Here is a 269533-nt window from a genome sequence, read left to right as displayed (position 1 = left end):
TTTTCATTGCTCATCCAGTGAATTTTTAATATTGGTTTGTCTATATTTTAGTTCTAAAGTTTCCATTTGAATCTGTAACTTCCATTTCCTAGCTGAGACTTTATTTTTTTTCATTTCTCTTAAGCATTTTTGTAATAGCTCCTTGAAGCATTTTTATGATTTTTTTGATATCTTTTTTTAATTGAAGTATAGTTGATTACACTGTTTCAGGTGTACAGCAAAGTTATATATGTGTATGTATATATTCTTTTTATGATGTCTACTTTAAAATCCTTGTCAGATAATCCTAACATCTGTGCCATTTGGGTGTTGACATCTGTTGCCTTTTCTCATTCACATCGAGATTTTCCTGGTTCTTGGTATGTGACTGATTTTTTACATTGTATCCTTGACATTTTGCGTTTTATATTATGAGATTCTAGATCTTAGTCAATCTTCCAGTTTTAGCAGGTCTTCACTGACATTGCTCCAGTGGGGGTCAGTCCTACTTATCACTGGTTGGTGGGCAAAAGTCCAGGATCCCTATTCACTTTTATTAACCCTGCTGTGGGGAGGGTTATCTTGTTACCACTGGAAGGAGATGGACATCCAGGCTCCCCCTTTGCTTCTGCTGACATCATCTCATGGGGAGAGAAAGGGGTACCTTGTTATGACCAGGCGGGAATGAAAGTCTAAGCTCCCCACTTGACCTCTGCTGACACCTCAGGAGAGGAAGGGGTATCTATTGCCTCAGATGAGGCTGGAAGTCCTGTTTCCCCATATGGCCTCCATTGACACTGTTGGGGGGGGGTTGTTGTGAGGTGCACTTCATTACTGCTGGGTGGTAGTGAACATGTATGCTCCATGCTTGGCCTCCTCTGACACCACCCTGGCTGGGAGGGCGAGGGGCACCTCATTACTGCCTGGTGGGGGCTGGAAGTCTCCTCACTCTCCTCTGACACATCACTGGTGGAGAGGTGATGGGAGGGGTGCTTCATAAGTGTCAGGCAAGGATGACGGTCTAAGTCCTCCACTTGGCCTTTGTTGAAAAGGATAAGAGGCTTGTTTTTTCCTCATGTTGTTTGTCCAGAAGAGGATGTTTACTGTAAAAAATAAAACAAACAAAAAACATTTCTGCCTTACTAGGCTGTCCCTTTCCTTATTCTCTGGCAAGAGAGGGCAGGCTTTTCTTGAGGCTTTTGTTTCCGTCATCCATTGACATTTCTGGATTTCAGGCTTCTTTAGTACCCAGTCCAGGATTTACAAGAGTTAAAAAGGAAATCCAGGGAACTCACCTTGTGTCATTCCTTGAGTCTTGGAGTCTCTAGAGGATGTCTGCTTCCTTTTCTCCAACTTTAAGTCTTCTGATATTTGTTTTATATAGAATATCCAAGGTTTTTAGCTATACTTAATGGGGGGAGTAGGGCAAATGGATCTACTCCATCTTGTTGGGAAGGTAATTTTTTAAAGTTTTTGCTCATTGTATTTCCCATTCCTATCTCCACAACTCTAAAAGAAGGCATTCCTAATAGATAGATAGATTCCCTATAATTCCTTGACTCAAGAATTTTGGCCTGGCAGAAAGCTTGAGCAGCTAAAAATAAAGGCTGCTACCAGTATCGGAATCGTAGCCTTGAGCATACAAAAAGATCTCAGAGGGAATGGTAGGACATTGGACTCGGAAGGTAGGGTATCTAATATTGTTCTTCCAGCCTTTGTCATGATTTCTGTGGCATAGGACTACCATGGAAGCAGTAGCATGTCCAACCTGGAAGGACAATGTCACTGGCATCCTAGTGGTCACTAGTTTGGAAGGATAATAATGATCATTGACTTGATTCCTAAAGATGCTTCCTTTATCTTTGGAACAAAGACTTCAGATTTTGTGTGTGTGTGTAACAATGGGGGAAGATAAGTCCAAAAATGTTAAAGATAGCATTTTAACTCCCTTTTCAATGTGAGGACTAAAAATTACACTGAAGTTGATTTAATGAAAATAAATAAATGCCATTATGTTTCCATTTTAGGATTGTAGATTTAAATTCATGCTATTAACCTCATTGGTTAATTTCCTATATTCTTTTTTTGTCATTTTAATAACTAATTTTCTTTCAAACTGCAAAAATTGTCATATCAAAAATTTTGTTTTCAGTATCCAAGAGAGACTTCAGTAGTTTTCAGAGGTTGGTACATAACTTACTCTTCTGAAAAATGAATAGACTGCATGATGAGTTCTGATATACCAACCTCCACCAAAAATTATATGAACTTGAAACAGGTAAAATACCAGAAAGACAGAGCCTCCATTTTTTTCTCACAGATACAATTCAGAACCAAACCAAGAAATCAACAACAGCAAAGAAATGTTTTCAACCAGTTCTTTTCACCTAATATATTCCTAGCTATAGTTTTTATGCAGTTCATTTCTTTTCCAAGATATCTCAGCATAGCTATAGTCTCTAGAAAACTTTACCTCCCATTAAGGCTGTGAGAATCCTAGTGTTTTGCCTGGATCATTGGGAGATTTCTCTGCTTTAAAAAGGAAAAATGATTAGCTTTAATCTGGTATATATTTTAAAAGAAAAAATATAAATTAAAGTACAGTTCTACCATGAAATAGCTTGTACCAAGTCATCCTCTATCCAAAGCATGGTACAAAAGAAAACTATTCTGTCATTCTAATTAAGATCTAGAATTATTACTATCCAAATGGTAAAGACTATGGTCTTGAAAAAGTAAGAATCAATATCTGATGGCTAAGGAATTATATTTATTCAAAACATGTATTTCAAGCCAGTTCAAACATACAGAACATGTACAAATTATAATTCCCTAGATGTATGTATAACTAAAAACATATATTTGCATTTTAAAATTCCCAAGGAGTCTATAATTATAGCTCATTTGTTTTGATTGAACAATGTAATTAAAAATTTTTCTAGAAAAAAAATTTAATGACCTCTCAGATCTGGCAATGCTTTCACTTAAAACATAATTGCTATTAAGTCTCTGGCCCTAAGGGAAAATTTTTATTGAGCAGTATTCTGGCTTAACTTGTAAATGGAAGAATTTGACTTACTTATAGACATAAATCTCTTTAAAAAGCCTAATCACTTGTCTTATGCCTAGTAACTAATAATTCAAGTACATTCTAGAAGCTCTCGTAATCACAAACACTCATATTATGAATGACATCTATATAACAAGTTTCTCTACACAAGGAAGAAGAAGAAAGCCTACCAAGAAATTCTTCAAAATAGAAACTAAATACAAACATATTTATAATAGTTTCATCTGATGGAGAGTTCCCACACTACTTTTGTTTATTTATTTATTTTTTTTTTTGCGGTACGCGGGCCTGTCACTGTTGTGGCCTCTCCCGTTGCAGAGCACAGGCTCCGGATGCACAGGCTCAGCGGCCATGGCTCACGGACCCAGCCGCTCCGCGGCATGTGGGATCTTCCCAGACCGGGGCACGAACCCGCGTCCCCTGCATTGGCAGGTGGACTCTCAACCACTGCGCCACCAGGGAAGCCCCCCACACACTACTTTTTAAGGATATGCTCAGATAATCATGATGCTTCTGCTTATGCTGTGGCAAGAAACATTATATTGTGCATAGGGTTGAGAGCAGGAGGATGTTGGGATGTATCATATGCTACTGAAGAATTTATTCTATATACACAGAGGATAAAAAAAATGTTCAGCAATAAAAATATATAGCATAATAGTCACTATTCAAAATTCCTGAAAGGAATACACTAAATAATGCAAATGACAAAAATAATACTTTAAAATGGATTTATTGAGGTATAATTAATATAGAAAAAAACTGTGCATATTAAATGTGTACAATTTGATGAGTTTGGACATATGCAAACACTCATGATACCATCACCACAATCAAGGTAACAGACATAATCAACACTTCCCAGTATTTACTTGTATCCCTTTGTGTGTGTGTGCTTTTTTTAAATTAATTTATTTATTTTCTATTTGTTTTTGTTTGTTTGTTTGTTTTTGCAGTACGCGGGCCTGTCACTGTTGTGGCCTCTCCCGTTGCGGAGCACAGGCTCCGGACGCGCAGGCTCAGCGGCCATGACTCACAGGCCCAGCCGCTCCGCGGCATGTGGGATCTTCCCGGACCCGGGCACGAACCCGTGTCCCCTGCATCGGCAGGCGGACTCTCAACCACTGCGCCATTTGGCTGCTTTGGGTCTTTGTTGCTGCGCGTGGGCTTTCTCTAGTTGCAGTGAGCGGGGGCTACTCTTTGTTGCGGTGCATGGGCTTCTCTCTGTGGTGGCTTCTCTTTTTGCGGAGCACGGCTCTAGGCACGCGGGCTTCAGTAGTTGTGGCTCACAGGCTCTGGAGCCCAGGCTCAGTAGTTGTGGCACACTGGCTTAGTTGCTCCGTGGCATGTGGGATCTTCCCGGACCAGGGCTCGAACCCACATCCCCTGCATTGGCAGGAGGACTCTCAACCACTGTGCCACCAGAGAAGTCCCTCCCTTTGTGTTTTGTTTGTTTTTATGGTAAAAACACTTAACAAATGAGATCTACCTTCTTCACAAATTTTGAAGTGCACCATATCTTATTGTTAACAATTGGCACCATGCTATTTGGCAGATCTCTAGAACTTATTCATCTAATGTAACTGAAACTTTGTACCCTTTGAATAACAATTCCCCGATTTTTCCACCTCCAAGACCCTGGCAACCACTACTGTATTCTTTGCTTCTATGAGTTTGACTATTTTAGATGCATCCAATAGCTGGAATCATACAGTATTTGTCATTCTGTGACTGGTTTATTTCACTTAGCATAATGTCCTTCAGATTCTTCCATGTTGCCACAAATGGCAGGATTTCCTTCTTTTTTTAAGGCTGAATAATATTCCATTGTAATGTATATACAACATTTTCTTTATCCAGTCTTCTTTTGATGGACCCTTGGGTTGTTCCTACATCTTGGCTAATGCAAATAGTGGTGCAATGAACGTGGAAGTGCAGATATCTCTTCAAGATCCTGAGTTTTCAATTTTTTTTGGATAGGTACCCAGAAGTGGGATTTCTGGATCATATCATAGTTCTATTTTTTAATTTCTTGAGGAAGCTCCATACTTTTTTCCATAGCTGCAGCACAATTTTACATTCCCACTAACAGTGTACCATGGTTCCAATTTCTCCACAACCTCACCAAAACTTATCTTAAAATTTATTTGTGTTATAATTAGTTACCACCAGCATAACAAACATTTGCAGTTAAGAATAACAACAATCTGAATGAGTCATTAAGTTAATAAAAAATGGGGATGAAAAGAAAGCAAAAGGATGCTAAACCTTTTACATTAGAATAGCAAGAGGATCAGTAGATACCCTCCTATTCTTCACATTGGTAAAGCAATTATCCAATGAATGACCTTGGGAGCTCTTGTTATACTGCCTGTCACTGAGCTAGCTGAGTTTGGGGGCACTCCTTTGCCCCAGCCAGAGAGGCTGAATCCTAACTCATTTTCTCTACAACCTGTGTTAAGTATGAAATTAAACTTTGTTTCATTAAGCCACTGAGATTTCAGGGTTTATTTCATACCAGGGCTCAGCCTAGCCTCTTGTAAAACTTATTGCTGGAAGTGCAGTGCAGCCATAATAAAAATCCAAGCTCATACCTCTTGAGACCTAGGTAGGAAGGATCCCTGCTCTGGGTCCAGACTATATAGGACATCACATATTACAAACACACACACACACACACACACACTTTATTTTAAAATGAGGAGAAAGATTCTCCTCATTATAACCTTAGCACGGGTTCAATGAGACCCGCAACACTGAATGTCTGCATCTTTTGCCACATGTTTTTAAAGCAAAAGGCATCTGTATCTGAATGGTAAAAAGGATTGCGAATATTGTTGCTGATGACACTGGAGACAGACACTGCTTCAGAGTCCAAGAAAGATTTGAACCATGGAAGCTCTTAGGTTAAGAGAAAAGCTCAACTTGTCAAATCTTTCATTTCAGCATGAAAGCAGTAGATTCATGCATAATATAACATTGTTTAGAAGTACTACTGAAGATCTGTTTCCTCACTTCTCTCTTCATATTCCCATTTCAGGGATAAGGAGACTTTTTGCAATGGTAACAAGTTTCTATTACTGTTAAGTAGGGATAAATGTAGTTGTTTATGTCACCTAAGTGAAGCATGACATCAGTTCTTCACATTAGCCAGTAGATGGATATGAGCACTAGAATAGCAAATAATCTTATACTTATAAAAATATTTAAGAAGACAATTAAATTTTCCAAAAACTTAAAAAAATATTTAAAATACTAAAATTGATGACCATTCATTATAACTTTAACCCTAACCCTAACCCTGTAGTTATAGTTATAACTATAAAATTATAGCTATAATTTTAATGGACAGTTTTGATTATTTTAGAAGAAATGGAAATTTAGTTAATAACATCAATGAAAATGAGCAAAATTATCCTGACCGAATCCAAATCTGAGCAGATTAGATGAAATCCCTGAAACCACATATTCTTTTTTTTTTTTCTTTTTTGCAGTATGCGGGCCTCTCACTGCTGTGGCCTCTCCTGTTGCGGAGCACAGGCTCCGGACGCGCAGGCTCAGCGGCCATGGCTCACAGGCCTAGCCGCTCCGCGGCACGTGGGATCTTCCTGGACCGGGGCATGAACCCGTGTCCCCTGCATCGGCAGGCGGACTCCCAACCACTGCGCCACCAGGGAAGCCCCACATATTCTTTACTAAATAAAAATCTACTGAGCCAACAATGAGACTATATGTGAGCTTCCATTTTTTTTACTTCTTCTAGCCCACAAATGTTAGTGGCAAGCTTGCCTTAGCTATGTGGTAGAGTTTACCAGTTAGTTGGCGAGCAGTGAGGAAACTTATGTCAGAGTAATGATGGCAATCCATGTGATTCAGAGCCAAAATATCTGAAAAACTGTGATCTATTACTCAGGAGGCAGATCATGAGTCCATTGAACTTGAAGCTCTAAGCAGAGGTTGGAAAACAGATAATTAATAGTATTTGTAGGTTGTAGTGTGGGTTCAAGAAGATATTATAAAAGTATTTAAAACACTGGCCAGTTTGGAAGCAGAAAGAGAGAATCAAGAAATGTGGGGCTTTTGAGAAATGGAAAAGGAGCTGCTTCTATATAAAAGGCTTTGAGAGACCAATGTTGTAAAACTTTCATGTGATTAAAAGCCTCAGGGCAAAGAGAAGATGAAGTATGTGATTCCAAGGAAATCCTCTTAATTGATTAAAAATTGCCTCAGCAAATGGAACAGGTTAAGACTGTACCCATTTCTCCAAAATTCATGTTTCAAGGTAACTGGCATTAAGATGAAAAAGAAAAGCGCCAGGGTGAGAAAACAAAGAAATAAAGATTTGAAAATTTCTCCAAACTATACTTTAAGCATGGGTATTGGTACTTGGAACTGACTGGAGGCATATAGCTGAAAGACCTTCAGAGTTTTGGAGAGAGGTGTATTCCCAAAGATACTGTAAACCTGTTATGAAAAAGCAATGAATGCAAGATATTTTAATGACTCTTAGACCTTAAACTTCTGTGGGCAGAAAGCAGTCTGAGAAGGCTGTGTAGCCCTCAAAGATGGCATATTTCCCAAGGCCCCCTTCAGACTGGTCCAAGGAGAATGAGGGATAAGGAAGAACATTTTTTTTTTTTTTTTTTTTTTTTTTTGCGGTACGCGGGCCTCTCACTGTTGTGGCCTCTCCTCTTGCGGAGCACAGGCTCTGTACGCACAGGCTCAGCGGCCATGGCTCACTGGCCTAGCCGCTCCGCGGCATGTGGAATCCTCTTGGACCAGGGGCACGAACCCGTGTCCCCTGCATCCGCAGGCGGACTCTCTACCACTGCGCCACCAGGGAAGCCCTGGAAAGGGTTACTTTAAATGTATAAGGATAGGATAGCATTCCAAAGCCTTGATGCTATTTAATATATAACCTACAGTTTGAAGATTTCAAACTATTTTAGAAATTTTGAACTGATGAATTGATGTCAGGCAGATCACTCAAAAATTTGTAATTCAGTTGGTAATTACAAAGAAAGAGGAAGGAGATTAAAGATATGGGCTTGACAGATGAAGAGGAAACCTGGGAAATTTTAAAAAACTAAGATTTTATTTGTAACATTTAGGTTATTTTCATGCTGATAAAGTGAACCATTATTTTCCTATGTATAAAATGCAACACTTTCACCACACAGTGGTGCTATTGTTCTGGTACATTTTACATGTGATTTTGTATATAACCCCCTTTACTAAGAGCATTCTATTTTTGAAAGCCTTTTGTCAGTCATACTTATGATCTGGTTGCATAGTCACATCCCTTATGTCAGTTATATCAACTTTAATTTTCTTACCGGAAAGACAATCGCAACTTGATACATTTGTGCATAGGAATAATTAGTTTCCATCTCTCTTCTTCTTAAACAGATGTGCTAAAAGAACAGCTATGTAAAAGAGGTGTTCGTATTTTGACTGGATTGAGAAAATACCTTCAACAATTGGACAAGGAAGGAAATGGACTTTTAGATAAGGCAGATTTCACAGGGAGATCAGCTCGGTGCTTTGTGACCACCTGGAGGGGTGGGATAGGGAGGACGGGAGGGAGGGAGACGCAAGAGGGAAGAGATATGGGAACATATGTATATGTATAACTGATTCACTTTGTTATAAAGCAGAAACTAACACACTATTGTAAAGCAATTATACTCCAATAAAGATGTAAAACAAAACAAAAAAAGTATTTCACTTAGAAGTGTCCAAAAATGTATGTACCACAGATAATTCTCTGCAGTGAATGACATAATATTCTTCAGTGGTCTTATTCACTTTTCTACTGAAATTTTAGTAGTTCATTTGTCTCCTTCTTTATGCCTCGTTATCAGTGTTAAGCCATCAGGCAAGTCCTGCTGATTTTTTAAATGTCAACATTTATCCCTCCCTCATATACTTATTAAGAGCCTAATAAGTGGGCATTGTTCTAAACTCTGAGAAGACATACTCTGTACTCTTAAGGTCTTCATAAGTAAAGGAAAGAAAAATATAAATGATTACAAAACAACATGATAAGTGTTAAATAGAGAATGCTTTCAGAACATGTGAGATAAATTGCAAGCCAGGTTAAGGAGAAGGAAGTTCATAGGATTTCTGGGAGAAGGAAGTTCATAGGATTCCTGGAGGTGGGTATGTGTCAGAGCTGAGTTTTGAAGGATGAGGAGGAATGAAGCAGACAAGAGGGTAGGAGGAGCGTGGATCCGACAATAGCTACTTCAGGAAAGGGAGAAGCTCATGTGAAGGCTTCCAGGGGAGAGGGAATGCGGCAGGTTCCAGGAATTGCCCCAGAGGTTTCACCCCTACCTTTCCCTCTGCTGTGAGTAATCTTCCACCAGACCTTTGCATGGCTGAATTTTCTCATCATTCAGGTTTTCTCTGCTAAGAACACTACACTGACACCTCCATCTAAAGGAGCATCCCATCTGATCCCTGATCCTCTCCATACCATTTATCTATTTTGTTTTCTTTATACCACTTTGTAGATATTCTCTGGCTCTGCCTGCAGTAGAATGGAAGTTCCATCAGGGCAGAGACCAAGGTGCTTCTTGTTTCCTGCTCTATTTCTAATACCTCGAATAGAACCTGGCGTTTGGCAGGTGCTGAATAAATAGACGATGCATGAGTTGAAATAGATAGATAGGTGGAAGGAAGGAAAGGAGAAGAATGGAGAGAAATAAGCCTAGCAGGGTCCATTACATTAAAGCTTTGCACGCTATGCTCAGAAGTTTGGATTTTCTCCTGAGTGTATATGAATTTGAAACATGTCTACCTCAAGGGTTTTAGATAAGGCATTCTCTTGCATTGTTCTCTTTTGCTTCAAATCGTCTTGTCACAAGATATAGTACATTTTGTGGGAGGAACACTGGAAATTGAATTTATGAGATCAAGGTTCAAGTTCTAGCCTTAACATTTGAAATGTGTTATCTTAAATAGGCCTTTTCACTTTTCTGACAGACAGACTCTGCTGGAGCAATCCAGAGATAATAATTATAGTCGGAGTTGCTTTGAAACTCAAATGAGAAAATTACATGCTTTATCAATTGTAAACTTCTGTGCTAGTATGGTATTGCTTATCATTGCTGTGCCATACCTGTCTTGTGTTTTTTACAATGTTTAACCTTATGGCCCACCTAGTGACACACACTAGGGATTATCTAACTTCATCTCTTCCTTGCATTAATAATAATAATAATAGTAATAAAATAGCAATAGAAAATTAGAAAGATGTGGTGTCTTATACCCTGTTTTTTCTTTTCCTCTATAATATCACTGGAGACTGCCCATGCAATGAGAAGCAAAAACAAGAACATAAAAATCACCAACCTGGGTCTAATTCTGGCTCTAGTTTGGGGGAAGGCAAAGTCATTCTTACTAATTTGAAATTTTAAAAAATTGGTATGCCCCCTAAATAGCCTAATTTATATAGAGATACTATCAATAAATATACCTTAGTTTTGTTTCAAATGAATTATCATTTTCCATCCTGCACCATATTTTAGAAAGAGTTATATAAATTTGTTGCAACTTTTGGTAAATTATTCAATTCTTGAAAAATGTTTCTTTTAAGCTTCTAGCATTATCTTTTAATTCTAGTATCCCTTGAGTTGGGTGAGCAAATTCATCTTCTATCCATATTACGTATGATTTTAAAGATTAAGCTCAATTTCACTCTTAAAAGCTCATTTTATAGACCTTAAAGGCTTTTCATGTACAGGGCATTACAACAGACCAAAAAAAATGTATGGGTTGTTGAGAACTGTGGGGGGGGTGGGGGGTGGGGCAGGGCGTCTTAAGTTTCCTTATTAAAATTTTAATTGAAAAAATTAGAAGGAAATGGAAGAGAATATTTTGGGGGTAACCATTATTTGTCAGTCACCTTGCTAGACGTTTTATTTATATTCTCATTTAAAGCTAACAACTTGACTGAAATATTGAAAATCTATTTACCTGAGTTTAAGAAAATCTCATACTGTATTTTTGTTGTTGTTGTTAGGAACTTTATGAATAGAATATTCTATTAAATAGTGCATTTGCCAAAGAAGTAAGTGGCAATGGTGAAATGAATAAATTGGCATAAGGGATCTACTCAAAACAGCACCTTTCAGTGTAAATCATGGAATAATTGTTAGAGTCATTCAAATCTCTTATACTTTCAAGTATGAAGACTAGCAGAAGTACAGTCAGTATCCTAATGCCTTTTGGAGGCATTCCAGTAAGTGAAGTGACTTCTTAATTGTCACTGATATAATACATTAAAGATAATGAAATGGTCAAATTCAAGTGAATGGTAAGCATTTTTTATTGAAAAAAAATAAATTTAAAAAGATACATTTGGGGCTTCCCTGGTGGCGCAGTGGTTGAGAGTCCGCCTGCTGATGCAGGGGACACGGGTTCGTGCCCCGGTCCAGGAAGATCCCACATGCCGCGGAGCGGCTGGGCCCATGAGCCATGGTCGCTGAGCCTGCGCGTCTGGAGCCTGTGCTCCGCAACGGGAGAGGCCACAACAGTGAGAGGCCCGCGTACCACAAAAAAAAAAAAAAAAAGATACATTTGTGATTTATTGCCACTCTTAAATATTTCTTAACTTTATGGAACTGTCCACTACAGAGTTCCTCTAAATAAGCTTTTTTAGTGCCTTTGATTGGATTTATATGTAACTTTTTGGAATTTTCTTATTAAGTCCACTACCTTGTCTAGGGCTACAACAGATGTAACAAAATGCTATTATGATGATTATTGTTGTAGCCATATATAACTTAAAGGTGTAACAGTGGTCTCTGTGTGATTATTTCTAGGATTTTGAGTCTTTGTGGCTAATTCTAAATGGTTATGGCAATGTAAGGTTGATTACAGAGAATTCAAGCATACCGTTATAGGTGAAATGAATGAATACAGAAAATCATTTGTTCAAAAGGAAACGAAGTAATCTTTCAAACGGTTACTTTCAATAGATTTTTAGGTTCTTTCTTTTAAATCTTTAATGAATTACCTTTGAAAATGTTTTAAATTCCTTTCCCTGTAATGTATTTTGGGTTTAGTAAAACACAAACACACACATACACATACAAATCTACCCAGTATAAAGCGACATAACTTATGCCTATGTTTTAGGAAAATATTGTAAAAGGAAAATAAAATCTGAAATTAAATTTCAGTTCACAAATTACTAATTCCATAAATTGCTGGCTCCATATAGCTATATGTCTATATCTATTATAAAATATTTCCAAGCCTCAGTTTCTTATCTCACAGAACTGGTCTAAGGTATTACATGTAAAATTATGAGCATTATAGCTGTCCCAGTGTCAAGGCTCAATGCACATTATCTTAGGATGATGACTAAAACACGTTTGTCTACTTTTTAAATATGCATGCTAAATGTTAAAATGAAAATTAAAATGATCATGTTAAATTGTAAATTAAAAACAGGAGCTCTGACTTACGTAGGAGAGAAGATATTACTTAGGTTCTGGTAGTCATTTTTAGAGCATGCTTTTGAGCAATGTAGTTTCCTTTTTCTTTTGTATATGTACCTAATATAAAATGTATATTTATCTAATACTGAAACAAAGCTATTGTGAATAAGGTAGTATGAACAATTACATCGGGTACAAATCTCCAATAGAAAATGTCAAAATCTTTATCTTTACTGGCCAAAAGACAAAATAAAAACCTTATGTTAAACAAATTCACCACATAATATTTATAAATTTGCATATATTTTTACCTTACATGTCCTAGTGATAGGCGTGAGTATCAGGAGTAGAAACTGGAGGGTTGTCTCTTTCATAAGTCTTGGTCCTGGGAATAGAGGACAAAAGTAGACTTAGTTTGCTAGGGCTACCATCACAAATACCATAGACTGGGTGACTTACATGACAGAAATTTGTTGTCTCACAATTCTGGAGGCTAGAAGTCCAAGATCAAGGTGTCATTAGGTTTGGTTTCTCCTGAGGCTGCTTTCCTTGTCTTGTAATTAACTGGCTGTCTTCTCCCTGTGTTCTCATGGGCATCCCTCAGTCTGTGTTGTCTGTGTCCTAATCTCCTCTTCTTATGAGGATACCAGTCATATTGGATTAGGGCCCACCCTAATGATTTCATTTTACCTTAATCACCTCTTTAAAGGCTCTATCTTTTTCTGTAGTCACACACTGAGGTACTGGGGGTTAGGGCTTCAACATATGAATTTTGGGGAGGATGCAATTCAGCCCATAACAGGTACCACATACCTGTGACATTATTGTGAATAAACAAACTTGATTCTAGTTTTGACTCATCTGCAAATGTAGGATGGTGCTTTTGGTCAGTTGTATGTTTCTATGGACACACTCCTCTTCTCAATAAAATATATTTTATGATCCTCAGAATTGCATTGAATTAGAGGAGTGATAAAACAACTAGCATTTCAAAAGGTAGTGTTAAATTTCAGGAAATAGAGTAAGAAAACCCATTTAAGAATTATTTAACTTTCTCATTGATTTTAGTAATGGAATATTTGCAGGTTTACTTTTTGACTCAAAATACTCCTGGTCATTTGTCTTGGCCATTTATCAATTTCATGTGATTCGTAGAGCTGAAAGTTACCGGAGAGGTCTTTTACCCAACTCCTCAGTGTGCAGAAGAGGAAAGCCAGGGTAACAGAGGTTAAGTTACTTTCTCAAGGTCAGGGTGCTAGAAAGTGGTAGTGCACCTTAAGTGCAGGTTACCTAATATCTTGCTCCAATATCTTTCTCCCTGTTTTCATGATGCTTCCTTCATATACCAGTTTAGTACTTTAAACTGTCTTGTTTAGAGGTAAAAAATAACCTACTGCAGAATAGAAAATTAGGTTCTAATGATTTCACAGAAAAAAATAACACTTCTCTCTTTATTTAGGCCTTTATGAAAATGGATTTTAACAAAACAGGCAGTGTGTCTGTTATAGACATAAGAAAATGTTATTGTGCAAAGAAGCATCCTTAAGTAATTTCAGGTAATCATTACAAGTGAAAATACATTAGATTTCTAAAATGTGAGTTAATCAAAGTAATATCTTTAAATTATATTAATTCATAGCATGGACTTGAGGCCATTAAGTGAGGAAATAAATAATTATTTTTTAAACCAGAAATGTGAGAGCTTCTTTTTTTTTTAACATGTTTATTAGAGTATAATTGCTTTACAATGGCGTGTCAGTTTCTGCTTTATAACAAAGTGAATCAGTTATACATAAACATATGTCCCCATATCTCTTCCCTCTCGCGTCTCCCTCCCACCCTCCCTATCCCACCCCTCTAGGTGGTCACAGAGCACCAAGCTGATCTCCCTGTGCTATGTGGCTGCTTCCCATTAGCTAGCTACTTTACATTTGGTAGTGTATATATGTCCATGCCACTCTCTCACTTTGTCCCAGCTTACCCTTCCCCCTCCCCGTATCCTCAAGTCCATTCTCTAGTAGGTCTGCATCTTTATTCTCCTCTTGCCCCTAGGTTCTTCTGACCATTTTCTTTTCTTTTTTTTTTTAGAGTCCATATATCTGTGTTAGCATATGGTATTTGTTTTTCTCTTTCTGACTTACTTCACTCTGTATGACAGACTCTAGGTCCATCCACCTCACTACAAATAACTCAGTTTCGTTCCATTTTATGGCTGAGTACTATTCCATTGTATATATGTGTCACATCTTCTTTATCCATTCATCTGTTGGTGGACACGTAGGTTGTTTCCATGTCCTGGCTATTGTAAATAGAGCTGCAATGACCATTTTGGTACATGACTCTTTTTCAGTTATGGTTTTCTCAGGGTATATGCCCAGTAGTGGGATTGCTGGGACGTATGGTAGTTCTATTTTTAGTTTTTTAAGGAACCTCCATACTGTTCTCCATAGTGGCTGTATCAATTTACATTCCCACCAACAGTGCAAGAGGGTTCCCTTTTCTCCATAACCTCTCCAGCATTTATTGTTTCTAGATTTTTGGATGATGGCCATTCTGACGGGTGTGAGATGATATCTCATTTTAGTTTTGATTTGCATTTCTCTAATGATTAATGATGTTGAGCATTCTTTCATGTGTGTGTTGGCAATCTGTATATCTTCTTTGGAGAAATGTCTATTTAGGTCTTCTGCCCATTTTTGGTTTGGGTTGTTTTTTTGATATTGAGCTATATGAGCTGCTTGCAAATTTTGGAGATTAATCCTTTGTCGGTTGCTTCATTTGCAAATATTTTCTCCCATTCTGAGGGTTGTCTTTTGGTCTTGTTCATGGTTTCCTTTGCTGTGCAAAAGCTTTTAAGTTTCATTAGGTCCCATTTGTTTATTTTTGTTTTTATTTCCATTTCTCCAGGAGGTGGGTCAAAAAGAATCTCGCTGTGATTTACATCATAGAGTGTTCTGCCTATGTTTTTGGTTTTTTTCTGCTTTTTTTTTTTGTACGTGGGCCTCTCACTGTTGTGGCCTCTCCCGTTGCGGAGCACAGGCTCCGGACGTGCAGGCTCAGTGGCCATGGTTCACGGGCCCACCGCTCTGTGGCATGTGGGATCTTCCCAGACCGGGGCACGAACCTGTGTCCCCTGCATCGGCAGGCGGACTCTCAACCAGTGCGCCACCAGGGAAGCCCCTGCCTATGTTTTCCTCTAAGAGTTTGATAGTGTCTGGCCTTACATTTAGGTCTTTAATCCATTTTCAGTTTATTTTTGTGTATGGTGTTAGGGAGTGTTCTAATTTCATTATTTTCCATGTAGCTGTCCGAGCAGTTTTCACAGCATCACTTATTGAAGAGGCTGTCTTTTCTCCACTGTATATTCTTGCCTCCTTTATCAAAGATAAGGTGACCATATGTGCATGGGTTTATCTCTGGGCTTTCCATCCTGTTCCATTGATCTATATTTCTGTTTTTGTGCCAGTACCATACTGTCTTGATTACTGTAACTTTGTAGTATAGTCGGAAGTAAGGGAGCCTGATTCCTCCACCTGCGTTTTTCTTTCTCAAGATTGCTTTGTCTATTCGGGGTCTTTTGCGTTAACATACAAAGTGTGAAATTTTCTCTTCTAGTTCTGTGAAAAATGCCAGTGGTAGTTTGATAGGGATTGCATTGAACCTGTAGATTGCTTTGGGTAGTAGAGCCATTTTCACAATGTTGATTCTTCCAATCCAAGAATATGGTATATCTCTCCATCTATTTGTATCATCTTTAATTTCTTTCATCTGTGTTGTATAATTTTCTGTATACGGGTCTTTTGTCTCCTTAGGTAGGTTTATTCCTAGATATTTTATTCTTTTTGTTGCAATGGTAAATGGGAGTGTTTTATTACTTTCACTTTTATATTTTCCTCCATTGGTGTATAGGAATGCAAGAGATTTCTGTGCTTTTTTTTTTTTTCTTTTGCAGTACGCGGGCCTGTCACTGTTGTGGCCTCTCCTGTTGCGGAGCACAGGCTCTGGATGCGCAGGCTCAGCAGCCATGGCTCACAGGCCCAGCCGTTCCATGGCATTTGGGATCTTCCTGGACTGGGGCAAGAACCCGTGTCCCCTGCATCAGCAGGTGGACTCTCAACCACTGTGCCACCAGGGAAGCCCTGTGCATTACTTTTGTATCCTGCTACTGTACCAACTTCGTTGATTAGCGCTAGTAGTTTTCTAGTAGCATCTTTAGGATTCTCTATGTATAGTATCATGTCATCTGCAAACAGTGACAGCTTTATTTCTTCTTTTCCAATTTGGATTCCTTTTATATCTTTTTCTTCTCTGATTGCTGTGACTAAAACTTCCAAACCTATGTTGAATAATAGTGGTGAGAGTGGGCATTCCTGATCTTAGTGGAAATGCTTTCAGTTTTTCACCATTGAGGATGATGTTGGCTGTGGGTTTGTCATATATGGCCTTTATTATGTTGAGGAAAGTTCCCTCTATGCCTGCTTTCTGGAGGGTTTTTATCATAAATGGGTGTTGAATTTTGTCAAAAGCTTTCTCTGCATCTATTGAGATGATAATATGGTTTTTCTCCTTCAACTTGTTAATATGGTGTATCACGTTGATTGATTTGCAAATATTGAAGAATCCTTGCATTCCTGGGATAAACCCCACTTGATCATAATGTATGATCCTTTTAATGTGCTGTTGGATTCTGTTTACTAGTATTTTGTTGAGGATTTCTGCATCTATGTTCATAAGTGATATTGGCCTGTAGTTTTCTTTCTTTGTGACATCTTTTTCTGGTTTTGGTATCAGAGTGATGGTGGCCTCGTAGAATGAGTTTGGGCGTGTTCCTCCCTCTGCTATATTTTGGAAGAGTTTGAGAAGGATAGGTGTTAGCTCTTCTCTAAATGTTTGATAGATTGCTCCTGTGAAGCCATCTGGTCCTGGGCTTTTGTTTGTTGGAAGATTTTTAATCACAGTTTCAATTTCAGTGCTTGTGATTGGTCTGTTCATATTTTCTATTTCTTCTTGGTTCATTCTCCGAAGGTTGTGAATTTCTGAGAATTTGTCCATTTCTTCCAGGTTGTCCATTTTATTGGCATATAGTTCCTTTTAGTAATCTCTCATGATCCCTTGTATTTCTGCAGTGTCAGTTGTTACTTCTCCTTTTTCATTTCTAATTCTATTGATTTGAGTCTTCTTCCTTTTTTTCTTGATAAGTCTGGCTAATGATTTATGATTTTATCTTCTCAGAGAATCAGCTTTTAGTTTTATTGATCTTTGCTACCATTTCCTTCATTTCTTTTTCATTTATTTCTGATCTGATCTTTATGATTTCTTTCCTTCTGCTAACTTTGGACTTTTTTTGTTCTTCTTTCTCTAATTGCTTTGGGTGTAAGATTAGGTTATTTATTTGAGATGTTTCTTGTTTCTCAAGGTAGGCTTGTATAGCTATGAACTTCCCTCTTAGAACTGCTCTTGCTGCATCCCATAGGTTTTCGGTTATTGTGTTTTCATTGTCATTTGTTTCTAGGTATTTTTTGATTTACTCTTGTGATTTCTTCAGTGATCTCTTGGTTCTTAAGCAGTGTGTTGTTTAGCCTCCATGTGTTTGTATTTCCTACAGATTTTTTGCTGTAATTGATATCTAGTCACATGGCATTGTGGTCAGAAAAGATACTTGATACGATTTCAATTTTCTTCAACTTACCAAGGCTTGGTTTGTGACCCAAGATATGATCTATCCTGGAGAATGTTCCATGAGCACTTGAGAAGAATGTGTATTCTGTTGTTTTGGGATGGAATGTCCTATAAATATCAATTAAGTCCATCTTGTTTAATGTGTCATTTAAAGCTTGTGTTTCCTTATTTATTTTCATCTTGGATGATCTGTCCATTGGTGAAAGTGGGGTGTTAAAGTCCCCTACCATGATTGTGTTACTGTCAATTTCCCCTTTTATGGCTCTTAGTATTTTTCTTATATATTGAAGTGCTCCTATGTTGGGTGCATAAGTATTTACAATTGCTATTTCTTCTTCTTGGATTGATCTCTTGATCATTATGTAGTGTCCTTCTTTGTCTCTTGTAATAGTCTTTGTTTTAAAGTCTATTTTGTCTGATATGAGAATTGCTACTCCAGCTTTCTTTTGATTTCCATTTGCATGAAATATCTTTTTCCATCCCCTCATTTTCAGTCTGTATGTATCCCTAGGTCTGAAGTGGTTCTCTTGTAGACAGCATATATATGGGTCTTGTTTTTGTACCCATTCAGCCAGTCTATGCCTTTTGGTTGGAGCATTTAATCCATTTACATTTAAGGTAATTATTGATATGTATGTTCCTATGACCATTTTCTTAATTGTTTTGGGTTTGCTATTGTAGGTCTTTTCCTTCTCTTTTGTTTCCTGCCTAGAGAACTTCCTTTAGCATTTGTTGTAAAGCTGGTTTGGTGGTGCTGAATTCTCTTAGCTTTTGCTTTTCTGTAAAACATTTAATTTCTCCATCAAATCTGAATGAGATCCTTGCTGGGTAGAGTAATCTTGGTTGTAGGTTTTTCTCTTTCATCATTTTAAATATGTCCTGCCACTCCCTTCTGGCTTGCAGAGTGTCTGCTGAAAGATCAGCTGTTATCCTTATGGGGATTCCCTTACGTGTTATTTGCTGTTTTTCCCTTTCAGCTGTTAACCTTACGGGGATTCCTTTATGTGTTACTTGCTGTTTTTCCCTTGCTGCTTTTAATATTTGTTGTATTTAATTTTTGATAGTTTCATTAATATGTCTTGGCGTGTTTCTCCTTGCATTTATCCTGTATGGGATTCTCTGTTCTTCCTGGACTTGATTAACTATTTCCCTTCCCATATTAGAGAAGTTTTCAACTATAATCTCTTCAAATATTTTCTCAGTCCATTTCTTTTTCTCTTCTTCTTCTGGGACCCCTATAATTCGAATGTTGGTGCGTTTAATGTTGTGCCAGAGGTCTCTGAGACTGTCCTCAATTCTTTTCATTCTTTTTTCTTTATTCTGCTCTGCAGTAGTTATTTCCACTATTTTATCTTCCAGGTCACTTACCCGTTCTTCTGTCTCTGTTATTCTGCTATTGATCCCTTCTAGAGAATTTTTAATTTCATTTATTGTGTTTTTCATCTCTGTTTGTTTGCTCTTTAGTTCTTCTAGGTCCTTGTTAAACGTTTCTTTTATTTTCTCCATTCTATTCCAAGATTGTGGATCATCTTTACTATCATTATTCTGAATTCTTTTTCAGGTAGACTGCCTATTTCCTCTTCATTTTTTAGGTCTGGTGGGTTTTTGACTTGCTCCTTCATCTGCTGTGTGTATCTCTGTCTTCTCATTTTGCTTAACTTACTGTGTTTGGGGTCTCCTGTTCGCAGGCTGCAGGTTCGTAGTTTCTGTTGTTTTTGGTGTCTGTTCCCAGTGGCTAAGGTTGGTTCAGTGGGTTGTGTAGGTTTCCTGGTGGAGGGGACTGGTGCCTGTGTTCTGGTGGAGGAGGCTGGATTTTGTCCATCTGGTGGGCAGGTCCACGTCTGCTGGTGTGTTTTGGGGTGTCTGTGGCCTTATTATGATTTCAGGCAGCCTCTGTGCTAATGGATGGGGTTGTGTTCCTGTCTTGCTAGTTGTTTGGCATAGGGTATCCTGCACTGTAGCTTGCTGGTCGTTGAGTGGAGGTGGGTCTTGGCGTTGAGATTGAGATCTCTGGGAGATTTTCGCCGTTTGATATTACGTGAGCTGGGAGGTCTCTTGTGGACCAGTGTCCTGAACTTGGCTCTCCCACCTCAGTGGCACAGCCCTGGTGCCTAGCTGGAGCACTAAGAGCCTGTCCTCCACAAGGCTCAGAATAAAAGGGAGAAAAGAAAGAAAGAAGAAGATAAAATAAAATAAAATAAATTTATTAAAATAAAAAATAAATATCAAGCAAAACAATTTTTTTAAGTAAAAAAAAAAAAAAAAAAACGGACAGAGAGAACCCTAGGACAAATGGTAAAAGCAAAGCTATACAGACAAAATCATACACAGAAGCATACACATACACACTCACAAAAAGAGAAAAAGGGGGAAACATATATATATCATTGCTCCCAAAGTCTACCTCCTCAATTTGCGATGATTCGTTGTCTCTTCAGGTATTCCACAGATGCAGGGCACATCAAGTTGATTGTGGAGGTTTAATCCGCTGCTCCTGAGGCTGCTGGGAGAGATTTCCCTTTCTCTTCTTTGTTCCCACAGCTCCCGGGGCTCAGCTTTAGATTTGGCCCCGCCTCTGCGTGTAGGTCGCCTGAGGGCATCTGTTCTTCGCTCAGACAGGACTGGGTTAAAGGAGCAGCTGCTTCGGGGGCTCTGGCTCCCTCAGGCTGGAGGGAGGAAGGTGTACGGATGCGGTGCGAGCCTGCTGAGGCAGAGGCCGGCGTGACGTTGCACTAGCCTGAGGCGCGCCGTGCGTTCTCCCGGGGAAGTTTTCCCTGGATCACGGGGCCCTGGCAGTGGCGAGCTGCACAGGCTCTCGGGAGGGGAGGTGTGGAGAGTGACCTATTCTCACACACAGGCTTCTTGGTGGCTGCAGTAGCAGCCTTAGCGTCTCATGCCCGTCTCTGGGGTCCGCGCTTTTAGCCGCGGCTCGCGCCCATCTCTGGAGCTCCTTTAAGCGGCGCTCTTAATCCCCTCTCCTCGCGCACCAGGAAACAAAAGAGGCAAGAAAAAGTCTCTTGCCGCTTCGGTAGCTCCAGACTTTTTCCCGGACTCCCTCCCGGCTAGCTGTGGCGCACTAGCCCCCTTCAGGGTGTGTTCACGCAGCCAACCCCAGTCCTCTCCCTGCGATACGACCGAAGCACGAGCCTCAGCTCCCGGCCCCCACCCGCTCCGGCGGGTGAGCAGACAAGCCTCTCCGGCTGGTGAGTGCCGGTCGGCCCTGATCCTCTGTGCGGGAATCTCTCCGCTTTGCCCTCCGCACCCCTGTTGCTGTGCTCTCCTCCTCGGCTCCTAAGCTTTCCCCCTCTGCCACCCGCAGTCTCCGCCAGCGAAGGGCCTTCCTACTGTGTGGAAATCTTTCCTCCTTCACAGCTCCCTCCCACTGGTGCAGGTCCCGTTCCTATTCTTTGTCTCTGTTTTTTCTTTTGCCCTACCCAGGTACGAGGGGAGTTTCTTGCCTTTTGGGAGGTCAGAGGTCTTCTGCCAGCGTTCAATAGGTGTTCTGTAGGAGTTGTTCCACATGTAGATGTATTTCTGATGTTTTTGTTGGCAGGAAGGTGAGCTCCGCGTCTTACTCTTCCGCCATCTTGAAGGCAAACAGTAAACTTTAGTATGTTCTTTTACTATAAACGGCTGAGGCCCTTCCTGAGATACTGCAAAGTTTAATGGGAAAACTGTGGGAGTTCCAATCAGAGAGATCCATGTAATTCACTGCTTAACCATTTACTGTCTGTGTGATACTGGATGAGTTATTTAGCCCTATGAGTTCTTTCCTGTAAGTGGTCGGCCATGGAGCTCTTTCTTCTTAAACACGTTAGCAGCAACTGGAGAGCTGCTTAATTTAAAAGTTCTGAGGTCTATTATCTGTACTTATTTTTTTCTTTTATGTTTATAATTGAGATTAACTTTTATTTCCTGTTGAGGAGATAGTGATGAAATTGAGTTAGAACAGAATAGATTTAGAGGATACATAATTACATGTGCAAGTTCTCTGAATTAGTTTTACTGTAACTGCTTATGCTTCAAGATTTAAGGCAGAATAAGGAAATGGCTTTCTCTAGGGATGGAGCTATCATATAATGAACATAAATATGTCTATTAAAATTTGAAGGTACAGAAAATATCCTAATATTTCCTCCCTAAGGAAAAAGTATTTAAGCTGAGATCACTCTTTCCTTTAGCTGGCCATAATATAATCAAAGGTATTATTTAAATAGCTTATTGTTCTTTTTCTAAATTAAAAAATCAAATGAATTTTTAAAAAAGGATGAATCAGATATTTTATGTTCTCACTTTAAATAACAAACTATTCAATTTTTTTGGTTACATATGTGATTCTCAATAGCATCTTCCTATGGGTAAAATTTAATCATATTTAGTATAACCGACCAGTGGAAATAGCCTACTTAATGTCAGAGATTAAAAATAGAATGAGTTAATCAAGTAAAATTTCTTCCAGCAAAGATTTTCATAGGCCTCTGAATCCTGTGTTTGCAGTAATATTTTCTAGCTGCAGTTATGAGTAACTGCTTCATAAAGTAACTAATGCCTTTAACACATTGCATTACTGTGTTATCAGCCTATAAATCATGAAACTATTTACTTGTTTTCTTCTTTCCTCATTTCTAATGGGAATGAAACCGAGTTCTCTAAAACATTAACAAATACAAGAATATCTACAGTAGTAACTGTTATTTTGCCTATACATAAGGACACATCCTGTCAGACGCTTTTAAAAGATGCTTCAAATGTGTGTTGAAGTCCTCACCATTAAATTCTAGTTCATGCAAGAAAATGTTTAAATAAATTGCAGGGTAGTTTGACATAAGACTTCAAATTGTTGGAAAGATTTCATCAGGTGACTTAAGTATTTCTTTATTATCATCAGCCATTTCACTGAACTTTTAAGGACATTGTTTCATAGTCAGTACTATTTTACAGGACATTCCACAGAGGAAGAAATCAAAACGTCTTTTCTAGAAACACTGAAAGATGCCTGCAGTAAGTCTGATGAAGTGTCATATGGTGAATTTGAAGATCATTATGAAGGTCTAAGTATAGGGATAGTAGATGATGAAGATTTTGTTAATATCTTACATACTCCATGGGGGATCTAGTTTTTTAAAATGAGTATATCATCAGTACTAAGCATTTTAAAGGAGAGATGAATTGAATTTAAAGTATCAAACACTGGAATGTATTTTTCTAGGGCTCTCATTATTCTGTTTGTTTGTTGTTTTCTCAAAAAAGTTGAACCTGGAAAGAGAGGTATTCAGAAAGATAGATGTAAGGGTATGTGTATACTCACACACATATACGAGTGCTCGCCTGCTTATAAGTTTATAAAGATCTGTCTTTCTGATTTATTACTTATCTTGAATAAGTAATTATTCAAGTTATTTTAGTAGGTCATATTTTATTAGCCTTCATAGAAAAGTAACATCTGTATCAAACAATAGGTGAGCAGCTATACAGTAACCACGTTTCTTGTCCATTGATTTTTTTTGCTACCCATTCCCCAAAATATAATTGCCACCATTCCCAATTTGATGAACTAGACTTGGACCCAAAGCCTATGAGACTGAAATAGTTCAGCTTGCTTCAAACATCTGAAAATGTTAAATGAATTAAAGGATATGCAAAAGAAACTTTCCATGCAGTGTGATTATAGATGTTTTCTGTACATAAATATTTAGAATGGTGGAGGCTTACCCCTCAAATGCTTATTTAAACACTGACTTGTGAATTCTTGTCTTCCAAATCATGTACTATTGCTTGTTCAATAGAGCACAATGTAATTATTCTGGTGACCAGTTCTATTTGTTATTTTATTCTGTTTTTAACTGCAATTCCTATTACCTGCACAGAATTATTATTTAACTAGAAACAATACAAAATGGGAAGAGAAATATTTTCTTAGAATATTAAATAAAGAACTCAAAAAGTATGTTATCACTTGTATGGACTAAGGGATAATTTAGTAATTCTTAACCAAAATGTAAAAAGTTCATCTGTGTCCTAAAATGAACGCATGCTATCCTAAATAACACCTCTTTTTGGTATACTAAACAACTGAAACATTTTTTTCGAAATAGATCTTATTTAACAGTTAGATGTAATCATTCTTTATAAATTCTTCTATGTTCCTCACATCTCTTTGGAAATGCAGAGAGAAAGAAAAAACTTTATAGAGTTATTTTCAAGTTTATGATTTAAAATTTTATGTATTAAGATAAAACAAACTATAAAAAATAGTGTCAAGCAAAATAAGAAGTGGTTCAAAAATGAAAATACATACTGTGTAGAATATGAATTTTGGCATACAACTTCATATTTTGACAACATTATCAGAAATGTGATGTGCGTGAGCCCCATAAATTTAAAGTAGTACTTTTTCAAGATTCGAGGAGGTACTAAAACTTTCTACTGAAATATCAGAAACAAAGTATACATGGACATTTTAGTGCTATTTTCTCTAGCTAAATTCTTTATTCCTTCTTCAATTAGGTTATTGTAATTAAAACAATATGCTGGAAGATGTTTTGACAGAAATAAGTCTATAACAGTATTTATCCAACTATAGTCATTTTAAACCCTACAAATTGTTTTTACATTAAAATGACTAATAACTCTGGGTGTTCAATATGCATGTAATATTTTTCGTTGGTAAATTTTTATTTAGTTCTCCTTAACAAATCTATTCTTAATATAGTTATGTCATATTTTCCTGTGAATATAATCAGAAAATGTATAGGCTGTCATATTGGAAAAAAAAAAAGGGTGGCGGGGAGATTCTTCCAGGATTTAACATATTAATATAACAGCATATTCTTCAATAAACCTCCACCCTCTGAATATAAATATTCATGTGATTATTTGCAGAAATCTTCTCTGTTTAGGAGATGTAACTTCTTGTAGTTAATTTCTTATTATTTTACACTGTTATTTCCATGTAGAGCTAGATAATCCATGTTCAATATGTTATTTGGCATAGTTTGTTAAATTATAATTCGTGGCACAATAAATCATTCTGCTTTTGCCTCACTGTCTGCATTCTTCTTTGGTATAGTAAAAATCTATTGTTTAGTATTCAATTTAATAGGAGAGCATTTAATAGAAGTTACATTTTCAAACATCCACAACATAATAATTGACTTTTGAAATTATATTAAAAATATAGTCTTCATATTCTAAAAATCTCTTGATTAGCTTTAAAATATTGTTATATGTTGTAACGATGTTACATGAAGTTTATGGTTAAGAGTATTTCATTGTTCTCTAGATCTTTAAAAGGTAGTTGTTTGTTTGTGGTATAGAATTGCTTTTCCAGTTAACCATACTGTTTATTGAATTCTATATATTGACTTTACTGTTTCTATTCTTATAAATAAAGTTTTACAGATTTTCAGGGAAAATTTATATTTAATTAGAAAAGGGATATTATTTAGGAACTTTTAGCTATATTTTAATTAGGAAAGAATATACATTTGTATGATGGAACAACTATAGTATAGATAAAAGTATATGTTCCTGTTTTAAATTTTATGGTATATGAACATAGGTACTTAATAAGCCAGTGATTCTGCACAGGGAGAGTCACTTAGGATAATTCATAATGTAGATGCAGCTGTAAAACACATCTTAGTTTATTAATTACTTTGGATTTCTAGTCAATCTAAGTTGTCAGTTACTTCAGGAGAGAATTGTATAAAGTAAGCTGTGCTTACTGCAGATTAATTAACATGCATTTGTGAGATTACAGTTTATGCTATAGTGCTTGCAAAATAAAATATGTACTGTGATAAACTGTAATCACTACTAGGTTGACCAGCAAGAAAAAAACATCTACAGTGAAAGTGCTTAAAGAAGTAGAAGGGACTGAGCCTGTATAACAGAAGCCAAGCAAGAGAAGAGAATCCAATGGGTTGACAGGGATTATTAGAAACTGATAAGAGACGAAGCTTGTGTCATTGCCTCCTACTTTTGTTTTATGGTTATACAAACTTCTAAGGACAACTTACGTATTGGATATCTTCATATAGTAAAGAATAAATACTCCATATTGGAGCCACTGTTCATTTGATCATTACTTCATTCATTCAGTCATTTACACCTATTGTGTAGCACTATCCATACAATTGCCCAAGGCAGAGGTATTCTAAATTTTTCTCACACTCTGTATATCCACTCAGTCTCAAGTCCTTTGATTTCTTTCTTTTGAATCTGTTTCTTTCACTATTCTCGATTGCTTATGCCTTTGCTCAAGGTTTTACCACATACCCCCTCGTCAACTCTGTCTCTTCCCCAGTCCTGCTTCAACCCATCCTACATATTGCTGTTGGAATGATCTTTCTAAAATGTACACTTCTTCCATGATTAAAATCTTCCCTTGGTATACCATATCTTTTAGAAAAGTTCAAACTGCTTACCGTAACTTGTAAACCTGAATGATCTGGTCTCCCTAAGCTCCTCTCTCTCCACTCAGCTCACTCTCCTTGATCCCCCAGCCATTCTGAACTGCTTACAATTTTGAAAATGGATTGTGAAGTTTCAAACTTCTCTGCCTTCAGAATTGCTCTGCTACTTTTGTCCAAAATTATTTCTTCCACTTAGTGCATCTAACTTAATTCATAGTTGTGTTCTGATACTACTTCAAGAACCATGTCTTTTAGAAAGCTACATCAGACAAACTCTTGAGTCTGATGTAGTTGCCCTTCTTTGGGATCCTCTTGGCACCTTGGATGTGCCCTTAATCCAGCATTTATCACTTCATACTATAGTGATTATTTTGCTTATGTTTCTCCAACTAGATTGTAAGCTTCTTGAGGATAAGAACCATATCTTATTTAACGTTATGGTGTCTAGCATTGTGTCTGACCTGTGGTAGGTGTTAAATCAAAATTTGTTGACAGGATACACGTGTGATTTACTGAGCAGCGATTGTTAATGGTTCTTACATATGAACAATTTTGCATTAAAACATTTTAGCATAGACCATGTAAATAGTATGAATGTGCACTTTAGTGCAAACTTCAACTACAGGGGCAGTAAGTTTCCCTAATAAAGAATGCACAGACTGCACTTCATCAACAAGGCCTCATGGCTCAGGGGCTACTATATTCACTTCAGTTAGCTGGGTCTCAGTCATTATCGGATGCCTAGGTAATTAGCCTCCTAAACACAATGGGTTTTATCCATGAAAACAGTGTCTTGTTAGAGTCCTAAATGGTCTTGTGTCTATCTATGGATTAGAACGACTTCTGGCCGACCAACTATAACAATGCAGTAACCAGATCCCTCCCCTGGAGTGTGACGGCTTCTTCCTCTGGTGAGCATTTCAGCATAGCGTTGATTGGAGTTCCCAAAAGGACAGACTGCTGGGATTTCACTGAGTTTACAGAGAGGTTTGGTAATCTCTCCGTGTCTCCTTGCTAAGACGCGCTTGTTTAATAAACGTCTGTATGTCTGGCAGAATTTACTCTGAAATTTATTTCGTTATAACTGGGTAGTGAGGATAAGAGGAATAGCTAATTCTCACCTACCTCAAAGATTTTAGGGAGGGTGGGGAAGTCACAGTTAACTACCATAAAGAACGTGTTACTTGTGTACAACTAAATTAACTACTCCTAAGTTAGTTGTCAGGTCACAGCTGCAGTTCTCCGTCAGACACTACAGTAGGCATCACGGACCCAAATATGGCATGGCACAATGCCTAAGGTAGTTAAAAATTCCAAAACCTAATTCATGATTGCTGTAACACAGGCATAAACTAGGCACAGTGGAGCATGGAAGGGCTGTCTGTGTCATCCCAGGGAACAATAATAACACACCATTCTGAAAATATTCGATTTATTAAGGTATTATTGAGATGGCAATTAAAAGGTTCTATTGATATATATAAGCTGAAACAGAAGATTTTGGAGATTTGATCATGGAGATTTTAGAAATGTATTAGTGGATACACATTTTCAGATTTCTCTCTTTAATAATCTGCGTAAGCTGATTTGTATAGTTTTTGGATATCCAAGCAAGGCAAAATTATTTGGAAGGATTTGAATAAAAATTACCTCTCTGGTGACAAATTTTATGCCAAGAGAAAACAATCATGGTCCCTGTTGTGTTTAAGTATTCTTTTTATCAAGTTAGAATGGGATTTCGGAGCCATGGCTGAATAAGTTTAGATATAAACGAAAAGATTCCTCACCTTTGCAACCGTATGTTGAGTTTTCTGCGATTTTCAGATGATGAGAAAGTCAGTATGAAACAAAGGACTGTAATTCAAGGAAATCATTGTGTGTCACTTATCAAAGTTGCACACTTATAAAGTAGTTGAAGAGATTCTTACAGAACTTTTTTTTTTTTTTTTTTGCGGTATGCGGGCCTCTCACCGTTGCGGCCTCTCCCGTTGCGGAGCACAGGCTCCGGACGCGCAGGCTCAGCGGCCACGGCTCACGGGGCCCAGCCGCTCCGCGGCATGTGGGATCTTCCCAGACCGGGGCACGAACCCGTGTCCCCTGCATCGGCAGGTGGACTCTCAACCACTGCGCCACCAGGGAAGCCCTACAGAACTTTTAAGTTGTCAAGGAAAAGTAATTTGGGGGAAGTATTCAGATGACCACCACATCAAGGAAAAGTATGTGCTTATAGTAATATTTTAATGTAAATGATGTTGTGGAAAGAGCACAAGCTTTAAAGTCACTGAATACTGCTTTCAAACCTGAGCTCTGCTGCAAATCAGCTATATGACTTTGGAAAGCAACTTAGTATCACTTAGTCTCTACTTTTGCATCTGAAGGTTGAAATGAGGGTTGAATATAGATATAGAAATGGATATACTTAAAGATGTTAAGCGTAAATACATATCCAGATACAGTACTTAGCACAATCTAGTAGACAGATGTAACTCAGTATACATTTAGTTCCTTTGTTTTCTTGCTTGAAATAAAATAATCAACGTTTTCCTTATTTTTTTCTGATTAATCCCAAATGGCAATCGTAAGAGCTACTTTTTTTTTTTTAACATCTTTATTGGAGTATAATTGCTTTACAATGGTGTGTTAGTTTCTGCTTTATAACAAAATGAATCAGATATACATACATCCCCATATCTCCTCCCTCTTGCGTCTCCCTCCCACGCTCCCTATCCCACCCCTCTAGGTGGGCACAAAGCAGCGAGCTGATCTCCCTGTGCTATGCGGCTGTAGAGCTGTTCTTTTAAAGGGATATATATATTATGGGTAGAAATAATTTGTATGTCACTATTTACTCCTGCATCTAATAAACTTCTCATTATTATCAATTCTCTTCCTTCAACAGAGCCCATGAAGGAAATTCAAAATCTTGTATTAAGGCTATCAATTCTTTAGTGATTAGTAATAAAACTTGTTGTTATTGAAATTAATTGAAAGATGATACATATGGAAGACTAATTTTATATCTATACAGACTTTAGGTGACACTTCTAATATCTTTGGTGTGTTACAGTAGGACAATAGACTGCCTGGAATTCTGTAAGAGATTGTTTTCCAAAGATGGCTGCAACATTATCCCATCCCATGTAGTGTTCTTACATAGTGAATTTGGCTTCACATCAAGAAATGGGGTCTATTTCCCCTTTGCTTGGTTGTGGATAACTTGTTACTTCTTTGTAACAATGGATTATGGCTACAGTGATGCTGTGTTACTTTTCAGACTAGGCAAGAAAAATCCACCTAGTTTTTGCCACATTTGTTGATGCTTGAGCCACGTGGGACTGCCAAACTGCAGAGGTTATATGCAGGTGCTCTATCAATAGCCAAATCTGCACTCACAGCTAGTAACTAGTATCAATTGTTTGACAGGTAAGTGAGTCATTTTGGGTTAATTCCAGTCCCAGCCAACATCTCACTATAGTTACATGACAGACCCCAAATGAGAACCACCCAGCTGAACCCTTAGCCCTTCCATATTCTTTATTTTTAATTTCAGATTTATTGAGATATAATTGATCCATAAACTTGTGAGCAAAATAAAATGGTTGCTTTAACCTGCTAAGTTTTGGAGTTAATTTTTATATAAAAATAGTTAAACAAATCCTTAAACTTTGAATAAAGCAAGGATATTAAAAACATTTTGTCAAATATTCAGGGGATTTAATTTATATGGCAACAGTTTATAAAATTCTTTTGAGACACTAAAGGAAAAAATAGACATGATAAGTCTATATGATTTCAGTTGTACGGTAGAAAGTTATCTGATGGAATGTGTAATACACAAAATCCAAAAGGTCATACTTTATGAAAGAGAAACCAAATTGAATCGTAATGTAAAATCAAAACGTTGCAGAACATGTTACTTTACCACTGCAGCAGTTACTCTTTATATTATATTAGTTCTGGCAAATAGTTTACTTATTTATTTGCCAGTCTTAGATTAAGTATCATATAATTTTCTTGCTGAAAACATTTGCTTATTTCCTCTAACAGTTTCACCAATGACTCAAATAAATATGGCAAGATAATTTGTAGAGATAATAATTTATGTTTGGTTTTTATTCCTATAAGATAAGAAAAGAATAAAAGAGATCCCTCCAGTCCTATTCCAAGAAGACAGGCAAGCTTTTGCTTTTATTGTTCCAAGGTCTGAAGCAGAAATGCCAAGAACTCAAATCAGGATCTGAACCTCACCTATCTTGAGTGAGTGAGTGAGTGAGTGAGTGTGTGTGTGTGTGTGTGTGTGTGTGTGTGTGTGTGTGTGTGTGTATTGGAGGGAGTTTAAGTAGATTATAATGGATATGGGTCCACCTGGAGTGGAAGAGTAAAATTTGAGTTTCTACTGGGACAGAGAAGGAAAGGGTTTTCCTATGCTAGATCTTCATGATAACAAAGTAGAATAAAAGATGCTTTCTGTCCTCAAGAAGGCTTATCGGTCCTGGAGACTGCAGATCCAGAAGTCAATGATTATAATAAGTGTGACAAGCGATTGACAACATAGATATAGAAATAATACTCTAGGTGAGCACATGTGCATTTGTATATGTGTCATGACAATGGGGGAAGAGACAAAGAAGATGATATGTAAGCAAGTTTAAATGGAGCTACCTAAGGCAATGAAGGCTGGAAGGCAGAGGGAGGGTAAGATTTTGATGTATTTCCTACTTATGTTTTTCTTTTGTATTTCAGTATCACTTAGAAGGTAACTATTCTATTTCTGAAATTTCTTGTGAACAATTTAAAACCCACTTTCAGGTTTCATCTGTAATGCCAGAAATACTAGGACTCCTTTTTTATACCCTCCACAACATTCTCTTTATCTGTTGTATCACTCTGCCACTAGTATTTGTCTAAATCAATTATTATCTTCCTTGAGAGGGCAGTTGACATTTTAACTGTTCATCACTATATTCTCATAGTCTAGTGCAGTTCCTGGTTTTGTGTCTGGCACATAAATAGAAAATAAATATTTGTCCACTGACATAATACATAAAATTGTATCTACCTCAACAATCCCACTACTTTTGGATCATTTTTATATCATATATTTTATGTTGTTTATCTTGTCTATCCTGTCATATCTTTATGATTTCTGTATGAAGAACTGATATTTTTGAAAGTTATGTTCAAAAGTTACTGGAGTTATTTAAATTCCACACCAACTTCTTATAAATGTTTGTATTTTACCCTTTTAAATGATCACTTTCATCTTCTTTTTATTATTTATGAATCAATAAAGTAGTTTATAAAACATCCAAAGACTTTTTTTTGAGTTTTCCTGTAACCTTTTAGTTATTGATGTTCTAAGTGCTATACTCTATTGTCCTCTGAAGAAAGATGTATGAGTGGAAAAGATGTTGGAAATTGGCCTTTCTTAGTATGGCTCCTATAGCCGCCATGCAGTAGGGATAACTTGAGATTAGTCTTAGATCACCTGCTTTCTCTTTCAGGCTTTTGGAGACATCACTCCACTGTCTTTGGTAGTCTGAAGCACTCTTAAATTTGGTTTCCTGGTGGTAATCTGTTCACTCTCCTTCTGCTTTTGAAGTTTAGTGAATTCTTTTTTCTTGAAATTTAAGGCTTTTATTAGGATATATCCTAGTGTTGATTTCAGCTTGTTCATTTAACACCAGACATATTTTCTAATTTTTCCATTTCTCACCTTAGTTATTTTTCAGAATTTTTACATTATAATGTGGATTATCAATTTTGCTCTATTATTTTCTTTGCATATTTTAAGGTTGGATTGCAATGTTGTAATATCCATATCCATATTTCTTAAATGTTTGCTGTTTTCCATATTTTCTTGACTATCTTCTATTCTATAAACGGCACGTTCATATGTCACTATATCCTTTTTTTGTATTAAAGGTCCAAGTTTATATGTCATTATATCCTTTTCTTGTATTAAAGTTCTTTCTTTCACAGTGGAGTCAGATTAGTGTTTTCTGGTTTTCCTGTTACCTTGCAAGCTCTCCCATCCCATCCCCAAGTTAGGACCTATCAATTGCATCTCCTGAGCCAGGTTTTCCTCAGAACTCAGTAAGAAGAAGTTATCTTTTAGAAAAGTGAAACAAAAATACGTGTATGCATGTGTGTATGTGTACACACACATTTATTTTGTACAATCCCTGTTCAGTATTATTTTCCAATTAAATCACTGAATTGTAGTTTCTTCATTAAGAGTCTCACTGGTGTTCCTTATTGTTGGCTAATTCTGAAGCTATAGATAAACACTAATCTTAATTGAAAGTATTTAGCCTAATTGTTTTTTACCCTTAAGCAGGCCCATAGTACTTCTCCTTTGTTATTTCCTTCAGCAAATATATACTGAATACTTACTATATATGTCAGGCACTGTGCCAGGCACGGAGAGTATACAAACACAAACCACATAGTTACTACACTTGTGTGACTGTCTCATATGGGAAACAGCTATGTTATACAAATATAAGCCAAATTATAAAATATCAGGAACTATGGAAGTCCCAGTAATGTAATGGTGGTGGCTAATCAGAGAAAAGTTCTTACAGGAATTGAAACCAGAGATACTTCTTAAAGGACGAGGAGGGGTTATTTAGTGAATACCAGGGATGGAGATGGGAGAAGTGTGGAAGAGAAAGGCATGAGCAAATGCACAAAAGTAAGGACCAGTATAGTACGTGAGGTGTGTGTGTGTATCTGTGTGTGTGTATGTGTGTGTGTGCGTGCTCCCATACAGTTTAGTTTTGCTGGAATTTGACTAGTCCAACAAGGAGTGGCAGAAGCCCAGAGTAGGTCCTGGAGAGCAGGTCCTGGAGAGCCTTGTATGCCTTATAAAGGGACTTGGATTTTATGCTGAAGGTGAGTGGTTCTTAATCTTTGGATAATGTTCCCCTTTGAGAATCTGTTGACAGCACTGGAACTTCTCCAGAACAGTGGGGGGAGACTTACACATGTTCATAGATTAAAGGGCTTGCACTCAAGACACTTCATATCTTCTGCTCCAAATACAAGCAAATGACAAAATATTAAATGAAATTAACTGACAATGAAATGTTATTTTGTGTGTGCCTTTAAAATAAAGAATAAAATGAAAACTGTAAACAACAATAACATTGTGCAGGAAGGGATTGTGAAAGATGACATGATTGGCTAGGGGTAGAGGTAGAAATACTGTTACATTTTGCTAAAAATTATAGTTAAGTATTCATATCAAAATTTTAGCAGAAGTCACCAAAAAGAATAAAAATGTCATCTACAGTTTTAAAATCATCATAGATAAAAGAAAACATAAAAATATTTATCAAATGGAAGGTAAGTAGGGAAGGAATCTAAGAAAAACTTTGGATAAACAGAAACCACAAAATAGGATTGTAATAAAATCCTAATATACTAGTAACCATAATAAATACAACTGGGCTAATTTCACCAGGCAGATTCTAACACATTGAATAAAAAGAATAAAACTTTTAGCCACATACTACTTATAAGGGACACCCAAGTTAAATAATTAATTACCTAAATCAAAACCACACAGAAATGGATGAGGAAATATATACCATTCAAAAAATAACCAAAAGAGGGCTTCCCTGGTGGCGCAGTGGTTGAGAGTCCGCCTGCCGATGCAGGCGACACGGGTTCGTGCCCCGGTCCGGGAAGATCCCACATGCCGCAGAGCGGCTGGGCCAGTGAGCCATGGCCGCTGAGCCTGCGCGTCCAGAGCCTGTGCTCCGCAACGGGAGAGGCCACAACAGTGAGAGGCCCGTGTACCGCAAAAAAAAAAAAAAAAACCAAAAGAAAGTTGATCTAGCTAAACTAATATTGGACAAAACAATGTAAGGCAAAAAGCATTTATGAGAATAAAGCAAGGGCACTACTTAAGAATAATAAGAAGATAAAGGGGAAGATTAAAAAATATGAGGTACTGATGGAGTACTAGGTAGCTTGGGACAAGATGGGGTCAAGGGTACACATGATGAACTTTAAGATTCTTGGGAAAGAATAGTGCAGATGGTTGAGAATGGGTGTAACCTAATTGTTGGCAGTCCTCTCTTGTGGTTAGAAAAATTGGGGTAGAGATAAGGAGGCGTGCATTTTCACTTGTGTCCAGTGGCTATTCAGAAAAAGCTCACTTTGAAGTTTTCCCAGGTTATTCTGGGAGGCTTGAAAGTGGTATTTCATATGCTCCCCGGACCATTCTGCCAGCTGCATTAACTGAATTTATGGTTCAAGGATAAGTTCCTAGTCTTAGTACTGGATCGGCTACCTCCTCTCAGGACCATGTGGTTCACATTTTTCTTATGGGTTTGCTGAAAGCAAAAATAGGAACTGCATGTACAGAATAAGCACAAGGAGGCTGATTACTCAATGAAAGTTTACTACTCTTATTTTGACAAAACTACAAAACATCAACCAAGATTGTTCTTGTCATTGGAGGTTCATGTATTAAAGATCTTTTCTTGTATTAAAGAGGCTTATCCATTTTATATTCTACACCCCCCTTCTCTTGACATAGAATACATGGTTGTCAGTGGTCTATACCCCTTCTACAGAGGGCAGCCATGAATGGGAGTTAAGGGGCTGGTGAGCACATATTAAGGTGGCAAATGAATGTCAGGTTAGATTGAAATCTGGGGGGAAACTGAAAGCCTATTCCTTGAAATGACTGCTAGGCATCTACTCATTGAACAGTATAAGCATTAGTTAGGACCTCTCCTCCAAATGCTAGCAGGCATAGTATGGGAATGAAGTCAGCTATTGGGCAGATTTCAGGCATCAGGATAAATCCAGATTGGCTTTTCTCATTTGCTACATTATCTCAATCCACATGACAGATGGTAGTGTCCTGGTATAAAATGATATCACTGGATTAGGATGACAGCTATTGGGGAGTTCAAATTCTGATCATACTTTGAAGATAGAGTCAAAAGGATATTCTAATGTTGCAAATGGTATATGGCATTACCTGTTGCCCCCCAAACCACCCATATGTACACTCATGATGTTGTCCAATGTTTTAGAAATAGCAACAGTTAACTACTGAACCCTTCCCGTTAAGTTTGGCAGATTGACCACCCTTGCCCATCAGCTCTCCCTCCAAAAACTTCATTAAAATATCAGTGAAGAAACAAAAAAGTATTAACCACAAGGGTAAATTCACATAAGGGAAAACCATGGATGAAAGATTTCAAAAAATGTTTAGACAGCAAACTGATGGAGGAGATTTAATGAACTTACCAGACTAGAAGAAGTAGAAATCCAAATACCTGCAAGAGGTGGGGTACCTATAAGAATTCATCTAATTTGCCTTGAAGAATGCCTAGAACATGGGCTGAGGTGTGATTGGCAACATGATTGGTTTAATATCTGTACATCAACTGGTTGAACTTGCCTGCTCCCCTGCACTTCCCTGAGCAGTCAGAGAACGACTCTACCCACCTCCATCGTATGCAGCAACAGGTTTAGTCTGGAGAAACTAAGCTCAGGAGCTCTGGATTCAGAGACAACAGACACAGGATAAGATAGGGGTGAGTGTTGGAGCTAAGAATATTGGAATTATGTAAACATCTATGTATTGAAATACTGGACTAGCAGGCTGCTTCTCCTGCTTTGCTCCTAGAATCCTACACAGCCAGGTTGCTACCCTCCACCAACACACACCAATGCACTTATTCCAATCAGCTTCTCATTTTTACATATAAAGGGAATGCCAATAATCACTGGACATTTGAGAAAAGACAACTCAAGAGGCAGAGACAAAAACAAACAAAAAAAAACTTGGACAAAAACAATCAATGGAACAGAGAACCAAAAAAATTCATAGTTAATATAATCAAAGATAGAAGAAAAGATTATCTGTTTATGAAGCCAAAACGGGATCTTATAGAAAAGGGAAAATCAAAGAACAATTTTTAACTTTGGAAATTAAGAATATGATGAACAAGAACAGGTTTGCTTCAGCTTCTGCTGATGGCATGGCATGGCCCGAGAGCTGCTGGGAGACCAGAGTCTGCAGGAGGAGATGCTGTCAGTAGGAGGGTGGGCATGGGCAGCGGTGTGAAGCTGGGTTCTGAGGCTGCGGAGGAGGTGGCAGAGGCAGTGGAGGGTTGGATGCTTGTTGGGGGCACTGTTGAGCTGGTGGGTCACTGACCCAGGGAAGAGTCCATCGTGTTCTTCTGTGCTCAGCTCGCCCCAGGCCAGATGCTGCCTCTCCCACCTAGTGAAGGATCTGGGGGCATAGGTCTTGGCAGGCTGGAATAAGTTCAACTCTCTGAGCTACTGAAACTCTACTTGGAATAGGAACAGAAATTCCAACCACAAAAAAGGACTGAGCTTGACGAAGGCTTCCCCTGAGAACAATAACATTGTGTGTTAAAGACAGAGACAGGTCAAGATTTAAGGGATTTAACCAACTTTTTTATTTTCAATCTTGCACATAAACTTTTATCCTGGTTGTCAATATTTTGGACCGATCCTTGGCTTTTATGAAGGTGAAACCTAAAATTTGTCTTGCACTGGAGTCTGTTGTTTTTGCTGGCTGCCAGAAGAGTTGAAGAAGAATGCAATGATTCATCTTCTCATGAAGTAGTCTGGATTAGTCAATGTAAATGCACTGCTTCTGACAGAAAATGAAGGAAAAAAATAACTTTGGAAGAAAAATTAGAACTATGAAATGGAACATACTGCTGTATTAAACTTTTTTTTTTCTTACACAAGACTATTATACTTCTTCATATTTCGGAAAGGAAAGAAATATTGAGCCTTGATAAACTGGAAGCTCAGCTGAAAGCTTGCAATTTTCTACTAGTCTTTGCAAAAGCAAAGGCATCCGTATTAACTTTGTGTCTTCTCAATCTGGAAGTAGAAACGTAATTCATTAAGTTATCGCAGTTTCTCCAGCTTGTTATAAAGTATTCAAAGATTAATGATACTGAGTCCTTTTACTGGAGGTAAGTAAATAGTTTCTAAATGACTAGCTGGATATTTTCTCTTGAATGTTGCAAGAAGTTGGTTTGGATTGTCTATAGGCAAGAGCCCAGACCCTCCAAGACAGCAACTTTGGTGTTCCTGAGTTGTCAACAATACCAGAAGATTGCTGTCTTGATGAAAGTGAAAGTGAATCCCTTGTGGATGTGAGTTTTAGAGAATGAAGTCTCAGCAGTTCTCTCGCCATCTCAGTGATCAAAGATGCACTATCTTTTTCGACTCAAAAGTGGCACACTCTCTGTGTTTTCCATTTTAGAAATCTAATTACATTGTGTCAGAATTTAAAGTATACATATAGTTTATAAGCAATAAATGGGGAAGTAGGTAGTTTTTGGTCCAGCCCCTATCTAGGTAGGAATACAAAGACTGGAACACCTGCTGTCTATAATTATTCAGATCAGATCTGGTTTATTTTCATATTCTAAGCTATCAAATGGGTTAGGACCTCTCAAATGATTGAAAATGATTTAAATTTTGCACTGTAGTTTTTTCTTTGAATAAAATAATTTTTAGCTACTTTTCCATATGGATAATATATTTTGCTGGTAAGGATGTAGGGAGGTAAAGAGAGAACCTTTTTTTCCCCCATGATGAACTATAAAGCAGAAGACTTTGATATCTGCTGAGAATAAAAGAGTCGAGTCTGAGTGAAGATGAGGTTTGAGGGAGGGGAGTGGTGCAAGTTCTGAATGTGTTTTGAGGGGAAGGTTGGAGGGAACTAATCAAGAAAAGTAAGAGTACTGAGGTTGATGCTGAGGTCCTAGCCAGGGCTGAAAATCATGAATTTATAGTAGTGCAAAATCAAAGAATTGGAAGATTTTTATCCAGTATTCTCAACTATCAAAATGTAGAAACAAAAAAGATTAACTGTTACTGCTCCAGGATTTGGGTTTTGCAGTTGCTGAACTTCTGAGGTCCAAGCTCAGTAAGGAAGGAAGTTAGTCTAGGATGGAACCGATAAATCCAAAGAAAATGGGGAATCCAGGGACTAGAGGGTTTGTGGAAATTATTGTGCAGATTTGGTGGGAAGGATAGTAGGAGAGAGGTGAAAAAACAAAAATTTGTTTACAAAGTATAGAATATGAAACTTTGAAATTTCTGAGTGAGCTATTAAAATGTGTTCTTTAGAGGAGCGCTGTAATGCAGAGGAGGAAAGGGTAAGGTGAAAGAGGTCTAGGGAATTTGAAACTAGGATGCCATCCTTTGTCTACATGAATGCTAAAATCTCCTAGAATTACGGCAGAAGTATGGCAGAAAAATACTGTGAGCCAGGTCTGAAGGTCTACATTCAATGAAATGAGCTTAACAGGGATGATGTACAATAAATAGCCTTAAATGAGGATGGACTTTTACAGGCAGATGGAAGAGTAAAAGTCAGGAAGAAGAATGAGGGAATCAGGAGAATGTCACCTCCACTATCTCTCCATATATCCACTTTCCTGTGGACATCGGAAAAAGAATAGCTTTCAGTAGAGAGGCTTACGGGAGTACTAAAAGTCACAATTATTCAAGGTCTGTCTTCCTGTAGCATCCATTTCCATGCTTGGCAAACAATTTCATACATCTCAGATTAATAGAAACTCAGATGCATTTTGAAGTAGGATGCTAAATTTATGTACATTAATGATAAAACAGCAAATGACAAAGAAAATTTACACTTATGAAATGCTGCTTTGGGCTAGTCCTATGGTTCCTTCCAAAGACTCTCTTTTCACTGTCACGTATGTGGAAAACTTTAGAATTATCTAGCAGGTAAGGGGAGGGGAAGCGGTCCTGAAAGAGAAGGACACAAGGCAGTTCATTATCCACAGAAAGGACTCTTGCATGGCAACGAATAAGGTGGAGGTTGTGTTGTTTAATAGAGAGAAAGATCAGGAAGAGACATTTGAAAACAGTAAGAGTGCAGGTGCCCAGGGAAAGAAAAGAGGAGAAAGTGTAGGATGCTGCAATTGTTCAGTGATTAAGAAAAACAGAAATGAAGATTGTTCACAGGTGATTGTTCTCAGATATTTTCCATTCTAACTTTTGCACAAGTCATTTTTGTGTGGGAAGTACTGTACCCTGCTTGTCTTAGGCATGTGGTAAGGACTATATGTGAGGAGATTTCAGCCAGTGTTAAGAGTGCTGATAAATCCAGGGTTTTTCATGGTGTTAGAAGCAGAGAGTCATTAGTTTAAGTTTCTTCCCCATAACCCTCCACGTATCTTATAATTAAGTGAAATGGTGATGAGATGACTTAACTTTAGCTCAGTAACTCTTTTCTGTCAGGTCAGAGATAACCAATGAAGACCCCAAGACACGATTTCACTTTTTGAAAAAATTGGTTTTCATAATGCTTGTCTCTTCAACCTCCTTAGGAGAGACAATAAAAGCATGCAAGCTGCTAACAATGAGTTTCTCAGCATGTTTAACTTGTTAAGTGCCCAAGTATCCGATCTTTTGGCCTTCTGCTCACACAGTGTCTTAAATCCCGGTTCTTTTGTTGGAACTATTTGCTTTTATCAAAAATTACAGCAACACTGGTATTTTTTTCCTCCTTAAGGGTTATTTTGTCCTCATGAGAGATCTCTAAAAATGCATCAGAGTAAAGACATAACCTCAGAACCCTTGAAGCTCTTTTCCTCTGTTGCCCAAATGATTCTGCTATTTTGAAATTATGCAGCATTTTTCAACCAGAAAGCTTCGTGAAGAATACTTCCTTCCTCAAATGTTTTTGGATATTGAATTATAGTCCCTGTTTTCCCTGTCAGTGAAAGTGATCACATTATCTTCAGATAAACTAATTTCATGATTTATTAATAATCATATGGCAGTAATTTGACCTGGTATGGCTATGAATGGTGAACTAGACTTTTTATGAGAAACTCTGGAATTTAAAGACGTATATTTTTGATCTAGCCTGAAAGAGCGGCAGTCATTTCCAGAAGGACCGAAGGCAAGTCAGTTGAAAAATATTGTGAGTTTGGAGCCACTGATAAAAGGGAATTTTTCTAAAAAGGCAGGCAGTGGCCTCAGGAAAGGAGACTTGCTAAGGGTACTGGGTACAGACAGGAAATAATAGAATTGCCAAATTGGGTTTTTGAGGATATCAGGATGAGACTTAACCTGGAATTATTGTTTAAGTCTAGCGAGAAAGAACAGAGTAACACCTGGGGCTGTTATCAATGGTCTGCTAGCCCGAGAGGGTAATAACAAAGTAATGCTAACCCTAGCATAAATTGTTTAATTTTTATTTTTAAGAGATACTCTTCTCACCTAGGTACAATAAAGCAACAGCTGACATCTATTAAACAAAATCCATACTTACTCAGTCATTTAAGCATCAACTGATTTACTGAATTTTTAAAAAGACTTAAAATTGTCCTAGAAAATTTCCCAACTGTATTGAGAGGTAGTGGGGATTTGTGGTGGATGTTTAAAGATGATGTGACTTAGATAATTTGAAAAAGAAAGTGTGTGACATAAGGACTAGGATGAAGAAAGGCAATAGCTAAAAACAAAACAATGGAAGTCATATTATAAATATTAGAAAGATATTTGAATGATAGATTGTTTGGATTTTTTTCGAATGGTCACAGAAAAATACTATACATCCCCAAATAGAAAAGTAGCACTGATTTAGGAATCTTAATCAATGATGTCATGTTGGATGGGCGAGGATTATATAGACAATAGGGTGACGGTGGTGGCTATTGCAATTACATAAATACTACGTGAACCTCCCTTGCAGGGCAAGCTGTGATTATGGAAAAGTAAAGAAGGAATAGGTGTGAGAGGCTGTGGTTGTAGCTGATTGCATTTAAGCAAGCTGTTTCCACCATTGGTTTAAGAGAGATGTGGTCTGTGTGATGGTGATTAGGTCTACCAGAGTCTATCCTGCCTAACTGAGGAGGCTTCTTGGATGAAAACTTGACCTCAGAGAAGAGGGAGTCAATGACTCAATCTGTAGATATTCAAACCAAAACCAGGCATTTTTCATCCTTGGGGAATAGTGATGCTGAGTACACATCATTTTTGCCAATTAGATTTGTCTCCTCTATGGATCTATATTTTAAAGTAAAAACTAAGTTTTTTAAAAAAGTCTCTAAGATGGGAACAAGCAACTTGGCTGTGTTATCCTTTAGTAGAACATAACACAAAAAGTGGAAAGAAGCATTTTCCTCCAATTCAAAAATTTGATGCTTCTGGGATTTGAGTGCCACTATTGCAGCATCAGCAGAAATGATGGGCAAGGCTAGGAACAGTGATCGTGATCCTCCAAGGCTACATCACTAACCAGAAGACATGCTTGTATTTAATGAACAAGGCTAAGGAAGAAAAGAGGGATAACAGTACAGGTGAAACTTTAAAAAAATATGACTTGGTTTAAGTACATGTGAGGTACCTGGTGGAACTCCCAGAAGTGCTTGGAAGGAAAAGAATTTTGCATAGGATTTGTCCTAAATTATGAAATAAGGGGGAAGAAAGCAAAAAAAAAAAAAAAAGGATGGGGGAGGTGATATTTCAACTGATTTGGATTAGATAATGTGATAGATAGAATAATGGCTCCACAAAGATGTCCAAATCCTAATCCTCAGAGACTGTGAATGTTACATGGTGAGGGGGAAATTAAGGTTGAGATTGGAATTAAGATTGCTAATCAGCTAATGCAGGAAATTATTCTGGATTATGCAGGTGGGTTCAGTGTAATCCAAAGGGTCGTCGAGGAAGAAGGAGACAGAAAAAATAGAACCAGAGAAATGGCAGCATAAAAAAGATTCAACTAGTCATTGCAGGCTTTGAAGATGGGAGGGGGCCATGAGCCAAGGAAGGTGGGTAGCCTCTAGAAGATGGAAAAGGCAAAAAAAAAAAAAAAGAATTCTTCCCTAGAACTCTCAGTAAGGAATGCAGTCCCACTGACACATTGATTTTAGCCCATTTCAGACTTTTGTCCTCTAAAGCTGTAAGATAATAAATTGATTGCTGTTTTAAGTTGTTTTAAGCCACTAAGTTTGTAGTAATATGTTACAACAGCAATAGGAAATCAATACAGATATGAGTTTATGGGAGTTGATGTGATTGATCAGGGAAGGAAAAGAGAAAAACAAATATATGAATCTTTTTTTGTTTTTTTTAAATTTAAGTGGTCAATTGGGATAACAATGCATCCAGAGAAGCCAACCATAATTGGCAATGGGAGATGTTTCGGGGTAGAAGATAATGAGAGTCAACTGATTTATGTTGAGTTTGAGGTAGTAGAATGTTATGAAAGCGTAAATATCTAGATGAAAAAATAGATTTGGATTTGGAAATTGACAATATAGAGAAGTACAAGAATAGAAGATTAGTCTAAAGAGTATTTTAGGCAAAAATATGGTTTAATTTTAGAGATTTTCAGATTTAGAGGTAGATCAAAATTATAAAAAATAAAATAATAGAGCAATCAGAAGTGGAAGGGGAACCAATAAAGGACAGGGATGAGTTTTAAGAGAGTTTGTGGAATGTAATTGGAGTTTGGTAAACATCTGTTGAATGAATAAAAGAGAAATATCTTACAAACTAGATAAAGGCTAAGACTGGGGTGGTTAAACGTGGCCTTGATAGTCAAGAGCGGTGAAATTGCTCCTATAAAATAATATAGACTTAGAAATTGACTAGTTTATTATACATTCCAAAAAAACACAGATTAGAGTTTATGTCCTGAAAAGTATCATCTAATAGCAGTATATGTGAGTGCTTGTTTCACTATGACCTTGCCCATGTGGAATGTTATAATTTGAGAAGGAGGATCTCAAGTGCATCCAACTAAATTGAGGTATATTCCTTGGTATATTATCAGTCAGTATATGACAAATTTTTATTTTGTATTTTTATACCCTTCATCTCCCAGCACGATCCCATCCCATTATGCTTTCTTTCCTTTTGTGCTTAATTTTTGTCCTGCCAATTCATACTTCCATAAATGTCTTTACATGTGTCAAGGTAAAATATACAGTATTGCTTCATATAATGCATATATACTTATATATGTATATATAAATTACATAAGTTTCATATAAATATTAGATTCATATATTACTACATGTGTTGCATTACATTTCTTACTTTTTTCATTCAGCCCATATGGAACTGGATTAAAAAATAAATATATTGGAATTATCCTCTTTTAGTACTCACCTAGGTTATCTAGTCTTCTATTGACTGATACCTAGATTGCTTCCAATGTTTTTCTACTGTTGTACTTCAATGAGCATTTTTATTCATGCCTATTTGTGTACCTGAACAAGAGTTTCTCTAGAGCTTGTTTTTGATTCTAGGAGATGTACATACCCTTATTGAACTAACAGATTTTATTTCCAAAATGAATGCTACTGATTACATCCAAAAATAGTGCATCAGGGTTTTTGCTTCCCTGAACCTGCAACAATACTTAATATTATTTGAAGTTTTGCCAATATGATGAACATGCAGTGTAGCCATTGTTACTTTTACTTGCACTTCTGTGATTACTACTGAAGTTGGTTTCCTTTTTGTATATTTAATGGTGTTTGTGTCTATAAATTGCCTATTCCTATCCTTTCTCAATTTTTTGTGGTTTCCTTATTCTTTTCTAGTCTTTTTTAAAAAATTGAAGTATAGTTGATTTACAATATTGTGTGAGTCTCAGAAGTACAGCAAAGTGATCCAGATATATAATTTTTTTCATATTATTTTACATTATAAGTTATTACTGGTTTCCTTTTTTCTTGATAATTTTTAAGACTTCCTTGATATTCCAGATCTTAATCCTTTTGTCACTTTTGGATGTTGCAAATACCCTCTTACTGCTAACGTTATCTGAGGGGCCCTTGTCTGAGGAAATCTTTATTTTTTGGATGTAATGTTATACATGATTTTTCTTTACCTCATTAATGCCTTTTGGTCTTATTTTAAAGTCATTCTCCATAGAGAGAGAAAAGATGTTAGAGTACACTTTCCACTAATTCTGCTTTTCTTTTCACAATATGTCTTCGATCCATGGAGCTTTTTTTCTGTGAAGAGTCATAATTCCTTTGTGTTTTACATAGTATAGTGAACCAATTATTTCAACATCATTCACAAAATAATCCATACTTTATCCTCTATATAGTACTTTAGTCTTTTATCATTTTACATCCAATGTTGCTCTTTGGGAACCTCAGCTCAATGATTCAAATTTAACATTACCATTTTACCCTACAAATGTTGAGAATTTCTCTTTGTGTTTAATGTTTTTAAATATTTCTGTACTATTTATAAATATGTATTATTTTGTCTTTTCTGGTCTGCTTTGTACTCTGTGGCTTCTCACCTGAGGGCATGTATTTTTCTTTAGTTATGAAGATTTCATGACTATTATATCTTTAGTTTTTCCTCTCCATTATCTTTTCCTTTTTTAAATTTTTGGCTGCGTTGGGTCTTCGTTGCTGCGTGTGGGCTTTCTCTAGTTGTGGTGAGTGGGGACTACTCTTCACTGCGGTGAGTGGGGTTCTCATTGTGGTGGCTTCTCTTGTTTGGAGCATGGGCTCTAGGTGCACAGGCTTCAGTAGTTGTGGCACGTGGACTCAGTAGTTGTGGCACACAGGCTTAGTTGCTCCGCGGCATACAGGATCTTCCCAGACCAGGGCTCGAACCTGGGTCCCCTGCATTGGCAGGCGGATTCTTAACCACTGCGCCACCAGGGGAGCCCCTCCTCTCCATTTTCTTATTTATTTTTTTCTTTCTGGGATTTCTATTAGATGGAAATGGATACTTTGACCTTTAGTGTTTGTATCTTGTAACTTCCATTTTTATAGAGTTGGGCTGAGGGTTTGTACAAGTACATAAAAGTCTATCTCATTCATTTAAAAGGCCATGTAGTGGGAGGACCTTCAAGATGGTGGAGGAGTAAGATGTGGAGATCACCTTCCTCTCCACAAATACATTAAAAAATACATCTACATGTGGAACAACTCCTACAGAACACCTACTGAACGCTGGCAGAGGACCTCAGACTTCACAAAAGGCAAGAAACTACCCATGTACCTGGATAGGGCAAAAGAAAAAAGAACAAAGACAAAAGAAGAGGGACAGGACCTGCACCTCTGGGAGGGAGCTGTGAAGGAGGAAGAGTTTCCACATGCTAGGAAGCGCCTTCACTGGTGGAAACAGGGGGTGGGGGTTGGGGGAAGCTTCGGAGTCACGTAGGAGAGTGCAGCCAAAGCGGAGAGATTCCCGCACGGAGGACCGGTGCTGACCAGCACTCACCAGCCCGAGAGGCTTGTCTGTTCACCCGTCGGGACAGGTGGGGGCTGGGAGCTGAGGTTCGGAATACGGAGGTCGGATCCCAGGGAGTGGACTGGGGTTGGCTGTGTGAACACAGCCTGAAGGGGGCTAGTGTGCCACAGCTAGCCGGGAGGGAGTCCAGGAAAACGTCTGGAGCTGCCTAAGAGGGAAGAGACCATTGTTTTGGGGTGCGTGAGGAGGGGGGGACTCAGAGCACCGCCTAAATAAGCTTCAGAGATGGGCGTGAGCCACGGCTATCAGCATGGACAACAGACATGGGCATGCAATGCTAAAGCTGCTGCTGCAACCACTAAGGAGCCTGTTTTCTTGAAAATGGTCAAAGGTATTCCTATTAGCATATAAACTTGGTATATGTAGCTTTAAATGCATGCATGACTTTGACTCTTCAAAGTTAGATACATTACTAAATAAGCAAATGTATGAATAACATTAATTTTTTCTAGAGAATGGACTTGTGTACAAACTATTTTGTAAATAGTCTTGTAGTTCTGATAAAGTTGGTTTGTTTTCTGATGTTTTCCAAATAATGCCTTGACAAATATATGAATCAACACAAGGTTATTCAAGGACAGACTGAACAATATCTACATATGTTTAAGTCACTCTTTTCTATTAAATTTGTTAATCACAAAGGGCTTTATTTTGGCATAGTAAGTTATCTGAAGACTTAAGACTTGTTCCCTATGAAGAACAATAATTATAAAATAACAAAGTATTTTTTTCCTGTTGGGTCCCTTCTTCTTGGAATCAATAATGACAAGTGATTTTAACACCTATGAAGGATGTCAACGTCAATACTTTACATTTGCAAATGTTACACTTTTCAGTGTTCTTTTATGTATGTGATTCATTTGATTTATTTTAAAAGAAATCCTGTAAGGTAGACAATATGGGTGTTTTAAAATCACCATTTAAAAAACTGAGGCTATTGAAGACCATCAAAGCTAAATGATATGTCTAATGAATAAAGACGTTTTTGCCATGAGTAGGCATTAGTAAAGCCAAGGCTAGAAACTTTAAAATTCTAGTCCAGTACTCTTTCAAGAATATTCTTTATTCTTTTAATAAAGTCATTTAACTTTAGGTAACTGTTGCGTATGCTTGAAAAAGCATAGTTACTTGCCCAATTATTTCTGTTTTCCTCCAGGGATTTTAACATTCTTATTAGGCCTTTTATAGTGTCCCATACATCTCCTATATTCTTCTTTTTTTATTCCTTTTCCTTGTATGTGTTTCAGTCCTGATATTTTCTACTAACTGGTTGAACTTCCACTTCACTAATCATTTCATCAGCTGTGTCTAATATCCTGTTACACTCATGTAATAATTTCTTAATTCCAGTAACTATATATTTCATTTCTAGAATTTCTTATATTGTAACAACTAATATAATAAAGATTAATTCAGGCAAACATTATACATGAATGCTAAAACAAATAAAATGTTGGGAAAAAGAATTTTCATGTGATCTCAAAGAATCATCCCACAGATTACTAATTACCACAGTCAAATGTACCTTTACCTGAAAAGATTTGGTGGTCACTTGATTACCAAATGACAACATTAGCATCATCAATAGTAGTATAATTGGTTATTGTATGTCTTCAGATGTGATACAATAAAAAAGTATGCTATATCATCTATTATTTCCAAAAACTGTAATTGTATCTAATAATAAGAGAACAATCAGACAAACTCAGAATATGAGACATCGTGCAAGACAAATGGCCTGGCCTCTTTGAAAACATCATGAGAAACAAAGGAAGGGCAACAAGTTCCAGATGAAAGGAGATTAAAGAGACCTAATGAACACATGCAAATGTGTAAACATCGGTTAGATCCCAGAATGGGAAAAATTCAATATTGAATGTTTATTAGACATTATTGAATTATTGTTAATTTTCTTAGGTATTATGGACATATAAGAGAACGTCTTCATTTATAGGAAATACATATTGAAATATTCAGAGGTGAAATGTCAAGTCATCTACAGCTTATTTTCAATTGATTCAGCAATATACACACACATATACACATACATATGTGTGTATATTTGTATATATAATGTAAGTCCTTATACATATAAATGTAACTAAATATACATATTTAATGAACAAGTTAAATTCACTGATAATAAAATAAATATAAGGTAATAAAACAATAAAATATTTTCCTTCTATATCAATAGAGAGGATAAATTATGCTTCTTCACACAATTTACTAAGGCAGAAAATGTGAAATACATTTTAGGTAGCTTTTCTTAAAATATTGAAAAGAAAATATATGAAATCTAAAGGAATAACTGCTACATGTCTTGAAAATGTGAACTATCAGAACATTCACCAGCTATCCTAGATATTAGAAACAAAATCTTAACATTATATGTTAAGTGCGAACTGACACTTTTTTTCTGGAAGTAAAATGTTCAAGCCCTGTGGGGTCTCTTATCTCTTCCAGGGTAACATATGTGTAGTGGACATGTTGTAGTATCATTTGACAAATTATATTTCTGGCTGTCCTTTCTGGCCAGAGTTCCATCATTCCACTTTCATTGCAAGTATTTGTGCTCCAATAAAGTAATTTTATCTTCATAGGAAGAGAGTCAAGACTTTTAGTTTGCTAGCCTGAGAATGGGGCTTCCAGGTACACTTTCTTAATGGATTATACAAAGTTACTAGCTTCACCTATGCTTTTTAGTCTAGCAATTGCACAAAGATATTTCTGTATTGCTTTTTTTCACTGTGTAATAAATTCTAGTATGATTCCCATGAGGTAGATTCTGTGGAAACATTTTCCTTACTAAGAAAAAATGCATGTGAAATTAACTTGCTTCTAAATCCTGGTGGAAGTGATGAAACTTGATGTTTAATGATGTTTCCTTGCGATTTAAAGTGCACATTTCTAAGACAGGGACAAGACTACAATTAAATTTCTAGTTTCCTCTATTGCCTAGAGGGAGAGTTCATCCAAGTTGATCCAGGCATTACTTTCTAATAATTTCTTTTGCATCTGCTATGACAACACAACACATCGTACTTTCTTATAACCACTGAAGTCAGAATTTTTCCTTGTATGTCTAATGTAATTTCCAAACTAGCAATTTCATTTGGTGTTCTATTGTTCAGATGAGAGATAGAGTTTAAGAAATAGTATTTGAATGAACAAAAATGCGTAAGCATTTGTTTTATACTGGACATTTTCTCTATCCTTCATATATTATTGCTGTTGCTCAGGGTATGGGAGTAAAACAAAACAGGAAGATGGTAATTGACACAGTTGATGGGAGGAAGGTTGAGGGGTTTTAGGGCTGAATATTCTGCTCTATCATCCCCACTTTTTAAAGCCTGGATTCTAACTTATTTCTTCTATTTCTTCTATTACTTCCCCAAACCTATTAGGTGAAGGACAAGAAAAAAAGGGGTATATGATTAGACTGTGAATCACTTTGCTTTTCATAAAACCACGAAGATTCAAGGAGGGGAAAAAAAAAGTCAGGAAAAAAATAAAGTCATAAGTAATTGCAGTATCTCACCGCCTGCAAAAGAGGGTTCTCTTTTTCTTTTTGACCTCTCCGCTGCACACCCTGCATCACATTAAGAAAAGTGACATGCTTCCCTGGATTCTGGGTGACTGATGCAGGAGGTAACCATGTCAAGACAATTTCCATGTGATGATGAGTCTGAGCAGAGACTTGAATGACATAAAGGGCAAAATGCTTTGCTGCCCAAAGCATTTTCCATTGGCTTTGGGACCCAGTGGTAGACCAAAGCTGAAAGGGTCTCAAGGAGACTGTTAGTGGAAGCTGGAAATAACCTTGAGGAAACCATTGGCGAGGGCTTGAAGGAAAGTGAGGAAAATGTCACTGGAGATTGCAAACAGAGGTTTCTTGTTATGTAGTGGCAGAAAGTTTGACAGTACTGTTGCCTACGGTCACATGAGAAATAGAAAGGAAACCTAAGGAACTCATAGATCTGGCAGGGGAGATTTTCAGGCAGAATGTACAAAGTGACAACTGGCTTCTTTTTGCTGCCTGTGATAAAACAGGAGAAGAAGAGATGCACCAAAGAAGAAGCCTCTAAATTTCTGAGCAGAATTTAGAGAAATTACATGAACCAGAAATAGCTGGATTTGAAAGTAAAACTGTTTCTTTTCTCAATCTTTCCCAACAAAAGAATACCAAAGTAAGAAATCAAATTAGATAGGGCTGTAGCATCCTTTGTTAAAATCCTCAAAAGATATAAGTTGGTATATCTCATAGATACTTTCAGTTAGACAAAAGCCATCTAAGGAATTTAAGGGTATGCCACATAGACCTTCCCTGTTAAAACAATAGAACTCCTAAGACTGTGAAGGGTTTTGTATCCTAGCAGCCTCACAGGGAACCCAAGATTTAGATGGGTTTTAAGAAAAAGTATATGAATGTATCTTTTGTTTAATGGAATAGATCCTAATTTGATGCACAAAGATTTAAAAAGAATTATATTAGATTGGGCTAAAAGTGGCAGGGAAAGTTCAAAATGAAAAGAGGCTTTTGGACTCTAACCTGCTTCAGATAAGAAGCAGGCTGAGAAGCATCCTTATATTTTGGAAGATTTTCTCTTCTTATTTTTTGAATATAGATGACATATTAGAATAGGACATTAATTGAAAAATAGTGTCACTAAGTTAATTTTAAAATTAGAAGGACATTGATCTATAAACTTCTGAATACCCATTAAAAACCTTTTACTTTGTAAACGTATTGTATATTATGGGTTTTGTAATTTTCCAAGGAAATAATACATTTAGAATTCTTAAGAAAAGGAAGCAGAGCTGAGAGCACTAGGATTCCACTGTGAATGAGTAAGATTGAATCATCAGAAATCCAATGGGAAAAGAATCCAATATCTAAAATTCTCGGTTGTAGAAACTCAAACTCATAAAGAGCAATTTCCTCCACATGGCTTGCAACATTCAATAAAATTCAACACAAATATTATTGAAAAAGACAACCTTTGCAGGCAAAACACCTGGATTCAAGTCTTATTTCCTCCAGTTACTAGAGGTTTGATTTCAGGCAATTTTAATAACCTTTCTATACCTACATAACTTTACCTCTAAAATGGGAATAGTCATTAACTTTAAAATGGGAATAATCATAGTACATATACTAAAGGATTGTTGTGAGAATTAAATGGAGGAATAAATGTAAATCATTTAACCCAGAATCCGGAAGATGGTAGTTACACAATAATATAATTATAATCATCAAATGCAATATAGTCAACATTGCAGTTATTTCATTATCATCATCATCTTCATTATCTTCATCATTGATCATTGTAAAGCAGGCATTAACCTGGGCATTGGGGATATAATTGTAGCCAAGAAAGCCTTGATTTCAGCCCTTATAGTCTAGCATGGGAGATAAGCAATTAAACAAGTAATTGCAATTCTGACTTCTAAGTGTCCCGATAGAGAAAATAAAGCATGCTATGTGCATATGCATAGTACTGAATCCACAGAACGCAACATATTTTAGAGAACTGAGGAAGCCTGTGAGGAGATAATAATGTTTAAACTGAGATCTGAAGGTTGAGTAGCAGTTAGACATGCGAGGAGAGATGGGAAGGTTCTAAGAAAAAGGAATGGTATCTGAGAATTATCCTGAGGTAGCTCGAAGAAGGAGAAAGCGTCAGAAAGAAATGACCCAGGTGAGATGGACAGGGACATCTTAAGGAACTTGGGTTTATCCTAATTGCAAGAAATAGCCATTGGTAAGTAATAAAATAGGGCAGGGCATCATGAGTGTCTTTATTCTCTGAAAGACCATTTTGACTGCAATAAGCAGAATAGATTTTTTTTTTTTTTTTTGGTATCAATACTGAGGGCAGAGAGCTCTGTTAGGGAGCTGTGGATATTATGCAGATAACACATGGTGACTGCCTGGACAGTTAAGAATGGAAGGAAGTGAGCAGACATGAAAGCTGCTTAGGAGAAAGAATTTTTTGAACATGGTGACAGAGTTGATCTTGGATGTGAGATAGAAAGGGATTGAGTCATGAATGTTTATTTTCCAAGTTTTTAGCTTGAGCATATCAATACCACTCATAGATTTCAGGAGGAAGTTGGAAAAGCTGAATTGGGGATTGAAGATAATGGATGATGAGTTTAGTTCTAGGTATTGTGTTTGCAAGGCCTTTGGGTCAATTTTTTTATTTTTAGTTATTGTCCACCACTATGCTTGCTTGCTTTCTTTTTTTTTTTTTTTTTTTTTTGCAGTACGCGGGCCTCTCACTGTTGTGGCCTCTCCCATTGCGGAGCACAGGCTCCGGACGCGCAGGCTCAGCGGCCATGGCTCACGGGCCCAGCCGCTCCGCGGCATGTGGAATCTTCCCGGACCGGGGCACGAACCCGTGTCCCCTGCATCGGCAGGCGGACTCTCAAACACTGCGCCACCCGGGAAGCCCCCACAACTATGCTTTCTAAGTTGGTTCTACTGCCTAATACTTTTTTTTTTTTTTGTCATTGCCTAAAAGGGGACAAAATAATTGAAATGACTACTAGTAAAAGTAGAAAGTATTGCCTTTAGGGTTAGGGAGGAGTATGTATTGTGAGTATTCTCTTGGTTTAATATTTCATTAATAAAAGTGTCACCCATCACAGTAATGAAATGAAATCAACTAAAGATGCTCTTAAATCTATTTAACTAAATGTCCAAATTTAATTATGGCAATAAAAAAAGATTCAGGACATTCAGAGAATACTGGACTTTTAAAGATTATATATCATACTATGGAGTTAAAATTGATGCGTGTTTTTCTTTTTTTTTCTTGATAGAAATTTGAAACGTGTTTTATATCTCTTGGAAACAATTAACTGTGTGTTTCAGTATGGGGCATAACATTTTCTCTGAGAGGTTATTTTGTCATGCTAATTCATATGGAGTTTTAAACTATTTTTCACCTCTGTTCCCCAAATTGCATGATATTCTATGCTATCCCATAGTTCCATTTCTTTAAAAAAAAATAAAAATAAATTGAAAAGCAGGTTTCCATGCTCTGGTTAAAGAAGAATTTCAATAATATTTGTCTCTGTCTGGTTCCTTTTTAGAACTGCTCCTTTGCCCTGATATTATTTTTACTTCACTCAATTCTGTTTGAAACCTGAATATGGTAGCTTTTCAGAAGCCTGTTTTCCTACCTGTCTAGTTCTATTTCTAAATAATGAAGCTAAAATGGTGTGCTTATATTTGCTTTAGTCTTATTGCAAGTCTCTTTCAGCTTTCCTCATTCTTTGAGCTCATACTTTTATTTCCTGGGGAAACCCACCAGATTATTTCCGACCTTTTGCAAAACAATATTTGTGACTCATCGTTTCCATTCTTCTCCTCTTGTATTAAATAAATCCAAACAAAGTCCTTCTTAAAAATCTGGTTTACTTCCTTACTTTGATTTCTGCTTTTTTTTCGTATGCTGTTTATTAAACAGAAGGAAGAGATACAGCTCTGAGATACTGTGATAATGGGTTTTCAATTCACTATACAATTGGTATACTTCAAATATGGTATTTATTTTTTGTTATGTCTATTTTCTTCTATTTCCTATTCAAATCATGGTTCTACATATATTCAAATCACGGCTCTACTATTTATTCTCTGACTAGGACACAAGCATTGAGATTAAATGCCTGTGTGTTTGAAAGTTACCATCTGTGTCTTATTAGTCATGTGACACTGGGCAAGTTATTTTAAAATTACGGAATCTCAGTCTCCGTATCAGTAAAATGCTGGTAAAATCATAGGTTGAGGATCAAATGAGTTACATCTAAAGCTCTTGGCCTTTTATTTTGCTCTTAAGTACTTAAAATTGTTTTGACTACTGCAGTTGCTAACAATTCTCTTTCCTTAATCACTCTGACAATCCCTGGCCTAATGTGAAGAAAATAAGTGTTTCAACACTTGCTTCTTAGACTTACTGTAATACTAATAAAATAATACATATATATGTCTATAGTTTGTCCTTAATAAATGTTAGTTCCCTTCCTGCTCCAGTCCTCTCTAATATATTCTGCAGATGCAATGTTCAGCTAATTTCTTGTTACATATTTATAAACATTCACTTCCATACAGCTTCCTATGGACATGTCATAAAGTGTAGGATGCTTTTTAAAAACACAGATTTCCAACTGCAGAAACTGGTGCAGACCAAACCAACTGAATCAAAATCTCAGGGTGGAGACTTGCATTTTGAAAGGCTTCTTAGGGGAGTCTGATGCACTTTAAAGCATAGAACTCTCCAGCCCGGGGAGAGGGAGAACATATAAAGAGAGGGAAGCTATAAGTGTATACAACGTAGTAGAGTAAGTCATACAGATATGAAATAATTAGCAGGAGAAGGCAGGAAAGTACTAAAAATACAGATTATAAAATTTTAATGAAATATCTTATCTAGTATCCATGACCTATTGAGGAACAAGGACAATAGGAAGTAAAGTGCACTTTATTGGTATCTGCCAATAATTTAACCCTCAGCAGTAAGATAGTTGGTTACTCTAGGAGAAACTACTGCAAATTGACCCATTTGTAAGTTAAAATGACATCAAGTAGTGCAGCGTGAATAACGGGCTGTTCCATTTACCAAAGCTTACCTACCTATCTATCTATCTATCTATCTATCTATCTATCTATCTATCTATCTATCATCATCTATTTAAATGAATGGTTGGCGCAGAGGACTATGACCCAGAATTTTTCATAACAAGAGGCTATTTTCAACTCTTGCTTTTAATGGTCATCAGTCAACATGATCCAATATTAGTGGGAAATTTTTCTCATCCTTTCTAAATGCCTTTTCTTAGCACTCTTGCACATTAATTTTATAAGCATACAGTAAGCTCAAATTGGCTAAATGTCTATGTTGTTATGCTGAGTATTTATGCAGAGCCTCTGACTCTTGATAACCAATGCAAATATGTATTTCTTACAAATTAAACGACCAAGTTGTAAAACTAGTAATCCATGAATTCTTTGTATTTAGGTCTATCTTATCATAATTGTCACAAGTAACTATGTTGGATAGTAAAAAAAAAAAGTGTATTGCATAAACTAGGTCATTAAAAGATGGTTAATACATATATTTTTAAATTAAAATAATTTGATAAGAATACAGACATATTGCAAGGATTCTAGAGTTTTGGTTTCATTACATCGTTATGGACCATTCAGTATTTGAGCTAGTTTTGACCTCTCAGCAAGGCAGTGTGCTATAACAGATAAGAGTTAGGATTGCCATCAGAAAATACGGGTTATGGTCCTGCTTCTGCCAATTAGTAACTATGTGATTTTGGGGTGAGACTTCGTCCTCATTTGACAGTGAAAGTTACTATTCATAGATGCTTAAAATATGCCAGAAACTTTTTAAGTGTTTTATTGGCCTTATGCCATTTAATTCCCATAGTAACTATAGTGTCATCTTCCTCATTCTATAGAAGAGAAAATTGAGGCTCAAGGAGATGGGTAATTTTCTCTAGGTCAGACATCTAGCGAGTGACACTCAGAAGATAAACTCCATTTTATCTGTCTCCAAGGCCTGTGGAATCAACCACCGTAAAATATTACCTCTCAAAAAGTTATAGTTTAAGAAAATGTATATCATATATTGTGAGTTTTTTTAGAATTCACAATACATGATATAAATGTTAGTTATTGTTAAGAGGTCAGGTAAGTAGGCTCGTTTTTTACTTTTCAGATGAAGGGACCTTAGAGGATGAATCAGCTTGTATAACAAACCATTCCAAAACTTAATAGTCTCTACATAGTCTTTTCTTTAGTTCTTGATTCTGTGGGTCAGTGCATCTGGGCTTGGTTCAGCTGGACAGCTCTTCTGGACACATGTATAAGGGCAAGGCAGTTCTACTTCTGGAGATTAGCTGGGTATCCTCCAGGGGCAGAGATGAGAAGTTTTAGCTGTTGGTGCAGGGTGCTTTATATCTTTTAGGGGTTTATTTCTTTTAAATCCTTATTGTATTATGTCCTCTTACTTGTTTTCTAGTACTATTTTTCTTTGTACCAAAAAGGTGTGTGTGTGTGTGTGTGTGTGTGGCCGGGGGTGTGTGTGATGGTATATATGTCTCTCATCATCAAGCAGGCCAGCTAAGGCTTGTTCTTGTAGCACTAGGGTAGGGTTCCAAGAAAGAGAGAGAGCAGAAGCACACAAGACCTTCTGAAGCCAAGGCTTTGAACTGGTCCAAAAATCACTTGCACTTTTTCTATTGGCCAAAGCAAGTTACAAAGCCTGTATAGATTCAAGGGCTGGAGAAACAGACTTAATGGGAGAAGATGCAAAATCACATTACAAAGGGGCATACCTAAAGGAGGGGATGGGAACTTCTGGCCATCTTAAAAATTTACTGCAGAGAAATTTTGCTTATGAATATGTTGCTTTCTGAAGGTGAATAATATTTAAATAATCATTATACTGGACTTTAAAAGAGTTAATTTGTTAAAGCGTTAACATTTGACAAGTATGTCATTCTGACAGTCACAATGTGGCTTTATGAGATCAATCCACATTTCTGGTGGTGATGGAGCACAGTTTCTGAAGCCTTCTGTGATGCTGACTCAAGGATATAAAGGAAGCAGTATTTCAATTGCTTCTCTGCAAGAGGTAATGTCCATACATCTTTTAAATCCTTGCTCTACACAGACCAACAAAGGAAACCACAACTGTTTTTTCCTTCTCAGTTTTCCATTGCCATCTTTCAAAGGTTTGCTTCCCCGCCGTCCCACACACTTTTATGTGTGTTTTACAGCAGGATCAATGGAGTTAGTTAGCTGGAGGGGTTTTCTGTTCTCTCCTGTCTTATATAATGAAGCCTGGGTATTTGTCTTAGGATCTTCCCCTCTTATAATGACCAGGAAAAAAAAATGCGAGACTGTTATTTCATTCACTGTTTCATTTTTCAATTCTCCATTGATAAGGACATCTCATCCTTTTACCTTCCCACGTTCTTATTTTCAAATTTATCCAAAATCTTCTCTAATTTCACATCTATTTCTTTATGAATCACAAGAAAATTCTGAATTCTTCTAAAAGATGATCCTTTTGCCATTGTGATTATTTCCAGAGAGCTTATATAACCTCAGACTCAACTTGATTCGTTAGATCTTTGTTTTCTCCTTTCCCCCCATGAGTCCTTTGCATTATTTTTCACTTTTCTTTTGGTTTCTATATGGAGCCTTTCTAATACAAACTTAACATTATCAAGCTAAAAGCTTTCATTACTGATTCCTGCCATCTGTAGGAGTTATCTTTCTGGAAGTCTTGTAATTTAGTGTAAATACTTCCTCCATTTAAATTAACAGGGGTAATTTATGTAAAGCATTTTGCACATAGTAAGCTCTCACTAAATGCTATCTATAATTATAAATGCTGCTGCTACTACACTTACTATTACTAATTTATTTTAAAGCAAACCATATGCCTTTTTCTCCCTATTGAATTTACATTAAGCTATATAAGGAACTATCTAGACAATATGAGAATGCATGTTAGAATCTGAACATAATTTTTCTTTGTAAATTTTCTGGCAATGGAATTTACTATCACTGCTACTTTTAGAAATGCCTCAGTGACTGTGCAAAACTAGAATCATTCCCTCAGTATTTAAGCTTTACATTTTTTTTGTTAGTAAAATTTATATTTTCACAAGGCTAGGTAGGTTACTATTACACATTTACTGTCATATTGTTAGTAAATTTCTTATAAATGTATACTTACCATATTTTCTTGCATTAGTTTCCTAGACATTAGTGGCCTTCCAAAGACTTTGTAGTTTGTTTAGTTATTTACTGTCATAACAGGTAGTTTTCTTTAGTGAATTGTTTATATTTAATTGCCTGCCTTGCAGCCCTGTATATTGCTAGAACTTTTTCATTAGTAACTCACAACTCTTGCTCTTTCCATAATGTCAATATCAGTATCTGTTTTTCAAAGAGACTTCCTCCTACATAAAACCTGGTGTTTTACCTACTCCATGGACTTCAAGTTCAAGCCTATCAATCTATCTCCATGGACTATGGTCTCTCTCTTCCTTCCTTCCTTTCTTTTCTTCCTAGAAATACACACACAGACACAGAAACACATAATCCATTGGTGGTAAGGTCTGATATGGGCTGCTCTGTGTCTCAGCCTTCCCCTCAAACCTCCCCTCCCCCCAAAAAGAGACGTGGGAGTCCTAACCTCCAGTACCTCAGAATGCCATCTTATTTGGAGATAAGGTCTTTACAGAGGTGTCAAGTTAAAATGAAATTAATTAAGGTGGCACCTAATCCTATACGACTAGTGTTCGTATATAAAGGAGAAATTTGTTCACAGAGACAGGCATGCATAAAGGAAAAATGATGTAAAGAGACACAGAGAGAAGACAGCCATCTATAAGCCAAGGAGAAAGGCCTTGAAGAGGTCCATTTCTCACAACCCTCAGAAGGAACCAACCCCGACAACACCTTAATCTGGAACTTCTAGCTTCCAGAACTGTGAGATAATAAATTTCTGCTGTTTAAACAATCCAGTTTGTGGTGCTTTTTATGACAGCCCTAGCAAACTAATACAAGGTGCAATAAAAATTTGAGAAAGGGAGAAATTGGCTAAAGAGATCATTGCTTCGTTACTTGGATATCTGTAGCTTGTCTTTTTAGCTTCTGATAAACCTGAATTTTTACTTGCTAGAGCATTATGTTCCTGGAATAAACTTTTAAAACTTGTTTTGTTTTATATAACCATGATGTGGTGACTGGAGACCTACATTTCACTGAAAAGAACAAGCCAGAGCCATGGATAAGACGCGAGAAACCGGACACACTTGTCACCTGTAAGTAGAGCTCTCTCCCTTCAGCTGCCATTAAGAAAAAAAAAATGCACTTTGTCTTAGATTTTCTCTCTCACTTGTTGGGAGGGGTGCGGCAGCAGGAAGAGAAAGGGTGTAGACAGTGGGGTGTAAATAAGGCAGACAGACGCTCCAGAGAGGGTGGGAATACAGCTTCACTGAAGAAAAATAGAGGAACCTGGTTGGTACAACAGAGCTTCCCCAGGTCCACCCACCACCCACCGTTCCCTGAGCTCTGGGCTTTGGCGGCGGGGGCTGAAGGCGAGCGGCGGGGAAGGGACAGCTCCAGCAGCGGCTGCTTAGCGGGGAGAAGCGAGACCTGCAGGTCCAAGTCGGAGCCGGGTGGTCTCACCTTCGAGTGGGTGAGCTCTCCGGACGTCGGGTCAGCTCCGCGGCAGCCAAGGCCGGCTGCTCTGCCGGCTCCCGGCTGGGTCGCGGAGCGTCGGCTGGACCCGCCCCGAGCTCCATGGTCCGCCCGGCCCCGCGCGATGGTGACTCTGGGCGCCGAGGTTGGCGCGGAGCGAGCCCACAGCAGCTCGCACAATGAGGGCAGGTGGCGCGGCGCGCGGCCGGCGGGGGCTGTCTCCGCGAGCCCAGCGCCACGGGAAGCGGCCCAGCCACCTGAACCCGAAAAACGCCAACAAGTAGTTTCTCGTTGGAGAAGGGCGGCTCGGCTGGGTGTCGGGACTCCGTTCGGCTGCCCGGAGCACCTCGTCCACTCGGACACCATAGCAGAACCACTTTTCTCTCGGTCTCGTTAAGGTACCTAGAGGCGGGAGGGCAAGGGGCTGATTTGCCGGGAAGGGCGTGCTGACCCTGCAAGGCAGGCATCCCCCCTCCGTTCCGCAGTAGGATTGGAGAGGTGAAGCCCAGGGGAGAGGTGGCTGGGAGATCGGAAACGGGGACACTGTCAGCCAGGACTCCCAGCTCGGGGATGCAGGGGGTGTGCCTCCAGCAGCTTTTCCCCGGGCCTCGCTCCTCCTAGAAAGCACCCCTCCGCCCGCAAGACGTTTGCATTTCTTGGGAAAGGGGGATGGGGTGGGATGCACTGATCACTTCTGCTCCCCAAAATGGATCCTAGTCAGTAGTTTCCTTTCCCAAGTAGTAATAATTTCAACAATAGCAGTAATGTGAAAAGGAAATTGGATCAGGAAATTTGGGAGAGGTCTCCCTGGTGAAAGGCACCAGCAGGGACTTTTTTTTTGCTCTGACTTCCGCGTTCAGTCTATTTGCCTGGCCCAGGAAGGGGAGTAGAGGTCGCGCAAGGGGCACTCCCCGCGAGCCGGCAACAGCGGGCTGTCCAGAGTTCACCGAGAGTACGCGTTTAGTGGGGGCTCGCCGCCCAGTCTGGGGGTCTCTCACCCAACACTGCCAAGTTGCCTGGGCAGAGAGAACTCCCTGCCTAAGGGAACAGCCTCCCGGAGAGGGTAGGAGGGAGAGGGTCTCGGACTATGAGGGAGGAAAGGGACGGGTCACTGGGAGAGGACGGGGGGTGGGGAGAGGGGGAGGGGAGGACTTAGGAGGGAAAGATAAGGGGTTTGGGGAGAGAGAGAGGGGGAGAGTTAGGGGCTGGGAACAGGTGAGACTTGAGAGAGGACAGAGGGCAGAGAGGGTGAAGGGTGAAAAGATGAAGGAGACAGAGCAGAGGGAGAAAGGTGTGAGGCGGGTAAAAGGTGTCAAGGAAGGTCAAGGAAGATTCGGACTGCTATCTCCTCAGTTCTCTAGAAACCTGGGAAAGGTATGATGCTTGAGGCGGGGACAGGGCTGGGCGCCAAACTCATCCTGGGAGGGCCCTTTGCCCCTCGCCTTTCTGTCAACCCTGCATCTTGGGACTCTCGGGCTGGGAGTGGGGGTGGGAGTCACAGCGCGGCTCCGCCGGCCGAGATCTTTAACTTGGTGCTGTGTTCGCCTCCCCCAGTCATGTCTAAGGCACAGAGATGGGCAAGATCGAGAACAACGAGAGGGTGATCCTCAATGTCGGGGGCACCCGGCACGAAACCTACCGCAGCACCCTCAAGACCCTGCCCGGGACGCGCCTGGCCCTTCTCGCCGCCTCCGAGCCCCAGGGCGACTGCCTGAAGGCGGCGGGCGACAAGCTGCAGCCGTCGCCCCCTACGCTCTCGCCGCCGCCGCGACCGCCCCCGCTGTCCCCCGGGCCGGGCGGCTGCTTCGAGGGCGGCGCGGGCAACTGCAGCGTCCGCGGCGGCGGCGACTACCCCCGGGGCAGCCGCGAGTTCTTCTTCGACCGGCACCCGGGCGTCTTCGCCTATGTGCTCAACTACTACCGCACCGGCAAGCTGCACTGCCCCGCCGACGTGTGTGGGCCGCTGTTCGAGGAGGAGCTGGCCTTCTGGGGCATCGACGAGACCGACGTGGAGCCCTGCTGCTGGATGACTTACCGGCAACACCGCGACGCCGAAGAGGCGCTCGACATCTTCGAGACCCCCGACCTCATCGGCGGCGACCCTGGCGACGACGAGGACCTGGCGGCCAAGAGGCTTGGCATCGAGGACGCCGCGGGCCTGGGGGGCCCCGACGGCAAGTCCGGCCGCTGGAGGAGGCTGCAGCCCCGCATGTGGGCCCTCTTTGAGGACCCCTACTCGTCCAGAGCCGCCAGGGTAAGGCCAGAGTCGCCCCCTTCCCTGCTGCGCCAACTTCTCCCAACTCCTTCCGCAACTTCCTGTTCTTTTCCGCCGAGGCCTCTGGGATGGGGGCAGGGGGAGAAGAGAACAGGGTTCCCCAACCAGGAGACGAGGGGCCCCTCCCGTGCAGGGTAAACTCAGGGACTCTGGCCCCGATCCTCCCTGCTCCCTACCCCCCGCCCCCCAGCATCCCCCTCCTCTCCTCCTCAACTGCAACTGAGATTTACTTCAGCAGATGGGACCGAAAGGGCAAATGTCGGCTACTCTGGGCGAGTCTGTCCGGACCCCTGTTCTGAAACCGCTATCACACTTTCTGTTGAGTTTCTTTTTCTAACTCTTGTTCCAACGTTTTCTTTAGCTCGGATGGCCCTTCAGGCCTTCTGGTCATCACTATTGGACCTTTACAGTGAGACCTGACACTGCTGCGCACCTGACTCCCCCAGAGCAGTGGCTCCAATTAGGGATCTAATCTGAGGACAGTAGAGGAGAAATGGAATATATGTCCGTGGTTGGGCCGGGAGAGGGTGTGCCAGGAGGTTCATTTTGTGAAAATCTCCCGAATGTTGTTTGCGCCTGTGTTCTTCCAAGAGAGAGCAGTGCTGGGTTTGCTTGTCCCCGTGAGTTGACGGGATAGCCCACCTGCACAGTGAATTTTGGAGTCTGATGCCTTTCCCCTTGTGCTGTATCTGTGTTTTCTACAGGTTGAACGCCAATTGGTCACTTTGGTGATCCTGGTTTAGTGGGAGTCTCTAAATTAAAGACTGGGTAATTTAGATTGTAGGCAACTTTATTATACTCTATAGATTGTGATCCCATCCTCAATTTTTCTTTTCAGTCTTTAGCTTGAGTGACAGTTTTAATTTAGTCCTTGATACCCACGATTAATTCTTCAAAATCCCAATGAAGACATTATAAAAGTAACTAATAATGGTTTCTCTAGTTTTAAAGGAAAGAAAAGAAATATAAACAACCCAAAATTATACAGTATGTGAATGGTTTTTAATTATATGTGAGAACAGAGTACTGTATTTAGTTAAATCTTTGTAACTGCATGTGTCTAGTTTGCTTCTGACACCCAGAAAAGATTCCCCTTGGGCAGAATGGGAATTCTCCCAGCTTAACTTTGGTTATATCCTCATTATTGTGTTCCCCTGAATGTCAGAAGTCTCTGCATCTGAGATGTTGTGCAGCTGATAACATGTCAGAAGATGTGCTTCTGATACCACTTTAGTAGAAGTCTGAGGATATGTTTTGTTTTCAATTTGAAATAGAATATCAAAGAGACAATTTAAAGCATTGCTACTTTATGGGATCTGGTATTTAAATGCATACATAAATTCTAGTATGCCCATGTTCTCATATTTGAATGTAGAATTACTAACTTCAACTCTGAAATCTTCCTTCTAAGACCATTCTATAAATTCAGCAAGAGTTGGCATTCAGGGAAAAAAAAGTGCATATTATTTATTTAAGTTAAATCATAGACTCATGACCCTTACCTCTGTTGTTTTGGATTTCAGCCGAGTGCTACAGTGCTCTTTCCACTTGGCAGCTAAAAAGATAATCTGCATTTGTTTTCAGACTCATCCTATAATTTTCTTATTTTATGTGGTACAAAAAAAGACAGGAAGTTTTATTATCTTTCCTCATAATAATAGAATACATTTTATTGTAGACCAGGTTGCACAGCAAAAACTTTAAGATGTTCAGTTTTTATTATTGCTATGGTAATTGATTCTATTGATTATTGGTCAATGGCTAGACTATTGAACTGAAAATAGTTTTTTAAAAATCTTACTAAGATTTCATTGTAGTAATATTAAGGATTTGACCTGCATCCCTTTTAGGTGAGGAAAAGAACACAGATAGATTAGAGATTGATACAAGGTCAAAGAGCCATTAGAAGCAGAATCAGCTCAGAATCATAGACCTGGAAAATTTCTTTGAGATCACCTCGTGAGGACCCTGTATTTTGTAGATGAGGAAAATGAAGACTGCAGATACTAAGTGAGGGCCAAGGTCATACAGCGAGTTATTAGCAGAGCCAAAATTATGCTGGAGGTCTCATGACATCCCCCCCAGGCCCTTTCCACCACAACCACTGATTATAACTGACTGTCTGGCTTGTGAAATCTCTGCATATAGTGTTGCTCTTGAGATTTAATGCAGCATAGGACAGTCACTAGAATTCTAACTTCGAAAGGTCATCTATGACATATGTGTATATATATATATTTTTTTCCAGGTCTTTGGCTGTACCACCCAACGTTAGAGTGCAAATATGGGATTCCAGTTTTCTTAAAATGAACCCTGTTTTAACTTTCCATTTTTATTGACCAGTTGATATGTAATGTTTTCCTTTTTGTTCAGATTGGCTAACATTTGTGGGACTTGTCTTCAAGAAAATCACTTTTCAAATTATTAGGGGTTGCCTGAAGAATACTCAGAAGTCACCATTCTATTTAAATGTGATTTAATATTTTTATATGGACACTTTTAGTTCAGATGATTGACAGACAATGTTATCTGACTAATTTGATAAATAGAATTACATTGGGAGGTCACTGGATGAAATTATATTTTGCATGGACATGATTCTAGGAGACATAAAATCAATTATCAAGTGGTTTGTTTTAGCTGTGGTCTTACTGTCACAAGTCTCATTCTTAATAGAAGTATTTAACTTTTATAAGCCCTCTTACTTTTCATTTTACATTAGTTCATCTTTTATTGATATACTTGAGATGAACAATTTTAACTGTCCAAATTCTATTTTCAATTTGTTACACCTGTTTCAACATTGTCCTTATCCTTTCCCAACATTGAGGAGATTAGCTCAATTTTATAATAGACATGTTTAATTTCTAACTTTTATGATCTAAAGTGGCAGACTGAAACAAGAGTGATAGGAACTGGATAATTAATTGAATTCTACAACATTGTATTTTTGCCTTTTGTTTTGGTTGGCATTTCCCCCTCCTCTATTACTTTTAATTTATGATGTAAATACATATTTGAGAGGTCTAAATTGTTCAGGTTAACTTGGTAAATAAGTTTATACTTTTCATTTATGAATTGTATCCTTAAGAATAGTATTCCAAAATAGAAATTTATAAAAATTTAAATATAAGTTGTCATGGAAACCTGTTGTTCAGCAAATGAGATCAGGAAAGAAAAGGTGAGATTATTCCGTTGATGCCATTGAGTGATATTTACAAATAGTAAAAAAACAAGGAGGCATAGATGTTTTTGTAAAAATGTTCTGCATTGTATATTTCCAATTTAATGTCTAAGTTTTAGAAGGAAATGAAGCTTGTATGTACTTTCCTATGAAGGCATATAATAGTAAGTGAACAGGCACCAGGCAGAAATTCTTTAATAGAACTTCTAGATTTTTTAGAAGTTTGAAAGATAATATAAGCGCAAAATTTCCCAATATTACAGAGCTAAGAGTGGTTATATTAGATCTCCCTCTTCTTTTCACTTATTTTTTGGGGGAAGGAGGGAAAGTGATTGAATTAGGTTCTGGTCTAGAGTGTGGCCCTTCCTTGGCAGCATGTGTATCTTTGATTACCTGATAGACCTTTTTTTTTTTTAACTCTCAAAGAGAATTTTAGAAAAGAAAAACAAAACAAAACAAAAAAACTGCCATAGAACCACATTTAAGATGTTGGCTTTTTGGTGTGGGTCTGGATCACTTCGTATATGTTCTCCAGACCTTTATCTATATACCACTATATGCAGTTAATCCTGACTATACTTGGATTATGATAGTGAATCCACCATTTTTATAATCTTGAAAATATACTTTATTAGTATTTTAAATTGTTTATTTCCACAGCATTACTAAAATATACTCCTTAAAACTATTAAAATTTAAACTTAAATATCTAGAATTGGATTCAGAATTGCAAATATGTAATTTACTTTTTATGGGCCATTTTTTCCTCTACCTCAAAGCACAAAACAAAACAGGAAAGAAATTATCTAAGTAGCTATTTGCTAGCTTTAAGTGTAACGTTTAATTTAAAAAACTTATAATAAGGCAAAGACAATTTGAGTCATATATTAAGATTAAAGAAAGAAAGTGTATTAATTCTTGTTTTGTGAGCCTTGCTCCAGTTAAAAGAATTAATGGTCAAATATAGCTTGTTTATAAAATATTGCTCTTAATTATTAAAATTTTAGAATGTTTATTTAGTCAGTGAATACTGATTATGCAGTCACTGTACCAGAAACTATGTAAGCTACTGGGAATACATGAGAAGATATAGGGCTTTGCCCTCAATAAGCTCGCCACTCTATTTATAATAAGATATCTCCTAAAACATTATCTATTCAATTAAAAATGCAACAAAATAACAACAAACAAAATTCCAGAAATATTATAGATGTTTTCCTCAAAAAAAAATCTCACATAGAAATATTGCCTAGATGTGCAGGAAAATATTCCATCTAGAAATGATGGTCTCAGAAATTCCCTGGCGGTCCACTGGTTAAGACGCCCATGCTTTCACTGCAGAGGGCCCAGGGTTCAATCCCTGGTTGGGGAACTAACATCCCACAAGCTGCAGGGGGTGACCAAAAAAAAAAAAAAAGAAATGATGGTCTTAAGGTATTGTTAATCTTTATTTTATATGTGAAAATATTAGGCTTTTTCAATCTTGATTTTTCTGTTTTTCAAAGTGATTTATACACTCTCTTTCTGCAGCATTATTGAAGAATATGTTAAACGATGTACATATACCAAACAACTGAATTATTTGCAGTGTGGTCGAGTGTCTTCATCCCTTGCATTTTAATTACAAGTTATGACCAACCATATGACAATGCAAATCCAAACTTCAGGCCCCTAAAAAGAGTTTGGTGTAATAGTCTGGTGTGTTTGCATTTGCTGTATAAGCATCTAAGTGTCCTTTGACCTTTTCCAGGCCACTAATTGTATAGTTCACAAATTAATTTTGTTCTTATATTCTGAGCATTGGATAAGATCAGAGAGTGCCTCATTCAACATATAATTTAAAAAAAACAGGTAACTCTAATAGAATTGTATTTTCAGTAGTGTATTTTATCACAAACTAGGTGATCTGATCCATTGCTGGGGCATTAGGCATGCCAAAGGTGAATAGCTGGACAGATTAGGTATGACTTTTTTCTGTTATATTTTCCCAAGAGTTCATCTGTAGAACTGAGTTGACAATACTAAATGAGAGTCAAGGAAATTTTTCTTCTCTGTCAAGAAGCTTATTTTCAAAGCAACTGAAAACAAGGAAACATGTAGGTTTATAAAGAAATGCAGGTCAACCTTTCCCATTAGAAATATGTATCATTTCTATTTATTTTTACTACTGCAAATAAAGTAAATGCAGTTTTTAGATCTCATATATTTTTCAAATTCTGAGTCATTTATCCTTTTTATTATGGCAACCTTTAAAGTATATCTGAATGAAATAGTAAAGGACACTAAAGGACTGATAACATATAAAAACAGATCTCCATAAGGAAATATAGAGTGGCAACATAATCTAAACAATAACCATCAATGTATGATATAAACTTAATTCAATTCTTTTTGAAGTATGAAGGGCTTTTCTTTTGGAAGAGCAGTCAAGATTTTTTTTTTTTATGACAGGATAGCATTGCTTTTTTGCTTTTCTCATAGGTTGAAGGGTGGTGATTAATTTTAATACTCTGTAGTCAATATTTTCTCAGAAAGTGATAAAATGTGGGTGTTGGGAGGAGAAGAGACTAGAAGTAGAGAATATATGGAAACAGCATTGGAAAAATGCCTGAGTTGGAATCCATGAGACCTAGGCACTAACCTTGATTTCACAACTAGCTGTGTGACCTTAAAGAATTTACTTCATCTTCTTGAGTCTTGATATCCTTCAGCCTTATTCTGAAAGAAAAAAATGGGGATGACACACTGGACTAGATAAGTATCCAAACTTCTTTCCAGCTCTAAGATTTTGAGGTTTGGAGGAAAAATAAGGATAGTGATTGCTAAAAATCCCTTGGGTGGGGGGAACAGTATGTCTGCACTGGTTTTGATTGTACTCTAGGGACCATCACCCTAATAGGGTAAACTAGTATGGATTTCTTTTGTTTTTTGCATTTTAACTTTCTGCCCTTCTTTTTCCCTACAGCTGTTGGGTAACTGCTGCTTTGGTTACCATAGAAACAGGTTAGCTCCTAGCTTCTTGTTTCCATTGAAAACAGCTTTCTCTCAACCACATATTGATCTCAGGAAATCATTTTGCTGTGGCTCTGTCATGAAACCCATAAAGATGATCGGCTCTGTCATTTCCTAAGTCTAAGATTCAGTGCAGGTGTATACCCATCCACCCACAAGGATAACTGATTAGATAATCTCAGTTTTATTTCCATTTGAATAGAGCCTTGTCAAAGACACCAGCGTTTTCCCCTTCCCGTATCTTATACAGAAGGGAAAGTCTTACTCACTTGAGGATTTACAGGTATGCCTAACACATTGAAGTGCTTACAAAATAGTGTCAAATTATTTAGTCCTAATCTCTTTCACAGCTCATTCTATCAGAGTAAGCATAGAGAATGGTATGCTGTCTAGCACACTTCATAAGCTTGTATTTTAATGTACTCATTAATGAAGACTATTTCAAGAGAAATATATGTAGGTATTATATAGGGCACCATATTTCTCTTTTGGGAAAAAATAGTTTTTCTATTTCAGTATATACATATTTACATAAAAACATATATTCACTGTCATACTGTAGATACACATTCAGGGTTTGTATATGTTTATAAAATTTTTATATGGATAAATGAAGGAAGAGACTCATGGGAGTATTGCTTAAAGTTTTGATTGAGAATATTAATTTGTATGTGTGCGTGTGTATATTTATATATATAATATATACTCTTTGAATGAGATTGGTATATAAAACAGACTTCTAGTGTGCATGAGACTTAGAATTTGAAGGAAACTGGTGATCACCTGACACAGTTACCTCAACTCACAGAAAAAGCAGCTGGCTTGTTCATAGCCTTGGCTAGTTAGTGACAGTAGCAGGGCTAGAATTTAGATCTTCTGACCCCTGGTGCTCTTCGCATTCAATCTTGATTGCTTAGTCTGGGTTGGGTTTAACGTTAGGTGCACAGATTTTAGCTTCTGGGAAGCAGTAAGTATGTTAGTTGGGGTAGGTCTGTCCTCTTCCATGTCCTATTGTCACTGTTTTAGATATTCCCTCTATTTCCAGATCCCCTCCAGATAAATCCTTCCATTGCTGCCTTCTCTACCAGTTCTATATCTTACTGTTCTACTACCTTTAAAGCCTCAAAACTAACCTGCCTGTGCACTTACCTCCTGTTTTTTCCCTTTATCCTTGTGTGTGTGTGTCTTTTGTAATATGTTTTTCTACTTTTATTGGACTTATTGCCTTTGGAATTTTTAAATGCAGCCCTAGTTCAACCTATTGGTGATGGTTAATGTGTTTTATAGAACATTCTTTTCTCACATGTAATTAACCAGATCATGGTTGGCTTTACACAGGAATAACTGGTAAATCAGAGTGAAAGATACTTGGAATGGTTTTTAAGATCTGAAAATGAGATTATATATTGTTTGAGGTCAGCAAATACAGGACAGAAAAACTTTTCCTTCAACCTTCTTTTAGTAGACAGTTATCCAAAGGTGGTGTTTCCTTCCCTGTGGTGGGATGTAAAGCAGCATTATAATTTTTGGAATATTTGAAAGAATACATTTTATGGGAATCAAAACAGAAGAAGTTTCTGGTAATATTGGGAAAAAAGTACTCCATAATTGCTATGGTTAGTTGACTGACCTTTTCTTCTGAAAGCTCATAATGATAGAGACATCTTTGGAATCTGACATTTCCTCAGTGTTCATGTATTAAGAAAATCCTATGCAGACACCTCAGTGTCATCTTCATTTTCTGTTTGAATACTCTGGTGGGTTTGCTATCAGATCTTGGAGCTTTGCCATTCTTTATGTATCTGACAACGTTGCTGATATCTTTAAAAACTGGAGCAAAGGTCAAGATAGCCCTTCTTGGCAAGTGATATGTGATTTAGTCTCAGCAACGGAAGGTGTTCTCCTTTGAGTTGTCTCCATGGGGAAAGTCCAAGTGACGAAAATATGCCACCTTTTGACCACAGACATTCTCTTATTTTACACCAATACTTTGTCCGGAATTTGAAAGTTATTCACTAAATGATAAAATGCAAATTTTTTTTTATAAAATAAAGTGATCCTAGATAATATTGTCATGATATCCAAATAATATTGTTAATTCTAAATTTAAGACATGTTTATGAATTATGTTTAAGCAAAAACAATTTGGACGAATATAAAATTATTCATTGAGTAGTTTGTCAGATTGGGCTTAATGAAAGGGACAGATTATTCAGAATTTCTGTAAATTTTGTATCTGTGTTTGTAAATTATACAACAGAAATTCAGGTATAGGGTTGCTTATATTTCTGTTTATTGATTAAGGATAAAATGCCATTTGCTAAAAGTGAATATTGTGTAATAACTGTATTGGAAACAATGGCAAAGTAATCATAGCAAGAGGAAGCTTCCTTACTATTAGGCTGGCCAAAAAGTTCATTCGGATTTTTCAGTAAGATGTTATGGAAAAACCCGAATGAATTTTTTGGCCAACCCAATATGTTAATTTGGATAAAATTGTTATTTAGGAAAACAGAACAATGCATCATTATAGTTTGATTTACTGTTTAAATTGTCCTGCTTCTCTCTTGGGGTGAACAGCGAGAGGGCAATTATGAAAATTATTAAAATACTCTTAATGAAACCCATCTTTCATATAAATTGAGTAGGAAATGGACAGAACAGAGATTTAGCTGGCCCTTTTTTTGTGCAAATGGAATCTAAAGTAGCAAGTAGCCTTTTTTTTTTTTTTTTAGCTGGAACTTTATTATCAGGCCTGAGTGACCTATGAGGGTCATATAAAATGATTAGTGGGTGCATCAAGTTGAACAACCATCATATTTGTATCATGATGGAGAAACATTTGTGAGCTTATGCTTAATTCCTAGGTTCAAAATGGTGTTGACTGTGCTTTGATATTTAGAGTACAATGCTAGAGATATAAAATTCATGCAAATTAATGAAATCAAATACATTTTAATGTACTAATAGGCTGCAATGACATTCAAAATGGATTAGTCTTAATTCAGAAACAGGATTCTTTAGTTGTTTCACCTTCTCCTGAGAGTCCAGTGCTCAGTTTTTAGTTGTAACATGTGCATACTATCAGTTCTTTAGTTTTTTTTAAATTTAGTGATTGTTTTCAATACTTATTCATTTTTCTATTTATGTATTAATCATGGATTTAATTCATCTTAAATTTCTCTATATAGGTGATTTCTTGGTAACTTTACTTTTGAGTACTTGACTTTGTGCTTCACTGCTAGGTTTCTTTGTCAACAACATTTTGTGTTTCCTCTACCTTGGCTTGCATCACTTGGTTGATGAAGTAGTGTGCCGTCACCAGGTATTAGTACATTTTTCTCAGCTAAACAAACTGGAAGCATCAAAGATGAAAGTTTTCAAATGCCTTTGAATCTCTCTGCTGACAGTTATTGAGCTTCAACTATTGGCCAAAACTAGGTTAGTACTGAGAATGCAACGGTTAAAATTTAGCATTTACCTTCAAGATGCTTGTATTCTATTGGAAAAGAACAACTGTATGTCCATAGCTACAATATAATGCATTAACACTATAATAGAGATATTGGTATAGTGTGGACACACAGATTTGGGAAGGACCCAGTCTCCTATACAGAGGAGATGAGATTTTAGTTAATGCGCAAGAGATAAAGTTTTTCCCAGCAATCAAGGATTAGGTTAACAGAGTAGTGTGCAAACATGGAAGTTTGACAGAGAATACCATGCCATGTTATATGGGGTAATAAAAGGATCAGAAGGCAGGAAAACAGGCTTCAGAGGAAGAGAGGGCTTCTGGGCTTATAAATGAGATTTTCTAATGAGATGGATATTCAGTCCAGGGCAGGAATAAACACTGTTATCTCAGTTTATTCCAAAATAGTGGTTCTGAAACTTAGATAGGAATAATTTAAGATGATGACTAAAATTTTTACTTCCCAGGTCTCACTGCAGTAGGATTTGGATAGGATTCAGATAAGATGAACATCTTTGGGGTTGTAGTTGGCTACTGACCCAGTACATGACAGTACTGTGATGTGACTGCTGCCAAAGCAAATACAATTTAACAGTGAATTAAGATAATAATCATGCTTGGACCAGTATCAAAGTGTGTTTTCTAGATCTGCAGCTCTTCAGGGTGTTAACAGATGTTGCCCCTCAAAAGAGTTCCATGGACAGATGAACTCAGAGACTAGTTTAAAACAAAGTTAACTAGGTTTTTATTTTTTAATTTTATTATTATTATTAATATCATTTTTACTACAGCTCTTTTTCAGGCCAAAGAGTTGAAGGACTAGCTGACAGTTGGTTTTGAGATGGGAGTGAATTAATGCGAAGTGAAGTGGTGTGAATTAAAACTCAGTTGGCTGAGTTCGAATTCTGACTGTACCACTTGCTTGCTGTATAACTTTCACAAAGTTGCTTCTTTAAGCCTCCCTCTTTTCATCTGGACTGGGGAGATAATAATTTTATCTGACTCAAGGAATCGTTAGAAGGGTGGATTGAGCATAGTCATGTTCAGAAGCCAGCATAGTGCCTGGTTCTCTAAATTTTAGCTGTAATATTATTATCATCATCGTCATCATCATCACTATTCTTTACGACAAGCATTGCTTATTTTGGGAGATAGCGTGGTTACAATAGCCCACCTTAAGGGAACTTTCTAGCATTTAGAATGTTCATAAAAAAATAAGTTGTCTGTTCCTGAGATTTTTCGTATGGGTCTTGGATTACTGTCCAGAAAATTGTAGGAGTAATTCTATCCCTAATGAATAAAGGGTGATTAATTAGAACAATATCTAATGTGTATGTATTATATACCAGGCATTTTACGAGTGGCAAGGTAAAGGCATATTTCCCGCCTTTAAGGAGTTGTGGTGTCCTGGAGGAGAACAGAAGGGAAATGATAGTGCAGTGTCAGGAGAGCTCCAGTAGAAGTTAACGTAGTCTTGCCAAGGTGGGAAAAAGACTTCCTGGAGGAAATATGCCTCTGTTGGTACCAGAAGATGAAGAGGAGGAAATCGCCAGACTTTTTAGAGAGAAGAGCTGAAACAAAGTCCTAAAAGGGAAAGAAGGCAAGGCCTGTGCAAGATACTGTAAATAATTCAGGACAGCTACAGCGTTGCGTGAGGGATGTGGAGATAGGGCAGGAGACAGAAGCTGAGGTTGGATCCAGAGGCTTGGTAAGCTCTGTTGAGAAGGTCTGGTCTTCCTCTGGTGGTAGTGGGGAGCTTTTGAAGGATTTTAAGCAGAGCAATGGCAGGAATGTTTGTAAATGGGAATATTATTCTGAAACCTTTATACTTGAAGAGGGGATTGGGCTGGGGAAAATGAGTACAAGTTTCTCAGAAGAGCTGCAGTTTAGCATGTTATTGCAGTAATCCAGGTCAGAGATACCCGTGATCTTAATTAAAACAGTGGCCAGAGGGATGAAGTAAAATGAACATAATTAAAGTGGAATTGTCTATTAATTACATGCAGTGAATGAGGCAGAGAGAGACATCAAGAATGTCTCCCTAGTTTCTGTTTGCACAATGGAACAAGACAAACTTTATGACTTTTTTCTAATTCAAGAATCAGTGGTTATATGATTTGAGAAATCAACAGTTATTCTTTCACGGGATTTAACACTATTTTTTATATATATATATATATATATATATATATATATATATATATATATATTTATTTATTTTTTTTTTTCCTGGTACGCGGGCCTCTCACTGTTGTGGCCTCTCCCATTGCGGAGCACAGGCTCCGGACGCGCAGGCTCAGCGGCCATGGCCCACGGGCCCAGCCGCTCCGCGGCATGTGGGATCCTCCAGGACCAGGGCACAAACCCGTGTCCCCTGCATCAGCAAGCGGACTCTCAACCACTGCGCCACCAGGGAAGCCCTATAATATTTTGTATTATGTTTTGTGGTTTATCTTTTATACTTCAGTACCAATTACTCGATTATTAATAGCTATTTCATAGATTTTATAGTTGTGAAATTAGATGCAGAGTATGCCCCTTAAATTTTTTGGTTGCAGTAATTCACCACCATAAAAAGGTGGTGAGGAGTAAGAAGTCCTCTGTACAATAAATGTCAGCTTTTTTGGTTTAAAGCCCCAAAAAATAATATTAATTTTTGCATAATTTCTATGAAATGGAACTGACTAGTTCAATATAGTAGCTCATGTAGACTCCAAAGCTAGAAGCTTAAAGTGAATTGGAGATTTAAAAAAATACCAATAAGATTCTGTGGCTTTAAAATACTCTTTTAAATTGCTTTAAATGAATATTTCCTTTAGATAAAAGTCCAGGAAGGAGCAAAGGTAGTGAGGAAGAAAAGCAGAAATGAAAACAGGCACCAAAGGAGTTAAAATGGGAAGAAGATGGTGTGTTCAGATCCAAGGCAGAGTAATTCCTTCTAAAGCATTAATGTACCATGCTATTTTCTTGCTTACAACCTTGTTATCCCTTTCCTTTGGCTACATATTAAACTATATTTTCCTTAGTCTGGCTCTCCAGAATCTGCCCATCATCCATAAACATAATAATAGCTCTCACAGCTCTACCAGTCAGACTGCATGCTTTGCCATTCCTGAATACGAGGTGCATTGACACTGTTGCACATTTGTGCACTGTTTTCACAGCCTAGAATACTTTCTCCTCCTCTATGTAACAGGTTGATTCAATCATCTTTCAATAGCCTGTATAATTATCAAGTCTTACTTGACACCTTCTAAACTCTCTCAAAAGCAGTTCATTTCTTCCTCTGAGTTTCTCTATCACTTTGTAGATACAGTATTACAGCACTTAACTGGCTGTATTAGTTTCTCTGAGTTGTTGTAGCAAACTACCACAAACTTGATGTCTTGAAACAACAGAACTTTATTCTCTCGTAGTTCTAGAGGCTAGAAGTCTGAAATCCAGGTCTCAGCAGTATTGGTTTCTTTTGAAGGTTTTGAGGGAAAAATCTGCTCCATGGCTCTCTCCTAGCTTCTGGTGGTTCCTGGCAATCTTTGGTGTTCCTCGATTTGTAGACACGTCACTCCAATCTCTGCCACCCTTTTCACAAGCTGATCTTCCTTGTGTGTCTCTCTCAGTTTTCTCTTCTTATAAAGACACTAATTTTTGGATTATAGCCCTTAATAACCCAGTATGACCGCATCTTAATTTAACTAATTACAATACCTCTGCAAAGATGCTATTTCAAAATAAGGACATTCTGAGGTTTGGGGTGAATATGCATGTGGGTTGATACCATTTAACCCAGTACACTGACTTTTCCATTTGGGCAACATTTTTGTAGTATCCAGTAAATCATTTATTTTCTGACTTCTCCTTTTCCATTTCAGTATGTTCTCATTTAATGGATAGAGTGTCTTCAGGAATCTCTGTGAAGATACCAGTTAAATAATTTTTAAAGTTCTGTCTCGTTTCTGGTATTAACTCTGGTCCCTCTATGGGTATTTTTTTTCTATTCTTTCACCTTTGTTCTTTTTTATAGTATTTATTTTCTTGAAATATCTTTTCCTTTGAAAGAGAGTGGGGGTGATTATAGCGTTTTGTGGGTAGATAGGCAGGATCATGCAGAAACAAAGAATTCCCTTCAGGGTGTGTAGGGAGGAGCAGGTGGGCAAGCTAGGGACCCTCTCAAGGCCTAAGAAAGGAAGCTGTATTTGGGGAAAGAAATTTAGTGAATTTCAGTTAATGCAGGGTGACCTTTCTCTTTTCTTTTTCTCCATGCTCTTTGAGGAAATCTGAGGTACTAAGAAGTTTACTTTACTTTTCTCTATCACACCAACACACCTAATAGAAACTGTCTGCTCTACTGTTGAATCTCTACATAATTTAGAGAGCTATTCTTGCTGGCTATATCCTGAGGGAAAATTCTGTAGCCAGCCACTAAAGTAATTCAGGAACTTCCAAGGAGTTGTCCCACAGCCAGCTCCTTGTATTAGGGCCCATTGCCTCTGGTTCCTCTGGCTTCTGGATCTCTGTGGGAAGAATTGGACCAACTCCCAGAAAAGCTTCCTCTTGCACCTGTATTGAATTCCATTCTCCCTCTCCCCTGAATCTGCATCTCGATTCGTTCAATTCTGTTTGCTTTATATCTTAGTATTTCTGGGTCAGTGATAGCAATGTTTCCTGTTTTCTATCCCTGTGATATTTTTTCATCACTTTTAATGAGACGTGGCCAAGGAGATGAGGTATACTATCTTCCGCTAGAATTTGATTGTATGTATATAGACTTCTTGCCCATACTCCTTACGAACTTCTGCATAGGGGCACCGTTCCATTCTTGTTGTTGTTCTCCAGAGTCATGCTCAGTGTCTGGTAGTTTTCTCAGTGGGTTTTTATTACCATATGAACAATTCCATTAGTTCTCTTGTCTACAAGAATGTATTCCTCTATGATTCTTCCCTACAAAGTCATTGTTTCTTCTTACCTTCTTTGGGCCCACCTTCTTTAACTACTTTTTGTCTCTTCTGGTCCCCAAATATATATTCCTAGTGAAGAAATTCAAAGCCGACGTGTAGTGTGTGACTTTATCATTGCTATAAGAAGCTTGTTAGACTAACATTAATACAAAATCCTAGAAAATTATCACTTGGAGAACAGTGACACTTTAATTTATCATCTGTCCACTGAAAATACATTTGTAAGAACATGAACATTGATGGTTAAACAGATGTTTGCGGTACTTAAAGTTCCCCAATAAAGTAACAGCATCAAGCTGAAATAATGTTTACATATTAGTGTGCTTTAATTTTTTACACAGAGACATTGCCAGTGGGACCAAATGCTTAGTCCTTATTTTACAGAGAAACATCTGACTGACGATAATAGATGGCACTGATTGTCCTGCTTATTACATGGAAACGGGGCCGTCAGTGAAGGGTGCTGTGTTCTAAGAAAAGACGCTGAAGAATGGACGTTGTAGCAGCAAGAAAATTAGACAAGGAGAACAGAAAAAAAAAAAAGATTCTTATTCATCAGAGTATTGTTATCTCATTTCATTTAATATAATGGAAATATCCAAGGTGACTTTTTCCTCATGCTACCTAGAATACAGTTTATCAAACCAGTGCAGTAATGAAGACCATTACATCTAAAACCTAATTATGCTCAGATATTCTCTCTAAATTGTGGCAAATATGAAGACTGAGAAAGACATTTAAAGAAACATATATACATTATAGTGGTCATGCAAATAGAAGGAATTGGAAAAGCCTTCATTTATACAAATATATTGTATATATTATAGACATCAAGTAAAACTTTGTTTTTAGGAAAAACCATTGTGAGATAGTAGATAAAATAAAAATTATAAAATAAATCATAGTATTCAAAACAGAATAATTTTAGGACAAATTTATGTTTTTAAGATAGGGGATCATTGTAGTTTATTTATTTATTTATTTTTTGCAGTACACGGGCCTCTCACTGTCATGGCCTCTCCCGTTGCGGAGCACAGGCTCCGGATGCTCAGGCTCAGTGGCCATGGCTCACAGGCCCAGCCGCTCTGCGGCACATGGGATCTTCCCGGACCGGGACACGAACCCATGTCCCCTGCATCGGCAGGCGAACTCTCAACCACTGCGCCACCAGGGAAGCCCTATTTTTCTTTTTAATTTATTATTTATAAATTTATTTTATTTATTTATTTTTGGCTGTGTTGGGTCTTCGCTGCTGTGCGCGGGCTTTCTCTAGTTGTGGCAAGCAGGGGCTACTCTTTGTTGCGGAGCGCGGGCTTCTCATTGCGGTGGCTTCTCTTGTTGCGGAGCATGGGCTCTAGGCACACGGGCTTCAGTAGTTGTGGCACGTGGGCTCAGTAGTTGTGGCTCACGGGCTCTAGAGCGCAGGCTCAGTAGTTGTGGCGCACGGGCTTAGTTGCTCTGCGGCATGTGGGATCTTCCCAGACCAGGGCTCGAACCCATGTCCCCTGCATTGGCAGGCTGATTCTTAACCACTGCGCCACCGGGGAAGCCCAGGAAACCCTATTTTTAAAATACAAAGTAGTCTTAAATCATAAAAGTAAGTGTTCTTATTATGGACAATTAAGGGAGTATATAATAGACGAAAAAAGAAAATAGCCATTTTGTCCCCCAAAGGCTATTAGAAATTTACTATAATTATTTTATTTTTATTTCCTCTAAGATAATTTTAGTCATAGGGGTATAGAGAGTTTTTTTATCCAATATTTAATCTTTGTAATCAGGAACACAGTACCTTCCGATTTTATTCAAATCTGGTTTTACATCTCAAAAAAGAATTATATCGTTTACTTCATATATGTCCTATGTGTTTACTTCAAGTATTATACTATATATTTTATGTTTAGTTGGTATTGTGAATGGGATCTTGCTCTCCATTACATTTTAACTAGTTATTGATGGCATATGAGTAAGAACTACTTTTAGTATATTAATCATATGTATAGTTATCTTACTGAATCCTTATTGATAGAAATAGTATTTCAGTTTATTGTTTTAGGTTTTGTGGATATGCCATATATGTAAACAATAATTCATTTTATGATTAATATATCTTTTATTTTTTATTTTTATTATATGTATATAATTGGTAACTATATTTATGGTCATAATTTTCAGATATATTTGTACCTGTTTAAAAAATGACCACTATTACTTTCTGTCATTATTTCTCATTTTTGAGTCAATTTGGAAACACGTCTTTGTGATACGCTATATATTTTAAAATTTATTTTTTAAGAATGAGTTGAGTATGATATATTTTTGTGGGTATTCATAGATCTGAGGATATCTTTCTGTTGCATTGACCTATGAAAATTATCTTGGCTACGTTTAGAATTTTTGGATACACAATTTTGATCACTAGAATCTGCGGTTTCTGTCTCATATTTAGAAATAATGAAAGTAGAAGAAAAAAGAGAATAGGGAAATTCCCTGTGCTATAAGCACAGGCAGGAGCACTAAACAAATCTTGGCCCCAAGAAGGACATCTCTTTCTGCAAGTTCCACTTCTACTTCCACCTTTAGTCTCCAGTTTTCTTGGTATTCTGCAGCCAAGATTCAGAATTGTCCTGAATTTCCTCCTAATCCATTTATGTCCTAGCATAACCTCTCTTAAGAGGCAGCATATTGTGGTGGCTAAGAGTAGAGATCTTGGCATCAGACAGAGCTGGATTTGGATATGGCCCTACGACATATTAGTTGCATGACCTTGGATGATATAATTAACTTCTTTAAGATTTTGTCTCATTATTTGTAAAAGAACCTCCTCATAAGATGTGTATTATGAGGATTAAATGATATGAGAACTAAATGAGATAATGCATTTAATGTGTGTAGCAGAATGCCTAACATAAAGTAAGCCTTCTGTAAATGGTAACTATTATCATATGAAGCTTGAGAGCAGGCTGATGTGCAAAATCTTTAGTCTAATAATTGGTGGCATCTTTCAAATGCTTGTTGTATCCCTAGATCTTGGGACAGGAGAGACTCTTTTCATTGGATCATAGGTAGAAAATCCAGGAGGCTGTGGGAGAGTTTCCGAGATTATTTGCATTTTTGTCAATAGCTTTTGGAGCACAGCTGACAACTTTCTATCATTGCCTTGACTATAATTCCACTAAGTTTAGACCCTGTGTTGAAATGATGTAAGATAATATTCCTGATACCATTGCATGCTTCTCTGAAAGACATGAAGGGAGTAAAGATCATGAAGCACAGGGGAGACTGAAATTACTTTAAAAAATTTTTTTTAAATTTTTATTTATTTATGGCTGCGTTGGCTCTTCGTTTCTGTGCGAGGGCTTTCTCTAGTTGTGGCAAGCAGGGGCCACTCTTCATTGCGGTGCGCAGTCCTCTCACTATCGCGGCCTCTCTTGTTGCGGAGCACAGGCTCCAGACGCGCAGGCTCAGTAATTGTGGCTTATGGGGCTAGTTGCTCCGCGCATGTGGGATCTTCCCAGACCAGGGCTCGAACCCGTGTCCCCTGCATTGGCAGGCAGATTCTCAACCACTGCGCCACCAGGGAAGCCCTGAAATCACTTTTGTTTAGTGAATTACTGATGCCTAGGACAGGCTGGTACACAGAAGGTCCTCAAAGAAGTGTTTCCTGACAGACTGGCCACTGATTATTTCGTAAGTGGTGAGGTATACTTCCCAGCATGCAGTGCTCCAAAGACTTCTACTTCGTCACCTGCAAATGCATCTCTGAGGGGAGCAACTAGAAACCTTTTTTCCCGCAGCTCAGTGGCTCCCTGGGATGGTTGTCAGACAAGAAGGAACAGAGGACTCGAGCATTGTTACACTGCTGGTATTGGAGAACATCACACACTGGCAACTCTCTCCACTCCTGAACTATCAAATAATTGATAGTTCAGCACTAATTTTTGAAGCAGTTAGTGTTCAAATAGAGACAGATAGCTTCTCCAGCTGTCCAGTGACACCACTGCCAGAACAACAACAAAGATGGTTGGGTCCTTGCCAGAGGTGATTTCTGTGGTCCCAGAGGTGGAGAAAGGGTAAAATTTAATACCATTTTCATTCAAACGTTATTGGACCAACATATCCCTGTATTTTTTTCTCTTCTTGTTGGCTTTTATACAACTTCTGCTTGCATGTTAATAGTCTCTTCCTAGTATATTTTACTCAAGAAACGTATGATGATTGCAAAAAAGAAGACTTTTAATTATTACTAAATAATTGCTCATAAAGGCTATGTTATTTGAGGAAAACTCAGTAACTGCTAATGAGCTATATAGAGATGCATCTTATTTCAGGTGTGTTTTAAAATATATGGGTATATGCATTCCTAACTTCTGGAAATTTGATTTCTCATAAGTTTATTTTATAGTCCTCAGGTTATTATATTTATGTTATTAGTTGTTCTATTTTCATGCAGGGAATAGTCCGTGGGCAATTAAACTTAAATTAAGCAGTCTGTTCCATGATGTACTTGGGGCAAAGTAGCATCTTGCCTCTGCCTTCAGTTTGGTTCCACAGTCATTCCCTTTGGCCTTCACCGTGTCTCTTCTGCAAATAACTCTCCTTGCAAGCAGAGTCAGCATGCCCCACTGTGAGTTCCGCATGGTTCAGTAAGTGAGGAATAGGCAGGTGAAGGAATACAGCCGAGAAAATAAGGACAAAGAAAGAGGTTGGAACAAAAGAGCATACGCTATAACTGTAATTCAGTAAGACTGATTTTTCTGGTGTTTGGTAACTTGTCTCTTGGAGTTGGTTCCAACAGAGGATTTCTAAAAATGCTTTAAACAATGGCAATGTCATACTAAGGGCATAATCTCCCCAAGAGGAAGTGTGTTCTTCAGTACACAAGTCCTTTGAGATGCTGCATCATAAAAAACAAATTCTGCTTGAGAAATGAGTCACACTGTTTCTCCACCTGTCGATTCACAGTGCACATTGTGCATTAAGCCTCTGAGAAATCCCATTTAAAACAAAAAGGAAAATTGCCTATCTTCCAATTTCCTTCCCCAAAACATATAGTTTCAAGGCGTATCTTTCATAAATACTGTCCTTTGGGCACTTTTTTAAAAGGAGATGATATCATTGCTTATCTGAGTTTTGATTTGTGTGTTTTTAAAGCCATTGCTGTGGAGTCACATATTGCAGGAAAGGTGTTAAAATGGCTAATGAAAGGAAAATGACACCTGTGATTCAGGTATCTAAGTTAAACTGCAGGACCGAAATGGGAAAATTTTATGAAATGAGGATTCAGTTCAACTCTGTGTGCCTTTGAGTTTGGCCACCATTCAAGATAACATTTGAGGGGTTTGATCACATGATTCCATAACAGAATAAGGAATCAAGAACTAAAAAATAAAAAAAAGTAACATGAAAAGAATGTCTTCACGCTTAACAGCAGACCTTTCAAACATAGAAAAGACTAGTGAAATGCTGTCAACTTTGTAAACAACCAAGATTGTTTCTCAATCTAGTAATCTTACTTTTAGGATGAATTATAAGAAAATGTATTCAATATGAAGAAACTAATCTTCGCACAAAAATATTCCTTGAATAATTATTTTATATTAGTGAAAAATTTGAAATAACTTTAATTTCCATCAAAGGGAGATAAAAGATATATGTAAATTATGACAATCCACATGATGAAATATTACTGTGCTGTGAAAAATAATATGTATGAAAAAATCTTAGTAATATGGAAAAATATTTATAAAATATTCTCGTAGCAGGTTTAAATTCTACTTATTTCATATATTATTAGCAACTTAAATATATGGTAAAAAAGTTCTGAGAATTAGTGAAAAGTTATTTATATAACTGAGCTATAGAGATTTGAGATCATTTACTTTTTCATCCTAAAAGGATTACGTGTTTCTAAGTTTTGTACAGTGGTCATTTGTTAACTTTATAAAAAATATGAATGTACCAGTTTTAAAGAGCACATTTCTAAGGTATAGCAGTGTGCACAAATGAAGCTCTTAGCACTGAAGATGTAGCAGGTCGGGAATTCCGTAAATCTTTCTGCTTTAAAGGAATAGGTAAATTATCAAAAATCTCACATCTAATGTCTAAACTCTAATGCACACCACAGAGAGAAATTATCAGTGAGAAAAATTGTGTCCAATTTAATTTTTATTTATTAATTGATTAGATATTTATTGAGCTTTATGCCTCCTAAGTGCTATTGGTACTGGAGATTATCTCTAGCTTGAAGAATCATACAGTCTAACTGGGATTTGGAGGTGCAGCAGACAGGTAAACAAATTACACAGTTTGGTAAATTCATGAGAGAGATACACAGAATGTCTTAAGAACCCATAGGATGAGCATCTAACCCAGACCTGAAAATCAGGAGAGATTTCCTTGAGAAGGCAACACCTGAGCTGAGTCAAATGACAGGTTCAAAGTAGGCAGAAGAGTAAGAAGCAATATGTTCTTCATAGAGGGGGCAACACTGAGAATGCCTCGAGTTTGAGTGCCCCATAAGGCAATCATTTTGGCTTGAGTAGAGTACAGATGCACAGAGGAATGGTGAGGGAGAGCCCAGTGTTTTTCCTTAAAACGCACTAGATGGTTCTAGAACTCCAAGAATCATTCTCAGAGAAGGCTAAAGAAAATTTCCAATAGTCTAGGATTTGTAGCCTCTTTTGTACTGTGACTCCACTGATATACCTCTATTCTCTTTATTGGCATTACAATGAAATTGAAATTAATAACTAAAGTAACATTTATAGGAGACTATGATAGTACATTTATTTAGTAGATAGCAGATTTTATAGCATTCTGTTTTCAGAAATACATACAAATTGAATAAGTATGCAAACTAATAAATCACATAAACTTAGTAATGTGTTACCATTGTGCCAGTCCAAAGATGTCTTTCATAATTCTGTCCTCTATTATCTGGTTAAATATAGCATCTGTTATAGCATTCCTATAAAGGGTTACACATCAAGTCTTTTTTGTAACTCTTTTTTGGCGATACGCGGGCCTCTTACTGTTGTGGTCTCTCCCGTTGTGGAGCACAGGCTCGGGACGCGCAGGCTCAGCGGCCATGGCTCATGGGCCCAGCCGCTCCGCGGCATGTGGGATCTTCCCGGACCGGGGCACGAACCCGCGTCCCCTGCATCGGCAGGTGGACTCTCAACCACTGCGCCACCAGGGAAGCCCTGTAACTCTTGATTATTCTATTTCTTCCATGAGAATTCGACAGATCTTACATCATTTCAGATGTAGAATTTGCTCTTAACATTCCAGATATGTTCTCTATATCCTTCCAGCTCTATACCTCTGTCCCTTCAGAGATAGCCTGCATTCATGTATCCATTAATGGATATTTACATACTAAAAATTTCCCATGAGAATATCAGCCCTGATTCTGAATAGTGAGGATTGGGCACGTAACCACCATAAGTATTTAAACTCTGTTTTGTCTCTGTGGATTCACAGATCATTTTGCAGGCAGGCACTGAGATATGTGTGTCTCTTTAATCAATGCGTCTTACAGAACTAGATGAATATTTTGAATATAATCTTTCTTAGGTGCTGTGAGATAATTAAAAGAGATCGCTGTGAGATAATTAAAAGAGATCACTGTGCCTGGTGACTCCTACCTACATTTCCTTAATTCAGGAAAAAAATGCTGTGTGGCAGCACATTCTATCAGGTAATGTAAAGCAAGGTAAAAAGAAGTGCCTGGCAGAATTAGACCTGGGTTTACATATCCACTCTGCCAATTAAATTATTGATTTCCAGGGAGTTACCTCACTTCCCTTGCTGAAAGGGAAGATGTAGTAAGGGTTAAGTGAGAAAAATATATAAATTGACTTCACATAGAAGTTACTTATCTAATGGTTGATATTATTGTTAGTGATTAAATCCAGTGCCATTAACCCAGGTTTCCTTAGCCTAGCCGATCGACATCTGTGGAGACTCAACTAGATGATGAAGTTGGGACTACTAAGTATCTGCTCTTGAACAGTGCAAAAAATGTTCAGCTCCTACAAAAGGATGTATGATTATTAAAATTATTCATTTTGTGTTTCTACAAAATGGAAGACTCTGTGTCATTAATGGGGCTACACAAGTCCTTATAGAATTTACATTTAGAAAACATGAACCAATTATTACAAGGAAATATGATGTGTTATAACAGTGTGTATACAGGGAACATATAGAAAGTGGATTTAATCAAGCCAAAGTAATCAGAGAAAACCTACAGGAATTAAACTTTATAGATTTTTTTTTAACATCTTTATTGGAATATAATTGTTCTACAGTGGTGTGTTAGTTTCTGCTTTATAACAAAGTGAATCAGCTATACATATACATACGTCCCCATATCTCCTCCCTCTTGAGTCTCCCTCCCACCCTCCCTATTCCACCCCTCTAGGTGGTCACAAAGCACCAAGCAGATCTCCCTGTGTTATGCAGCTGCTTCCCACTAGCTATCTATTTTACATTTGGTAGTATTTATAAGTCCATGCCACTCTCTCACTTCGTCCCAGCTTATCCTTCCCCCTCCCCGTGTCCTCACGTCCATTCTCTACGTCTGTGTCTTTATTCCTTTCCTGTTCTGCCCCTAGGTTCTTCAGAACCATTTTTTTTTTTTTTTTTTTAGATTCCATATATATGTGTTAGCATATGGTATTTGTTTTTCTCTTTCTGACTTACTTCACTCTGTATGACAGACTCTAGGTCCATCCTTTGAAGGAAGAGTATGGATTAGGAGAAGTGGGTGTGAAGGAAATGTGTATGAGCTATGAGAGGGAGGGTGTCAGGGGGACGAGGGGTGAGTGCGATGCTCTTGAGGAAGAGAACGGAGCTGAGCAAGGCTGGAGCTCTGAGAATCTGAGAGGGACAGTGGGTGGCGAGATTGCAAAGGCAGATGGAGATAGTGGAGAGCCTGGTAAGCCACTTAAGGATGGATAAAAGGACAAGGGCAAGAATGGAAGAACAACCAGTGAAGGAGGAATTACACAAATCGAGGCAAGATTCTTCTGTTTGAGCATCTTAGTGTACTTCCCCTTCATGGCTAATTGTCATACAGTGTTTGCCTATAGAAGTGTACACAGTGAATAGCAAACTTGAACTACAAGTTTCTTAAAAACAAAGCAACTTTTTATTGGACAATCTGGACTTTACTTATATTTTTTTAACTGGAAAATAGTAGCAGCTTCACTTTTTTTTGATCAACAAAATATTTTAAGACAAGAATATTATTCAGTTTACTTTCACATTCCAGGTTAAAATAGATTTCTGTTACTAAAGTTGTGGGACCATCTCAAGGGGAGCTGACATTTCATATTCTTACATCTCTTTATGGTGAGAAGAAAAAGATATCATTCAGTTGGACTTGAAAAGAAGCATAATGATTATGCTGAAATTCCTAACGTGTAGCTAATATTTCAAAGACACATTAAAGCCTTACAGCAATTTCAGATGTAGTTTGCTTTTATCTCTAGGATCTTGTCGTTTCCTGGTCTTTCCAGTCACTGGTTATTTTATTCCTGAGTATGACTCATAATTTTGGTGCATTGGGCACAGTGGTTTTTGTATTTTTTTACTTTTTGGATTGGACACTGAAGAGAAAGTTTAAATATTTTTATTATGGTGGATATCTGCTATAATAAACTACAATTTGTTTTAGAAATGATCATGGTTACAGAAGCTCCTACTTAGCACAAAGGATTTGTCAAATCTAGGTTTGAGATATATGTATTAGTAGTCTGTTTGTGGGGAATATTTGAGCTAAGGTCACCAACATCTCTGCATTATGTTACTTTATTATGAAACTTGTAAGAAAACTTCTAGTAGTGGAGTCACTCCTTTCAATTAATGCACTGTGATTTTGGAATGTCTCTGTTAACATATAAATATGTTTCCTGAGAGGGGTAACATTGTTGGGCTCTTTTTAGCCACAAACACTACAACAAATTAGTGATCAGATTGCTAACTGTTTCATCAGAGAGGGTCTGGAAGAAGTAAGAAGCAAAAAACAATCTGTTTGGGGATAGAAGGTCCGAATAACTTCTTCATTCTGTCTCTCATCATCTACTGTTAGACATCACGTGTCCCTAGCACCCAGTACAGTGCCTGGCACAAAATAGCCCACAATATCTTGTCCTCAATTCTCAAATCCTGGGGCAGAGGGGGAAGCTCTGGAAAAAGAACATTTTTTAGTAACTGATTTGCAGTAAAACTTGTCCTGAAGTGAGGTGAGGCTATTTATAGTCTTCTTTATTTATCCCACTTAGTGTGAATGTTTGGATTGCTGCAGAAATATTAATATGCTTGATTATAGGGTGCTGCCCCAGACCCTGCTGGACGTATTATGTAACATGTGTTAAAGGTACTGTATTGCCTTTCTAAAATCTAAAAAAAAAATCGTAATTCTGAAGTACATCTGGCCCTAAGGGTTTTGAGTAAGAGACTGAAGATCTATCACGTATTCAGTGCTTCCCACGAGTCAGGTGGGGCACTATGTGCTGACGCACGTCACCTTTTTAATACATGAGAGGCAGCTGTTTCAGAGTGGAAAGAGCAGGGATTTGAAAAACAAACTACCTGGGTTGGAATTTCAGGTTTATTCTTTAACCCCCTGTATGCCTTTGGGTACTAGTCTTTTCCTCCCTTTACCTCAGTTTTCTTATCTCAAAATAGAGAGGTAACATTTCCCTAATAGACTTGTAATGGAGATAAAATGACTTAAGAAATGCAAAGCACTTATAACTATGCTTCAGAGAATTATTATTGTTAATCATTTTGATAAAACTGTGATGTTGGCACAATGTTCCTCATTTTATAGATGAAAAAATTGAGATATAATGAAGTTTGATAACTTGCCTGTGTTCACACAGCAGGAAAGTCATTGAGAAGGGTTTGAATCTGTGATGTCATCAGATCTGCACTTTTCACTGTTGTACTCTATTGCTTCTCTGCAAAAAATGGTGCTTTAATGATGAACTGCTTGGAATGAAAGTATTGAGAGAAAGAGGCTGCTTGGAGAAGGTCAAGTGGTAGGTACTCTAGTGGGAGGCCTCAGCAGCCATGAAAAGGTGGACAGGTATACTTAAGGGAGGAGACAGAAATCAAAGGCCGAGATAAAAGTAGTAAACAGTTTTTGCTGCTCTACAGTACTGCATAGGATTGGTCGCAGCTGCATTGCTGTGGATAGGCAGGTATGTCCTGTAGACAGAAGGAGACTGGAAAAAGGGCGATTTAAGCATTGGAAAAAGTGAAAAAGTACTGTTGTTAGAAGTAGCGAACCAGTTTACTTTATGGACACAGTTCATTATTCTTAAAATAAGGGTAAGGAATTATTATTTTCTTAATTTAAATGAGGTCCTCAATCCTCGTACCTGGGATCATAACTTGGTTGCATTTTAAATGAACTGACTTTTTTTTTAAACATCTTTATTGGAGTATAATTGCTTTACAATTGTGTATTAGTTTCTGCTGTATAACAAAGTGAATCAGCTTATACATATACATACATTCCCATATCTCCTCCCTCTTGCGTCTCCCTCCCACCCTCCGTATCCCACCCCCCTAGGTGGTTACTGAGCTGATCTCCCTGTGCAATGCAGCTGCTTCCCACTAGCTATCTATTTTACATTTGGTAGTGTATATATGTCCATGCCACTCTCTCACTTCGTCCCAGCTTACCCTTCTCCCTCCCCATGTCCTCAAGTCCATTCTCTACATCTGCGTCATTATTAAATGAGTTGACTTTTGAGTTTTGCCTTACATTTCCATGGGAATCCTGAAAACCAATTCGTCAAGTTCGTTCCTTACTTTACCTTGAGGATCGTTATCTTCAGTATTGAAGACTGTCCACAAAGGCTCTCTGTTCAAGAATTTATTGTGAAGCATTGTACTCAACAAGTTATAAGAAAAACAAAAAGTATGCAACTATGTGTGAGTAAATAAGAAAGTTGTGAAGAAATTTATGTTTTTGGAAAGACATGAATTATCAAAAACACTAACTATGGAAGACCCTGAAAATTGCCAAAAGTTACACTAAGAAGGCTTGAACCTGACTAGTTTCATAACAAGTTCTTCTAAACTTTTGAAAAATGGTAATTTTCACAATATATAATTTATTTCAGAGCATCAGAAAAGATTTTATAAAAAGATACCAAGTAAATGTATGAAAATCTTCCAGTTTTAAATCTGACAGAGTAAACGTTATACAGCAAACTTACCTACAAGTATAGAATGCAAAATTACTAAATGGAATACTTGCAAATTGAATTTAAAGATATTAGAACATTGATCTACCACAATCAGGTTGCATTTATTATAGGCATTATAAGGGTGAAAATCTATTATTAAAACAAGTCAAATCAACACATCAAATAAGAAATAATAAACAGCTTGCATGCCTTGAAATCAAAAGAAAAAAACAATAAAAACTTAATTGGAATAGAGAGTGTTTAACAATAAATTGAACATACCAAATTCATTAGTTTTCCTTATACCAAGAAATAACTTGTGATGAAATAGAACTAGTTTATACATGAATGTAACATATAAAAGAGGCTTCACATCGTTAGAAATTAATAGCACCGATTCAACTACATGGAGACGTACATGCATAAATTAACCAAAATACATTAGTAGGTCTGGGGGAAAAAATCAAATTGACTTCAAATCTTTTTTCTCATATAATTGGAATTGATATCCAATTACATGGGATTTTTTTTTTAATGCTTTGTAAATTTCTTCTTGTCCTCTGATTTAAGGAACATTTCTTTAGCTAGTTGTCATATTTCTTCTTCTATATTTTAACCAAAATAGGAAAACTGAGATTGATAAAAATGATAAATGGTCTTTTTTCTAAGGAGCAATTATTTTCACTTTTTAAAAATTATTTGCCCTCTGAATGTTTATAGACAAGTAAAACACTGTATCATTTCCTACAGAAAGCCTAATTTTTACTAGTACTCTGATTCAGCCTTAGAACTGATTTAATTTTGTAGTAGTATATACATCAAATATTGTTGGAAAAAAATATTGTTGGAACACGTAGGTAAAATTTTTTAGAATTATGGGATTTAATTCTTACTCTTTCATTATCTTCTTTCCTTTAGTGTATTTCTGTGTATCATAATTAATCTTGAAGTGAGATTTCCTTCTGGTTTGTTTCCTATAGGGATGTAACGTTCAATCCTAAAGATAAAATATGCACTGGGTTCCTATTACCTGATCTATTAGCTCATCTGTCCCAGAACTTTACTGTTCGTGACCTTTTTCCTTTTCTGAATAAGGAGGTCTGAAATGCTTGCACCTTTATGAAATGGCAGTGATACTAACTATATAATGTAATTACTGTTAAAGAATAGATGGGATGGATATATTCCTTAACTCTATTGCTTGCTTCATCCTGGCAGTTTGGATCCTTCTGTATCAAAGGCAGAAGTATCTTAGTGCTAAGCTGTGCTCCTAAATGTTTTCATTTATGGTATCCCATTTTTCTTTACTACAGTTCTGTGACAGTGTTTTTTTGGAGGGTGGTGAATTTTTGTTATTTTTATTATTCTGTTTGACTCAATTCCCATTTGAGGGTTACAGAGCTCTGAATAGTTACATACTTACAATGTTGGTAAGCTGCGAAACCAATTTCCAAACTTGGTATATCTTGCTCCAAATCTAGGGTACTTTTTATTCTACAATGAAGTGTTTGAAAATATTTTTAACAGTCAACAAAACACAAGGTCAGGAAATGAACTTTCCACACTGCCTTCACCAACATAACTCTGCTAAATGAATTTGATGTCGATTACACTAAGAGCTTCAAGAAGCATTTTGCCATCCCCGTGGACCAATTTTCCAGTTTAATTCTTACCCACCACCTGATTTCTTTTTGGGAAGGCCTAGTTTCTAGTGAGAGCTAGTAGGCCTATGCATCCACACTAATTTGTATGGTACAGTAGAACTATATCGCTAAGCTTAGATGTAGGTTGTGATGAAAGTAGAAGAGTGTCTTGACTACTTCATTAGTATTTCACATCTGGGCCATGCCTTCAGTGTGTTCCTGGGGATAATTGTATTACAAAAGTTGAGAGGATTAACCAGTATTCTCATTGGGCACTCCACATTCCAGAAGACATGAGCATCAATGGCAAGCCTTGTCACTCGATTCTTGGACAAGGTTTTTACTCTGTCTGCATATCACCTTTAGTGTGTTAATATGCAACTCTGGATATCATCTTTAGTGTGTTCATATGCAGACAAGGAACATTGTTGTTTACCTCTGTCCTCCACTTTGTTCCTTTATAAAATAACTCTGATTTTTTTTCAGGTAGACACCATTCTCTGTATACAGCTATATGTCTCAGGTGATGTTGACTCCAACCCAGATACAGTGGTGGACCTGAATGATCCAAGAACAATCCCATTTCTCTTGTCAATGAATGGTTCAATAAAACAATGAAATTTTAGGGCAAGTCTCCAAGGAAACTTTTGGAGAAATTGTCTTCCTTCTAAAGAGTTTGCCTCAAGATTAGAACTTAATTTTTCTTTTCTGTATGATATTATGTCCAGATATCATGACTGAAACAGTTGTTTGATGAAAGATGAAGTGAGTACAAGGGATCTTAGAGCAGAAAAATTGAAGGAACCTGGTCATTAGGGGAGCTACTGAGTCAACCAACCTTGAAGCCACTCCTGGTTTGCATAAAGTTTAAGATGAATTTTCCTATATTTTAAGTCAGTTTTAGTCAGTATTTCTTGTTTATTGCAGCTGAAAGAATTTTAATTTACACAATTCCCAAATTTCCTTCCGCTTTGACAATTCTTTAAAAAAATATATATATATATTATTGATATTCCACAGTAAGCTTATAGGATTAAAAGCACATTTCCTGAACCCTGTGTCTATTCATGGAATAACATTACTTCTTCCTGGTGTTTCTTCATTGCTCTTTTTGCCAGGAAGTAGGGGAAGAGATCAGATTTTATTAAATTCTCTAATGTAAGTTTATTAAAACTTCTCCTTAATTCTCACTTCATCCCATAGCAACTCCTCTTGGAAAGTAGCTCTTGGTTTTTATGTTTTTATGTTAACACTTGATTATTATATTAACAAGACAAAATAATAAAAAAAATTTCAACTATAATTCCATTACTTTATGTTATGGGCTGAATTGTAGCCCTCCACAATTCACATGTTGAAGCCCTAACCCTCAGTACCTCACAATGTGACTGCATTGGAGATAGGGACTTTAAAGAGGCAGTTAAGTTAAAATGGGGTCAATAGGGTGGACCTTAATCCAATGTGATTGGTATCCTTATAAGAAGAGGAAATTAGGACACAGAGACACCAAATAGAGAAAGAACCATGTGAGGACCCAGTGAGAAGGTTGCCATCTGCAAGTCAAGGAGAGAGGTCATGGAAGAAACTGAACCTGTCAATGCCTTGATCTTGGACTTATAGCCTCCAGAACTATGAGAAAATAAATTTCTGCTGTTAAAGTCACCCAGTCTGTGGTATTTTGTCATAGCAGCTGTAGCAAACTACTATACTCTAAAACAATTGTTTTCATTTCTTCCTGTTTTCCAATGTGTAAAGTCGAAGTTCAGTGTATAATAATTTGGAGAAATGTTTTACTTAACTTTCTTAACACTTTCATATTGATGCAGTCTTCCTCTTTAGGCTTTCTGAGAGACACACTATCCCATCAATATACTTCTTTTTTCACTATTGTGAATTAAATTATTGAGAACATTACTGAGGCATTAGTGTTAAGAACATATTTGAAAATACACATTTTTTCCATTTGAATTTTTTTGACAAACTCTCAGGACTTGGACTGCTATTTCAGAGGTCACAAATATTTTTAATGCCCTTTAATAAGAACTGCTAGATTAATATCCAAAGAGATTATATAAATTTACAGTATCATTTGAAATGAATCATTCTATCTGTTTCCAAAGTCGAGATGGTAGGGATTCATTGTTAACTGAAGTGGTGGAAAAGACAGTTCAATCAGATCAATAGATCACTCTTACTGTAGTAAGGAGAATGGGTTTATAGAAATTAAGGCAAGAATGGCAGTTGGGAGGTAGACGGCTCCACTAGTGATTTATGGGGCCATGATGATTATTCAGTTAAGGCAGTGCTAGTGAATATGGAAAAGGGACTTGGATTTGAAATGTGTTAAGGACATGATCTTAACACGATGTCAAAGTGATTATGTGAAAGAGAGAGAGTCAGATAACTCCCAAGTTTTGGTCTGAGTGACAGGTGTCATTAATTAAGATTGTGAGAAAAGATGATAAATACAATTTAGACATGCTGAATTGATGTGTTTGTGGGACGTGCAGATGCATGTGTCCATCAGGCATTTGAACATATGCATGAGGCTCAGGGAGAGTAAGGGCTGGAGTATATTAGAGGGTTCAGGACAGGCATGTAGAGTAATGAGAATACCACCCCAAGAGTAGAACCCTAGGAGATGGCAAAACGTAAAGAGTGGGCAGAGAAGAGTCACAAAGTAGCTTGATAAATAATGGCCATGGAGGTAAGATATCATCATCCAAGAGAGAGCCAACCATCAAACGAAGGGAGTAAAACATTTACAAAGGATTCAAACAAAGGTCAGCGTGACCTGTGCAGTCTAGAAGTCCAATAATATAAGGCCTGAAACGTGCCTATCCAATTTATCAACATGGAGATTATTGATGACTTTTGGATGAGCAGTTTCTGTGTGGGAAGCTTCCATATTCCAGTGGGATGAGAGGAAATAGTAAAGTCTAGTGTAAAATATTATTTCAAGAAGATTGTCTAAGAAAGGAAAGTAAAAGAGTTTTAGTAAGAAAGAACTGCAAATTCAGAGAACTGTGGATCTGGATTCAAGGGAGGATACTGTTTGAGGCTGGATATGACTTGAACATATTCAGAGCCAGGAGAGATCAAGAAATTGAAAAGAAAGAAGATAAATAGCTTTTGAAATGAGTCAAGGAAAAGGTAGAAAATGAAATGACTTATAGTAGACTCTCAATATTTCCTAAATGAATAAATGAGTTGATACCAGTGGAAGGATTAATGAATCACACAAGAATCACTCATCCTCTGAGAATGAAGGTAATTGCAGTGTATCAGGTTTAAATGTAGATAAAATTCTAAATGGGTCAGGAGATGAGCCAGTTTATGTCTGCGGTTTTGGTTTTTATGATGAAGGTAGCAGGTGAGAAGTTGAATAGGACATTTGAGAGGATATTAAAGGCTTGTACCATATATATTAAATTACTGAGAAAAAGAGAATTTATCAGGAGGAAAGAGTACTACATAATTATATGATCTGGGTTTGGAGATTTTTCTCAATGAAGAGAGATGAGTGTGGACAGGGGTGGAGAGGGAGATTAGGGCAAATCTCTTGATTCTCATCTTTCTCACTAAGATGACAACTAATGGGCATTGCCATGGAATATGGTATGTTGTATTATTTTTCTTCAGTGTATAGGTGTTGTTACCAGTTTTTGTATTTTTTAATGAGAGGATTTGAATTCAAAGCTGCAAAAAGTGTGAATCTGGTAGAGTACAGTACATTGGGTACAGTTTATCTGTTTTTTAAAAAAAATTATGGTAAAATATACATAACGTAAAATTCACCATTTTAATAATTTTTGTGTGTACAGTTTTATGGTATTAAGTACATTCACACTGCTGTGCAACATTCACCACCATTTGTCTCCAAAACATTTTCATCCTCTCCAACTGAAACTCTGTACCCATTAAGCACTAACTCCCCATCTGATTTTTCCCCCACCCCTGGCAACCACCATTCTACTTTCTGTCTCTATGGATTTGGCTACTCTAGGAATCTCATATAAGAGGAATAATACAATATTTGTTCTTTTGTGACTGGCTTATTGCACTTAACATACTGTTCTGAAGTTTTCATTCATGTTACAGCATGTCAAAATTTCCTCCTCTTTTTAGGCTGAATGATATTCTATTGTATGTATGTATCACATTTCATTTATACATTCATCTATGGGTGGGCACTTGGGTTGCTTCATATTTGGCTATTGTGAATAATGCTGCTGTGGACATGGGTGTACAGTTGTCTATTCAAGTCCCTGCTTTCAATTCGTTTGGATCTATACACAGAAGTGGAATTTCTGGATCATATGATAATTCTATGTTTAATTTAGTGAGAAATTACCATACCATTTAGCAGCTGCACACATTTACATTCCTATCGGCAATACCCAAGGTTTCCAATATCTCCACTTCCTTGCTAACACTTGTTATTTTCTGTTTCTCTGATAATAGCCATTTTAAATGAGTGTGAAGCTGGTATCTCATTGTGGTTCTCATTTTCATTTCTCTAGTGACTAGTGATGTTCAGCATCTTGTCATGTGCTTATTGGCCATTTGTATATCTTCTTTGGAGAATGTCTATTCAAGTCCCTTGCCCATTTTTTTATCAGGTGGGTTTTTTTTGTTGTTGTTGACTTGTAGGATTTCTTATGTATTCTAGATATCATTCCCATGTCAGATATATGCTTTGAAAAATATTTCTTTCACTCTGTGGGTTGCCTTTTCATTCTGTTGATAATATCTTTTGATGCACAAAAGTTTTTAATTTTGATAAAGTCTAATTTATTTAGTTTTTCATTTGTTTACTGTGCTTTTGGTGTCATATCTAAGAAATAATTGCCATATCCAATGTCATGGTTCAATTCTCCTATATTTTTTTCTAAGACTTTTATATTACTTTACCTGTTTTAATGGTAAATCATCACACTAATTATTTTTTAATACTATGAATAAGAAAGTATAATGGCTGAAATAAAATTATAATAAATATCTAAAATTAAACTAATAAAATGAAAGTAGCATATCTCATGGAAGAATTTCCCTACTTATTGAAAATTAGGTTACAATAAAACTGTGCTTAGGGGCTTCCCTGGTGGCGCAGTGGTTGAGAGTCCACCTGTCGATGCAGGGGACACGGGTTCGTGCCCCGGTCTGGGAAGATCCCACATGCCGCGGAGCGCCTGGGCCCGTGAGCCATGGCCACTGAGCCTGCACGTCCGGAGCCTGTGCTCTGCAACGGGAGAGGCCACAACAGTGAGAGGCCCGCGTACAGCAAAACAAAACAAAACAAAAACAAAAACACAAAACTGTGCTTATATTCTTGCAATAATGCAAAAAGTTTGCTAAACATTGATATGGGATAGGGATAAGCAAAGTTGATTGGGACATGGTCTGCTAAGAGATAGTAGATTATGGAATTCAGTAGGTGATTAAAATAAAGCAGGAGTGCCCATAAGGCTTGAAAATTCCAACTTTCAGTGAAATCGCATGGGTCTCAAACTCCACAGTTACGTTGAAAATTTTTCTGCAATTTTCTCCTTATCCAATTGATTGCTGAGTTTAAAAATGTTTATCTTACTGTTACCTCTTACCTACATATTCTTCCCATTTGCACACTGCTGCTCTTTTGATATTACAGAAATAGCTTCCACAATGAACTTCCTATCTCCTCTGCATGGATTATTCATGGGAAGATTATGGCATTGGGAAAGTTGGAGCATGTATTTTTCTTAAAAAATTTTGTGTTAGGTATTTACAAAATACATTGAAAGAGGCATTTGGAAAAAAAATCATAACTTTATTAGACTTCCGTACACTTATTTTATGGTTCAGGTTGTTTTCTAAAGTTATTTATTCGGGGTATGCCAACTACTCTTACACTATGTTGTTAATCTTGCTAAAGCACAACTCAGATAACATGCTTGCTGACTTCAAATCATCCAAGGCTATTCTTATCTTCCACAGCACTTATGCATTCATTCATTTAAAAATATTGAGTAACTTCTATGTGCAAGTTGCTGTTTTGGGCACTGGAGATGCAGAAATGAACAAAGCAGACAAAACCTTTACTCTTGTGGATTTTACATTTTATTGGGGGAGCAGATAGAAAATAAATGAATAATTAAATGCTGTATATTATGTGGTGATAAAAGTATGGAGAAAAATATTTGACAAGAGATGAGGGCTTCAATGTCATAACTATGAAGAAGGGCTTCAGTGGAAAGAGAATATTTGAGCAGAGGCCTGAAGGAAATAAGACAGGAAGTGGAGCAAAAAAAAATTATGTGAAAAGTGTATTCAGATAAAGACAGTGGGCAAGTGCACAGGTTCCACACTAGAAAGTATGCCTGGTGCCTTTGAGGAGCACCAGGGAGGCTGTTTGGCTGACGCAGGGATGGAAGAGAGCAGCGGTAAATGGAGTCAGAGTGTGAAGGGCCTGCAGGCTATTATAAGGACTTCAGATTTTACTCTGAGCCAGACACTATTGAAACATTTGAGCAAGAAGAGTGACATGACCTGGCTTCTGTTTAAAATGATTACTGTGGTCATTATTGTGAAACACATTGTAGGGCTGGGAGCAAGGGCTGAGTCAGGGTTAGGGGGCTATTGTAAGAATATAGGCAAGACATGGTGGCTCTCAACAGAAAGGAGGTTATAGAAGTGAGTTACAGCCCAACCTACATTTCTTGTCCCATTCCAGCTCAGATGAGAGGACGGCTGGAGTGGATGACAGTGCTTAGGGCAAGCATGTACAATAATGAGAGTAGTACCAAGGATGGAACCCTAAGAAACAGCAAAATGCAAGGGTAACTGCCATCCCAGGTACACAGTGTTTCAGTTAAGTCTGACTTCCTGATCTTTGGCCGTTCTTCTGTACTTTTTGCTCTTTGGCCCTTTACCTGAGCATTTGCTTATCTTTCCTACATGTCAAAATTCTATTAATGAGTTAAAACTCGTCACAGATCCACTGCCTTCATAAATAGGGTTGTCAAATTTAGCAAGTAAAAACATAGGAGGTCCAATTAAATTTGAATTCCAGATAAACAATGAATACTTTAAAATATAACTATGTCCCAAATACTGCACGGGACACAGTTTACTATTTTTTCATTGTTTATTAAAATTCAAATTCATCTGGGAGTCCAGAATTTTATCTGGCCAACCCTATTAATAAGCTGTACTTGAACACTGAACTTTGTCAGGTTAGGTTTTGTTATGCCGAGGTAAAATGAAACTCCAGAGTCTTTGAGACTTTAGACAACAAAGTTTTGTTTCCTGCTTATACTACATATACTTTATGGAGCAGCAGAGAAGCCCTATTAATTGTAGTTCTTCAGAGACTACCATTTCAAAGTTGCTTCTTACGATGCCAGAGGAGGAAAATAGAGAGCTTTGCAGAATCTCACATGAGCAATTAAATGCTCTGGCCTGGAAGTAACAAACATAACTGCCACTTGCAACTCATTGGCCAGAAATAGTCCTTTGGGCCCATCAACTGAAGAGGAGCCAGAGTTCAATTCTATTATGTCCTGGGAAAGAGGGGGCTGGAACGATGTAGAGAAAAGCACCAAAGGTGTAATCTCTATGTACAATTCCCCATAGGTGTAATCTCCCCTTTCTTGAGCCCCGTAGGGATTTATTTGTTATTCCCTAATGATATTTATCTTATTTTAACCACTTTCTACTTATTTAATCCTTTTGGGATGAATTATTTGAGAGGCAGAGCTTAGGATTATATTGACAGAGAGTAGAACTTCAATTCATGTGTGTTGAATTGTTCTTACCTTTTGTGCCTCACTCACCTCTCTCTAGTCCCAGCCCTGTGTGAAGGTGGGATTTCATCTGAACATTGCTGTTGAGATGTCCAGTGTTGTGGTCTTCAATGGTCCTTCAGGTACACAGGCTCTCCTCTGCTTCTCATTTGTCTGGCTGTTTTCCTGGAAGTACTATGTAGCAGGCAGGAAACAGATTTCTCTGCTTCTGGACACTACAGATTCTCTGCTCCTTGCACCTCTTTACTGCTGCTGTCTCCAGTTTGGAGGAATTAATCTGGTATTAATTTCTTTTTCTTAAGTTTTTTCTTTTCTGCTATCTTTTCAGTCAGGTCGGACAAACAGATGTTCACACATAAGCACATGTGTACAAAACCACAGTTAATTCAATAGAACATATAGGAAAATATGTTGACTACTCAAATGGGAAACTTCTTTTTGAATCCATTTGGGATAAATAACCAAATTTTGGTGGATTTCTGCCAGAAATAGACTTCATTTTCTAACAACTGAGAAGACACATTTCAGTAAATACCAAGAATTGGGGAATGGAAGAAATTTGAGAGATTCAAACTCTAAGTGAAGACTGGATTTAAATGACCACTTTCATATCTGAGGAGTGGATCAGAGGCAACACATGTACTATGTCAAGGAAAATTCATTTGTATCTCAATAAGCGATTCAGACTATGCAACAGTGCTGCAAAGTTTTCATCTTTCTTGTGGTGAGAATGAGGCAAAATAAGATAGGTTTTTGCTACTCTTTATTTTATATTCACTAGGGGAATCCACGTGCCATGGAGAGCATCAAAAGTGATTAAGATAGTCATCCAATTATTATATTTCAGAACATTTGAAAAATTAGTTTTATATATCAGCACCCATTTTATGACAGTTTAGTTGTGTGTTTAATAATTTTTAAGAATTCTGATCAAGCTTAATCAATGATCTAGAATATTCAAGTTTGCTATGATTTTGATTACCAGTTAAATTAAGGAACTAGGTTGGAAAAATGTCAGAGCTATGAGGAAGAATAATATTTAACCAAAATTCAATCAAAATCTATATTAAAGAAGTTATTGTCTTTAAAATGACTTGTTTTTGGTTGGGAAGGATTACGTATATTATGAAGATTAAAAAAAATGAAACTCAGAAGAAGAGGAAATGAAAATACCCTGAAAGTGATTGTATTGGTTAAAATTCTTTCCAAACTGGTTTTTTACCTCGTTGCCCAGAGAAGATAAAGTACAAATGAAGTTTGGTTGGTTAAGCAAATTATGTGTATATTTCTTTTGATTTCACAAATTTTAAAAGAGAATTTTTATTTTGCACCCTAAATGATATTATCTTATCACTACTAATGGAACATCATTCTTCAAAGTCTTGTTGTATACATTTTGAATAATTTGTGCTATTTCATTGGTTATAATTAATTCTACTGGTTTTTTCAGAGTTGTTGCAGTCTTACGTCTATTTTGTGATAGTCAATGATTCATCCATTTATTCAAAAATATTTTTGTTCAGTGCTTACTGTGTGCCAGGCACCGTGCTATGTGCTAGTGTAGAGATTTACCTGGGAAAGACTATCAGGGCCAAAGACAAAGGCAATCCCAATTAGCTTTATGCTTGAAACAGATTATTTTAATTACTATGATTTGTTTTTGATCACACTGGTTTCTGGGTTTCAAAAATGGAGGCTACACATAGTAAATTAACTGCCTGGTGGAGAGATAACTTTGACAAAAAATGTTTGCTCTTTCCTTTCTGGCATCTATCTCAACAGAAGATTGATGATTAAAAACATCATCTTGGGCTTCCCTGGTGGCACAGTGGTTGGGAGTCCGCCTGCCGATGCGGGGGGCGCGGGTTCGTGCCCCGGTCCGGGAGGATCCCGCATGCCACGGAGCGGCCTGGCCCGTCGGCCACGGCCGCTGGGCCTGCGCGTCCGGAGCCTGTGCTCCGCGTACCGAAAAAAAAAAACCCACCATCATCTACTTGACTTTTGCAAAGGAAAGCCTTTCTGTTAGTCTTATTATTTGCATTATATTTGTGAGCAAATCTTTACAAATAGTCATAGCAATGGCTTAAACCAAGTAAGAGAATCTTTAAATGAAGATTGTGTAAACTTTTCTTCCAAAAATATTGAAACAGATTTTTAATATTGATTTTGGCTGAATTAAATACATTTGGACAGATTCTAGGTTCTAGCCAGTCATACGTTATGTACAACCCCCACTCATACATTAAGTATACATTATTACATTATTTACAACCCCTACTTATACAGAATTATTTGGGAATAAGTATGATGAGGGAATAAACATTTTAAAAAATATTTGAGCAATTCTCCTGCTGATATGGTTTTAAACAGAAAACGCGGTTGTCAAAATTAAAGAAAGTCAAACGATTATATTTATCATTTTTGAATCTCAAAACCATTGTGTTTTGGTTTCTACTTAATTATATTTTCCTAGCAAGTTTACGTGAAACTTATTGTTTGTATGGAAACAATGCAGTTTAAAATTATAGAGCATAGGAGTTAAACCAACTCTCTGTTTCTGCAGCCTGGTACCACCACTTTCTAGCTCCTTTATGACCTTGGGCAATCAGCTTCTCTGACTTAGTTTTCTAGTTTGAAAACAGGGCTAGTGCTCTTATTTTGCTTTAGTAAAGGACTAAACACAATACCTGGTAAATAGACAAGTGCATAATAAACAGTCCATTATTATTTCTTATCGAATATATTTACCACGTATACCTACTAGACTTACGCATAGTAAATACTCAAAAAGAGAGATATAAAAGTCATTAAAGAATTTTTTCTTCTCCAGTGCTTGATTGATTTGCCCAACATAACCATGACTTTCAGTTTTCTCAAATCATTCATTGAAAAAAACAAAAACCAGCATTCATTTTGTCAATTACAGGAGGGTAAATGATGAACAGCAAGAAGAGATTAGATTTTTGGAGACAGGTATTCCAAATCACTTGGATGTGGAACTCATTTTGGTCTTTAGCAATCTCATATAATACATTTTTAACAAAGAGTTATCATTCAAATATGGAAGATAAAATGTAGAGATTAAAGCAAAATTGGAAATGATGATTGAGGATTTAAGATAACTTTTCTTATGCATTATAGATTAAAGGCCATCAAGATGTCAGACAATCTTGAGATGCTGATTAAATTCTATATAAAATAGGAGTTATCTGAAAAGAAAGAGGATTTAAAAAGTGAAAATAATAAAAAATTTATCCTGTGGAATGCATGATTTAATAACTCAGTCTTTCTCATGGTACTTTTAAGAAAACAGAAATGCCCAAAGTGTAGAGCTGTAAACACAATGCATCAATTACAACTCAGATCGGTGAAAGACCTCTCTGCTAAGACAACTCTAGTTATCAACCTTTGTTTATTTCTAATTTCATGTGTCTTTACATATGTTAACCTCAAGGTTATTTTGTCTGTAGAGCTTTCTCACTGTGTCATTCCAGTATTTACCTATGATTTTCTTTTCGTGTGTTATATTTATGAATGGTTCCTAGCTTGTAATTATCATTATTTCTAAAGAGGAAAATGTGACCCATCAGGAACTTTTATTTTATATTTTTGAGAAAAATGTTAGATTTTTAATCCATCAATTTACTCTTTTTTATTAAATGAATTTTATTTTACAAATGAAAAAATTAAACAGTAAAACATCCTTGTTGCTAAATAGGAACAAAAGGAGAAAAAACAAAACAGATAATAGAGTAAAAATTCACCCATTGCCCTATGCTTGCTGATAACCACCATTATTATTTGGATGTATATTTTTTTATATTTTTCATATGTTCACATGTACATGAATGCACATACTACACTGTTTTATTTTACAAAAAATTAAACCATATAATATACAGTTTTGTTCTCTCTCGCTCTTTTTTTACTTTACAATATATATATACTCTCATTTCTGCCTGAATATAGATCTACATGGTAATTTTAATGGTTACATAATATTCCTTAGAAAGCTACATTATTTAACAAATTTCCATTTTTGAACATTTAGAGCATTTGTGAAAGGCAGTAATAGATGTGTAATGGTTAAGAGCATGGTCCCTAAATCTAGATTTTCTTTGTTCAAATGTCAGCTCCGCCACTAATGGATGAGTAATTTGGGGAAAGTTTTTAATAATTCTCTTGCTGGGTTTCCTCTCAGGGTTATGAGGATTTAATGGATCAATGATAAAAATCATAACATTTGTAAAATTGAGATTAATCTTGGGTAGGAAAAGCAGAGTGAAATCTTGTACACTGTCTCACTGCTGATGCAACAAAATCCTTCTAGAGGGAGAGGCCTGAAATAAACATTCTACAAGTCTCACCATTAGACATTTAAATCAGAGATGTATTGAATTGTACAGACAATGCAAAATATCCCTGATCTATTGCAGATCCTTACTGGATTAAGTATTTAACCCCTCAAACTATCTGCCTAACTGTGGAAAGGATGAAACTGCTCTGAGGAAGAGATTTTCAACTTCAGCCTATGTTTTCTTTCTTAAATATACAATTTTTGATATATAAATGAAAACTTAAAAGACAAGTGAAAAGGCAAGAAAATCAAGGGAAAATTATTAGACGGTAGAAGCAGACACACAGATAATTCACACAGTAGGGTTAGCAGACAAGAACTTTAACTACAATGGACATATTTAAAAAATAAAAGAAATATGAATTTTAAAAAGATGAAATTTGAAAAATGGAGAATTTTATATAGACTTTCAAACCATCAGAGAGAGTCAAGTGGATATTCTACTAATGCTAAATTTAGGAACTCATTAGTTTGGATTAAAAACAATTAGAGATATCAGAACACAGGTTTAGTGAAATCAAAAGGCAGATCAATAAAAAACACATCTGGAACACAGAGGGGAAAAAGAATAAAAAGAACAGAAAAAAACTTAATAGATATTTGGGGCATAATAAATGGTGTAAACTTTGGAAACTAGCGTACTAGAAAGAGAGGGGAGTGAATGAAAGAAACAGTATTTAAAGTGATAGTGGCTGAGGATTTTCTAAAACTGGTAAAACTTAGGTTCAAAAGCACATGAAAAATGCTCAACATCACTAATTATTGGAGAAATGCAAATCAAAACTACAATGAGGTATCACCTCATACTGGTCAGAATGGTCATCAAAAATTCTACAAACAATAAATGGTGAAGAGGGTGTGGAGAAAAGGGAACACTCCTATGTTGTTGGTGGGAATGTAAATTGGTGTAGCCACTATGGAGAACCGTATGGAGATTCCTTAAAAAACAAAAATATAGCTACCATATGATCCACCAATCCCAATCCTTGGCACATATCCAGAGAAAACCATAATTCAAAAAGATACATGTTCCCCAATGTTCACTGCAGCACTATAGCCAGGACATGGAAGCAACCTAAATGTCCATAAACAGATGAATGGATAAAGAAGATGTGGTATATATATACAAGGGAATATTACTCAGCCATAAAAAAGAAAGAAATAATGCCATTTGTAGCAACATGGATGGACCTAGAGATTGTCATACTGAGTGAAGGAAATCAAAGACAAATATCATATGATATTGCTTATATGTGGAATCTAAAAAAATAGTACAAATGAACTTATTTACAAGACAGAGTCACAGATGTAGAAAGCAAACTTATGATTACCAAGGGGGAAGGGCAGGGGGATAAATTAGGAGATTGGGATTGACATATACACACTGCTATATATAAAATAGATAACTAATAAGGACCTACTGTGTAGCACAGGGAACTCTACTCAATACTCTGTAGTGACCTATATGGGAAAAGAATCTAAAAAAGAGTGGATATATGTATATGTATAACTGATTCACTTTGCTGTACACCTGAAACTAACACAACATTGTAAATCAACTATATTCCAATAAAAATTAATTAAAAAAAGAAGTGCAGAGAACCCTGAGAAAATTAAACACACCTAGGAATACAATATTCAAATTTCTGATAATTACAGATAAAAAGAAACAATAAATATGATTTAGCTGGATTTAGAAAAATAAAGAAATAAGACCCAACTGTATGCCAGGCACTGTTCTGTGTACTTGTGTAGCATCTAAAAAGCCATTACCTAACTCCAGACCACAGAGATTTACTCCTATGTTTAAGAGTTTTATAGTTTCACTCTTACACTTAGGTCTATTATCCATTTGGAGTTAAGCTTTGTATAGGGTCCAAGTTAAAGAACTAACTTCCTTCTTTGCATGTGGATATCCCAGCACCACATGTTGAAAAGACAATCATTTCCCCCATTGTATTGTCTTAACACTCTTGTCAAAAATTAACTGACTGTAAATATAAGGGTTTATTTTTAGAATCTCAGTCCTACTCCATTGATTAATATGGCTATCTTTATACTACACTCTCTTGGTTACTATAGTTTTGTAATTAAGAAGTGTGAGTCCTCCAACTTTGTTCTTTCTCAGAATTACTTTGGCTGTCCTAGTTCCCTTGAATTTCCAAATTAATTTTAGTATCAGCTTATCAATGTCTGCAAAAAAGGCAGCTGGCATTTTGTTGAGTCTGTAGATCATTTGGGAAGTATTGCCATCTTAACAATATTAAGTCTTCTAGTCCATGAACATGGGTTATCTTTCCATTTTTTAGAAATTTTTTATTTCTTTTAAAATATTTGTAATTTTCAATGTATAAATCTTGTACTTCCTTTATTAAATTTATTCTCAAGTATTTTTGATGCTATTTTAAATGGAATTGCCTTCTGAATTTCATTTTTGGTTTGTTCATTGCTGGTGTATAAAAATGCAAGTTGATTTTTGTATATTTATCTTGTATCCTGAACACTTGCTCAAATTGTTTATGTTATAATTTTTTTTCAGTGGATTCCTTATTATCATGATATGTCATCTGTAAATACTTTTCCAATTCGAACGCCTTTTATTTCTTTTTCTTGCGTAATTTTTCTGGTTAGGACCTCCAGTTTAATGTTGAATAGAAGTGGCAAGAGTGGACATTCTTGTCTTGTTCCTGGTACTGGACTATTCCTGATCTTAGGCTTTTGCCATTAAATATAAGGGGTTTCTTTCTTTTTTTTTTTTTTTTTTTTTTTGTGTACGCGGGCCTCTCACCGCTGTGGCCTCTCCCGTTGCGGAGCACAGGCTCCGGACGCGCAGACTCAGCGGCCATGGCTCACGGGCCCAGCTGCTCTGCGGTATGTGGGATCCTCCCGGACCGGGGCACGAACCCGTGTCCCCTGCATCGGCAGGCGGACTCTCAACCACTGCGCCACCAGGGAAGCCCTATAAGGGGTTTCTTAATGCCTTTTATCAAGATGAGGAAGTTCCCTCTATTCCTAGATTTTTTTGTGTTTTTTATCATGAAAGAGTGTTGGATTTTGTCAAACGCCTTTTTCTGTATTAGTTAAGATGATCATGTGGTTTTTGTCCTATATTCTATTAATAGAATGTATTACAGTGATTAATTTTTAAATTTTATTAAATTTTAATAGATTTAATCTAGCCTTGTGTTGCTGGGATAAATCCACTTGGTCATGATATATAATCCTTTTTATATTTTACTCAATTCAGTTTTCTAGTATTTTGTCGAGGACTTTTTTTTTTTTTTTTTAGGGAGTATTGTTCTGTAGTGTGTGTGTGTGTGTGTGTGTGTGTATGTGTGTGATATCTTTTTCTGGTTTGGGTATTAGGGCAATAATGGCCTTACAGAATGGATTGGAAAGTGTTCCTTTCTCTTCTATTTTTGAATAATTTGTGAGGAATTGGTATTAATTTTTTAAATGTTTGGTGGAGTTCACTAGTGAAACTATAGGTTGGGCTTTTTGTTTGTTTGTTTTTGTTGGGGAGATAGTTTTTTAAAATTACTACTTCAATCTCTTTACTGTTTTTAGTCCTATTGAGATTTTCCATTTAGTCCACTGATAAAATATGGGAAAAGAATCATTAAAGGATAGATATTATAAACACTTCTAATCAGACTCAAAGATAACAATGCAGACTTCATTTTTTCAGTTTCCCTTAGAATTTTCATACATGGGCCCCATGGATTTGGGGGACACTACTAGGAAATGTACAAGTTCACTATCTTGACCTGAACAAGTTATAATCACTGAGAAATAGAATAGGAATTTAAGTATGTGTAGCAGTCATGGCTTGGCCTAAGAATAATTGTTATAACTGCAGTAGGTTGATAGATCTTTTTTTTTTTTTTTAATTTTTTTTTAAGGGAATTCCTTTATTTTTATTTTTTATTTATTTATTTTTGGCTGTGTTGGGTCTTCGTTTCTGTGCAAGGGCTTTCTCCAGTTGCGGCAAGCGGGGGCCACTCTTCATCGCGGTGCGCGGGCCTCTCACTGTCGCGGCCTTTCCCGTTGCGGAGCACAGGCTCCGGACGCGCAGGCTCAGCGGCCATGGCTCACGGGCCCAGCCGCTCCCGGCATGTGGGATCTTCCCGGACCAGGGCTACGAACTCGTGTCCCCTGCATCGGCAGGCGGACTCCCAACCACTGCACCACCAGAGAAGCCCCTGATAGATCTTTTGGTGGTGAAGTTAGGGAAGCACATAATTGAAAACTTGACAGAGTTTTTTAAATGGGCTTTCGAAGTATTAATGAATATCCAACAAAATTTTTGAATAATTCATGCAGATGAAGATACTTTTATTTCAATCATTTCTGACCTATGAATAATACATAGAAAACTCCAGGTGCCATACTATTGGGTGTCCTCATAAATAAAAAATAGATTTGGGAGGGGAAACAAAACATTTATTACAGGTCCATGTTTAAGGGACTCAAATTGACTTACCCAGAGAACATTTATGTTCTTCTTGCACATGACTGGTGGTTCCATTACCCAAATTCTACCTGGTAGCTGTTTAGTCCAGAGGAATGCCCTCCAGTTAAGGATCAACAGTTATGCCCAAATGCATTAAGTGAAAGCCTGCAGGGACAGTGGCTACTGGCAAAGGATCAGAAATTCGAATTGTTTCCAGGAACCAGAATTTTCTCGTTAGGGCACAGTGTGAAATGTATTAGAATATGTTTGGAGCTGAGAGTATAATTTGACCTGTGATACCCCAGGATAGTCATGTGATAATATAACCAGAGTAGTCCCTAAAGTGGATGCTGATTTATTGTTCAAAATGAAGTGAATCAAATTCGGTTTAGATGGTGGTGTGTTGCATTGGGCTGAGTGAACATAAGAAGGGTCAACACACACACTAAGTCCAAACCATTTCCTCCACTGAAAATATATTTTAAAAATACAACAACAAATAAGTGTGAGGCTAATAATGTTCAGAGGCTGGGCTTGTGTTCTCCTCAAATGACCAAAGAAAAGCCGGTTATACAAGAGGGAGCTTAAGTCAGGTATTAAAGGCAATTCTTTTTGAGAGTTTTGAGAATTCCTGAGTTCAGGTATCATTCTGTTGCCCTTCTTTCATATTTTTCTTGCAAATTCCAATTAAGGGGAGTGTGAGATTTTCCCCAAGGTAGTTTTAGAATAACTGGGGTTTACGTCACAGTAGCAGCAACAATCTTTGCAGGAAGTCTGACAGCAGTTTTGAAATGGGTCACAGTTTGGAGAAGTCGAGCAAAACTATAAATGTTGTAATACAAACACTTAGCATTTCAAATTTTTAGGTTTCAGGAAAATAACTCATCTTTCCTTTTACTTAATGTAATCTATATTTTTCAAATCATTGATGTTGCAGTTCTCCAAGTGTAATGGTGAGATTTTCTAAATTACATTCAAGATTATGTCAACGGGGATTCCCTGGTGGCGCAGTGGTTGAGAGTCCACCTGCCGATGCAGGGGACACAGGTTCGTGCCCCGGTCCAGGGAGATTCCACATGCCGCAGAGCGGCTGGGCCCGTGAGCCATGGCCGCTGAGCCTGCGCGTCCGGAGCCTGTGCTCTACAGTGGGAGAGGCCACAACAGTGAGAGGCCTGCGTACCGCAAAAAAAAAAAAAAAAAAAAAAAAAAAAAGATTATGTCAACAGCTTTTTAAAAAACAAATGGAGCAGAAATGGTTGGAATGAGTAAGTAGCAATAGATATTTCTTATATGGGCTATATACCTATCTCATATTTTGAAGTTTAACAATCCATAGACCTATGTGTGTGCTTAATGCTATATTTAATGCTCAGAATTTTTCAACTGTAAGTGACTGGTATTAGAACAAATTATTAATGTGTAGAAACTAAATGCATCTGTTCCCAGTGAGAAGTGTTCTTTTTCTCCATCTGGTAGACTCTTGGCTTAGGTATCCCACTTGAAAAATTAGGTTTCTCCCAACAACTCTTTGTTTATTCCCTGCAGTGATTTCACAGTAACATCTCTTTTACCTGGAGATGACCTATCAATCCTTTTTACTTTGGGGTTTCTGGTCAAGGAATTGCAGACAAAAAGGAAATAAAATATCAGCTTTAGTGATTAATGGAAAAGCACAGAATGACAGCAACTCCCACTTTTCTTCTTTCACCTCCTCCTTATCCCCTCTCTCCCTCCTCGCTGGGCTTCTCAGGGAAGCTACAATATGAGCCTTAGGTTTTGAGGCAAATGGAGCATGTTATCTTCCCCTGAACTGAAAACAGTCTCACATGCTCAGGCTTGCCAGCATGGGGAGAGAGAGACAGGTCTGGATCTGCAGATCCACTTTTACAACGAGTTAAATAGGTCGGCTTTGTGAGGACAAATTGTAAGCGATATCCTCCTACCTTTATTTACAGGAAATAAAGAGGAAGTAGGTTGTGGCCTCAGCCTTTTAAATCTCTAGTAAAATATACCTCTCATGTGATGAATGTCTTGAGATGGGGGCTGCTAAAGGAGCTGGAAATATTTTCTTCCACTAATCTGCAAGTAGGCAGAGCGGGTGAAGTTACCTCTTCTGAAAAATGAAGCTAAAAGAAAGGGAGAAAGAGAGGTTTTCTGATGATGAGGCAACACAGATGTCATTAAGTCTGTTCTTTCTCCTCAAAATCTAACACTGCACAGGACAAGCCTCTTTTCGTAGAGTTTTAAGCAGGCTTGGTTGTGTGTAAGTGTGCATATGATTTAATAAACTTGAGCCAACCCTGGTGGCTTCAGGATGTCATGGAAAAGAGTTATCATTAGGTTGAAAGCAGCAAACCCTGATCATTTAGAAAAACTTGAAAAGCAGACCTTGGAGTCCATATAACCTAAATCTTTAATAAGTGAAGAAACTGAGGTCAAGCATTCTGTTGAAGAAGGCTGTATTTAATAAATTTTAGAAAGATGTTTATAAAACATTAATTTTTTTAACAAAAGGTTTAGTTTTGAGACAGGTAAACTGGCTCAGTGGAATAGTTGGTCATACAGAGAGACTCACTATCAGAGAGAGCGAGAGGGAGGGGGTATCTAAGTCTGTTCGGACTGCTATAACAAAAATATAGCAGTGGTGGCCCGTAAGTGACAGAAATTCATTTCTCACAGTTCTGGAGCCTAGGAAGTCCAAGATCAAGGTGCTGGCAGAAAGAGGTGTCTGATGAGAGTCTGCTTCCCGGTTCATAGATAGCCATCTTCTCAGTGTCCTTACATGGTGAAAGGGGCAAGGGATATCTCTGGGGTCTGTTTTATAAGGACACTCATTCTATTAATGAGGGCTCCATTCTTATGATCTAATCACTTCCCAAAGGCCCCATCTCCAAATACGATCACACTCAGGGTTAAGTTTCAACATACGAATTTTGCAGGGACACAGGCATTCAGTCTATAATAGAGAATGAGAACATGACTGGAATGTCTTTGTTTATTTTCTGTAATCCCAAATAGAACCTCACATAGCACTCTGCTCATCGTGGGTCCAGTCATTCTTGGCTGATGAATGTTGGATGGTGTACAGGTTGGGAATATTATAAGCACAGAATTCACAACTTTGAAGGAATTTAGTTACTGTAAGATTTCAGTTCTATTAACGGTATCACTTCCCTTCTTAAGCATGTTTTCGTATCTCTGCCTGGATATTGCTTCTTAATTGCCAGTGCCTCTCCCCCTCTACACTTTAAGTCATAGTAATCTACTATGGGTAGGGGAACAAGGCTGTTTTTTCTTAGTAAGAAAATTTAGAGTTAAAATGTATTTACCAGTTAGAAACAGCATTACATGACTCCAGGGGGTTGCAATTCACATTCAAGTCTCTAGAATTGGGCAGCGGACAACCTCCGTGAGTGTATGTGACAGATCTAGACTGTAAAACTTGCCAGAACTATAAATTTTACCAAGGTGTTTTCTTTTCTTTTCTTTTCTTTCTTTACATTGCTGGAGGAGAAAAGGCAATAAACTTCCCTGCTGAGCAGAAATCAGGATGCGTTAACTTCATATTGTTCAAACTTTGCAGAACTTTATTCTGTAAAAGACCCTGATGTTCGATAAAATGAAGTTTTCATTTAAGTGGTATCAGTGTGCTCCACTTGACAGATTATTTTTATTCATTTGAGCTCTTTGTTTTGGGACTACTACTTGAAAGTAGCTTCCTATATGGCTTTGGGTAAAATTAGTTCCTAATTGAGTAGATATCAGTTACATTTTAAAAGTGTGCTTGTGGGATGAATCCACAGATGTTTACAACAATAGTTTAGATTTGATACTTTGGTTTAACTCTGAAAATACAAAGTTCTACATAATATTTATTGTTGTTGCCATCAGGCTTTTATCAAAAGCAAAAGCAGTCCTGAGTTTATACTTTAAGATATTATCTGTTAATCTCTGAAACATGAGATCTAAAACCTTTAATGATGTGGGCTTGTTAAAACCCAAATATGTAGGTTTGCCACCTCACACAACCTAGTAATAAACAGGAATGAAACTTATTCTGTTTTTAATTTTATTGTATTTCCTGTTTAAGAATAGACACAAATTCCATTAAAGTTGTTTTTGTCTCATTTGCTTTTCATGGGAGATGCAAAATTTTCAAATCAATAATGTAGTTGAAAGTTATACTGCATGTTTTAAAACTGTTTCTTGTGGTTATTATCACCTACCATACATATCACTTGTGAAACTATGATAATGCATTTAACTGAGATGTTAAATGCATGTATTTCTTTTATAACTGAGATGTTAAATGCATGTATTTCTTTTATATCTTAATGAAGCCTTGAGTACATTTATCTTATGATTTAGCAAATGAGGATCTGAATAGAGAAGATCTCAATGTGCATTTGACAACAGTGTTATCCGAAAAGCATGCTGTTTCCGAACAAATCACCTTCATGTTTTTGCAGATTGGATCCTGCTTTAGAAGTTGGTTATAATTCTGGATTTATTAATAGAAAGAGCACATTCCATGCCATAGTACAATGGGTAAAGTGTTTGAGTTGTGAGTAAAGGTCACATTTTCACCCCATATTTCTAAGCCTTTTAAATAAGAATTTTTGTCATTCCTGTTTCATTTCTTGGGTCTGATTAGGACAAGACCAAATTAAATTTTGCTCAGTATTGACTCTGTGACTTGATTATATTCAAAGTCTCAGGGGACTAAAATTAAATCTGTAGAAGATAGCCCTGCTGTTAATAAAACGCCTCTTATGTGGCCTTTGCCTTTGAAGTGTTACTAGATCCATTTTCAGATGAAGCTTCTGGGAAGGTTTTTGGGCAAAAAAAATCAAAGTAACTTTGTTGGCTGAAGCCTTGTTATGGTTTCAACATTTCACAAGACCCCGTTTCCAGTGCTTGAAAAGCCAGATTGATTTTTTTTTTTTTAAGGAAATGTCATAACCATGAAAAACCCTTGGTTTGGATTTCAAAGCACCAGGCCCTCTTGGTAAGGAAAACCAAGGCTCTACCCAATGTAAAGATCAGAGGATATAGACTGTTACTTTGTTTTTGCCATTAACTAAAAATGTATGGCTGCTTCCTTTTTTCCTCTTTGAAGCATATCTAAAAATATAATCGTCAGTGATATAGTGAATGATTTCCAAATATACGTATGGTTTACTTCTTACTAAAGGTGGGCAGCAAAGTTGTGTCAGTAACTTTTTTCCCACTTTCAATTAAGGTTAAAAGTTAGATTCTATAAGTTCAGAAAATTAGAACTACAGTTTTTTGGCTTATAAAGCAACACTATTTTATTACTGTTCCATTTCACAGCTTGGGTTTGGTGGATGACAGACTTAGATTCAGACAATAAATTGATAAACTAAAAGATTGGTAAAAACTTATGTATTCATTACCGAACCCTGTGTGAGAAAACATAAATAAGTCTCCCACTGACTTCTATTGACTTCAAATGTAAGTTGTATAAGTTAGGTCCATAGGATCAGATTAATGACAAATATTGGCCAAATTCAAATGTAACTTGAATCAGTGACCTGCCTGAGTGAGTTATGACTTAGATGGACTTGACATCAATAAAGCCTCCCTGTCATTTAATCTAGTCATTGTAAGAGAGAGAAGTTTCCAGAGGAGTGGATGAACCAAAGGTTTATGAAGTTTGAAGTTTCCATTGAAAATGTCTTTAAGTGATAAAGTAATTATATTGCTGATTTGCAGGACAGAGTTCAAGCTCCCAAATCAGAGATATCAATTAAGATCACCCCTGTCGGTAGTCAGCTGGCAGGGAGTCTCATTTAAAGTTCAGCATCTCAGATTCCTTTTCCCTATTTCTTTATCTTTTTCCCTCACTTTTGATGATTGGTGCTAGTAGATTACATAATATTACTCAGGCATAAATGACCAGAAACTGATTAAAATAACTAAAGTGTAGTCTTGATATTTGGATGCCTAGACCCAAAGAAGTATGTGGATCAAAGAACTCCTTGAGGGTGGATATATTAGTTAAGATTGGATTTGGCTGTAAGAAACAGAGAAACCAAAAGACAAATTAAAGGCTTTATTTTTCTGATTTACCAAGAAGTCTTGAAATAGAGCATTGCTGGTTCAGCAGCTCAAGGATGTCAAAGCCTAGGTTTCTGCAAATTTTTAAGCCTTTCTCCCATAACCACAAAATGACTGCTAGAGCTCCAGCCATGATGCCCACAGTTCAGGGAGGTGGAAGGGCACAAACTAAGAACAAAAAGCAGAAGGAGTTATCCATCCAAAAATGGATCTACTCAGTGATTCCCACTTACTTCTCATTACCACAATCATCCCTACCTTCAAAGTAAGTAGGAAAATGTAGTGCTTTGCTTTAGCTGGGCACATTGCTACCCCTACAAAACTGAAGTTCTGTCAGTGAGGAAGAAGGGAGAATGCAACCATCAGGCTCTGCACAGGGAGGAACCAGGGTAGCACCTAGGATTGTCCCTGGACCATGGTGGACTCTCAATAAATATTTCTGAAATTAAGTTGATTTATATGGAATAGGTGATACCTTACAGAACTTTAGTTTTAGCTAAACCACCGCCTGGCTCATAAACACACTGGCCATTTTCCTGGAAAAGAACCACATGGTAGACTTATTTGGGTATGATAATGATATTGAAAAATTCTAAATGGGCTTATGGAACCCATGACATATTATACAATTGGTAGGCTGTAAAGTTACATAAGGAGCTTAGACTTATCTGAGCAGGGTATCTATACTTTTTTTGGGTTTTATTATGTGCAAGATACTAGGTTAAGTGCTTTAGATAGTTTACCATTTTGTTTCACAATAAACCTTCAAGGTAGGTATCATTTAAAGATGAAGACATGAGGTTTAAAGAAATTGAGTTTAGCTAAACATAAATCAGGATTTGAATTCAAGACCCAACAACTCAGAGCAGGGATGGAAAACTTTCTCTGTAAAGGGCCAGATGGTGAAGATTTTAGACTGCAAGTGTCATAACTCTCATGTGTGCTGAAATATTATTTTTGTTTTCACATTTTTCAACCACTTAAGAATGTATAAGCCATTCTTAGCTTGTGGACTGCCCCAAAAATGGGCAGGAGTGTCAGCTTTTGTCTGTGGGTCATAGTTTGCTGACCACTGCTCTAAATCCTGTGCTTTTGACCTTGGTGCTATACCTAGCCGCTATAGATATATCCAACTGGCATTTCCTAGATGTCTGCACTGTCTATGACATCTCCATCCTCAAAAACTACGAGGGAGTAATATACAACTACTACTCTTGGTGACCTGAAATCAGACCTTTAGAACATTTTTTCTAAAAGTTGAAGCCTAACTCCACTTTTAAAATATACATAGTGCTGCATCATAGGTACTTATTTTTTGTTGATGCTCCCTGATGACAACATTTTCTCCTTTTTCAGATATAAGTAGTCCTATTTCTTTGGGATTTCATATTGCCCTCTTCTGTGAATGTTACCTACCTTGAAGCCTTATTGCAAGAAGAAATGATAAACTATATCTAAAGCACTTAGCCCAGTGACTTGAACCTTCCTAACCTTGTCATTATGTAATGGTGCTCTGCTTCTCTTCAACTGCTTGGCAATGTTTAACTTATTAATTCTTCTCCCGTCTTCCTCCTTGCTAAGCACCCTTTCAAGTTAGGGTCACCTGCAGTCTTAACAAGCCCTCTTGTTTTCTATCATCAGTGGGTAAATACAGCATATGAACTCATATGTCAGGATTAGAGATAAAGCCTTGCCAACAGAAACACACATTATCTTCATATAGTCCTAATTTCTCAGCTATGAACTCTAACTTGGAAGGAAATCTACATTAATTGGTTGGGACTCCATCTTTGTGCAATCATGCTGGTGCTGAGTTTATTCCCTTGAATGATGTGAGTTTAGTTTTCTTTGTCTTTCTTGTCCCTGACATTTGTTTAAAACTGGATTTGAGACTAGCTTTTGGGGGAAAAAAGAATCACAGCTATTCTCAGTTTTTCTTTGTTTCTACTTTGTTCCTCTGCCCCCAAATCAGCTATTCAATAGTGAAGTGCATGAGAGAACATGGCTTCATTACAGGCACCATAGAATACAATTTCCTCAATTTATATAATCGGCCCTAACCCAATTTGTGCATTGATAGTTGTTATTGCATATTTGAACCAGGGGCTTGTGCAGGAGAGGGGAAATTTTCTTGAAAGAGAGTTGGAAGACAGGATTGAATCTAGTGTCTTTATTTGCCCTGAACTTGTGTGAGCTCCAAAGTGTTTGGTGATAGTTTTGAAACTCTCTTTATACTTAGCACACAGCATGGCATATCAGTGAAAAAGTGTGTTGGAACTTGAAAAGTACTTCTTGATAGAGACAATAAAGACAGAACAATTAACAGAGGAAATATTAGTTTTTCAAAATGCTTAAAATGTGAAAGAAATATCACATAGAAGTTGCCGTGTTGTAACTATTGTAGAAAACCACAGACTTCTCTATTATCTATTTATATACTGTGTATTTAGTTTTATAGCACCAGTACCATATGATTTATAAAATGACATCAAACAAAAATAACTCAGAATTATAAAAGCTTTAAGTGAGTTTTCCTCTCCTGCTTATTTGGGTGACCAGCTCACACATTTCATGACTCAGGACACACCATTGCCAGTCAGATTTCTTTTTTAAACCATGATTCCATCTATCTATGCAGCAGCAGTACCAGATGGGATTGGGAAATTTAGCCAGTCTGATTTATCGTCGCTTATCCTCCACACGTCACAAATGCCAGAAACTAAGAGTCCTAATGCCTTGACATTTGCCAAGGTGTAAAAGTTGCATAATATGAGAGCCCCTGAACCTCCAAGAGAGAATCAGGCTGGGAGTCTGTATATAGACAACTGTGAGGACAGGTGTGATGATCCTTGGAAAGGAGATCTCAACTAAGGCCTCCCGGATCTCAGCTGCTCTCTCCGCAACAGCCAGTTTTATCTCAAGAATACGGCTGGTTTGAGATGCCAGTCTTTCAGATGCTCCCATCTAAATCTTCCACAATTATTTCTCCTGATACGACAAATGCAGTAATTGTACGTTTTGCTAAATAATTAAATATTACGATGGACCCCAAGGAATCATCTACTTCAATGTGCTCTACCCGGTCAATTCTCTCATGACACTACTCAATGGAATGAAAGTAAGTTTCCTTTATGAAGAGTCCTGATAGTAAAACGTTTTTATTGTGAAATACACCATTCCTATATGAGTGTGTAAAGTTATATGCATACTTCAGAAAAAAATGAAAAAATAAACATCATTGTCACATCACTGAGACTAAGAAATGGAAAATTGCTTGTATGCTAGGAACTTCCATGACCCCTGTCCCATCACATACCACTGTATCTTCCTCAAAATGTCTATTATTCCAAGTCACAGTTCCTTTAAATGCATCTCTACAATATATGGTTTACTGTTGACCTATTGTGAACTCTAAACAAATGAAAAGTATTTCTTTTCTTTTCTTTTCTTTTTAACATCTTTATTGGAGTATAACTGCCTTACAATGGTGTGTTAGTTTCTGCTTTGTAACAAAGTGAATCAGTTATACATATGTTCCCATATCTCTTCCCTCTTGCGTCTCCCTCCCACCCTCCCTATCCCACCCCTCTAGGTGGTCACAAAGCACCGAGCTCATCTCCCTGTGCTATGCGGCTGCTTCCCACTAGCAATCTATTTTACGTTTGGTAGTGTATATATGGCCATGCCACTCTCTCACTTTGTCCCAGCTTACCCTTCCCCCTCCCCATATCTTCAAGTCCATTCTCTAGTAGGTCTGTGTCTTTATTCCTGTCTTGCCCCTAGGTTCTTCATGACCATTTTTTTTTCTTAGATTCCATATATATGTGTTAGCATATGATATTTGTTTTTCTCTTTCTGACTTACTTCACTCTGTATGACAGACTCTAGGTCCATCCACCTCACTACAAATAACTCAATTTCGTTTCTTTTCATGGCTGAGTAATATTCCATTGCATATACGTGCCACATCTTCTTTATCCATTCATCTGTTCATGGACACTTAGGTTGCTTCCATGTCCTGGCTATTGTAAATAGAGCTGCAATGAACATTGTGGTACATGACTCTTTTTGAATTATGGTTTTCTCAGGGTATATGCCCAGTAATGGGATTGTGGGGTCATATGGTAGTTCTGTTTGTAGATTTTTAAGGAACCTCCATACTGTTCTCGATAGTGGCTGTACCAATTCACATTCCCACCAGCAGTGCAAGAGGGTTCCCTTTTCTCCACACCCTCTCCAGCATTTACTGTTTCTAGATTTTTAGATGATGGCCATTCTGACTGGGGTGAGATGATATCTCATTTTAGTTTTGATTTGCATTTCTCTAATGATTAATGATGTTGAGCATTCTTTCATGTGTGTGTTGGCAATCTGTATATCTTCTTTGGAGAAATGTCTATTTAGGTGGCCCATTTTTGGATTGGGTTGTTTGTTTTTTTGTTATTGAGCTGCTTGTAATTTTTGGAGATTAATCCTTTGTCAGTTGCTTCATTTGCAAATATTTTCTCCCATTCTGAGGGTTGTTTTTTGGTCTTGTTTATGGTTTCTTTGCTGTGCAAAACCTTTGAAGTTTCATTAGGTCCCATTTGTTTATTTTTTTTATTTCCATTTCTCTAGGAGGTGAGTCAAAAAGGACCTTGCTGTGATTTATGTCATAGAGTGTTCTGCCTATGTTTTTCTCTAAGAGTTTGATAGTTTCTGGCCTTACATTTAGGTCTTTAATCCATTTTGAGCTTATTTTTGTGTATGGTGTTAGGGAGTGTTCTAATATCATACTTTTACATGTAGCTGTCCAGTTTTCCCAGCACCACTTATTGAAGAGGCTGTCCTTTCTCCACTGTACATTCCTGTCTCCTTTATCAAAGGTAAGGTGACCGTATGTTCATGGGTTTATCTCTGGGCTTTCAATCTTGTTCCATTGATCTATAGTTCTCTTTTTGTGCCAGTACCATACTGTCTTGATTACTGTAGCTTTGTAGTGTAGTCTGAAGTCAGGGAGCCTGATTCCTCCAGCTCCGTTTTTCTTTCTCAAGATTGCTTTGGCTTTTTGGGGTCTTTTGTGTTTCCATACAAATTGTGAAATTTTTTGTTCTATGTCTGTGAAAAATGCCATTGGTAGTTTGACAGGGATTGCATTGAATCTGTAGATTGCTTTGGGTAGTAGAGTCATTTTCACAATGTTGATTCTTCCAATCCAAGAACATGGTATATCTCTCCATCTATTCGAATGATCTTTAACTTCTTTCATCAGTGTCATATAATTTTCTGCATACAGGTCTTTTGTCTCCTTAGGTAGGTTTTTCCTATATATTTTAATCTTTTTGTTGCAATGGTAAATGGGAGTGTTTTCTTAATTTTACTTTCAGATTTTTCATCATTAGTGTATAGGAATGCCAGAGATTTCTGTGCATTTATTTTGTATCCTGCTACATTACCAGATTCATTGATTAGCTCTAGTAGTATTCTGGTAGCATCTTTAGGATTCTCTATGTATAGTATCATGTCATCTGCAAACAGTGACAGTTTAACTTCTTCTTTTCCGATTTGGATTCCTTTTATTTCCTTTTCTTCTCTGATTGCTGTGGCTAAAACTTCCAAAACTATGTTGAATAAGAGTGGTGCGAGTGGGCAACCTTGTCTTGTTCCTGACCTTAGTGGAAATTCTTTCAGTTTTTCACCATTGAGGACGATGTTGGCTGTGGGTTTGTCATATATGACCTTTATTATGTTGAGGAAAGTTCCCTCTATGCCTACATTCTGCAGGGTTTTTATCATAAATCGATGTTGAATTTTGTCAAAAGCTTTCTCTGCATCTATTGAGATGATCATATGGATTTTCTCCTTCAGTTTGTTAATATGGTGTATAACGTTGATTGATTTGCGTATATTGAAGGATCCTTGCATTCCTGGGACAAACCCCACTTGACCATGGTTGTATGATCCTTTCAATGTGCTGTTGGATTCTGTTTGCTAGTATTTTGTTGAGGATTTTTGAACCTATGTTCATCAGTGATATTAACCTGTAGTTTTCTTTCTTTGTGACATCTTTGTCTGGTTTTGGTATCAGGGTGATGGTGGCCTCATAGAATGAGTTTGGGAGTGTTCCTCCCTCTGTTACATTTTGGAAGAGTTTGAGGAGAATAGGTGTTAGCTCTTCTCTAAATGTTTCATAGAATTCGCCTGTGAAGCCATCTGGTCCTGGGCTTTTGTTTGTTGGAAGATTGTTTGTTTGTTTTTTTTGTGGTACGCGGGCCTCTCACCATTGTGGCCTCTCCCATTGTGGAGCACAGGCTCCGCACGCGCAGGCTCAGCAGCCATGGCTCACGGGCCCAGCCACTCCGTGGCATGTGGGATCTTCCCAGACTGGGGCACGAACCCGTGTCCCCTGCATCGGCAGGCGCACTCTCAACCACTGCACCACCAGGGAAGCCCTGTTGGAAGATTTTTAATCACAGTTTCAATTTCAGTGTTTGTGATTGGTCTGTTCATATTTTCCATTTCTTCCTGATTCAGTCTTGGCAGGTTGTGCATTTCTAAGAATTTGTCCATATCTTCCAGGTTGTGCATTTTGTTGGCATAGAGTTGCTTATAGTAATCTCTCATGATCTTTTATATTTCTGCAGTGTCAGTTGTTACTTCTCCTTTTTCATTTCTAATTCTATTGATTTGAGTCTTCTTCCTTTTTTTCTTGTTGAGTCTGGCTAATGGTTTATCAGTTTGTTTATCTTCTCAAAAAACCAGCTTTTAGTTTTATTGATCTTTGCTATCATTTCCTTCATTTCTTTTTCATTTATTTCTGATCTGATCTTTATGATTTCCTTCCTTCTGCTAACTTTGGGTTTTTTTTGTTCTTCTTTCTCTAATTGCTTTAGGTGCAAGGTTAGGTTGTTTATTCGAGATGTTTCCTGTTACTTAAGGTAGGATTGTATTGCTATAAACTTCCCTCTTAGAACTGCTTTTGCTGCATCGCATAGGTTTTAGGTGGTCGAGTCTCCATTGTCATTTTTTCTAGGTATTTTTTGATTTCCTCTTTGATTTCTTCAGTGATCACTTCGTTTTTAAGTAGTGTATTGTTTAGCCTCCATGTGTTTGTATTTTTTACAGATCTTTTCCTGTGATTGATATCTAGTCTCAAAGCGTTGTCGTTGGAAAAGATACTTGATACAATTTCAATTTTCTTAAATTTACCAAGGCTTGATCTGTGACCCTAGATATGATCTATCCTGGAGAATGTTCCATGAGCACTTGAGGAAAATGTGTATTCTGTTGTTTTTGAATGGAATGTCTTATAAATATCAATTAAGTCCATCTTGTTTAATGTATCATTTAAAGCTTGTGTTTCCTTATTTATTTTCATTTTGGATGATCTGTCCATTGGTGAAAGTGGGGTATTAAAGTTCCCTACTATAAATGTGTTACTGTCGATTTCCCCTTTTATGGCTGTGAGTATATGCCTTATGTATTGAGGTGCTCCTATGTTGGGTGCATAAATATTTACAATTGTTATATCTTCTTCTTGGATCGATTCCTTGATCATTATGTAGTGTCCTTCTTTGTCTCTTGTAATAGTCTTTATTTTAAAGTCTATTTTGTCTGATATGAGAATTGCTACTCCAGCTTTTTTTGATTTCCATTTGCATGGAATATCTTTTACCATCCCCTCACTTTCAGTCTGTATGTGCCCCCTAGGTCTGAAGTGGGTCTCTTGTAGATAGCATATATATGGGTCTTGTTTTTGTATCCATTCAGCCAGTCTGTGTCTTTTGGTGGGAGCATTTAATACATTTACATTTAAGGTAATTATCGATATGTATGTTCCTATTCCCATTTTCTTAATTGTTTTGGTTTTGTTATTGTAGGTCTTTTCCTTCTCTTGTGTTTCTTGCCTAGAGAAGTTCCTTTAGCATTTGTTGTAAAGCTGGTTTGGTGGTGGTGAACTCTCTCAGCTTTTCCTTGTCTATAAATGTTTTAATTTGTCCATCAAATCTGAATGAGATTCTTGCTGGGTAGAGTAATCTTGGTTGTAGGTTTTTCTCCTTCATCACTTTAAATATGTCCTGCCAGTCCCTTCTGGCTTGCAGACTTTCTGCTGAAAGATCAGCTCTTAACCTTATGTGGATGCCCTTGTGTGTTATTTGTTGTTTTTCCCTTGCTGCTTTTAATATGTTTTCTTTGTATTTAATTTTTGATAGTTTGATTAATATGTGTCTTGGCGTGTTTCTCCTTGGATTTATCCTGTGTTGAACTCTCTGTGCTTCCTGCACTTGATTAACTCTTTCCTTTCCCATATTAGGGAAGTTTTCAACTATAATCTCTTCAAATATTTTCTCAGTCCCTTTCTTTTTCTCTTCTTCTTCTGGGACCCCTATAATTTGAATGTTGGTGCACTTAATGTTGTCCAAGAAGTCTCTGAGACTGTCCTCAGTTCTTTTCATTCTTTTTTCTTTATTCTGCTCTGCAGTAGTTATTTCCACTATTTTATCTTCCAGGTCACTTATCCATTCTTCTGCCTCAGTTATTCTGCTATTGATCCCTTCTAGAGTATTTTAAATTTCATTTATTGTGTTGTTCATCGTTGCTTGTTTCCTCTTTAGTTCTTCTAGGTACTTGTTAAATGTTTCTTATATTTTCTCTCTTCTATTTCCAAGATTTTGGATCATCTTTACTATCATTATTCTGAATTCTTTTTCAGGTAGACTGCCTATTTCCTCTTCATTTTTTAGGTCTGGTGGGTTTTTATCTTGCTCCTTCATCTGCTGTGTGTTTTTCTGTCTTCTCATTTTGCTTAACTCACTGTGTTTGGGGTCTCCTTTCGCAGGCTGCAGGTTCGTAGTTCCCGTTGTTTTAGGTGTCCGTCCCCAGTGGCTAAGGTTGGTTCAGCGGGTTGTGTAGGCTTCCTGGTGGAGGAGACTAGTGCCTGTGTTCTGGTGGATGAGGCTGGATCTTGTCTTTCTGGTGGGCAGGTCCACGTCTGGTGGTGTGTTTTGGGGTGTCTGTGTCCCTATTATGATTTTAGGCAGCCTCTCTGCTAATGGGTGGGGTTGTGTTCCTGTCTTGCTAGTTGTTTGGCATAGGGTGTCCAGCACTGTAGCTTGCTGGTCATTTAGTGAAGCCAGGTGTTGGTGTTGAGATGGAGATCTCTGGGAGATTTTCGCCATTTGATATTATGTGGAGCTGGGAGGTCTTTTGTGGACCAGTGTCCTGAAGTTGGCTCTCCCATGTCAGAGGCACAGCACTGACTCCTGGCTGCAACACCAAGTGCCTTTCATCCACACGGCTCAGAATAAAAGGGAGAAAAAGTACAAAGAAAGAAAGAAAGAAAGAAAGAAAGAAAGAAAGAAAGAGGATAAAATAAAATAAAGTTATTAAAGTAAGAAATAATTATTAAGAAAAATAATTTTTTTATTAAAAAACAAACAAAAAAACAGAAAAAAACAAACAAACAAATGGATGGATAGAACCCTAGGACAAATGGTGAAAGCAAAGCTATACAGACAAAAATCTCACACAGAAGCATACACATACACACTCACAAAAAGAGAAAGAGGGGAAAACATAATATATCTTGCTCTCAAAGTCCACTTCCTCAATTTGGGATGATTCGTTGTCTGTTCAGATATTCTACCGATGCAAGGTACAGCAAGTTGATTGTGGAGATTTAATCTGCTGCTCCTGAGGCTGCTGGGAGAAATTTCCCTTTCTCTTCTTTGATGGACAGCTACCAGGGTTCAGCTTTAGATTTGGCCCCGCCTCTGCGTGTAGGTCGCCTGAGGGCGTCTGTTCTTCGCTCAGACAGGACGGGGTTAATGGGCAGCTGCTTCGGGGTCTCTGGCTCACTCAGGCCAGGGGGAGGGAGGGGTTCAGATGCGGGGAGAGCCTGCGGTGGCAGAGGCCGGTGTGACGTTGCACCAGCCTGAGGCGCGCCGTGCGTTCTCCCGGGGAAGTTTTCCCTGGATCACGGGGCCCTGGCAGTGGCGGGCTGCACAGTCTCCCGGAAGGGGAGATGTGGATAGTGAGCTGTGCTTGCACACAGGCTTCTTGGTGGCAGCAGCAGCGGCCTTAGCATCTCATGCCCGTCTCTGGGGTCTGCACTGATAGCGGCGGCTCGTGCCCATCTCTGGAGCTCCTTTAAGCAGCGCTGTTAATCCCCTTTCCTTGCGCACCAGGAAACAAAGAGGGAAGAAAAAGTCTATTGCCTCTTCGGCAGGCCCAGATTTTTTCCCGGACTCCCTCCGGGCTAGCCATGGTGCACTATCCCCTTCAGGCTGTGTTCACGCCGCCAGTCCTCTCCCTGCGATTTGACCAAAGCCCAAGCCTCAGCCCCAGTCCCGCCCACCCCAGTGGGTGACCAGACAAGCCTTTCGGGCTGGTGAGTGCTGGTCGGCACCGACCCTCTGTGCACGAATCTCTCCGCTTTGCCCTCTGCACCCGTTTCTGCACTCTCCTCCATGGCGCTGAAGCTTCCTCCCTCCACCACCCGTAGTCTCCGCCCACGAAGGGGCTTCTAGTGTGTGGAAACCTTTTCTCCTTCACGGCTCCCTCCCACTGGTGCAGGTCCCGTCCCTATTCTTTTGTCTCTGTTTATTCTTTTTTCTTTTGCCATACCCAGGTACATGGGGAGTTTCTTGCCTTTTAGGAGGTCTGAGGTCTTCTGCCAGCGTTCAGTGGGTGTTCTGTAGGAGTTGTTCCATGTGTAGATGTATTTCTGATGTATCTGTGGGGAGGAAGGTGATCTCCGCGTCTTACTCTTCTGCCATCTTCCCCCTTTCCAAGTATTTCTTTTCTTTTGACTTTATCTCAACATAATATTTTGAAATTCATCCATGTTTATTGTTGCTGTTTTCCCCGCTCTCCCTTTGCCCCACCCTCACCCCTACCCTTGCCGCAGTCTTTTGAGATAAATTGAGTTTTCAAATTTATTTTTCTTATTGTATATTTCTCCTCTAATTTTTGGAAGTTATGTGGACTATGACTTTTTCTAGTGGCTACCTTAGTACATACAGCAGGAATACTTTACTTGGGGCCTCTAAATTCTTATGCCATGTTTCTCTGCAGCAAATCAAATACCTTAGAATTCCTTATCTTGAACACTCTTATAACAACTTATGTATTATTATGGCTCAGTATTTTAATTGTAGCCTATTTACCCTCTACCCCACACAAACATACAATTAGTGATTTTTACTGCTAATGTAGACAATGAATGTTTGTTTAAATTTACCGAAATATTTATTAATATGTTATCTTACCATTCTTTTTTACATCTCAAATCTCACATCTGAGATAATTTTCCTTCGGCCTGAAGGATATAGATGAAAATTCTTTCAATGAGGGTCTTTTGGTACTATACTTCCTCATTTATTACTTGTTTGAATATGACTTGAAATCTACAATACTGGAAATAGAACTGTGTTAACCATTGTTTGTTCTCAGTAAAGCAAGGGATCCATTTTTATCTGGATTCTATTGTTCAAAAACCAGCAATTATTTTAATAATCATTCTTTTGAAGATTGTCTCTATTTTTCTCTCTCACTGATATTAAGATCTTCCCATTCATTTTGGTACTTTTTATTTTAGCTGTATCTCTTTTTATTTTTCTGCTTAGGATTCATTGAGCTTCCTGGATCTGAGGATTGAGTCTTTAACCATAGTCTTGGAAATGTCTTCAGCATTATCTTTTTGAATAGCACTTGCTCCCCTTTCTCTTTATTGGCTATAATTATACATGCATTAGATTTTCTTCCACTCCATGTCTCATATTCTCTTTATCATATTTTCCTTCTCTTTAACCCTCTGCATTATATTCTGGATAATATCTCAGGTGTTTATTGTGGTTCACTAATTTTCACTTAAACTAATGCATTTAGTTGATCCGTCCAATAAGTTTTTAATTTCTTTACTATATTTTCCATTTCTGTAAGTTCTTTTTCAAATATTCTTGATACCTGGTCATATTATCAAACATATTTTATTTAGGATTTTAATTGCTTTAAATGTGTTAAATAAGTATATGATAATTCCAGAATCCATTGTCTATTTTAATTTGTGTATTATTTATTTACCTGTATATCCAACTATCTAATCTACTTTCGCTCTCCCTCCCTCCCGCTCTCCTTCCCTCTTCTGTCTATCTATATATTACATTCTGCTTGTTCTCGTTTTGGCACAGGTTGTGAATTTTGACAGTGACCTATTCATTTCTCTTGGAATTTTTACCAGTGGGGATTCTTTGAGGTCTGCTTTGAAGTTGAGCTCTTCCAGAGTGATTTTATATTTGTTTCTGCGAGTCATATGGCAGTGCACCAACCCAGGACACCTTGACATTCTCTACATGAGGATCTTGGGTCTAAACAGATAGTGTGAATTCCAACTGCAGACCTGGTTGAAAACTAATCTGTGGCTACAGATCCTCAGGAGAAGTTTTAATTTTTCTTCACCCACATCCAGCAGCTAGACAGTCATGTATCTTTCCAAATGGAAGGGTTTATTTCTCCTGTACTTAATCTTCTTATCAGTTTCTCTGCATCGTGAGAACCTCAGGTTTTACCACTCTTGTCCTTTTGTGCAGTAATCACAATGGAAGCTCAAAGTCTTTTGGCTTCAGGTAAAAATTGTCCAGGTAAAAATCATCTTTGGTATTTGCTCATCCCCCAGAGCTCTTGCTTCCTCTTTTGTATTTTTTGCATGAGCTCAGTGATGTGTTCAAAATAACATTTATTACACACACATACACACACACTCTTATATATAATTTTAATTCCTCAGTAAGGAGCATCAGGCAGGGTATATAATCCACCGTACAGATGGAACTAGATATCCTGGGTGTTAATTTAGGGACTACAAATGCATACAAGATTGATTTTACCCCTAATTTTACTGTAGGGTTTTGAAGGTTATGTTTTACATAGCTGAGTTGCTGTTATAAGGTGCATTTTATTCTTGTAACCATATGAAGACAAATTTAGTGAATGAAGTAAAATTTAGTGAATTGTTGATATTCAGAGGGTCATAACATTAAAAGTGAATGTATGAAGTGTTGATATATTATTTATATTAAACAATATAATATATAAATAATTTATAATATATAAATATATATAATTTTTATATATATTATTTATATATAAAATCTTTATTAGAGTAATGTGGTCATGTAATATATTTTGTTGTTGTTGAAGCCAGTATTTCATATGTATATGTGAAGATATGCTTGGCCAGTAAGACTTTACAGAATTTTTAAAACTTCTGTTAAAAATCTGGGCTTCCCTGGTGGCGCAGTGGTTGAGAGTCCGCCTGCTGATGCAGGGGACGTGGGTTCGTGCCCCGGTCCGGGAAGATCCCACATGCCGTGGAGCGGCTGGGCCCGTGAGCCATGGCCGCTGAGCCTGCGTGTCCAGAGCCTGTGCTCTGCAACAGGAGGGGCTACTCTTTGTTGCGGGAGAGGCCACAACAGTGAGAGGCCCGCATACCGCAAAGAAACACACACAAAAAATCCGAAAAAAAAACAAAATCAAAGAATTGTGAGGATTACACAGTTTCATTTGTTTTCTTTTATGAATGATATGTTTATGGTGTCCATAAAAAGACATTATTTCTATGCTTAGGTTCAGTAGTAAAAGTAGCTAACTTTTGTTGAGCAGTTCTATGTGCTAGGGACTGTTCTAAGTTTTTAAAATTTATTTACTCAGTCCTCATCATGACCCTTTGAAGAAGGTACTTTTTAATACCTGTTTTATATATGAGAAACCCGAGGTCAGAGAGTCTGAGTAGCTCACCCATATTTACACAGTTACTTGCAGCCACGTCAGATTTAGCACCCAGACAGTATGGCTTCAGAATCCAATTTTCTTAAATGACAATACATTTACTAATTTACAATGCATTTACATTACAAATATTCATTCTCTAAGTGACTTGGAAGATTGAGGATATTATTTATGTAACAATTCATTCCTTGTTTTGAAAATTATTTCTTGAATGCTAACTATGTCCCAAGAATTGCTCAAAGCACTTGGGATGTTCCTGCTTTGATGAAGCTCACAGTTAAGTAAATGGATAGCCATGCAATCAAATAACTACATACCTCAAAATACATGTACATATTAATGGTGCTTAGAGGAAGGATCAACTCAATCTGCCTGTGAGAATCAAGGAAATTTTAAGAATGGTCTTGAGGGACTTCCCTGGTGGTCCAGTGGTTAAGAATCTGCCCTCCAATGCAGGGAACACAGGTTTGATCCCTGGTAGGGGAACTAAGATCCCATATGCCGCAGGGCAACTAAGCCTGCCCGTCACAACTACTGAGCCCGCATGCCACAGCTAGAGAGCCCGCGTGTCACAACTACAGAGCCCACGTGCTCTGGAGCCCATGTGCCACAACTAGAGAGAAGCCCAAGTGCTGCAATGAAGAACGGGCACACTGCAACAAAAGATCCTGCGTGCTGCAACTAAGACCCAATGCAGCCAAAAATAAATAAATAAATAAATTTTAAGAAAAGAATGGTCTTGATATTTTAATAGGCATTTACCAAGTTAATAAGTTGGAGATGGTGGTGATAATAGTTTATAAAAGCATAGCATTTTGTGCAGAGCAATATAATATAGAACTCTAAGCTCACTATTACTAGAGACTATACAATGTGTTAGTGTGGACGATGAGGATGTAGTGAAAAAGGAATAAACTTAAGCAGAGGTCATTGAAGTTATTTTATTTTTATGAATCATCTGAATAATTGAAACTGAATGATTTTCTGATTTTCTAAAAAAGTAACATAGGTAATAGCACAAAGCCAAACAGAAATAAATACTTAGCAGAAGTGAGCTCTAGTAGACTCTGGATAGAGGTGCAGTATTTTGGTTTATATTTGAGTTTGTTGTGATCAAGTGACTTCAGGGGTCAGGCAGATAATAGGCAGTGGGTTATAGTAAGATATGAGGGCACCGTGGTCAATTAAAAAGTTTTTGCCCAACCTAAAGATATTTAAATTTAGTGTTTCAATAGCACTGTATCTGCTTGTTGAATAAAATGGGAATTCTAACTGAATTTTCTCAGTAATCCTCATTTGCACCTCTTAGTTATGATGCCCATGATTTGACTAAGAAGGTGTTGAGATTTTTCTGTCCAAACATAATAAACATATGTATGTATTTTGATTTATTATCTTCCTTTTAAAACATTATTAGGTAATTAAACTTGATTTTTTATTTCTTAGCAGATAATTAAATGTCTTCCAATGAGTATTTTAAATTCTGGGACACAGGTCAAAACATAAATTAAAACAAATATTCGCTATTTCACTCACAAATGTGGAGCACTAATGAAGATTAAAGATGACTAATATGAGATTTGAGCTAGAATATCTGTGGAAAGACATGCCACAACTAGTGATTGCTTTTTTTCGTTTGTATGGCTTAGAAGACTAGTAAAGTAGAACTTCCAGAGATGTAGGTTCCATCCATTTTTAAATGGTGTACATTTTCTTGGTTTTTACCATATTACAGAATAATTTTTGGAGGAGAGGAAAATATGTGATCTTCAGAAGACTAAAAGGTAATGAGAAGTAGACAGTATACAGTCTTGATCTGTGAATGAAAATGTGTAGATGCAGGATTTGCTTATTTTCTACACAATATTATTAATACAAGGAGTAGAGTAAGTGGGAAAACCATAAAATAAAATGCATACTTCACACACACACGGTTCCTCCAACTCTTCCACACCATTACCTTTTTTAATGACTAGATAAAGATTTCCTTAAATTACATCCTTGATTCATTAAGTTCCTGGAAATTGGTCATTCATCACTTGCAGCTCACATTTTAATATTCTGGTAGACAGTGATAAGATGATATCAATTTTCAATTTCCACCAAGGATCGTTTTTTTTTTTTTTTTAGTAACTCAGTTATCAAAAAGCTTTTCACACTCATTGACATCGTGAAATGCCATGAGACATAAGAAGTTTTGTAAGAAATAACGCAGCTTTAAAAATGTTTGCATTGGCAGACAGGAAATCTCAAACAGTTGAGTTGAAATTGAGGCAAAAAAAAATGAATTGGCAATGCTGATTCATTCTTTCTTCCCTAGATAGATATTAAAGAGAATTAAGCCAAAAAAGGATTTCACTGTTCTTTGAAGAATTGGACCAAAGTTTGATGAGAAACTATAAAACTACAGCAGTGTTTGCCAGTGAACTTGCATTATTTTTTTGGTAAAAAAAATTAAATAATGCAATTTTATTTTACCTATAAAATGCAACATAAAACACATAAGAAATCTTTTTTCTTTTAATATGCTAAGTGGAAATATTAAAATCATAGTCACCAAGTTAATTTTTTGATTCAAATGACTATTTTTAACATTAGGAAGATATATCCAGAAGGAAAAAACAAAACACTTACTCTATGTTATCCATACAACTAGGGCAAGGCAGACCTCCTGACCTAAGCATACATAGTTTAAAAGCAAGTCAAGGAGGAAAAGCATTTCCTGAGAGCTCATTTTAAGTGAATAATTGGTACAGATTGGATGTCAGCCATAGAAGGGCTCTAAAGTTTTGTCAGTTTGGATGGAGGTTATCTCATTTACTGTTTTACTAGCCATGCAAAGGATTGAATTGGGACTTTGTTAAATTTACATGTGACAATGAGTCATAGATTTGTTTCTTTTTAAGGATGTTTGGGGATAACAGCCATGTCTTTCGATAACTTGTATTCCAGAATATTTAGTTCCCTGTGGATAGTAGCACATAGTAATTAAAAAACAGATGATAATTTAAAAAATAATAGTTATACTCACAGACAATACATTTGATGACTCTTATCTTTGTACAATAAAACTAATATTCTCCTTTTTTTGTTTCAGTGACAAGTAAAACTATTACAATGTCAGTCTTATAAAAATGGGTATTCACCATGAAGTGCAATGTTTTCTTAGGCAATCTTTACTCCCACACGATAATTCTTTACCTTCTGTGTCATTTTTATTATCAGATGAAAAGTATGTCTATATTCATATTAGAAAAAATATTGCTGACACTTAAATTAGTTTTATATAATTAAGACTCCCATCAAAATATATCATGCATAATAGGAGTTTTCAAGCTGACTTATGGAAACTTTGGGGAAGCTTTTTGCTACTATTTTTGCAAAAAGAAGCAAAAATCAAGGTGAAATCTACAAGAACTCACTAGACACTTTTGTTAAAGGCAGTGATGGAAAGAGAAAGGAATATAAAATAAACGTGAGAACCCAAGAACAGATGGCACTGGGGAATTCTAAGCCACAAAATCAGAGATTTCTCCTAGAACCTTCTTGGGCGTGTGAAGGTCAAGGAGAGCAGCAGATCAAGGATGGGGCCTGCTATTTCAGGGAAAGGTATGCAGAAGTGAATCTGAAGATAAATCTCTGACAAGTCAATCTACCTAAGGAGCAGGCTGCTAGGACCTCATCCAGATCAGTTACCAAACGTAGCCTCTACCATCCTAGTCATTTGGGACAGCTGAGTGACAGAGTTACATGTGATAGAAATCCTGGAAGGCAGGCTGTCCTCTGAGAGGGTTGTAGGACCAGGTACTAGGTGCCTAGTCACAGAGGTAGATTTTCAGAGGCAGACAAATTCTGTATCTGGGTGAGCACTAGAACATGAGGTATGGGACATAAGTATGGGAGAATGCGTAGGTAAGGAGTTACTTTCATGATAAATCTCAGAGGTTTTGGAGGTCACCTAGATCAACAACCGTTTTACATATGAGGAAACTAAGGCCTGTAGAGTCCTTAATCATAAAACAGGATTAAGGAAACTCCTGGAATGAGATCTTGGATTGCCTGATTTCCCAGATGAGTGTTCTTTGAACAGCACGACTGCTTCTATAGGCCTGCAGGTCTGACTCTTCGCAAAGCCACTGAACTCCTTCAGCAGGGCTTTGTACATCCTCTTTACTAGAGACAGAGTTGATCTGAGAGTTGAGAGTGGGACTAAAGTTATTAATTAGGGTTAAAGGACTGTAGCTTTTAAAGTAAAATGAGTGCAAGAGTTTAATTACTTTATCACTTTGACACTCCTCCCAAGAGGTGGGTGGCCATGTTTCCATCCTTTGAATATGGGCAGCCTGACTTGTGACTACAGCAAAGTGTCACTATGTGACTTCCCAGGCTAACTCTTTAAAGGTAATACCACCTCTGTGTAGTTCCTCTGGGACCCAGCTACCATGCCACGAGAGAACCCAAGCAGTCCAGGAAGGGGCTTAATATCCCTGGCTGAGGTCCCAGCTGACAGTCTGCACCTATCTTCAGGCTAAAGAACCATCTTGAAAATAGACCGTCTAGCCCCTGTTCAAACCTCCAACAGCTGATGCCACATGGAACAGAAGTGGCCTGTTCATCTCAAAACTGCAGATCCATGAGCAAAATAAATGACTGCTGTTTTAAGCCACTAAGTTTTGGGGGTGGTTTGTCACGCTGGATGCCATGTGCTCGCTTACTTGACTGAAGTTGTCAGTGAGACCCTATATTCAAGAGAGCTTTAAAAACTGTTCAGCATACAGCTTTCATTGTTCCTATCATTTTCTTTTCAAAACTTAAAGTTGGACTTGTGAAGGACAAGTCTACCCAGATAGCGTAACAAGAAATTTACATTTGCGGATTTGTGCTTTCTGGAACCACAGTTGTTTTAACTATTTTTTTGTTGTTGTTTTATCCTGAAGCCAGACTGCCCTGGGTTCAAATATTTAATCTGCCATTTATGGTGGATCTTAGATAAGTTATTTAACTTTTCCTTGTCTCAATCTGCTCACCTACGAAATAGAGCCAATAACTCTCTTACAAGACTTTTTTGTGGCAGTTGTACAGGAAATTTATTTAAGGATTAGAAATTCAGTTTCTAGAGTCTGACCTGGACTTAATTCAAACATTGACACCTAAAAGGTATGCAGCATTAGGCAAGTCACTCAGCCTATCTAAAACTGAACTTACTCATTTGTAAAATGAGAACAGGATAAGTACCTACTACAGCATTGTAATTTTGTGAGGATAAAAGAAATAATTCATGTAAATTGTATAGCACAGTATGGTACATAGTAAATGCTCAAAACATGTTAGCTATTATTTATTGTTATTGGAATTAAATCAGATGATCCTTCAAAGCATACAACTATTTTCTCCTCAGATACATAGTAACACCTGCTAAAGAGTAATGTCCTTCTTCCAACTCCTTCTCAGGACTTCAGAGCTCACTGAATCCACAACGTAAATTTACATTAGTCACAACCTTACTCAAACATGGAAAAATTGCTTTAAAAGTGAGAAGATAGATTCAAATTCTGAATGACTTTGATAATTGAGTAAATTTTTTAAAAATGGAATGCTCAAATGGGAAATCACTGATTCAGTCTGAATAAAAGTGAAGAAGAGCTAGTAGCCATAGTGGCTGAGAAGCTCCATATTAGTCGATAATATAGTACATACTGTTAGTAAAAATGCCCATACCCGAGAAGGTTTAAAGTTAATGTGCCCAGCAGCTACTATAATTACTGCTTGCTAACATATTTTATACTAGTTACTATTTAAGCTCATTCTAAGAAACTGTATCAGTTTATTTAATCCTCAAGACAATCTAAGGTTGGAGACGTTAACTGCATTATAGTTGTCTCTGGCTGATCATAACCTAAAATGAAGGAGCCTCACTCCCTTGAGATGAATGTTGAAATTTTTGAGAGGATTTAGAAGAGTACAGTGAAAGTGATTCAAGGGTTTGAAAATAAAACATCTTGAGGAACAGTTTAGAAAACTGAAATTTAGTTTACAGAAGGGAAAAAAAAAAGAGATGTCATTAGAACAGCACTCTGGTGAATGGAGGGTTATGTGGTTGTGTGAAGGCGGTAACCAGTTTTCACGAGGATTGCCCAGACACAGGGGCAAAGCTAATAAGGGCAAGTTTTAGCATGAGTAACATAGGTTGGATGCAAGAAATGTCTTTCCCTCACTGAGAGACTACTGAGTGGAGCTAATGGAAGAGATGGAACTTTTTCTTCACTTTTTTTTAAAGCATAGTTTTCTCTTTAGAATGGCATTAAATGGTGTTCTAGAGGAGATAAACAATCTCTCTTTTTTTTTTTTTCTCGTCTTTCTGGGTCTGTGACATTAATCATTCCATGATTTTTAAAGATTTATTTATTTATTCTTTATTTTTGGCTGCATCGGGTCTTAGTTGAGGCATGCGGGATCTTCGCTGAGGCATGCAGGATCTTTCCTTGTGGCGCACGGGCTTCTCTCCAGGTGTGGCGTGTGGGTTTTCTCTTCTCCAGTTGTGGCACGCAGGCTCCAGGGCGTGTGGGCTCTGTAGTTTGCAGCATGCAGGCTCCCTAGTTGAGGCACGCAAGCTCAGTAGTTGCAGCATGCTGGCTTAGTTGCCCCGTGACATGTAAAATCTTAGTTCCCTGTCCAGGGATCGAACCTGCGTCCCCTGCATTGTAAGGCCGATTCTTTACCACTGGACCATCAGGGAAGTCCCAATCATTCAATTTTTTTAAGCAATGATAGACTATATATCTCTACTTCTAACTTTTATTTCACTGAGTTTGTGATTATTCGTTTGTCTAAGGTTTTTATTTTTCTTTTTTGCCTATTAAGTAGCAGATATCTTTTTCTGTCTGCCTGCCTTTTGGTCCTTTATTCTTGAGCAGATATGTATTTCAAATGTGTTTCCACCGACATGTACTTCAAAGGGTATTTTTAAAACTGATGAAATTTGAATCTATCAGATTTACTGCATTGTAGGAAACAAGGTCAATGGTCAAGGGTGGATGGCATTGATAGACTTAGTCCAAGTTTACTTTTATAATTTTTTTTTACTATTTTTATTATACTTTTACTACTTTACTGTTTTGAATGTTATAATTCTTATACTCATATGATTCTTTATAGTTACTAAATAACTGTAATACATTTTTGTTAGATTGTGATAATAACTATCCCTAATGAATCACACCCCTGGCATCTACATGTTTGTACAATCCCCTCCCATAGTGACTCTAGGGCTGGTCATGTGACTTTAGCCAACTGGATATTCATCTGTGTGATGCAAGCAGAGGCTTGAGAGTTGCTTGCACATTGTGACTTGCTCTTTTGGAACATGCTGGAGAAGTTACATGGAGAAGAGCAAAAGTGCCCAGAACAAAAGTCCCAGTGAAACACCAGACATGTGAGTGAGACCGCTGTGGACCATCCATGCCTGACAGATCCCCCTCATGAGTGAACATAGGGGAGACGATTAGAAGACTCCATTCCAAAGCAGAATACTAAGTCAATAGATGGTTTTTGTTTAGACGCCTAAATTTCAGGGTGATTTGTTACACAGCAATAGGCAACTGATACACATATTGCTATTTGAAGCATGTGGGGATATCAACTCTGTGAAGCAGTTAGAGAAGATTTCATTGTCTCAATTTTATACGTGAGGAATCTATAAGGTTGCTATTAGGTTTTCTTCTATGATACTTTATTAATTCCTCCAGCAGATTTAGAAGAAAAACAAAGTCTAATAATTATGTTATAATAAGGTTCTTTAGAAATTTTTTAAAATTCTAGGACAAAGTATGAATCATATTTCCAAGGTCAAAATTATTTTATTTTATATTTGAAAAAATAGCTATATTTCTGCTAAGACATTTCTTCCTCAGTGCTGGAGAAGAGTTGTATTAGCCACCATCAGAACATACACTTAGAGGAAAAGAGAGAAAACCTGAGTGAGGGTAGTCCTTATGGATGTGGAATAGCAGTTAGAGTGGAACTAAATTTACACAGAAAGTTTTGTTCACATAAGAAAGTTTCACCCTCAGTCATGATCTCTTTTTTTGAGAGAATTTTGTGCTCTTCCTGGCTGCCAAAGTGTATTTCACTTGCTGCTGTTTTTAAAGTAGAACATTGCTTACAATTTTATCAGCTTATTTCTAACCATAATTCACAGCTTCCTTTGAGGAAGAGGTAAAATTTTGGTTCATGTTTTATTCTTTTTCATTTCCTTTTCAAGGCATGGCCTTATTATTATATCTGGGCCAACTTGGATGCTTGAAGTGACTGATTTTTGTGCAGCAGAAGGAAGTGAAGTGAATTGGTTATTTTAACTCTAAAGAGAGCAAAGGCAGTCAAGCTGCTCTTAAAGATGTAGACAGTAAATAATATGATTTGTTAGGTCCCGAGGTCTCTAGGACATCATGCTAGAATGCCTTCATTGCCTTGGCTTTTTCTCAGGTGAGGAGCACAGGCAGGAATCTCCTTGAACCTTTTCTAAATAGGATCCCATTTTTTTAAAAAGTGAAACATTTTTGACAACCTCCTCTGCTTTCAATCGTTCTTTCTGATTTCTTGTTCAAAGTCAACTTAGTAAAAGCAATGAAAATGTCTTGTTTTCAACTTTAGTGTGCATAAGGATGACCTGGGAAGTCTATTAAAACATAGACTCTTACTTCACTGAAAATCTTCTGACTCAGTGGATTTCCTGGGGGATCCAGGAATCTGTTTTTGTTTTGTTTTGTTTTTAGAAAAGCATCCAGGTGATTCTGAAATGGCCTAAACCTTGGTTTCATAAACTCAGATATAATTATATTTTTGTTATCTTCTAATTGGTATTGGTAAGTCACACATGTGTATAAACAATATTTTAAGACCTATGATAAAGATAGTGAGAACAATTAAGTGATAAAGTTTTTTATAGTGGATACAAGACAAGCAAATGACTAAACAGTGGATATTTTTTCCCTTGGCAAAGACAAAATGCAACAGCAAAAATTCAGGTGGTTGCTGTTCTCTCATGTCAAGAAATAGTCCAGATATGCAGTCCTCCTAAAATAAGCATTGCTTTTAAAAATGGAATTAGCAGGATTGTGTTTATGTCCATATCAGTGAGTCATTCCACATGAGGGCACAGCATGGGTCACTACTGATTAATGACAACCCATTCTAAGCAGCCACTACATTCCCATAGTGGGCTTTCAGCAATGCTCATAATCTACATGAATTAGATTTTTCTCTTTAGAAAATGAACTCAACGCTGTATTTTCATTTTCATAGCTATTAAAATAAATGTAAACTGCTGACAGGCACATTTTTGTGTACCAAGGTTAAATCAGAGGTGTTGGCACTCTGTTCCTTCCCATGCTGAAGAGGTGAAGATATTTGATGGATGGAGATGTGCTAGTGGAAATGTGAACTGAGGAAGGAAATTTAAGCTAACTTTATGTCTCAGTTATATCCTTTTTTAAAAGATCATATTGACTGTAAAGTTTTCTTCATTCAGAAATAAGAGTGATCTGTGCAGAAATGTTTCAGCATAAAGATATATGTAAAAACAGTGCACTGGGACAAAATATTAATCATAATCCTGCTATTTTTAATGGATTTGACCATGTCATCATTTCTTTTATCCGTACGATTTTTTCAGAAATATGATTAGTCCAGTTTTTTCCTTGGTCTTATAAAGAATTTAGTTATGACAGATAAACAACAATAACAAAAAATATACAGACTATTCACAACTGAACACAAGATCCTGGGACTTTGGGGGGAAGCCAGGAACACACTGATGCAGTTGTAAAAAGCCGTTATTGTAGTGATGGTGGATAAAACCAGTAGGTTATATGATTCTCCAGGTGGTGCATGCAGTCTGTGAAACGAGTTGAGGACGGGATCCTTGAGAAATTAGTATTTATAAAAGACAAAAAAGAAAAAAAGCCTACTGTTGGAGACTTAAAAGGAATGATCAGTGAGACAGGAAAGATCTAGGTGAGACAGTATCCTGAGGGCCAAAGAGAGAAGAAAAACCCTAAACGAGTCCATTAGATTTAAATATTAGGTGATCACTGGTGACTCTGGCAAAGGCATTTTTGGAAGAAACTTACTGTAGTGAGTTGAAAGAAAAAAAAGGAAGGCAGCTAGAGTAAGCTATTATTTTGATGGCAGTGAAGAGAATGGTTATATATATAAAAGAGAGAAAGCATAATAGATGGAACTGAGTCCTAGATGATATGGGGAGATCTGAGTGCTTAAATTACAGATTAATCTTAACTGGAGGTGCACCTTTCCTCTTAAATTGACAGATTAATCTTAACTGGAAATTAAAGGAGCTGAAGCTAAGTTTAATGTATATAATGAAAAATGCTTAGTTTTTTCTCGATAGATTACACACTTGTCAAAGAAGAAACATGTTAAATTAGAATATCAACATGCTCAGGGTACAGGTAGGGTGCAGTTATCCCTTGTACTAATGACCGAAAATGGGGAATTACAATGAGCCAATTATTTTAAAGAGCTAAGCTAAGTCATTGGTCTGAGGAAATGAGTGGACAGAGATCATGTCCATTGTGATAGCCACAATTCTGTGATATGTGGAGAAGGGAAGCCATTTGCCACAGTACAAATGTAGAATGTCCTTACATTTCTTCCTTTGATTTTCAATAATAAGCTCTATCAAAAGTTCTGCAATTATAAAACTACTGCTGTAACATCTACAGTATTTCTTAGTTTATAAATTCTCTCTTGGACTAAAAATACTTATTTTCAGAAAGATGTCTGAAGTTTGGATATAAGCATTTGTTTGTTTAGCTAGCTATTTCTTTATCTCTCTTATTTTCTCTAGAGAGAATTTTAGGACTTTAATATGAGGAAAGTTGGACATTGAGTCTCCATGCGGTAAATGTTTGAATGTCTGATTGAAATAACACAGACCTGCCCTGTAGCAAAGAGGACACATTAATTTAACTACTGCCATTATCACATTCGAGCAGAACTGTGAGGACATAATGGTCAGGGATTCAGTGACATTTTTGCCAGAAACAAACACCTGGAATGTTGCCTAATGAACCCAGCTACTCTCCATCTGTTTTGTCCTGGACTTATTCCCATTTGCTATGTAACTAATCCCTATGTGGATAGGGATTCTAAGGAAAACAAGTATTTGTGACCCGAGGTCATAAGAATCAGTATAATTTTTACTTAGTGACTTGGGCTGTGTAACATTTGAGAGAGCAAATAGGAAAATATTTTGTATTTATTTAGAGAAAAATGGTCTGATATTAGTTATGAATAAGTTTATTAGAAGCCATTCTTTTTTGCAAGTGTAATTATAATTATATGAAACCCAATTAATCAGACTAACTGGGGAGAACTCCAGTTTGAATCAGAATTTTAGAACATTTAAAGCAAATGTGATTTTGTTACTTGCAAATGAACATTGCATTTAGTATTAGACTGAAAGTGTTTTCTAAGGGTAAGCTTTAAGAAACTTCCTGTATTATAAAATGATTATAATTGTATCAATAAATTATCTGTGAATAGTTGTTTCTAGAAAGACTGATACTACTTTAAAAGAATTTATAATCTTAGAGCCTTGCAAAATCCATTCTGAGTCTAACCCAAAACATTGGATTGGTCTATGAAAGGAGAATAATAATGTCCTTTATGTCTATGGATGGGTTGGGACTGGCAATGTTATAAATATGTGCAGTACATATTTATGTACATTGCAACAGCTTCCAACAATGAACTTAGACATTGAATCATTTTTAAGTCATCACAAAGATATCCATGCTTATTTTTCTGCCATTCTAACATCATGTTTAAAAAATAATAATTTATGCCCAATAGAACTGCATTTTTCTTGTTTCAGAGAATACAGATATCAGACCTTCTGTGTTATAAAAAAATTCACGTGTGTGTATTAATCATATGCTTTCATGGTATGAGTAGAAACATAATATAATTATATATTTGGAATATCACAATACTTTATTCAACAAGTAATCACTTGATGTTTATTACAGACAGTTCATTATGCTTTAATTTTAATTATACCATTTTAAGTGGATAATGGCTGACTTGCCAGGTGACTCTGACAACTGTCCAGGCACATTTTAATCACCATTGAAGATAATAATAGACAGCTTTCATCTGTATGACAAATTTTGTTTGAGGAAATTAGGATAAATATTAACAAACACCCATTATTATATGCTCTTGTAGTACTCTTGTATCCCTTCACCTCTGCCACCATTTTCCTTTTCTTTCTGTTTTTTGTTTATTACTATTATTATTATTTTAGTTGTTCATCCCAACTATTCTGCTTAAGGCAAGAGCCATGTCTGCTTGGTTTATCACTATGTCGCGGCTGTCTAGCCCAGTTTCTTGCACAGGTTATAGGTTCGGTAATATTTGTTGGATGAATGTATTCCCATTTTATCAAAGAATGAATTACAAAGAAATCAAAATATGTGCTCAAATTATAGAGACAGAGCCAGAATCTATTTCTTATATTTCTGGGTCTTATTTCCCCCCACCCACCCCACTGGGCCATATCCATGCTGTTTGCCTAAAATGGTAACCAATAAAATTGGAGCTCCAATAGATGTGGAGCTCAGTGACTGATCTTCAATTGTTGCAGAAGTCTCACAGAAAAAAGTGATATTATTAGTCATCTCAACTGAGAGAAAATTGAGGAAAATGATTCAATTCTAGCATTGGAAATATGAAAGGGTACATAAGGAAGGTTTTCCTGGTAGTGTCTTAGTGTAAACTTTGGAATTGGTTTGAGTGGATTCTTGAAAACTTTCCTTTTATAGACATCATTAATTGCAATGAATGTTCATCTACCCTAAATGATGGGGAAGTAATGCCATTGAGCTCTGAGCTTAACTACAAAACCCCCTACATAAACAATACTCAAGCAATAGCAATACTTGGTTTATAAATCATTCTGTAACACACGTCTTAATTTGTATGATGCTAGTAGCCAGATCTTGAAGACATTTTTAAACATGAAAGACAAATACTGGACAAAATCATTTCCTCTTCTATAAACTTGTACAAGTTGTTTTATTTGAAGTTATTGAGTCTTGTACGTTCTTTAAAGCTGAAAATATTAATTTAATACTTTTTATTTCTAAAGGTAGATCCAAATAGATATTTCTTCAGTGATTGATGAAATCAGGAATTCATTTATAACTTTTAACAAATGTTCATACTTCTCCAGCCAGTAGGAGTTCTAGGGGGAATAAAAGCCAGTCAAATAGAAAACTACAAAAAAAAAAAAAAATCACTGTTGGATGTCTGTAGTACAGTATTGCTGAAATTCTCATCATTTGTTTAAAAGATCATGATCTGTAAATGTATGTCTCCATGGCTCTTACACATATTGAAAATCTCTGAAGGAGCCTTGCAGCCAGAAATGAACAGCTGATTAATCAGGGAAAGGTTTTGGCACTCCTTTTATCATTTTCCTTTGATAAAGGACAAAAATTTAGATCAGGGCAACTTTTATGAATTATAGTCCTCATTCGATACAGGAGCTAACTTGCAGTGCCTGTTGCATTTAGAAAAGAAGATATTACAGTTTGGGGAATTATCCAACCCCTGGCACATACGCCTTATTTCCTTATTTTGCTTTTGCCCAGAATATCTTTCAAAACTCTTTTCCTGTTGGAAAAGAAGATTTTATTTTATAATTTTGTCTTAACATTGCTTTAAGAATCTGCTTGAGTAAGAGTCATCTTTTAATTTAGTTTGTTCAAAAATTCCAACACTCTCTTTAGGTATACTGACACTTCTGCCAAAACCTCACAAATAGACTCAAGGGAGATGAAAGCTGATCCACACTGGTTTCAAAGCAGAATTTTGATGCATCCAGAATTGAATTGTGCTGCAATTAAAACAGATGGTCAACAATTGGGCAGTTATTATGGTAAGGAAATTACTAATGAATGAGGCTTTAGATAAGGCTTACCAAATTCATTGCTTACTATATTCCATCCTTTTCCCATTATATAATATAGGATAACCAAATAATAAACAGTACCCACAGATGTCAAAGAGAAACATTTTGGGGTTTTAATACGTGTAGCTTTGTATCACATAGAGTGCCTAACAGTGTATATCCTGATTTTAACTATTTAGCTTCCTCCCCTATAAAAAATATTCTTCCTTCTTTTGCATTCCTTAATGCTTTCTCTAGAATCATTATCACCAATTTTCTTAAGCTACAAAACCTCGCATGATCATGAACTCCTTCCTTTGTGTCATTCTCCAGAGTCAGTGGTATACCCATCAGAATAAGTATTTCTAGAGTGATTTTTAAATGCAATATTTCAAGTTTTCACCCTGTTTTAGGCCCCAATCATAACTTTTGCCCTGTAATCCATCTATTACACTGTTACTTGGTGATTTTCTCATCACATAACTAACTGATTATGTTCCTTTTTAGGAAAAACAACACAAAACAATAAAAATAGTAGAGGTAAATTTCTTAGTATGGAATTAATGCTTTGTGACTTTCTAAACACATTTTCCAAACTCTGGATTTTCTCCTAATTTAACTATATCCAGGCCACAGGGTAGTGATCCCTGAGAGAAGGAAAGTGAGTTCTACCATGGCCCCAGATGATTCCCTGGAGATAGTTTCCAGGCCACAGGCAAAGAGAAAGAATTCAAAAAGAACCCAATAATCTCTTTCAGTAGAGGATACAGAGTCTAATGCGTGGGGATGTCAGGGCTGCTGTAATTTGCAGAGCAAAATATGAAAGAGGGTGTAACTGCACAGATTGTCTCAGACATATGCAAAGGAGTTTCTTTCAATTTTTGGTTGAGTACTCATTTGCATATGCAGGGAAAGAACTACTGGAAGGTGGAAGGTGGAAAAATCCCAAAGGCCACATGGGACTGGGCATAGCTCATGTTCCAACAATGAAGAATGGAAAGACCTAATACACAGGGAATTCAGTAGAATCACCAAGAGTCACAAAGAAGTAGGATAATACAGCCCAATAATCAGGGGGAAAAAATCAGTGAAACATAACAAAATAAATACAGTGAAAATTAAGTCATAAGAAAGTAAAAAGGATAACCCACATATTTAAATAAAATATTTTCAAACTATATATCTGATAAGGGACTGGTATCCATGATACATAGAGAACTCTTACAACTCAGTAACAAAAAGGATAAGTAAATTTATTGATGGGTACAGGATCTGAATAGAAATTTCTCCAAAGAAGATTTACAAATGGCCAATAAGCACACCAAAAGATGTTCAATGTCATCAGTCATTAGGGAAATACAAATCAAAACCACAATGAGATATAACCACTCTATATCTATTAGGATGTCTGTAATAGAAAAAATGGACAATAAGTAGTATTGATGAGGATACTGGAGAAATTGGAACCTTCATACATTGTTGGTGAAAATGTAAAATGTAGCCACTTTGAGAAAAGAGTTTGGTACTTCCTCAACTGGTTAAACACAGAGTTACTATATAACTTAGCAGTTTCACTCCTAGCTATATACCCAAGAGAACTGAAAACATTTGTCTACACAAAAATGGAGACATGAGTGTTTATAGCAGCATTATTCATAATAAAAAGTGGAAACAACCCAGATGCCCATCAACTGATGGAAGGCTAAATAAAATGTGGTATGATTTGGTCATAGAAATGAATGAAGTACTGATATGTGCTACAACATGGATGAACAGTGAACACTTTATGCTAAGTGAAAGAAGCCATATACAAAACACCAGGAGACCTTCAAGGTGGTGGAGGAGTAAGACATGGAGATCACCTTCCTCCCTACAAATCATCAGAAATACATCTACATGTGGAACAACTCCTACAGAACACCTACTGAACGCTGGCAGAAGACCTCAGACTTCCCAGAAGGCAAGAAACTCCCCTCGTACCTGGGTAGGGCAAAAGAAAAAACAAAGACAAAAGAATAGGGATGGAACCTGCACCTCTGAGAGGGAGCTGTGAAGGAGGAAAAGTTTCCACACACTAGGAAGCCCCTTCACTGGCGAAGACAGCGGGTGGGCAGGAGGGAAGCTTTGGAGCCACGGAGGAGAGCGCAGCAACAGGGGTGCAGAGGGCAAAGTGGAGAGATTCCCGCACAGAGGATCGGTGCTGACCAGCACTCACCAGCCCGAGAGGCTTTTCTGCTCACCCGCTGGGGCGGGAGGGGCTGGGAGCTGAGGCTCGGGCTTCGGCTTCAGAGATCAGACCCCAGGGAGAGGACTGGAATTGGCTGGAGGGGGCTAGTGCACCACAGCTAGCCGGGAGGGAGTCCGGCAAAATGTCTGGACCTGCCTAAGATGCAAGAGACCATTGTTTCGGGGTGCTCGAGGAGACTGGATTCAGAGCACCGCCCAAACGAGCAACAGAGACGGGGGCAAGCCTCAGCTATCATCACGGACCCCAGAGACGGGCATGAGACAGTAAGGCTGCTGCTGCCGCCACCAACAAGCCTGTGTGCAAGCACAGGTCACTCTCCACACCTCCCCTCCCAGGAAGCTGTGCATCAAGCCACTGCCAGGGTCCTGTGAATCAGGGACAATTTCCCTGAGAGAACACACGGCACGCCTCAGGCTGTTGCAACGTCATGCCAGACTCTGCCGCCACAGGTTCGCCCCGCATTCTGTACCACTTCCTCCCCCGGCCTGAATGAACTGGAGCCCCCTAATCAGCTGATCCTTTAACCCCTTCTTGTCTGAACAAAGAACAGACGCCCTCAGGCAACCTACACGCAGAGGCAGGGCCAAATCCAAAACTGAACCTCAGGAGCTGTGCGAACAAAGAAGAGAAAGGGAAATCTCTCCCAGCAGCCTCAGGAGCAGCGGATTAAATCTCCACAATCAACTTGATGTACCCTGCATTTGTGGAATACCTGAAGCGACAACGAATCATCCCAAATTGAGGAGGTGGACTTTGGGAGCAACTGTAGACTTGGGTTTGCTTTCGACATCCAATTTGTTTCTGGTTTTATGTTTATCTTAGGTTAGTATTTAGAGTTTACTATCATTGGTAGATTTGTTCATTGATTTGTTTTCTCTCTCCCTTTTTTTTATGTATAGATATATATATATATTTCCTTTTTCTCCTTTTGTGAGTGTGTATGTGTATGCTTCTTTGTGTGATTTTGTCTGCATAGCTTTGCTTTTACCATTTGTCCTAGGGTTCTGTCTGTCCTTTTTTTTTTTGGATAGTTTTTAGCTCTTGTTATCATTGGTGGATTTGGTTTTTGGTTTGATTGCTCTCTTCTTTCTTTCTTTTTTTATTACTTTCAATTTTTTTCATTTTTAATAATTTTTTTTATTTTCATTATCTTATTTTGCTTTATTTATTTTATTTACTTTTTTCTTTCTTTCTTTCTTTCTCCGTTTACTTCTGAGCTGTGTGGCTGACAGGATCTTGGTGCACTGGCTGGATGTCAGGACTGAGGCTCTGAGGTGGGAGAGCCGAGTTCAGGACATTGGTCCACCAGAGACCTCCTGACTCCAAGTAATATCACACAGTGAAAGCTCTACCAGACATCTCCATCTCAACAATAAGACCCAGCTCTACTCAACGACCAGCAAGCTACAGTGCTGGACGCCCTATGCCAAACAACTAGCAAGACAGGAGGGCAACCCCACCCATTAGAAGAGAGGTTGCCTAAAATCATAATAAGGTCACAGACAACCCAAAACACATCACCAGACATGGTCCTACCCACCAGAAAGACAAGATCCAGCCTCATCCACCAGAACACAGGCACCAGTCCCCTCCACCAGGAAGCCTACACAACCCACTGAACCAACCTTACCCACTGTGGGCAGACACCTAAAACAACGGGAACTACGAACCTGCAGCCTGCAAAAATGAGACCCAAACACAGTAAGTTAAACAAAATTAGAAGACAGAGAAATAAACAGCAGATGAAGGAACAAGGTAAAAACCCACCAGACCAAACAAATGAAGAGGAAATAGGCAGTCTACCTGAAGAAGAATTCAGAGTAATGATAGTAAAGATGATCCAAAATCTTAGAAATAGAATGGAGAAAATACAAGAAACCTTTAACAAGGACCTAAAAGAACTAAAGAGCAAACAAACAATGATAAACAACACAATAAATGAAATTAAAAATTCTCTAGAAGGAATCAATAGCAGAATAACTGAGGTAGAAGAACGGATAAGTGACCTGGAAGATAAATAGTGGAAATAACTACTGCAGAGGAGAATAAAGAAAAAAGAATGAAAAGGATTGAGGAAAATCTCAGAGATTTCTGGGACAACATTAAACGCACCAACATTCGCATTATAGGGGTCCCAGAAGAAGAAGAGAAAATAAAAGGACCAAGAAAACATTTGAAGAAATTACAGTTGAAAACTTCTCTAATATGAGAAAGGAAATAGTCAATCAAGTCTAGGAAGTGCAGAGAGTCCCATACAGGATAAACCCAAGGAGAAACATGCAAAGACACATACTAATCAAACTATCAAAAATTAAATACAAAGAAAAAATATTAAAGGCAGCAAGGTAAAAGCAACAAATAACATACAAAGGAATCCCATAAGATTAACAGTTGATCTTTCAGCAGAGACTCTGCAAGCCAGAAGGGAGTGGCAGGACATATTTAAAGTGCTGAAAGGGAAAAAGCCACAACCAAGATTATTCTACCCACCAAGGATCTCATTCAGATTCGATGGAGAAATTAAAACCTTTACAGACAAGCAAAACTTAAGAGAATTCAGCACCACCAAACCAGCTTTACAACAAATGCTAAAGGAACTTTACTAGGCAGGAAAAACAAGTGAAGGAAAAGACCTACAATAACAAACCCAAAACAATTAAGAAAATGGTCATAGGAGCATACATATTGATAAATACCTTAAATGTAAATGGATTAAATGCTCCCACCAAAAGACACAGACTGGCTGAATGGATACAAAAACAAGACCCATATATATGCTGTCTACAAGAGACCCACTTCAGACCTAGAGACACATACACACTGAAAGTGAGGGGCTGGAAAAAGGTATTCCATGCAAATGGAAATCAAAAGAAAGCTGGAGTAGCAATTCTCATATCAAAGAAAATAGACTTTAAAATAAAGACTATTACAGGAGACAAAGAAGGACACTACATAATGATCAAGGGATCAATCCAAGAAGAAGATATAACAACTGTAAATATTTATGCACTCAACATAGGAGCACTTCAATACCTAAGACAAATGCTAACAGCCACGAAAGGGGAAATCGACAGTAACACAATCATAGTAGGGGACTTTAACACCCCACTTTCACCAATGGACAGATCATCCAAAATGAAAATAAATAAGGAAACAAAAGCTGTAAATGACACATTAAAAACGATGGACTTATTTGATATTTAAAAAACATTCCATCCAAAACAACAGAATACACTTCCTTTTCAAATGCTCATGGAACATTCTCTAGGATAGATCCTATCTTGGGTCACAAATCAAGCCTTGGTAAATTTAATAAAATTGAAATCGTATCAAGTACCTTTTCCGATCACTACGCTATGAGACTAGATATCAATTACAGGAAAAAAACTTCAAAGAACACAAACACATGGAGGCTAAACATTACACTACTAAATAACCAAGAGATCACTGAAGAAATCAAAGAGGAAATTTAAAAATACCTAGAGGGCTTCCCGGGTGGCGCAGTGGTTGAGAGTCCACCTGTTGATGCAGGGGACACGGGTTCGTGCCCTGGTCCGGGAGGATCCCACATGCCACAGAGCGGCTGGGCCTGTGAGTCATGGCCGCTGAGCCTGCGTGTCTAGAGCCTGTGCTCTGCAACGGGAGAGGCTACAGCAGTGAGAGGACCGTGTACTGCAAAAAAAAAAAAAAAAAAAAAAACACCTAGAAACAAATGACAATGAAAACATGATGACCCAAAACCTATAGAATGCAGCAAAAGCAGTGCTAAGAGAGAAGTTTATAGCAATACAATCCTACCTCAAGAAACAACACACATCTCAAATAAACAACATAACCTTACACCTAAAGCATTTAGAGAAAGAAGAACTTAAAAAATCCCAAAGTTAGCAGAAGGAAAGAAATCATAAAAATCAGACCAGAAATAAATGGAAAAGAAATGAAGAAAACAATAGCAAATATCAATAAAACTAAAAGCTAGTTCTTTGAGAAGATAAACAAAATTGGTAAACCATTAACCTGAGTTATCAAGAAAAAAAGGGAGAAGATTCAAATCAATAGAATTAGAAATGAAAAAGGAGAAGTAATAACTGACACTGCAGAAATACTAGGGATCATGAGAGATTACTAAAAGCAACTATACGCCAATAAAATGGACAACCTGGAAGAAATGGACAAATTTTTAGAAAAGCATGACCTTCGGAGACTGAACCAGGAAGAAATAGAAAATATAAACAGTCCAATCACAAGCACTGAGATCGAAACTGTGGTTAAAAATTTTCCAACAAACAAAAGCCCAGGACCAGATGGCTTCACAGGTGAATTCTACCAAACATTTAGAGAACCACAGCCAACATCATTCTCAATGGTGAAAAACTGAAACCGTTTCCCCTACGATCAGGAACAAGACAAGGTTGCCCACACTCACCACTATTATTCAACATAGTTTTGGAAGTTTTCGCCACAGCAGTCAGAGAAGAAAAAGAAAAAAAGTAATCCAAATTGGAAAAGAAGAAGTAAAACTGTCACTGTTTGTAGATGACCTGATACTATACATAGAGAATCCTAAAGATGCTACCAGAAAACTACTAGAACTAATCAATTAATTTGGTAAAAGAGCAGGATACAAAATTAATGCACAGAAATCTCTTGCATTCCTATACACTAATGGTGAAAAATCTGAAAGAGAAATTAAAGAAACACGCCCATGTACCACTGCAACATAAAGAATAAAATACCTAGGAATAAACCTACCCAAAGAGGGAAAAACCCTGTATGCAGAAAACTATAAGACACTGATGAAAAAATTAAAGATGATACAAACAGATGGAGAGATATATACCATGTTCTTGGAATGGAAGAATCAACATTGTGAAAATGATTATACTACCGAAAGCAATCTACAGATTCAATGCAATCCCTGTCAAACTACCAATGGCATTTTTCACAGAACTAGAAAAAAAAATTTAACAATTTCTATGGAAACGCAAAAGACCCGAATAGCCAAAGCAATCTTGAGAAAGAAGAACGAATCAGGCTCCCTGACATCAGACTATACTACAAAGCTACAGTAATCAAGACAGTATGGTACTGGCACAAAAACAGAAATATAGACAAATGGAACAGGATAGAAAGCCCAGAGATAAACCCATGCACATATGGTCACCTTGTTTTTGATAAAGGAGGCAAGAATATACATTGGAGAAAAGAGCCTCTTCAATAAGTGGTGCTGGGAAAACTGGACAGCTACATGTAAAAGAATGAAATTAGAACACTCCCTAACACCATACACAAAAATAAACTCAAAATGGATTAAAGACCTAAATGTAAGGCCAGACACTATAAAACTTTTAGAGGAAAACATAGGCTGAACACTGTGTGATGAAAATCACAGCAAGATCATTTTTGACCCACCTCCTAGAGAAATGGAAATAAAAACAAAAATATACCAATGGACCTGATGAAACTTAAAAGCTTTTACACGGTAAAGGAAACTATAAACAAGAAGAAAAGACAACCCTCAGAATGGGAGAAAATATTTACAAATGAAGTAAATGACAAAGGATTAATCTACAAAATTTACAAGCAGCTCTTGCAGCTCAATATCAAAAAAACAAACAACCCAATCCAAAAATGGACAGAAGACCTAAATAGACATATCTCCAAAGAAGATATGCAGATCGCCAACAAACACATGAAAGGATGCTCAACCTCAATAATCATTAGGGAAATAAAATCAAAACTACAATGAGGTATCTCCTCACACCAGTCAGAATGGCCATCATCAAAAAAATCTACAAATAGTAAATGCTGGAGCGGATGTGGAGAAAAGGGAACACTCTTGCACTGTTGGTGGGAATGTAAATTGATACAGCCACCTGACAACAGTATGGAGGTTCCTTAAAGAACTAAAAATAAACTACTATATGACCTAGCAATCCTAGTACTGGACATATTCCCTGAGAAAACCATAGTTCAAAAAGAGTCATGCACAACAATGTTCATTGCAGCTCTATTTACAATAGCCAGGACATGGAAGCATCCATGGACATGTAAGTGTCCATCGACATATGAATGGATAAAGAAGATGTGGCACATATATACAATGGAATAGTACTCAGCCATAAAAGGAAACAAAATTGAGTTATTTGTAATGAGGTGGGTTGACCTAGCGTCTGTCATACAGAGTGAAGTAAGTCAGAAAGAGAAAAACACAGTATGCTTACACATATATATGGAATGCAAAAAAAAGAAAATGGTTCTGAAGAACCTAGGGGCAGGACAGGATTGACACAGACATAGAGAATGGAGTTGAGGACACAGAGAGGGAGAAGGGTAAGTTGGGACGAAGTGGGAGAGTGGCATGGACATATATACACACTACCAAATGTAAAATAGATAGCTAGTGAGAAGCAGCTGCATAGCACAGGGATATCAGCTCGGGACTTTGTGACCACCTAGAGGGGTGGGATAGGGAGGTTGGGAGGGAGACTCAAGAGGGAGCATATGGGGATATATATATATATATATATATATATATATATATGTATATGTTATGCTGATTTACTTTGTTATAAAGCAGAAACTAACACACCATTGTTAAGCAATTATACTCCAATAAAGATGTTAAATAAAAAGCAAACACCATAAATATATTGTATGATCCATTTATATAAAATATCCCAAATAGGTAAAGCCATAGAGACAGAAATTAGATTAGTAGTTGTCATCTGACTGAGCGGAAGATGAAATGGGAAATGTTTGCTAATGAGTACGGAATTTCTTTGTGGAGTGATAAAAATGTCCTAAAATTAGATAATGGTTATGATTGCACACTGTGTAAATATACTAAATACTATTGAACTGTACACTTCAAATGGTGAATTGTATTAGATGTGAATTATTTACATAAAATTATCATTAAAATAAATTTATAGTATGAATAGCCCAAAATTTATTAAAGAAATTAAATTTATACCTAAAAATAATCTTTCTATCAAAACATACCAGACCCAGATACCCTCACTGATAGAGACTATAAATCATTTTAGGAAGAAATAATATCAGTTCTTCAGGAACATTTCTGGAAAATAGAAGAGGAGGCAATGTTCCCTACTTCATTTTATGAGGCCAGTTTAATGCAGATTCAAAATAAAAGAAATTACAAACTAAGAAAACTACAGATCAATATCTCTGGTGAACAATCATTATCAAATATCGGAAAATTGGATTTAACAGTATGTTAAAAATATATATCCTGACCAACTGATATTTACCCCAAGAATGCGAAGTAGTTTTAACATTTGAAAATGAAACAATGTAATTCACCTTATTAACAAACTGACAAAAGAAAATGATATAATTTTCACAATAGATGAAAAAAAAAAGCAATGACAATTCATGATAAAGATCTTCCACAAATTAGGGATAAAAGAAAATATACTCAATCAGTTAAAGTGCATATAAGAAAATTTTACAGCTAATATCACTCTTTCTGGTAAAAACATGAATGCTTTCCACTCAGATGGGGAACAGATCCCTTTTACCATTTCAGTTCAATATTTTACCACTTTGGGAGAGGGCTGAGTATTGAACCACTTGACTTAGCCTCTGGGGGAGAGCAGTAGAGAGCTCTACTGCCATGTTTTGCTTCCTTCTTAATATTTTTGCTCATCCCTCTCTTATGTACTATTTAAAAGAATGAGTCATTTTGGGCAATTAGAAACATGTAGGATATCTTTGTTTGCCTCTCAGGTCCTCTTCCCCACCTCCCTCTCCTAGAGATGTCTTCAGTGGGCTCCTTCCTTGCTCTTTGTATCCCAGTAGGTTTCAGCCAGTTGGAAGTATTGACAAGAGACCAGAGGAAGGCCAGAAGGCTCCGTATTTCCCTCCTTGCTGGACCTTAATTTGGTAATAGCTGTATCCCTTGACCAAAGGTTTCTCCCCTGTAGCTGCAGCTCTCCCTGACACTGTCCCTTCATTGGTCTTCAGGCCTAGGGATAGTAACCACTTTCTGCTGTTGCCAACTTCAGGTGATTCAGCATCCTTCACGAATTTCCTGAACCTTTCCTACAACTGTATAAATAGCCCCCCATTCCTGCATTAAATGATCCTCAATTATCCAATTTTGAATGGTCCATCTAACTGATACTGAGAGAAATTAAGCTATCACCTAGTTCAAATGCAGAGGTACTAATTATAATTCAAATACATCTGGCTCTGATGTTAGCTTTGCTACTATTCATGCGAAAATGTGACTAAAGAGAGGACGATATCACCGGTATGTTTATCCCATGGCTTTCCCCAACTCACTGGCTGAAGGTGTTTCTGGGGTCAGTACTCTCTTAGGGTTCTGCTTTGCCCCTTGCCCTCCCTACTTATTTACTATTTGTAGAATTAATGTTCCTGAGCTAGGAATAGAGCTGATTCACTTGGCTTCTATGTGCTATCTTTCTACATACAGAATGATTACTGAGTTGGTCCTAATGGTCCCTGTACAAGTGAAATGTGGTTTTAACTAGGAGTACATTTGAAAAATTGAACAGCATCTGCATTCAGTTTTTAGCAGCTAGGTTATTTTTCCTCATTATGATCAAGTTGAACTTCATAGGATCAATGGGTTTCCTTAACACTACTTTAATTATGATGAAATATATTGTCCTTGGGGTTAAAATTTGTCTTTACGTTTTAGCTGATTGTGGGAATGTATATTTTAAAGACAATCTAATGAATAATCAATCATAATCACTGTAATATAAACACTAGAAATATCCTTTCCCCCATTCATCTGGGAGAGCAGCTAATTCATTAGTTGATGAATTAGAAAAATGTCAATTTAAATTAGTTTTCTCCACATGTATCTTGAAAGGAGTACACATCGTCTTTCTTTCTATGTTATACTAGAACTAGGTCTACTGAGTATTATTCTGAGGATTATTGATAGGAACCAGGTGACTATCAAATCCAGTGCTTATACTTTTTCATCTTGACTTGCTTTTGCAGTCTGGTGTTGTACTCATTTATTTATCAATTCTTATAGTATCCAGAACATGCATTACATAGACTGAATTTTGTAATTATCACTTGATTATTAAAGCCTATAAACTTTATCCTAACTTTCCAGGTTTAGTATCTATTTCACTCATATATAAGGCCTAGACTATATTTTTCTGGTATAAATTTCAAAATTATATCAGAGTTAGTAAAATCTGAAAGGAAAACTTTGCCATTTTATATAAGAATACTCATATGAAAAGCCAACTGCTAAATGGTAGAAATTTTGTATACAGTCTGCACATGAGTGGTAGGGATCATGCTAAGATATTTATAATTACAGAACCCTTAACCAAACCATCTATAATAAATGAAAATAAAAGTCTTTGGTTACAGGTAGCTAACTATTAAAAGAAGAATTATTAAGCTTTTTGGTGTCTGGATAAAAGTGAGGTGTATAATACATTTGATAAAGACTACAGTCAATCTTGTAGTAACTTTATTAATTTTTCTTTAATAATTCAGAATTTACAGTGATTCAGGATTCAAAACAACCTCACATGCTACTTCATCAACTAGAGATTCAATGTGAGAGGGAGTCAGTAGGGAATTAATGAGAGCAATGCCGAGCAGCAGTGATAATGCAGTGACAGGAAGCATGGATTAGCAGGGGAGCTGTCATTAAATTTATGTTACCTTTCTTCAGCAGTGTTGCAGAATCATTTAATTTGATTTAATAAGCCTATTTTAGAACATTCAATGTGTCACTTCACTTTGTGAAGAATTATTAATTGTATAATAAAAATATACCATATAACACTTTTATTTTGCATTGAGAATTTGCTTCCCTTTTATAATTTGATTCTCTTAACATCTCAGAGACAGATAGGGCAGGGAGAAAAAGCAAGGGTGAAAACGAAGGTTTCTTCTCAAAACTTGTAATTTTGCTAATAAAAACAACTATCTGTTTCACCTTAACATAGGATGTTTTCTTGGTCAAACGCCACTGGCAGAATTTTGTTTTGTTCCAATGCTTTTGTAATAAAAATTGCCAAGCATAAAAAAATTGAAGCAATTTCACAGTGAGCATCCATGTATCCACCACCTCCCTTCTGCCATTAACAATATATTATACTTGGTTTGTCACATATCTATCCATTTATCCAACCCAATGTCTATCCATCAATCTGCTTATTTTTGATACATTTCAAGGTAAATTACAGACACTTACACATCCGGCTAAATATTTCAGTTGCATTTGATTTTAAATAGAAATAGCTAATATTTGTTGAGCATATATTTTAGACCAAGCACTAGGCTAACAATGTTACTTGCAGTATCTCAACGGTACTCCCAACAAAGCTATGAGGAAGGTATTGCTTTTATTAAATTAACTTTCCAGGTGAAAATACAGAGCCTTAGCATGGAGACATAATTTTCCTAATGTTATGCTTAGTTGTAGAGGCTGATTGACTTGCAAGGTTGATTAGAAAACTTATACAAGTTGATTAGTAAATTTTCTGAGATTATATCTTTGTGGTAGGGCTGGAATTTGAACATAGAGAGTCTTGACTCCAGAGCCAGGGCTTCTGTATTAGTTTTTTATTGCTGCTGTAACAACTGACCACAATCCTAGCAATCTTAAAACAACATCTATTTATTATCTCACAGATTCATGTGTCAGAAATCTGTGTAGAGCATACCTCATCTGGGTCCATTGTTCAAGATCTCTCAAGGCTGAAAGCAAAATGTCACCTGGGCTGGTTACTTATCTGGAGGCTCTGCAGAAGATTCTGTCTCATTCACGTGTTGGCCAAATTAAGTTCCATGCAGTTGTAGAACAGAGGTTTTCCTTTCTTTACTGGCTGTCAGTCAGGGGACCATTTTTGCTCCTAGAGGCTGGCTGACTTCCTTAAACTTTCTATATAGCCCCACTCCAGCAATGATGAGTTGAGTTTCTTTCATGCTTTGAATATCTCTAACTTTTCTTCTACTTCATCTCTCTACCTCCAGCCAGAGAAAGCTCTCTGCTTTTAATGACTCATCTGATTAGTTTGGATCCACTCAGATAATCCAGAATAATCTCTGTATTTTAGTGTCTATAATCTTAATTACATTTGCAAAATCCTTGTTGTTATGTAAGGTAACATATTCACAACTCTGAAGACACTGAGGAGTTCATTCTGCCTGCTACAATCACAGTTACATGCCATTGCTTTCAGAAGTCCTCTATTTTGAAAAAGAGATCCTGATTATCCAAAAATTTTACTAAGAGTGAACTATAAAGAATGTAATTAATATTTGAGGATAAGATCTGTGAGAAATTATCATAATATTTACATTAACCTTTTGATTTCTGCATATATGTTGAAAACCAAATATACCAAGATATCAATAAAAATTTTGGTCATCTTCCTTGTGAAATATTCCCTTCCATAGGCTGTGAGTCATTTTGTATTTATTTGAGGCATTCTAGCTGACTTGTTGCATTGCACATCTGAAAATTTATAATCATCTAGTCTTGTTTATTTTGGTGGAAACATACAAAGTACCCCAACTGCTCTGAAGCTTTAGGTCTTTTCTCAACATAAGTTTATTCTAGCTATATCCTGAAGGGTATTCTACACATAATTGCATTGGTGCATCCAAGCAGCAATAATTTAGAAGGCACAACAGATGGAAATGATTTTATCTGTGAATGGAAGATATTGGTCGTTCATTCAGAATTGCCAATGAACTAAAGTGGATTCTAGGGCAAACTAAATCTGAGCTTCCCTATGTGGCTTTCCTACCTCACTTTACCTGTCCAGCATATGCATTGTTTTTTATTAGTAGGAGATCTTTCACAAGATATGAAAATCCCTATATGATTTTAAAAGTGAAAGTATCCAAGTCAAATAAAAAATTCTTGCCCTCACAAATATGGATAGCATATGCTTTCAATATCCACATCGATGCAGATGAATTAGTTCTTCCCACATCCTTACAATAATTTCTTGTTGATGGTTTTATCGCTTTCTATGTTATAATAATCTCTGTAAGCTCATTTAAGTCATGACTTACATGGCTTCATATTTATAGCCCTAACATTTCCTAATACTGATTCTAATACAAAATATGTGCTCAATTTTGATTACTTAATCACATCATTCATTTTTGCATAGAGCTATTGTGGGCCTATGTTATGTTAGTCACTGTTAAGTCCTGGGATGAGAGAGATACACTGGAAAAAGATACTTTAAAAATTTGTGGAGTAGCAGAAAAGAACAACATATAAATAAATTATTATAATACAATAATGAGTGCTATGATCAAGAGTATTAAATAAACATGGAGGAGAAAGACCTAACTGAGGTTAAAGACTTGAAAGATATAAATATTTGTGTGGTGTTTGCACTTTAATACAGGTATACGAACTAAGACTGAAAATGTGTTGTAAGCACCTCAGAACTGTTTAGGACCATTCCCATACTTTTGAAAATTAAGCCTACTGGCATATCATGGATACTACACAGAACTTAGTGTTATATAGACTTAATGATTTTAGGACTATGCATGAGATTTATTTCTGCATATGTCTTTAGGTAAGTTATTTACCCAGTCAAGCAAATATGTAATCAAATTCCTATTCTGCCATAATTTTTTCAGCCTTCTAAAATATATTAAAGTACAGTAAGCTCTTAGGCATCATAGCATTCTACAGATATCTTATTAGTATAATGATTATCAGGACCATTCAGAATGTTCTGTTTCTAGCAAACACTTCCTATCCCCACTTTTTCTGCATGATTTCCATATAGTGGTACAGATTACAGAAAATCATTTTATTTCTTCTCTCAGTGCCTTTTCTGTTTTCTCTATTCACTTTCCTTTATTTCAAGGTGTATATATTAAACACTTCTTGTGCATCAAGCACTGTGGTATACATTGAAAAGGGAGCCAAAACAGCGAGAACACAGTCTTGCCCTTAAGGAAATTAGAATGTGGGCAAGAGTCAAAATATAAACATCAATGAAAGCACAATGCTCTCTATTATTTAATATTCGGCACTTAGTAAACTGAATGGTAGGGAAAAGTGAGCTCAATGTAAGCCACTTTATCCATGAAAACTATCAGTGGATATATGCGCTGACTTGTTACCGAGGCTAACTGGCAACCATGGCAGAGTTATAGTGGGACTCTTTCATAGAATGTTAGTGCCCTGACTCCCTGGCTGAAACATATGTTCCAAGAGGAGTTGTTCATCCCATGGTGTTGATGTGCTTGTTTGTGCTGATCTGCCACTATTTTCCCATTTCCCTTTGAGATCCATAGCCTGCATTTATACGATAGTAGTTTTGCGAGAGTTATGGGTGAAGTATATAACCATGAGAGAGAGCAAGTATAACTAGCTTTTGAGAATTTCAAGTTGACATCTTGGCAACCTCAGTGTGATTCATGCTTTAAATGGTTTTCTCCCTACTTATATCAATGGGCAGATTATTCAGACAGAAAATCAGTAAGGAAACACTGGTCTTACATAACAAATTAGACCAGGTAGAGTTAATAGATATATACAGAAAATTTCATCCAAAAAGAGCAGAATACACATTTTTTTCAAGTGCATGTAGAAAATTCTCCAGAATAGATTACATGCTAAGCAACAAATAAGCCTCAATAAATTTAAGAAGATTGAAATCATGTCAACCATCTTTTCTGACCACAATGCTATGAGACTAGAAATCAACTACAAGAAAAAAACGGCAAACACTGCAAACATGTGGAGTCTAAACAACATGCTACCAAACAACCTATAGGTCACTGAAAAAATCAAAGAAGAAATTGAAAAATACCTGGAATCAAATGAAAATGGAAACAGGACAATCCAAAATGTAAAGGATGCAGCAGAAATGGTTTTAAGAGGGAAGTTTATAGTGATACAAGCCTGCCTCAGGAATCAAGAAAAGCTGTGACAAAGCGAGAGAGAAGCATGGACATATATACACTACCAAATGTAAGGTAGATAGCTAGTGGGAAGCAGCCGCATAGCACAGGGAGATCAGCTCAGTGCTTTGTGACTGCCTGGAGGGGTGGGATAGGGAGGGTGGGAGGGAGAGAGATGCAAGAGGGAAGAGATATGGGAACATATGTATATGTATAACTGATTCACTTTGTTATAAAGCAGAAACTAACACACCATTGTAAAGCAATTATACTCCAATAAAGATGTAAAAAAAAAAAACAATCTAAATTTACACCTAAAGGAACTAGCAAAAAGAAGAACAAACAAAACCCAAAGTTAGTAGAAGGAAAGAAATAATAAAGATCAAAGCAAAAATAATGAAATAGAGACAAAAAAAAAAAGAATAGGTCAATGAAACTAAGAGCTAGTTCTTTGAAAAGATAAACAAAATTGATAAACCTTTAGCCAGTCTCAGCAGGAAAAAAAAGAGATGGCCTAGATAAATAAAATTAGAAACAAAAGAGAATATACAACTGACACTGCAGAAATACCAAGGATCGTAAGAGATTACTGTGTACAGCTATATGCCAATAAAATGGATAACCTAGAAAAAATGGATAAATTCCTAGAAATGTACAATCTCCCAAGACTAAATCAGGAAGAAATATAAAATATGAACAGACAGATTACCAGTAGTGAAATTGAAACATTAATGAAAGAGAAAGAAAACTCCCAACAAACAAGTTCAGAACCAGACTGTTTCACAGGTGAATTAAAAAATATATATTTAAAGAAGAGTTAACACATACCTTCTTAAACTATTCCAAAAAATTGAAGAGGAAGGAATGCTTCTGAACTCATTCTATGAAGCCAGCATCATCCTCATACTAAAACCAAACAAACTACAACAATAAAATTACAGACCAATATCACTAATCAGCAGAGATGCAAAAATCCTTAACAAAATATTAGCAAACTGATTTCAACAACACATTAAAAGGATCATGCACCATGATTAACTGGGATTTATACCACAGATGCAAGGATGAGTTAATATTTGCAAATCAATCAATGTAATAGACTACATTAATAAATTAAAAAATAAAAATCATATGATTACCTCAAGAAACGCAGAAAAAACTTTTGACACAATTCTACATCCTCTTATAATAAAAGCTCTCAGCAAAGTGGGTATAGAGAGAACATACCTCAATATAATAAAGGCTCTATATGACAAACCCATAGCCAACATCATACTTAACAATGTAAAGCTAAAAACATTTTGTCTAAGATCAGGAACAAGGCAAGGATGCCCACTCATGCCACTTTTATTCAACATAGTATTGGAAGTCCTAGGCACAGCAATCAGATTAAAAAATAAAAGGAATCCACACTGGAAAGAAAGAAGTAAAACTGTTTTCAGATGACATGATACCATATATAGAAAATCCTAAAGATACTACCAAAAAACTATTAGAGCTAATAAATGAATTCAGTAAAGATTCAGGATACAAAATTAATATACAGAAATCTTTTGTCTTTCCATACACTAATAACAAACTATCAAAAATAGAAATTAAGGGCTTCCCTGGTGGCGCTGTGGTTGAGAGTCCGCCTGCCGATGCAGGGGACACGGATTCGTGCCCCGGTCTGGGAAAAATCCCACATGCCGTGGAGCGGCTGGGCCCGTAAGCCATGGCCGCTGAGCCTGTGCATCCAGAGCCTGTGCTCCACAACGGGAGAGGCCACAACAGTGAGAGGCCCTCGTACGGCAAAAAAAAGAAAAAAAAGAAAAAAAAAAGAAAACAATTCAGTTTACAATTGCATCAAAAATAATAAAATACCTAGGAATAAATCTAACCAAAAAGGTCAAATCTGAAAACTATAAGACATTGATAAGAAAATTGAAGACAATACAAATGGAAAGATGTCATGCTCATAGATTGGAAGAATTAATATTGTTAAAATGACCATACTATGCAAAGCAATCTACAGATTCAATGCAGTCTTATACCAAAGGCATTTTTTCACAGAACTGTAACAAATAATTCTAAAATTTTTATGGAAACACAAAAGACCCTAAATAGCAAAAGTAATCTTGAGAAAGAAGAACAAGCTGGAGGGGTCATGCTCCCTTATCTCAAACTAAACTACAAAGCTACACTTATCAAAACAATATGATACTGACACATAAACAGACACATAGGTCAATGGAACAGAATAGAGAGCCCAGAAATACTCACATTTATATGGTCAATTAATCTGTGACAAAGGAGACAAAAATATACAACGGAGGGAAAAACAGCCTCTTCTACAAATGGTATTGGGAAAAATAGATAGGTACATACAAAAGAATCAAACTGGACTATCTTCACACCATATACAAAAATAAAGTCAAAATAGGTTAAAGACTTAAATGTAAAACCTGATACTCTAAAACTTCTGGAAATAAAGATAGTAAACTCTTTGAAATAGGTCCTAGCAATATTTGTTTAGATCTGCCTCCTCAGGCAAGAGAAACAAAAGCAAAAATAAACAAATGGGACTACACCAAACTAAAAAGCTTTTGTACTGTGATGGAAACTATCAACAAAAGGAAAAGGCAGCCTACTGAATAGAAGATATTAGCAAACAATATATCCAATAAGGGGTTAATATCCAAAACACACAAAGAACTCTTACAACTCAACATCAAAAAAATTCAATTAAAAAATGGGCAAAGGGCCTGACTAGACATTTTTCCAAAGAAGACATACAGATGGCCAACAGACACATGGAAAAATGCTCAACATCATAAATCATTGGGTAATACAAATCAAAACCACGATGAAATACACCTCACACCTGTTGGAATGGTTATCTTCAAAAAGAAAAAAAGTAATAAGTGTTGGAGGGGATGTGGAGAAAAAGGAACCTTTGTGCACTGTTGGTGGGATTGTAAATTGGTGCAACCACTATGGAAAACAGTCTGGAGGTTCCTCAAAACATTAAATGTAGAACTGCAATCCATAAATTTAACTTATGGGTATTTATCTGAAGAAAACAAAAACACTAATTCAAAAATATAAATGCACCCCAATGTTCATTGCAGCATTATTTATAATAGCCAAGATATGGAAGCAACATAAGTGCCCACTGATCAATGAATGGATTAAGTGTAGCATATATATGTGTGTGTGGTGTATATGTGAATATTTATATTTATACATAATGGAATATTACTCAGCCATAAAAAAGAATTAAATATTGCTATTTGCAACAATATGGATGATCTAGATGGTATTAGGCTAAGTGAAATAAGTCAGACAGAGAAAGACAAATACCGTATGATCTCACTTATATGTGGAACCTGAAAAACAAAACAAAGAAACAAAACCAAAACCAAAACAGACATATAGATACAGAGAACAAACAAGTGGTCGCCAGAGGGGAAGAGGGTGAGAGGGAGAAATAGGTGAGAGGAGTAAGAGGTACAATCCTCCAGTTATAAAATAAATAAGCCACAGGGATATAATATACAATATAGGAATATTGTCAGTAATGTTGTAATTACTTTGCATGGAGACAGATGTTTATTAGACTTACCATGGTGATTATTTTGTAATGTATGTAAATGTCGAATCACTGTGTGGTATACCTGAAACTAGCATTATATTGTACGTCAACCATGTTTTAATAAAAAAATAAAATATCTCCTATGACTCTTCAGGTTTTCTTTAAAAAAAAAAAAAAAGAGCTATTTCTGCTACCTGGATAATAATTTCGCTTGTAGAAGTCATTGAAGAGGATTTTCAAGTTGGTGACAATCTGACCTTAGTTTCATGAATCTATAAATGGAAATGCCGAGAGGCATGAAGCCACACATTTGATTAGCAGGTGAGAGGCTAATTGCATCTTCTCCAGAGAAAACATGGAAATAAATAAAGCATGAATCAATAGACAATGGGACTCACCACTGGGGATTATCTGATTGTATGCATTTCTCTTTGCCTCCTATATGAAATCAATTAGTTTAAAGCTTAACATTCTTTTTGAATAATATCACCAGGGTCTGAAAACCCTCTTGAGGCTTGAATATCTATTATTTTTCTCTGTAGGATTTGAAAGACAAAACCCTAGATAGGTTTTCTTTTCCTATTAACAAAGAAGACTGGTATTGAGTATGCATAAATGTTAAAGTCTAAAATTCCTGAAGTGCAAATATGAGCTACTCTTTTTGGTAACAACATTTTCTTTGAGTCTGTAAATGGGGAGAGTAGGTGCTTACACTTAAAAGTACAAGGGACTTTCGTTCTCTAAGCATTAATTGATTTAAACAACACCTATTTAATGGTAGAGTTTGTTGACTTGCTGTTTTAACTGATTTTGTAAACTAGGTGTTGGGATCATGAAACTATGAGGAACTTTGAAAGGTCCACTATCCTGGCATGTCTGAAAGTATGCTGAATATGAAGCTGGCTTGTAAGAATTTATTTACACCCTTCAGTCCTCACATTGTTTTGATCACTGATAGTGTTCTGCAGAAATAGGCTTAGATAATTACATGCATTTGTCTTTTTCTATGTTGAATATATTTCTACTTATGAATGAGTATAATAGAACAGATTTCCAACATGGGCCACAGAGGACTGAACATCTTTTATTGACTAATTTTATGGTTATTATGCTGAAGATTTTCCTTTATCATTCCAATGCCCATTTAAAAATCTAAATTGTAAATATTTGGGGGCTAAAGATATTATAATAAGAAAAGTAGACTAATTATGAGAAAATAATAGAAAATAGACCGTAGAGTGTACTCTGTAATACGAATTTTCTGTGAAATTGTATTTGAAGCTGGGACATCCTATTATATTACTAGACATTTTCATTGCTACACCACTTTAATATTGAGAAATTTTTCATCATTATGTCCTTTATTAATGAAATAATAATGGTTTTGGCTTGACATGTTTCTGTCTTAGTTTAGAGAAAAGTCATATCCATATATTTTTAGATGATTATAGTCTTCGTTCCTCTCCAGGTAAATGCCATGAAAAAATTTTAATATTTTACTTAAAGATAAGAAAGGAATTCCATTAGCAATTCCATAATTGATAATTTATTTGAAAAGGTACATTGAGTTGTGAGATAGAAATATTCCCTTGAGTTTTTTTTTTTAATGGACTCAACTTTCTTCTCATTATATTTGTCTTCCAAACATGCTCACATCTGCATTTTTTTTCAAATGTTAAATTCTGTCTTTTTCACTTGCCTCCTTTTTTTAGACAAATATGGTTTGCTCTCCCTTTTTTTTACTTCTCCATCATTTCTAGTCTTTATTATTTTCATTCCTAAGGGCAATGTGTATATTTGCCTCATCATCCTCTTTTTTTTTTTGCTGTACACGGGCCTCTCACAGTTGTGGCCTCTCCCGTTGCAGAGCACAGGCTCCGGACGCGTAGGCTCAGCGGCCATGGCTCAAGGGCCCAGCCGCTCCGTGGCATGTGGGATTTTCCCGGACCGGGGCACGAACCCGTGTCCCCTGCACCAACAGGCGGACTCAACCACTGCGCCACCAGGGAAGCCCTCATCATCCTCTTTAAAGCTTTCCAGTTTGGGAATGAGAATCTATGTGTTTTGATTACTCAGTAAAGGACTAGTTTTTTTCCCTATGCTTTTTCTTTATATTTTCCAACTGACATGTTCAATTATTATTTCCAAACCATCACAAAACAAATAAAACAGACCACTGAGACTACCAGTTTTCTCCATGGTTCTATAAAACCATAGGCAATTTTCCTTAAATATCAAGCTCCTTTTTCTCTTCCTGTCAGCAGTTGGAGAACTGACCTTTTTCTCTGAAAGCAAGTGAGAGATCCTATAATTTTCTATATTGTTTGAATTTAATCCAGCTACATTTTCAACTAGCGCTGTTATGTAGCTACTAATTCTCACTTTGTTAAAGTGTGGCTTTCACTAGAACAGTAAGATTGTTACTACCTGTTTTCTGTAATTTCCATGGTGAGTTCTCATTTATAAATCTTTGAGACAAGTGCCAAACCCAAAACATTAACTGAGACAAACTAGAAAGCAAAAGTCTTTAACAATATACAGTACATACAATATACAGTATAATATACAATGGTATACTGTAGAGTAAGGAATGCTTAATACAGCAGTGTTTTAGTAGGCATGATGGAAAGTTTGTTGAAATGTTTGGTTATTATACATGAGTTTTTCTTTTAATATATCTGGGTAATTTTGAAGAATTGACTCTCGACCATGTGATTTAAGAACACTGGGAAATCCTTCCTGCCCCCAAATGCTTCTCCAAAGGCATATTTATAATCTTCCTACTGCTAGAGTAATCTTTTTTGTAACAAAATCCTTATCCTGAACTTTCTTGCTTATAATCCTTTGATGTCCCCATAGGATTCAAGATAAAGTTCAGAAACTTCAGCTTTAGCCCATGACCATGACCCTTCATTTTAAACCTCTACATTGAGCCTTGCGCATCATCTAGAGCCATTTTGAATGGCTTGTGATTCCTTCCTTGTCTCAGGCTGTTTCACACCTGTGCCTTCTTCACGCAGTCCTAAGTGTCTGGAGCATCCTACCTCTCATATCACCAACTTCCTAATCCTACAAAACTCAGCTCATTTGTCACATTACACATGAAACCTTTGTAGAATGTTTTCTCCAAACTCCTTTTGTTTCCATGGCATCCTGTGTAAACCTCATGTATTATATATCACTCCACTGTAATCAGTGGTGTTTAATTTTCTATATCCCCTGACATAAAATACTTAGAGATGTAAAAATAGCCTATTCAAGTTGTACCCTTAACAGCTTATACAGTGACTGGCACATTGTACAGTGTTCAGTAAGGGTTTGTTGAATGAGTGTGTGAATGAATAAATTAATGCTGATATTTCAACATTGGAAATTCATTTTCCTGTTTTAAGGACTTAATTTACCAAGCTATTTTCTTTTAAAATGCAAATTATTATAAGTGAGATGACACACTAACTCAGTTTGACCTCCTTCAATGCAACAAATATTCTTTAAAACTAGTTCATGTAACACTGGGCTAGGCTATAAAGATTAATTTCCTTACTATTTTGTGTAGTAGTAAGGTCTTGAGTTTGAGAGAAGCGGGACTTGGGTTTCAGTTTCGGCTTCACAGCTTGCTAGATATCCATCTCTTGGCCTTATTTCCCTTATCATTTAAAAGGAAGAGAATGATTGCCATGTTTCGGTATTATTATAAGGAGCAAAATGAAATGTCTCTCTCCATGTCTATATCTATCTATCTATCTATCTATCTATCTATCTATCTATCTATCTCGTTTCCTAAGGGTAATATTCAAGTAGAAATTTTATTTGAACACTTTATTTTCCAATGCATGTTTCTAGGAAAGGGAGAATTCTGATGAGGAATGAGAAAAATAAGTGAATTTAGTTTGAGGGTGCTAGCCGGTAGCCTGAGTATGTATAAGTTTGATAACACTGCATACAAAAGGGCTAAAGGAGTACAGAAGGGGTGTTTGGTGCACCAAATGGCAATGACATAAAATTTCTCTCTGTAAAAATTCTTCCCATGACTGACCCTACACATTCTAATAGTCTTGGCTAAATACTTTACAAAAGGGGATATTGAAACTGAAGCTATGGTTCATATTCAGAATGATTATTTTCTGATTGCACCATTTCATAAGGATATGCAAATAGTGCAGCTAAGAAGCATCTGCTCCTCTTTTCTTCACTTAGTTTGGTTCTTCTGCTGAGAAACACAGTTGATTACTCTTGATTGTAACTATATTGGTAAGTTTCTGTTAAGAAGAATAACAGTATAATCATGGAACCCTAAACTGTTGGTTGATTGGCTAAAATAGGTTGGTCTGATTTTGGCTCAAGTTCAAGACTTCAAAATTATTTTCCAAAAAATTCAATTTAGATGTGTACCTTTGCATGCTTTGTTAATCTGTTTATCACCCACACTGTGAAAAACTTGCTGCAGGAGAATGGTAGCCTCATGAGTTTGACAAATGGCATAGTTATTCCCGCCATGGTGGACTATACACCAATCATATGAACCTCTTTGATGTTCTTTGCCAGCTTGGTCATCATATTTGCCCACAACATTTGATGCATTTTGATTAATGTCTCCTCAATAGGAATAGTAATAAAGATATCAAGGATGGTAAATTTCAGTGGGAAGATTATGAACTTCTTCACAGAATGTTGCCAAATATTTTTTATTTTTAAAGTTTTATGAACCTGGTAGGAGATAGAGATTTAACCACAATATATGCAAATTCTACATCTTTAATCCTTCTTTGATATGTAGAAAACATCTTTATCTTCAAAGACTCAACTGTGTCATGGCCCATTTCTGTAGAATCATAGTTCTGCAAAGGATCCCCAGAGCTCATTTTTTTGTCTCTATGTATGATTAAATATTTAAACTATCTCCGATAATTAATTCTTTTTTTTTTTTTTTGCGGTACGCGGGCCTCTCACTGCTGTGGCCTCTCCCGCTGCGGAGCACAGGCTCCGGGTGCGCAGGCTCAGCGGCCATGGCTCATGGGCCCAGCCGCTCCGCGGCATGTGGGATCTTCCCAGAGCAGAGCACGAACCCGCGTCCCCTGCATCTGCAGGCGGACTCTCAACCACTGCACCACCAGGGAAGCCCAGATAATTAATTCTTAATCACTTATTAAAGCATCTTAAAAGCCTCCTCTACCATCAATTCATATTTATATCTCATAAAAACCTTCTCATTGACATCTAAACTCTTGTTCTGGCCTCAGTGAAGCTATAAAACTTCTATATAGTAAATCCTCATAGAGCTAAAGATTATGATCAAGTAAACTTGCAGATTTTAACTTAAAAAATTATAGTGTAAAGGCATTTTGGGGTGTTTAACTCCCTTGGATATGTTTTGTGAAGTATGAATAGTCATACCTTCGGGTTTTTTTGAAGCATAAAAATTGATCAGTAGAGGACAGATTGTTTTCTCTTCTGGAGTTATACACAAGGTGAAAATGGATTCAGGGGAATGAGGATGATTTAAGTTCATACAGAACCAAATCCTGTATACAGAAGGTAATCAAATTTCATGTAGCAAGAATTGAAAGGTTTGGACTCTTAGTGGAATTTTGTACTTGCTTCCTTTAGCTACCTTAGGTGAAATTTTATTCCCTTCACTAGATGAATGGGGAACATATAAGACTTTAGAGAGTGTAGTGTTTACTGAAGGATAGCTCCACCGTGTTGCAAAAGTGGTATTCAGTTTTGGGTTTTGACAAGTAGCCTTTGCAAACTCCTCTGGTCAGCTTCCTCTAGATCCAGTGTTCCAAATGCTGCTGATTCTGAAGTTTCTCCTGATTTCTATGTGATTCTGAGAGGTGCTCATTGATTCCTGGGGTTTCTAAGACCATCAGATCCCTAAGGGTTTCACCATGGTAAGAAAGAATTGAAGGAGAAAGAAGTGTGGAGGGGTGCATACCCAGAGGAAGAACTGTACTCAGATTGTATTGGACTGACATGCAGGTCAGGGAATCTGGTACCTTTTAACCCTTGACTTAATTGGTCTAGAATCAAGACCTTAAACTGTGTCCTCAGATAAAATCGTGTTGTTCCCACATGAAAGGAAGGAGGGGATGTTGCTGTATTGGTTTCCTTTGCATTCATTCCTAATGAATGATTAGGGAAGAGAAACTCAGGTAGAAGTAAGGATTACAAACTCACTGACTATTCAGCACCAAAAGAGGCACTTGGGAATTCTCCCTTTTGGGATTCATAGAGAAGCTTAGAATGGTGGGTGGATACCAATCTGTTTGTTTTGCTCTTCTCATGAAGTGTATTTTTAAAACATTTAATTAGCAGAAAAGTATTTCATTGTATCTATTTTAGTACTATTAAGAATAGAATTGGTTTCAAATGATACTCTAAGATTTATATGTCATTGATTCTGTGCCAATTAAAATAAACTTAATGTTTAGGCTTAATATGCAGTAAAAACTGCCTTAAAAAAAGAATATTTTGTCATGTGTGTTTCTCTTATACCCAAATTTGAAGCTGAAATCTTATGCAACTGCTTTCATTTTTGTCCTAAAGTGGTACCTTAAGTTTATATAATGATGTTAGAGAAACATTCATCCTTTAAAAATGAGCAAGACCTATATACCAATCTTCACTTTTTTCTACAAAATTTGTACTTGCTTTTGAAGAAATATATTTAATTTAATATAATTATCTGATCTAGTTAGGTAGGGATTTTATTTCATCGAGGATTTGCTAAACACTCAATTTAAAAAATATAATACTTGATAAAATATCTTTATAAATTATCAAGGCAGATTGGCCTAAGACCTGAATTAAAATATCCTCTGATTAATATAAATCTGAGTTTCAAAGATTAAATTTCTTTTAGTAAAACTATGACCTACAGCACTATCTGATATTTTTCCAGCTTTCTGGTTTTAACTAGTATCTGATATTTCATTATACAATATTAGCAAATGTTAGAAGATAATGAATATTCCATAGATGAACAAAAGAATGTCTGTACTTCCTGGTTTACTTTGATGCCTTTTAATTGTATTAGTGCTTATTTGGCCTAACAGATCAAATAAGAACATTCAGTCCTTGAATTTTTCTGTTTTACTTACCAAAAAATATACCTAATAGATTTTCCTGTTTCGGCAATGAATTACTTTGATACTGAAGCCATGTGGAAGAGGTGAATCCTATTTTCCTTATCTTAAATATAGGATTAGTGATCAGTTCATAAGGATTAAATGAATGTCGTACATCACACAGCCACAGATGGGAAGAACTGGGACTTGAACTTTGGTCTTTGGATTCTGAATCTGTCATCTACTTATTACAGGCTGTTCCTATGTTTTGCTTTAAGGATGTGTGAGCTAAGTTCTCTAGAAGGTTGAGATTTAAGCAATGGAATACAAAGTTTAAAGACCCTTAGGATATGTACTGTAGAACTGAGATTTTATTGAAAATGTGTCATGATGTATGCTCAGTTAGCTGAGCTCTTTCAAAGTCACTTAACACAGCTTCAAGAAACAATTTCACTCATGTGAATATAGACTATAAAGATAGCTAACATTTCCTGAGTGTGTGCCAGACATTGAGTCAAGAAATAAGTCTACATCATTCAATACAATACTTGAAAAAGTCCTAATAGAAACATACAGTTATTGACCTGAGTTTATAGGTGACAAAATGTCTAATGAGCAGCAGAGCCAGGATAAAAACCCAAGTATGTTGAAGGTCAGAACCTTCAGCTTTGAAGTTCTGTTTCCTGTTCTTCTGACTTTTTAAAAACAAAACTTTCTGTTGATAAGTCAACATACAAAAAAGGGCACTCATCAAGGAAATTTAACGGAAAATAGTACATATATTACAACAAACTTAACTCTTTAAATTCATACCCTATTTTTCAACATTGGTAGGTGTAATGGGAAATGTGGCAGCTTTGGATTCCCACCTATGTGGGTACTAAAATGAGTGCTGTTTTTCTCCACCACATAAATGGCTCTGGGACTCAGTTTCCGCATCTGTAAAACAAGATTTCATATCCTATAGGCTTGCTATAAGACTTGGATGATGATTTTTGTAGGGTGGTCGTGACTGTATAAAATAGCTCCTATTTCTCATCTCCCTTCACACTAACAAATGAACTCTACTGTCCTTGAGTCTAGGGAGGGCAGAGATAGCTCCATTTTTCTGGCAAGAAGACTAATGTCCTTGCCTTGATGGTGGTGGAACATGGCTATTATTTCCCCAGATGCTCCTTCTCTTTCAGTGTACCATCCTTCTAAGTACTTTGGTCGGGGCCAAAGTACTTAGTGTGACTCGAGCAGTGTCCGCAGCAGCCTCCATGTGATGCTTCTGGTCACTCACTTTAGAGGCTGAGTCAGTGCTCAAGGAGCTAATAGCCCAGAGCTCTGTGTTCTGACCTTTTCCACATCATGAACTTGTGGAGTCCTTTGGATGAGATCACTGAAGCACAAAAGGACTTCACTTTTCTCCTTTATACAGTGGAAGTAACCAAGGATCCCAGTGAATATCAGAAATGGAATGCAGAATTTTACTCTGACATTACAACTGAGCTGACAAATGAGCTGCACTTATTTTAATCCATCAAATACGGTCGTGGGAAATGAATGCTTCTGTTCCATTGGAAATTCCAGAAGAAATAAGACCAAGCTCACCAGACACAGCTGCAGAGTAACTGAATCACATGCTGAATATTAACCAAACTAATACAACATTCTGATTTCAACAGCTCATAAAAAAAGTGCAATTAAACAAAGAAGAGTGCTTATGGTCCCGTGACAAAGACAATCACTTCTTCAGGGGCTTTCCCTGACTCCCTCCCACCTCCGATATTTTTTACTAGCACATATCACAACTTTCATTCTCTGGTTATATGTGTGATTACTGGCTTAGCATCCTCTCTTTCCTGAGGGCAGGAATCATGTCTATTTTTCACGGCTATGTTCTTAGCATCTCACCTTATGCCTGGCCCTGTGCTCAGTAGCTAATTGTAAAATGAGAAAAAGGACTTGTAAGCAAATTGTCCTAAATCAGCTGACTCAGTAGAGAGAATACTTGGCTTGTCTATGAATCCCAAAAGGGAGAATTTTGAAAACAAAGCAGGTATAATAAGTAGGAAATCCATTGAAATCAGCTCTGTATTTAAGAACCAAATGGGGAAGTCAACAGCATTGGTTATAGAAGTGTGTAGTATTAGGAACTAGGGGTGAGATGAATTAAGAACTGGAAACATCATAAAGGCTAGGAATAGAAAAATAGAAGGTATCCATGGCCAGTCTTGGCACTGTGGGTCATGTGACCCAGAGAGAGGTGTACACAGAGGACTAGAGTAGAAAGAAGCCTGCACTGTACAGTAGGCTGCTGTTGGTGAAGTTCCATATTAACTCAGAGAAGGGGATAAAATACAGCATCACCTACTGTTGAAAAATACATAAAGTAATTCTTTTGTGGTTTTATAATCAGAGCTAGTGTTTAAGGAAAAAAATGTTACAATGATTAAAAGGAAATGAAAAGATGTATGCAGCTAAGAAATGAGAGCATAATCTCAAAGTCTTCTGAAAAGACATACATGGAGCCCCTCTCAGGTAATTCCCACAATTCCTCTTAAAGAGACACTTTCTGAGGACCACCAAGTGACTGCCTTTCCTGGCAGGGTAATTAATAACCAAATGCCAAGGAAGATTTTGTAAAAGACTCTCCTTGTTGCTAGAGTCTTTCATCAAATTTAGCACTTTTGCATTTGGGGATCGGGACATTCCTTTGACGGCTTTGGCCTCATTTGTGGCTTCAGTCCATGCAGCTTCAGAAGCTTAAAAGGGTGCCATTCCCTAAGACATAAGATATAGCATATGAATTTGTTCCAGCTGTGAAAAGAACTGGCTGGGCTCAAGGCATGGCATTATAAAGAAGCGCCGCTGCATGGAATCCCAGCTGTAAATCCTGCTTGATTTAGAATATGGGGTCAAAGGAGGCCAGCACGGGGGAGGCTAAGGCTCCTGGTGGGAGGCCAGGTTAGGGTACTGTGTCTGCCAAGCCTGACTGCCAGAATGCCCAGGAACCTATGGTCTGTGCTCCAACATAAATCAATCCTGAGTATTGACGAGACACTGCTGCCATATTGTGGAGTCTCTGCAACTGTTAAAATGATAGAATATTTGGGGTTAATGGGAAGTGAGTTATTCTGAACATCTCGTAAATACAGATGGCTGGAACTATTCAACTGAAGCTCATAAGAGACTAAATTGGAAACATTTAGACACAAAGAGATTGCCAATTATGTAGACGAGTCGGCTTATAGATCCCTGGAGCTACATCTGACCTCAGAGCCTGTGTTCTTACCCCCCAGCACTAAGCAGCTTTCTGGGGAAAGACAACGTTTTCTAAATGCAAGCTTGAGTAGAGTGATGGAACTAGCATGACCTTGAACGACAGAAGAACTGGCTTCAAGTTCTGACCTAGTTGACCAGTTACTAGCTGAGTATTCTTGGTTAAGTCACTAACTTCTCGGAACTTGTTTATTCATCTCTGTATTAGAGATAATAATAATTATTATTATCCTACATCACAGTGATTGTTTGAGGATCATATGAGGCACTGTATGGAAAAGCACTTTACAAATAGTGAAGTGACATATAATATTAGTTATTTTTAACCAAACTCTTTTCACTATCTCTATTAGAGATTGAGAATATCTATCTCCCTAGTTGTGACTTGGTTTGGTCAAAGCCACTTTTTAAAGGAAACCTAAATTTTGAAGTTATTTGTGAAATGGCTCATTTGGCAGTCTCTGCAACGAGTTTTTGTTGTATTCCTGAAAACAAATGTGAGCAGCTTCAAGATCCACCTTGCAGTTACTAAGTTGTGCATTTAATATTAATCTATTCAAAAGGGCCATCGAGTGAAATGAAAAGGCCTGAAAGGATACAGTGGGAGGGGATATCCAGCAAACACATTCCACATAACATTTCAGTGTAATTGGTGCATTGCTTTGTTCTTTGTAATTTCAGTGTCTCCCTGTGATTTAGCTGGGCTCTTGTAAGGCCTGGTAACTTAGAGTGAACTTGTTAAAAAGTAAGGTGCAGGTCACATTTGGCTTGTAAGGAAATTCCTGTGCCTGTAAGGCATAGAATTTGGGCTATCATATTCATTCAGTACATTCTGTCTAGTTAGAAGTTCTTTCTCTCACTGTGGTAGAAAGGGATGTAATACAAAACATAATCTCTTTCCTGGATTACTGTACTGGGCCCTTAACTGAACTTTTAGCCCTTTTCTTACCTTATTTTCTATATATTAGCTTGCATACATTTTCTAAAGTTTAAATTGTATCCCACTGCTTCCCTGCTTAAAACCATCTAATGGATTTCCAATGTAACCAGAATAAAGTCTGCCCTCCTGACCATGACTCATAATGCCCAGCCTTTCCTTCTGCCTTCTTCCTAAAATCTCCTGCTTACTCACAATATTCCAGCCACTCTGGGTTTCTTATTACTCCTTGCCAGCTTGTTTCAGGTCTTGATCCTTGATCTCCTTCTGCTTGGGTTGCTTTCTCCAGGGCAGCCTTCTCAGCATTGAGGTTGAAATGCAAAGGTCACCTCTTCCAACAGGGCAGGTTGTAAACCTGCCAACCAACCCACTCTAGACCCTACCACCCCACCTTATTCTTTTTTCTTATCAGTCGTATCTGAAGTTCTTTTATTTGCTTACTTGCTCATCATCTGTTTCTCCCCAGTGGAATGTTAGCTACTATACGGTAACAGTTATGTGTTATCCTTGGCTGTGCCCTTGGAATCTGGCACACCATAGTATTCAGAAACGGTGCTTTGTAAATGACCAATGATCATTTAACTGAAAGTTCCTAATTCACTTATCCTTTCTGAGATTTGGCTTCTTGATTTATCTACAGAAAATAATAATTATCTGCTCTAATTCCCAGGGATTTTGTAACACTCTCTGAAGATGTTAGCATTCACCTTTTAAGGCCTTGTGTTAGGACTGAGGTACAAGGATGAAGGATAGGGCCTGTTTTGAAGAGAGCACCATGCAGTGAGGTAGGCAAGGACATAGACAAATAACTTTGACACATGTTGATCACTATGCAGGATCACTGCTTTGTACAACTCCAGGGGTGCCATTCAGTTTGTGGTATGTAATACCCAGCTTCATTGCCCTAAATTATGTAATGCATTGTTTTAAACACTTTTAAGCATTACCTCATATGATATTCATAAAAAACTGCTGAGGATGATAGTTAAATGTCCATATTAACAGTTCACTATAATATAAGAGAATGTATATATGCTATTCTTACATGTGTTATTACTATTATTTAGGTATTGCATGAATTTAAAATTTGATTATTTACCTCTCTGCTTTATCTTTGCAAACCTAGAAGCTCTAATTTTTAGTTTGTTCTCAATTATTGCTGATTTCCTTGTTTTTTAAAAAAATTCCCTGAACCCTCTTCAGTATTACCTTGGTTAAAGAATAATGATTAAAACTGTAGTCTGCAGTGCTTGGTTATGTAGAAAAATAGCATTTGACCATAAAAGTAATTTGGACATTCTGAGACTATCCATGGTTCTAACAATTGCCACAAAAGAAAAAAGTCAGCATTACAGTTCTTTTGGAGGGCGGGGGAGGGTGAACAGTTGTTATGGGTAGATTATATATATTGTCTGCTGTCTTTTTGGAGGCTGCAGTCAAGATAATAAAAGCAATACAGGGCCAGCCTGTTGACAGGGCAGCCTGTATCTTGTGCAGATTTTCTCCTTTGTATATTTTGAAAGGAGCAGGCAAAATGAATTCAAAACAAAACCTTCTCAGAGCATTAGAAAGAACGAAAAACATTAAGCTTTTACACCCAGAAACTTCTCAATGTATGGAGGTAAATGTGTAATTAAATCTGGAAGTCATTCCTTTCTTTTTGTTTTCCCTCTCTTCTTCTTTATTTAAAAACTGCCATGCAAAACAAACAAACAAACAAACAAACCTCAATTACCAGTGATAATGAGAGTCAGGGAGTAACTGTGCCCAAAACAGAAGAAAAATTGTTTTGCTATGTGAATGGAATTTTAGGGAGAGCAATTGTAAAGGAAAGTTTTCTTATGCTAAGCTGGGAATTATAGCTGAAGCAAGTGAGATGCCACCCTTTACTGCTAGATAATTAAGGCAAATCCGGTTTTTTTGGAGGTAGATGGGCTGCAGGGAAAAAGTTGTATCAACCGTGAGTTGGAGACATGTCTATGGGGGTCAGTCTGCGGAGTCTACTAAGGAAAGTGGGTGCAGCATATGGGCTGACGTTGCCAAGACAGAGGATGTTAGGAAAGGGGCCATCTTGCAGCTCAACATTTCCTACATTTATTACTGTTTTGTTCCACTTTTAAATATTGTTTTGTTATCTAGTGACCTGAATTTCAGGATAAAATATGGTGCTTTGTCTCTTATTCCTACTGTTCTTATTTGGCTATTTTTAAATGTTGGTTTGCTCTTACAGTATTTTCCTCTGCTGGAATATGTATAGTCAGCCAGTTCCCTCAGAATGTTCATTTCACTTGAATCTGAATAAGAAGATGATACTATGTGAATTGGAAGAATTCCTAACAGTGATTCTTAGTAGCTGCCTTTATAGTCTTCTTTTTGAAATCTAATAATATTTCCCTTTGCTTTATTTTTGTTATTATTTTATAATGAGCAAGTCCAAAAATATAACCAGGTGGAAATATTCATCTGATACTCTCTTTGAGGAAGGGAGTGTGAGTCCCACTTGAGCCCATCTATCCCTCCTTCTGTATGTCTACAGAATCTGGATTTACATGCTTAAGAGGAATGTCTGAAGGGAAATGGAGGGATAGATGGGCATACAGATGGCCAAGAGGCACATGAAAAGATGCTCAACATCACTAATTATTAGAGAAATGCAAATCAAAACTACAATGAGGCGTCACCTCATACAGGTCAGAATGGCCATCATCAAAAAATCTACAAACAATAAATGCTGGAGAGGGTGTAGAGAAAAGGGAACCCTCCTACACTGTTGGTGGGAATGTAAATTGGTACAGCCACTATGGAGAACAGTATGGAGGTTCCTTAAAAAGCTAAAAATAGAACTACCATACAACCCAGCAATCCCACTACTGGGCATATAGCCAGAGAAAACCATAATTCAAAAAGAAACATGCACCCCAGTGTTCATTGAAGCACTATTTACAATAGCCAGGACATAGAAGCAACATAAATGTCCATCGACAGATGAATGGATAAAGAAGCTGTGCTATATATACGAGGGAATATTGCTTAGCCATAAAAAAGAAAGAAACAATGCCATATACAGCAATGTGGATGGACCCAGAGATTGTCATACTGAGTGAAGTAAGTCAGACAGAGAAAGATAAATATCATACGATATCACTTATATGTGGAATCTAGAAAAAATGGTACAAATGAACCTATTTACAAAACAGAAATAGAGTCATGGGTGTAGAAAACAAACTTATGGTTACCAAGAGGGAAAGAGAGTGTGGGAGGGATAAATTGGGAGATTGGCATTGACATATACACACTACTATATAGAGAATAATAACTAATAAGAACCTACTGTATAGCACAGGGAACTCTACTCAATACTCTGCAATGACCTATGTGGGAATAGAATCTAAAAAAAAATGGTTCTATGTATATGTATAACTGATTCATTTTGCAGTACAGCAGAAACTAACACAACATTGTAAATCAACTATACTCCAATAAAAATTAATTTTAAAAAAAAAGGGAAAAAAAATCTAGATTCTGCAGCCAGGTTCAGAATTCACAGCTCAATGACCTCAAAACGGTGGGGTTGAACTCTATTGTGCTCCCTTTTTAAAGTTATAATCCCCTGATCTTTGGGTTCTGCAAAATGCATCCAACTTTCTTATTTTGCAAACTGGAATTAGATGAGTTTATGCTGAAAACCTATCACTTTGCATAATCCAAAGCACAAGATTCTTTGACAGGCAAGTCACTTAGTATATTTGTTCAGCACTGTACCAGGCACTGCAGGGAGCTCAAGAGAAAATAAATCATAGCTGCTGTTCTCAAGGAATAGGTAATTTTCTTGGGTAGTTTAAATAGATGCATTCAGAGCAAGGAGTCCAGGGATGAGTTTCAGGTATGCACAATTGTAATTGTAATGTAATTGTATTCATTATTTTTCTGGGGAGAGTGTCTAGAGCTTGCTTTAGATTCTTAAATAATTTTGTTTAGAAAAAGGATTAAGAATCACACAAGTAAAGAAAGAAACAGGTTCCAATCTGTGCAATTTTGATTCCAAGTGTACCTTAACTAATTTGGAAAGGCATTGTATCATGCTGAGCCCTGAAGAATTTAATACGTAGAGGAGAAACCTAACAGAATTCCAGGCAAAAGCACTGAAAATCATCTAACTCCTTAACTTGGAAAAAAGACATGGGACAAACTGTTTTGATGGAGGAGTATAAATAAATAAATAAATAAAATTAAATATATGAAATTGTATAAAACTGGGTATGGATTTTGGCTTTGCCATTTAATAGCTGTGTGGTCAGAATCTCTCAGAAGGTCAGTTCCCTCATCTGTAAAACTGAATAGTAATACCTACCTTATAGAAGTATCATGAATATTTAGTGAGATAATACGTAAAAGGCTATGGGCAGGGATCCTGGTTCATATTAAAAGTTCTATAAGTATCACTTCTTTTCTCTTTTAGATTCTAAGTTCAATGACATTTGGTGCAGATCACAGTACGTGGGATAGCTGGCCATGAAAGACAGAAGTTGAGTATTGACTGGAGTTTTTTGAGACAGGGTCATGGAAGCATGCAAGAAACTGATTGGATTCTAAAAAGCAGCAAAAAGGGTGGAGGGCATTTTAGAGAGGGAACAATACAATGTACAGATAAAGGAAACAGAAGATGTAAGTAACTCTAGATACAGAGAGGATTCCAGGTCCTTTGAGCATACCTGGAGGAAGGCTCAGTTCCACACATCACTTACACTTTGATCGACTGTTACCTCTATGGGTTGTAATCCCCAATCTGAAATATTATCCTCTAATATTTTCTTGTCCTGATATAATTTTCTTGATCGTGCTTATACCAATAACAGCAGTACATTATAAAACACAGGCTCAAGAAGGCAAGACTTAGTCTATTTTGCTCACTACTATGTATTTGCTGCTAAAACAGTATCTGGTATTTATTAAATACTCTCTCTATATTCATTAACTAAATTAATAACACCTGCAAGATACTTAGGAAAAAGAACCCACCGTATTTGCTGACAAGTTGGCCATAGGGTACAAAAAAGGGGAAAGATCGAAGCTGGCAACTATCTACAATTTTATCTTAACCTTTTGGATTTATTTGTTTAGTGATATCTGTTCATAGCTGGTTTTGACTCTCTGAACTCTCATTTTGGTTGATTGCTTTACATATTATTCCATCAGATTTCATAAGTCTTTCATTCTGCTTCAAATTAAAAATTTAGCTGAATGAAGTTCAAATGTGAGTTAGAGTAATTAAACTGTCTGATTTTTCTTTTGATTTATGTATGAAATTAAACTTTCATAACACAAATATGTGTGTGGCGGGGAGTTACATTGGGTAAGGAAAACTAGATTTAAAATAACTAAGCCAGGGCTTCCCTGGTGGCGCAGCGGTTGAGAATCTGCCTGCTAATGCAGGGGACACAGTTTCGAGCCCTGGTCTGGGAGGATCCCACATGCTGCGGAGCAGCTAGGCCCGTGAGCCACAACTACTGAGCCTGCGTGTCTGGAGCCTGTGCTCCACAACAAGAGAGGCCGCGATAGTGAGAGGCCCGTGCACCGCAATGAAGAGTGGCCCCCGCTTGCTGCAACTGGAGAAAGCCCTCGCACAGAAACGAAGACCCAACACAGCAAAAATAAATTAATAAACTCCTACCCCCAACATCTTCTTTAAAAAAAAAAAAAATAAATTTGTACAATACAATATTTTGAGAAAGATAGAGAGACCACATTCACATAACTTTTATACCTGTAGATTGTTATAATTGTTCTATTTTATTATTTATTATTGTTGCTCATCTCTTATCATAATTAATTTATAAATTAAACTTTTTCATAAGAAAAAGCATAGTGAATATAGGGTTTGATACTGTCTTCAGTTCAGGCATCTACTGGGAATCTTGGAATGTATCCCCCACAGATAAGGGGGACTACTGTGCAGGGGAAATAATGGGTTTAATATTCGGTTGATCACAGACTGCATATCCAAATGACTAATACATTTGGGATCAAGTTTGGGAATTCAACCTTCAAGAGATAATGCTGAGATCTTTTCTTATGAAAATTAAGTACATTCACCTTACTGGTCCAAATCCCTTGGTATGGAAATTTTGATTAGTGTCAGTACATTGATTTTAAAGCAATTAAATTCATCAAGTAGCAGGCACTGTCATATGTATATACTCACTTTGAACATTCCAGATGTTCAAATATTGGTATATATATAATTATAAGCATCCTTTTCTACCATATAACGTGCTTCTTAATTTTGGTGTCTTCTGAACTACGGATGGTTACTTATTGCTTATCTTTTGAGATAAATAGTAAAATGAATACAGGTTTCCTACTTATACTAACTTGATTCTGCTTTGTGTAGACTTGAGAATTTTCTATAGCATTTCAATTTCCTATTATTTGAATATCAAGGCAATGCTGATTGTTAAGGAAAGAACTAATACTTGTATACTCTAGGCATTTTTTAGCAGTATCTCCCACGTTTTCAAATTTTTAGTTTTGCCATGGTGACTTTTTATCAGTATTCATCTTTTGTATTGTTACAATTAATTCAAAAGTTATGTACTTAAGATTTCTATTAGACTGTTGGTCTCCTTATGCTTAATTTTACGGCTACTATGTAGTTTGGTGGCTTGTTATGTTTTGTGGTACTTGTGCTATGCCCACTTCTGGGCAATATTGTCTATTAACAAAGTTCAGGCTTGCATTGATTGTACATTCCAGTTGTACAAGTAAGTGGAGAAAATACGTAGGAACTTGCAGTTGAGGAGGAAAAGAAGATGATATTGGCTCAAAGAGAAGTAAAAAACGGAGAAAACGGGGGAAAAAGTAGAACATAGTAGAATTTTTAAATGAGATAGAATTAACACGGAATGGCCAGACTTGAGGTAGTAATAAAACACATGGGGACAGGCCAATTGTAGGAAGGGTTAACAAGAAAAGCATAGAAAATTGGAAAATGTAAAAAATCTTTTGGTTCTTAGAAGTTCTATTAAACTAAATGTAATCTTCAGTAGTCATTGCTATCAAGGAGGCATTAATTCAGAAAACTTCAGTTGAAATATTGTTCTTTTCTTAATATATGATAGTTGGAGAATAATTTGTGAATTATGAATAATTTTCATAAGCAAAGAATAGAATTGGATACTCTTTTTTAAGATATTAGCAATCTTTTGTGGTAGTTCATTTTTTTTCATGTCACATAAAGTTATAAATAAACTTAATCAAAAAGAAATTATAACACTGTATAGCACAGAGAAGTCTGCTCAATATTCTGTAATAACCTAAATGGTAAAAGAATTTGAAAAAGAATAGGTATATATATATGTATAACTGAATCACTTTGCTGTATGCCTGAAACTAATACAACATTGTTAATCAACTATACTCCAATACGAAATAAAATTTTTAAAAAAATTTATAAAAGAAATTATAACAGACATTTTGTATTTTAATAGAAAAGGTTTCTAAAAATTAAAGATACAAAATCTAGTGTGAATTGGATGGAGAATTCAATATTTTCATAATTTCATCTTGTCTATAGATTGTTTATTTTTTAAACGATGAGAGTATTTTAAAAGTGTCTAATTTTTCACACAACACTGATGGGGTAGTTTGTCGAGGAACTTTAAAAATGAAATCGCTGTGTTTCCTGTTTATGTGTTTGCTCTAATACCCTAGGGAACATTAGATTTTGGCTGTAAGAAGAGGGTGATTAACAAGTCGCCCATGGACTGACTTTAGCTGTAGATCTGTTTTATTGGGCCAACCAGTTTTAGTTCACATAGCATAGTTCCTCACTGTATTTAAAAATTTTTTAGTTAGTTTCCAAGTAATTTCATGTAAAAGCAAAACAAAATAAAACAAAATTGAGTTAATAGGCATCTTCTGAAAAGTTGGAAGATATGCTGCACTGGCCCACACTCCCACATGGCAGTGTTTCCCTGAAGCACTGTGATCAGCCTGTGTGTTCCAATTCACAGCAGTGCACATCTTTCCCTACTATACCCCGACCTGTCTTGATGTACTTAATTATGTCAGTTACCTGAATTCTTTAGGCATTTGCATTTATGACCTGTTCTAGTGAACTAATGTAACAATGATGAATTATGACCATCTCTCTAAAAACTCCAGGCTCTTTATTATTATGAGTGTTATGGTAGTTAACTGTAAAATGTGATTAAAGGACAATGATGATAAAGGCAGCTAGAATGAAATACTAAAAGACAGTTTGGAAAGTAGAAGTTCCTTTTTTATTTTGTATTTCTTTTATTTTAGTGTAGTCATCCCTCAGTATCTGTGGGGGATTGGTTCCAGGACCCCCAAAATCTGCAGATGCCCAAGTTCCTTATATAAAATGGTGTAGTATTTGCATACAACCAATGCACATCTTCCTGTATACTTTAAATCATCTCTAGATTACTTATAATACCTTATAATACTATGTAAATAGTTGCAAATACAAGTAAATGCTAAGTAAATAGTTGCTGGCTTGTAGCAAATTCAAGTTTTGCTTTTTGGAACTTTGGGAATTTTATATTTTTGGATACTTTTAATCTGTAGTTGGTTGAATCTGCAGATACAGAACCCGCAGATATGGAGGGCCAACTGTATTTACTTGTATTTAATTACATCTTCTTACTTTACTGGTTTATTCATTCATTTACTTTTTTACCTTCCAGTTTCTTAAGATGAGCACTAAGTTATTTTTTTCAGTTCCTACTTATTAATAGTGATGATACTCAAGTCTATCAGATTTCCTCTGAGTAGATCTTTAGCTCTTTCTAAAATAAATCTTTATAAAAATACATTTTTTTTTTTCTTTTTTTTTTTTTTTTTTTGCGGTACGCGGGCCTCTCACTGTTGTGGCCTCTCCCGTTGCGGAGCACGGGCTCCGGACGCGCAGGCTCAGCGGCCATGGCTCACGGGCTCAGCCGCTCCGCGGCATGCGGGATCTTCCCGGACCGGGGCACGAACCCACGTCCTCTGCATCAGCAGGTGGACTCTCAACCACTGCGCCACCAGGGAAGCCCTAATCATTAGTTTTTATATTCATATTTTGTGATTATTATTTAAAAAATGAAACAAGTATAATGTGCCTCTGTCCACAAAATGCATATTTAAATGCACATATTTTAAAAATGCATATATTTCCCATCTTTCCCTAAATCACTTCAAGTCTCTAGATTTTGAGGAGATAGCTTAATATTCTTAATTCCAGACTTAATAAGTTTTCTCTTTTAATGTGTCACTAGCTTTTAAGACTCATTACTTAGTGACAATGCCAAATCTTGACAACTTTCAGTGAAAACTCATACACTACTGATGACAATGAAATTGGCATTACCTTGTAGAACATATATTTATTAATATACAAAAAATTGATATATTTATCTTGGTATGTTTTCTAGAGAAACTATTGCACCAGGAAATATAAATAGAATTGCTTATATCAACGCTGTTTGTAACTACTAACGACCAGGTTTCTCCAACAAAAAAAATAGACAAACTGTGCAGTGGGTTCATGCAGTGGATTATATCCTGCAGTGAAAGCAGATCATCTACATAAAAATATTCATGGACTTAATGAGCATATTACTGCATAAAAAGTAAGGTTGCATAGTTGCATAGTCTGACACCAGTTTTTATAAATCTTAAAAACAAGAAAAGCAAAGAATGTATCATATAGAAATATACATATATATTTTTTTAAACATAAACTCAAAAAAGCAAGAAAATGATAGTGGTCTCTGCTGATACAGTAAGGCAGAGGTATTGTAGCCTACAATCAAGGTATTAGAGTAGTTAGGTGTTTGGTTCGTGAATATTCTTTATAGCTTTTATATATGTAACATACTTTATAACTAAAAACATTACATTAAAATATTTCCAAAAAAGAATGCATATTTACAACATAACATATCAATCATCAGCCTTATCATGGCTATCATCTCTGTTGACTTATCTGTGTGCTTTACGAGGTTCCTGTCTTCCCATTCTTCCCTTCACCTTTTCTGATCCCAAGGTCTCCAGTCTTGCTCAGTTGATATTTGGTACCTTCTCATATTTTCTGCAAATGGGAATACGTGAGTGACATAAGCTCAGATTCCCTGTGTATCCAGAGATATACTTCTTTTCTTTTCCCAGGTGACAGGTGTCTCATCTGGGTATGGGTTATTGATTACAGTCCTTTCTCAGGGGCCTGTGAATATGAACTTCTTTTACCTTCTGGGATTTCAGATGAGTTTGAATGCTACTCTGATTCTTTTTATTGTGAAAGTTACTTTGTATGGAAGCTTAAAAGAATTTACCTCATTTTAGGAATTTGGGATAATTTACCAGAGTACTTATAAAAATATGTTTTTTTCATTAGTCTTTTCTGAGACGTGGTGAATCTTTTCAATCTGCAGTTCAAATGTTTCTTCAGTTGATAAAACGTTTTGTCTATTGTTGGCTTGATTATTCTCCCTCCTCCAACTGTTCCTTTTCCTTCATCTGAAATTCTTTTTCTTTTTTTTTAAGAAGCAATTCTCCCAGGTGTGGGATAAGGAGGGTGGGAGGGAGGGAGATGCAAGAGGGAAGGGATATGGGGATATATGTATATGTATAGCTGATTCACTTTGTTATAAAGCAGAAGCTAACACACCATTGTAAAGCAATTATGCTCCATTAAAGATGTTTAAAAAAAAATAAGCAATTTTCCATACTTTTGTTTTTTTTGCTGTGTTGGCTCTTCGTTACTGTGTGTGGGCTTTCTCTAGTTGTGGCGAGCAGGGGCTGCTCTTCCTTGCGGTGTGCGGGCTTCTCATTGCAGTGGCTTCTCTTGCTGCGGAGCACGGCGTCTAGGCGCTCAAGCTCAGTAGTTGTGGTTCGTGGGCTCTAGAGTGCAGGCTCAGTAGTTGTGACGCACGGGTTTAGTTTTTCTGCGGCATGGGAGATCTTCCCGAACTAGGGCTCAAACCTGTGTCCCCTGCATTGGCAGGCAGATTCCTAACCACTGCACCACCAGGGAAGCCCTTAAATTCTTATTACTTGCATATCAAACCTCCTGTATTTTTCCTTCAGACTCTTAACTGTTCTCCCATGACTTTTTATATTCTAGTATCATTTTTTGTATGTTTTGAGATATTCCTGTTCATTGATCTTTCCCTAAACGTTGTCACCTTCTCTCTCATTTCCTTTACTGAATGTTTTTAAAATTCCGGATTATTTTTTAAGATCTAAAAGATATCTTTATATAGTCTTATTGTTTTCTACTAGTTTCAAGTCATCATCAGACTCTTCTTAGTGAATTTTTTCAAAGCCTTCAGTTTGGGATCATCTACCTGAAAGTCCTCCCAGAGGTTTCTGGGTTCCATTGCTTGTTGGTAGCCATCAGATCAGATTATTAGGGTCCTGTAAGTGCTGGCCAACCAGGAAAGGGAGCCCAAATGATTTTTGTTCCTTTAGGCCTGTGGTGAATAGACAGGGGACTTGAAATCTGATGAGGCACCATGAAGGAACTTCTTGGGTGCTCCTAGACCTGCTGGGGTGCAATGTAAGCTTTAATACTCCACGAACTTCAAAGACCGTTAGCAATGTAGCTCCAATTATGGCTTCTCTGTAGGTTCTCAGACCCCACATAAGCATGACTTCCCTAAAATAACTCACAGATTTTCAAGGATGAGGTTATTTCTGGGTGTATGAAGGTCCAAAGAATCATCCCAGACCAGTGGTTTCTGGACTCCCATCAAAACACAGAGGAGAGTAAACAGTTTGTCTTCAGTGACTGCTGTCTTGAACCATAGAGCAAGAGAGAGTATGGTGGGAGCATTAAGGTAAAGTTTAGGAGACACTGCCTCTCCAGAATCTCCCAGATCTTTCTATAAGATTGATCAGTTTTACATGAAAGATAATACCTTTTATGGGGTTTACTATGTGTCGAGCATTATCTACTTTTAATCACCGCATCAATTGCACTAGATATGTAATAGTTGCCCCACTTTAAGTGAGGAAACTGAGGCTTAGATAAATAAGTAACCCTCTCACAGTTGCATGAGTAAGTGGCTTAGATTTTGTCTGCAGTTTGTCTGGACTTTAAACTTTGTACTCTTTCCAATAGGTGACTGTCTTACTTTCTGAGTTACCCTGAACTTAATTGCAGAAAAATTGTGAAAGTTGCTATAATATTCCCTTCTTTCCTTCTAGCACATATGTGAAAGTATTGCTAGATACTAGGGATGGTATTTACTGTAAAGTTAAATGGCTGTATCTGATAGCTTGATTTCAGTTGAACTTCTGAGAAAAAATGCTTAAATTTCCATGCCAAACAAAACTATCTCAGCCTTGAAACTACCACATTGGATTCATGAAAACACTATTTCTTATTTGGTTTAGAATGGAATTAAGCAGAATCCATTTACAAGAAGCTGTGAGGGTTTGGGGGAGCAAATTGTAATTGCTGGCTTTATGAAATTTAGCAGCTGTTTTGGAATGGATAAGGGCAGTTAAAGGCTTGGTCATGGTAAACAGTAGTCCCAATTCTAAATGTATTTTTAAAATAATTGCTTCTAAGGTGAAATGGATAAGCAGCAATATTAGAGAAATTGTTCTAGAAGCTGTCGAGGGGTAAAAGGGAAAAGATGGCAACATCTCCTTTTCTTGCCCCTAAATAGTCTTCAGTTCAATAGTCATAGAAAAGATAGGATAAACAAAAATATTCAAATATTAGTAATTATTTTATATATCTATAATCAGAACCAAATTTTAGTCACTGTTCTTTCCTCCTCTAATTTTTAATTAAATTTGTTCTCAAATTCACTGTCATATGATAATATAAGGAACTAAGTAGTTGGGGTGGTGGGATGCCTAAAGAATGGACATGGATGTTTCTGAACCTATTAAAAATTATGAAATAGAAGGGAGAAATATATCATCACAGTGAGGTTGGGAAAGGCTATACGAGGTCATAATCATGGCAGCAGACATTTCATTTTGTTTTGTTCCAGACCACTTCCTGAATGCTGTTTATTTATATTATCACAAGTTACCCTATAATAACTCATTAAATTAAAAAATATATATATTTTCTTATTTGATGGATGTGGAAACTAAAGATTGGAGAGGTTAATCAGCTTGCCCAAGGTCACATTGGTCTATTGCATATCAGCTTTTTAAACCACTAGTCATTCTGAGTCAAGATTCAGGCTGTTAATTAATTTTTCTTGGATATATTCAGTTAGCTTCGGAGAGGTCATTTTCTAAAGAGGTAAGTGGAAAATAACCCAAAATGCTGTTCCAAATATCTGCTCAATGTTTATTGATTGATTTATTCAGCAAACATTCTTTTTCACTATTGACTGAAGTAATGTGTCAGCTCTCAGAGGTCGTAGGCCTAAGGACAGTTCTGGTGACTTTATTTTCTACTCTGCAATTGTCTTCTTTCTCTTCCCTGTTTTGTTTTTTAATTTTCTTTTTCATCTTTTGTGATATGAATACAGAATTTAAAAGTAAATTAGGTTTATATGCAGGATTCTGCTTGGTACTTTCAGAAAATAAGAGTATCTGGAGAGCTCTGTGTTTTAATATGCATCAGGTAAAAGTAATTCTTTTGCAGTTTTTCCTGATAGTTTAGAAAAGGTAAAAATCAATGATCTGGGCCTTATTTTTTCTTTGTTTGCTCTTACAACTTATTCTAAAATTTATATTCTTTATGGTTGTCATCATCACATTCCTTTTACTCTTCTGATTTTTAAACTTAAAAATTATAGCTGTGTTATATGAAAGATATTTGCAAGAAACATATTCAAATAAAAAGACACACTTCATGTTTTCCTTCCGCTCTTCAGCTGAAAACATAAATCTAGCAAAGACCTGAGAAGATTGAGTGGCCATGTCATTAATCGGAGATTAGTCTTAGAGAAATTTTTCTTTTTCTGACAGAAGTTAATAAAATCGACTAAACATTTCAGATAATACATAGAAGATGGAAAATATTATTTGATTTCTATATGTTTTTGATTTTATAATGAACTTTATAAGAAAAGCTTTTCATAACGAGTGATTTTTCCTACTCTTTCAACTCTATTCACATCCCTGTGTTATATTATTTTTTGGTTTATCTTCTTATTATGAAAGAAAAAAAGACAACTTTAAAGTTGCTGACAGAAAATTGACTTGATTCAAAAAACTACTATTTTTTAGTATATATTGTTGTTTGATTACTCTTGGCTTTCTTTAAATATTAACATGTGTGGAATTAAAAATATATTTTTGAAATCGAATATATAAATTGTTTTGTTGATGACATCAGCTTACACCATAGTAATGTAAGGATAATATCTAAACTAAAAGATGTATTAAATCACATAATTACTGGACCCAGCTCTGTGCCTGCTACATAGCTGATGCTCAGTCAATATTAGTGGTGATTGTATTTGTAGTATATTTTATTCACTTCATATTTTGTTGAGAAAATAGTACCAATCTGAAAGAAACCTACATGTGCTTCTAGCCACCTGTCTGCATCCATTAGCCATATCCACATCCTTTGCTTTCCCTCCTGTTTCCATGAATGAACTTTCCCATTTCCCATCTGATAACGATCTCTCCTCTTGTTCAGTAAATCCAGTTCATCTCCTCTCCTCAGTGACACCTCTCCAGCAATTCTCCCTTCTCTCTCGTTTATCATTGCTTTTTCTCTTACCCTGGAATAATTTTCATCAGCATAGAAACATACTATAATTTCTTCCTGCCACCACCTTACTTCTCTGCTCTTTTACAGAAAATTTTCTCAAAAGAGTTGCCCATTTTTTCTCTCTACATTCTCCATTTTACTAGTCTTGCTTGAATCTACCACTCTCAGGCTTTCAGCCCTCAATTTCACAGAGACTGCTCTTTTCAAGGTAACCGAAGTCCTCTAATTGCTAAAACTAAGGTGAAAACTAAGATGAAATCATTAATCCTTGGCAACACTAACACTTATCAACAGCATTTCACACAATTGATCATTCCATCTTGCTTGAAACATTGGTTTACAGGTCATCTGATTTCCCCTTGACCTTCTCTTTGCTCCTTCTCAGTCTCTTCTGCTGTTTTCTCCTCTGCCCAATGTCCTAATGATTGAGTCTCTAGGAGATAGGTCCTCAAAATTTTACTCTCTCTAGTTCCCCCTTTGGTGATCTCTTCCAGTCTAAGAAATTTAAATTCCATCTATATGTTCATGCATATAGTCCTCTTCTCCAAACTCTGCAGTCTTGTATTCAACTGCTGTAATTGACATCCTCTTCCTGTTGCCATATAGTCATCATTGCAGACTTAACATGACCCCAGATGAAATTCTGGTAAGCTCTAAACCAGCTTCTCTAAAAGCCTTCCCCATCTCAAGATATGGCAACTTTATCCTGTGACTCCAAAACACAGGAGTCAAATTTAACCTCTTTCTCTTCTTTTACTTCCTATATCCTATTCCTCAGGAAATTCTATTTGCTCTGCCTTCAAAATATATCTGGAATTTGATACTTCTCTCTATCTCCACCACCACTAGCCAAATCCAAACCACTATCATCTTACCTGTTTTTGTACAATAACCTTCTAACGGATCTTCCTGCCTTGACATTTCCCCTCTTAGTCCATTCTTGACCAAAACACCTTTCAGCTCAAAATCCAAAAATGGCATCTCATTACTCTTAAAGTAAAAACCAAAGTCCTTCCAAGGTTCTTTGGACCTAGGTTTCCATTTATCTCTGACTTCACTTCTGTTAGTCTATTCCTTTGTTCATACTGCTCCTGCCACACTGGTATTCTTGATGTTACTCATAGAGGTTAAGCATTTTTTGGCCTTGGGACCCTTGCAGTTGCTGTTCCCTTGGCTAGAATGCTCTTCCCCCAGGCATCTACATGTTGCACACATTCACCTCCTGCAGCTCTCTCTTTAAATGTCATCTCTGTAGTGACATTTAAAATATCAATAGGAAATCTTCACTTCCTATACACCTAGACTTTCTTATTTCACTTATTTACATTTTTTTCTCTAAAGCACTGACATGCCATATATTTTACTTATTGATGACGGCTATTTTCTGACTTTCCCACTGGAATACAGCCTCCCTGAGGTCAGGGACCTTGATATGTTTTGATTCTAGCTTCATCTCAGGCACATAGATCAAGACCTGACATAAGGTAGGCACTCAAAAAATGTTTGTTGAATTAATGGATTATAATAATTGCCATTAATATATAGAACATGCTTTTATTACTTAAAGGGCCGTTCAAGCTAGTAGTAAGATTCTTGAGACTAGAGTCATACTGTCTAGGTTTGAATCCTGGCTCTATCATTTACTTTGTATGACCTTAGACAAGTTACTTAATTATCCCATCAGTTTCCTTACCTGTATATATACTGCACAAGGAGTATTGTTATTATTAAATTGATATGTGAATTAGACATGTTTCAAAACGATGCTCAGATTGGTGTAAAAGAATGAAATTAGAACACTTCCTAACACCATACACAAAAATAAACTCAAAATGGATTAAAGACCTAAATGTAAGGCTAGACACTGTAACACTCTTAGAGGAAAACATAGGCAGAACACTCTATGACATAAATCACAGCAAGATCCTTTTTAACCCACCTCCTAGAGAAATGGAAATAAAAACAAAAATAAACAAATGGGACCTAATGAAACTTAAAAGCTTTTGCACAGCAAGGGGAAACATAAAGAAGATGAAAAGAGAACCCTCAGAATGGAAGAAAATATTTGCAAACGAAGCAACTGACAAAGGATTAATCTCCAAAATATTCAAGCAGCTCGTGCAGCTCAATATCAAAAAAACAAAAAACCCAATCCAAAAATGGGCAGAAGACCTAAATAGACACTTCTCCAAAGAAGATATACAGATTGCCAACAAACATATGAAAGAATGCTCAACATCACTAATCATTAGAGAAATGCAAATCAAAGCTACAATGAGGTATCACCTCACACCAGTCAGAATGGCCATCATCAAAAAATCTACAAACAATAAATGCGGGAGAGGGTGTGGAGAAAAGGGAACCCTCTTGCACTGTTGGTGGGAATGTAAATTGATACAACCTCTATGGAGAACAGTATGGAGATTCCTTAAAAAACTAAAAATAGAACTACCATATGACCCAGCAATCCCACTACTGGGCATATACCCTGAGAAAACCATAACTCAAAAAGAGTCATGTACCACAATGTTCATTGCAGCTCTATTTACAATAGCCAGGACATGGAAGCAACCTAAGTGTCTATTGACAGATGAATGGAAAAAGAAGATGTGGCACATATATACAATGGAATATTACTCAGCCATGAAAAGAAATGAAATTGAGTTATTTGTAGTGAGGTGGATGGACCTAGAGACTGTCATACAGAGTGAAGTAAGTCAGAAAGAGAAAAACAAATACCGTATGCTAACACATATATATGGAATCTAAAAAAAAAAAAAATGGTTCTGAGGAACCTAGGGGCAGGACAGGAATAAAGACACAGATGTAGAGAATGGACTTGAGGACACAGGGAGGAGGAAGTAAGCTGGGACGAAGTGAAAGAATAACATGGACTTATACACACTACCAAATGTAAACTAGATAGCTAATGGGAAGCAGCTGTATAGCAAGGGGAGATCAGCTTGGTGCTTTGTAACCACCTAGAGGGGTGGGATAGGGAGGGTGGGAGGGAGGCGCAAGAGGGAGGGGATATGGGGATATGTGTATACATATAACTGATTCACTTTTTTATACAGCAGAAACTAACACAACATTGTAAAGCAATTATACTCCAATAAAGATGTTAAAAAAAAACAACTATGCTCAGAAGTAAAATATATTGATATAATGGTGGTCATAGAACTAGTTTGATTATACTTAATTATTAGTATTGTTTCTTTCACTTCCTGTTTTGTGGGGAACATATTGTACTGATCCCTGTATATGAATGTCACGTTGTACAATTAGTGTGGGTTTTGGAATCTGATTTGTAGTTCCAGTTCTCCCACTAGCTGTGTGGATTTAGGTTACTAATGTTAAATTTTATCCACCTCATTTTTAAATGGGGGTATTTTTGTACCATAGAGATCTAGTATAATAAGCAAATGAGGTAACAGATATATTGGATTGGCCAAAAAGTTCGTTTGGGTTTTTCGTAACATCTTTTGTAACCCAGTAGAATGTCCTACAGAATGGTTGATACTAAGTAAATCAATTACTCAGCAACTGTGGCACTGAAGAAGAAGGACCAATCCCAGAACATATAACTGCTGTCCTTGCTTTGATATCTTATAGAAAGTTACTGGTGGAATTTTATGAGTGGCTATATTTTCAGGTTTCAAGAAAATGGATAAGGACAAATCGTAGGCTTTCCTTAATAATTCTACATAACAATAAGGAAAGAAAAAACCCTACACTTTTGGGAACCATAATAGTGGATATAGAACCCATACATCTCGTCTGACTCATGGTTGGAAATTTCCAATTACATTCTTTGGCTTGTTTTCCATGGAGTGATTTAACCCTTTTAATCATTTTCATTTAGAGAGCTTATGATTTGCCCTTGGAGATTATTTTGCAAGCAATTCAGCACCCTCTTAGGAAAAGCTGGAATGTGTCTTGACATTCTCAATTTCACCTCTTGGCGTCCAGGCTTTGTCTGTCAGGCTTGCACTCAGTGGAGGCATCTCACGCCCCAGTGCTCTTCCTCCAGCTATGAAGACCTGCGCTGAGGAAAGTGTTAGTTACAAATTTTTATATCATATCGGAAAAGTTCAGATCAAAACATTGCATTCCATAGATTCCTATTTGAAACACATTATCTTATAAAATTGAAGGCTTTGTTCTCTATTAAAAGATCCATTATCAGTAAACCTGTATGGGAGGGGATATGTTCCATGGGCAGTGGCACTTTCTGAAAACTGAAAGTTCACCATGTTATAAACCTAATTTTTTCTGTACTTCCCCTAATTAGCTCCATTAAGAGACAACTCTTTGATCTTAAAAATAAAACACAACATAGACATATTGCTTACTCTTAGAACTCTGGTCTGACTTGGAGGGCCCTCTGGGCTATTGCTTAAGAATTGAGGAGTGGGGGGATTAGCAAATCCCATAAGAAGATGCTCTTCCATTCTCAGCAGCCAGGAAGGGCCACAGGAAAGGAAGTGTGGTATGAGAGGCACTACAGAGTTAATTGAGATAGGAGCCCTGAGAATTTGTGCTATCTAAAGCCCTACTGCTCTTTTAATATGCGTTATATGTCCCAACATTTATTGTCTTACAAGTTTCTTCCTTCCAGCTTTTCTTGTTTGTTTGGAGGTATCTTTTTATCTTTCTTTTTTTTCTTGTTTTAGTTCCCCATAGGTTTTGCCAAGGAAGTTCAAATCACACATGGTTCTCTAAAGTGATACTGAAAAGCTCTGAGTAAACTGAAATATTCCATGAATCCTATGTCTATGCATATCTTTCTATAATGACTTTTTAAAAACTAGCCCTTTATTGTTAAACCACATTAGCATAGATCTATTTTTTGAAAAGATGTTTATTGAAGTATAATTTTCATTTTAAAAGAGCACCCTTTCCAGGTCAGAGTTTGATGATTTCTGGTGAATGTATACAGTTGGAAGCAGCACCTCAATCAAAATATAGAAGATTTCCATCACTCCAAAGTGTGATGCCCTTTTACGTTCAATCTTTCTTCCTTCATCGCTCCCAGCCATCTCAGCCCCTGGAAATCACTGCTCTCCCTATTCCACATGTCAAATAGATAGAATCACACAGTGTGTACTCTTTTGTGTCTGGCTTCTTTCAGTCAGCACAATGCTTTTGATATTCATTAGTGTTGTTGCTTTTTATTGCTGTATAGGTTTCCACTGTATGGATCTGTCACAATGTGTTTATCCATTTATCTGTTGTTGGAAGTTTGGGTTGTTTCCAGTTTTTGGCAATTGTGAGTGAAGAATTTGTGTACAGGACCTTGTTTGACACAAGTTTCCATTTCTCTTGGGTAATTACCCTATGAATTATTGGGTTGTATAGTAGATATGCTTGTGACCTTATAAGAAGCTGTCAAACTGGTTTCCAAAGAAGTTGTAACATTTTGCACTCTCACTAGGAAATTTTTGAGCGTTTCAATTTTACTGCATCCTTGTCAGAAATTTGTATTGTCTTTTTTTGTTTCGTTTTAATTTTAGCCATTCTAGTAGTTGGCTCATTGTGGTTTAATTTGCATTTCCCTGATGACTAATAATATTGAGCATTTTTCATGTGCCTATTCTCTTGTTTGGTGAAGTGTCTGTTCAAATCTTTTGTTCCTTTTTAGATTGGACTGTTGGTTTTCAAATTATTGAGTTATAAGTGTTCTTTACATATTGTAGATACAAGTTCTTTAACTGATAATGTATCTTGTAAATATTTTCTTATAGTTTGTTGCCTCTCGTGCCATGTTTTTAGCATGAAAACAGGAAACAGAAGATTTTTACTTCTGATAAAGTCCTATTTATGTATTTATCTTCATAAGTCCTGAATTTTGTGTCCTATCTAAGCATGAGTCTAACAGAATTTCAAAAAGATTTTTTTTTTTTTTTTTTTGCAGTACTCAGGCCTCTCACTGTTGTGGCCTCTCCTGTTGTGGAGCACAGGCTCCGGATGCACAGGCTCAGCAGCCATGCCTCATGGGCCTAGCCGCTCCACGGCAGATGGGATCTTCCTGGACCGGGGCATGAACCCGTGTCCCCTACATCAGCAGGTGGACTCTCAACCACTGCTCCACCAGGGAAGCCCTCAAAAAGATTTTTTTAACGTATTTTCTTCTAGAAGTTGTGTAGTTTTGCTCTTACATTTAAGTCTATTATCCAAATTGAGTTGATATTTATATATGATTTTGGAGATCTGCTTTATTTAAACACTTTTACTGCTTCATAATTCCTACTATTTTTCATGTTGTATTTCTCTTGATACCTGATTACTTAAACTCCTAATTTCACCTTTATCATTAACTGCTTCTACAGAGCTTGTAGTTCATGATCTAAGAAGAATAAGGAATATTAATTTAATACTTAGATTTGTCAAGTTTTTTCCTAAGACAAAAATGTATTAAAAATAAGTGCAGTCAAGTTTTTGTGCTATAAGTTGGGATTTTTTATAATCACTGTGAATATACTACATTAAGACTTTCTAAATGTATAGTCTCTCTAATCAGTAAAGAAGGGGGACCCCTGAAATGGTAGCAGCAATATGATTCATAAAAAAGGAAAATACAGTACTTCATGATACCCAAAAATACGTGTGCTGTACATACATTTTATATTAATATTATTTCCACGTAAAATAGTTCTATATTCAGTGTGCAAAGTTATATATTCTTTTGTAATATCTTTAGGGAGCTTTATTGATTCATGGAGTTTTACATTTTCTTACTGCCTTTTACAGGTGGTTTGGATTGCTAGAATATGTTTTGCAGTGTGGACATGCATAGTAAGTGCATAATACCATAATAACAACAAATAAACCAAAGGAGGGGCAAACTTCTGATGTAGACCTATTTGAGGAACAGGCTGATCAGGATTTGTCTAAAATTCATTGAATTTTTTTTCTAGTTTGGCTGGTAGATATAAAAAAGACTATAGAAATAATCTAATTATTTAAAGCATGTGTAGAAAAGGAAACATTTTTATTAAATTAAATCTTATGATAATCCCCAAGAATGAGAAAAATAAGCGCAGAGTGATTCTAATGAAAAGGGGAGTGAAAATCCTACCCATGCGAACTTTTCTTTCTCCTTTTTTTGTAACCTTAACCTTCCCCTACAATACCTTCATAGAACCCAGAGGTTCTGGAATACAATTTGAAAAAACATTCATCTAGTCTATTCTCAAATGTTATGTGTAAATGGAGGTCCAGATAGTTTCCAAAGATCACAGCATCATTTGGGGTCAGAGAAAGCTCTTCTGATCCTGGTCTATTGCTTCACTTTTCCACAGCAAGTGTTTTGTTTTATTCATTCTGACAAATATTATAGGTCTTAAGAAACATGACATTCTTTCTTGTGATATATTTTGTTTGTTTGTTAATTTGAAGTTATTCAATAGAGACTTGAGATTGAAGTGGGAATAATAGAAATCTGGTATTTGAGCACAAGCTGAGTTGTTTATCTTGAGATGATTGGTCATTCAACAACTATCTAAGGAAGCCATAATAACTCAATCAGGGTTGAGTTCTTATAAATGCCATATTTTTGTATAAGAATCTTTAAATAATGTCTTCTTTATAATCTTCGTGTTCATCGAGTCAGAAGCTTTTCTGTATGACCCTCAAACAAAGAAAATATATGTCTACAATTTTTATTTGCAAAGGATATAGCAGGAGTACAGAATCACACTAATAAAGCTATGATCGAGAATGACTGATAAACAGCTGGGCAAGCAGCTGGGCCTTTCATGGACAAAACAAAGCAAAATGTACAAAAATTGAACTTTATTTGACTTTGAACTAAATTCAACTCCAAAATCCCTGGATGCCTTGTACAGTTGTGCGTTTGTGTGTGAAATATTCAATTTGTTTCTCTCATTTGAATCTTAGAAATAGAAAGTAAATTTATCTCAGCACAAATGGCACCTTGCATATGTGCCAGCCCTCTAGACACTACTCGTAATTTTTCGAATTAATACATTCCAGTTTTCTTATCACATTTTGCATAAATAATAATAATGCTTTGCATTTCTTAGCAATATTTCTGCTTCAGATTTGTATCATAAGGTAAGGTTATTAATTCATAAGTTGTCATTAAAGAATGTAGAAGATGTTGACACCTTTTGCTCGTTTTCTTCCCGTAGCGAGGAAGAGTTCTTGAGAGAGGTCAAACAATGAATCAGCAGGACACTGAGAACAGAATCTGCCCAAGTTCTCTGAGGGCAAAGCCCCACTCTGGATCAACAGCTCTCTTAGCCTTTCTCAGACCACGCTTGGCTTATGGTTTTGTATAGCTTCAGAATTCTTCCAGTATGATTTCTGAGAAATAATTCCTTGTACCAGACCAACACAATTTAAGAATTCCACAGAGAAAGCAGATTTAAGATAGTTTTAGAATGTTCGAAAAGCTTCTCTGTAGTTCTCCATGGAAATAAAACCTGAATCAACCAACCGAAGTAATGTGAAATAAATACTTTACAAATAGCAACAGATTGCACAGTAATATAAGTGCCCAGTAAAACATGTAAGTACTTAAAGGGCTTCTCATACTTCTTATTAGGAAGAACAGAAGCAAACTTCTCTTCTATTAAATGCTGGTGATTTTTTTTTTTTTTTTTTTTTTGCGGTACGTGGGTCTCTCACTGTTGTGGCCTCTCCCGTTGCGGAGCACAGGCTCCGGACGCGCAGGCTCAGCGCCCATGGCTCACGGGCCCAGCCGCTCCGCGGCATGTGGGATCTTCCCGGACCGGGGCACGAACCCGTGTCCCCTGCATCGGCAGGCGGACTCTCAACCACTGCGCCACCAGGGAAGCCCATGGTGATGTGTTTTAATATGAAATATTCAATAAGATAATCATGTCCTTAAGTTGCCCTTATCTGGATGAGAACTGCCTCTACTTAATGAAGTTCAGATTGGAGCCTTATTGCTATAAATTCACCACTTCTTTAAGACTTGAAAATGAGCAAGACTTCTGAATTGCACATATTCATAATAATGTAAATAATAAGCTTTCCTACTACAGAACTTGAATAGGCAGAAGGTAGTAATTTAAGACAGTGGTTCAAACTGAACCATTTCATAACTTGATGCTGCTTTTATTTCCAAAAGAACAAATAAAAGGACATTACTAGTTTTTTGAGTATTTCATATTGAGAAAAAGCAAAGGGAGGGAAATAGGTACAAATATCACCTCTATTTTGTAAATGATGAAACTTAGTTTTTGAGAGGTTGAAACTTTTTTTCCCAAGGTCAAACAGGTGGTAAACAGCAAAGCTTCAATTGAAATGCTGGTTGAGCTCTCTTCAAAGTCCTTGTTGTTAAAAATCATGCTATATATAGGCTTCTAATGCTTTTTTTATAAGGTAGAATTACTTCACTACTGTACTTTTATTTTCTCTTCTCATTTTTATGGGCCTTAAAAATAGCCTTTATTTATCTTTGAGCAGTTTAGGTTTTCAGAAAAATTGAGCAGAAAGTACAGAGAGTTCCCATATGCTTCTCCCCTCCTCTCTTCCCATTTCCACATCTTGCATTAAAGTGGTACATTTGTTACAATTGATGGGCCAATATTGATACATTATTATTATTTAAAGTCCTCAGTTCACACTTGCTCTTTGTGTTGTACATTCTACAGTTTTGACAAATATATGATGACATATATCCACCATTATAATATCACACAAGAGTATATTCACTGTGCTAAAAATCCCCTATGCTCCATCTATTCATCCTTCCCTCCCTCCCCCTAACTCCTGGGACTATTGATCTTTTTACTCTCTATATAGTTTGGCCTTTTAGCAATTTGCATTTAAGTTTCTTCCATGTCTTTTTCTGGTTTGATAGCTCATTTTAAAAATCATTGAATAATATTCCATCATACGCATGTACCACAGTTTATCCATTCACTTATTGAAGGATATCTTGGTAATTTCCAAGTTTTAGAAATAAAATAAAAGCTGATATAGGCATTCGTGTACAGGCTTTTGCATGAACGTATCTCATTCTTTCTTTATTTAGTTACTTTTTTTTTTTTTAACTTTAGCCGTCCTAATGGATGTGAAGTACTATCTCGTGTTTTTGTTTTCTTGGGTTTTTTAATTAATTGATTAATTTTTTGGTTGCGTTGGGTCTTTGTTGGTGGGCTTTCCCCAGTTGCGGCAAGTGAGGGCTACTCTCTTGTGGTGCACGGGCTTATTGTGGCGGCTTCTTTTGTTGCAGAGCATGGGCTCTAGGCGCGTGGGTGTCAGTAATTGTGGCACGTGGGCTCAGTAGTTGTGATGCAGGGGCTTAGTTGTTCCGCATCATGTGGGATATTCCTGGACCAGGGCTTGAACCCATGTCCCCTGCATTGGCAGGCAGATTCTTAACCACTGAGCCACCAGGGAAGTCCCTAGCTACTTATTTTTATTGAAGTACAGTGGATGTAAAATATTATATAAGTTCAGGTGTTTAATATAATGATTCACAATTTTTGAAGTTATACTCTATTTAGTTATTATAAAATATTGGCCATACTCCCTGTGTTGTACAATATGTCCTTGTAACTTATATTATACACAATGGTTTATACCTCTTAATCCCTTACCCCTACATTTCTCCTGTCCCGTTCCTCTCCCCACTGGTAACCACTAGTTTGTTCTCTATATCTGTGACTCTGTTTCTTTTTTGTTATATTCATTAGTTTGTTGCATTTTTTGGATTTTACATATCAGTGATATCATACAATATTTGTCTTTCTGTCTGACTTATTTCACTAAGGATAATACCCTCCAAATCCATCCATGTTGTTGCAAATGGCAAAATTTCATTCTTTTTATGGCTGAGTAGTATTCCATTGTAGGTATATGTATATATATATATATATAATATATCATACATATTATATAGAATATATATATAATACATACATACATCACATCTTCTTTATCCATTCATCTGTTTATGGACACTTAGGTTCCATCCATATCTTGGCAATTGTAAATAATGCTGCTATGAACATTGGGGCATATGTATCTTCAAATTAGTGTTTTTGGTTTTTTGAGATATATACCCAGGAGTGGAATTGTTTGGTCAAAAGGTAGTTCTATTTTTAGTTTTATATTTATATAAATTAAATTATTCTCTATAATATTAAAGTGGAAATTCCTTAAAGGCCTGAAACTAATGAGGATATTATTTATGCACTAAACATTATGAGTTACATTTGATTTTAAATTCATCTCTCAATCTATGAATTGCAGAATTTTTTCAAATTCCTAAATCTGGGTAAACCCATTTCCTATGTGCTTAAGGATAGTAGGTTAATGATAGTAGGGATGAATATGTGCTTCTGCTACTTTTTCTTATTCTTTTGTTGTTTACTACTCATCCTTTTTCTCCTGTAATTACATAATCACTTGCCTTTTGTCATTCAGTCTTTCTTCTGAAGAAATATACCATTTCTTTCTTTGATAAAGGTCCTTTGAGTAACAAATTGACCATATGCTTTTTTCCCATACTCAACAAAAATATTTTATTTAATCACTTAGAACTGTAAGTGGACTTAGACAATTTTTAGCAGAAGAATATCTTAAATGTTATGAGAAAACACAATGAATAAGGAAGATAAATACAGAGTTGCTCTGGTAGAAAGTGGGGAATTCACTGGGATTCTTTCCTATTTTCTCCACTTCCCCAAGTGGAGAAAATCTGTTCTTAAAATATTTTCTAAAGTCTGTTCCTAAAATATTTTCATGAAATATTAAATAATGTAAATAATAAGCTTTCCTACTATAGAACTTGAGTAGGCAGAAGGTAGTAATTTAAACCAGTGGTTCAGACTGGTTTGAACTTCCCCAAGTCTGTTCCTAAAATATTTTCACGAAATCAACAATATTAGAAAACATTAATCTAATTCATTCTTCTCAGTTTGAATCTCCTATAAGCATGGGAAATGAAAGTTTATCTTTATTTCTAAAGGAAAATAAAATTGAGCTGAGCTGTTTGTGTTTGATTTGGTTGGAAGTGGTGTAACAGGATTACAAATTGTGGGATTTGTCCATTATGGTATATGGAGAAAATTATGGACTTCAGCCAAGCTGTAGATGGCCTGTTGTAGGGAGAGGGTGAAATCTGAATTCTATAGAGTCATCCATAACTTTACTATTTTACCAAAAGCCATTCTAAATTACTTTCTCAAGTAAATTATTTGAGCACCCCAATATTACTTGAAATAGATTCCTGTACCCATCCACATTACTATCTAATGGAATAAGAATAAAATATCATAATTATGGTGAGGAAGTAAAAATTAGGAAATTTTTTAAAAATTAAGGTTACTTGGTAGATTAAGCAAACAAATATTTAAGAACATGATTAGCTTCACTCATTCATTCCTTCAACAAATATTTATTAAGTGATTGCGGTTGAGGTCTTTGAGGGACTCTTATAAACAACATTAAAAATTTTTTTGTCCCAAAAAATAAGACAAAGAATGAATAGACAGAGATCCCAACATATTACCTCTAGTAGTATTAAAGGCAGAAATGGGGAATGTAGCTCATGTGCAAGGGCAAAATGGGTTTCCTAATACTGCCTTCCAGAATTAGGCAGATTTACTGTCCTGTCATGGGATTGACTAGACCAGGCATTAAGTAGGAGTCATGTTCCCTGTGGGTTAGGTGACTTTAGATAAAATAAAGAAACATTCATTCAGTGTAACAGGAGGAGACCCAAGTTTATATGTGTATAGATGTAGCTAGGTTGCTGAATATGGTTGCACGAGGAGGTGGAATTTCTCTTTTGATTGCTTTCATTTTCTTTTTAGTAAAATAATATACCCAAACCATCAAACTGAGAGCAAGAAAGGAGAAGACACTGGAATAATAAAAGGAAGCAATAATAATTATTTGCAAAAGTAGAGGAATATAAGAGAGATTTGACTAGAGACCGCACAGGCAACACAAAATGTTAGAGTCCTGTTAAATTATTAAAAAATTCAAGACAGTGACAGCTATGCATAAAACCAAGCATGGTCCCTAAGTGTGGGCCTTGTGCAAATATACCCATGCATTTTAAGGTGGCTAAAAGATTACAGTAGAATTTCCTGCCAGCACTGAGGAACAACTTAATGATTAAAATCATAAATTGGACATGAGAGCAGAAATTATGGTTGTGTAATTTTCTTTGTTAATTATCAGCTATAAATCATTCTCCATCCTTATATTTCTCCTTTACACTTCTTCTGTTATCTATAAATCAGAGATGAATAAACACAGATCTTCCTTCAGTATGTAAATGTGCTGACAATGTATAGTCCACTCTGTGAAGCATGATGCCTTTAAGACTTTGTTCTATCAAGGGGACATTAGGTGTTATTAATTTCTGGTTTTACCCATTGTTACTTTTAAAAGAGCTAGATGTTCCTAGACTGCATTGGTCTGTTTCCAAGCACAGCAGGTCACTTATCCTCTATCTCATTGTAACTTCATTTTCTGTAATGTCTTTGCAGTGGGGATTTGCATTTGAGATAGAGAGAGGCAGTAAGTCTTTATCACTGACCATTTCTGTTGACAGAGTTTTTATTTGATTATTGTTCCCACATCAGGGCTGTCATGAGGACAGATGTAGCTAATTAATCTTTATCAGTTCTGATTCAATTAAACTTCCTGGAAACTTCTCAATGTCTGCTTGAATTGCCTTTATGGAAACCTTGCTGTTAGAAAGGTGAAAGTTCTTGCTAAACAGGAACAAGGATTTTATGAGTCAGACATTTCCCTGGATAAGAGAAGGGTTATATATATAATTGATTTAAATGAGAAGGCAAAATATTACTGAACATAAATATGAAGGGGTGGAGGAGACTTTTGCTATTCAGGTTCAACTTTTAAGCTAAGACAATATGAGAATAGGTGTATTTCTTTATAAGCAGACAAGAGGATACTAATTCTGCTATATCACCTTTAACAAATAGGCTATTACTTCACTCAACTTGAGAATGACAATTCATTCAACTATGTATTATCTTGGTAGCAATGTGTTTTGGCGGTCCATTCATAAAATATTAGTTGACGGAATATTTGATGTTAGTATAGATGGAATAGATAACTTTTTATTTTTAATATGTAATTTCTGTATGTTTAAATTTTATTTAATTGAAAAATCAAAAGACAACTTTAAAAGAAAAATCATATTTAACTTTACTTTTAACAAGCAGAAAGTTGTACCCACCCCACCCAAACTGTGAACTAGTCACTAAATGTAAGCAGGACTGGTATTCTGAAACTTAACCCAATTGGGGGGCAAGAGTTTGCTTTTTCGTGAACTGGAAAATAACTAAAAATTTAAAAGGAGGACCTAATAAAACACTACACTGAGATTATGCATTATTATACATTCAAAATGTACTAAACTGCACTCTTAAAGTGGAACCTTCTAGTAAAGCAGGCTCACATTATCGGTTTCTTGCTGGTCAGTACATATATGTTTACTAACTGGAAATAATAGGGATTATAAATTAATCTTTTTCAGAAAAGCTTGAATCTTTTATGGGTAACCATGGGTCTTAGTTGCCACTGGTCATTTAAATTAAAGCAAAATTAGTGCAATAAACTCTAGTCAGAGTCAAGTTGTGCTGGGTTCTCCATACCTAGGAGGCCGCGCTGTAAATTAAGTATCTTTGACAACTTCATTAGCCCTTTTAATTTAAGAATAATTTACTTTTATTATGTTATTGTCTATACTTCTAGATGAAATTAGTGCTTCTATCCCTGAGTAAACTAAAAAAGAGCTTCAAGTTTTTTAATCTTCCACAAATCCATGGGTGACCAATCAGTGGTGAAAAGGTCTAAAGAATAGATGTTGCATCTGGAGAAATCAGGCTTGTTGGGCCATTAGCTTCTTACAGAGATTGATTTTTCACAAACACATGAGAGAAGGAACATATTTTAATATAATATTTAATATTTTAATATAATTTTTTCTTTTTATGGACATAAACTGATCCTGTAACATATGCAGAGTTGACACTACTGAGACAATTGTTATGGTGAAAAAAGAGAACAAATTTTAAAAGAAGACTTTCCTGAATTTCATTTAATTTATGAATTGCTGCCATTCCATCCGAATATACACATTTCTTTTTATGTATGGTTGACAAAGTATTTTGGATCTATGAATTCATAAAACGATATAAAGGAACAATTTCAATTGCTGTATTGGTTTCTTTCCACTCCCTATCCTAATTTTTTTAGAGGTTTCAAGTATAGGGGAAGGAACAGATAGCTATTCAACCAATTAAAAAAACTGAAGGTCAAATTACAACCACATACTGGATTCATGACCTTTTAAAGTTAGCGTCATTCTTGTGATAAAGATATGTGATGAACTGATTGAACAATATATGCAAGAATGACTTCTGGCATCTGATACGCTTATCCACATATTAGGTTTAATTGTGAGCATAGCTATTAATTTGTGCCTTTTATTCAAAGAATGTTTTCTTCAGGACTAAATGTGATATTTGATATGTGTTTCCTTTAGAGACTGTGACAGAAATATGAAGAGGTAAGGGAAGGGAAGATTGACAATTACTCTTTTATTTTCCTTAACCATACTATTTTAATTTTTTTATCATTATTGTTTAGAGTTTTGTGCAACTGATTATCATAATCATCACTTTCCCAAGGGAGAGTCTCATTTTTCAGGAATAGATACCTTTGTTCAATTTGCCTTGAAGATATTTATACAAGTTGTCATCAATGAATTTTAATGCAAACTTGAGTAAAATATATTTGAATATGTTTGCAAGGCAATGAAAAGTAAGCTTTCCCTCCAGAGAAGTGCTACGCTTACACTGATTAAGATATTTTACAAATAAATTTACGTTGGATATATAAGCAACCGTCTGTTTTCCTATTTAAACTATCAAAACTTTGTCAAGAAAATTTGAAAACCAGATCTGTTATGCTACAGGGTAATTATGCATGCTGACTATATCCTAAAGTAAGGACTTCCAATTGTTCAGTGTGATTTAGAGGAGAGGATGGAGATGGGCCACGTGGCCTTTCGTCTGCCTTTGGCTTTGTCATTTAATTTCTTTCACTCTAAAAAATATAGTGCGGTGTTTTTAAATTTTGAATACCTAGGAGTTATCTGAGGAGATTGTTAAAATGCAGATCAGGCACTGCCTCCAGAATTCAAATTCTCCAAGGCATTTGTATTTCAAACAAGCATTTCAGGTGGATCTGATACAGTTGATCCAAGGAGCACATTTTGAGGCACATGATATAACGAAATAATGTTGGTATTTGAGGGAAATCATACAAAAGTGCAACATGTACATTATTTCCCTCAATTAGCTAGTAACCACAATTGAGTTGTTGAACATTTGCCATAAATGACAAAATAATTGAGATCTTATAAGTTCTGTCTTATAACCAAAGTGGATAGTATTTGCATATATCTTTTTTTTTTTTTTGCGGTACGCAGGCCTCTCACTGTTGTGGCCTCTCCCGCTGCGGAGCACAGGCTCCGGACGCGCAGGCTCAGCGGCCATGGCTCACGGGCTCAGCCGCTCCGCGGCATGCGGGATCCTCCCAGACCGGGGCACGAACCCGTGTACCCTGCATCGGCAGGCGGACTCCCAACCACTGCGCCACCAGGGAAGCCCAGCATATATCTTTAAAAAAAATTTTTTTAAACATCTTTATTGGAGTATAATTGCTTTACAATGGTGTGTTAGTTCCTGCTTTATAACAAAGTGAATCAGCTATACATATAAATATATCCCCATATCCCCTCCCTCTTGCACCTCCCTCCCACCCTCCCCATCCTAGGTGGTCACAAAGCACTGATCTTACCTCCCTGTGCTATGCAGCTGCTTCCCACTAGCTATCTGTTTTACATCTGGTAGTGTATATATGTTCATGCCACTCTCTCACTTTGTCCCAGCTTACCCTTCCCTCTCCCTGTGTCAAGTCCATTCTCTACGTCTGCGTCTTTATTTCTGTCCTGCTCCTAGGTTCTTCAGAACCTTTTTTTTTTTTTTTAGATTCCATATATATGTGTTAGCATACGGTATCTGTTTTTCTCTTTCTGACTTACATCACTCTGTATGACAGACTCTAGGTCCATCCACCTCACTACAAATAACTCAATTTTGTTTCTTTTTATGGCTGAGTAATAAAGGACACAACTTTATATTTACCTACAGTCCTTATGGCATTCTGTTCTGTTATGGTTCTCAAAAATAACCATAAATATTTTTACCACCAGTGAGAGAGGATTCTCCACATATTCTAAAAACTTCTAAACTTTGTTTCAAAAACAAAATGAAACAAACACAAACACATAGTTTGCATTATAGAAACTGAAGACCTTTTAATTAGAGTAACTTAATACTTGACTTTACACCTATTTTTTATGAGGATAAAAGTTCTATTTTAAGGACCTCTTATTTTATAAATTGCTTTTTAAGCATTTTTAAATGTTTTTTCAAAATAAGACTGTTGTGTGAGGAAAGCTGAGATTCAAGAGGATTCACTTGCTAGGACAGCCTCACAAAGATGTTACGATCTTTCAGCAAATTTGATGCTTTTGTTAATAACAAGTTGCCTTCATTAAATCAAAAGGCAGCTATTTTATTAATGACTGTTCCTAAATTGTTGCTGCATGAAGAGCTAAAAAAAATAAACTCAAAGAATTAAAAAGCTCAAATGAAAGTGAAGAATGAAAATTGGTGAAGGTTGTGAAAAGGTACAAACTTCCAGTTATAAGAAAAATAAGTACTAAGGATGTAATGTACAACACACGATTAATGTAATTAACACTGCTGTATATTTTATGTGAAAGTTGTTAAGAGAGTAAATCCCAAGAGTTTTCATCACAAGGAAACAATATTATTTTCTATTTTTTTAATGTTGTGTCTATATGAGATGATGGTGTTCACTATACTCATTGTGGTATCATTTCATGATGTATATAAGTCAAACCATTATGCTGTACACCTGAAACTTCTATAGTGCTGCATGTCAATTTTATCTCAATAAAACTGGAAGAAACAGAAAAGAATGAAGATTTAGATAAGCCTTATAGTAACAATATTCCAGTCATTTTTATTTAGTAGTAATGTGGTAACATTACCAACTGGATAGACTCGGTATTGTAATGTGTCTGAGTGCATGCAGGCTTCAGATGCAATCTTTGCATCAAGAGGTAGATGAAGTACAATGAAAATTTTTGCATTAAATTCAGAAGTCTTATAAAAACAATTTAAAGTCATTTATAGCATTGGCTTCAACAGCCTTTGAGTAACTTTTAGTAGTAATGAGAAGGTCATTGGTATCCTGAGGCTACACCCTAGTGATACGATTGGTCATGGCAAGTGCATGGTGCCTTGTCTGACCTATTTTTCTTCACCAGTGAAGTGAAACATAGGGATCTTTAGCAGTTTGTCTATGCAGACTTCTTCGAAAATGCAACCAGAAATGTGGAGGTTAGAGCCAAATGAATGATGATGTTGAAGAAGATGATGATGATATAAACAGCAGCAATTTATTACGTGGCTTAATTTTAAGCTCTAAATTATCCCTAATTTTAAGCTCTAAAGTATCCCTGAAAGTAAATATTGTTTTTTTAAAAAAAATATTTATTTATTTATTGACTGCGTCGGGTCTTAGTTGTGGCACCCGGGATCTTTTGTTGCGGTGTGTGGGCTTCTCTCTAGCTTTGGTGCACCGGCTCCAGAGCACGTGGGCTCCATAGTTGTGGTGTGCGGGCTTAGTTACCCCGCGGTATGTGGGATCTTAGCTCCCCGACCAGGGATGGAACTGGCGTCCCCTACATTGCAAGACCAATTCTTAACCACTGGACCACCAGGGAAGTCCTGTAAATATTCTTTCCCTCACTTTATGACAGAAGAACTGAGGGTCACAAAGATTAAAGACCTTGAACTTATTTTCAGGTATTTGGAAAAGGTTTCAAAATATGCCAGCAGGGGTCACCAAGCCATTGTCAGGGGCAGCAGTAGCATGTGTAAGGGTTTATGAAGTTCCTTAAAGCTATTCTCAGGAGTTTGCCTTTCATTTTGTAGTTGGATTTGTCATATTATCTGTGTTCTAGTAAGACTGCTGTGGCTTTTGTTTGGAAGATAGATTAAAGTGAGAAAAAGGTTGATAAGAGTGCATGAGGGTAGAGAGGAGGAAAAGACAAAAAAGAATTACGTGATTGAAGAAATAGCGCTGTGACCATTTTAGAGGTATGAGGAGAGGAAGAGTAAGAAATCAGAGACATGATTTTGAAGATTATGTTGACATGGCTTTGGAGATGGTGGTACCATAAACATAAATAGAGGAAGAAGGGAAACAGAAACCTTGGAGAACTGTGTATGGCAGATAAGTAGAGTTTCCAAAAGCAATGAGTTTGAGGATATTTAGAAACTTCTGGCAGATATGTCAGGCTATTGAAATGAGGATTTGGAGCTCCTTATAAGGTAGTATTCAAAACCTCCCTGGTTTATTAATAATAATGACACTATATTATTTTAAAAATCCATTCTCATTTATTAGAAAGTCACAAACTGGACTTTTATGCATGGAAAAGTGAAAGCTAAAAATAGTTTGATTCTAAAACCTATTTAGTGGCTCTCCAATAGCTGTTTCATATCTGCACTTCCCTATATGGCAGCCACTAAGCACATGTATTTACTGACTACTTGAAACATAGCTGGTGAGAGTGAATTTTATGTAATATATTAAATATCTTATTTATAAATTTAGATATTTATAATTTATATTCATAGTATAAATCTAGATATTTTATCCATATTTTAAGCACATATTTAAATCTAAAACAGAGTGCATTATTAACAATTTGTAGACCACAATTCCATTTGCAATATTCCACCAAATTCATCACTGATAAGGAAAACGGAAAAAAGTGCCCAGTTAAATGTAAAATTGTTAAATGTTGCATGTTCTTTTAGCTGCACATCTCCCATTGACATTAATGAAACCTGTAGGTAAAGCAGTGTTCAATGTTTTAAAATTCATAAATTGTACTTTAAATCTACCTAGGTTGCATTTTTATTTCCCTAGTTTCACTATAATTAAGATAATCTTTCAAAGCAGAGCCCAATTCAATTACTGATGCAACTGGAGTCTATTTTATAGTTATATTACATAGAGCTCTAATAGAAGATATCAATTTAGGAGTATGACATAGTGAATGTTGAGAATACAATGGCAGTTTCTTATTTAACATAAAAGTTTATGCATTGATGGACTGCAGATTAAATATATTCCTTTAGTGTGTTACAGCAGAATTATATAGGCACTTAATTTTCAGTAGAATATTAACAGAGAAAATAAATCACCAGGATGTACCCAATCTCTGTTCACTTTTTCCTTTTGCAATTAAAAATATCTATATCTATGTCTATATCAATGGAATGCTGACATAGAGCATAAAGATGTATCCTTAACTTATAATCAGTTAAGTAGTCAGTCTTCCAGAATTAGCAAATTAAGCTCTTTGGGCTTCCATTCGAAAGATATCACATTTTTTTGCTTGCTCTAGCCTTTACATACTGTATCTTCGTTATGGGGTGGCGGAAGCTATTATCTAGCTACTGAGAGCAAAGTGTTCTGTTTCAGACACATTTAGGTTTGTGATTCAGCACTGTTGTTTACTAGTGGACTTAGACAAATTATTTCCTTGCAAGGTTATTTTGAGGTATAATGGAAACGTATTTATGAATCCAGTGACACATTTCACATTTTCTTTTTTTCATTCTCTACAGTTTTTACTTTGAATTTCTGTGAATGAGAGCAAGCACTTAAACTTGGGAAGTAATGAGTGTGGGAGCTTCTACATTTTCAAAAACTCTCTAGTCCCCCTTTCTGATCTTCCTTTTCCTCTCTCATGTCCAATGCTGTAGAATTTTTCATTAGTTTATGTAGATTTTTAATTAAATTATATTTAATTCCATAGCATCTTTATCAGTCTTTATAAAACTTAATTGAATTATGAATTTACAATAATAAGGAAAATCTGCAAAAACAGCACTGCAGACTAATGCAGAGAGTACTTGGAGAGCATACAAATTTTCCGGCGTGTATGGAGGGCATGGGTGTACTTGTAGAGTAGGCATGTAATTTATCATCCATGCCTAGAAGCCTTTGAGAGTAAAAGAAAATATAAATTATGACAGTCCTGGACAAACTGAGGCCTATGATTACCGTAGTTAGAGGGTGTGTCACTAGCCATGCTGTTTGGATCCTTTGGACATCAGCTCATATGTTTTACACAAAGAACAGAATTTTTGGTTAATCTAGGCTATTAATTAATTAGAGGTTAAGAGAGCTTCCACTTTAACTTTATGCTTGTGCAATATATTAAGAGTTCACATTTACTGAGCTCGTATTATAGACCTGACACCAGGTGAAATGCTCTCATGCATTACCTCATTAAATTCTCAAAGCTTATGGGATAAATTATTTTTACTTACATTTCACAGATGTGGCAATTGAAACTTAGAACTTCATCTTTGTACAATTTGCTAAATTCCATTGATTTCACTGTATGCCAGACAGTGTGCTAAACACTTATGTTCATTGCCTCATTTAATCCTCATAATTATCCTATTGGATCAATAGTGTTTTAACCTCCAGTTCACAGGTGAGAGATAAAAATGCTGCCCAATGTTATACAGCTGATAAGTGTCATAGACTGGATATAAACCCAGATCCACCAAATAAAAAGCCTGTCACTCAATTATTAGGCTAATTTCTGTTACCATGAAACTTTTGGTTCTGTCACTTGGGGCAATCAAGAGCTTAAGGAAAAAGGAAGAGGATGGTACTGGTGGCCAAAGGGTTTCATTTGAAACACTTTAGTCAGATTATTGGGGGAAGACGCAGCTTTCCACAGGCCTATCTTCACGTTCTCATGCCTGGTCCACTCCCAGCCTGTGCCCAGGCTTTGCATTATTATACTCCATGGTAACATGTGCCCATGGATGGGGATCTGCAAAGTAACTAGCAGTGCTGGCCTGGGTTTCCCCAAGATTTAATTTGAAAGAGTTTAATGTGGACAAGTGGAACTAAGGTCATGGGCATCAAAAAGAAAAACCAAATGGTAATTTCCTTGAGTGATAAAGGTCACGAACCTCAAAATAATGAAAGTACTACAAAATATTAATTAATCAAAAAATGTATAATGTCTTTACACAATTATTAGAGCTTTAAAAATTATTGAAATGACCAATTGTAGGAACAATTGCTTATAAAATGATGCTGAGACCACCAGCTAATATTACTTTACATATCTAAAATAATAGCCAAAGGGTTTATAAATCTAAACCTCTAGAATATTATTTTTACTAACAGGAAGACAGGGAGTGCACTAATGCTAAGGTGAATGTTACAGATGAAAAGTCTCATCATGATTTTGCTTTCAGTTAGCTCTTAGGCCTTAGAAGAATCCTGCTACACCTCCAAACGCCAATGCTACCTTTAATGTGGGGATGCAAACATTAACTATTTTAACTCAAGGTTACTGTGAAGATAAGTGGTTCAACACTTTGAACATTCTTTCATATGGTGCTTCTCACATAGAATAATAATGATTTGTTATGTGTTTTCCTTCTCAAACTGCAAAGCTTCGTAAGCGCAAAGACTAACACAGCGTCATTTATCCTTGCATCCCCAATACATAGCAAAGAACTTGGTACAGAGGAAGTATTTTGACGGTTTCCTTTTTGTTGAGCCACGTGTGGCATATTTGGCACAAAATCATGTCTTCTAATGACCAGGTTTCTCACCCATTGCCCCCTCCACTCTTTCTCCCACCCCACCCAACACGCACGCCAGCAAAAGCCCTTCCCAGTAGTTTTAGAGCAAAATGATGGCTTCTTGAATTTTGGGGTAGAGAAATTTTACAGTCACGATTGATACTTCTTGCACCCTAAATCGTTCCTAGAATATGAATGGAGCATACTGAAGGTAGAAAATATATTTATCTAAAAAAGCTGAATTATATTAAAATTATAAATTTTAGAACCAGCATGGGCATGAGTTAGGCTGATACCTTCAGCAGAAAAGGAATTTCACCAAGAAATGTTTAGAGAGTGGGAAATCAGGTCTTTTGAATCTTAATGTAATATTCTTCCATCACAACCATTGCATTAATGGCACAACTTTAAGTTCATCTTTAATTTTCTAATTTTCTTGTCATTTGTATTTTGAGATATGAGAATTTAGGAAGTTACTAGATAAGTGATCATAATCAGTTAAAAGGAATCTATCTTTAGGAGTACTAGTGTGAGAGACTGGTAATAAAGACCTTTTACTGGACCAATAAACTTCTTAGAGACACTTATTATTTGAAAAATGACTCTTAAAGACACTAAGATATATGTGACCTAAGAGAGTTAATGGAATTTTCAAATATCTCTGTAGATGGTAAGAGTGTAGGCTCTGACTTCTGATGACGAATGTTTGAATCCTAGCTCCGCCACTCCCTAATTGTAAGAGCATAGGGGTGGTAATTATTTTAATCATCTAAAAATACTAGAACTAGGACGAGGTCTTATTTTTATTAATTCTTATGGTATTGGGGGGGGGCTTAAAATCCTACTGTTTCTCATATTTAACTGGTGTATTTATGTGTGTGTGTATTTTATTTATTAGATAGCCAGATAGATAGATATAGATATAAAATCAATTAGATTATGAACTCCTGGAGAGCAAGGTTTCCTTTTCGTATTGTATTTGGTAAACAAGATGCTCCTTAGATACTTTTGGGTGAATTACTTTCATGTCCACATTTTCCAACTTTCTTTGTGAACACACTTGAAGTGGTTTAATTCTAGGATACTTCAAGAGAAGTATGAAACACTCAAATCAAAAATTAAACAGAGGATTCTAATTAAAAGGGTGTATCCAATTTAGGAATATCGGTGCTTACATATTCCACTTGGTTTGAGAATACAGTATAGAGGGAATAAAAATGAATTAAATTCATTGAATTTAACTAAATGTCATTTTATTTTATATGTCTTGATGTTTCTGAATTTTTACTAATTGCAGTACAGAACATTTCTAGTCTATAAAAAAAGAGTAAGAAAAACATTAGTAAATCATGTATTTATTATAGTAAAATATCTTCTTAAAGGGTTAAAAATGCTAAATTTAAGTATTTTGTACTGATTAACAGACACGACAATTAACTCACATTGTAAGTTTCCTGGTTTATTTTTAAATAGTAATAATCACACTGATTGTAATACTTATATAAACTTTCTTAGATTTTATGTGTACTGCCAGAGTCAGTATTTACATATATCTGTTAAGGTAGAAGGGCAGTTATTTTTAGCCCAATTTTATAAATGAAGTAAATGAAGTGTAGAAATTTTTAGGAAATATTTCAAGGCTTTGTGCCTAGTGAATAACGAAGTAGGATTGTAGCTCTTATTTTCATGACTTCTAATTTATTATTCTCTTTTGGCTTTAACATGTACCCTTATTAATTTTATTAAGTTAACTACTAACTAACTACATTCTCCACACATTGACCAGTTAAATGCACCCAGGGTGGTTGTCTCTAAGGATTTTTTTTGCGAACCTGAAAAATTTTAAATATGATGCTAATTAATTACCGATAAAATTAACAAACAGAAATAAGTTGTGATTGGAGAAGTCTAAAAGGGTATTGATTTTTTTCTGCTCTCTATGAATTAAAACAGCTAACAGAAAACAACAATGATATTCTTCTTGGTAAGATGATGCTGACCTTTATTCATAATTTTTTTGTCTTTACAAATGACTTTTTTAAAGAAAATATTACATATTAATTTTTTTAATTCTAAATTTTCTAAATTTTTAAGCAAAATAAGGCAGATAAACAGAAGAAAAAAATCTAATCCTCACTACCTATAGATAACCACTTCTAAACTTTTGCTGTATATAGATATAGGTATGCATATAAATATATATGCATACCTATGTCTATGTATTTCTGAATCTGTAATTTTATCACTATAAATATATTTTATTACTCTGTGTAGATATCTCTATCTTTATTTTACTTCCATGTCCATCTTGGTAGGTATATCTGTCTCTGTCTCTCTCATTTTCTCTCTGGTTCTATCTCTATTGTACAGATGTCTTTCCATCTCTCTATATAGATATCTCTATCTCTGGATGCAAAAATGAAATGTATGCTGTCTTTATATAAACAAAATAGAATCATCCTCAATACTAATTTGTACACTGAGTTTTTTTCAGTTAATTTGTGAACATTTTTTTCATATCATTAAGTATTTTTCCAGAATACTGTTTTAATTGGTTACAAAGAAGTTCAATATATGAATGCCCCAGGATTTACCTAAATTATTCTTTATTTATTACCTTTACTGAGGTAATGTCCATATTTTTACTATGAAAAGCAGCACCGCAATGAATATTCTCATAGCAAAAAATTTTGACACATTGAAGCTTAATTCCTTTAGTTGATTTTCTAAAAGAATTTCTGGATCAAATAGAAATTAAATTTTTAAGATTTGGGGCTTATATTATAGATTACATTAAAATCTTCTGAAATGTTGTACCAGTTTATACTCCAACCGGAGGAATAAACATCCCTGAATTTTATAAACATTGGCTCAAAAATGTATTTGATTGGCAGCAAATGTTGTTTGAATTGCGTTGTTTTAGTATAAGTGAAGCTAAACATTAAAAAACACACATGGAATTTGTATTTCTTCTCTGTGAATTCACTGATTGTGTTCTTTGACTCATGTTTCACCTTAAAAAATTGTATAATTAATTTAAAAAGTAGAGTTTTTCACATATTAAGTATGCTAATCGATGTCACATATGTTGCAAATGTCATTTTCTTCTTAGGTTGTTAATTGTCTTTTCATTTTACATGTGATATTAACAATCTGAATTGTCTTTCTACACAGTGGTAGTGCCAACTAAATTTTAATTATGTACCTACACACAGGGCAGTATCTACCTGCACACAGGTGATAACCACTCCCTCATAAGGAAGTGTCTACACTTATATATAGCAATCTCTCTAATTTTAGAAGTTTAAATTCTCATTAAATGGTAGAAATATTAACTATATCTTGGTCAATGACCATTAAAAATAAATACTCACAACATGTTGAAATGCAAAGAGCAGAAGACCTGGTTGGAAATACTAGCTCTGGTAGTTAAAAGCTGTTTGATTTGAGCACATTATTGAACATGCTTGAGACTGTTTCATCACCTCTGAAATAATTAAAACTATACCCATTTACATTAAGGATTGTTGTAAGTCTCAAATGAGATTACTACGTAAAAACAACTGGCAAAGTATCTGGTATATAATATAGTGCTTAATAAATAATGTTGTCTGTCCTTCCTTCATCTGTGTGATAAGAGTGCTATTCATTGTATTTTTCTAGAGGTTGTTATCTATGAAAGTTTTCTCTTTTACACAAAAAACTGGTGTTGGTGGTAGTGGCAGGGTCAGGTGTAGAAATCTCACTTCCATTGTCATTCTGTAATTTTAAGTAAAATTATTATTATTTCATGAATTTATAGATGATTACAATGCCTTCTGATGTATCATTTGTTTCCAGGATTTAAAACTTCCCTAAGATAATTTCTTACTCCTCAAAATTGTAATACCTTGTGTTTATATAGCACTTTTCAAAGCAAACAGTGCTTTTAATTAATCTTCACACCACTGAGGTAATAGTAAGAAATAAGTATTATTGTGCCTCTTTCACACATTCTGAAAATACTTAGCAAAAAGGCAACTTCTTCAAGCTTGAGCAGAAATTAAGTGGTTCTCAAGAGATTCTATGGAAATGCATACGTCCAGGAAACTGGAATCAACTTAGTTTGTAACGTAATCATTTTGAAGATGCGTGTGAGTAGAAACCAGTAAAAAGGTCCGGTCCATATGGTATTGGCTTTGGGTCCAGCACAGGCTTCTAGGTACTGAACAATTATATCAAAGGATGTCTACTAACATGGGTTATATTTGTTTTCTAAACTTAGCAGATGTGCGTCATGATTTTCAATTTGTGTGTTTCCACTGAAGCATTTATGCTTTTCTTTTCTTAGGTATAAATAGTTCTCATAGTCTTTTTATATTTTTCAAACAATTATATAGGCATGACTCCGTTACCTGCAATGGAAATTTTTATTGCTAGCATTTTCCAAGATAGCTGAGGACATTTATTTCAAGAAGTGAATCAGGCTGTTTGTAGATAAAATATTTAGCAAACTATCCCCAGCAACCAAATTATTACAAGAAAGCTGTAAATCTATAGAAAAAAAGTATTTTGAGGTTGGTCAAGTCAGTCTCAGGTCGTATTATTATACTTTACTATCTTTATAAATCTTGTCTTCTGCCAAAGGGGCTTCTAAGGTCAAAATAAGTGTGTTGACGTACCCGAGTCGTGATGTGAAAAAAAAAAAATTCTCTGGGATGGGACTTGGTTTAGTTTGAATGCTGTTCCAGGAAGTTTAGAGATTATTGGGGAAAACTTGTTAAAGTTACACTTCTGATAGAATGGATACTGAAGACAGTGTGTAGAGTTACAGGGAGGCTATAGAATATAATTACAGACAAGAGAAAGGCATTCTGAAAACCACTGATTTTACCCCGTGCTAGCATATCTTCTTTCAGGGAGGAATTTGCCATGAGAAGATTGAGAAGCCATAATGGACCCATCAATTTTTGTCAGTTAATGTGACTCAGCCCTGCACTATGTGCTGAGGGTTATGCCATCATGCGGGTGGTCAAATACAAACTCAAACAGCTATCTAGGAATGAAATTCTAGTATAGGCACATATCTCAGTGCTCTGCCTGTGTGTGTGGGAGCGGGGGCCTGGCACACGGCCGGAGGACAGAGGGTTAGAGAGAGGCTCTGCGTGTGAAAGGGGCCAGGGGAAGCTTCAGCGTAGAGCCATTGCTTGAGTTTGTTGACCTTGAAAAAACAGAAGAGCCAGTTATTTTACCAGCAAAATGAGTTTATTTGGGAAGATCAGAGGAATTGCAATTTGGGCCATGCAAACTATGCTGAACCATAAGCAAGTCCGAGGAGACAAATGGGAGGTCAGCCTTCAACAGGTATTAGGAGGAAACTGGGGAGGCTGGGATGGCTCTTCATCAGCTGCAGGTGGTGGGAAGCTTGTTGTTGATGGGTCAGAAGGGAATCTTTCTTCCAGCTGGGGTCGGTAAGCTGTGGTGAGTGATGTGTGTGTGAGAGTTCCCCCTCAGAGCTTCCTGACTTTAATTTAAATTTTTTTCTTCTAGCTTTATGGAGATATAATTGACATACAGCACTGTACAAGTTTAAGGTATACAGCACAATAACTTGACCTACACACACATGAAATGATTACCACAATAAGTACAGTGAACATCCATCATCTTATACAGATACAACATTAAAGAAATAGAAAAAAGATATTTTGATGAGAACTCTTAGGATTTACTGTCTTAACAACTTTCATATATAACATGCAGCTGTATTAATCATATTTATCATGTTCTACGGTACATCCCTAGTACTTATTTATCTTATAACTGGAATTTTGTAACTTTTGACAACCTTCATCCAATGCCTCCTTCCCTCCACACCCCCTGACTATGGTAACCATGTATCTGACCTCTTTTTCTACGAATTTGTTTGTTTTTGAAGTGTTAGTTGATCTACAACATTATGTTAGTTTCTGGTACATAATATACTGATTCCATATTTCTATACATTTCAAAATGATCACTGTGTTAAGTCTAGTTGTCATCTGTCACCGTACAAAGATATATAATTATTGACTATATTTCCCATACTATACATTTCACATATGTGACTCATTTATTTTGTAGCTCAAAGTTTGTACCTGTTAATCTCCCTCACCTATTTCTCTCCTCTCTCCACCCTCTCCCCTCTGGTAACTACCTGTTTGTTCTCTATATCTATGTCTCTATTTCTGTTTAGTTATGTTTGTTCATTTGTTTTTAAATGAGGTTTCCTTTATTTATTTTCACAATATATTTCTTCAAGGATAATCGTTATCTTAAAAATTGATCTGTTATGTATAATTTAGTACGATTCTAGCCCAGTATAACATTTCCATTTATAGAGATGTTATATGTGTTCAAAAATGCCTTTTGTTTTTGTTGTAAATCTGAAGCTTGAAAGTTGGAATGAACTCTGTGTTTCCTTTATGCATGGCTATTTGGTTTATATCAAGAGACAACTTGAGTAGTTTCTTAATGTTTTGCTTTTTCTTCTATATTACCACTCTAAGTGGAGCTTATGCATGATGGTGAATACACACATTCCCTTGCTCACATATTCAAGACAAGACAGTTTCTAATCCTCAATCTTGGTGCACAATGCCACAGATAAAGGATTATTTGCACAGTGCATCTTTTTCTGTCTTAGCATGTTATTTAATTACTTTTTCTACATTTTTGATTTTTAAAAATTATTTTCAGTGAAATTCTTAAGTTGTTTTGGACGAGTAATTCATTGCCAACAGAATTGATCCTGAGATTGAGCAAGAAAATAGAAAGAACAGAGCAATATACTTTTAAATTAAAAAAGGAAAAATTTCATGTAAAATTAAACTGATTGGAAGAAAGTCTCTACTGAAGAACAATTACAGTCATTGACCCAGCCTCCTTCTCTTACAGTCACTGCCAAATCTAGCATCTCATTTATTCCTTTTTATTCTCATTGCTGATGAAAAGAAAGTCTTCAGAGACAAGAACAGGAAAACACATTGTCCCCGGTAAAAGAGTTGCATCAACGAAAGAAATGCTTTGTATCAAAGAGGGATGCTATACTTTTCCCCTCTCTCTATCTCTAAAATGTTAAAAAATATGTCAGAGAATTATCTTAACTTTTGATTATTTGGTTATCTTATATTGAGAAACTCTAAGAGCTGTAAAATTCAGCTAGCCATTTAGATGCTTAGATTTATTCCAGATTTTTATGTTCAGTAACTGTTTGTTTTATTTCTGTTACAATTCTGGCCTTTTGTAGAGACTGCTTATTTTTATGATGCATGATAAGATTTACCTTGCAGTTAGTTATGGTGATCAGTTTATAAGCGTCTATACACTCATACAAACATACCCATTTTAAACACATAGATATACTACCAAAGGGGTTCAGTATACATTTATTCATTCACTCATTCATTTAGTCAACAAAATATCCTTCATATGTGTTACATGCCAATTACAATAAATATAACGATTCTTAAGATCTTGAGACCTTAGATTGTTTTTCACAGTTGAACTTTTTTCCTTTTGAAATTGAAATTTTACATATAATCTTTCTATTCAGGGATGAAGACAATTGCATTCCCTAAGGTAGGGCACTGGAGAATTTCTGGGGAATCATGGAGAAATTGTAGCTCTAAGGCATTTGGAAATGTGTCCATAGGAAAGATCAAAGCTTTGATCTTTCTTCATGTTTAACAGTGGAAGAGGCACAGACCATAAATATGGTTTAACATATTCCTATATACTCTTACCCACAACACCACAAACATTTTCTCTAAGTTACAAACACCATTTGGTGTTATGTATTTTAGGATCTATGTAAAACATATAATTCTAGTTTTCTGTGCTCTCCTAGTCTAATTTCAGCTTCTCATGGTAAAATATGAAGCTTTTGTGTTTAGTACATGTTTATCTCAGTGAAGTAAGAAAATACACTTTAATAAAATTCTCTGTGCTCTTACATTAAACCTGGGTATAGATAGAATCTACAGAAATTTATGCTACCATTACTTAGGTATTCTCTAGTCATACCCAAGTTAATTAACTTGTGGTATTCAAAGACCATCTTAAGTGAAGACCGCTGAAACTCTAATATAGCAGGGATGTTAGAAGTATCCTCACTATACCTTCACGTCATTCCTTTTGCTTACCAGATTTACTCTCCTGGTTAATATAGAAGCTAACTGACTAGATTGGAATCCCAGCCCTACCTATGTGAATTTGCACAAGTGAATGTCTATGTGCTTCACTCATTTATAGAATGAAGGATTTCCTCGAGGATTACAGCGGTTGACACATGTACAGAACTTAGAACCGTGCTTGTTATGTAGTAAGAGCTTTCCATATGTGTTGACTATTATGATGATGAAGGCTGATTGCACTGAAGGAAATTGCTATCACCATTCAACAAGTCATTCTGTATTCTCTATGCCAGTATCACATTTTCTTGGAAGTCATTACAATGATAGAATATAGGTTTATTTGGAAATGTTGAACTGAATGTTCAAAAGCATAAGTTTGAGCGAAGCCAGAAGTTAAACTCCTTTGTATTTATATGTCCTGAAAACAAGTTATAATAAAGTGCCCTCCAACCAGGGTTGGTCTCCCACTACCCACTACTCTGGTTTTCTGAGCCTGTGAAATCTTTATTCAGACTACTTTTTCCTAGCACTTATTCACAGTTTATGGTTTCTTATTCTTGACCATTCTGCCTAATGAATATTATATACAAGCTACCTAAGATGGGCTGAATGTATTTTGTGTTATTAACCATAGTCACCCAAAAATGGAAGTAACAACACAAAGTATGAATACAAGTGACAAGAATAATACAGCCAGAGAGCTTGAGTTCTGAAGTAGAAAGGGGAATGTAATAATAAGGATAATCAGGGGTCTTCTCTTATAACTCAGAGAGTAACTGAACATGTACTATCTTTTTGCAACACCAGCCTCCTACTGGGATACCTGGATACTATGTATTTCTGCTCTTAAATGTTCTACTCTCCATCCTGCTTTCCTTTCAGAAGTACCAGAGGAAGTGGGGTTTCAACTCATTTACCCCTTTACTTGTAAATTTGTGTAATACATTTTGGAGGTCTTACTGTGTCATTACTTAGATAGTCTAACAAAGGACATTGCCTAAATAAACCTAGACTTCCCTTCTAAAATTCTAATGGTTACCATATGAATAAATATATTATAAGACAGCTGACAGATCCGTGGTTACAAATTAAGGTGTCTCTTGGAATGCTTTACAAGAGAGGAAATTTTTCTCCTTCAAGGTTAAAATGGACTAAACAATAAAAGAACAAATGAGTACTGCCAAGAAGTTGATTTGCATCAGAAACCTTACCTTGTTTTCTCATTTAAAGTTACTAGGAGCCATGGAATATCCCATTAGGAAACAAACAAATTTCGTCAGACAGCATGTGATGAGATATTACCAAAATGACCATGTGTGGAAAGTAACTATTGTGTGAGTCATTTAGATCTGTAAAAATAAGAATTTATTAAGTCTTAGAAAATTGACTTTAATGGGGTTTATCATAGAGATATGGTTGCCTTTTCACTTAAATGATGAGGACAAAAGTGATTTTTTTCTCAGCAAATACTAATGAAACTAGCACTGGCATTAGCAAGGTGTACTATTGATGTAATAAATCTATTATTAAAAGTTGGTGAAACTAAAATTTTTATGAATTGACATGGTTTTTTCATTGATTAGATTAAATTTGGAGCTATTTCAAACCACAAAAAATCTTACTCTTAAGCTTTATTGGAACTCAATAATGCTTGTGATATATTTGGCTAGGTAGAGAGAAATAGATATATATAGCTGGAAAATAAGATATTAAAATAAACTTGTAAAAGGATGTGGAAAAAGACTCTATACTGTACCTCTTCCTAGGTATACTTCTTAAGTTATTAATGTAAGTAATGGTATGTAGTTTATTTTATTTAGAGCATGAATGCAGCCATAATTCCATCAATTTTTTAAAATTATGAAGTCAGGAGTTTCAACATTTAGGTCAAAACTTTAACATTTTGGAAACCAATAATACAATCATAGCTGTCATCTGCCTTCTACTCAACCCCAACAGATTCCAGACTGGCTATGTGTTTTTCTTCTAAAGAGGCTTCCATTAATTCCCTTTCAGTCTTCAGATTAGAAGGTATACATGCTGAGGAACTTTTGCATTTTGTTCTCCTGAGACTTGTATTTAATGTTTGGAAACATTCACCTTTCCTACAGAGAGATTAAGGAGATTATTCAGATCCTGAAGGGGTGTTTTCTTCTGAAGGGATAATGTGAGGAGGAATCATAGCATCTCTTGACTAGAGCAGAGTTTAACCACCAACATTGGCCTGGTTGGGTGGGGTTTAGGATAAATAGATAAAACAAGAGAACAAAACAAAACAAAACAAAGACTTTTGGTTACTTCACATTTTAATCAGAGTATAGAAGATCTATCACTGTCTTTCTTGCACAGACCTTCAGTATTATTTTGGGCTTAGAGTTCAAAGTCTGTAGATTCAATTTAGGTTCCTAAATTATTTCTTTTTTGTCTGATCTTTCTAGACTCACATTCTTCTGCTCCTCCACATAAAACTGTCGCTCAATAATACTACATATGTTGCTTTCTAACATTTCTATTCCTTCTCTTTCTTTATCCAGGAACAACTTTCCCTCCTTCAGTGATCTGGACTTTGGTTCAAGTGAACCTTCCCTGTCCTCCTGAGTTAGGCCTCCTTCTGTGCTTCTATAGGCACACGGTGTTTCTCAAACACACTTATACCTTTACAATAAGTATTATCTTACCCATCTCACTTGTTTAGCATTTCAGTCTCTTTGAGGTAGAGAATATATCATATACATCTTTGTGGTATCAGTATCTCATATCTAATGTTTGCAAAAATGTAGGTCTATAATTAATGTTTATGAAATGAATAAGAGCTGAGCGAGGCTCAGTTCTTAGACCAGGCGGATACATTTGAACTTGAAAGTGGTCTCCAAGATCATATCCAAATCCTGAATTACACACAGGACCCAAGAGGTCAAGACTTCAGTGACAGACTGAGACCAAAACTCTAAATGAGGCTGAAACTAAAAGTGTTAATGCAGTTATTGCCTTGAGACAACTTGATTTGATGTTAAGTTTCCAGAAGGGCAAGGAAAGCAGAATTGGTGAAGTAGTAGCAACTTCATAAAGATTTTGGTATCAGAGAAAGCATTCTAGAGAGAGAAACCAGGCTATGTATGACTCTCCCCTCTTCCCCTCCTCCCTGTCGTTGGCCTCAAATCTGTCTGTGGGACCGCTCTACACTTTCTACCCTGGAAGCTGGCCACTGATGAGTTTTGCAGAATTTCAACAGTGACTTTACGCAAATGGCAAAAGGAACATCCGTGAGCCAGCTTTGGTTAGCCTCCCTTTCCCAGCTTGCTGATTCCCTACTTAATTTCTCTTATAACTAATAAAGTAACAGATTTTCTTTTTTATTTAAATAGATTCTTATGACAATCCTAAAACCAAACCACTATCTTCAACTCTAAATCTATTTTTCTGTTGGCTGTTATTTTTTATGAGCCACCTTTCCTCTCAAAATGCTTACAATTTCAACAGGCAGACAAAAAATAGAAGTGCTACTATATGTGAAATTGACATAGGGAAAAGTCACTTGTCCAGAATGTTTAGGAAGACCTACAATACAAAATGGCAACTTTAATTAGGTTAAGTACCTCTAGTTTTATTTGGATTTATTGAGTTAAAGATCATCAGTTGAGAGGCATAGCAACATCTTAAGGATAATTACTACCTAGATCTAGGTAGCCTGTAAATTTATATGCTCTCTGGAATTTTAAATCATTTCCATGGTTTATTTAATAGAGGCATTCGAAAGTCATCTATTTCCGTATTTATGGAATTTTATATTCTTCCTTCTCTAAAGAGATATCTTAGTTGCATATAGTTTATGTGAATAATTCACAGTCTCCTAAATTTAGGTGCAGCATTTCTAATTGTGCATTAAGCAAAGAAACAAACAAAATACTCAAAATAAATCATTTGTACCTACTTGAAACTAATGTAATATTACATGTATAGAGGGAAAAAAAAAAAAAAAGAAATGAGCCTGGACTCAAGCAGATTAGATCAGACTTGTTTTTCTTCAACATAAACAGTCATTTTTGTAATGAGGGATGTATTTCTAGTCCTTTGAATGGGCACCATTCTGCCCACATCAGTAGAAACTGTCTTATCGAAAGATCCTAAATCCCCTAATAGTCTACAAGTTATATTTATTTGACAGTTTTGACAGATTTGTGTTTTAAAATCATGTCAGACCAAAGCCATTTCAAGATCTTTGGTTCAAAACCCTTTACTGAAATAGCATTAAAGGTCTGATTGAAACTGACAAGCAAAAGAAAATTGCAAGTTAAGGTTGTCATTCCCAGGCATTCAACAAATTCCAGAGAAATTTTTGTGTACTATAAAAGAGTTCCTGAAATGCTAATCATAAAATGACCTTTTGCATATAGGACTTACTTGATTTTTCTATTGGTTTTCCCTTTTAAATATCCTGATGTTTCATATCTTTGGGTTTCCCAGATGTTATCCATTTTTAAAACTTCAGCTATGTGGGGAGATTAAGCATCTTAACACATGCACTTAATAGGACTTCCTGAAGGACCTCAAGAAGGATCTTCTTGAAGGATATATTTCTGAAGTATTTTTTTGTAATTATAGAAGAATAAATTTCTTTCCTTTTTACCATTATTTGGTTTTATTTCCATAAATATCAGTTTGAATCATCTATGTTGAATCTATTTACCAGTGATTAGCATAATTTTAAACCTTAATTGAATCAAATTAGATATCACATTGTCTTGCCACAGTGCCCACAAATGTCAAGGTCACTTTAATTCTTCTCCCTTTTGATGACATGATGTCTAGTAACAGCTATGAACAGTTAGGTAACAGGGGCATCAACAGAAAGACAAAGAGAGCAATATGCAACTTCACAACCAGCTCCATGACATATTAATTCTATATCAGCTATGTTACATATATCAAGTTGACATTATTTTAAGGAATACCCCTACTGAGCTTTCATTTGAAAGAGATTTATATAAACAAAATCTCTGTATCTGGCATTCTGTTAACCAGCACCTTAGCTAACTCTCACTTGGATAGAGGGTTAATTGTTTTCATGATGACAGCCCTGAGGAATTATCAATAGAGTATTCTTAAGTGTCTGCTGAAGGACAAAAGAGGTTTATCTGGTGGAGTATACTTTTAGTAGGAAGCATAGTTCATTGTTTTCTAATTCTTTGAGGCACATATGTGCATGAGGTACATAGGATAACTTCCAATAAGAATAAGTTATGAACCTAACCATTTAAGATAACAAAGATTGTGTTGGGTTTCCTTTTGAAGTGTTTATATTAAAAACATAAATTTTTAAAAAGTGTACCAATATTTTTAGCATACTTCTTTATTCATAAACCTGGTGTGTCTAAGAAGAAGAGGGGAATGAAACATAATATTTATTAAGTACCTCCTTAGTAAATGTTAAGGACTCTGATTTAGGTTTTGCAGGTTGTGCTGCATGTAATGGCTCCTGTCATGGGGTATAAGTGGGGATCTGAAATCCCCTCTCTCAGTTCCTTAAACCATGAGACTTTGGTGAAGCACGGAAGCATTTTTAGAAATTAGTCTGCCCAGAGCCAATGTTTATTTAAATTGCTTTCAAGACATCTTATGCTGGCAGAGACCCTGGCATTATGCAGTGCCTTTTACATAGATCAGATAATTTTGAAGCTCAAATAGTAACTATATAAAGAGTTTATTATCTCTCTTCTTCAAGTGGGCCACTAATGGCCAGAGTTACACAGATAGTAAATGGTGAAGATATGATTCTACTCCAGTCCTATAAAATTTATTTTCTATTATACCATGAAAGTGTGGTTAGGTACAGGAAAACCATGAGAAAGATGAAAATAAAGAACTTAGCAAAATAAATATAAGAATTAATGTGAAGAATACATCTGTTGCTAATAAAATAGACTATTAATTTTAAAGCTTGTATTTTTAAAATGTAATTTTCTCCCTATATTTTTATGTCCTATGAGTACATTTTAGCACCTTAGTCTGAAGAATAAGTTTTTCAGAATACTTGTACTCTCCATTTATTTCCCACAAATGCTGTTTTAATCAGTATTTATAATTTATAAAGTCATTTTCTTTTAAACTAAATTAAAAGACATCTTATAAAGGGTACATATAAATTAAAAGACATCTTATAAAGGGTACATATAAATTAAATGTATTATAAATGCATTTACACATTTGTATATTATCATTTTATAATTCTGTATTTAAGAATATGTAAAGGATTTTTTTAAGTCCTATTTGTGAATATCACCTTGAGGATTGAGATAAAATGGCAATGTAGGTATCAGACTGTGTGGGAATTTTTCTCTGAAAATATTTAATTCTCCTTGAAAGAATTTGCCTTTGCAATTTTTAATATTATGCAAGTTAAAGAGTGACTATTCTTTGTCTAAAAATGTATCATAAAATATTTCTTATACTAGCAAGAAGAATAATCTTATTTATTAATATTCTTTTATTGATTAAGTGCATTTTCTTAAGTTAGCTCATAGAGCTTAGCTAATGATTGTTAACAGCCACAGTTCTATACATGAATAAAGGAGCCAGAGAGAGAAGTCTCCCACTTGTGAAATTTGTTGCAGAGGAGTCACTTAGATCCTGTTTATTGTTTTCTTGATGTATAGTGGGGGCTACTGAAGTTGACTTTACAGCCTCAAAAATTGATCCTCTGAGGCCCACCTGTACTCCTCTGGGTCTCCCTGAAATAGGAAAGATGCAGACAGTTTAGCCGAGGCATAGAGAAGATAACTCATTATGGTCTTGAAGCTTCATTTACCCCCTAGGTCTGCAAGAAGCTTCTACCCAGAGGCTGAAGGTGGAAAGGAATGCTTTCCTTTTCTTGTTATACCCAATAAAGGGACTTTCTTTCCTCTTTTTTCAGTATTTGGTAATAAAGAATGGTTAATTAAGCCCAGTTATGATCAGATTGGCAGAACAGAAATAAGATCTTTGTAAACCACTGAAATTTGTCCACAGTAGTCATTGTGCAACAGCCATATTGTATAGTGAAATTTTGGCCCACTGGAATCATTCAACAGAAACAGTACACTAAGCCTGAGGTGAAAATCATTTTGATTTTTAGATTATATAAAAGTGAAGCTATGTTTTAGTTCTTTTGACATGTTTCAATGGTCCTTTATTTTAATTCTTGAAGATATTTTCACAGAGAAGTGTGCTTACTCCTGTATATTCAAGCTCTTCCTTTCCACTGATTTCTTTCTTTCTGCCTATTTTGAGTATTCATACTCAAAATATCTTCTAAAAGAAGAGCAAAAACCAAGCAAAGACAAACAGACCTTCCTTTAACTCTTCCTGCCCTTCAGCGTTTTGCTTTCCTGTTATGGTGAGTTTTGTGAAGAAGAGTTAGCCCTTCTTTCTTCTATGCCAGTCTTTCCTAAACCTAGTTTGCTTCTGGGCCCAATACTCCCTTGAAAAGATTCCCATTCTGGTCACTGATTACCTCCCATTGCGGAAGTCCAAAGACCCATCTTAAGTTTTCTTTTATCTCTCCCTGATATTTGTAACTGTTAATAACACTCTACTCCTCAAATTTTATTCCTCCTTTGGGTTTTTGAAAATTAAACTTATCAGTACAAATATAATCATTCTGTCAGTAGACAATTCCCATAGGAGTAAAGCACACTTAATTTGTCTGGATAGCTTCACCTCTTATAATTTCTAACTTCTGCTTTCTACAAATTGACCTCATTAAATAATTCCTAACAAAATATATCTGTACATTTTGTTTGTTTCACCTCAGACATATATCTTGAACCTATTTCCTTACTCCATCCTGATGGCTGCTGCTATGGCTTTAACCCATGCCCTTGTCTTCTCTTGCTTAGTTGATTAGAATATACTCTATTTAGTTTTTATTCCCCAAATTCCTTCCTTCTTATTAATTAAAATTTATTAAAAAATAAAGATTGATTATGTCACTACCGTGCTTAAAACTTTCCTTGGATACCTGTGGTGAACAGAAAAACACACAATGTTTATTATGGCATCTAAGACCATTCCCTATTTAGATCCAACTCATCACCCATCATTTACTTCACAAGTAACATGCCCCCACTTTCCATACCATGGTTTACCCCTCCAGGTATGCATAATTGACTAAACTCTACCTCAGGCTTAGTAGAGTCTTTTTTTTTTTTTTGCGGTACGCGGGCCTCTCACTGTCGTGGCCTGTCCCATCGCGGAGCACAGGCTCCGGACGCGCAGGCTCAGCGGCCATGGCTCACGGGCTCAGCCGCTCCGCGGCATGTGGGATCTTCCCAGGCCGGGGCACGAACCCGTGTTCCCTGCATCGGCAGGCGGACTCTCAACCACTGCGCCACCAGGGAAGCCCTTAGTAGAGCCTTTTAAAACTCTGTACCTCTTCCACATTTTTTCCTTCCCTGGGAAGTCATTTTCCAGCTTCTTTGCTTAAGAGGTAAACACTGTGATCATCCCATTAGACCCAGTTTACTTTAGTTTAACAGAAGTTTTGTAGGGGCTCTCTATGTGCATAAGACTGAGAATATAAAGAAAAAATGATTTCCTCTGCTCCGAAAGAGTTCACAGTCTGTAAGGAGAATGTGAGAGATATTGACTGATAGAATATCATGGAAACCCAGGAAGGGAGTAGCTAATCAATGACACAGGGAGTTACAGTGATAGTAGCTACTACTTTTGAATATATTCTCCATAGTGATGCTTTTTCAGATATTTATATATTTAGAGCAGGTAGCTAAAGATTAGAATCTATTTTCAGTGCTGCCATAGGATTTGGGGTATGATTCTTCTTCTAACACAACTAGCCATGCAGAAGAGAGTCAGGGAAAGCTTTTTAAAGAAGTAGGTGGAGTCTAATATTTTCTCCACAGTGAAGCCTTTCCATATTCCCCCAGGAAGAATTCACCTTTTCTGTCTCTCCATTCCCACAGAACTCCATTTATATCTGTCATGTTATATCACGTTATATCTGATCTATCATGGGTCTTACCTATTGTAGGTGTTCAACAAGTATTGGTTAAATGCACATATAATGAATTTCTCAAATAGGACATAATATACTACATTGTTTTATAATTTATCTGTTTACTTGTGTGTAAAATTTAAAAAATAACTATGTAAATACCTTGGTGAGTTAGAGACTTTGCCATAAACTATCTAAGTGACTCTGGACATGAGACCTAACTTCTTAGGCTTTTTTCATCCATAAATTGAAGAGGTTAGACAAAAAGCTTTTAAAGTTTTTTTAAAGTCTAAAATTTCCTTTTCTATCAATTTGTAACAGATAAAAATTAATTGGAATATATTTCCTTGGTATGTTTAAGGTAACAATATCACTTTTAAACCACATCTTGTTAAATTTGGAAATCTTTATTTTCAATTAACTAGTAAGAACAAGAATACATAGGTCAATTCCAGGTCCCAAATACGTTAGATTTATTGAAATTAATATTTTAAGCTTATTTATTAAATGGTGAATGATTACTTAAGGAGAAAGAACACATGGCTTAAAATCAGGTCCATGTAATATAACTACATCATTCAAGTAGTAACAGAGTGCTGTTTATTTCAGTAACATTAATTGAAGTTAAGTGAGTTATTTGATTTGGATATTATCCAAATCTTTCATTTTTATATGCAGATGAATTATTTCAACTGAGTAGCATTATAGTTCTTCCAATGGTGTGAGGAACACATTATAGTTTAAGCTTTGTCTTGTAGGAAAATATTAATCTTTACTATATTAGACATCATATAAAAACAAAATTTATAACATAACCTAAGGCAAACTAGACATTTTATTGTGACACATTAGACATTGGCTAACTATAAAAAATAGTGCCAAATAAATGGTAAAGAAATCAAAAAATGATAAAGATGGCTGAAAAGAAAATATTACTATAAAGTTAGGTCTTCTTGAATTATTCTTATATTTCTGTAAAAGAAGAATAATGTCTTATTTTTAATAGATATTTGATATTGTGTTTTAAGATAAGATTTTGATAATATATTTCACATTTTTAAAAAATTGGTGCAAATGGGATCAATAGCAAATTGAAAACATGAATATGATTTTACTTAAGAAAGTCACGAGAAGCCTGATCAAATGCTGTTTTTGAGCAGTTATAAAAATAAAATTTAGAGAAAATGAATAACTGGCAATATCATACATATTTATAATATTATAAAATTTATAAAAACTATAAATAATTAAATTTAAGTAAAATCACATGGTTATCAATTTCTAAAAAGTTAGAATTAGGTCAAACTGGGGCTTCACTGAGGCATACCAACACACTGAATGACTACATTTGCACTGCTGTTGGGGTCCTTTGAAGAAACTGAGCCAAAAAATATTGATTGTTACTGTTTGCATCCCTACTAGGGATTCTTTGAATCCCAGTCTTGCATTACCACTGAAATCCATTTTTCAAGTACTGATAATTATATTTAATTTTGTATTTTATAATGTAAATGCTAGCTAATAAGAAAATCAAATTAGTGAATAAAGATTATTAGATGTTCAGATGGTGAAGAAATTCACTGATACTAGATTCTCTTTTCCACCTATCTAGTTGCCTATGTTATTTGGGGAAATATACACACAACTTCATAAGTTTTATATAACTTTTGTATGATATTTGTTGGTCCTATTCTACACACACATGTATGTATAATGGAGTGTATACACTCACAATCTAAATAATGCATACCAAAAAGTTTTGCCTGGTGTAAAAGTTGTAAATGGCATACTTCAATGGAGGATTAAGTCTGCAAAATTCAAGCATGCAACTTCAAAATTTAAAACAAGAGAACATTTTCTGATCGGTTAATTTCAAAGTTAAAAGGCTATACACCCTGTCATAAGAAATAAACTTGGAAATGACATTTTTGAGCATAATTTCTATTGTCATTTCTCAGTCCACTTTTGAAAACATCTATCTTATTGAAAAACAATTGCCACTGCTGACAACAGTGAGCAAAAATTCAATGGAAAGAAATTGTAATCTAATAAACACAGTAACAAAAAATTAGGCATCATTTCTATATCTTCTCTATAATGCATATAATTTAGAGAAATATTTATTGTCTTCCCAATACAATTATGTGAAACACTTAATATATACTTCTTGATCAGAAGAATTTAGTGTACTCAAGCTTTTTTCCAGGAAATGAAAAGTTATAATTGTTTCAAGAAAAATTGGGACACCTTATTAAAATAGTCACAGCCATAACATGGAGCTGCATCGTGAAAGATAAAGGTATTATGGGGAGGTGATATTGCTTATCCAATGTGGTTTTTTTTGGCTTTACAATCTTTTAGAATCCAAAAAGAGACATTGCATGTAGCACCTTAGAGCAGTAACGTAATGGAATAAAGGAACAAAGGAGCTAATGAAATTATTCCAAAATGGAATTTAAGAGAGATTAAGTGACATACATATCAATTTTTGCTTCTCAGTATTTATCTATCTTGGAATCAGTCTAGTTTTAATAATTTAATAAAAGTGTCAAACATGATGGGAAGATTTTTTATTATATCCCCATGTTAGGAACTTATAATTAAGAAATCACTTTTATAACACCAAGAAAGTGAAAATTATGTAATTTTAGTTGTAGTGTTTCAAAGTTCATCCAAATTATTATGAATCATTTGTTGGGAAAAATAATAATTGACTGTGAAAATTAATACATTGGCAAGCTAAGGAAGTGTAGACATACTTGATTAGTCTTGCCTCTGCATCTAATTTTTCTCATCCAGCTTCTCACATGCCTGGACATGTTTTATCATAAATTGTGAAAGGATTTGTCCTGTCTCTGGTCCATATGCATGTTCTGCCAAAATGTATAAAAAGAAACTTAAGGATCTCAAACATTTTCTTGAATTTACTACCAATGACTCAATGATTGTTTATTGAATGAAGTATTTGAGGTGATTTAGTTCATGACATGACAAGTTACGGCTTATTCAGCTCTGCTCCCCCTTCCATCCTCAACCTGTTGCTAACACACTCCTATCAAGTTCCTCCTTCTTTCATTCTGGGTTTTGAAAATCATTTTTGTGTGCAGAATAATTGCCCTTCCAGTATCAGAGAAGGCAGGTGGGTGCTCTGAGAAGGCTAATAATTTGGCACCAATTCAAGCCTAATTTCTAATATATAAATTGAACATTGAATAACTTCTAATTTCCAACTTCTCATAATACTCACTTAATATGGAGTTTTCTCCATCTCATTGCACTGCCTGCAATTTTTTCTTGCTTCGAGAACAACACCCCACTATTCCTCAGTTACCCCCCACTCCTGAATCTGACTCTGCGTCCTTGCTTTCAGATCTCCTTCCCCATTGTACGTTTCCACCTTCTTAGCATCTATTCTAACTCCTTCCTGTGCCTACAGGAACCTGGACCATGATGTTCTTCTCTTCTTTCACCTGGTCCCAAGAAACCCACAGTCCATTTTGAGTATAAATTAACTAATTCAGTATTATGGACTGAATTGTGTCTCTTGCTCACCCTGCAAATTCATATGTTGAAGTCCTAACTGTCAATGTGACTGTATTTGGAGACACAGCCTTTAAGGGAGTAATTAAGGTTAAATGAGGCCATAAGGGTGGGGCCCTAGTCCAATAAGGCTGATACCTTATTATAAGAAGAGGAAGAAATACCAGGAATGAGCACACATAAAAGAAAGACCACGTAAGGACACAGGGAGAAGGTAGCTATCTACAAGCCAGGAAGAGTGGTCTTACCAGAAACAACCTGCCTTAATCTTGGACTTCTAGCCTCCAGAACTGCAAGGAAATAAATTTCTGTTATTTTATTTAAGTCAGTGGTTCCCAACCTTTTTGGCACCAGGGACCGGTTTCGTGGAAGACAATTTTTCCAGGGACTGGGTCGGGGGATGGGGGGTTGGGACGCTTCAGGCGGTAATGAGAACGATGTAGGGGATGGTTCAGGTAGTAATGTGAGCAATGGGGAGCGGCAGAAGAAGCTTTGCTTGCTGGCCTGCCGCTCACCTCCTGCTGTGTGGCCCGGTTCTTAACAGGCTGCGGTCTGCAGCCCGGGGGTTGGGGGCCCCTAGTTTAAGTTACCTAGCCTGTGGTATTCTGTTATGGCAGCTAGACCAGACTAATAAACCCAGATTATAGTTCATTTTCCTATCATTCTTCTACCTCCTTGCCTAAGTGAAACCTAACTTTTCCTGAGATTGCTTTTAATTAGCAGTGCCTGCTTTTGCCATGCCTTGAAAAGTACTTTTCACTTTCCTCCCTGCTGCCAAGTTCATACCATGTTTTGAAGCTTTCCTTATTTGAAGTAAAGTTGGCCCCTGTAGTTTATGCATTTAGGCCATCCCTTTTCACTGAAATTACCCACAGAATTTTTGAACCTCTTCCAATCCCTCTTGTCAACATTAGACTTTTTCACCTAGATTTCTTTTAGTAAATGCTATTCTCTGAATCAATATCTGCAGAAACTCACAGTTCTTGAATTAATCATTTTCAGAACCCTTTAATTCCACTCTCCATATGTTATTCGATGGCCTTGGAGCTGTTTTATGTAGAGGCCCTGCACTCTGGGCAAAGGAAGGCTGTGGTACTTTTAAAATATTCCTCTAATTCTTGATATTTCTCCCTTCAAAAGGCAGTGTTTGATTTCTCCCTTTTGAATGTGGGCTGGATTTAGTGATTTGTTTCTGACAAATAGAATGTGGAGAAAGTGATGGTACATAAAGTAACTTCTGAGACTAGGTCATAAAAGACATCACCTTTCCTTCCTTGTTCTTTCTGTCTCTTGGATTCCTCACTCTGGTGTGGGCAGCTGACACGTTGTGATGTTATGAAGGCACTCAAGGAGCCCTATGGAAAGGCCCACATGGTAAGAAACTGGGGCCTTCTCTCAATAGACAGTAGGAACTTAGGTCTCCTACCAACAGACTGTGAGTGTGCTACCTTAGAAATAGATCTGCCAGCCCCAGTTAAACCTTAGGTGGCCACAGCTGCTGGCTGAAATCTTGACTACAACCTCATGAGAGGCTCTGAGCCAGAACCCACCCAGACCCACCCTGACTGTTGAAATTGGGATAATAAATATCTGTTGTTTTAAGTTGCTGAGTTTCGGGGTAATATTCACATAGCAGTAGATAATTACGACTTTCATGTCTGGAAGCATGGGAGCAAGGAGATTAATTAGAAGGCTGTAGTGATTTCCCAAAGAGATGATTGTCACTTGGATTCCAGTGTGTTAGTGAATTAGACTCTGAAGTGAGGAGGAAAGGGAGGCGCCAAGATGACCTCTCAGTTTTGACTTGTGTTCCATCTACTGAGATAAAGAAGATGAAGGGAAGAACAGATTTGAGGGGAAAGAAATTTTAAAATTTGGTGAACCTACTTGACACCATGTCCAGTGACAATGACAAGAAAGCAACTGAGCAAGAATGCAGTCTAGAGCTCAGCGAGGTCAGGGCTGGGAATATAAATTTGGAACCAGAAGCAAATGGATGTAGGTTTTAATCACTGGACCATATCAGATCGCCTAAATATAGAGAGGGATCTGGAGCCAAGTTGTATGTTGTTCTATCATTTGGAGATCAAGTGGAAGAGAGGAAGTAGCAAAGAAAACTGAGAGTATTGTCCAGAGAAGTAGGGTGAAAATCAGAAGAACGTGGAAAATCATTTAGTGAGAGTGTGTCAAAGGGAGAGGACCTTTAGTGTTTACTGATTCTGAGAGTGAGAACATAAAAATATCCATTGGAATTGGCCACTGACTTGCAACTGATGACCTCTACAAGAGCCGGCTGCTGTAATTGGAGAAATATGAATGGAAGACAGACTGAAGTGAGTGGATGGCTGACTTTTAAACATTTTGTCTCTTTCTTATTGAATGAACAATTTCTACCTTTATTTGAGGCATTTGTTTCTTTTTATCTTTCCCCCCAAATAGATTAATGCTCTTTGTACATAAGAACTTGTGGTTTCTCCAGAATCTCAGGGCAGAGAGCCTTCAACTTAATAGTTGAACAAGAAATATTTATTGAATTGAATTAGACTCTTGCACAACCAACAAAATTATAGAACAGACAAGAAAGAAAACTGTAGGTCATTAAAAACATCCCATGAAGGATTACTATAACCATTTGAGACGGACTTTTAGGTACGGGGGGTCCTTCTCCAGTCCTAGTTCTTTCAAAAGCTTATCCTGTCTTAAAGAAATTTTCACATTTGCAAAATCAAAATCAACAAAGCCTGTTGGATATGCAAAAACTGTTAAATGGCATTAGATGGCTGCTTTGCTTAGTATTCCTAAAATGTGTCCCTGATGCAAACAAAACAAAACAAAAATGACAAAGCAGAACAAAATAAAACAAAACCTAGATAAAATTTGGGCTGTTGCCAAATGGTTGAAGTTCTAAAAAGAAGAAATAAGGTAATAAAAAATGGGATGTTAACAAAAACCTAAAGCACAGTCACACTTCTCTTTTCCTGATTGACTAAAACTTTTAGCACATATTTTAAAAGAAATGTTTTACCTTTAAGAATGAAAGCAATTCAAGTTGTGAGTGTCATTTTAGGGCTTACAGCATTTTTAAGATTCTACAGTGTGGAAAAGAGATACTTTGGGTTTCTTTCTAAGTCAGCATTGTGCAAGCTCAAGAGAATATTAACTGTAGGATTTTCTAGCTCTATTAAATATTCAGAAGCTTCCCTTCTGTTGTCTCTGTATCAAGGGCAAATCCTGTAAACCTTGCTTTGGAAGCTCTGAAATGAGCTAAATAATCTGTGAAAACCACCATTTCTTTCTCTAGCTAGAAGATATATTTTTTAAAAGTATGTAAAGGAGGGCTTCCCTGGTGGCGCAGTGGTTGAGAGTCCGCCTGCCGATGCAGGGGACGCGGGTTCATAACCCAGTCCGGGAAGATCCCACATGCCGCGGAGCAGCTGGGCCTGTGAGCCATGGCCACTGAGCCTGCGCGTCCGGAGCTTGTGCTCCACAACGGGAGAGGCCACAACAGTGAGAGGCCCGCGTACCGCAAAAAAAAAAGTATGTAAAGGAGGAGAACCCAGCTCATACATGTCCATTCATGCAAGTTTCAGACATTTTTAGATACTTTAGGAACAAAATGTATAGTTGACTTTGTCCAAGTAATGAACGCACAATTGCTTTCTATCCTGACACCTGTTTTCTTAGTTATTTTTGCTTATGTAGAATCAGCATTTGGTTATTATATCAGTTATTTTATAAGGACCTTGAAAAAGTACTATATATAAAGATCCATAAGATAAATCAGGAATAAAGCTTAGGAATTTCATTTTCCTGGCTTTGCTGCTTTTGCACTATTCTTGAAAAAAGTTTAGCATGTGTGCGTGCATGAGTGTCTGCATGCATATATGTGTATAAAATGCTATTTATTGGAATACTGTAATATTTATTTTCTAAATATTTGTGTTCAGTAGGGTTTAAGATTCTTGTGTTGAAAAAAAGGTGAATTCAGAGAAGCAATATATGTTACAAAACAGAGAGCTTTGACCTTAATCTCTACACCTCGGTTCACTTTTCTTTAAAATGGGTTAGTGGAATCCACTGTGCAATATGTTTGCAGGATTAGAAGAGATGCAAATTATTTTTTTAGGACAGATGCCCTCACTGAATTTTACCTGTTAATATTATTATTGCTTTGGTTTTAGATTGTTATTTTTATTATTTTTTGGTTGCTATTTTTAAATGACAAAGGCAGTGTTGCTTTTGGCATCTTAAAACTATCCCTAGTTTTTTAAAGTATCACTTATTAATCATATAAACTGTCATTGGTGGCATAGCCTGGAATTTCTTAGTTTCCTGATGTCTCTGAGGACAACGGACACCGAATTAGATTTGGGAGGTAGAATTAGTTAAAAACAGTATAAAACAATTGTGTAGTTACCATATTTTGCTGATTGGTTATGGATAGAAAATGTCTATGATTTAGACAGTTTTATAGTACTTGGGAATGTTTGGTATTAGCTTTCATTACTAAGCTCTTATCTTCACAATTTCAGAATTATGGTCCGGTGCTGTATTAGCTGAATAACTTTTTATATTTTCTAGAATTGGCCCATTTTGTTTATTCTTATAGCACGTAAAGCCAAAAAATTAAAAATTGGTAATGATCTCTATGAATAAAACTGGCTTACCCTTGTGAATGCAGTAATGTGTGTGTGTGTGTGTGTGTGTGTGTGTGTGTGTGTGTTTGCGACTCGTACTTTTCAGCACCCACTAGTTTGTTAATCCCTTGCAATCTGGATTCTCTCCTATTTCTTCACTAAAAGTGTTTAATCAAGGGAAACTAAGGATGGCCTAATTATCTCATTCAAAAGTCCTTTCCCCATTTTTATCTTCTTTGAACTCTGCAGAAATTGGCATTGTTAATCCCTCTTCCTTGAAGCATTATCTTTCTTTTCTTATCTCTGACATTGTCCTGCTCTTGTCACTCAAACTGACAATCTGTTCCCTTATTAGTTCCCTTATTAGTCCCTTATTAGTCTTAGTTTATACTTTTCTTCCTAATCTATTATGTTTGTTGTTTTCATAAGCCTTCTTAAACATCCATTTGGGGGAAGTGGTTGGGTGTAAATAAGTGAACCAAAGTTGTGTTAAACTTTGTTTGGCGTGGCCATAGTCTGCTATTGTCAATATTTATTAAGCACTACTCAGTACCATTAACATAAAATAGGAATAAAAATTCCTGCTGTCACAAGCTTGTGTTCAACCAAAGGAGAAAAAATAAAATATTACAGAAATGAGGGAAGTGCTATAGTAGAGATAGGAATAGGAACCTAACAAGAAAGTGCTTAATTTTGCCTTAGATTTCAGGGATTTCTTTCAAAGACTAAGTGATCTCTGAGTTGAGTCTTGAATGTTAAGTAGTTCTTTGCCAGTCACACAAAGCAAAGAGGTGTATTTCAGACAGAAGAACTGCATGTACAAAGGCATCGTACATCATAGAAGATGGTGAGGTTCACAGCAGAAAGGTGTGTAAGGTCCACATAAAGAAATTTCTTGAATGACATACTAAGAACGTTGTGTGTTATCCTGTAATTGGGAGCCATTAAATTATTTTAAGCAGATGAGTGACATAATCACATTTGTTCCCTTAAAGGAGCGCTTATTCCTAGTAATCCAAGACAAGCTAATTAAAGGAAAATTAAAAGATAAGCCACTGACATTGGGAATGGAGAGAAGGGAGAAGAATACTAACTAGAGGTATTTCAAGTCTGAGAATCTACACAATTCAGTGATTCAACAGCCAAAGGTGTTTGGAAAATAAATAAGGAATCTAGGTACCAAGCTGGTTAATGGGTAAATGATGGTCAAAGTAACAGAAAATAGGGCTTCCCTGGTGGTGCAGTGGTTGAGAGTCCGCCTGCCGATTCAGGGGACGCGGGTTCGTGCCCTGGTCCGGGAAGATCCCACGTGCCGCAGAGCGGCTGGGCCCGTGAGCCATGGCCGCTGAGCCTGTGCGTCCGGAGCCTGTGCTCCGCAACGGGAGATGCCGCAACAGTGAGAGGGCCGCGTACCACACACACACAAAAATAATAATAACAGAAAATATAAGGGAACAGGAAGATCAGATTTGAGCAGTATATTAGGCAGGTAAAGTTTGAAGTTCCTTTAAAATCTTCAATAATAAAATGTATAATAGTGTGATGGTTAATTTCATGTGTCAGTTTGACTGGGCTAGGGATGCCCTGATAACTGGTAAAACATTATTTCTGGATGTGTCTATGAGGGTTTCTGGAAGAGATTAGCATTTGAGTCCGTCCACTTGAGTAAAGATCCCCTCACCAGTGAGGGTGGGCATCATCCACTCTGCTGAGGGCCAAAAAAACAGAAGGGTGAATTAGTTCTCTCTGCTTGAGCAGAGGCGTTTATCTTCTCCTGCCCCCGAACATTGGCACTCCTGGTTCTTGGACCATCAGACTCAGACTGGGACTTACATCATTGGCTGCCCTGGTTCTGAGGCCATCAAGCTTGGACTGGGACTACACCACTGGCTTTTCTAAGCCTTCAGGGGGCAGACAGTAGATCATGGGACTTCTCAACCTCTGTAATCTTGTGAGCCAATCCCTCATAATAAATCCCTTTTTATATACTATAAATATCCTATTGATTCTGTTTTCTCTGGAGAACCTGGACTAATAGAGCCATTGTTTTGATTACCTCCATATTATTTGTTAATTTACTGAGACTGAAGAACTGTATGGATTTGGAGAATTATGATTATAAATCACAAAGAAAAGGTATAACCTGAAGATTGACATCTCATGCATTGATGGCAGTTGGAATTGTGGAAGTAGATGAGATTACCAGATTTCCAGAGATTTCAATATTTAAACTGTGGACGCAGATATTTCTGATTATTCCAGATTTCTGTAAATACCCAGAATTCCTTTGGTTAGAGTTCAGTTCATTCATGACAGCTTTAAAAGTGTTAATATGACAAATGCATGGTTTTTTATCTAGTAAAGCAGCTAATTGTATTGAAAATCACATTGGAGACCTTGTGATCTTGTATAGAGTCACTGTTGGGTCCTATTAGCTATATATAGAAGGGTCAGGAGATACCTATTTTCCTGGATTAGGATGTAACTCAGTGATGTTAGCAAATGTATTTTTAATAAAAAATAAATTTTTAAAAAGAATAGCATCTCTGAAAGAGAAAAAATAAAGTGAGAAGAGTGGCATTGTTTTACATTTTTGCACATCTCTTTCATGTCTGACTTAATAGAAGATGTCTGGATTCTCATATCTCCTTGTGCATTCAGTCTGTTGTAATACTACATGTCATGTAGCTTCTGGAAAACTTCCCTGTAAACTGGTGTGACAATGAGAAAGGCAAAAATCATTTTAATATCATTACAAAGCTAATTTTGATTTTGTAGACCCAAACAAGGTTCTGAGGACCGCTAGAAGTCCCCAGGCCACACTTTGATAGCTGTTGATATAGTTAAATCGCTAAGGCAAGCAGCATTAAGGTCGACCCTACTGGGTTTCCAATTACACAGCCAATCAATCCCCTCCTGATTTTAAATATGGTTTTCTGCGTCTCGTAACGAAATTACAAGTTACACATAGGCTTTTGTTTTGTGGAATATAGAAAATTTGCCTCTGCCCTCTGGGAAGAATTTGAACTATTTGCAAGATGCCCAAGATCTTCAGGTAGAGGAGGAACTGAAACTCTAGTGTCCTCTATCCACATAGGGATACCTGTGGAGGTAGACTAGAGTGGACTGGAAGGTCCTGACACAGGCTTTGTAGCAAGGAAGAGCAGATGTCCACTAAAAAAAAATCATCTTGAGGAGGAGGGAATACTAAAGCCCTAACAAATATGTTAATCTGTTTGTGGAACGGCCAGATCCATTGGAGCTATGCCTGGGCTTGGAAGACTCTCAGGACCCAGTTACCTTGGCACAGGTCCCGTTTATAGAAAGAATTACTGAGCAAGCAGATATGGCAAAAAGAGAACAATGTATTTGAGACCGAAGCTTGGGACACTCTGTGATGTACAGCAGAGGTGACACTGCAGGGTAGACAGCCATTCATGTCACTGGGTAGAGTGTGTTTTAACCACAGCACCATAGTGTTGAAAGAAACAGATTTATGAGTCAGTGAATCTTTGGCAGGTGTTTGAAAGCTAGTCACCTCCCTTCACCTTCAACTAATCCTCCCTTAATCTCTCTCACTTTCAACTGAGTAAAATCAAGGATCCTTAAATAATGCATTTTGGAAAGTAATTGTTAGTCTAAGGAAAGATATACTGGGGTACATAGGGCTTAAAATGTGCCCCCTATGTAAAATCCTAGATCATGGTGGTGTACATCATATCATTTCAAGACAAACTGAATCATTTAAAAAATAAATTTAAGACAAATTAATATATGCTAAAGATGGAAAATTTGGTTTGGGGAGAGTTTTCAATAATTGGAATTTAGGGTATACAATTCATGTTTATGGTGTGAAATGACTATATATAATCTGTTATTCTTATGACTCAAAAGGTATAGAATTTTTCTTCAGTCTAATGAAACAGTTATAAAAATTATTTTCATGAAGTATGTTAATTGTACACTTTACATTTCATTGTGAGACTTAGAGAAGTAAATGATATTGTATATTCATATTTGATGACTTTTAATTCTAGTTCCCTAACTTTGAATATAACAATCCAATATGATAAAACTAATATTATGTACAGGCCTCTCTTGCCTGTATCCTGGAAAATTATACTTGGGTGTGAGTGGATAGGCCTTGACTGTAAACAAACAACTAAAATTTCAATGAAATCAGTCTGTGACATAGAAAAAAAAAAATGTAGGAGAATGGTATATATATTGGATAAAGGTACCAAAAACATGATTGAAGATATTTATTAGGGGCCACATAAGTCTCAGTAGCCAAAAGAAATATTGGGGTATATTTTCTTGATTTACAGAATCTAAATCTTATATTGTTCTATGTCTTTTGGGTTTTTTGTCTGTTTCTATGCCTATCTATATAATATATTTGTGTCTATATTTAATCTATACCTACTGTGTATAATACACATATATCCATACATATAACACATTTTATATGTAGATATAGACATAAAACATATAACTTGTTATAAACACACACATGATTATGTACAGTTACCCGTAGCGTAATCTTCTTCACTGATTTCTGAGTTTAGTAACCATGTATGTGATCAGCTTTCTTCAATCTAATTCAGTACAATAAATGCAGTTAAGTTTGTGGAACTGCTTTTAAATGGTGAAACTTGGATGAAGAGAAATTGATTTTACCAGCTTCAAAAGAAGTCAAAGTAATTGTCAACTCTGCATGGAACCAGCAGACACTGGTCTCTAGTTTTCCCTGTTTGGTTGGCCTTTGAGGATAGACTTACTAATGAAAGAGACTTTTTCTCTCTCTAGAGACCACATTTCTGTAACCACCACCACACTTGTTAATTACGGCAAAAGTAGTACAAGGGACTTGAATAGTACATAATTAAGAGCATCTGCTGAGTTTCAGGTGCTGTAGAAAAGAAGAAAATTTGCAAATGTATAATTTCTATGGACAAATAAAATCAGCTTAATGGTCATTGAGAATGAAGATCCAGGTATCCTCTCTTGGTCATTACTTTCTTTGAATTTTGTTTTAAAATTAAACTTAAAATACATGATAAAAATTTTGTGAAACATGTAAACTTTGCAGGCATTTATAAAATCAGTTATGATTCTCCATTAGCAACACACTCACCTGAGGCCACTCTTATACCCAGACATCACCACTGCTGAGAATATAGTGTTTCTATTTATTTGCATACACTAGTTGTACATAAAGAAAGAAATGGGATTGGACTCTGTGTATTGTTGTGCCACAGCCATTTAGAATAGAATCAGATACTTAGTATTTACTATGAGCCACTTGTTGTTGTTTAATATGTTTCATTAGTGATCATTCTGTGTCAGTATGTATTGAACTACATCATTCTTTGTGATGCGATTTTATGACAATACAATGACTAGGAATATTTACATTTTTCTGGGTCTCTTCGGGTACAAGTAATGCTTAAATTAATGCCCTACATATATCCTTGTACTTTTATATACATATTTTACCCGAGTAAATTTCTAAAAGTGGAGGTTTTGGATCAGGAGGCACTATGCGCTCTGATACTTCATCATTGGAAGTCCTTGCTCTTCTCGTGTATTGATTTCATTTAAGCTCTCGAAATACAAACTAAAAACAGGTGTACCTCATGTGGGATTGTGAAAACAAATTCCTTAGCATATGTTTAAGTAACTTGTCTTAAAAATCTTCTCATAGTTTATTTCCAAGTATTAAATTATCTCATTGACTTTCATTAAAAAATAGAGGTGAATTTAATTTTTCTTCAGATTTTTTCTCCCTTTAAGTTTTGCAATGAAGGTCCATATTTCTGACTGTGAATTGATAAGAAGCGACTTTTAAAGAGAGATTCCATGTTGTGGCCAACAGAATTTTTATGTAACAAATAAATATTTTTAAAAGTGCTGCTTTACTAATTTCATAAGAACTGAGCAGCTACTTCTTGTCATGGGTTAGGCCTTGTCCTTGGCTCTAAGGATAGATGTTAAATTCTTCTCTTTGAAGAACTTGTGGGCATGTAGAATCAGTAACAAAGGTGTGTGAAAATTGCTACAATATCATCAGTGATCCTGGGCTAGGGAAGCATGGAGAAGGGTCACTTAATGAGTCTTGTTCTCATTATGTTTGTAAGTTCTGGAACTTTTGAATTAGTTATTGAGTTCAATTTTATTTATTTATTTATTTAGCTAGCTAGCTATTTATTATTGAAGTATAGTTGCTTTACAATATTATATAAGTTACAGGTGTACAATATAGTGATTCACACTTTTTTAAGTTTATACCCATTTACAATTATTATAAAATATTGCCTATATTCCCTGTATTATACAGTATATCTTTGTTGCTTATTTTATACCTAATAGTTTGTAGTTCTTGATCCCTACCCCTATATATTGCCCCTCCCCCCTTCCTCTCCCCACTGGTGACCACTAGTCTGTTCTTTATATCTGTGAGTCTGCTTCTGTTTTTTTATATTCACTAGTTGAATTTTTTAGATTTGACATATAAGTGGTATCATATAGTATTTGTCTTTCTCTGTTTTACTTATTTCACTTAGCATAATGCCCTATAAGACCACCCATGTTTTTGCAAATGGCAAAATTTTATTCTTTTTTATGGCTGAGTAGTATTCTATTGTGTGTGTGTGTGTGTGTGTGTGTGTGTGTGTGTGTGTGTGTGTGTATCTCTACACCACATCTTCTTTATCCATTCATCTGTTGATGGACACTTAGGTTGCTTCCATATCTTGGCAATGGTAAATAACGCTGCTATGAACATTGGGGTGCATGTATCTTTTTGAATTAATGTTTTGGGTTTTCTTTTTTTTGGATATATATCCAGGAATGGAATTGCTGAGTCATATGATAGTTCTATTTTTAGTTTTTTGAGAAACCTCCACTGTTTTCCACTGCAGCTGCACCCATTTACATTCCCACCAACAATATACAAGGGTTCCCTTTTCTCCACATCCTTCCCAACACTTGTTATTTGTGTTTTGATGGTAGCCATTCTGACAGGTGTGAGGTGATATTTCATGTGGTTTTGATTTGCATTTCCCTGATGATTAGTGATGTTGATCATCTTTTCATGTGCCTGTTACCCATCTGCATTTTCTCTTTGGAAAAATGTCTATTCAGTTTTTCTGCCCATTTTTAAATTGAGTTGTTTGTTTTTTCTATGTTGAGTTGTAGGAGTTGTTTATATATGTAAGATATTAATCCTTTATTGTTCATATCTTTTGTAAGTACCTTCTCCCATTCATTAGGTCATCTTTTCGTTTTGTCAATGGTTTCCTTTGCTGTGCAAAAGCTTTTAAGTTTAATTAGGTCCTATTTGTTTATTTATGCTTTTATTTCCTTTACATTAGCATGGATCCAAAAAAATATTGCAGTGATTTATGTCAAAGAATGTTCTTCAATTATATCTCAATAAAACTAGAAGAAAAAAAGAATAGTTCTAATAAAAAAATAAAATGTTCTGCCTATGTTTTCCTCTAGGAGTTTCATACTATCTGGCCTTACATTTAGGTTTTTAATCCATTCTGAGTTTATTTTTGTGTATGGTGTTAGAGAATGTTAGTTGTTGAGTTCAGTTACATATATTTTAATGCTAACCTGAAAGAGAAAATGATGAAACATAAAAATATACCACACTTTCCCCCTGTTTCTCTCAGCCTATTATATATACCTGGAGATTCTACTTGAATGTTTGCTTCGAGGTTGATTGACCTAATACCTTCTATGTAGAATCTGGACTCTGAGGACTTCTACTCCATAATTGCTAATTGGAAAAAAAAGGGAGAGAGAGAGAGAGTTTGGGGCACTCTATGTTGCTAAGCATGGGCACTGAGCTTATGGAGAAAAAGTAACTACTCACTGGACGCACAAGCCAATATTTTAGTAGGATATTCCCCGTCTGAAACTGCCTTGGGTGAAATATCAGTTCTGTGAATTCAGTCAACATGCTACATTTTGTCTGGAAAGCTTTCTAACATTTTAATTAGTATTTAACATGCCTTTTTTAATTTTCATTTAATGCTTGTAAGAGTCTGTGGTCTTATCACAGGGGAAAAGGAAGAGAAAGATGGCAGTATAAGTTTCTTCCCCAACTCCCTGGTAAGATACAAACTTCATTAACAGAATGAATGGAAGCTAACATTGGCAACATTTGGACCTGTGAGCCAATTCAGTTTGCTTCAGCTGTAAATTTGGCTTTTTTGCTTCAATATGCGGACTTTCATTTTTCATTTCTGTTATTTCCTTTTTTCACATCATTTTTATCCTCATTAGAATATAGTCTACCTTATTTTGTTAATTTATTCATTCTTTTATTAATTTTTCCATCCTTCTATTCTTCCATCCAGCCATACTAAATACTAACTACTGTGACAGAAGCAGGAGGTACAGAAATGAATATGACATCATTCCAGTCCTTAAACAGTTCCCAGTTCAGTGAAGAGGAAAAACAAATAAAACCTTCTTTTTCCCCATTTATTTCCTTTTTAATTTTTAAAAAATATTATTCAATCTAACCTCATATTTACCCATCTCGGCTTAACTCAGTGAGTCAGGAACAAAAGAAGACATTTTCTATATCCAAGACTCTTAGATTTAAGTTCAGGTAAAGTACACAAGTTCCTTGCTAAAGGAATCCAAATGTGGCCTCTGGATAATTCTAGATCTTCAAGGTTTCTGGAGTCACCCTTTCATTTGATACTCAAACTAAGTTTCTAATAAACTGAGACCCTATTCTTCATTCCATGGGAAGCTCTGTCTCCCAATATCTCCAAGGACTTTATTGGGAGCTGCATTTCTCCTTATTACGTTTTACTTTTATTTGTTACTCTCTTATGGTTTTGAATCTCAGTACGTATTTTGCCTCTCGTGGTTGACTGATGTCCTCTTTTTGTTCTCCCATGGTCCAATGCCTTCATTACTCAAAGCACCTTCAACACCAAGCTGTTTTGTACAACCACCTTTTGTTGAAGGCCTAACAGAGCAAGCATCATCTTAGAATTTAATATTCTCCATTGGTCTCCCAAAGTTCTGCTGCTGTACCTGTGGGGGGATTTCTCAACTGTTTGTGCTCATATTATGGACCTCTCCTCCTTCACTTTAGAGACATTTTCCACTTCCTTCTCTTCAGAATTCAACTTCCTTCCAAGGTCCTCACTTGCAGGCTGATAGAGGCCAACTTCCAATTTCCTACCATGTTATTATGAAGCATACTTTGGTTCTCAGTTACAACTCTTGTTCTAGACCATACCTAGTGTCCTTAGCCTTTATAAATAAAAAATGACCTATCAAGCTGATTTTTAAGCAAAATAATGAGGTACTTCTAAGATGAATGTTGTATATTTCCAGGAATATCAAAGTTTGTTTCCATTCTTTATACTCTTTTTAGTTTCCGATTATAGTACTATCACACTCCAGCAGATTTACAAAGTCTTTAAAAGCTAAAGATATACTGAGTTATAAAGATTACAATGAAGAATAATACAAATACAAAAATCATCATGTAGTTCTTTAAATTATGCTAAAAAAATATTTATAAATGCAAGTTCCAATGACATAAACACAGACAATTTTTGGTTTCTAAAGTTTTGTGTCTTAGAATTGTGTATATTTAGAAACTATTCCGTTGCTTTGTTTATTCACAGGTATTTGTGTAGTTCTTTAAAGCAGATAATCTCAGGCCAAAGTTTTTTTTTTTTTTTTAGTCTTTTTGTGTATCTCTTATGTATTTGGCGAGATCTGTATATCTCGTCCATTGAAGATCAACCAGGGGCAAAAAAAGAGGTGGTTTCAATCTCTTCTTGAAACTTAGATCTTTTCAGTGTCATGGTTGAGATGCAGGATATTAGGGAAGAGCTTTGGGTTTGGGATATACCCTATTATTTCTAAATAATGGCCTCCCTCCACTTGACTGATGACCTCCTCCTGCTGAATAATTCATTTGTTTAGACATTCAAGGAATAGTCTCTTGGTATTCATTAAGCATGCTCAATCTAAGAGCGTTATCAGAGAGCACCAGAAATCTGCCAGCTTCTTTGAAAGCCTCTGGTGGTGACAAATGGCAACAGTGCCATTTACTAAAACAACTGGGTTTCAAGTTTTCAGATCTTTAATATTAAGAAGTATGTGATCCCAAGATAAATAAAGGTTTCAACATATTTGTATTCTACATTTGAGAGTTTGGTAGTTATGGGAACAGAATCGGGGGCAAAACTTACCAAGTTAGTGTCTCAGGTCTATCACTTTGTAATCTTATGACTTTGGAGAAGTGACAAACTCTATGACTGTAAAAGGTGTTGGTGTAGTGTTGTTATGAGAGTTGACGTGAGTTAATTACGTAAATTGCTTTGAAGACTGTCTGGCGCTAGTAAGAACTATATAAGTGAGAGCTTTTATTATTATTCTGTATTAGTAGGTGTGTATTCATATATTATTGACCAAAGAAATGTTGAATTTAAAAAAAATCCTGCAACTTTATAACATATTACTTTAACATTTGGAGTTCTTTTTCAGGACAGGAAGAAGACTGCCTTTTAATTTGTTCCTTAACTCTTTCTCTCTCTTCAGTCTCGATGCCTCCTCTTCCTAGATTTGCTTTTTTGGACAAGACTCTGCCTTAAGTTGATATAATATAAATGGTAACATAGCTCAAATTTTTTTTTTTCATGTTCATACCTCATGACAATCTGAACATTATAGAAGAAACCTACAGTTAAATATGGGTGGCTACCAAATTTCTATCAGTGTGGACTGTACCTTTTATTTATGGTTGTAAATCTTGATCTAATATGTGAAGATCTCTAGGATGGTAAAAAATATCTGGAGCCATTGTCTACATTTATTTTTTTTTCAGCCTGTTGCCCTTTAACATTCTTTTGCAAGGATTTTTATGCTCTTTTCACAGGTATAGTGTCTTACACAAAAGAGTCAAATTATTTTCCAACATAAATCAAAACTTTTTGCCTATATAAGCTGAAAACAGAACTTGAAACATATCATCAGTGCAACTCTAATGAATGTTCCCTACACGTCTTCTTACACTTGAGAAACATGCCAAGTGAAATCTTCAAATATATGTTTATACTTTTTCTACTACAGGAATTGATACATTTAGATTTGGATTGAAATATATTATGTTTAGATCACTCTGTGTTTCTTCTTTTATTTCTTTTTTTTTTTTCTCTACAGTTTATTGCTTTTGCTTCTTTATTCTTCATCCTGGTTTCAATCACAACTTTTTGCCTGGAGACACACGAAGCTTTCAATATTGTTAAAAACAAGACAGAACCAGTCATCAATGGCACAAGTGTCGTTCTACAGTATGAAATCGAAACAGATCCTGCCTTGACGTATGTAGAAGGAGTGTGCGTGGTATGGTTTACTTTTGAATTTTTAGTCCGTATTGTTTTTTCCCCCAATAAACTTGAATTCATCAAAAACCTCTTGAATATCATTGACTTTGTGGCCATCCTACCCTTCTACTTAGAGGTGGGACTCAGTGGGCTGTCATCCAAAGCTGCTAAAGATGTACTTGGCTTCCTCAGGGTGGTCAGGTTTGTCAGGATCCTGAGAATCTTCAAGCTCACCCGCCATTTTGTAGGTCTGAGGGTGCTTGGACACACGCTTCGAGCAAGTACTAATGAATTTTTGCTGCTGATCATCTTCCTGGCTCTAGGAGTTTTGATATTTGCTACTATGATCTACTATGCGGAGAGAGTAGGAGCTCAACCCAATGACCCTTCAGCTAGTGAGCACACGCAGTTCAAAAACATTCCTATTGGGTTCTGGTGGGCTGTAGTGACCATGACTACCTTGGGCTATGGAGATATGTACCCCCAAACGTGGTCAGGGATGCTTGTGGGAGCCCTGTGTGCTCTGGCTGGAGTACTGACAATAGCCATGCCGGTGCCTGTCATTGTCAACAATTTTGGAATGTACTACTCCTTGGCAATGGCGAAGCAGAAACTTCCAAGAAAAAGAAAGAAGCACATCCCTCCTGCCCCTCAGGCAACCTCGCCTACATTTTGCAAGACAGAATTAAATATGGCCTGTAATAGCACACAGGGTGACACGTGTCTGGGCAAAGACAATCGGCTTCCGGAACATAACAGATCAGGTAAGGCACGATTTCAAATGCATGCCATTAAATACTTTATAGACCAGTATGTCCCTGAAATAGAAGGCAAGCATTCTCATTTTCCGCAAATTTTCATGAGTTTTCCATTCTACCCCTTCACAAAAAATTTGTTTGTGTCAGGCTTGTAGATAGCTAGATTATAGCTTTTCTAAATGAATCCTAAGTAGAAGTCTGCATAGCTGGCTATAGAGCTCTCCTGCTTTAGTGGGAATGCCCTTTGCTGATGGTACCAATATTTTCTTTTGCCTGTTTGTTGCTTTTGTGCCAATGTTTCTTTGTTTCCCTGCACGATGTGATGGTACGATACTGGACATTTTCCATCCTTCATTCTCAAAATGTTGATCTCCATATCATTTGGCTTGGCGTGTTTGTCTCAGTTTTATCTCTGCCACATGGGGCCATGCATTTTAACCTAATTCACAAGAAGAAGATATGTAAGAAGAATGGACGTTTACATTTCAAAGGCCTAAACACCAAAGAGGTGATATGTAAGATGTCCCTTTTCAAAGTAAATAACTTCCTCAGTAATATTACGGAGGGTTCATTAAGTTTTCATTATTCTTAAATTAGGATATTTCAATATAATCCCTTTGGATTGGGTAAGGTGCTATGTAATATAATCAGCCCAACATTATTCAGGGGCTAGATGATCTGCTTTGGCCAATCAATGGCAAGGTTGAATTTCTCTGTGGATTTCCTTTTTTATGCACTCTGCATTGGGCTTTGTTCCCTCCCAGAACTCAGTTTTGGATGATTTACTGCTTGAATTAGTTGAATTGCTACTCCTCTCTATTGTCATAAATAATCTAGGGTTGATTGTAGGCTGACATTCAGTTTGCCAAAGTGATAGTCAATAGTGTCATCTCTAGTCTATTATGTCTACTACAGATGAAATATTTTGTAGTTTACACAATTTAGATTTTGTCCACTATGAAAAGTTAAGGTATATGCATTCCCTATAACTTAGATAGGTTTGATCTTTTTCTTGTAGAAAAATGACTTACTAGAATCCCATGTGAATAATTTTGCGTTATTTAGAAATAACAACAATTAAACAAAGCAAGCAAGGAAACAAACAAACAGAAAAGGCAAGTGACATTTTCACAGGTTCCCTCCTTAGCTTCCAAAAGTTATTATGGGGTACATGGAAAAAAAAAAAAAAACTGGCTGGAACTGAACTGCTTTTTCAAAGATTTTATTCGCAGTCCTTATGTTTATTTAGTAGATTGTTTTGCAAATTCTGTCAATATGTATCTGAGAATTGTTACGCCAGGAATGTCTTTATGAAAGATGAAATTTAGTTGGTGTTACTGCTCTCATTAGACTGCTCTCACGTACTTGCGCAGAGCCCGTATGAAGGGCATGGAAATGAGGACACACTCTCAGCCTGGGCAAACATTGTTATAAGTTAGTATCTAGGCTGATAGGATGTGAAAGTCTTTGGCAAAAACATATAGAAGTAAACAGTTGTTTCAAGGGCATTTGAGAAGTTGATCTTTTTCCACTGGTATGCTCAAAAATATTATGTCACCTCAAAATAGAGAACCTGGACATGAAGTTTGTGAACTTCAGGATTATTTTCATTACAATTTATTGGGGAAAATTACTTTCAGAAAATAATAAAAGCATGCGTCTTAAAGCACTGCAAAGACAAATATTTACTTAGGAGTTTTTCCTTCAGTAGGCTCCACTTTCAAAGATGTCTATTTGCATTAACTAGATAACATGTCAAAAATGGAAAGATATTAACTTGTGTGCTACTTCATTATCACACTTATTTTGAATTCACATTAATTTTGTAAAAGTTATTGTCCTATTAGATAAAATCCAAAATGAAGTTAAAATTTCCCAAACAACATTTCTCTCCTTTTCAGTACATTTCCATTTTGCTCCACATAAATTTTTGTAATGAGTGATGAAAATTCTTTTTCTTATCATGATGTGATTATTGTGTTTTGTATATCGAGTGACTGTACTATGGACATTCGGCGTAAACTCTTTGTACTGTCTCATTTCCTCATCCATCACTGTCTGTCAATGGGCATGGTGCTGTGACCAGTGTTATCAGGTGACGACAGTACAGGAAGTGAGCCGCCATTATCACCCCCAGAAAGGCTCCCCATCAGACGCTCTAGTACCAGAGACAAACACAGAAGAGGGGAAACATGTTTCCTACTGACGACAGGTGATTACACGTGTGCTTCTGATGGAGGGATCAGGAAAGGTAGGCATGCATTTAATCAGATCCTAACAGGTGACTTAGCAATTAAATGCTGCAAATATATGGAGTGCTGTAAAATGCTCTTTCATCATTTTCTAGGAGCAACTGTGCAATCATGGTGCTCTTTTCCTCATCATATCTTCTCTCTTTATAAACATTTAAAAATACATATCATAACAGCCGACTTGACTGTCATATCTAAAAGGCATTTCACCCTTCTTTTTTTTTTACATTTTGTTTTTTCATTTGTCTATGGGCAGAATTGTAATGAAGTATTTAAAAATTAAGTCACTCGTCTAATTACTTTAATACAATGGATTCAGCAGTCTTTAAAAGTTATCTTTTTTCCTACAATGAATTAAACTCACTAGTTGACACTATGCATATATTTGATAAGTAATTAATAATTTAAAACAATAACAAAGCTTTTTTCAAAGTAAAACATTAAACGTACTCTAGTTGTCTCTTATCCAGTATTTGGGCCACTTTTCCTAGTGGTTTACCTGAATGTCAGAAGGTTGCTAAGGTACAAGATCCTCAGCCATATAGAACAATATACCCAATCACTGGAAAGGCTACTTGTGTACTTACAAAATGTATTGATGGAATTTTTCTTCAGGGCAGTAATAATTCTAAGTTTATTATTTTTTTAATTGACACTGAACAGTACGTGGCACATAGAAGATACTTAATAAATATTTGTTGAATGAATACATTGTATCGGACAGACATCTTTGTTAAGGAATATAACAAGATACTGAAGCTCCACTCCAGCACAGTTTCATTTCCCTAGATTGTGCCAGGCATCTATGACTATTCCTTAGGTGCTAGTTTTTGTCTTTGTTTTTGTTTTAGTAAATTTTACGAACCAACAATTGGACCCTTTTCTTCTCCTTAAGAAATAGTTTTGTGACACTTATAACCCACCATTGTCAAAGTGCTGGTATGCTCTTAGATTACCTCCTACTTTGAGAATTCCAGTGGCTTTAGTGTCATGGTTATTTTTCTCTGTTTATTGACAGAATAGAGAAAGAACTATTAATTTCTTATGAAGAAATAATAATTTCTTATGCAGTTGACTGAATTTGAACGAAAAGCCACTCCAAAACTTTCACGTTAGTGCAAGTGCATTTTTAAAATATTGTGCTTATTTGCTATTCATTGCAGTTTCTTCCTATTGAATACTTTACCATTTTAAGCCTAAAATATTTATTTTGTGATGACTGCTTTCTTTGAAATAGCTCATTACCCATGTTGTGCTTCTCTTTCATTTCTTCTGAGCACTTTACATTGTTCTTTCTGTCTCCATACCTGTGAGTCGTGAAAGAGAAGACAAAGGACTCTTCTTTTGTTTCTTTAATATGTAATATTTTAAATCCTTCTTCATTCTAAGAACTTTCAATCTCTACCTCTATCCCTTGCACCAAAATGTATTTCAATCATCTTAATAGATTTATTTGATTTTTTGCTATTTTACATTTAAATATCATGTTACAACAATTTTTAAATATTTTATAAAGATAGTTAATATTCTGTCATAGTATTTGAGCAAAATATATGTACATATATTAAATAATAATATCTAACTAATAATATAGAACATAGTATTTTAAGTGCATTGTAATCTTAAATCACTATACGTGTATATACATATATACTTATATATGTATATATGTATTTTTATGTAATATGTGGTTAGATTTATGTGCATTTTGAGCATCATTCAATAAAGTATCACATGCAATATTTATACTAGGGTTACATGTTTAAGGATCTAGATAGAATTTTTTTTTCTAGGTTAGAAAATATTTTGAATTTTAAACTGTCAAAGGGGATCACATTTGAAAAAAGACTGCAAGTTATAAAGCACTATATAAATATAGTTTTTCCATAAAATAGCAAACTTTCATGAGCAAAGCAATTCATAAGATATTCAGTTTATATGAGAAAACTATACATTCAATCTTATTTCACAAATACAAATTCTATCAGTGAGAACATCTTTGAAAACTCATCTATGAGCTTTTTATTCTTTGTCATTTCTCACCATAATCAACTTCGTTTTCATTCTTGCCCAATTCTTTTGCAGATTTGTGTTCTTTTCCTAGGTCTGATAACATTTCTGGCTAATTTCACTTAATCTTCTCAGTGTCTTATTTTGTCATGTCTATTAGAAATCCATTCATTTCTTCTCCTTTTTCCTTTATGTAGATTAGAGATGTCTCCTATTACTCCTACTCAGATATTTATTTCCTATATGATTTCTTCCTGGCCTTTCAAATTGGTTTCTACCTTAACCTGATTTTAGAGTTATGAAAATTCTCCCCTATGTACATGAGATAAATGACTGGATTCCCATTGTATTATTTTTCTATCAACAAATGTAAATGTAGTTGGGCATACATTAAGAAAACATGTGGATTCCCTAAAAGAGTAAACTCCCAAAACTTAGAACCTGTGTTTTTATTTATATAGTAGTTTTATGAAATCATTTTACATGAACACAAACATACCCATTGATAGTACATGAATAGGAAGTTTCAATACTGTCCCAAACTAATATGTGCTCTTAAAAGCTGTATAAAGTGTATACCATGTATTGGGTTCAACATTGTTTATTCTCATGAATTATATTTTTAGTCATTCCATTCAGTAGAAGTTTGATAAGGCAAAATTTTATCAAATTTTCTGTTCATAAATGAACCTCCAGAATAAAGGAACAATATATTTATATGAATAACTTATAATTTTACTAATTAAATACTTGTTACTAAATTATAAGGGAAGCCTTCTCAAATGGACATTGAAATCATAGTTATTAAAAATAAAAGACCTATAAATAGAATAAATAATATTTATGTTAATAACTATAATTCAGAAAAGTAAACATTGAGAATGGCAACCAAGATTTACATGTAACTAGCATGATTAATGTAAATTATCAAACAGATTTTTTACCTTTTTGGAAGTCTTATAGAGAACATGGTGACAGTGAGGACAAAAGGTACATTTTTATAAGGATGAATTTTAGTTGTTAACAACCTCTTTGTTTCATACATATTCACTAGTTTGCTTTTAATCAAAACCAATCAATGTTTATAGTCTAGTTTACATTTTTCGGTTACACTAAAAATCCAAGTCAACTTGTATAAATTATTCTTTCTACAATTTCCAGTTATATTTCCAATCGCATTACAGAAGAGTAGTGATAACTAGCCCTCCAGGCACGTGAAGATCCCTATGTAAGAAAAAATGACTTGCAATTCCTTTTTAATTATTTAAGACATTCTCCCATTAACTACTCCATTAGCTACCAAAGGAGAACGAAATATATACCACCTCCCATGCTTTATAGCTCAAAATACTAACAAAATATATAGGCAGATAATTAGCAGAAATTATGTCCTAGAGAACTTCATTGTAGTTAATGGAGGACATAAATTTCCATCTACAAAATATCAAAGAAGACATCTAATCTGCTGAAAGTTTGTGGGTGTATATGTAGGGAGAGGTTCCTATTATTCCAATCTTACCCCACAGTAGAGCTATTTAGTTTTCCTATCTACAACACTTTTTTCAGTGGAGCTGTCAGAACATTTATTTGCTAAGCTGTATAGTATAACTACTTTTTCAGTTAATAGTTGCCTGGCTTTTAAGACAATTTTACTTCTAACTTTATACTAGGTACTCCCTTCCTCATTTACCTGCCTCTAATCTTTCCTAATAAAAAATACTGCAATATATGAATCCTTCCAAAGGTGACCTTGATGGGGTGTTGCTTGAGTAGCTAAGGCAAATCAATAGGTTAGAGCTTGTGGGAAGTATCTTTCATTCTGTAAATTCATGATGATCATGAACAAAAGATTAGAATGCACGATAATAGAAAGAAAAGGTGGATTAAGATCAAATTGTTCTCAATTCCTGGCAGGGAGAGTCAGCTGAAAATATATAATCAAAATCAGACTTTAATTTACTAAAATTATGACTCAATTTATATTCATTTCTTTTCTTTTTTTTTTTTTTTTTTACTTTTTTTTTTAAATACAAGGGATTAGAAATGGGCATTCATTCTACATCATCTAGATAATGGCATTACAAACCATTATTTAGGAATCATCCTTTTAACCCCATAAGGCTGGAAGATTAAATATGCTGGAAAAGAGTTGTCCACTTAAAGTTAAGCATGCTTTATTAGCTTAGTAATAATAAAAAGTGAAAAGAGAAAAAATAGCTCATTTTTTTTTTAAGGAACATATTCTGAAATTTAAAAATATTTGCCAAATTTATATCTTACTTAAGTTGCTTTGCCTGATTCTTAAAAGCTTTCTGATATTGTGTATGCCAAAATTACATCAATACAGACTGTAATCTGCGAACGAATAGATTTTGAAGTATTGCAACAGTAATTTGTGATAGCTGGTTTAATCTTTTGGAAGTGACAACTACAGTGAGCTTCATTTTTTTTTTTTTTAGAGTTGTAAATTGTCTCAATATTGAATTCTTTGTAAACAAATTCTTTGAGCTCAAAAATAGCACTTTTGATTACCCTGCATGATATTGTTTGTCTTTGTCTATTTTCTGGTTGAATTCAACTGATGTCTGTGCATTTTTTCATAAAAGGATATGAAAAATCCCGAAGCTTAAACAACATAGCGGGCTTGGCAGGCAATGCTCTGAGGCTCTCTCCAGTAACATCACCCTACAACTCTCCTTGTCCTCTGAGGCGCTCTCGATCTCCCATCCCATCTATCTTGTAAACCAAACTGCATCAGTCGGCTTAATTGTCTTAATTCAAGTACTGTTTATCCCATAATGGAAATAATTAAACATAGACTTACTCCAAGCTCCATTAATACGGTACCAATCCTGCATGATACTACTATCTGAAATCAGAAATGCCATTTGGGTAGCCAACAAATCTTATCCTGGCTTTAAATGAATCTTATCCTGGTAGTGCTACTACTTCTCCATATTAATTGCCCTGATCTCCTTTTGCAATAAAATGACAGATAGCATCAGATATTGGCCAGTACCCTAATACATAAACATATCTTCAGGGAGATATATTTAAACCAGTGTGCTTCCAAATGCCAACCACTTCATGGGAACTTCATTTCTTGTGACTCTCTAAACCATTCTGAAGATGTCTGGGATTCTATTTTGATTGCTCACAACATGACTTTGGTCAGCTCATTTGCATGGACCATCTTGTCTCTATCACCTGAAAGCAATGTCACAAAGTTCGGGGACCATGGATGGCTCGGGATATGTGTACTTGCATTGAACCATCCTGCTGATGTGAAAGTACTGGTCGACTGTTCTGCATGTTGAATTGTGGGGCATGGAGGGCGAGTTTCTCCCTGACATATTTTTTTTCTTATTCTTTGAAAAAAATATTTGTTTTAAAAGATTTAATTTCTTGATTGATTTACTTTTGTTCCAAAATGCTGTATTGGAGTTCTGAATATCTCTGGTTGTTTGCACACAGATAACTGCAAAGAGGTTGTCATTACTGGTTACACGCAAGCTGAGGCCAGATCTCTTACTTAATGGCTTGGGGAAGGCACAAAACATGAGAGAAAGGTAACTGCCAGCCAGGCTTGCATTGTTTAGATAGGAATTGCTGCTTGGTACTAGAGTCATATATTTTTTTTAAATCCCAGAATTTGTCATCATTTTCAGAGGCAGAGTGCCAAATATCATTCAAAGCTCTTGTCATTTTTACCCCCTTCCTTTATTTTAATTATTATTTTTTTTGCAAACAACAAGGAGCATTGTTGTTCACGGGAAGCTTTCTTGACCAGCCTTAAATTTCTGACTCACGGGATTAATCAGATTTTCAGGCAGTATTTAATCAGGTGCTTTGTCCTGTATGTTGTTCTGTCCGTTTGTCTTAGCTCCCTGTCTTAAGTGTATATGCCATCTGTCTCCATGAAGCACAGAAATGCCTTGATAAGGTGTTCATGATTTTAGTACTGGGTCTTCTCCCCTGCCCCTTGCCTTCTTTGGTTACTTGGAACAAGCCTCTCTGCTTGTTCACTCCAATGAAACCCCCAGGGTGTCTTATTCAGTCCAAGTGGAAGAAATTCTGTTTACACATCCCTACAAATGCAATAGCAGTAGTGTGTCTGGTGTACTGGGCATGAGAGGGAGGAAAAATGTCATACTATAAATTGAGAGATAAACAATATTTCTGAGGCATTTAGGATCCTAGAGACTGCTAATTCCTAATGCTCATGTTTATTTTCAGTTAGGAAGATAATTGCCACTTTTATGATTGGCCACATAACAAGTACTACTTTATATTCCTAAGTCCTAGAGCATGACCTGCATGTCAAAGACCTTGTACAGCAATGTATTTACTCAGACATAAACATCTGATATTTAGAAATTCAGTGATGCTTTTGATAACACCACACATAGAAAGTTATAATTACACACAGCTTTATGGTAAAGAAATTAATATACTGTCTGGTGCTGCTGTTATTGACTGCAGTGTTGTACAGAATTTATCATGGATTTTTGACTGCTGAAAAAGGGACTGTGGAATTTAGCCATACCAAGGACTGTACTGGAAACAGATTTCTGCTGCTGAATGTGCCCTGATGTGACCAGGTTGCACTTGGAAGAGATCCTCCCGTCTTCATGAGGCATTAAAAGTTCGTAAAAGAACAGTGGATGGAACTCATTTGGTGCTCCCCATATGAGTGGTCTGCTTGTGGACTGGCCAGCGTCCATGAAACAACTGTAAATACCAGCGTGTGTGCATGGATCAACAGCTTTGGCCATCTCACGTCAAAGGAAGCCAAATTCATGATCAACATCTCTGGAGCTTCAAGTAAGGCCCATACCTCTGTGAATTACCACCTCATGGAGTTGCAGTAGATTGTGCTGTGAATCATAAAAGCAGTGATATTGGTGTAGTATAGGTCTGTCTTAATTTCCCTTATTTCTCCTTTGTTGGTTGGATCCACAAACACTAACTGTATCATTTTTTTAATAAACCACTTATATGATCAGCTTGTCAGATTATGTTGTGAAATTTTCAGTGCCTATTTATCAAAACTGACCTATTTTGAATCCCACATTTGTTTAAATTCTGAAAAATTGTTTGACTTAAAAAACTCACTAATATTACTTATAGTTTAAGTGTTTTGTCATTGTTACCTCAATTATTAATATGACAAAAAATAAAATTCTGGCAATGAGAGTATTTTTTTATTAAATGATCAAGGAACAATGTCAGTATATAGTAGAATATTAATTGAATTATATCCTAAAATGTATATTTTGCATAAAAGAGATATTCTTCAATCAATTACTTTTTTGTGTTTTGTGGCAAATTAAGCTTGTACTTGTCTTTAAATCTGTTGTAGTTGAAACTGTATAAGAATTCTTCGTCTTGCTTAATCAGTATTTCCAGAATCTATTAGTTCCCCTGGGATTCTGAATATAACATATAACCTAATTATGAACCTCTGTATCGTGGACCTTTTGTGAACATCTCAAGGTGCATGCACATCCTTGTTGATAATTGATGGAAATGTAAATAACTGAAATGAAGAATAAAAGGCAAATAAGCTGGGGATAAACTTGAATCCTATCTGATTAAATTCTTCATATTCTTTTCTTGGCTCTTCTCTTTGTTTTGGAGTTTTCAACAGGCTTTACTATTTTTATGCATCATTATACCAAACCTAATACTCATACATTATAAAAAATTTGAGATGAAAGGATTTATAAACATACATAGCTCACATTTTCATTTAAGTCTTAGGCATGTGTCTTCCTTTTCTAAGTGCTTTTTTCTCTTATGATTCAGAAGTGGTAAAATTATGAATTATTATGGTATTTGATTTTTATACAGCATTTTATGACTAATACTGAATTTTCACTTACACTTTCCAACTTAATCATCACAGAGATTCTGGAGGTAAATATTTTTTGTTTTCATTTTATTGGTGGTGAAGTGAAGGATCACAGAGGCAAAACTGTGTCACAGATAATTTCCCCTGTCATAGTTTATTATGGTTTAAATATTTACTGAGCCTCTTGTTGTAAATACTTACCTTCCAAAGATGGCTTCTGTCTCACTTTTGGGTAATGGACCACTGTTTCAGCAGGGCACCACACATAGCTGACATTCCATTTGTATTGGGGGGTTATGTGTAAATTTATCCTGTAAATTCTATGATGCCAACAGGATTAGAGGAAAGGTAAAATGGAAAAGAGAAATAAGGTTGGGTAATCCAACACTTTCCCATAATGCATCAACAGAATCTTTTCTAGGTCTAAAAGTGCTCAGTGTTGATTATTAAGAGACTATTAAGAAACTGAGATTCAGAAAAGGAAATCTGTCTAAATATAATTACTGATAAAAAGTTTTTAATGATTGTGTCAGGATGTAGGATTTACTGTAAAAAGGGAAAATATGTAGGATGGGGAAAGAATACATTTTAATAGATAATTGACATCAAATTTTGATTAAAAAAATCAAGGTCACATCAGGGCACATTCATTCATAGCCATGAATGAAAAGTGAAGATATTCATTTTATCTTTGAAATAAATCACAAGACAGATGAATTGAATAGCAACAGCGAACTTAACTTGGAAAGAGACAATGAATATATTAAAAGGCTATAGTACCAAGCAGGGACTTTGGAGGATTTATAACATGCTTGAAGACATTTAGAGCTAAATGAATCTTAAAAAATTGAAATCCTTAGCAGTTTATGATGATTAAAATATGTGGTTTAAAATTTTCCTTACTGAAAAAAATTGTCATCCTTCCTTCCAATTTCCCCTGCCAAAATTTAATGAATTGTTTAAATACTTGGACACTATTAAACTATAGATTTATACAAATTTTCTCTAACATGGTTGCTGTGTCATTAATATTCATCTTAAATTTTGTTACTTCCTGTTCTCCCCTAAAATAGTTGTTTTCATTATTGTCTAAAAATTAAATAATTTAATTGAATTAGTATTACATGATTTCTTTTTTTACTTATCAAACCGTCACGTCAAAGTGACAGATCACTGAATATGCATTTTGAACATTAAAATGTTCAAAGACTATGGATTTTCCATTGAGGATCCCAGGTACCTAGTACTCAATTTTTAATAAATGAACTATATTTTAGAGCAGTTTTAGATTCACAGCAAAATTAAGCAAAAAGTACAGAGTTCCCATTTATCCCGTGCCCCCCACCACGCACAACATCCCCGACTATCTGCATCCTACACCAGTGATATTTGTTACAAGTGATGAACCTGCATTGATGCATCATTATCCAAAGTCCATAGTTTACATTAGAGTTCATTCTTTTTTTTTTTTTCGGTACGCGGGCCTCTCACTGTTGTGGCCTCTCCCGTTGCGGAGCACAGGCTCCGGACGCGCAGGCTCAGCGCCCATGGCTCACGGGCCCAGCCGCTCTGCGGCATGTGGGATCTACCCGGACCGGGACACGAACCCGTATCCCCTGCGTTGGCAGGCGGACTCTCAACCACTGCGCCACCAGGGAAGCCCAAGAGTTCATTCTTGGTGTTGTACATTCTATGGAACTTGATAAATGTCTAATAACAGGAATCAATTACTGAAGAATAATTTCACTGCCCTAGAAATCCTCTGTGCTCTAATTATTTACCCCTCCCCTCATCTTGGCAACCACTAATCTTTTTATTGTCTTCCTGGTTTTGTGTTTTCTAGATGTCATACAGTTATAATCATATAGGATGTAGTCTTAGATTGGCTTCTTTCTCTCAGTGGTACGCACTTAAGGTTGCTCCATGTTTTTTCATGGCCTGATAGCTTATTTCTTTTTAGTGCTGAATAATATTCCATTGTCTGGATGTACCATAGTTTATCCAGTCACCTACTGAAGTTGCTGGGTTGCTTCCAAGTTTTGGCAATTATGAATAAAGCTGTTACAAACATTTGTGTTCAGGTTTTGTGTGGGCATATGTTTTCAATTCATCTGGGTAAATACCAAGGTGCACAGCTGCTGGTATTTACACTCATTTTTTTTTTTATTTGGTCCCCTGACACATTTATCAGAACTACTTTTCTCCTAATTCATCTTCTTACTGTCAATCATGTGAACCACACAGGAGTTATTTATAAATCTGTCACTTCACTTCAAGCTGTAAATATGTTGATTGATTATCCACCAACAGATTTTTCTCTGCAAAAGTAATTTTTTTTTACAAAAAATAGTAAAAGCTCTTATAGAAATCAAAAAAGTTTAAAAAATTAACTATAATTCCATAATTTTCCACTCAACAAATCAAATGTTTTTGTTTTATCAAGTTGCCTTTTTTCCCTTTTGTTATTTTTACTTTATAATACTAATGTGTGTGTTCGTGTGTGTGTGTGTGTGTGTGTGTGTGTGTGTGTGTGTGTATTTAACCTATCATTCAAGTCATGCTGCAATTTGGCCTACTACCTTTCTAGACTCTGTTCATCCTCTCTCATGTACGGTGTTCTAACTATGTGCATGTTCATGGAAGCATCCCAGGGCAACACAGATGAGTAAGACATCATTCCTAGCATTGAAAACTTCATCTACTATGTTGATCTCTAATTCTGGCTCTGCATCAGAAAAACTGTTGGTGTCCTTTAAAAAAACTAATGCCAGCGCTCAACTCTAAACTTCTGAAATTATATCTGGAGATGAGTCCTAGACATACACTGTTTTTAAAAAAGACTTAGCATATATATTATTAACAAATGTAACAGAACAAACAAAAAATTAGCATGAATTAAGCTATTATAGATTTTAGAAATATCATGCCCCTATTTACTGTATAGCTAGTCTTTTACTAGCAGACCAACCAAGTACTTCATTAGGAAATTCTTTTTTTTTTTTTCATAGTCCTTAAATGTGATTCCAAATTTGAGGAGCCATTTAAAAAAAATTTTGTGCATGTATTATAAATCCATAGAGTTTAAATCTTCATTTCTCAGTATATTTCTTATAATAAAAAATGATATAAGGACATACCATGTAACTCAAGATCAAGTAACTTATTTTTGAGGCAAACTCAATTTTTTTGATTTCTGTTATAAATTTGATAAACACTTAGACTTTTGTCTATGAGCCAGGAAGTGTTGTCGTCACACCAAAATGATTAAAATTTCTTTGGCATTAGTGAAAAATTCACATTTATCTTAGGAGTGGTGAATAGTGACATGAAACAGCTAGCATATGAAAGGATTCTTAATGTAATTTGAAGGTGGTAGCTTCTGAAACCTTTGATTAAACCTTTCTTTAATCAATGGGCTCAGTGTTTTTATTTCCTTTTGAGATCTGTTAGCAATGAACTGAACTCTTATTTAAAACCAATTCTTTCTTAATGGCCAAGAGAAAGTATATTACTTAAAGATATGCCTAATTTTCTGATCAAAAATAAAACAAAACAAAACCTGTAATTTTATTGCAAAGGATTAAGCATGAAGGCAGTACCTAAGGACTGAATGTATATTTCTTTATTTTTTTCTTTTTTTTCCTGAGAGCTCACATTTTACCAGTAATTTGGTCTCTCTGGAAACAAAGGGCACCAGTTTAAACACTCTACAATGATGTTTACTCCTGTTGCAGTAGCTGTTCCTTATCACACTGGGTGCTGGCAGGAAGATTAAAAAAATCATGGGAATTCTGGACAGATGGCTGATAGAGAGCATCAGAATCTAAGATGGTAATGATTAAAACACACACGTATATACCGCTGGATATTCAGAGACAAAGAAAAGCCAAAGATAGAGCAGCAAATGCTGAATATTGCCTGAAGCAAGGTCATTTAGTGTGAAATAAACAAAAGGACAAGTCAAAGGTAAAGGAATAATTATATAATTCTGCTTCATAAGCCATGTTAGAATAAATTCTGCACAAAAGGACCAGACATTCTTTTCACTGGAGACCTTGAAAGGTTTGCATTACATCACAGGGGGCTAGAGAAGAGACCATCAATTTTCACATTCCCTAACGAAGAATGAATTTAGACAATTTTCTCTTAGATGCTCTGTTTTTATTTGCTTCTTTCAGTTTTGACAAAGAAATATCCTTTCTTTACTTTTACATTAATGTTAAGGTTAAATGTTTTCAGAACCAACTGATGACTGTCAAAATATAAAATAACACTAGCTTTATATTTGTTTTGATTTGTGTAAAATGTATTTGTACAAGTTTTTAAAAATTTATTATAAGAGCACCACATGACAGAGTACTACTGAGAACTCACTGCCTTTTAATGTGAAACTCCTTAATGACACAAATGAGATTCCTAGGAAAAATATCATTATAAGGTTTATTTTCCAAAATTAAATTTCTTCAGGCTCAGATCTACCTACTTGTTTTTTAGAACTGGTAATGCATAACAACCATAACATTGAGTGTCAAAATATTAAGGGGAAATAAGATTATTTGCCTTTAATATCATCTTTTCTTGGCACCAAGTGTTCTTGTGTTGACATGCGGTGTGTTGGACCTGTGGAAAAAGGACACACAGAATTACTCCTTAGAAAGCATCTTCTGACCTAAGTGGTTCACTTGAGATCCATAGGCAGTAACTTCTACAGCCTCACACCATTGAATAATCCTTCATCCAACTAAACTAGGTTTAACTATGAGACTGTTTCATGACACAAATGTTATCTTTTGAATTGCCAACGGATGGTTATGACCAAGATGCCTTAACATTCCCCTCAAGTCCACAAAACATGTTTCTTCCTGGCCATTGGCCCCTGACAACCCTTTTCTTAGAGCATTTACTTTTGAAAACTTGCTAGTGTAAATTCTTTCTCTGCCCCTTGGAAGTGTAAGTCTTCTCCTAGCTCTTGCCATTTCTACAACCCAGGAATATCTTTCTCAAGGGCCCGGGAGCCATTTCTCTGAAATGTAATAATCATGAAAGATAGCACCTCTAACTCCTAGTCTCTGGGAAGGTAGGAGCCTAACTTTCTTAAGTGCCAATTAGCAAACACAGATGGCCGAATCACATTAACCAAACTCCCCTCTAATGTCCTTTGGTAATTTTCACTAGCTCACCCCGGGGCTTAAAATCTCTACCACTTTTGTTTCAGTGTAGTTGAGTTCCATCTCTTTCCTTTATTGCAGTAGTCTTAAATAAAATCTTCCCTGCCTAACTAGTACCACGCAATTTGTCTTTAACAGTTCCTTGGTAGATATTATAAGTTGTGGTGAATCACAGAAAAAAAAAAAAAACTTTGAGGACTTACATGGGTTGGGTAGGAGTGGGGAGGAATTCCAACCACTCTGTTAGTCACTTTAATTTTGAAATAAATCTTTAGAAGATTTTAATAATATCATAAATATAATTTGAAAATGAATAAAAATCAGCTCCTTTCCTTTTTTGAAACAGTTAAGTTTCCTTTTTTGAAAGGATTAAATTGAAAGGCAGCTGTAAGTAAACTGATAAGTTGCTGCCATTCATGTCTTTTCATTTTACTGCCAAAAATATGATAAAATGATCTAATTAGATCTGCTCTTTTTCTGGACACTGTCCCTTGGAGTCTCCCAGCAGGCATTCATCACTCTATTTCTACTGCTTGGCACACTACCAGGCTCACTGAAGAATCTCAATACATATTTATTAAATTGAACTGTTATGGGCTTCCCTGGTGGTGCAGTGGTTGAGAGTCCGCCTGCCGATGCAGGGGACACGGGTTCGTGCCCCGGTCCGGGAAGATCCCACATGCTGCGGAGCGGCTGAGCCCGTGAGCCATGGCCGCTGAGCCTGCGCGTCCGGAGCCTGCGCTCTGCAACGGGAGAGGCCACAAGAGTCAGAGGCCTGCGTACTGCAAAAAAACAAACAACAAAAAAAAAACTGAACTGTTACTAAGACTCATTTTTCTGAAATTTGTATCTCACTATGTTCTTTCCTAGTTGTACATCTATCAACATCAGAGTAAAATGCAAACTTTTAAGCTTGCCATTCAAGACATTTTATCATTTGGCTTCTTTTTACCTCTCTATAGTCAACAATTTATTCTTTTCTTTGGTTCCTTTGTTCAGTATCTCCAGGGCCTCACAGAGTCTCTAGGATATGGTAGACGCAGTGTTCACCATTGTCCCTGGACCTCTTGCAGCCCTGCCTCACCTATTGGTCTGGACCTTCTTGGACACTAATAACTATCTGTATTAAACTTCAATTTGCCACAGATTCTATGGTTACTCTATTTTAAACCTCTTTTATATTTATCTAAACTTTTTCAACAGCAATGCCAGAATTAACTCCCCGGATCAGAAATTCACTTTACAGATCTCCTCTTGTGCCCTCTCCCCTTAATTAGCACAAGTAATTAAGTCCTATTGTGCTTTGTAGATAAACCTACTTAACCTATGGTAAATCAAATGGTATTTAGAGTCAAAGTAAATTTGAGTTGGAATCTTGTTCTCATCCTTTACTAGCTATATGATTTAGGACAAGTAATTTAAACTATAAATTTCATAGAAACTTGTAAACTTCTGAGAATAATATCTACAACATAATTTTGTCATGAATTTTGAATGAGAAAATGCATGTAATATGCTTAGCACAGTATTGTATCCAGAGATTCTGCTCAGTAAATGTAAACTGCAATTATGATTATAATTATTATTACTTTTTTTTTTTACAAAGAATTTTTATAGTGTAGTAACTTGTAATTTTTTCTCTAGTGTTGATGTTTTTGTGTGTGATAGACATGGGACAAAATTTTGACAACAGTTTCTAAACCCATTTCCAATTGCCTTTAAAGATAATGAAATCTTCCTTTCAAATTCATCCTGGCATCAACATGAACATACTTTCAATGGTTTTTAAAAAATTGTTTACAGACTAAATCTCAGAGATGGAGGTATTTACATTTTATAACAGCAAATAGAAGTCGGCAGAATCTCTTTGGTAATTTAAAGTTTCAATATGATTGGAAAGTCTTAGCATATTTCCTGAATAATATAAAAATATTATATGTATATATAATTTCTATTTAATTCTGCAAAGTAGGCTTAAGAGATTCCAGGATTACCCCCAGGTCACACTAAGACCACCCAAAATTAGACATGATCTTTGGGTGGTGTTGGTACTTCCCTAGTCTATTAAGAATTCTTTAGAAAATACCAAATCCACAAAAGTGGAATTGTCTGTTTATTTTTCACATTAGGAGGAAGTTTTATTCTGAACTGGTTCAAGTAATGGTTTTAATAACATGGTTATTCTCTTAGTCATTTCTCACAATACTGTGAAAATGGAAAACAATGCCCTCATTTAGCTTGGGAAGGGGGGAAGCAGTGGCCAATGTTGTTAACAACAGCAGTAACACAAGACTTTGGGTTTGTTCTTTTCTGAGATAATATCAGAATGGTCATCATGTCCTACTCAACAAAGAAACGACATACTAGATAAGCGAACTCTTCCAATATTTGTGACTGAATAAACCTACATGAAATACATTTCTTTAGCATTTTTCCAACACATTCATATATATAAACTATAAAAAAAACCCTCAACACTATAAAAATAAAATTTGTTGCTAATGGAGGAATGAAATATTCTAAGGAATGGAATAATTTAATTATGCAACTTCTCTCTTTACATTACCACATTACTAATAAAACATGCACTCACTCTCTTTTACCTAGGATTATGTTATATATATTCATATGAATAAACTCTGGGCTTACAAAGCAGTATCTAGAGTTTCTGTATTAAATATCAATGATAAAAAGGGTATAATTTTTAGGCATGCATTTTTTAAAGGACCGTTTTAGTTTTCAATTTGCAGTTTATTCTCAAGTCTTGATATCTTTATTCTGAAACGAAACAAAAGACATGACAGAACCAGATGCCTTAGCTTGTGTCATTTTCTTTGAGAAAGCAATATTCACTAAAAGAATCAGAGCTATCATTTTCTTGACATGGGCAAGGATGGGGGTGGGGTGGGAATGGCAGGTGTAAACCTAAGCCAGAAGCAAAATCCCTCCTATATCCAAAGTGTGCTACATAAAACGTTCAAGTACATTGTTTTTATAAATGGAAGTACCCTCAAAGGCAAAATTTAAAGACCTTTATCTTTTGAGATTCCAACTTTAGAAAACTGTCTCTCTTGATGTGAATTGCTGAGATAATTATAAATCTCTTGCTCTTTAAGATGCATAGCTTGAACTTAAAATAAAATTGAGAAGTAATTTGAATGTAATATTGAACGCATATTGTAATATTATATTTTGAATTTCTGATATCTGACACCAAAAAGAAAAAAGTTAGAAAAATAAATTATTCCCAAATGTTCATTATATTCTTATTAAATAAAATACACTTTATTTACATAAATCTGAATATAATAAACAAACATTGGTAGGTTAATGTCCAAAGATCAGAGAGATGACTATTTTCTGCAAATTCTGTTGAGTATGTTGTGACTTTAGTTCAGGGTATGGTAAAAATATTTACTGATTGCTTACTATTTTACAGGTACTCTCCTAAGTGCTTTGGTGTCAGTGAACAAAACAGATTAAAGACTGTTTCCTTCGTGAAGCTGATGCTCTAGAACACAACTATTTAAAAACATTAATCACTTTAATAAAATTTAAATAAAACCTTAATATTTAAAAAATTTTAAAAACTCTCAAATTGGCTGTTAAAAAAAGCAACACAAATCAACAGCTCCTTGGTCTTCTCCCAAAGCACTGATTTTTGTATTACAATTAATTGACAGAACAACCCAAAATAACTGCTAATGTTCTCACCTGTTCATGAATATATATATATATATATATATATATATATATATATATATATAGAATATAACGTAGAGCCAACATGAAATATTTAAAGATCATATTCTAGGCCTTTTTTTCACTTTAAGTAGATTTATACTGTTGGAGCATAATTGAATAAAAGTTGGATCTTTTTTATGCCATGATTTAACGATGCAATTTTTAGATCCAAATTAGTCTTATTTTTCCTAATGTTCCTTAAATCCTTCTCTGGTTTGGAAGCTACAGAAATGTATGGTAGTAGCCAAAAGGGAAATTTCCCCAAATTTGTAGTTGATTATGTAACCCAGAAGCAAATTTGTTTTATAATCCTATGGGCAATATATCAATACCATATTTGGCATTAGCGGTCTTTCCCTTCAAGAGTATGAGTTCTCAAAAATGAAATTAATATTCTAGCTATTGAAGTTATTTAAATTTCAAAGGATTTAGGACCATTCAATTCTATAAGTGAAAACGTAAGAAGCTACATTTACCCCTAAGGTGGACACAAATAATTTTATTTCCAAATTGCAATAGGAAACTTTGAGTAATAATGAAACATTGCTTACATTGTGTGGCATATATGAAGCTTCATAAAAAAATGAAGGAATCTTGACTACTGAAATAATATGGTATAAAGACAGATAATATGCTTATTTTCTAAAAACTCTTTATCTCAAGTGTTGTGGACTGTTTAATGACTCAGAATGGCAAAATTGTGAGCCTTATATGAGCTCCATTTTTACAAACAGAATATAAAGGATATTGGTTTACGTGGCAGTTCAGATGAGGTCATTGGGCATCAAATATTCCTCTTGAAAAGTTTATTTAGGCACAATGGGTATCTATACATAGGTAAAAAGACCTGACTTTTGGACATTTTTATTTAAACCATCAAACTGCCACAACCCAGTTCCATACAGGCACAGTATTCACCTGTGTTTCTCTCTCTTTCTCTCTCTCTCCCTCCCTCCCTCTCTCTCTCTGTCTTTCTCTCTCTCATGTTTGGCCATAGGGGTAAGGCTATCAGTAAAACAGTACAATGTTTACTTAAAATAATGAAAAACAAGTCATTTTACTTTTCAATATTTTTCAATGTGTAACTATTGTAAGTGGATAGCTGTTTTCCACAAATAGAATAAAGCTAATATTATTTGCTTGAACTTTCCAGAAGAAAGGGTAATAAGAGAAGATTCAGAATATTTTTGCTAGGCTTTGTTGTTTTTCCATTTGATCCGGGTTTGTTTCATCCTGAATTGACAACCTGATGGATTCTTTCAAAGGCTACCAGCCCAGAAGAAAATATCTCTTAAAATATTGTGAAATTGTGTTTCTCAGAAAGACCTTTTCTTTTTTAACCTTTCTAAAAATGTTAAAAAAAGTTAACCTTTTAAAAAGGTTCATCATCAATCTGAGGACTATAGCCCATATTTGGTGGCAAGAATTGCTTGCTTGCTTATTTATTTATTTTGGTGTTGGTTTCATTATCCCTCATGTTTCCTGTAAACTATGGCATGGCATTTCCTTTTCACCAAAAGGACATTCCAAAACTATGCATTTTCTAATTGGATCATCAATATATTAATTCTTCCAAATAGATTTTGAAAGCATACTCTGAGGTACACAATCAGGGTAATGGTTTTCATGATAGTCCATCAAGGTAATCTGTTTATTTTATCCTTGTTTTTTAATTAAAACATTCTGCCTGTGAATTTGGGGCTTTTGAGTTGAAAGGTGAAAAAATTGATTACTATGTTTATTTTTACTGCTAATTTTTAAAGAATGCATCTCTCAAACCCCTATCCATGTTCCATAATGCAGTGCTTTTGCCTACAGATGCTAGAGCATAGTAGTAAAACTGTCACTCTTTGCAGATGATATGATATTATATATAGAAAATCCTAAAGATGTCACCAATAACTACTAAAGCTCATCAATGAAATTGGTAAGGTTGCAGGATACAAAATGAATGCACAGAAATCTCTTGCATTCTTATACCCTAATGATGAAAAATCTGAAAGAGAAATTAAGGAAACAATCCCATTTACAATTGCAACAAAAAGAATAAAGTACCTAGGAATAAACCTATGTAAGGAGGTGAAACACTTGCATTCAGAAAACTATAAAATACTACTGAAAGAAATGAAAGATGACATAAACAGATGGAGAAATACACCACGTTCTTGGATTGGAAGAATCAATATTGTGAAAATGACTATACTACCCAAAACAATCTGCAGATTCAATGCAATCCCTATTGAACTACCAATGGCATTCTTCACAGAATTAGAACAAAATATTTTACAATTCATATGGAAACACAAAAGACCCTAAATATTCAAAGCAATCTTGAGAAATAAAAATGGAGCTGGATGAATCAGGCTCCCTGACTTCAAACTATACTGCAAACTATAATCAAGACAGTATGGTACTGGCACAAAAACAGAAATATAGATAATTGGTACAGGATAGAAAGCCCAGAGGTAAACCCACGCACATATGGTGACCTAACTTATGACAAAAGAGGCAAGAACATACAATGGAGGAAAGACAGCCTTTTCAATAAGTGGTGCTACGAAAACTGGACAGCTACATGTAAAAGAATGAAATTAAAACAGTACCTAATACCATACACAAAAATAAACTCCAAATGGATTAAAGACCTAAATGTAAGACTGGACACTATAAAACTCTTAGAGGAAAATATAGGAAAAACACTCTTTGACATAAACCACAGCAAGATCTTTTTTGACCCACCTTCTAGAGAAATGGAAATAAAAACAAAAATAAACAAATGGGACTTAATGAAACTTAAAAGCCTTTGCACAGCAAAAGAAACCATAAACAAGATGAAAAGACAACCCTCAGAATGGGAGAAAATATTTGCAACTGAAACAACAGACAAAGGATTAATCTCCAAAATATGCAAACAGCACATGGAGCTCAATATCAAAAAAACATACAATCCAATTAAAAAATGGGTGGAAGACCTAAATAGACATTTCGCCAAAGAAGACATGCAGATGGTCAAGAGGCACATGAAAAGATGCTAAACATCACTAATTATTAGAGAAATACAAATCAAAACTACAATGAGATATCACCTCACAACTGTCAGAATGGCCATCATCAAAAAATCTACAAACAATAAATGTTGGAGAGGGTGTGGAGGAAAGGGAACCCTCCTGCACAGTTGGTGAGAATGTAAATTGATACAACCACTATGGAGAACAGTATGGAGGTTGTTTAAAAAACTAGAAATAGAACTACCATATGACCCAGCAATCCCACTACTGGGCATATACCCTGAGAAAACCATAATTCAAAAAGAGTCATGTACCACCATGTTCATTGCAGCTCTATTTACAATAGCCAGGACATGGAAGCAACCTAAATGTCCATCGACAGATGAATGGATAAAGAAGATGTGGCACATACGTACAATGCAATATTACTCAGCCCTAAAAAGAAATGAAATTGAGTTATTCTTAGTGAGGTGGATGGACCTAGATTCTGTCATACAGGGTGAAGTAAGTCAGAAAGAGGAAAACAAATACCGTATGGTAACACATATATATGGAATCTAAAGAAAAAAAAAATGATACTGATGAACATAGTGCCAGGACAGGAATAATGAAGTAGACATAAAGAATGGACTTGAGGACATGGGGTGGGAGGGCGAAGCTGCGGTGAAGTGAGAGTAGCATCGACATATATACACTACCAAATGTAAAATAATTAACTAGTAGGAAACAGCAGCATAGCACAGGTAGATCAGCTGGGTGCTTTGCAACAACATAGAGAGTGGGATAGGGAGGGTGGGAGGGAGGCGCAAGAGGGAGGGAATTAAAAAAAAACCCAAAAACCAAAAATCTACAGATGTAGACAAGTATGTTTACTATGTACTACATACATCAGTTTCATAAATAAAAACCCAACCAATTGGTTGTTCATTAACTTAGAAATTGCCATCTCTGGGCACACAAACTTAATTTTCTACTTTCTCAGAAAGAAAAAAAATGATGAGAAAATGAGTAACATTCCAGAAGGATATTCAACTTTTTCTTTTTTTTAGGAGGACAAGCTATTTTTTTCACACTAGAAGCATCTATAAGCATAGAAACATTGATAGGTTGCTCATAACCTTGACATCATTTTAAGAAAAATAGTTCAGTACTTGAGAGCTGCAACATAATTAGGTCAATGATACAAATTTAAAACTTTATCCTTTAGAAATATCATATCATTCAGATTTTCTCATCTTCAGACTAGTCTTTTC

The 269533-nt window shown here is 36.3% G+C and overlaps 2 protein-coding genes across 14 annotated transcripts; both read left to right on the top strand.

The window, feature by feature from the left end:
- The first annotated feature begins 7421 nt into the window (after positions 1-7421).
- On the top strand, positions 7422-23294 carry CAPS2 (calcyphosine 2). Its single transcript, XM_067698706.1, is given in 7 exon segments — positions 7422-7425; positions 8459-8579; positions 8762-8795; positions 11878-11917; positions 11920-11994; positions 13956-14054; positions 23119-23294. Coding segments are annotated over 7 exon segments (549 nt in total).
- A 35321-nt stretch (positions 23295-58615) lies between these two features.
- Positions 58616-256119, top strand: KCNC2 (potassium voltage-gated channel subfamily C member 2). Of its 13 annotated transcripts, none has more exons than XR_010932495.1 (6): positions 59241-59528; positions 60685-61384; positions 245323-246250; positions 248331-248495; positions 253113-254075; positions 254989-255041. XR_010932495.1 is itself a non-coding variant. In XM_067697373.1 (6 exons), the coding sequence occupies exons 2-5, from the start codon at positions 60704-60706 to the stop codon at positions 254040-254042; spliced, it is 1836 nt and encodes a 611-aa protein (XP_067553474.1). In that variant the 5' UTR covers positions 59241-59528; positions 60685-60703; the 3' UTR covers positions 254043-254075; positions 254989-256119. The 13 variants fall into 13 exon arrangements, 12 of the variants coding, with proteins under 12 accessions (XP_067553471.1, XP_067553470.1, XP_067553474.1 ...); XM_067697373.1 differs by having other exon boundaries at positions 253981-254075; positions 254989-256119; XM_067697370.1 differs by lacking the exon at positions 59241-59528 and adding an exon at positions 58616-58751 and having other exon boundaries at positions 253113-256119.
- Positions 256120-269533: the final 13414 nt, after the last annotated feature.

This window comes from Pseudorca crassidens, chromosome 11, assembly GCF_039906515.1.
Source record: "Pseudorca crassidens isolate mPseCra1 chromosome 11, mPseCra1.hap1, whole genome shotgun sequence".
Taxonomy (NCBI): domain Eukaryota; kingdom Metazoa; phylum Chordata; class Mammalia; order Artiodactyla; family Delphinidae; genus Pseudorca; species Pseudorca crassidens.
Note: the sequence above shows the minus strand (reverse complement) of the source record. Positions and strands in the feature narration are given on the sequence as shown.

Excerpts from the sequence above, each read along its gene's own strand:
- KCNC2 (XM_067697370.1), top strand. The coding sequence starts at position 60,704 with ATGGGCAAGATCGAGAACAACGAGAGGGTGATCCTCAATGTCGGGGGC. Across the intron at positions 61,385-245,322 it reads ACTCGTCCAGAGCCGCCAGG|TTTATTGCTTTTGCTTCTTT; the intron begins GTAAGGCCAGAG and ends TTTTCTCTACAG. Across the intron at positions 248,496-253,112 it reads TGATGGAGGGATCAGGAAAG|GATATGAAAAATCCCGAAGC; the intron begins GTAGGCATGCAT and ends TTTTCATAAAAG.